Consider the following 288358-nt stretch of genomic DNA (forward strand, 5'->3'; position numbering starts at 1 on the left):
TCTTCATCTAATTGATCTCTCTCAAGTTCTATCTTCAAGTTCTAAGTGTTCTTCATAAATTCCAAAAGTTCTAGTTTCATAAAATCAAGAATACTTTCAAGTTTGCTAGCTCACTTCCAATCTTGTAAGGTGATCATCCAACCTCAAGAAATCTTTGTTTCTTACAGTAGGTTATCATTCTAATACAAGGTAATAATCATATTCAAACTTTGGTTCAATTTTTATAACTATAACAATCTTATTTCAAGTGATGATCTTACTTGAACTTGTTTTCGTGTCATGATTCTGCTTCAAGAACTTCGAGCCATCCAAGGATCCATTGAAGCTAGATCCACTTTTCCCTTTTCCAGTAGGTTTATCCAAGGAACTTAAGGTAGTAATGATGTTCATAACATCATTCGATTCATACATATAAAGCTATCTTATTCGAAGGTTTAAACTTGTAATCACTAGAACATAGTTTAGTTAATTCTAAACTTGTTCGCAAATAAAAGTTAATCCTTCTAACTTGACTTTTAAAATCAACTAAACACATGTTCTATATCTATATGATATGCTAACTTAATGATTTAAAACCTGGAAACACGAAAAACACCGTAAAACCGGATTTACGCCGTCGTAGTAACACCGCGGGCTGTTTTGGGTTAGTTAATTAAAAACTATGATAAACTTTGATTTAAAAGTTGTTATTCTGAGAAAATGATTTTTATTATGAACATGAAACTATATCCAAAAATTATGGTTAAACTCAAAGTGGAAGTATGTTTTCTAAAATGGTCATCTAGACGTCGTTCTTTCGACTGAAATGACTACCTTTACAAAAACGACTTGTAACTTATTTTTCCGACTATAAACCTATACTTTTTCTTTTTAGATTCATAAAATAGAGTTCAATATGAAACCATAGCAATTTGATTCACTCAAAACGGATTTAAAATGAAGAAGTTATGGGTAAAACAAGATTGGATAATTTTTCTCATTTTAGCTACGTGAAAATTGGTAACTAATATATTCCAACCATAACTTAATCAACTTGTATTGTATATTATGTAATCTTGAGATACCATAGACACGTATACAATGTTTCGACCTATCATGTCGACACATCTATATATATTTCGGAACAACCATAGACACTCTATATGTGAATGTTGGAGTTAGCTATACAGGGTTGAGGTTGATTCCAAAATATGTATAGTTTGAGTTGTGATCAATACTGAGATACGTATACACTGGGTCGTGGATTGATTCAAGATAATATTTATCGATTTATTTCTGTATATCTAACTGTGGACAACTAGTTATAGGTTACTAACGAGGACAGCTGACTTAATAAACTTAAAACATCAAAATATATTAAAAGTGTTGTAAATATATTTTGAACATACTTTGATATATATGTATATATTGTTATAGGTTCGTGAATCAACCAGTGGCCAAGTCTTACTTCCCGACGAAGTAAAAATCTGTGAAAGTGAGTTATAGTCCCACTTTTAAAATCTAATATTTTTGGGATGAGAATACATGCAGGTTTTATAAATGATTTACAAAATAGACACAAGTACGTGAAACTACATTCTATGGTTGAATTATCGAAATCGAATATGCCCCTTTTTATTAAGTCTGGTAATCTAAGAATTAGGGAACAGACACCCTAATTGACGCGAATCCTAAAGATAGATCTATTGGGCCTAACAAACCCCATCCAAAGTACCGGATGCTTTAGTACTTCGAAATTTATATCATATCCGAAGGGTGTCCCGGAATGATGGGGATATTCTTATATATGCATCTTGTTATTGTCGGTTACCAGGTGTTCACCATATGAATGATTTTTATCTCTATGTATGGGATGTGTATTGAAATATGAAATCTTGTGGTCTATTGTTACGATTTGATATATATAGGTTAAACCTATAACTCACCAACATTTTTGTTGACGTTTAAAGCATGTTTATTCTCAGGTGAATATTAAGAGTTTCCGCTGTTGCATACTAAAATAAGGACGAGATTTGGAGTCCATGCTTGTATGATATTGTGTAAAAACTGCATTCAAGAAACTTATTTTGTTGTAACATATTTGTATTGTAAACCATTATGTAATGGTCGTGTGTAAACAGGATATTTTAGATTATCATTATTTGATAATTTACGTAAAGATTTTTAAACCTTTATTGATGAAATAAAGGTTATGGTTTGTTTTAAAATGAATGCAGTCTTTGAAAAACGTCTCATATAGAGGTCAAAACCTCGCAACGAAATCAATTAATATGGAACGTTTTTAATCAATAAGAACGGGACATTTCAGTTGGTATCCGAGCGTTGGTCTTAGAGAACCAGAAAATTTGCATTAGTGTGTCTTATCGAGTTTGTTAGGATGCATTAGTGAGTCTGGACTTCGACCGTGTTTTCTTTAAAAATGATTACTTAACATTTTTGTTGGAAACTATATATTTTAACATATGAATATTATGTGATATATTAATCTCTTAACGTGTTTGATATTATGTGATAGATGTCTACCTCTAGAACAAGTCCCATTGACTCACCTAATAATAATGAAGAGTCAAATGTAAATTGGAATGATTTGTGGACTGATTCACAAGTTCCAGAAGAGGAACCGGAAGAAGAGTCGGAGCCGGAAGAAGAATCGGAACCGGAAGAAGAATCGGAACCGGATGAAGAAATAGAACCGGTGGGGGAAATAATAAAACGGTTAAGTAAAAGAAAATCCTCAACCAACCGACCAAAGTTAATTATGGTCAATGGTGTTTCCGCCAAGGAAGCAAAATATTGGGAGGATTACCAATTCTCCGATGAATCGGATTCCGACGAGAATTCCGATGATGTTATAGAAATTACCCCAACTGAATTTAAAAAGGCAAAAGAAAATAATAAAGGAAAGGGCATAAAAATAGAGAAATCTAATTCCAACCCCGATGAACTTTATATGTATCGTCAACCCCCGAAGTCCTTAAGTTGTAACAATAACCCGGGAACCTCTAAACCACCAGGTTTTTCTAAACCAATGTGGACAACGACGGCTCGTATTAGGGGAACATCATATATCCCTAGAAACTTGGCAAAACGAACCAAAACCGAAGAAGAAGAAACGAGCGAGTCGGAATAAGATAGTTGTATTCGTGTGGTGTAATATATGTAATATAGTGTTCTTATGCTTTATGATATATGTAAAAATTGCTTGTATTAATAAGTATTTTTTTTATGAATCTAACTCTTGTCTATTTTACAGTTTAAAAACACAAAATGGATAGACAACCCAATATTTTAAGAGACCTACCCGGAGACATGATTGATGAAATCTTGTCTAGAGTCGGCCAGAATTCTTCGGCACAACTATTTAAGGCGAGATCAGTTTGTAAGACATTCGAAGAACGTTCCAAGAATGTCTTGGTTTATAAGAGACTTTCGTTTGAAAGATGGGGGATATCACATTGGGAAACCCATAAGTTACGATGTGTTTACTTTGACGCATATATTGCGGGGAACCCAAATGCTATTTTACGCAACGGGTTAAGAAATTATTTTGACTCAATATATCCGAATATTGGACTTCGTGATTTAGAAAAAGCGGCTAACATGCAACATAAAGAAGCATGTTATGCTTACGGATTAGTAATGTTCGCTTCTCACCAAAGTGAGAACAAGAACATCGGGCTACAACTATTAAACAAAACGTTTCCACAAGTGACGGAGTCGGTAATTGGGGTAAGAAATGAGGTTTTTAGATTATTACGGGACTGTTGGATATTACGTAACCCTCGTCCCTTTGATGACGTTACAACACGCTGTCTTATCAACGGCCATAACGGTTATGTTGCACAAGACCAAGGATGGGAAGTAGTCCTAGTAAAACCAGAATGCATGACTTGTTTCTGGACGTATGAATTACGTGTCTTTATTGCCTTTGCTGAACGACTTGTGTACTAGCTAGAATTGTCTTCACAACTATCTTGTATCAAAGTTATTGTGTGCTATATTTCATGCTTTATGTAAAATAAGCGGTATTGTAAGTTTGTAAAATATTGTATAAAAGTTTGAACGCGAAATATTATTACAATCAGTTTTTCATATAGAATTGTAGTAGTTGAATTGTATATTAGCTACTAAGTATGAACTTAACGGGTAGGTACTACCCGAATTTAAACTTATAAAACGCTAATATGAAGAAAAAGCTTTTATAAATGAGTTCATATTATGCTACGAAATACTATTAACTACTCTTAATATTCTGTATGATTAACTTGTTCCATTTAACTATTTTGAAGGAAATGGCACCGACTACTCGACACACCGTGAATATGAATGAAGAGGAATTCCGTACTTTTCTAGCTTCAAACATAGCCGCAGTACAGGCTGCGCTACATACCAACAATAACCTTGGATCTAGCAGTACAGGAAATCGTGTAGGATGCACCTACAAAGAATTCACTGCCTGCAAACCTTTGGAATTTGATGGAACCGAAGGACCAATCGGATTGAAACGGTGGACCGAGAAGGTTGAATCGGTGTTTGCCATAAGTAAGTGTACTGAAGAGGACAAAGTGAAGTACGCTACGCATACCTTCACAGGTTCTGCGTTAACATGGTGGAATACCTATCTAGAGCAAGTGGGACAAGATGATGCGTACGCACTACCGTGGTCAGCATTCAAGCACTTGATGAACGAGAAGTATCGTCCCAGAACCGAGGTCAATAAGCTCAAGACAGAACTTAGAGGGTTACGAACCCAAGGATTTGATATTACCACGTACGAAAGACGATTCACAGAATTGTGCCTATTGTGTCCGGGAGCATTCGAAGATGAGGAAGAGAAGATCGACGCGTTTGTGAAAGGATTACCGGAAAGAATCCAAGAAGATATAAGTTCACACGAGCCCGCCTCCATACAACAGGCATGTAGAATGGCTCACAAACTAGTGAACCAGATTGAAGAAAGAATTAAAGAACAGACTGCTGAAGAGGCCAATGTGAAGCAAGTCAAAAGAAAGTGGGAGGAAAACGGTGATAAGAATCACCAATACAACAACAACAGCAATTACAACAATAATCGCAACAATTATCCCAACAATCGCAACATCAATCGCAACTACAACAAACGGCCCAACAACAACAACAACAACAACAACAACAACAACAACAACAGCAACTACAACAATCATCCCAACAACAATAATAACCGCAACAACAACAACAATCAGAAGCAGCTATGCCAAAGGTGTGAAAAGAATCACTCGGGGTTCTGCACCAAATTTTGCAACAAGTGTAAAAGAAATGGTCATAGCGCGGCGAAGTGTGAGGTCTACGGACCAGGGGTTAATAGAACGAAAGGAACAAATGGTGTCGGAACGAGTAATGGTGGAGCAAGTAGTGTCGGAGCAAGTTATGCCAATGTAGTTTGTTATAAATGTGGAAAACCAGGCCACATTATTAGAAATTGCCCGAACCAGGAGAATACGAATGGACAAGGCCGTGGAAGAGTTTTCAATATTAATGCGGTAGAGGCACAGGAAGACCCGGAGCTTGTTACGGGTACGTTTCTTATTGACAATAAATCTGCTTACGTTTTATTTGATTCGGGTGCGGATAGAAGCTATATGAGTAGAGATTTTTGTGCTAAATTAAGTTGTCCATTGACGCCTTTGGATAGTAAATTTTTACTCGAATTAGCAAATGGTAAATTAATTTCAGCAGATAATATATGTCGGAATCGAGAAATTAAACTGGTTAGCGAAACATTTAAGATTGATTTGATACCAGTAGAGTTAGGGAGTTTTGATGTGATAATCGGTATGGACTGGTTGAAAGAAGTGAAAGCGGAGATCGTTTGTTACAAAAATGCAATTCGCATTATACGAGAAAAAGGAAAACCCTTAATGGTGTACGGAGAAAAGGGCAACACGAAGCTACATCTTATTAGTAATTTGAAGGCACAAAAACTAATAAGAAAAGGTTGCTATGCTGTTCTAGCACACGTCGAGAAAGTACAAACTGAAGAAAAGAGCATCAATGATGTTCCCATTGCAAAAGAATTTCCCGATGTATTTCCGAAAGAATTACCGGGATTACCCCCACATCGATCCGTTGAATTTCAAATAGATCTTGTACCAGGAGCTGCACCAATAGCTCGTGCTCCTTACAGACTCGCATCCAGCGAGATGAAAGAACTGCAAAGCCAATTACAAGAACTTTTAGAGCGTGGTTTCATTCGACCAAGCACATCACCGTGGGGAGCTCCTGTTTTGTTTGTCAAGAAGAAAGATGGTACATTCAGGTTGTGTATCAACTACCGAGAGTTGAACAAACTTACCATCAAGAACCGCTACCCACTACCGAGAATCGACGACTTATTTGATCAACTACAAGGCTCGTCTGTTTATTCAAAGATTGACTTACGTTCCGGGTATCATCAAATGCGGGTGAAAGAAGATGATATTCCAAAGACTGCTTTCAGAACACGTTACGGTCATTACGAGTTTATGGTCATGCCGTTTGGTTTAACTAATGCACCAGCTGTGTTCATGGACCTTATGAACCGAGTGTGTGGACCATACCTTGACAAGTTTGTCATTGTTTTCATTGATGACATACTTATTTACTCAAAGAATGACCAAGAACACGGTGAACATTTGAGAAAGGTGTTAGAAGTATTGAGGAAGGAAGAATTGTACGCTAAGTTTTCAAAGTGTGCATTTTAGTTGGAAGAAGTTCAATTCCTCGGTCACATAGTGAACAAAGAAGGTATTAAGGTGGATCCGGCAAAGATAGAAACTGTTGAAAAGTGGGAAACCCCGAAAACTCCGAAACACATACGCCAGTTTTTAGGACTAGCTGGTTACTACAGAAGGTTCATCCAAGACTTTTCAAGAATAGCAAAACCCTTGACTGCATTAACGCATAAAGGGAAGAAATTTGAATGGAATGATGAACAAGAGAAAGCGTTTCAGTTATTGAAGAAAAAGCTAACTACGGCACCTATATTGTCATTGCCTGAAGGGAATGATGATTTTGTGATTTATTGTGATGCATCAAAGCAAGGTCTCGGTTGTGTATTAATGCAACGAACGAAGGTGATTGCTTATGCGTCTAGACAATTGAAGATTCACGAACAAAATTATACGACGCATGATTTGGAATTAGGCGCGGTTGTTTTTGCATTAAAGACTTGGAGGCACTACTTATATGGGGTCAAAAGTATTATATATACCGACCACAAAAGTCTTCAACACATATTTAATCAGAAACAACTGAATATGAGGCAGCGTAGGTGGATTGAATTATTGAATGATTACCACTTTGAGATTCGTTACCACCCGGGGAAGGCAAATGTGGTAGCCGATGCCTTGAGCAGGAAGGACAGAGAACCCATTCGAGTAAAATCTATGAATATAATGATTCATAATAACATTACTACTCAAATAAAGGAGGCGCAACAAGGAGTTTTAAAAGAGGGAAATTTAAAGGATGAAATACCCAAAGGATCGGAGAAGCATCTTAATATTCGGGAAGACGGAACCCGGTATAGGGCTGAAAGGATTTGGGTACCAAAATTTGGAGATATGAGAGAAATGGTACTTAGAGAAGCTCATAAAACCAGATACTCAATACATCCTGGAACGGGGAAGATGTACAAGGATCTCAAGAAACATTTTTGGTGGCCGGGTATGAAAGCTGATGTTGCTAAATACGTAGGAGAATGTTTGACGTGTTCTAAGGTCAAAGCTGAGCATCAGAAACCATCAGGTCTACTTCAACAACCCGAAATCCCGGAATGGAAATGGGAAAACATTACCATGGATTTCATCACTAAATTGCCAAGGACTGCAAGTGGTTTTGATACTATTTGGGTAATAGTTGATCGTCTCACCAAATCAGCACACTTCCTACCAATAAGAGAAGATGACAAGATGGAGAAGTTAGCACGACTGTATTTGAAGGAAGTCGTCTCCAGACATGGAATACCAATCTCTATTATCTCTGATAGGGATGGCAGATTTATTTCAAGATTCTGGCAGACATTACAGCAAGCATTAGGAACTCGTCTAGACATGAGTACTGCCTATCATCCACAAACTGATGGGCAGAGCGAAAGGACGATACAAACGCTTGAAGACATGCTACGAGCATGTGTTATTGATTTCGGAAACAGTTGGGATCGACATCTACCGTTAGCAGAATTTTCCTACAACAACAGCTACCATTCAAGCATTGAGATGGCGCCGTTTGAAGCACTTTATGGTAGAAAGTGCAGGTCTCCGATTTGTTGGAGTGAAGTGGGGGATAGACAGATTACGGGTCCGGAGATTATACAAGAAACTACCGAGAAGATCATCCAAATTCAACAACGGTTGAAAACCGCCCAAAGTCGACAAAAGAGCTACGCTGACATTAAAAGAAAAGATATAGAATTTGAAATTGGAGAGATGGTCATGCTTAAAGTTGCACCTTGGAAAGGCGTTGTTCGATTTGGTAAACGAGGGAAATTAAATCCAAGGTATATTGGACCATTCAAGATTATTGATCGTGTCGGACCAGTAGCTTACCGACTTGAGTTACCTCAACAACTCGCGGCTGTACATAACACTTTCCACGTCTCGAATTTGAAGAAATGTTTTGCTAAAGAAGATCTCACTATTCCGTTAGATGAAATCCAAATCAACGAAAAACTTCAATTCATCGAAGAACCCGTCGAAATAATGGATCGTGAGGTTAAAAGACTTAAGCAAAACAAGATACCAATTGTTAAGGTTCGATGGAATGCTCGTAGAGGACCCGAGTTCACCTGGGAGCGTGAAGATCAGATGAAGAAGAAATACCCGCATCTATTTCCAGAAGATTCATCAACACCTTCAACAGCTTAAAATTTCGGGACGAAATTTATTTAACGGGTAGGTACTGTAGTGACCCGAACTTTTCCATGTTTATATATATTAATTGAGATTGATATTTACATGATTAAATGTTTCCAACATGTTAAGCAATCAAACTTGTTAAGACTTGATTAATTGAAATATGTTTCATATAGACAATTGACCACCCAAGTTGACCGGTGATTCACGAACGTTAAAACTTGTAAAAACTATATGATGACATATATATGGATATATATATAGTTAACATGATACTATGATAAGTAAACATATCATTAAGTATATTAACAATGAACTACATATGTAAAAACAAGACTACTAACTTAATGATTTTTAAACGAGACATATATGTAACGATTATCGTTGTAAAGACATTTAATGTATATATATCATATTAAGAGATATTCATACATGATAATATCATGATAATATAATAATTTAAAATCTCATTTGATATTATAAACATTGGGTTAACAACATTTAACAAGATCGTTAACCTAAAAGTTTCAAAACAACACTTACATGTAACGACTAACGATGACTTAACGACTCAGTTAAAATGTATATACATGTAGTGTTTTAATATGTATTTATACACTTTTGAAAGACTTCAATACACTTATCAAAATACTTCTACTTAACAAAAATGCTTACAATTACATCCTCGTTCAGTTTCATCAACAATTCTACTCGTATGCACCCGTATTCGTACTCGTACAATACACAGCTTTTAGATGTATGTACTATTGGTATATACACTCCAATGATCAGCTCTTAGCAGCCCATGTGAGTCACCTAACACATGTGGGAACCATCATTTGGCAACTAGCATGAAATATCTCATAAAATTACAAAAATATGAGTAATCATTCATGACTTATTTAAATGAAAACAAAATTACATATCCTTTATATCTAATCCATACACCAACGACCAAAAACACCTACAAACACTTTCATTCTTCAATTTTCTTCATCTAATTGATCTCTCTCAAGTTCTATCTTCAAGTTCTAAGTGTTCTTCATAAATTCCAAAAGTTCTAGTTTCATAAAATCAAGAATACTTTCAAGTTTGCTAGCTCACTTCCAATCTTGTAAGGTGATCATCCAACCTCAAGAAATCTTTGTTTCTTACAGTAGGTTATCATTCTAATACAAGGTAATAATCATATTCAAACTTTGGTTCAATTTCTATAACTATAACAATCTTATTTCAAGTGATGATCTTACTTGAACTTGTTTTCGTGTCATGATTCTGCTTCAAGAACTTCGAGCCATCCAAGGATCCATTGAAGCTAGATCCACTTTTCCCTTTTCCAGTAGGTTTATCCAAGGAACTTAAGGTAGTAATGATGTTCATAATATCATTCGATTCATACATATAAAGCTATCTTATTCGAAGGTTTAAACTTGTAATCACTAGAACATAGTTTAGTTAATTCTAAACTTGTTCGCAAATAAAAGTTAATCCTTCTAACTTGACTTTTAAAATCAACTAAACACATGTTCTATATCTATATGATATGCTAACTTAATGATTTAAAACCTGGAAACACGAAAAACACCGTAAAACCGGATTTACGCCGTCGTAGTAACACCGCGGGCTGTTTTGCGTTAGTTAATTAAAAACTATGATAAACTTTGATTTAAAAGTTGTTATTTTGAGAAAATGATTTTTATTATGAACATGAAACTATATCCAAAAATTATGGTTAAACTCAAAGTGGAAGTATGTTTTCTAAAATGGTCATCTAGACGTCGTTCTTTCGACTGAAATGACTACCTTTAAAAAAACGACTTGTAACTTATTTTTCCGACTATAAACCTATACTTTTTCTGTTTAGATTCATAAAATAGAGTTCAATATGAAACCATAGCAATTTGATTCACTCAAAACGGATTTAAAATGAAGAAGTTATGGGTAAAACAAGATTGGATAATTTTTCTCATTTTAGCTACGTGAAAATTGGTAACAAATATATTCCAACCATAACTTAATCAACTTGTATTGTATATTATGTAATCTTGAGATACCATAGACACGTATACAATGTTTCGACCTATCATGTCGACACATCTATATATATTTCGGAACAACCATAGACACTCTATATGTGAATGTTGGAGTTAGCTATACAGGGTTGAGGTTGATTCCAAAATATGTATAGTTTGAGTTGTGATCAATACTGAGATACGTATACACTGGGTCGTGGATTGATTCAAGATAATATTTATCGATTTATTTCTGTATATCTAACTGTGGACAACTAGTTATAGGTTACTAACGAGGACAGCTGACTTAATAAACTTAAAACATCAAAATATATTAAAAGTGTTGTAAATATATTTTGAACATACTTTGATATATATGTATATATTGTTATAGGTTCGTGAATCAACCAGTGGCCAAGTCTTACTTCCCGACGAAGTAAAAATCTGTGAAAGTGAGTTATAGTCCCACTTTTAAAATCTAATATTTTTGGGATGAGAATACATGCAGGTTTTATAAATGATTTACAAAATAGACACAAGTACGTGAAACTACATTCTATGGTTGAATTATCGAAATCGAATATGCCCCTTTTTATTAAGTCTGGTAATCTAAGAATTAGGGAACAGACACCCTAATTGACGCGAATCCTAAAGATAGATCTATTGGGCCTAACAAACCCCATCCAAAGTACCGGATGCTTTAGTACTTCGAAATTTATATCATATCCGAAGGGTGTCCCGGAATGATGGGGATATTCTTATATATGCATCTTGTTATTGTCGGTTACCAGGTGTTCACCATATGAATGATTTTTATCTCTATGTATGGGATGTGTATTGAAATATGAAATCTTGTGGTCTATTGTTACGATTTGATATATATAGGTTAAACCTATAACTCACCAACATTTTTGTTGACGTTTAAAGCATGTTTATTCTCAGGTGAATATTAAGAGTTTCCGCTGTTGCATACTAAAATAAGGACGAGATTTGGAGTCCATGCTTGTATGATATTGTGTAAAAACTGCATTCAAGAAACTTATTTTGTTGTAACATATTTGTATTGTAAACCATTATGTAATGGTCGTGTGTAAACAGGATATTTTAGATTATCATTATTTGATAATTTACGTAAAGCTTTTTAAACCTTTATTGATGAAATAAAGGTTATGGTTTGTTTTAAAATGAATGCAGTCTTTGAAAAACGTCTCATATAGAGGTCAAAACCTCGCAACGAAATCAATTAATATGGAACGTTTTTAATCAATAAGAACGGGACATTTCACCGAGGGTCATAGAATGGGGACCCTTGGAAGCTGTAGAATTGGCCGGGCCAATTAGGGAATTACTTGTACAGAGGTATGGTAATTCTTCTTTTAATGACTGGATATGTTTATTCACCATACGCAGACCTGTATATAAAGTATGGTGTGAAGAGTTGTTATGTAGTATAGAGTTGAATGATCGGGTAGCTAGTTTAACCGATCGTTCTTTTATTAGATTTTTGTTAGGCGGTTCGATGCGCCACATGTCTTTACTGGACATGGCTCAGGCTTTACGTATATATACGCCTGAGGAATTAGCGTCTGCCGATTGTAGAGGATTGATACTAAACGGTAGAAAGATAGATGAGAATTTTGATACACACGGTGTGTGGAGTCAAATGACAAGCCATCACCGTTTCAAAGGGGGAAACTACTCTTATTTGGATATAGATAGAGCCGAATTAAGAGTGATACATAGGTTTTTAGCTAATTCGATTACACAAAGGGGTAAGAACAAAGAAAAAGTAAATGAACAGGATTTGTTTTACCATATGTGTATTCGAGACCCACACAGCGCTGTAAGTATACCATATTGTGTGGGTTATTATTTATCAGCTATGGTTCGGGGGATGCGTCCACATAGCATAATAGGAGGTGGTATTTTTATTACTTTGATTGGTGAATATCTCGGTGTGGATATAAGTCGGGGGGGATTATTAGTAGAAGAGCCGGAACCCCGCGACACTATAGGTTTAAATGTATACCATGGTGCGAAAGTTTTGAAGCGGCGAAATAACGCCGCAGTACGATACAATGGTAGACATCCACAGGTAGAGAGAAACCAGCAGCAAGGTAATGTAGGAGGGGGGAATGAGATGCAAGAAATGCATAGGTTTATAGCTTCTCAGGAATACGAAAATGCTAGACAGAGAGCATTTGAAGATTGGCAAGTTCATCAGAACCAGATCATAGCGCATTGCCAACATATAGGTAGAAACTATATTCCTACACCGAAACCCGTCTTCCCTCCTTGGTCGATAGAGATGCAGCCACCATATCCTACGTATGACCCTGCCGAAGCATTCTATAGCACTTATGGTTATGCGTGGAACCCCTATTGGTACCAATATCATCCTTAGTTTACTTATTTTTTTTTTATTTTGTAATTTGTAATTATTGATATGTTTAATACTTTTATTAATATTGTAGTCATTTTTATAATTGTCTAACTTTTATTCTTAGATTTTAATAATTTTTGAATGTGGGGTAATAAACCAAACTTCAAAAATATGTATATATGTTTGCAGTTTATCTTATGTACACAACAGGGTAAAACAACGCATTTTCAAAGACTGGCATTAAGTTCAGCAAAAGCAACTAATTTTGACGACAAGATGCAAAATATATGTGAAATAACAACAAGACGGAATGAACAAATGATGTGCACCATTTATCATTCAGCAAACAAACGCCAATATATTTGGAAACTTTGGTAAAAATTTAATCATTTTCACACAAATCACCCTCAATAATTTAAATTGTTACTGATTTCTTGCAAATGAGGGCACTGCAAGATCTTAAGTGTGGGAAGGGGTTAAATTCTTTCGGATTTTAAAATTTTTTTACTTTATACACTTGGTTACCATTAAAAATACTAGTAAAGCAGTAGTTGTATTAGAATCTAGTGCTCTCTGATAAAAAAGAACAGCCCTAGTCTTATATACTGACTACCCAATTCTAGTAAAAATTTTCAATTAAATGAATTCAAATCATGTTTATACATATTTATGAACGATAAAACTAGGTTTTAACACCGAAATTATTGTTACCTCGGAAAGGACATAAATTGAGAAACAAACTAAAATGTTAAAATTCATTTAAAATGGAATAGAGGACGATAAAAAGAAAAATAAAAAGCCAAGTGTGGGAAAATTTACCAAGTTATTTTAAACATATGCCACATATATCTGTAACCAATAACTAAAAATACTTTTGCTTTGAACTAAACTAAACTGTTTTACCCGATGAAAGAAAAGAAGAGATGGATCTACACGATGAATCAATTCCATCATTAAAAGGAAGTAAAGTCTTCCGAAAAAGACACGCGCTTCTTGATTTAGGTCATGAAGTTGTCGTCCAGACCAGCTGTAGGTTGACGAAAAATCTAGAAAAGTCATCACTAAAATCAGCTGGAAATCCACGGACCTCGGCATAAAACAGGGTCGCCAAGTGGTCAGATTTATCCTAACCATGAGAAGGATTTATCTCGTACAATGGGGAGGCACCGTGCAAATTAGCTTGATAAGACTAATGAATCAGATCCCCAGAAAGGATAATCTCCTTAAAGATTAAAAATCAGCTTTTAAGACTGATATTTACTCAATCCTAGAGATTGACCTTAAAGATTGAGAATTCAAACTCATGGAATTCAATGATATCTAAACTCGAGCTTAAACGAGAAAATATTTTGATCAAAATTACAAACCGATTTGTTTTCTGAAAACCCTATTTTCAATGCGTTCATTACGATTGAACGTAAAATCCTAGGAATTCACCTGGAATTCATTAGGTCACCTGAACTAAATCGGGTGTCAACCGTAAGAATGGTGGTTGCATAGCATGGTCAAAGACAGGACCTTGTGCCAGACCGACAAATTATAAGGGTGAGCTTTACTATTGCTCCTACCAAGGATAGTAATTGCGTCCGACACGTTATAGACCATAATCAAAAGCATGTCACGGGACATTGCCTTAACAGTTGCTTGTTCAACGCTTTCCTTTACAACCGGACGGTAGTTTGCCGAAAGGTAATATACGGAACAAGTAAACTGGACGTGTTGCTTTCCAAATACAAGGTTAGCAAGTGGGTGACACAAAACCGCAAGTTTTGAGCTAAAATTTTCAAATCTGAAACCCACCAAACCCACAAAAATATTTTGCAAACACCGGTAAAGGGTTATTCCGGAAAACTTATCTAGGGTAAAAACTAGATTTAATTTTCAAAAGATCAAATGTTTTCATAAAGATCCAATTTCCTTAATGGATCTAAATTTTTATAGTCATGTGGGACTGTAAACCATATCGTTACTACCATAGTTTATACCGCCGTATAGAAATCACTGATGTACAAAGTGTGAAGAATAAAGAAGTGATTCTAGTATTTCAAGACAATATTGCTTGAGGACAAGCAACGCTCAAGTGTGGGAATATTTGATAATGCTAAAAACGAACATATATTTCATAGCATTATTCCTCAAGAAAGACAAGCTTTTAGTTGCAATTGTTCTATTTACAAGTGATATTCGTTTAAATAATAAAAGGTGAAGACAAAAGACAGATTCGACGAATTGAAGACGCAAACGACCAAAAAGCTCAAAAGAACAAAAGACAATCAAAAAGGTTCCAATTATTGATAAGAAACGTCTCGAAATTACAGAAGTACAAGATTCAAAACGCAAAGTACAAGATATTAAATTGTACGCGAGGACGTTCGAAAATCCGGAACCGGGACTAGAGTCAACTCTTAACGCTCGACGCAACGGACTAAAAATTACAAGTTAACTATGTATATAAATATAATATAATATATAATTAATTATATTAATTATATATATATTATATATATATATTAAAAACCGTCGGCAGCAAGAAACTCCAAGGGTGTGAGCTGTAAATATATCTCCGCGACTCGCGGAGTTTTAAGGGCATTTTGCCGCGAGTCGCGGAGCCCCAATTTTCAACTCTGGCTATAAAGCCAACCGAATTCTGATCAAATTTCATATCTTTTTTTTCTTCCTCTTCATACGTAAATATATTTATATTTATAATTTATATTTTAATTTTAATTATAATTCTAATAATAAGGGTATGTTAGCGAATGTTGTAAGGGTGTAAGTCGAAATTCTGTCCGTGTAACGCTACGCTATTTTTAATCATTGTAAGTTATGTTCAAACTTTTTACATTAATGTCTCGTAGCTAAGTTATTATTATGCTTATTTAAAACGAAGTAATCATGATGTTGGGCTAATTACTAAAATTGGGTAATTGGGCTTTGTACCATAATTGGGGTTTGAATAAAAGAACGACACTTGTGGAAACTAGACTATGGGCTATTAATGGGCTTTATATTTGTTTAACTAAATGAAAGTTTGTTAATGTTAATATAAAGATTTACAATTGGGCGTCCCTATAAATTACCATATACACTCGATCGGACACGATGGGCGGGGTATTTATATGTACGAATAATCGTTCATTTAACCGGACACGGGAATGGATTAATAGCCACTAGAATAATTAAAACAGGGGTGAAATTACATTCAAGGGTAATTGGTGTAATTGTTAACAAAGTAGTAAAACCTTGGTTTACACGCAGTCGATAACCTGGTGTATTCATTAAACAAAGTATTAAAACCTTGTTACAATTCGAATCCCCAATTAGTTGGAATATTTAACTTCGGGTATAATAATAATTTGACAAGGACACTTGCAATTTATATTTATGACTGATGGACTGTTATGGACAAAAACCAGACGGACATATTGAATAATCCAGGACAAAGGACAATTAACCCATGGGCATAAAACTAAAATCAACACGTCAAACATCATGATTACAGAAGTTTAAATAAGCATAATTCTTTTATTTCATATTTAATTTCCTTTATTTTATATTTAATTGCACTTCTAATTATCGCACTTTTATTTATTGTTATTTAATCGCACTTTTAATTATCGTACTTTTTAATTATCGCAATTTTATTTTATCGCATTTTTATTATTCGCAATTTCATTATCGTTATTTACTTTACGCTTTAATTTAAAGTCTTGTATTTTTTATTTTTTTTTTACATTAGGTTTTAACTGCGACTAAAGTCTTAAAATCGACAAACCGGTCATTAAACGGTAAAAACCCCCCTTTATAATAATAATATTACTTATATATATTTGTATTTTTATAAAAGTAAACTAATATAGCGTTGAGCTTTGTTTAAAGATTTCCCTGTGGAACGAACCGGACTTACTAAAAACTACACTACTGTACGATTAGGTACACTGCCTATAAGTGTTGTAGCAAGGTTTAAGTATATCCATTCTATAAATAAATAAATATCTTGTGTAAAATTGTATCGTATTTAATAGTATTTTCCTAGTAAAATAATAACTATTTTATATACACCTCGCAAAACATCAACAGGGGTATGACATTAGCGGTCATATAGGGTTTCGGAAAGCGCGTGTGAACACACGAGTGGTGACTACTGTTGTAAGAGTGATCTACTAAAGGTGACAATACGAGTTTGTGACATGTCTTTCCAAGACGTAAATCGTTCGTTTGCTCGGTTCGTCGGTTTGTGGGTGGTACGCGGTACTCATGCCTAAACGGGTCTCCAAGGTTTCTTGTAAAACTAGAAGTGAAACGAGTATTTCGATACGGAATAGTTGACAAAGATACACCGTGTTGGAATAGAATCTCTTAAGATACGTTGAACAAGTTAGTTAGGGTTCGAAAAAAAAAAGTTCGTTAGGACTATTCACCCTCGTGGCGAATACTTAGGTAATATGAGGAATTTCTTTAAACGGAAATGCGAGCGATAAAGATAGGAGTGAAATGAGGACTTAGAATAGGATGAGCTTGCATCTCGAGGTTGCCATAACGTGCCTCTAGTTGTCAAAAGTTGAAGTCTGAAAGAGAAACGAGGTAGTACACGTAGTTGTATAGTTCGGGTTTGAATAATAATTGACCGATTATCAGAAACACAAGGGCGTTAAATCAAAGAAGAGTGAAGTATTGTTGGATTGTGTGTTATCTTAAATTCCAGTAATATCAGACGGTGACGGTGAAATAACAGAGGTATGTAGTGTGGTACGTGATGACGAGAAGTTTGATCGGATCCACAATTTAGTATTCGAATTCTTCGTGTAAAATAACGAATTTTTTTTTTTTTTTTTTTTTTTTTTTTGAGACGAGAGAGTATGCCTTTCGGCGTTCAAGTAGAAATATTTCCATGTTTGAGTTCCATCTAGTGCTATATGAATTTAGCTAGGAAGGTTGGTGTGAAGAATCACGTTCAAAGTTCAGACATGAAGAGGTTTAAAGTTTTCCTTAGTGAGTTAACGAGTTTAAAAGTCGTGTAACACGAGAAAAGTCAGAAATGAATCTTCGGTAAAAATAGACGAGATCTAAGATTTTACGAATACAAGTCTGAGTTGGGAGAGTTTCCTGATTACATGTGGCTTGATTTCGAGATTGATTGTAATGCCTTGACCTTTAACATCATGGTCTAGAAAATTGGACTTCGTTCAACAGAAATTCTCACTCGGAGAATTTGGTATAAAGTTGCTCTTTTCTCGAAAGTTCGAGCTTAAGATGGTGATGTTGTTCGTTTTCCTTCTTTACTTGAATAAGTTAAGATGTCATCCATAAATACAGATTAGTCTATATGAATTTGCATACGCGGTTCAAGAGGTTTATGGATACGGGCGAGCCCTAAATAAATCAAACGGTACTAAGAGAGATTTACTACTAACGTAGCGAGTTCGGAAAGTGGCTTAGGAGACATCGTCTCCCTTAACCCCCAATTGGTGATAACCGGAACGGAGGTCGATTTGGAATATACGGGATTCGTGCAAATAATCATGAGGTCATGGATGCGAGGGAGAGGGTATCGGTGTACAACCGAAAATTTCTTAGTTCACAATAATCTATACATAAATGTAGGGCAACAATTTCTCCTTAATGAATAGGTTTTGAGTTCCTTAGTTCTATTGGTGTCGAGTTAAATTTCTTAACGTATATCCTCCGATAATATTTATAGGCACACAATATTTTTCCGTTGGTCGCTTAAATTGCCTAAGTAGTGTCTAGGGAAAAAGTGGAGTGCAAAGAGCACGAGTCAAAGACTTGGTTATAAAACGTCTAACGGTAATGAAATCGAATAAGTATGAAGTATACGGTTTGTTGTGAAGAAACGTACCCGTTACTAGTCCATCGTCGTTCCGGGCATCCTAGGTGTCGATGTTGAAGGTTCAACGGCGTGCGTTGGGGTTGATTTTCTTATTTGGGCACACATTCCTAAAATGACCCAGTTGGCCACATTCGAAGCAAGCACCCGTTCTGTGTGCGTTGGGCATCTTTCGAGCGACGGGTCCTTGGCGTCGGTGGTGAAACCTGCCACATCCTTCAAAGTGATGCTTGTGGCATTCGTTACAAAAAGGTAGTTTTCCGGTATAGCCTTTCTTGTCGTTGGAGGCGAAAGGCTTCTTGGCGGGGTTGTTGTTATTGTTGTGGTTGCTTGATTGAGAGGCTTCCCATGTTCTTTTGTTGTTACTCGGGTGGTTCTCGACCATTGGTGCCGGTGCTTCCATTTCATTCACCGTTTCTAAGGCTTGGCGGGCCATTGTTAAAGCCTCTTGTAGGTTAGTGGGTTGAGATGTCATTACCTTGTGTTGAATGCTCTTAGGGAGGCCATCCATGTAAAGTTCGACTCTTAGGGATTCAGGAGTCATGAGATTTGGACACATCGAGACTAGTTCGGTAAACCGTTGATTATAAGCTTCGAGGTCATTTCCGACTGTTTTTAAATTCCTTAGACCCTGTTCGAGCCTTCGAGTCTCGTCGCGCGGAAAGTATTCGGTGATCATTCTTTCTCTTAATTCGGTCCAAGAGAGTGTGTGGGCTTCATCGCTCCCCACCAATTGTACATACGTGTTCCACCACGAGAGAGCAATGCCGGTGAAGGTGAGGGTGGAAAACTTGACCTTATCTTGGTCTCGACAACCGCTTGTGTTAAAAACGGTCTCCATTTGTTCAAACCATCGGGTGAGAGTAACCGGTCCTCCGGTTCCATCGAAAGTGGGAGGATTGTACTTCATGAAGTTCTTGTAGGAGCAACCCTCGATTGAATTACCGGCTCCATGATTGTTGTTGTTAGAAAAGTGATCGGCCACGGCCGTACCCACGGCGGTGGTTATCATTCGTTGAAGAGCTTGTTCTAGAGTTTCGAGAGGAGTATTGTGTTGACCTTGGTGAGCCATTGTTCCTTCATGAGACAAGAATATCGTTGGTTAGTATTTTCAACAATACTAACCGGAGTATGGAAATAGGATAGAGAGGAAATTTTTCCTTGACTCGCCTTAAATTCTTTACGTCATAATGTCGGAACGTCCATGTGAATCACCGTAATATAATCCCGGAAATTATATTACCCTGATTCTCATGTGCATTTGACATTACTTCATAAAGTCAAGGTGGCGCATCAACAAAATTTATCAACGTAAGATCAAGATCGAATACGAGTTAGATATGATAAAAGAGTTCGAGTATAAATGCACAATTAGTCAAATAATTCCTACTTCAGTCTATATGCCAGTTGTAGTCTAGATTCACCTATGTACCCTATGACTCGGGGTGGACACAAATGAACTCTAAATCCCTACAACCAAGGCTCTGATACCACTTGTAGCGACCCCGACAAATCGTCAAGTGACGGCGTCGGCTACGTGGGTCCCATTACCTGATTATAAGTCTTTAAGATAACGTTTGACCAAAATATGTCGCCTTCATTTCAAAATAAAGATTGTTTCAAAGTTTACAAGAATTGTTCAACCAAAAGTTAAGTTACAACGTTATAAGTACGATTGAAATCTAGGCGACACGGTTTAAAGTAAAGTCAAAAGACGCTCCATGAAATGCATGTATACTCGACATCGGATGTAAGTATCAAATAGTAAGCGGAAGCATGTTTCACATATCGTGCAAGACCTGAGAAAAACATAGAAATCTGTCAACGAAAACGTTGGTGAAATCATAGGTTTAAGTAAGTAAGTACAAGTGAACCACAAGATTTGCATCAATGAAATAATAGTAATACATTCCAAAAGTTTGTTTCACGAGCACCCAATTATCAAAGCTTAACATTCCTTCCATTGTATACCCCATCACTTAGTGCTAGAACAAACACTGATTCTCGAAAATATATTTCATCCGTAGACGGTAGCGAACCGTCAAGGATGAGGGTTGTCAACCCATATGGCCATATAACATAAGTTCTCGCTTACACCCGGCAAGTGTAACTAATGATAATCGAATTGAGGATTTTTGTTCTAAACTCGTATGTAAAATGTTTGTTTTCCCGTTCTTGTGTTCACTTAGTTCAAAAGAATCGTTTATGTTTTCTCATCCCAAATATAAGTTCAAAAAGAGTAAAAGTGGGACTATGATCTCACCTTGAGAGCGAGAGTTATAAAAGTACTTCAACAAGTAAATGCGTACAAAGACAACGCTAGTCTTGACCTAAACATATAGGTTATATCAATAACGGTAAACACAAACGGTCAAAGATGTTCAATTAGTCCTATGGCTCGTTACGACTCGATTATGAAGCATGTGAGTCAAATTGTCAAGTTTCATGCAAGATACAAGTATAGAATCATGTTAGAAAGATTGCATAATTAATTGGTTAAGTTTGACAAAAAGTCAAACTTGGTCAAAGTCAACGAAAAAGTCAACATGTTCGGATCGGGTCCCGGACTATTTTTCTATGCTAAATATTCATATACAAGTATATTAAAACAAGTTTCATGTGAACCGGAGGTCGATAGCTAGTCAATCATTTTACGTGAAAAGGGACAAAGTGGGCAGAATCTGGCCAGGCCAGATTGCGCGCCGCGCGGGTAAGGGGCGCGCCGCGCCACCCTCTGTGCAGGCATTTTCTGTTTTTCAAAAGTGTACACGAGCCAAAACCTATTCTAACACAACACTTGACCCGCAAACGCTTATAACGCCTATCATACATCGTTGGAAAGGTATTTTGACGAGGAATGCAACTAAACACATATCATCAATCAAACTTTCACTTTAAACAACCAAAAACCGCAATTAAATACTCATAATCAAAGTTCAAGTTCCAAAAACGCATTTTATGATTCGGGCAACCAACTTACATGTATGTTATGCCGTTTCGAAGGTAATCAAACACACATTGCAACAAAACACTAACAATTAACATTCCATGGCATTCAAGCATCCAAAAATTCATCTCAAGAACTAGCAAACCCTAATCAAGCATCACAAAATCAATAATCATGTTTTTGGAGTTTCCTTAATCAACCTATGCATCAAAACGAAACTAATGATACTAGTAACACTTTTAAAACATGCACTTTAACAATCTAACAACATTTGATCATCCAAAATCAAGGATTTAGCAAGTAATTTTCATATTGAACTAGTTACACCAAAAACAACGAATCGAGCATACAAATTACATACACGACATCACAATGAGCCATAGACACTAATTAACAACTTTATAACTCAAAAATCTCAAGAACACATAAAATTAGTGATTTTAGAAAGTTACCCAAAAGAGATGAAGTTGGTATCAAATTGAAGAGGATGAAGAGAGGATTCCAAATATGTATTTTGTTTTGATTGAAGCTTGCTAGTTCATGAATGGATGATGAATCTTGATGATGAAGATTGAAAGAAAAGTTGAAAGTGTTAAAGGAAAAATGGAAATGAAAATGGAAATGAATGAATGGATGAGAAAGGGTGTTGACTAGTTGACCTAGTCACACCTTTGATCACTTTGCAAAAATGGTCCCTCTAGTTCGGGTGCGGGTGCGTGAATTAGCCAAACGAATTATTTTAAATTACACGAGAGTACGGGAGACGTTATCTTCCAACCACGAGTATATTTAAAATGTTACATAACAAAGGATACGAATCTAGATACGAAGGGTATTATTTAAAAAGAAAAAGACGGGCGTTAAAATAATTTAACGAAAAAATGCGGGATGTTACACCTTGATCTTAGATGATTACTTGGAATAGATTAGAAAGCTTGGAAGTAGACTTGCAAACTTGGAAGTATTCTTGATTTTTATGAAACTATACTTATGGAATTTATGAAGAACACTTAGAACTTGAAGATGGAACTTGAGAGAGATCAATTAGATGAAGAAAATTGAAGAATGAAAGTGTTTGTAGGTGTTTTTGGTTGTTGGTATATGGATTAGATATAAAGGATATGTAATTTTGTTTTCATGTAAATAAGTCATGAATGATTTCTAATATTTTTGTAATTTTATGAGATATTTCATGCTAGTTGCCAAATGATGGTTCCCACATGTGTTAGGTGACTCACATGGGCTGCTAAGAGCTGATCATTGGAGTGTATATACCAATAGTACATACATCTAAAAGCTGTGTATTGTACGAGTACGAATACGGGTGCATACGAGTAGAATTGTTGATGAAACTGAACGAGGATGTAATTGTAAGCATTTTTATTAAGTAGAAGTACTTTGATATGTGTTTTGAAGTCTTTCAAAAGAGTAAGAATACATAACAAAACACAACATGTCTATACATTCTAATGGAGTCGTTAAGTCTTCGTTAGTCGTTACATGTAAGTGTTGTTTTGAAACCTTTAAGTTAACGATCTCAATTAATGTTGTTAACCCAATGTTTATTATATCAAACGAGGTGTTAAATTATTATGTTATCATGATATTATGATGTATGAATATCTCTTAATATGATATATACATTAAAATATCATTACAACGATAATCGTTACATATAAGTCTCGTTTCGTAATTCTTGAGTTAGTAGTCTTGTTTTTACATATGTAGTTCATTGTTACCACACTTAATGATATATTTAAATATCATTTTATCATGTTAAATATAGTGTATCTATATCTTAATATGATACATATGTATTTAGTAGACGTTATCATAACGATAATCGTTATATATATATCATTTCGAGTTTCTTAACTTAGTAATCTCATTTCTTATGTATATCACACATTGTTAATATACTTAGTGAGATACTTACTCATCATAATCTCATGTCAACCATATATATATATATATATGTCTATATATACCACAACATGTAGTTTTTACAATTTTGTAACGTTCGTGAATCGCCGGTCAACTTGGGTGATCAATTTTCTATATGAAACTTATTTCATTTAATCAAGTCTTAACAAGTTTGATTGCTTAACACGTTAGAAACATGTAGTCATGTAAATATCAATCTCAATTAATATATATAAACATGGAAAAGTTCGGGTCACTACATGTAATAATATTTTAACATATATAAATGATGTTAAGATATATTTTTACACCATGTTGTTATGTTAACATAACAATTTAACATCTCATTTAAGTATAATAACAATGGATTAGTTACATTTAACAAGATCGTTAACTTAAAGGTTTCAAAACAACACTTACATGTAACGACTAACGATGACTTAACGACTTCGTTAAAATGTATATACATGTAGTGTTTTAATATGTATTCATACACTTTTGAAAGACTTCAAGACACATATCAAAGTACTTCTACCTAACAAAAATGCATACAATTACTTCTTTGTTCAGTTTCATCAACAATTCTACTCGTATGCACCCGTATTCGTACTCGTACAATACACAGCTTCTAGATGTATTTACTATTGGTATATACACTCCAATTATCAGCTCTTAGCAGCCCATGTGAGTTACCTAACACATTTTAGGAACCATCATTTGGCAACTATCATGAAATATCTCATAAAATTACAAAAATATTAGTAATCATTCATGACTTATTTACAAGTAAACAAAATTACACATCCTTTATATCTAATCCATACACCAACGACCAAGAAAACCTAAAAACACTTTCATTCTTCAATTTTCTTCATCTAATTGATCTCTCTCAAGTTCTATCTTCAAGTTCTAAGTGTTCTTCATAAATTTTATAAGTTCTAGTTTCATAAAATCAAGAATACTTCCAAATTTGCTAGCTTACTTCCAATCCTGTAAAGTGATCATCCAACCTCAAGAAATCTTTATTATTTATAGTAAGATATCTTTCTAATACAAGGTAATACTCATACTCAAACTTTGATTCAATTTCTATAACTATAACAATCTTATTTCGAGTGAAAATCTTACTTGAACTTGTTTTCGTGTCATGATTCTGCTTCAAGAACTTTCAAGCCATCCAAGGATCCTTTGAAGCTAGATCCATTTTTCCCTTTTCCAGTAGGTTTATCCACAAAACTTGAGGTAGTAATTATGTTCATAACATCATTCGATTCATACGTATAAAGCTATCTTATTCGAAGGTTTAAACTTGTAATCACTAGAACATAGTTTAGTTAATTCTAAATTTGTTAGAAAATAAAAGTTAATCCTTCTAACTTGACTTTTAAAATCAACTAAACACATGTTATATATCTATATTATATGCTAACTTAATGATTTAAAACCTGAAAACACGAAGAACAACTTAAAACCGGATATACGCCGTATTAGTGAAACCGGGGGCTGTTTTGGGTTAGAAAAATAAAAAAACTATCTTAATCTTTGAATTGAAAGTTTGTTTTCTGGAAAAATGATATTTAATATGAACATGATAATATATCCAAAAATCATGGTTAAACTCAAAATATAAGTATGGTTTTCAAAATGGTCATCAAGATGTCGTTCTTTCGACGGAAATGACTATCTCTTTAAAAAATAACTTGTAACCTGCATTTACGACTATAAACTTAGATTTTTTTCTATTTAGATTCATAAACTCAAGATAAATATGAAACCATAGCAACTTGAATAACTCAAAACGGATTTAAAACGAAGAAATTATAGGTAAAACAAGATCGGATAATTTTGCTTGTGTAGCGACGTGAAAATTGGTAAAAAATCTATATTAATCATGTCCTAGCTAACTTAAATTTTATTATACATGTATTATAATATATAATCTTGGGATACCATTTACATGTATGCAATGTTTTGACATATCATATCGACCCATGTGTATATATTATTTGGAACAACCATAGACACTCTATATGCAGTAATGTTGGAGTTAGCTATACAGGGTTGAGGTTGATTTCAAAAATATATATACTTTGAGTTGTGATCTAGCCTGAGGCATGTATACACTGGATCGTGGATTGATTCAAGATAATATAAATCGATTTATTTCTGTACATCTAATGGTGGACAACTAGTTGTAGGTTACTAACGAGGACAGCTGACTTAATAAACTTAAATCGTTAAAATGTAATAAAAAATATTGTGAATATATTTCAATCATACTTTGATATATATGTATACATTTGTTATAGGTTCGTGAATCGACCATGGGCTAAGTCTTATTTCCGACGAAGGAAAAATCGGTGAATGTGAGTTATAGTCCCATTTTTAAAATCTAATATTTTTAGGATGAGAATACATGCAGTTTTATAAATGATTTACAAAATAGACACAAGTATGCGAAACTACATTCTATGGTTGAATTATTAAACCGAATATCGCCCTTCAAGTCTGGTAACCTAAGAATTAGGGAAATGGCCCCTAATTGACGAGAATCCTAAAGATAGATCTATTGGGCTTAACAACCCCCATTTAGGTTATGGATGGTTTAGTACTTCAAGATTATTAAACAGACGAGAGGTTCTATTTTGGGGATATTCTATGCATTAAGTTAACGTCAGTTGCCAGGTGTTCAACATATGAATGATTTTTTTATCTCTATGCAGTTTGCGAAATGCCTGATATGAGATGTGTTATAAAAATGAAATCTTGTGGTCTATTATTATGATTTGATAATATATAAGTTAAACCTATAACTTACCAACATTTTTGTTGACGTTTTAAGCATGTTTATTCTCAGGTGATTATTAAGAGCTTCCGCTGTTGCATACTAAAATAAGGACAAGATTTGGAGTCCATGCTTGTATGATATTGTGTAAAAACTACATTCAAGAAACTTATTTTGATGTAATATATTTCTATTGTAAATCATTATGTAATGGTCGTGTGTAAACGGTATATTTTAGATTAGCATTATTTGATAATCTACGTAATGCTTTTAAAACCTTTATCGATAAAATAAAGGTTATGGTTGTTTTTAAAAATGAATGCTGTCTTTGAAAAATGTCTCATATAGAGGTCAAAACCTCGCAATGAAATCAATTAATATGGAATGTTTATAATCAATATGAACGGGACATTTCACATACCTTCACCGGTACTGCGTTAACATGATGGAATACCTATCTGGAGCATGTGGGACAAGATGCTTCTTACGCACTATCGTGGTCAGCATTCAAACACATGATGACTGAGTAGTACCGCCCCAGAAATGAGGTCTATAAGTTTAAGGTAGAGCTTAAAGGGTTACGAACACAAGGATTCGATATTATCACGTACGAACGATGATTCACAGAGTTGTGCCTATTGTGTCCAAGAGCGTTCGAAGATGAGGAAAAAAAGATTGACGCGTTTGTGAAAGGGTTACCTGAAAGGATTCAAGAAGATATAAGTTCACACGAGCCCGCCTCCATACAAAAGGCAAGTCGAATGGCTCATAAACATATAAATCAAATTGAGGAAAGAATTAAAAAGAAGGCGGCCGAAGAGACCAACACGAAACAAATCAAGAGAAAGTGGGAAGAAAACAGTGATAAGAGTCACCAACACAACAACGGTAACTATCGCTTCAACAATCAACACCAAAATCACAGCTACAATCGCACCATTTTCCGCAATAACAAACGCAACAAAAGACATCCAAACAACAACAAATACAACAATCGTCCCAACAACAATACCAACTACAACAACAACAATCCTAACAACAATCTCAATAACAATACTGGCAGTCAAAATCAGAAAATTTTGTGTCTAAGGTGTGAAGGGTATCATCCAACTACTTTTTGTTCGGCATCATGTACCAAATGTAATAGAAAGGGTCATGATGAAACGAAGTGCGAAGTTTATGGACCAGCGGGTAAAGGAACAAGTAAAGCCAACATTATTTGTTATGGATGCGGGAAGAAGGGCCACTACAAAACTACGTGCCTAAACCGGGGAAATAATAATGGGCAAAGCCGTGGGAGAGTTTTTAACATTAATGCGGAAGAAGCACAGGAAGACCCGGAGCTTGTTACGAGTACTTTTTTTATCGATGAAAAACCTGCTTACGTTTTATTTGATTCGGGTGTGGATAGAAGTTATATGAGTAGAGATTTTTGTGCTAAATTAAGTGGTCCATTGACGCCTATGAGTAATAAATTTTTACTCGAATTAGCAAACGGTAAATTAATTTCGGCAGATAAAATATGTCGGAATCGAGAAATTAAACTGGTTAGCGAAACGTTTAAGATTGATTTGATACCAGTAGAGTTAGGGAGTTTTGATGTGATAATCGGCATGGACTGGCTGAAAAAGGAGAGAACAGAAATCGTATGTTACAAAAATGCAATTTGCATTGTACGAGAAGAAGGAAAACCCTTAATGGTGTACGGAGAAAAAAGCAATGCGAAGCTACATCTTATTAGTAATTTGAAGGCGCAAAAGCTAATAAGAAAAGGTTACTATGCTGTTCTAGTACACGTTGAGAAAGTGTAAACTGAATAAAAGAGCATCAATGATATTCTCATCGCAAAAGAATTTCCCGATGTATTTCCGAAAGAATTATCGGGACTACCTCTACACCAATCTGTTGAATTTTAAATAGACCTTGTACCAAGAGCTGCACCAATAGCTCGTGCTCCATAAATACTCGTACCCAGCGAAATGAAAGAATTACAAAGTCAATTACAGGAACTTTTAGAGCGTGGTTTCATTCGACCAAGCACATCACCATGGGGAGCCATTGTTTTGTTTGTCAAAAAGAAGGATGGTACATTCAGGTTGTGTATCAACTACCGAGAGCTGAACAAACTTACCATCAAGAACCGTTATCCACTACCGAGAATCGACGACTTATTTGATCAACTACAACGCTCATTAGTTTATTCTAAGATTGATTTACGTTCTGGGTATCATCAAATGCGGGTGAAGGAGGATGATATTCCGAAGACTGCTTTCAGAACGCGTTACGGTCATTACGAGTTTATGGTTATGCCTTTTGGGTTGACTAACGCACCAGCTGTGTTCATGGACCTCATGAACCGAGTGTGTGGACCACACCTTGACAAGTTTGTCATTGTTTTCATCGATGACATACTTATTTACTCAAAGAATGATCAAGAGCACGAAAAACATTTGATAAAAGTGCTAGAGTTGTTGAGGAAAGAAAAACTATACGCTAAGTTTTCAAAGTGTGCATTTTGGTTGGAAGAAGTTCAATTCCTCGGTTACATAGTGAACAAAGAAGGTATTCAGGTGGATCCGACAAAAATTGAAACCGTTGAAAAGTGGGAAACCCCGAAAACTCCGAAGCACATACGCCAATTTTTAGGATTGGCTGGTTACTACAGAAGATTCATCCAAGATTTTTCCAAAATAGCAAAACCCTTGACTGCATTAACGCATTAAGGGAAGAAATTTGAATGGAAGGATGAGCAGGAGAAAGCATTTCAATTGTTGAAGAAAAAGTTAACTACGGCACCTATATTGTCATTGCCAGAAGGGAATGATGATTTTGTGATATATGGTGATGCTTCAAAGCAAGGCCTCGGTTGTGTATTAATGCAACGAACAAAGGTACTTGCTTATGCGTCTAGACAATTGAAGATTCACGAGCAGAATTATACGACGCATGATTTGGAATTAGGCGCGGTTGTTTTTGCATTAAAGACTTGGAGACACTACTTATATGGGGTCAAACGTATTATATATACCGACCACAAAAGTCTTCAACATATATTTAATCAGAAACAACTGAACATGAGGCAGCGTAGGTGGATTGAATTGTTAAATGATTACGATTTTGAGATTCGTTACCACCCGGGGAAGACGAATGTGGTAGCCGACGCTTTGAGTAGAAAGGACAGAGAACCTATACGGGTAAAAGCTATGGATATAATTATTCGCACTAACCTTACTACTCAAATAAAGGAGGCGCAACAGGGTGTTGTAAAAGAAGGGAATTTGAAGAATGAAATACCCAAAGGATCGGAGAAACATCTTAATATTCAGGAAGACGGAACCCGGTATAGGGATGAAAGAATTTGGGTACCAAAGTTTGGAGATATGAGAGAAAAGGTACTTAAGGAAGCACATAAAACCAGATATTCAATACATACCGGAGCGGGGAATGTGACAACCCGGAAATTTCCAACCAAATTTAGACTTTATCTTTATATTATTCTGACACGATAAGCAAAGTTTGTTAAGTTAAATCTCAAGAATTTTAAACTGTGTTCATACATTCATTATAACCTCGACCAAATTCCGACGATTCACGAACCGTTATATATAAATAAATATGTATATATATGTATATATATATTATAACTTGAGAATATTAATAATGTATTAAACTTATAATGCTTTACACGAACGTATTTGTTTCAATATGTTTATCGAATTAGAAGATAATATCAAATGATTGATTTATCAGATACATTGTGGTATGATTACGGGTCTATGTTATGAGGTCCACTATGATTTAAGAAATCTATTCTTTTTGACAACATTCGGAAAATGGTAAAGTGATTTATAAGTAAGAACGTGGAGTGTAAATAACTTAGATGTTGGATATCGATAAGTTAAGTAACTCGAAATTTTTCATTAAGATGATTTCATACGTTTATTTAACCTTTAGACTTTATCCCATGCTTCACCAACAGACTGTAATTTAAAAACTTGAAACCTATTATGAAAATATATGATTCTACTTTTCTAAAACGTTTTATGATATAACGATTTCCATTATTTTAACCTTTAAACAAAATGATTCTTAAATATATTTAGTTTTGGAAAACAAAATTATCATATTTATTTGATTTAGATTCAAACGTACAAAAACGTTTTCAATTTAAAAAGAACTTTATTATTAAAACGTATATAACTTTTATAAATATCTAGAACCACTTTTGACAACTCATTACTTAACCAGTATGATAAAGATAACGATATTTATATTTTATTTTATTAAATATATATAACGATTTAAATTAATATTATATATATTCATACGCGTATTATACGTACATAGTTTTATACTTTTACTATACTTAAACTTTACCTTTACTTTATTTTTACTTTACTTTAACTTTAATAATTCATATTTTAATAATTCACTTTAATAATTCATACTTTAATAATTCATACTTTAATAATTCACTTTAATAATTCATACTTTAATAATTCACTTTAATAATTCATACTTTAATAATTCACTTTAATAATTCAAAAATCTATTATAAATAGAATTCAATAGGTTTCATTATTTCATAGAAACTTGAAAATATTTTCTCTAAACTCTCTCAATCAATTTACATATATATATTTACTCCGTATTATTTCAAGATATTATTAGTATACATAAAATATTACGACGAAGTGCTGTCCGAGTGATTTCGAAATTGTTTTTCGAGCGGGATAGAGCTAAGGAAATTATGGGTTATAGCTATGGAAGTTATGGGTATGGTTCGGGAGTATTGCTCATGAGTCAAACTAGTATTTATTATCTCCGTTGCGTCTACGTACTTTTCCTCCAATATTGAATCTCAATATTGATACGTGAGCACTCATAACTTAACTTTTATATGTTATTAGTGTATCCCTTACTAGTGCTCGAGTATATAGGATTATGCATGCTTGTATTTTTGATATTGTCATTAGATAGGTTATGTTAAATCTTGAATTAAATACATATGCTATTAATATAAGGTATATGATATGCATATCGTTGGAAAGCTAGCGAAAAATTAAGAAATTTTCATTTAGATATCGAATGGTTTCGATGAACGGTTTAGAATTTATAGTCAATTGAATTTTTGTATTATTATTAAAAATGATTATTATTATCGTCGTTATTATCGTCGTTATAATCTAATTATTATTATTATTATTATTATTATTATTATTATTATTATTATTATTATTATTATTATTATTATTATTATTATTATTATTATTATTATTATTATTATTATTATTATTATTATTATCATTGTCGTTATTAATAAAAGATATTATTGTTATTTTTATTATTATTACTATCGTTATTATTGTTAAGGTTATAATTATTATTATTATTATTATTATTATTATTATTATTATTATTATTATTATTATTATTATTATCATTCAAATAGTTATTAGTATTATCATTCATATTATTATTATTTGTATTATTATAATTAAAATTAATATTAGTAACATCTAATTATTATGATTACTATTATTATTAATAATATGAACGCGATATAAAAGACGACTAAAAGCTATTAAACGAAGCGATTAGAAAATAATGAGTATGAGTATCATGATGAAATTAAGATATTGTAAGATATTGATTTAAAGAAAAAATATCGTTTTCATTATTTTACTATTATTATTATTATTATTAAAAGTATTATTAATATTAAAACTATCATTTTTACTAAAATTATTATTTTTAATAAAAATATCATTGTTAATATGAAACATCATTATTATTATCATTTTAGTACTATAATTAATAAAAATTACTATTTTATCATTTTTAGAAAATATAATTATTGTTATTTTTATTAGTTGAATAATAATAATAATTACAAAATAATACAACTTTTACTTATTATTATTATTATCAATATTATTTTATCAAATAAATATGTGATACAAAGATATTTTACTACGTATAATATAATTACATTAATAATACCTATCATATTATTTTTGTGATATTAAATGAACTTTATAAATTTTATTACTTAAGATATATAAAAGTATATTTTTATTATATAAATTTTAATATAAAATTTTATTTATTAATAAAAGAACTATATTATTTACTTTAATAAAATCTGCTAAAAATATTTAAATATATAAAACAACTATATTTAAACTATATAATAATCATGTATAAATTTTGGAAGACATTTTGGTCAATATGACTTTTGTTGACTTTTGCATATTTAGTCTCGAGCATTAGGATTGTGATACACTACGACTTGACCTAAATTGTTAGACAGATATTGATCGAACATATAAATATATAATTAATATAGGTTCGTGAATCAAAGGCCAACCTTGCACTTGTTCAATGACGTCATATGTATTTTTACTACAAAATAAAGTATTGTGAGTTTCATTTGCTCCCTTTTTAAATGCTTTTGCAATATATATTTTTGGGACTGAGAATACATGTGCTTTTATAAATGTTTCACGAAATAGACACAAGTAATTGAAACTACGTTCTATGGTTGAATTGTTATACCGGATATCGCCCTTGTTGAACTTGGTAACCTAAGAATTGGTGTTTATTATAATTGCCACCAGTTGACACGAATCCTAAAGATAGATCTATGGGCTTTGACACGCCCCAGTCAGAGAATTTGAACTGCTTTAGTACTTCGATGTTTATATATGGGGATATTCTAGATGCATTTTATTAATGTCGGTTACCAGGTGTTCAATCCATATGAATGAATTTTAAACACTTGCGAGTGTAACATCCCGCCTTTTTCCGTTTACTTTTCCGTTTAACTATTTAAATCCCGTTATATGTTTATAACATCTCCGATTAATACGTGTTTTAAAAATATCTCGTCTAGGTATTTCACGCACCCGCAAACGAACTTGAGGGACTAGTTTCGCCAAAATGCCAAAGAGGTGACTAGCCTTTGACTAGTCAACCCCCACCCCCATCTTTTCTTTTTCATTTCCCCTTTCTTATTCTACTTCCATATTTTCTCTCAATTCTCCAATTTCAAGAATCATCATCTAAATCAAATCGAGCAAGCATCCATCTAAATAAATTGCATATTCGGAATCCTCTCATCTTCCTCTTCGATTCCATACCGATTTCATCAAATTTGGCTAACTTTCTAAAATCACTAGACTTTGTGTTCTTGATGTTTTTAACTTATAAAGTTGTTAATTAGTGTCTATGGCTCAAGTCTAACATGATTATATGATTTATTTGCTCGATTTCGTTATTTGAAGTAACTAGCTTGAATATGAACTTTGGTGTGTTTGATTTGGTAATTTGGTTGCATAAATGTTGTTGTTATGGTAAAGTGCAAGTATTAAATGTGTTACTAGTAGCACTAGTTTCAATTTGATGTGTAGGTTGTTTTAGAAAACTTCATAAACTTGATTATTGGTTTTGGTGGATTTGGGTTAGGGTTTGATGAACTTGAAATGAACTTTTGATGCTTTGAATGACATGAAATGTTATTTGTAAGTGTTAGGTTGTATTGTATGCTTGATCACCTTCGAAACGGCATATCATTCATGTAAATTGGTTGCCGAATCATCGAATTTCATTTATGAACTTGAGTGCATTTAATGAGGAGCTTTGAATGTGATTTTGGTTGTTGTAAAAGTAAATGTGATGGATGAAATGTGTTTAGTTGTTTTCCTTGTCAAAATACCTTTCCGATGATATAAGATACATGATTTGGTTGTTTGCGGGTCATAAATGGTGATTGGTTGAAGTTAGGTTCGTGCATAAAACATAAAAACTGCCAGAATTCTCTGCACAGGATATGGCGCGGCGCGCCATATACCCGCGCGGCGCGCCAAAGTGGTCTGTCCGACTTTGTCGATTTTCGAATAATGTTTGCTATGCTACGCACCTCCGATTCACATGTAACTTGTTCTAACATGCTCATATATGATTAAAAACCTCAGAAAAATAGCTCGGGACCCGACCCGAACGTGTTGACTTTTTCGTTGACTTTGACCGACCAAAGTTTGACTTTTTGTCAAACTTAACCAAATGATTATGCAACCTTCCTAACTTGTTTCTATACTTGTATCTTGCATGAAACTTGACAATTTGATTTCACATGCTACATATTCGAGTCGTAACGAGCCATAGGACTAATTGAACATCTTTGACCTATCGTGTTTACCGTTATTGATACGACCTATTTGTTTAGGTCAAGACTAGCACTATCCTTCGCACACGTTATTTTGTGAAGTACTATTCGTACGTTCACTCAAGGTGAGATCATAGTCCCATCTTTCAAACAACTTTTATGCTTTAAACTATGGGATGAGAAACATATACGCATCATATTTTTATACATTGAACACAAGTACGAAAACGAACATTCCACGTACGGGTTTGAACAAAAATCCTCAATTCAATTATCATTAGTTACACTTGCAGGGTGTAAACGTGAACTTATATTATGTGATCACATGGGCTTGACGAGCCTCATTTGGACGGTTCGCTACCGTTAGCGAATGAAATATAATTTCGGGTCTAGTGTATGTTCTAACACTACGCAAAGGGTGCAAAACAGTTAAGTTTGATAATTGGGTGCCCGCGAAACAAATAACAACTTTGGAATGCAAATGATTTTGATAATCATATTATATTAAATCTTGTGGTTCAAATGCAACGTTTACTAAAACACCTATGATTTCACCAACGTTTTCGTTGACAGTTTTCTATATGTTTTCTCAGGTCCTTGAAAGCTACTTGATACATGCTTCCGCACTCTTTTTGATACTTGCTTGGATGTCGAGTATGCATGCATAGTTGGAGTGTCTTTTGACTACTTTAAATTGTGTCGCATAGGTTTCATTCGTACGTTAAACTTTGTATTGTAACGAATCTTTTGAACGACATTTGTAAACTTGAAACATCCCTTTACGTACGAAATGAATGCGACATATTTTGGTCAAACGTCATAATAAAGACTTATGACCACGCAACGAGACCGAAGTAGTCGGCGCCGTCAAACATGATTTGGTCGGGTCGCTACAGATGGTATCAGAGCGTTGGTTGTAGGGATTTAGAGTTCATTGGTGTCAACCCCGAGTCATAGGGTACATTGGTGAGTCTAGACTACAACCGGCATATAGACTTGAAGTAGGAATTACTTGACTACTTGTGCATTATACTCGAACTCGTCTATCACATCAAATTCTTATTCAACCTTAATCTCACGTTACTTAATTTAATTGACGCGCCACCTTGACTATATGAATTAGTGTCGAATGCACATATGAATTAGGGTAATATAATTTCCGGGATTATATTACGGTGACTCATATGAACATTCCGACATTATGACATAAAGAATTTAAGGCGAGTCAAGGAAAATTTTTCTCTATCCTTATTCCATATCATGGTTAGTATTATTAAGAATACTAATCAACGGTATTCTTGTGTTTTGAAGGAACAATGCCTCCTCGTCGTGTGCCACGCCATGAGACTCCCGAACAAGCTCTACAACGAATGATAGCCACCGCCGTGGAAGCGGCCATGGCTGATCACTCCTCCAACAATAACAACAACCACAACAACAACAACAATGGAGCCGGTAACTCAAATGAAGGGTGCTCCTACAAATCCTTCATTGGGTGCAAACCTCACACTTTTGATGGAACCGGGGGACCGGTCGTGCTCACCCAATGGTTTGAGCAAACGGAAGCCGTCTTTAGCATAAGCGGTTGTCGGGACCAAGACAAGGTCAAATACTCCACTCACACCTTCGCCGGTGTCGCTCTTACATGGTGGAATACTTATGTACAATCGGTGGGTACCGATGAAGCTCATGCCCTCTCTTGGGCTGATTTAGGGAAAAGATGGTCATCGAATATTTCCCTCGCGAAGAAACCCGAAAGCTCGAACAAGAGCTAAGAACCTTAGAGGCGGTCGGAAACGATCTCAAGGCCTATAATCAACGATTCGCCGAACTATCCTTGATGTGTCCAAACCTCGTGAACCCCGAATCTCAAAGGGTCGAACTTTATATGTATGGTCTTCCAAAAAGCATCAAACAAGGGGTGATGTCATCCAAACCCGCTAACCTACAACAAGCATTGAACATGGCCCGCCAATTGATCGAAACGGTTGACGAAATCGTAGTTCCGGAACCTAAGGCCGAGGATAAATCGGGCGGCAACAAAAGAAAGTGGGAACCCTCCCAATCAAGCAACAACAACTTTGCTAAGAAGCCTTACACCTCCGACGCCAAGAAAAGTTATGGCGGAAATAAACCCTTTTGCAACAAATGCCACAAACACCACTATGGTGAATGTAGTAATCTATTTTGCCACCGGTGCCAAAGGGGTGGTCATGTGGCCAACGATTGTAGAAGTGCCGCCCCCGTCGCTCAAAAGGTGCCCAATGCACCAAAACCGGGTACTTGTTATGAATGTGGCCAAACGGGTCATTTTAGAAATGCATGTCCGAAGTAGTCGGCACCGTCAAACATGATTTGGTCGGGTCACTACAGATGGTATCAGAGCCAGGTTAAACATATTACCTGGGGGTGTACGTTAAACATTTTGGGTAATGAGTTTGAAATTGACTTGATACCCATGGAACTAGGGAGCTTCGATGTAATAATCGGTATGAATTGGCTAGCCAAAATGAAATCTCACATCCTTTGTGATCTTAACGCAATCCGAATCCCTATCGAGAATGGTGAACCTTTGATCGTCTATGGCGATAAGAGTTGCACCGGACTCAACCTCGTTTTGTGTATTAAAGTTAGAAAACTACTCCGTAAGGGTTGTTTTGCGATCCTTGCTCACGTTAAGAAAGTCGAGTCCGATGAGAAGCACATCGATGATGTGCCAATTGTTAGTGACTATTCCGATGTATTTCCCGACGAATTGCCGGGTCTTCCACCTCATCGACCGGTTGAATTCCAAATCGATCTTATTCTGGGAGCCGCACCCGTAGCACGTGCACCATATAGACTCGCTCCATCTGAAATGCAAGAATTGCAAAGTCAAATCCAAGAACTACTTGATCATGGTTTTATCCAACCTAGCCATTCACCTTGGGGCGCTCCGATTTTGTTTGTTAAAAAGAAAGACGGATCCCTACGAATATGCATTGACTATCGTGAACTAAACAAATTGACGGTTAAGAACCGATATCCTCTTCCTCGCATCGATGACCTCTTTAATCAATTACAAGGGTCTTGTGTATATTCAAAAATCGATCTCCGCTCGGGTTATCATCAATTGAGGGTTAAGGGGGAAGATGTCTCCAAAACCGCTTTCCGAACTCGTTATGGGAGTTATGAATTTCTTGTAATGCCATTTGGTCTCACTAACGCACCGGCGGTGTTCATGGATCTTATGAACCGCCTGTGCAAACCGTATCTTGACAAATTCGTTATCGTGTTAATCGATGATATTTTAATCTATTCAAAAAGCGAATAAGAACACGAGGAACACCTCCGACTTGTGCTTGAACTTTTAAGACAAGAACAACTCTATGCCAAATTCTCCAAGTGTGAATTTTGGTTAAAGGATGTTCAATTTCTTGGTCATGTTGTAAGTGACCAAGGTATTAAAGTCGATCCAACGAAAATCGAAGCCATTAGTAAATGGGAGACTCCTACTACTCCTACTCACATCCGTCAATTCTTGGGTCTCGCCGGATACTACCGTAGATTCATCAAGGATTTTTCTTTGGTTGCTCGTCCTCTAACCGCTTTAACTCACAAGGGAAAGAAATTCAATTGGGCGACCGAACAAGAATCCGCATTTCAAATCTTGAAAACAAAGCTAACCACCGCTCCTATCTTGTCACTTCCCGAAGGCAATGATGACTTTGTTGTATATTGCGATGCCTCGAAACATGGTTTTGGGTGTGTATTGATGCAACGAACGAAAGTCATTGCTTATGCTTCTCGACAACTCAAAATTCATGAACGAAACTACACGACACATGATCTCGAACTCGAAGCCGTTGTCTTTGCACTTAAAATGTGGAGACACTATCTTTATGGAACCAAGAGTACTATCTTTACCGATCACAAAAGTCTCCAACACATTTTCGATCAAAAGCAACTAAACATGAGACAATGAAGGTGGATTGAAACCTTAAACGATTACGATTGCGAGCTTCGTTACCATCCCGGAAAGGCAAATGTAGTAGCCGATGCCTTAAGTCGAAAAGAAAGAGTGGTGCCTCTTCGTGTCCGAGCCTTAAACATCACCATCCACACAAACCTTAATAGCTAAATTCGGGTAGCCCAAGATGAGGCTCTCAAGGATGAAAACCTTTCACACGAGCTTTTGAACATTCTCGTCTCTCGATTCGAAATTAGGGAGACTGGACTCCGATATTACGCCGGAAGGATTTGGGTGCCTAGTTATGGGGACCTACGAAGCCTTATTTTAGATGAAGCCCATAAGTCACGATACTCGATTCACCCCGGTGCCAATAAGATGTACCACGACCTTAAACAACTATATTGGTGGCCGAACATCAAAAGGGACGTAGATACTTATGTTTCCAAGTGTTTGACATGTTCCAAAGTCAAAGCCGAACACCAAAGACCGTCCGGATTACTTCAACAACCCGAAATCCTGCAATGAAAGTGGGAAATAATAACAATGGATTTTATCACCAAACTACCAAAAACGACGGGCGGTTATGATACCATTTGGGTTATTGTTGACCGTCTCACCAAATCTGCACACTTTCTCGCCATGAAGGAGACCGACAAAATGGAGAAACTTGCACGACTTTATATCAAGGAGATCGTAGCCCGACATGGTGTACCTTTATCGATTATCTCCGACCGAGATGGAAGTTTTGTTTCTAGATTTTGGCGTACCTTGCAAGAAGTTTTGGGAATGCGTTTAGACATGAGCACTGCATATCATCCTTAAACCGATGGACAAAGCGAACGTACAATTCAAACTTTAGAGGACATGTTACGAGCTTGCGTGGTTGATTTTGGAAAAGCTTGGGACAAGCACTTACCTCTCGCCGAGTTCTCTTACAACAATAGTTATCACGCGAGTATAAAAGCCGCCCCATTCGAAGCATTATATGGCCGAAAATGCCGTTCTCCTCTTTGTTGGGCCGAAGTAGGCGACGTACAAATCACCGGACCCGAACTCATTCACGAAACCACCGAGAAGATCGTTCAAATCCGAGATAGGCTTCGGACGGCCCGGAGTCGTCAAAAGTGCTATACCGACAAAAGACGCAACGACCTTGAATTTCAAGTCGGTGACCGCGTCATGTTAAAAGTCGCACCTTGGAAGGGTGTAATCCGTTTTGAGAAACGCGGGAAGCTAAATCCGCGGTATATTGGTCCTTTCGAAATCTTGGAGCGTATTGGAACCGTTGCTTATCGTTTAGATCTTTCGCCTCAATTAAACTCCGTTCATCCTACCTTCCATGTATCTAACTTGAAAAAGTGTCTTGCCGAACCTGATATCGTCATCCCTCTCGAGGAACTTACTATTGATGACAAACTTCATTTTGTGGAGGAACCGGTTGAAATTGTGGACACCTCCGTCAAGACATTGAAACAAAGCCGAATTCTGATTGTTAAAGTCCGTTGGAACGCTAAAAGGGGACCCGAATTTACTTGGGAAAGGCAAGATCAAATGCAAAATAAATACCCTCATTTGTTCCCGGCTCCGGAAACGCAAGATCCCGAGGAAGAAACAACGACTACTACGCCTACTTAAATTTCGGGACGAAATTTCTTTTAAGGAGTAGGTAATGTAACATCCCGCCTTTTTCCGTTTACTTTTCCATTTAACTATTTAAATCCCGTTATATGTTTATAACATCTCCGATTAATACGTGTTTTAAAAATATCTCGTCTAGGTATTTCACGCACCCGCAAACGAACTTGAGGGACTAGTTTCGCCAAAATGCCAAAGAGGTGACTAGCCTTTGACTAGTCAACCCCCACCCCCATCTTTTCTTTTTCATTTCCCTTTTCTTCTTCTACTTCCATATTTTCTCTCAATTCTCCAATTTCAAGAATCATCATCTAAATCAAATAGAGGAAGCATCCATCTAAACAAATTGGATATTCGGAATCCTCTCATCTTCCTCTTCGATTCCATACCGATTTCATCAAGTTTGGGTAACTTTCTAAAATCACTAGATTTTGTGTTCTTGATGTTTTAAACTTATAAAGTTGTTAATTAGTGTCTATGGCTCAAGTCTAACATGATTATATGATTTATATGCTTGATTTTGTTATTTGAAGTAACTAGCTTGAATATGAACTTTGGTGTGTTTGATTTGGTAATTTGGTTGCTTAAATGTTGTTGTTATGGTAAAGTGCAAGTATTAAATGTGTTACTAGTAGCACTAGCTTCAATTTGATGTGTAGGTTGTTTTAGAAAACTTCATAAACTTGATTATTGGTTTTGGTGGATTTGGGTTAGGGTTTGATGAACTTGAAATGAACTTTTGATGCTTTGAATGACATGAAATGTTATTTGTAAGTGTTAAGTTGTATTGTATGCTTGATCACCTTCGAAACGGCATATCATTCATGTAAATTGGTTGCCGAATCATCGAATTTCATTTATGAACTTGAGTGCATTTAATGAGGAGCTTTGAATGTGATATTGGTTGTTGTAAAAGTAAATGTGATGGATGAAATGTGTTTAGTTGTTTTCCTTGTCAAAATACCTTTCTGATGATATAAGATACATGCTTTGGATGTTTGCGGGTTGAAGTTAGGTTCGTGCATAAAACATAAAAACTGCCAGAATTCTCTGCACAGGTAATGGCGCGGCGCGACATATACCCGCGCGGCGCGCCAAAGTGGTCTGTCCAACTTTGTCAATTTTCGAATAATGTTTGCTATGCTACGTACCTCCGATTCACATGTAACTTGTTCTAACATGCTCATATATGATTAAAAACCTCAGAAAAATAGTTCGGGACCCGACCCGAACGTGTTGACTTTTTCGTTGACTTTGACCGACCAAAGTTTGACTTTTTGTCAAACTTAACCAAATGATTATGCAACCTTCCTAACTTGTTTCTATACTTGTATCTTGCATGAAACTTGACAATTTGATTTCACATGCTACATAATCGAGTCGTAACGAGCCATAGGACTAATTGAACATCTTTGACCTATCGTGTTTAGCGTTATTGATACGACCTATTTGTTTAGGTCAAGACTAGCACTATCCTTCGCACACTTTATTTTGTGAAGTACTTTTCGTACGTGTACTCAAGGTGAGATCATAGTCCCATCTTTCAAACAACTTTTATGCTTTAAACTATGGGATGAGAAACATATACGTATCATACTTTTATACATTGAATACAAGTACGAAAATGAACATTCCACGTACGGGTTTGAACGAAAATCCTCAATTCAATTATCATTAGTTACACTTGCAGGGTGTAAACGTGAACTTATATTATGTGATCACATGGGCTTGACGAGCCTCATTCGGACGGTTTGCTACCGTTAGCGGATGAAATATAATTTCGGGTCTAGTGTATGTTCTAACACTACGCAAAGGGTGCAAAACAGTTAAGTTTGATAATTGGGTGCCCGCGAAACAAATAACAACTTTGGAATGCAAATGATTTTGATAATCATATTATATTAAATCTTGTGGTTCAAATGCAACGTTTACTAAAACACCTATGATTTCACCAACGTTTTCGTTGACAGTTTTCTATATGTTTTCTCAGGTCCTTGAAAGCTACTTGATACATGCTTCCGCACTCTTTTTGATACTTGCTTGGATGTCGAGTATGCATGCATAGTTGGAGTGTCTTTTGACTACTTTAAATTGTGTCGCATAGGTTTCATTCGTACGTTAAACTTTGTATTGTAACTAATCTTTTGAACGACATTTGTAAACTTGAAACATCCCTTTACTTACGAAATGAATGCGACATATTTTGGTCAAACGTCATAATAAAGACTTATGACCACGCAACAGGACCGAAGTAGTCGGCGCCGTCAAACATGATTTGGTCGGGTCGCTACAGCGAGTGTATGATTATTGAATAAATGAAATCTTGTGGTCTATTAAAATTATGGAAATGATTGATTACGATAAACTAATGAACTCACCAACCTTTTGGTTGACACTTTAAAGCATGTTTATTCTCAGGTATTAAAGAAATCTTCTGCTGTGCATTAGCTCATTTAAAAGATATTACTTGGAGTCATTCATGGCATATTTCGAAAGACGTTGCATTCGAGTCGTTGAATTCATCAAGATTATTATTAAGTCAATTATAGTTGGATATATTATGAAATGGTATGCATGCCATCAACTTTCGTTGAAAAGAAAGTTTGTCTTTAAAAACGAATGCAATGTTGGTAAAATGTATCATATATAGGTCAAATACCTCGCGATGTAATCAATTATTGTGAATCGTTTATAATGTATATGAACGGGTCCTTTCAATTGGTATCAGAGCGGTGGTCTTACCGAACCAGGTCTGCATTAGTATGTCTAACTGATAAGTCGTTAGGATACATTACTGAGTCTGGACTTCGACCGTGTCTGCATGTCAAAAGTTTCGCTTATCATTCCCTGTCGGAAATTACCTGCTTATCATCTTAGTGTGACGACCCAGAAATTTCCGACTAAATTTAAACTTTATCTTTATATTATTCTGACACGATAAGCAATGTTTGTTAAGTTAAATCTCAAGGATTTTAAACTATGTTTATACATTCATTTAAACCTCGACCAAATTCCAATGATTCACGAACCATTAAATGAACATATATGAATATGTATGTATATGTGTATATATTATAAATTGAAAATGTCAAAAAAGTATTTAAACGTATAATGCTTTACATGAACGTATTTGTTTCAATATGATTATCGACGAAATTAAAAAAAATATATTAAATGCTTGAATTATCAGAAACATTGAATTATGATTACTAGTCTCTGTTGAGAGGTCCACTATGATTGAGAAAATCTATTCCTTTTAACGATATTCGGAATAATTTGTAAAGCTATTTATAAATAAAAACAAAAAGTGTCATTTACGAAAGTTAGACAAAAGTTAGTGGAGAATTGGTTTCCATAATATTCTATTAACCTATTTTCAAACGTACAAAAACGTTTTCAGTTTAAAAAGAACTTTATTATTAAAATATATATAACTTTTATAAATATCTAGAATCACTTTTGACAACTCATTACTTAACCAGTATAATAAATATAATGATATTTATATTTTATTTCATTAAATATATATAACGATTTAAATTAATATTATATATATTTATACGCGTATTATACATACATAGTTTTTATACTTTTACTATACTTTAACTTTACCTTTACTTTACTTTTACTTTACTTTAACTTTAATAATTCACTTTAATAATTCATACTTTAATAATTCACTTTAATAATTCATATTTTAATAATTCACTTTAATAATTCATACTTTAATAATTCACTTTAATAATTCATACTTTAATAATTCACTTTAATAATTCATACTTTAATAATTCACTTTAATAATTCATACTTTAATAATTCACTTTAATAATTCAAAAATATATTATAAATAGAATTCAATAGGTTTCATTATTTCATAGAAACTTGAAAATATATTTCTCTAAACTCTCTCAATCGATTTACATATATATATATATATATTTGCTCTGTATTATTTCAAGATATTATTAGTATACATAAAATATTACGACGGAGTGATGTCCGAGTGATTTCAAAATAGTTTTTTGAATGAGTCGAAGCTAAGGAAATTATGGGTTATAGCTATGGAGGTGATGGGTATGGTTCATGGGTATGCTCGTGAGGTCAATCTAGTATTTATTATCTCCATTGCGTCTACGTACTTTCCTGCAATATTAAATCTCAATATTGATACGTTCGTGAATCCGAGGCCAACCTTGCACTTGTTAAATGACGTTATATGTATTTTTACTACGAAATACAGTATGGTGAGTTTCATTTGCTCCCTTTTTAATTGCTTTTGCAATATATATTTTTGGGCTGAGAATACATGCACTGCTTTTATAAATGCTTTACGAAATAGAGACAAGTGATCAAAAATGATAATTCTGCGGATTGATGTGCTAGGTAATTTAGTTACATGTTATAAGAGCATGTGAGCGCGAATCCTAAAGATAGATCTATCGGGCTTAACACCCCCATCCTGTAGGCTGCACTAGACATAAGAGCTAGTGGGCGGATGTTTAGTACTTCGAGGATTATTTATACACTTGCGAGTGTACGTATCCATCTTTGCGAAGATGACTTATTATATTATTGTTAAGGTTGGTTACTGAGGCCTCAACATAAGCAGAACGGTTTTATACACTTGCGAGTGTACATATATTTATAAACGGAAATCTTGTGATCTATTAATATATTGAAATGATTGTTATGATAAACCTATGAACTCACCAACCTTTTGGTTGATACTTTAAAGCATGTTTATTCTCAGGTATTAAAGAAATCTTCCGCTGTGCATTAGCTCATTTTAAGGATATTACTTGGAATCATTCATGGCATATTTTGAAAGACGTTGCATTCGAGTCATTGAGTTCATCAAGATTATTTTTAAGTCAATTATAGTTGGATGTATTATGAAATGGTATGCATGCCGTCAACTTTCGTTGTAAAGAAAGTTTGTCTTTTAAAAACGAATGTAATGTTTGTAAAATGTATCATATAGAGGTCAAATACCTCGCGATGTAATCAACTATTATGAATCGTTTATAATGTATATGAACGGGTCATTTCAGTTGGTATCAGAGCGGTGGTCTTAGCGAATCAGGTCTGCATTAGTGTGTCTAACTGATAGTCATTAGGATGCATTAGTGAGTCTGGACTTCGACCGTGTCTGCATGTCAAAAGTTTTGCTCATCATTCTTGTCAGAAATTACTTGCTTATCATTCTTAGTCTAGACACATCTTATTACATTGATTGCATGAATAGTGTATAGACAAAATTCATATCTTAGCGTATCTTCTAATTCATATCTTAACGTATCTGTTACTGTAAACTTTGCCTGACATATTCCGTAAATTCCTCCGTAATCTACGAAATCTTTTGCGCTATATATATAGATATTCTATGTAATTAGAATACCACCCGATAGCCGAAAAATCATTTCATATTGAAAAATCCTTTATTCAATCGAACGAAATGGAATTCGTCATTAGTTCAAGTCCCTCGAATTCCGATATGGAATCCCACTCAAGCTCCGAAAGCAGTGTGACCGGAATGGATCAACCAATTAGCCATCATCTATTCTGGACGAATTGGGGATAGGTTCGTAGCCTCCTCAATAATTGGAGACAAGAAGAAGGTGATCCCTTCCATCCACCACATTTCCCTCTTGGCGATGAACCTGAAGCACTTACCGGCGAACCGGTCTGAAACATCATCTGCTCTCTCATTTTCAGGGTATCTCGTCATGATTATATACTACATCAAATTCTAGATTTTATTTATCCGCTCGTTCGAACCTACAATCACCCCGGTGTAACAGAAGAAGTCAACGCGCTTCGCGCTCGAGTAGTGGCTTTAGAGAATATGGTGCAAGGGTTACAAACACCAACAAATAACGAAGTATTGATTCATAATTTCAATGTCATTAAAGAAATACTGCGTAAAAGTTATGTACTTTTTAAAGCCTTTAGGGATTATTCAATTCTAGTTTCAACCGTAAATCAAATGAGTTTAATTTAACATTAACTCATTAAATCTATGTTACATCTGAAGAAAATATACATATATATATTTTCATAAAGACTGTAATAAAATTCTGTTGTACAAAATATTAATTGTGAAAAAAAAAAATTTAACGGGTAGGTAATACCCGAGAGATATATAAATTCACAATTAATATGTTACATTTTTCGAATCTGATTAAGCAAATCATCAACTATACTCCCAAAATCTCACAACAATATACATTCTTGTATAGTAATCAAAACAACCTTTCTCACCCAAATTTGATTACGCATTCTGATTTTGACAAATCAAAATCCAAGTCATGATTTAACAGAAGACATCACTCTTAGATTCCTACATCTTTCAAAGCTATACTTTGACTTCAAAACTGTGTTAGAACATCATATGTATATTAACGATTACAAACTGTGTTCAAACTCTCCGAAGTTTTCGAAGACACTTCAAACAATGAACAATCGAGATGATGATCCAACCACATATTACCCACATTTATGTACCTAAAAAGCTCTCGAAGCCAAAGTCATAGTTCAACGCGTATCCGTGTCAGACCCTTTGGCATTTATTAGCTAAAATGACTTTTCAATTCCTTTTCAAAGTAGACAGTTTTGTCACAGCTCCAGCAAGTCAACTTCGACTTTTCAGTCGGACTAGTCTTATTATAACCTCGATAGATACGTTGCCCTTTCGCCAACGTTACCGGGGAATCGTTTATATTCACCACATTAGCAATAAACTTACCAACAACTTCACTGATCTTTGACTTTCCAAAAAAAAAAAATCATTATAATTATCGAAACCCTATCATATATTTATTCGTACCTTATAACAAGAATTTCCATACCAATTACTGAGAATCAGCAATCAGTATTTTGAAACCTCGCAGCATGTCTACATCAACAATTACATATGCACACAACGTCTACCTCCGAGACTTACATTCTTTGAATGAGAAATTTCTGAAAAACACCCTAAACTGCGAACCAGTTCTCGAAATTTTGAAAAATGCTGATGAAGCAACAAAAACTGTAAACGACCTTAACAGTAAAAATTTGGATTATAAAGGATAGTATATTGGCAAAGCTCAGAAAAAGAGAAACTTTAGAACTGGAAAACGGATTGAGCAAAGTATGAAGGAGGCTGTGGACAAATCATAAAGGCTGAACCTGCCTTCAAAGGATCCAAATGATTCATTACTTGCTGAAGTCATTAACGAATACCTTGCTCCTAACTCTAAACCCCTGCGGACAATATCCTTCATCATCCTCTGATATTAGACATTCTAAGATATCATCGTATCTTTCATTATAAATATCATCCATACTTCTGAAGATATTTTTATAATTATTCTTATCTGAAATCATTTACCTCTTCGCGCTATCTGTAATATATCATAAAGGAAACTATTTTAGTTTCTAAATTCTGAAACATTCGAGTTTAAAATAGGAATATTCTTGAAGAAGTGTTGGGAGCTGAAGCATGAGTTAGTATAATATAATGACACTTGATCAATGTGATTATATTACAGTAATTCATGCTGTGTTTCTAAATGGAACATGATGATTCACAGATCATAACGTCATCATGTGCTATGTTACACGACTCTTGTATTCTATTTAATCTCTAAAAATATCAAGAATATATTTTCTTGATGATTCGGTCTTTTCAGGTTATTTTGGTAAATTAACAAATCAAGATCCTGTCATTACAATTTCCTTCCTAGAACATTAACAATGTTCATTCTGAAATTTATATCTGCGAATTCTGGACCATTACAAGCGGTGCTTAATCGCAAGAAGAAGAAACGAAAGGACAAAGCTCCGAACTAGAAATGGGAGTATAAATCATAGCAAATAGGAGAGAGCATTAACTGTGGATGACAATGATTATAGAAGAAGCAAGGACTTTGAAATATAAGGGAAGATATAAAACCCAACAACAACCCAGAAATCACAAACCGTATATATCAATGCATATAGCAATATAAAGACACGGGAGAACTAAAAACACTATAAAACCAAGAGTATAGTAGAAGTAAATAGATTCTTCCGGAGGCAGATGAAAAAGAAGAATGACAGATATGAAAGTGAGGAGTATATCGAGAATCAGTACTGGATGAAGCATATTGACAAATACTTTAAAATATGAGTTGAGGGAGAAAGAATAGAAGGTGTGAGTTGTAAGGAAACGAAGGAGGTGGATTTATAGTGAAATACCTGACAGAGAAATCAAGATGGATTATCGTATTAATTCGAAGAGAATCATAATCTCCTTAATCACCGAAGCATCAAATCCAACATAGATTACAAAGATTTTCTTTAAATTCGGAGATCAATTGTGATGACGTCAAAAGATATGACGAATCACTATAATCTTATTTCCTTCATTTACGATAACTTCCCTCATACGCTTCGAGTAATCGAATTATTTTATCCATACTTCTTAGACATGATAAAACTTTATAATCGTCATAATAACATTCTCATTGTTAGTCATGACGACCTCTATCAAATTTCGGGGACGAAATTTCTTTAACGGGTAGGTACTGTGACGACCCAGAAATTTTCGACTAAATTTAAACTTTATCTTTATATTATTCTGACATGATAAGCAATGTTTGTTAAGTTAAATCTCAAGGATTTTAAACTATGTTTATACATTCATTTAAACCTCGACCAAATTCCAATGATTCACGAACCATTAAATGAACATATATGAATATGTATGTATATGTGTATATATTATAAATTGAAAATGTCAAAAAAGTATTTAAACGTATAATGCTTTACATGAACGTATTTGTTTCAATATGATTATCGACGAAATTAAAAAAAATATATTAAATGCTTGAATTATCAGAAACATTGAATTATGATTACTAGTCTCTGTTGAGAGGTCCACTATGATTGAGAAAATCTATTCCTTTTAACGATATTCGGAATAATTTGTAAAGCTATTTATAAATAAAAACAAAAAGTGTCATTTACGAAAGTTAGACAAAAGTTAGTGGAGAATTGGTTTCCATAATATTCTATTAATCTATTTTCAAACGTACAAAAACGTTTTCAGTTTAAAAAGAACTTTATTATTAAAATATATATAACTTTTATAAATATCTAGAATCACTTTTGACAACTCATTACTTAACCAGTATAATAAATATAATGATATTTATATTTTATTTCATTAAATATATATAACGATTTAAATTAATATTATATATATTTATACGCGTATTATACATACATAGTTTTTATACTTTTACTATACTTTACCTTTACTTTACTTTTACTTTACTTTAACTTTAATAATTCACTTTAATAATTCATACTTTAATAATTCACTTTAATAATTCATACTTTAATAATTCACTTTAATAATTCATACTTTAATAATTCACTTTAATAATTTATACTTTAATAATTCACTTTAATAATTCATACTTTAATAATTCACTTTAATAATTCATACTTTAATAATTCACTTTAATAATTCAAAAATCTATTATAAATAGAATTCCATAGGTTTCATTATTTCATAGAAACTTGAAAATATATTTCTCTAAACTCTCTCAATCGATTTACATATATATATATATATTTGCTCTGTATTATTTCAAGATATTATTAGTATAAATAAAATATTACGACGGAGTGATGTCCGAGTGATTTCAAAATAGTTTTTTGAATGAGTCGAAGCTAAGGAAATTATGGGTTATAGCTATGGAGGTGATGGGTATGGTTCATGGGTATGCTCGTGAGGTCAATCTAGTGTTTATCATCTCCGTTGCGTCTACGTACTTTCCTGCAATATTAAATCTCAATATTGATACGTTCGTGAATCCGAGGCCAACCTTGCACTTGTTAAATGACGTTATATGTATTTTTACTACGAAATACAGTATGGTGAGTTTCATTTGCTCCCCTTTTAATTGCTTTTGCAATATATATTTTTGGGCTGAGAATACATGCACTGCTTTTATAAATGCTTTACGAAATAGAGACAAGTGATCAAAAATGATAATTCTGCGGATTGATGTGCTAGGTAATTTAGTTACATGTTATAAGAGCATGTGAGCGCGAATCCTAAAGATAGATCTATCGGGCTTAACACCCTCATCCTGTAGGCTGCACTAGACATAAGAGCTAGTGGGCGGATGTTTAGTACTTCGAGGATTATTTATACACTTGCGAGTGTACGTATCCATCTTTGCGAAGATGACTTATTATATTATTGTTAAGGTTGGTTACTGAGGCCTCAACATAAGCAGAACGGTTTTATACACTTGCGAGTGTACATATATTTATAAACGGAAATCTTGTGGTCTATTAATATATTGAAATGATTGTTATGATAAACCTATGAACTCACCAACCTTTTGGTTGACACTTTAAAGCATGTTTATTCTTAGGTATTAAAGAAATCTTCCGCTGTGCATTAGCTCATTTTAAGGATATTACTTGGAGTCATTCATGGCATATTTTGAAAGACGTTGCATTCGAGTCATTGAGTTCATTAAGATTATTTTTAAGTCAATTATAGTTGGATGTATTATGAAATGGTATGCATGCCGTCAACTTTCATTGTAAAGAAAGTTTGTCTTTTAAAAACGAATGTAATGTTTGTAAAATGTATCATATAGAGGTCAAATACCTCGCGATGTAATCAACTATTATGAATCGTTTATAATGTATATGAACGGGTCATTTCACTTAGTCTAGACACAATTTACTGCATTGATTGCATGATTAGTGTATAGACAAAATTCATATCTTAGCGTATCTGCTAATTCATATCTTAGCGTATCTGTTACTGTAAACTATGCCTGGCATATTCCATAAATTCCTCCGTAATCTACGTAATCTTTTGCTATATATATATATATATATATATATATATATATATATATATATATATATATATATATATATATATATATATATATATATTCTAGGTAATTAGAATATCATCCGAATCTCAAAAATCATTTCATATCGAGAATCCTTTAGCTAATAGTACAGAATGGATTCTGTACCAAACTCGAATTCATATATTTCCGAAGGCGATTCTGAAGACTCTGAAGGTAGTGTGACCGAAGTGCCTCAACTGGTTGACTACACTTCTTTCTGGAGGAGATGGAGATGGGTTCGAGACATACTCACTCACTGGAGAAATGAAGAGGGAGAACCCTACCGCGAACCAGATTTACCCCCCGACATCGGAGAACTTGATGCGCTCACCGGTCTACCAATTCGCAATACCGTTTTCACACTCTTTGCCCGAATATTCCGTCTCGTAGAACGCATTCATAGAATTATGTTGGTAATTCAGCCTCTACTCCCGACTACTAATCAAGTAGGATTAGTGGAAGAAGTTAGAGAGCTTCGTGCTACGTTTGAAGAAAGAGTGGAGTTTCTGGAGAGTACAGTACACAATTTAGAAGATAGACTTACATCTACAGCAACAACACAAGTACCAGTAGCATCACTGGTATCAACAGAACCACCATCATCAACATCAACAATACCATTATCACCTCAAACCACAACCGTGTCGTAAACCTCAATTTAAAAATCTGTCCCATGAGCATCAATGCCATACGCTCTGTAGATACCAGGGAATACCAACAACAACAAACGATGAGGTGTTGATTCATAACTTCATCAGAGAAACATTCTGGGACGATTATGTAGTCTATAAAGTCTTAGAGATTATCTACTCTAACCCTAACCAGAAATCAGATGAGTGAACCAAAATGATAGAAGGAAGAGTAGGAACCCTGACAAGAATGATGCGTGATTTAAAAGCTAGACTTGTTTTACCAACATCATCAACAATACCGTGAACATCACCAGAACAGTCAGTGCAGTCAGTATCATCAGAATCAGCAGCACCTATAACCTCACAAACTCCGTCAGTACAAGAATCACTGTGGACATCATTACGAATCAATAACGCGTATATTGTATCAACGAGTTATGAAGTATTAACTCATTCCCTCTGAAGGAATTATATGTATATTATATATATATATATATATATATATATATATATATATATATATATATATATATATATATATATATATATATATATATATATATATATATATATATATATATATATATATATATATATATATATAAATGTTGACATCAAAATAAATTTTTCCGTACTAAGCTATTATGTGTGAATCTTAACTACTCGATTAATTCATATTACTAATATGCAATAAGGTACGTCCTTCATCCACAACTTAACCATCATAAACTAAAATCTCTGTCCCAATTCAATAAATTCCATTTCATAGTAAATCAAGTGTATTATTCAAATATATGTTTGATTTTACACTTTCATCATCGATGTACTTGAAACTTTTTAGATAACATCATTCGTACCTTGAGAAGTTCACAAGAATTCCACGAACACCAATATCATGCAAAGTATTGATTCATAATTTCAATTACATTGAAGAAATACTAAATTGGTAAGAATTATTCAATTCTAGTTTCAACCTTAAATCAAATGAATTTAATATTAACTCATTACATCTATGTTACATCTGAAGAAAATATACATATATATATTTTCGGAAAACTGTAATAAAATTCTCTTGTACAAAATATTAATTGTGAAAAAAAATTTAACGGGTAGGTAATATCCGAGAGATATATAAATTCACAATTTATATGTTACATTCTTCGAATCTGATTCATCAATCATCAAATATACTCATCCAAATTTGATTTCATATTCTGATTTTAACAAATCAAAATCCACGTCAAGATTTAACAGAAAACATTAGTCTTAAATCCTTACATCTTTCAAAGCTATACTTTGACTTCAAAACTGTGTTAGAACAACATTTCTATTCATAGAACTCAGAAGAGTATTTGTATCATTCAAAATCCTAGAACATCAAATGTGTATAAACGATTACAATCTGTGTTCAAACCCTCCGAAATTCCTAAAGACACTTCAAATAATAAACAATAGAGATAATGATCCAACCTCATGTTATTCACAATCATGCATCTGGAAAACTCCCGGAAAATAAGTAAAAGTTTAACATGTACCCGCGACAGATCCTTTGGCATTTATTAGCAAAAATAACCTTGTGATTTCTTTTCAAAATAGCAAATTTTGTCACAGCTCCAACAAGTCAACTTCGGCTTTTCAGTCAGACTAATCTTATTATAACCTTGAGATATACGCCATCGTTACCGGGGAACCTTTTACATTTCACCACATTATCAGCATATATACCAGCAACTTCATTACCTTTTGACTTTAGCCTCTCCGAAAAATCATTATATTTATCGAAACCCCATCATTTACTCATCCACATCTTGTAACAAGAATCGTCATACCAATTACTGGGAATCAGCAATCAGTATTTTGAAATCTCGCAGCAACAGTTATATATATATATATATATATATATATAACGTCTATCTCCTAAACTTACATATTTTGAATGTGAAGTTTCTGAAAAACACCCTAAACTACGAACTAGTTCTTGAAATTTTGAAAAATGCTGATGAAGCAGCAAGAACTGTAAATGACCTTAACAGTAAAAAGTTTTATGATAAAGAATAGTGGGTTGGCAAAGCTTAGAAAAAGAGAAGGTTTGGAACTAGAAAACGGATTGAGCAAAGTATGAAGGAGGCTGTGGACAAATCACAAGGACGAAATCTACCTTCAAAGAATCCAAATGATTCAGTGTCTGCTAAAATCCTTAACAAATACCTTGCTCCTTGCTCTAAAACCCTTGCAGACAATATTCTTCATCATCCTCTTATCTTAAATATTCTAAGATATCATCATATCTTCCATTATAAATATCCTCCATATTTCTGAAGATATTTTCATGACCATTCTTATCTGAAATCATTTATCCCCTTGCATTATCTGTATCACATCATAAAGAAAACTATTTTAGTTTCTAAATTCTGAAACCTTCGAGTATAAAGAATGAATGTTTTGAAGTAGTGTTGGGAACTGAAGTATGAGTTAGTATAATATAATGACACTTGATCAACGTGATTATATTACAGTAAGTCATGCTGAGCTTCTAAATGGAACGTGATGATTCACAGATCATAACATCATCATGTGCCATGTTACACGACTCTTGTATTCTATTTAACCTCTAAAATATCAAGAAAATATTTCTTGATGATTCGGTCTTTTCCAGGGTATTCTGGTAATTTAACAAATCAAGACCGTGCTATTACCATTCCCTTCTTAGAACATTAACAATGTTCATTCCAAAATTTATATCTGCGAATTCTGGACCATTACAAGCGATGCTTAATCGCAAGAAAAAGAAACTAAAGGATAAAGCTCCAAAATAGAAATTGGAGTATAAATCGGAGCAAATAGGAGAGAATATTAACTGTGGATGACAATGATTATAGAAGACAGAAGCAGGGACTTTGAAGTATAAGGGAAAATATAAAACCCAACAACAACCCAGAAATTACAAATCATATATATCGATGCATATAGCAATATAAAGACACGGGAGAACTAAAAACATAATAAAACCAAGAGTAGAGTAGAAGTAAATAGATTCTTCTGGCGACAGATGAAAAAGAAGAATGACAGATATGAAAGTTAGGAGTATATCAAGAATTAGAACTGGATGGAGCATATTAGCGAATGCTCTAAAGTATGAATTGAGAGAGAAAGAATAAAAGGTGTGAGTTGTGGAAATAAGGAAACGAAGGGGGTGGATATATAGTAAAATATCCGACAGAGCAATCAAAACAGATTATCGCATTTAATCAAAGCGGATCCTAACTTCCTTAATTACCGAAGAACCAAATCTTATTACGAATATTTTCTATAAATTCCTTGAATTCCGGAAATCAACCGTGACTATGTCATTGGTTAAAAAGAACGTGCATTTACTCATTTCATTCTTTTGTGATAACTTCACTCGTACTCTTCACAAAAATCAAATTGCTTTATCTATATTACTTGATGATAATAAAACTCTAATTTCCAACTCGTATACGTCATGAAAACATACTTATTGTCAGTCATGACTGAAATGTCCCGTTCATATTGATTATAAACGTTCCATATTAATTAATTTCGTTGCGAGGTTTTGACCTCTATATGAGACGTTTTTCAAAGACTGTATTCATTTTTAAAACAACCATAACCATTATTTTATCAATAAAGGTTTCAAAAGTATTACGTAGATTATCAAATAATGATAATCTAAAATATACTGTTTACACACGACCATTACATAATGGTTTACAATAGAAATATATTACATCGACATATGTTTCTTGAATGCAGTTTTTACATAATATCATACAAACATGGACTCCAAATCTTGTCCTTATTTTAGTATGCAACAGTGGAAGCTCTTAATATTCACCTGAGAATAAGCATGCTTTAAACGTCAACAAAAATGTTGGTGAGTTATAGGTTTAACCTATATATATCAAATCGTAACAATAGACCACAAGATTTCATATTTCAATATACATCCCATACATAGAGATAAAAATCATTTATATGGTGAACACCTGGTAACCGACATTAAAAAGATGCATATATAAGAATATCCCCATCATTCCGGGACACCCTTCGGATATGATATAAATTTCGAAGTACTAAAGCATCCGGTACTTTGGATGGGGTTTGTTAGGCCCAATAGATCTATCTTTAGGATTTGCGTCAATTAGGGTGTCTGTTCCCTAATTCTTAGATTACCAGACTTAATAAAAAGGGGCATATTCGATTTCGATAATTCAACCATAGAATGTAGTTTCACGTACTTGTGTCTATTTTGTAAATTATTTATAAAACCTGCATGTATTCTCATCCCAAAAATATTAGATTTTAAAAGTGGGACTATAACTCACTTTCAAAATGTATATACGTGAATCTACCAGTGGCCAAGTCTTACTTCCCGATGAAGTAAAAAAATCTGTGAAAGTGAGTTATAGTCCCACTTTTAAAATCTAATATTTTTGGGATGAGAATACATGCAGGTTTTATAAATGATTTATAAAATAGACACAAGTACGTGAAACTACATTCTATGGTTGAATTATCGAAATCGAATATGCCCCTTTTTATTAAGTCTGGTAATCTAAGAATTAGGGAACAGACACCCTAATTGACGTGAATCCTAAAGATAGATCTATTGAGCCTAACAAACCCCATCCAAAGTACCGAATTCTTTAAGACTTTGAAATTTATATCATATCCGAAGGGTGTCCCGGAATGATGGGGATATTCTTAAATATGCATGTTGTTAATGTCGGTTACCAGGTGTTCACCATATGAATGATTTTTATCTCTATGTATGGGATGTGTAATGAAATATGAAATCTTGTGGTCTATTATTATGATTTGATAATATATAGGTTAAACCTATAACTCACCGACATTTTTGTTGACGTTTTAAGCTTGTTTATTCTCAGGTGATTATTAAGAGCTTCCGCTGTCGCATACTTAAATAAGGACGAGATTTGGAGTCCATGCTTGTATGATATTGTATAAAAACTGCATTCAAGAAACTTATTTCGTTGTAACATATTTGTATTGTAAACCATTATGTAATGGTCGCGTGTAAACAGGATATTTTAGATTATCATTATTTGATAATCTACGTAATGCTTTCTAAACCTTTATTGATGAAATAAAGGTTATGGTTTGTTTTAAAATGAATGCAGTCTTTGAAAAACGTCTCATATAGAGGTCAAAACCTCGCAACGAAATCAATTAATATGGAACGTTTTTAATCAATAAGAACTGGACATTTCAGTTGGTATCCGAGCGTTGGTCTTAGAGAACCAGAATTTTGCATTAGTGTGTCTTATCGAGTTTGTTAGGATGCATTAGTGAGTCTGGACTTCGACCGTGTTTACTTGAAAAATGATTGCTTAACAAATTTTGTTGGAAACTATATATTTTTAACATGTGAATATTATGTGATATATTAATCTCTTAACGTGTTTGATATTATGTGATAGATGTCTACCTGTAGAACAAGTCCCATTGACTCACCTAATAATAATGAAGAGTCAAATGTAAATTAGAATGATTCGTGGACTGATTCACAAGTTCCCGAAGAGGAACCGGAAGAAGAGTCAGAACCGGAAGAAGAATCGGAACCGGAAGAAGAAATAGAACCAGTGGGGGAAATAATAAAACGGTTAAGTAGAAGAAAATCCTCAACCAACCGACCAAAGTTAATTATGGTCAATGGTGTTTCCGCCAAGGAAGCAAAGTATTGGGAGGATTACCAATTCTCCGATGAATCGGATCCCGACAATGATTCTGATGATGTTATAGAAATTACCCCAACACAATTTAATAAGGCAAAAGAGAACAATAAGAGAAAGGGCATAAAAATACAGAAATTTGATTCCAAACCCGATGAACTTTATATGTATCGTCAACACCCGTATTTCTTAAGTTGTGACAATAACCCGGGAACCTCTAAACTACCAGATTTTTCTAAACCAATGTGAAAAACGATGGCTCGTATTAGGGGAACATCATATATCCCTAGAAACTTGGCAAAACGAACCAAAACCGAAGAAAAAGAAACGAGCGAGTCGGAATAAGATAGTTGTATTCGTGTGGTGTAATATATGTAATATAGTGTGCTTATGCTTTATGATATATGTAAAAATTGCTTGTATTAATAAGTATTTTTTTTATGAATCTAACTCTTGTCTATTTTACAGTATAAAAACACAAAATGGATAGACAACCCAATATTTTAAGAGACCTACCCGGAGACATGATTGATGAAATCTTGTCTAGAGTCGGTCAGAATTCCTCGGCACAACTATTTAAGGCGAGATCAGTTTGTAAGACATTCGAAGAACATTCCAAGAATGCCTTGGTTTATAAAAGGATTTCGTTCGAAAGATGGGGGATATCACATTGGGAAATCCATAAGTTACGATGTGTTTACTTTGACGCATATATTGTGGGGAACCCAAATGCTATTTTACGCAACGGGTTAAGAAATTATTTTGACTCAATATATCCGAATATAGGACTTCGTGATTTAGAAAAAGCAGCTAACATGCAACATAAAGAAGCATGTTATACTTACGGGTTAGTAATGTTCGCTTCTCACCAAAGTGAGAACAAGAACATCGGGCTACAACTATTAAACAAAACGTTCCCATAAGTGACGGAGTCGGTAATTGGGGTAAGAAATGAGGTTTTTAGATTGTTACAGGACTGTTGGACATTACGTAACCCTCGTCCGTTTGATGACGTTACAACACGCTGTCTTATCAACGGCCATAACGGTTATGTTCCACAAGACCAAGGATGGGAAGTAGTCCTAGTAAAACCAGAATGCATGACTTGTTTCTGGACGTATGAATTACGTGTCTTTATTGCCTTTGCTAAACGACTTGTGTACTAGCTAGAATTATCTTCACAACCATCTTCTATCAAATTTATTGTGTGATATATTTCATGCTATATGTAAAATAAGCGGTATTGTAAGTTTGTAAAATATTGTGTAAAAGTTTGAACGCGAAATATTATTATAATCAGTTTTTCATATAGAATTATAGTAGTTGAATTGTATATTAGCTACTAAGTATGAACTTAACGGGTAGGTACTACCCGAATTTAAACTTATAAAACGCTAATATGAAGAAAAAGCTTTTATAAATGAGTTCATATTATGCTACGAGATACTATTGACTACTCTTAATATTCTGTATGATTAACTTGTTTCATTTGACTATTTTGAAGGAAATGGCACCAACTACTCGACACACCTTGAATATGAGCGAAGAGGAATTTCGTGCCTTTCTTGCTTCAAACATAGCCGCAGTACAGGCTGTGCTACATACCAACAATAACCTTGGATCTAGCAGTACAGGAAATCGTGTAGGATGCACCTACAAAGAATTCACTGCCTGCAAACCTTTGGAATTTGATGGAACCGAAGGACCAATCGGATTGAAACGGTGGACCGAGAAGGTCGAATCAGTGTTTGCCATAAGTAAGTGTACTGAAGAGGACAAAGTGAAGTACGCTACGCATACCTTCACAGGTACTGCGTTAACATGGTGGAATACCTATCTAGAGCAAGTGGGACAAGATGATGCTTACGCACTACCGTGGTCAGCATTCAAGCACTTGATGAACGAGAAGTACCGTCCCAGAACCGAGGTCAATAAGCTCAAGACAGAACTTAGAGGGTTACGAACCCAAGGATTTGATATTACCACGTATGAAAGACGATTCACAGAATTGTGCCTATTGTGTCCGGGAGCATTCGAAGATGAGGAAGAGAAGATCGACGCGTTTGTGAAAGGATTACCGGAAAGAATCCAAGAAGATATAAGTTCACACGAGACCGCCTCTATACAACAGGCATGTAGAATGGCTCACAAACTAGTGAACCATATTGAGGAAAGAATTAAAGAACAGGCGGCTGAATAGGCCAATGTGAAGCAAGTCAAAAGAAAGTGAGAGGAAAATGGTGATAAGAATCACCAATACAACAACAACAGCAATTACAACAATAATCGCAACAACTATCCCAACAATCGCAACATCAATCGCAACTACAACAAACGGCCCAACAACAACAACAACAATAACAACAGCAACTACAACAATCATCCCAACAACAATAACAACCGCAACAACAACAATAATCAGAAGCAGCTATGCCAAAGGTGTGAAAAGTATCACTCGGGGTTCTGCACCAAATTTTGCAACAAGTGTAAAAGAAATGGTCATAGTGCGGCAAAGTGTGAGGTCTATGGACCAGGGGTTAACAGAACGAAAGGAACAAATGGTGTCGGAACGAGTAATGGTGGAGCAAGTAGTGTCGGAGCAAGTTATGCCAATGTAGCTTGTTATAAATGTGGAAACCGGGCCACATTATTAGAAATTGCCCGAACCAGGAGAACACGAATGGACAAGGCCGCGGAAGAGTTTTCAATATTAATGCGGCAGAGGCACAGGAAGACTCGGAGCTTGTTACTGGTACATTTTTTATTGACAATAAATCTGCTTACGTTTTATTTGATTCGGGTGCGGATAGAAGCTATATGAGTAGAGATTTTTATGCTAAATTAAGTTGTCCATTGACGCCGTTGGATAGTAAATTTTTACTCGAATTAGCAAACGGTAAATTAATTTCAGCAGATTATATATGCCGGAATCGAGAAATTAAACTGGGTAGCGAAATATTTAAGATTGATTTGATACCAGTAGAGTTAGGGAGTTTTGATGTAATAGTTGGCATGGACTGGCTAAAGAAGGTGAAAGCAGAGATCGTATGTTATAAAAATGCAATTCGCATTGTACGAGAAGAAGGAGAACCCTTAATGGTGTACGGAGAAAAGGGCAACACGAAGCTACATCTTATTATTAATTTGAAGGCACAAAAACTAATAAGAAAAGGTTGCTATGCTGTTCTAGCACATGTCGAGAAAGTACAAACTGAAGAAAATAGCATCAATGATGTTTTTGTCACAAAAGAATTTCCCGATGTATTTCCGAAAGAATTACCGGGACTACCTCCACATCGATCTGTTGAATTTCAACTAGATCTTGTACCAGGAGCTGCACCAATAGCTCGTGCTCCTTACAGACTCACACCCAGCGAGATGAAAGAACTGCAAAGCCAACTGCAAGAATTATTAGAACGTGGTTTCATTCGACCAAGCACATCACCATGGGGAGCTTCTGTTTTGTTTGTCAAGAAGAAAGATGGTACATTTAGGTTGTGTATTGACTACAGAGAGTTTAACAAACTTACCATCAAAAACCGTTATCCACTGCCGAGAATTGACGACTTATTTGATCAACTACAAGGCTCGTCGGTTTATTCAAAGATCGATTTACGTTCTGGATATCATCAAATGCGAGTATAGGAGGATGATATTCCAAAAACTGCTTTTAGGACGCGTTATGGTCATTACGAGTTTATGGTTATGCCGTTTGGATTGACTAACGCACCAGCTGTGTTCATGGACCTTATGAACCGAGTGTGTGGGCCATATCTTGACAAGTTTGTCATTGTTCTCATCGATGACATACTTATTTACTCAAAGAATGATCAAGAGCACGAAGAACATTTGAGAAAAGTGTTAGAAGTATTGAGGAAAGAAAAACTGTACGCTAAGTTTTCAAAGTGTCCATTTTGGTTGGAAGAAGTTCAATTCCTCGGTTACATAGTGAACAAAGAAGGTATCCAGGTGGACCCGGCAAAGATCGAAACCGTTGAAAAGTGGGAAACCCCAAAAACTCCGAAGCATATACGTCAATTTTTAGGATTGGCTGGTTACTACAGAAGATTCATCCAAGATTTCTCCAAACTAGCAAAACCCTTGACTGCATTAACGCATAAAGGGAAGAAATTTGAATGGAAGGATGAACAAGAAAAGGTGTTTTAGTTATTAAAGAAAAAGCTAACTACGGCACCTATATTGTCATTGCCTGAAGGGAATGATGATTTTGTGATATATTGTGACGCCTCAAAGCAAGGTCTCGGTTGTGTATTAATACAACGAACGAAGGTAATTGCTTATGCGTCTAGACAATTGAAGATTCACGAGCAAAATTATACGACGCATGATTTGGAATTAGGCGCGGTTGTTTTTGCATTAAAGACTTGGAGGCACTACTTATATCGGGTCAAAAGTATTATATATACCGACCACAAAAGTCTTCAACACATATTTAATCAGAAACAACTGAACATGAGGCAGCGTAGGTGGATTGAATTGTTGAATGATTACGACTTTGAGATTCGTTACCACCCGGGGAAGGCAAATGTGGTAGCCGACGCCTTGAGTAGAAAGGACAGAGAACCCATTCGAGTAAAATCTATAAATATAATGATTCACAATAACCTTACTACTCAAATAAAGGAGGCGCAACAAGGAGTTTTAAAAGAGGGAAATTTAAAGAATGAAATACCTAAAGGATCAGAGAAGCATCTTAATATTCGGGAAGATGGAACCTGGTATAGGGCTAAAAGGATTTGGGTACCAAAATTTGGAGATATGAGAGAAATGGTACTTAGAGAAGCTCATAAAACCAGATACTCAATACATCCTGGAACAGGGAAGATGTACAAGGATCTCAAGAAACATTTTTGGTGGCCAGGTATGAAAGCCGATGTTGCTAAATACGTAGGGGAATGTTTGACGTGTTCTAAAGTCAAAGCGGAGGATCAGAAACCATCAGGTCTACTTCAACAACCCGAAATCCCGGAATGGAAATAGGAAAACATTACCATGGATTTCATCACTAAATTGCCAAGGACTGTAAGTGGTTTTGATACTATTTGGGTAATAGTTGATTGTCTCACCAAATCAGCAAACTTCCTACCAATAAGAGAAGATGACAAGATGGAGAAGTTAGCACGACTGTATTTGAAGGAAGTCGTCTCCAGACATGGAATCCTAGTCTCTATTATCTCTGATAGGGATAGCAGATTTATTTCAAGATTCTGGTAGACATTACAACAAGCATTAGGAACTCGTCAAGATATGAGTACTGCCTATCATCCACAAACTGATGGGTAGAGTGAAAGGACGATACAAACGCTTGAAGACATGCTACGAGCATGTGTTATTGATTTCGAAAACAGTTGGGATCGACATCTACCATTAGCAGAATTTTCCTACAACAATAGCTACCATTCAAGCATTGAGATGGCTCCGTTTGAAGCACTTTATGGTAGAAAGTGCAGGTCTCCGATTTGTTGGAGTGAAGTGGGGGATAGACAGATTACGGGTCCGGAGATAATACAAGAAACTACTGAGAAGATCATCCAAATTCAACAACGGTTGAAAACTGCCCAAAGTTGACAAAAGAGCTACGCCGACATTAAATGAAAAGATATAGAATTTGAAATTGGAGAGATGGTCATGCTTAAGTTTGCACCTTGGAAAGGTGTTGTTCGATTTGGTAAACGAGGGAAATTAAATCCAAGGTATATTGGACCATTCAAGATTATTGATCGTGTCGGACTAGTAGCTTACCGACTTGAGTTACCTCAACAACTCGCGGTTGTACATAACACTTTCCACGTCTCGAATTTGAAGAAATATTTTGCTAAAGAAGATCTCACTATTCCATTGGACGAAATCCAAATCAATGAAAAACTTCAATTCATTGAAGAACCCGTTGAAATAATGGATCGTGAGGTTAAGAGACTTAAACAAAACAAGATACCGATTGTTAAGGTTCGATGGAATGCTCGTAGAGGACCCGAGTTCACCTGGGAATGAGAATATTAGATGAAGAAGAAGTACCCGCACTTATTTCCAGAAGATGAGCCAACACCTCCAATCGCTTAAAAGTTTGGGACGAAATTTATTTAACGGGTAGGTACTGTAGTGACCCGAACTTTTCCGAACCTTTCTATGATTATATGTTTAGTTAAAACTATATTTACATGATTAAATATTTCCAACATGTTAAGCAATCAAACTTGTTAAGACTTGGTTAATTGAAACGGAAATTTTGTAAACGTCTGATTACCCAGTTTGACCAATGATTCACGAATGCTATAAGTTGTATATAACATGATGATACATAAATGAATAAATATATATGTTTAACATGATATAATGATCATCAAGTATCTCATTAAAAATAGTAACAATAAGTTATATTCTTAAAAAGGAGACTATTGACGTATGAAACTCGAAACAATACATATAACGATTATCGTTATAACCACGTCTTACTAAATATATATGAAGCATATTAATACATTGTTATATTATATATAACATGATAATATGACAATTAAATATATCATTAAGTGTATTAACAATGAACTACATAAGTAAAAACAACACTACTAACTTAAGGATTTCAAAACGAGACATATATGTAACGATTATCATCGTAACGACATTTAAAATCTCAAGAAATATCATGATAATATAATAATTTAAAATCTCATTTGATATTATAAACTTTGGGTTAACAATATTTAACAAGATCGTTAACCTAAAGGTCTCAAAACAACACTTACATGTAACGACTAACGATGACTTAACGACTCAGTTAAAAGGTATATACATGTAGTGTTTTAATATGTATTTATACACTTTTGAAAGACTTCAAGACACTTATCAAAATACTTCTACTTAACAAAAATGCTTACAATTACATCCTCGTTCAGTTTCATCAACAATTCTACTCGTATGCACCCGTATTCGTACTCGTACAATACACAGCTTTTAGATGTATGTACTATTGGTATATACACTCCAATGATCAGCTCTTAGAAGCCCATGTGAGTCACCTAAGACATGTGGGAACTATCATTTGGAAACTAGCATGAAATATCTCATAAAATTACAAAAATATGAGTAATCATTCATGACTTATTTACATGAAAACAAAATTACATATCCTTTATATCTAATCCATACACCAACGACCAAAAACACCTATAAACACTTTCATTCTTCAATTTTATTCATTTAATTTATCTCTCTCAAGTTCTAACTTCAAGTTCTAAGTGTTCTTCATAAATTCTACAAGTTCTAGTTACATAAAATCAAGAATACTTTCAAGTTTGCTAGCTCACTTCCAATCTTGTAAGGTGATCATCCAACCTCAAGAAATCTTTGTTTCTTATAGTAGGTTATCATTCTAATACAAGTTAATAATCATATTCAAACTTTGGTTCAATTTCTATAACTATAACAATCTTATTTCAAGTGATGATCTTACTTGAACTTGTTTTCGTGTCATGATTCTGCTTCAAGAACTTCGAGCCATCCAAGGATCCGTTGAAGCAAGATCCATTTTGTACTTTTCCAATAAGTTTATCCAAGGAACTTAAGGTAGTAATGATGTTCATAACATCATTCGATTCATACATAAAAAGCTATCATATTCGAAGTGGTAAACTAGTAATCACTAGAACATAGTTTAGTTAATTCTAAACTTGTTCGCAAATAAAGTTAATCCTTCTAACTACACTTTTAAAATCAACTATACACATTATCTATATCTATATGATATGCTAACTTAATGATTTAAAACTCAGAAACACGATAAACACCATAAAACCGGATTTACGCCGTCGTAGTTTCAACCGGGGGCTGTTTTGGTTTGGATAATTAAAAACTATGAAAAACTTTGATTTAAAAGCTATACTTCTGGAAAAATGATTTTTCTTATGAACATAAAACCATATCCAAAAATCATGGTTAAACTCAAAGTGAAAGTATGTTTTTCAAAACAGTCATCAAGATGTCGTTCTTTCGACGGAAATGACTACCTCTTTCAAAAACGACTTGTAACTTGTATTTCTGACTATAAACCTATACCTTTTCTGTTTATCTTCATAAAGTCAAGTTCAATACAAAACTGTGGCCGCTTAAATCACTCAAAACGGATTAGAAACGAAGAAATGGCGAGCAAAACAAAATTGGTAAAAACTACTCATTTTAGCTACGTGAAAATTGGTAACAAATCTATTCCAACCATAACTTAATCAACTTGTATTGTATATTATGTAATCTTGAGATATCATAGACACGTATACAATATTTCGACCTATCATGTCGACACATCTATATATATTTCGGAACAACCATAGACACTCTATATGTGAATGTTGGAGTTAGCTATACAGGGTTGAGGTTGATTCCAAAATATATATAGTTTGAGTTGTGATCAATACTGAGATATGTATACACTGGGTCGTGAATTGATTCAAGATAATATATATCGATTTATTTCTCTACATCTAACTGTGGACAACTAGTTGTAGGTTACTAACGAGGACAGCTGACTTAATAAACTTAAAACATCAAAATGTATTAAAAGTGTTGTAAATATATTTTGAACATACTTTGATATATATGTACATATTTGTTATAGGTTTGTGCATCGACCAGTGGCAAAGTCTTACTTTCTGACGAAGTAAAAAAATCTGTGAAAGTGAGTTATAGTCCCACTTTTAAAATCTAATATTTTTGGGATGAGAATACATGCAGGTTTTATAAATGATTTACAAAATAGACACAAGTACGTGAAACTACATTCTATGGTTGAATTATCGAAATCGAATATGCCCCTTTTTATTAAGTCTGGTAATCTAAGAATTAGGGAACAGACACCCTAATTGACGTGAATCCTAAAGATAGATCTATTGGGCCTAACAAACCCCATCCAAAGTACCGGATGCTTTAGTACTTCGAAATTTATATCATATCTGAAGGGTGTCCCAGAATGATGGGGATATTCTTAAATATGCATCTTGTTAATGTCGGTTACCAGGTGTTCACCATATGAATGATTTTTATCTCTATGTATGGGATGTGTAATGAAATATGAAATCTTGTGGTCTATTATTATGATTTGATAATATATAGGTTAAACCTATAACTCACCAACATTTTTGTTGACGTTTTAAGCATGTTTATTCTCAGGTGATTATTAAGAGCTTCCGCTGTCGCATACTTAAATAAGGACCAGATTTGGAGTCCATGCTTGTATGATATTGTGTAAAAACTGCATTCAAGAAACTTATTTCGTTGTAACATATTTGTATTGTAAACCATTATGTAATGGTCGCGTGTAAACAGGATATTTTAGATTATCATTATTTGATAATCTACGTAAAGCTTTTTAAATTTTTATTGATGAAATAAAGGTGATGGTTTGTTTTAAAATGAATGCAGTCTTTGAAAAACGTCTCATATAGGGGTCAAAACCTCGCAACAAAATTAATTAATATAGAACGTTTTTAATCAATAAGACCGGGACATTTCATTTCGTAGCGTAATATGAACTTATTTATAAAAGCTCTTTCTTCATATTAGCGTTTTATACTCTTTAATTCGGGTAGTACCTACCCGTTAAGTTCATACTTAGTAGCTAACATACCATTTCAACTACTACAATTCTATATGAAAAACTAATCACAAAAAAAATATCATATTCAAACCTTTATACAATAACTTGCAAATTTACAATGCCGCTTTTTTTTTTACATATAGCATGAAATATAGCACATAAAACTTTGATACAAAGTAGTTACGAAGATAATTCTAGTTAATAAATAAGGCGTTCAGTAAAGGCAATAAAGACACGTAATTCATACGTCCAGAAACAAGTCATGCATTCTGGTTTTACTAATACCACTTCCCATCCTTGGTTTTATGGAACATAACCGTTGTGACCGATAGTAAGACAATGTGTTGTAACATCATCAAAAGGATGAAGGTTACGTAATGACCAACAGTCTCGTAATAACCTAAAAACCTCATTTCTTACCCCAATTACCGACTCCGTCACTTGTGGGAACGTTTTGTTTAATAGTTGTAGCCTGATGTTCTTGTTCTCACTTTGGTGAGAAGCGAACATTACTAAACCATAAGCATAACATGCTTCTTTATGTTGCATGTTAGCCGCTTTTTCTAAATCACGAAGTCCTATATTCGGATATATTGAGTCAAAATAATTTCTTAACCCGTTGCGTAAAATAGCATTTGGGTTCCCCGCAATATATGCATCAAAGTAAACACATCGTAACTTATGGATTCCCCAATGTGATATCCCCCATCTTTCGAATGAAAGCCTTTTATAAATCAAGACATTCTTGGAACGTTCTTCGAATGTCTTACAATCTGATCTCGCCTTAAATAGTTGTGCCGAGGAATTCTGACCGACTCTAGACAAGATTTCATCAATCATGTCTCCGGGTAGGTCTCTTAAAATATTGGGTTGTCTATCCATTTTGTGTTTTTATACTGTAAAATAGACAAGAGTTAGATTCATAAAAAAATACTTATTAATACAAGAAATTTTTACATATATCATAAGGCATAAGCACACTATATTACATATATTACACCACACGAATACAACTATCTTATTCCGACTCGCTCGTTTCTTCTTCTTCGGTTTTGGTTCGTTTTGCCAAGTTTCTAGGGATATATGATGTTCCCCTAATACGAGCCGTCATTTTCCACATTGGTTTAGAAAAACCTGGTGGTTTAGAGGTTCCCGGGTTATTGTCACAACTTAAGAAATACGGGTGTTGACGATACATATAAAGTTCATCGTGTTTGGAATCAAATTTCTCTATTTTTATGCCCTTTCCCTTATTGTTCTCTTTTGCCTTATTAAATTGTGTTGGGGTAATTTCTATAACATCATCGGAATCCTTGTCGGGATCCGATTCATCGGAGAATTGGTAATCCTCCCAATACTTTGTTTCCTTGGCGGAAACACCATTGACCATAATTAATTTTGGTCGGTTGGTTGAGGATTTTCTTCTACTTAACCATTTTATTATTTCCCCCACTGGTTCTATTTCTTCTTCCGGTTCCGATTCTTCTTCCGGTTCCGATTCTTCTTCCGGTTCCGACTCTTCTTCCGGTTCCTCTTCGGGAACTTGTGAATCAGTCCACGAATCATTCCAATTTACATTTGACTCTTCATTATTATTAGGTGAGTCAATGGGACTTGTTCTAGAGGTAGACATCTATCACATAATATCAAACACGTTAAGAGATTAATATATCACATAATATTCACATGTTAAAAATATATAGTTTTCAACAAATTTGTTAAGCAATCATTTTTCATGTAAACACGGTCGAAGTCCAGACTCACTAATGCATTCTAACAAACTCAATAAGACACACTGATGCAAAATTCTGGTTCTCTAAGACCAACGCTCGGATACCAACTGAAATGTCCCGTTCTTATTGATTAAAAACGTTCCATATTAATTGATTTCGTTGCGAGGTTTTGACCTCTATATGAGACGTTTTTCAAAGACTGCATTCATTTTAAAATGAACCATAGCCTTTATTTCATCAATAAAGGTTTAAAAAGCTTTACGTAGATTATCAAATAATGATAATCTAAAATATCCTGTTTACACACGACTATTACATAATGGTTTACAATACAAATATGTTACAACGAAATAAGTTTCTTGAATGCAGTTTTTACACAATATCATACAGGCATGGACTCCAAATCTTGTCCTTATTTAAGTATGCGATAGCAGAAGCTCTTAATAATCACCTGAGAATAAACATGCTTAAAATGTCAACAAAAAATGTTGGTGAGTTATAGGTTTAACCTATATATATCAAATCGTAACAATAGCCCACAAGATTTCATATTTCAATATACATCCCATACATAGAGATAAAAATCATTCATATGGTGAACACCTGGTAACCGATATTAACAAGATGCATATATAAGAATATCCCCATCATTCCGGGACACCCTTCGGATATGATATAAATTTCGAAGTACTAAAGCATCTAGTACTTTGGATGGGGTTTGTTAGTCCCAATAGATCTATCTTTAGAATTCGCGTCAATTAGGGTGTCTGTTCCCTAATTCTTATATTACCAGACTTAATAAAAGGGGCATATTCGATTTCGATAATTCAACCATAGAATGTAGTTTCACGTACATGTGTCTATTTTGTAAATCATTTATAAAACCTGCATGTATTCTCATCCCAAAAATATTAGATTTTTAAAAGTGGGACTATAACTCACTTTCACAGATTTTTACTTCGTCGGGAAGTAAGACTTGTCCACTGGTCGATTCACGAACCTATAATAAATATGTACATATATATCAAAGTATATTCAAAATATATTTACAACACTTTTAATATATTTTGATGTTTTAAGTTTATTAAGTCAGCTGTCCTCGTTAGTAACCTACAACTAGTTGTCCAACGTTAGATGTACAGAAAAAAGTTGATATATATTATCTTGAATCAATCCACGACCCAGTGTATACACGTCTCAGGCTAGATCACAACTCAAAGTATATATATTTTTGGAATCAACCTCAACCCTGTATAGCTAACTCCCACATTACTGCATATAGAGTGTCTATGGTTGTTCCAAATAATATATACACATGGGTCGATATGATATGTCAAAACATTTGCATACGTGTCTATGGTATCCCAAGATTACATAATATATTAGAATACATGTATAATACAATATAAGTTTGCTAGGATATGATTAATATAGATTTGTTACCAATTTTCACGTTGCTACAACAAGAAAAATTATCCAATCTTGTTTTACCCATAACTTCTTCATTTTAAATCCGTTTTGAGTGAATCAAGTTGCTATAGTTTCATATTGAACTCTATTTTATGAATCTAAACATAAAAAGTATAGGTTTATAGTCAGAAATATAAGTTACAAGTAATTTTTGTAAAGGTAGTCATTTCAGTCGAAAGAACGACGTCTAGATCACCATTTTAGAAAACATACTTCCACTTTGAGTTTAACAATGATTTTTGGATATAGTTTCATGTTCATAAGAAAAATCATTTTCCCAGAAGAACAACTTTTAAATCAAAATTTATCATAGTTTTTAATTAACTAACCCAAAACAGCCCGCGGTGTTACTACGACAGCGTATGTCCGGTTTTACAGTGTTCTTCGTGTTTCCAGGTTTTAAATCATTAAGTTAGCATATCATATAGATATAGAACATGTGTTTAGTTGATTTTAAAAGTCAAGATAGAAGGATTAACTTTTGTTTGCGAACAAGTTTAGAATTAACTTAACTATGTTCTAGTGATTACAAGTTTAAACCTTCGAATAAGATAGCTTTATATGTATGAATCGAATGATGTTATGAACATCATTACTGCCTCAAGTTTTCTGAATAAAGCTACTGGAAATGAGAAAAATGGATCTAGCTTCAAAGGATCCTTGGATGGCTTGAAAGTTCTTGAAGCAGAATCATGACACGAAAACAAGTTCAAGTAAGATTTCCACTCGAAATAAGATTGTTATAGTTATAGAAATTGAATCAAAGTTTAAATATGAGTATTACCTTGTATTAGAAATATATCTTACTATAAATAATAAAGATTTCTTGAGGTTGGATGATCACTCTACAAGATTGGAAGTAAGCTAGCAAACTTGGAAGTATTCTTGATTTTATGAAACTAGAACTTGTAGAATTTATGAAGAACACTTAGAACTTGAAGATAGAACTTGAGAGAGATTAATTAGATGAAGAAAATTGAAGAATGAAAGTGTTTGTAGGTGTTTTTCGTCGTTGGTATTTGGATTAGATATAAAGGATGTGTAATATTGTTTACATGTAAATAAGTCATGAATGATTACTCATATTTTTGTAATTTTATGAGATATTTCATGCTAGTTGCCAAATGATGGTTCCCACATGTGTTAGGTGACTCACATGGGCTGCTAAGAGCTGATAATTGGAGTGTATATACCAATAGTACATACATCTAAAAGCTAGCTGTGTATTGTACGAGTACAAATACGGGTGCATACGAGTAGAATTGTTGATGAAACTGAACGAGGATGTAATTGTAAGCATTTTTGTTAAGTAGAAGTATTTTGATAAGTGTCTTGAAGTCTTTAAAAAGTGTATGAATACATATTAAAACACTACATGTATATACATTTTAACTGAGTCGTTAAGTCATCGTTAGTCGTTACATGTAAGTGTTGTTTTGAAACCTTTAGGTTAAGGATCTTGTTAAATGTTGTTAACCCATTGTTTATTAAATCAAATGAGATGTTAAATTATTACATTATCATGATATCATGATGTATTAATATATCTTAATATGATATATATACATTAAATGTCGTTACAACGATAATCGTTACATATATGTCTCGTTTCAAAATCATTAAGTTAATAGTCTTGTTTTTACATATGTAGTTCATTGTTAATATACTTAATGATATGTTTACTTATCATAATATCATGTTAACTATATATATATATATATATATATATATATATATATATATATATATATATCCATATATATGTCATCATATAGTTTTTACAAGTTTTAACGTTCGTGAATCGCCGGTCAACTTGGGTGGTCAATTGTCTATATGAAACCTATTTGAATTAATCAAGTCTTAACAAGTTTGATTGCTTAACATGTTGGAAACATTTAATCATGTAAATATCAATTTCATTTAATATATAAAAACATGGAAAAGTTCGGGTCACTACAATGACCATCCCATTCAAATTTCGAGACGAAATTTCTTTAACGGGTAGGTACTGTGACAACCCGGAAATTTTTAACCAAATTTAGACTTTATCTTTATATTATTCCGACACGATAAGCAAAGTTTGTTAAGTTAAATCTCAAGAATTTTAAACTGTGTTCATACATTCATTATAACCTCGACCAAATTCCGACGATTCATGAACCGTTATATATAAATAAATATGTATATATATATATTATAACTTGAGAATATTAATAAAGTATTAAACGTATAATACTTTACACGAACGTATTTGTTTCAATATGTTTATCGAATTAGAAGATAATATCAAATGATTGATTTATCAGATACATTGTGATATGATTACGGGTCTATGTTATGAGGTCCACTATAATTTAAGAAATCTATTCTTTTTGACAACATTCAGAAAATGGTAAAGTGATTTATAAGTAAGAACGTGGAGTGTAAATAACTTAGATGTTGGATATCGACAAGTTAAGTAACTCGACATTTTTCATTAAGATAATTTCATACATTTATTTAACCTTTGGACTTTATCCCCTGCTTCACCAATAGACTGTAATTTAAAAACTTGAAACCTATTATGAATATATTGATGATGATGAATGGAGCTCCAAAAGTATGAAAACTCAAGTAGTAATACCCCAAACTTGTGCACCAACACCCTAGCTTTGGTTAGGATTTAATTACACTTGAATGTAGCTTGAAAAAAAGAAAAGAAAGAACCCTCTCTTGAGCACACAAAGGCCACGGCCAGCAGCTAGGAACAAGGAGAATGCAGAATTTTTTTTTCTTACTTGAAATGTACTTACATGTGTGTGTATTTAGTCAAGGAGCATGCATCTATATGGAAGTGGGAAAGCAAAGGAATCTCTAGCATGCCTACCACACTTCCAATGCCACTCCCATGTTTGTTTATAAAATTAATTTTATAAAAGTTAGATTTTATAAAATTTGTTTTATAAAACTTCCATATTTATTTTTCTGTACATTTTATAATATAAAACCAATTTATATAAAATGTAACATAAATTAATTAATTATTTAACCTATAAATAATTAAATCCATATTATATAAATTATTCCATAATTTATATATATACACATCAAGTAATATTTCAGAAAACCATTTTTCTTAAAGTTTAAGTGCCGCGTATTTAATCAACGATCTAATCGCTAAGATCAAATACGATTAAGGTGTCGGTAAGCTTGTTATTGGGTATGACCCGACTTGGATCAAAACATATTAGCCACGTTGATTTAATATGTCTCTCGGGCATACGAAATACCTTAAATCTCCCACTTGCACGAGAAACATAAAAAATTAATGCAAGTGATGGATACCACCTAACGACCGTCCATCACCACCAATATGTTATGACTTTGTGCCATTCAATAACATCATCCCTTTCGAGTTCCCATCTCGAATATGAATAGGTGAATCTTTCATTATTTCCTTTCGTCCTGGATGTCATGTTAAATCCAAGAGACACAGAGTGATCACTGAAATGTCCCGTTCTTATTGATTAAAAATGTTCCATATTAATTGATTTAGTTGCGAGGTTTTGACCTCTATATGAGACGTTTTTCAAAGACTGCATTCATTTTAAAACAAACCATAACCTTTATTTCATCAATAAAGGTTTAAAAAGCTTTACGTAGATTATCAAATAATGATAATCTAAAATATCCTGTTTACACACGACTATTACATAATGGTTTACAATACAAATATGTTACAACGAAATAAGTTTCTTGAATGCAGTTTTTACACAATATCATACAGGCATGTACTCCAAATCTTGTCCTTATTTAAGTATGCGATAGCGGAAGCTCTTAATAATCACCTGAGAATAAACATGCTTAAAACGTCAACAAAAAATGTTGGTGAGTTATAGATTTAACCTATATATATCAAATCGTAACAATAGCCCACAAGATTTCATATTTCAATATACATCCCATACATAGAGATAAAAATCATTCATATGGTGAACACCTGGCAACCGACATTAACAAGATGCATATATAAGAATATCCCCATCATTCCGGGACACCCTTCGGATATGATATAAATTTCGAAGTACTAAAGCATCCGGTACTTTGGATGGGGTTTGTTAGGCCCAATAGATCTATCTTTAGGATTCACGTCAATTAGGGTGTCTGTTCCCTAATTCTTAGATTACCAGACTTAATAAAAGGGGCATATTCGATTTCGATAATTCAACCATAGAATGTAGTTTCACGTACTTGTGTCTATTTTGTAAATCATTTATAAAACCTGCATGTATTCTCATCCCAAAAATATTAGATTTTTAAAAATGGGACTATAACTCACTTTCACAGATTTTTACTTCGTCGGGAAGTAAGACTTGGCCACTGGTCGATTCACGAACCTATAACAAATATGTACATATATATCAAAGTATATTCAAAATATATTTACAACACTTTTAATACATTTTAATGTTTTAAGTTTATTAAGTCAGCTGTCCTCGTTAGTAACCTACAACTAGTTGTCCAATGTTAGATGTACAGAAAAAAATTGATATATATTATCTTGAATCAATCCACGACCCAGTGTATACACGTCTCAGGCTAGATCACAACTCAAAGTATATATATATTTGGAATCAAAATCAACCCTGTATCGGTAACTCCCACATTACTGCATATAGAGTGTCTATGGTTGTTCCAAATAATATATACACATGGGTCGATATGATATGTTAAAACATTTGCATACGTGTCTATGGTATCCCAAGATTACATAATATATTAGAATACATGTATAATACAATATAAGTTAGCTAGGATATGATTAATATAGATTTGTTACCAATTTTCACGTTGCTACAACAAGAAAAATTATCCAATCTTGTTTTACCCATAACTTCTTCATTTTAAATCCGTTTTGAGTGAATCAAATTGCTATGGTTTCATATTGAACTCTATTTTATGAATCTAAACAGAAAAATTATAGGTTTATAGTCAGAAATATAAGTTACAAGTCGTTTTTATAAAGGTAGTCATTTCAGTCGAAAGAACGACGTCTAGATGACCATTTTAGAAAACATACTTCCACTTTGAGTTTAACCATGATTTTTGAATATAGTTTCATGTTCATAAGAAAAATAATTTTCTCAGAAGAACAACTTTTAAATCAAAGTTTATCATACTTTTTAATTAACTAACCCAAAACAGCCCGCGGTGTTACTACGACGGCGTAAATCCGGTTTTACGGTGTTTTTCGTGTTTCCAGGTTTTAAATCATTAAGTTAGCATATCATATAGATATAGAACATGTGTTTAGTTGATTTTAAAAGTCAAGTTAGAAGGATTAACTTTCGTTTGCGAACAAGTTCAGAATTAACTAAACTATGTTATAGTGATTACAAGTTTAAACCTTCGAATAAGATAGCTTTATATGTATGAATCGAATGATGTTATGAACATCATTACTACCTCAAGTTTTCTGGATAAAGCTACTGGAAATGATAAAAATGGATCTAGATTCAAAGGATCCTTGGATGGCTTGAAAGTTCTTGAAGCAGAATCATGACACGAAAACAGTTCAAGTAAGAGTTTCACTCAAAATAAGATTGTTATAGTTATAGAAATTGAATCAAAGTTTGAATATGAGTATTACCTTGTATTAGAAAGATATCTTACTATAAATAAGAAAGATTTCTTGAGGTTGGATGATCATTCTACAAGATTGGAAGTAAGCTAGCAAACTTGGAAGTATTCTTGATTTTATGAAACTAGAACTTGTAGAATTTATGAAGAACACTTAGAACTTGAAGATAGAACTTGAGAGAGATCAATTAGATGAAGAAAATTGAAGAATGAAAGTGTTTGTAGGTGTAGTGACCCGAACTTTTCCATGTTTATATATATTAATTGAGATTGATATTTACATGATTAAATGTTTCCAACATGTTAAGCAATCAAACTTGTTAAGACTTGATTAATTGAAATATGTTTCATATAGACAATTGACCACCCAAGTTGATCGGTGATTCACGAACGTTAAAACTTGTAAAAACTATATGATGACATATATATGGATATATATATATAGTTAACATGATACTATGATAAGAAAACATATCATAAAGTATATTAACAATGAACTACATATGTAAAAACAAGACTACTAACTTAATGATTTTTAAACGAGACATATATGTAACGATTATCGTTGTAAAGACATTTAATGTATATATATCATATTAAGAGATATTCATACATGATAATATCATGATAATATAATAATTTAAAATCTCATTTGATATTATAAACATTGGGTTAACAACATTTAACAAGATCGTTAACCTAAAGGTTTCAAAACAACACTTACATGTAACGACTAACGATGACTTAACGACTCAGTTAAAATGTATATACATGTAGTGTTTTAATATGTATTTATACACTTTTGAAAGACTTCAATACACTTATCAAAATACTTCTACTTAACAAAAATGCTTACAATTACATCCTCGTTCAGTTTCATCAACAATTCTACTCGTATGCACCCGTATTCGTACTCGTACAATACACAGCTTTTAGATGTATGTACTATTGGTATATACACTCCAATGATCAGCTCTTAGCAGCCCATGTGAGTCACCTAACACATGTGGGAACCATCATTTGGCAACTAGCATGAAATATCTCATAAGATTACAAAAATATGAGTAATCATTCATGACTTATTTACATGAAAACAAAATTACATATCCTTTATATCTAATCCATACACCAACGACCAAAAACACCTACAAACACTTTCATTCTTCAATTTTCTTCATCTAATTGAACTCTCTCAAGTTCTATCTTCAAGTTCTAAGTGTTCTTCATAAATTCCAAATGTTCTAGTTTCATAAAATCAAGAATACTTTCAAGTTTGCTAGCTCACTTCCAATCTTGTAAGGTGATCATCCAACCTCAAGAAATCTTTGTTTCTTACAGTAGGTTATCATTCTAATACAAGGTAATAATCATATTCAAACTTTGGTTCAATTTCTATAACTATAACAATCTTATTTCAAGTGATGATCTTACTTGAACTTGTTTTCGTGTCATGATTTTGCTTCAAGAACTTTGAGCCATCCAAGGATCCATTGAAGCTAGATCCATTTTTCTCTTTTCCAGTAGGTTCATCCAAGGAACTTAAGGTAGTAATGATGTTCATAACATCATTCGATTCATACATATAAAGCTATCTTATTCGAAGGTTTAAACTTGTAATCACTAGAACATAGTTTAGTTAATTCTAAACTTGTTCGCAAACAAAAGTTAATCCTTCTAACTTGACTTTTAAAATCAACTAAACACATGTTCTATATCTATATGATATGCTAACTTAATGATTTAAAACCTGGAAACACGAAAAACACCGTAAAACCGGATTTACGCCGTCGTAGTAACACCGCGGGCTATTTTGGGTTAGTTAATTAAAAACTATGATAAACTTTGATTTAAAAGTTGTTATTCTGAGAAAATGATTTTTATTATGAACATGAAACTATATCCAAAAATTATGGTTAAACTCAAAGTGGAAGTATGTTTTCTAAAATGGTCATCTAGACGTCGTTCTTTCGACTGAAATGACTACCTTTACAAAAACGACTTGTAACTTATTTTTTCGACTAGAAACCTATACTTTTTTTGTTTAGATTCATAAAATAGAGTTCAATATGAAACCATAGCAATTTTATTCACTCAAAACGGATTTAAAATGAAGAAGTTATGGGTAAAACAAGATTGGATAATTTTTCTCATTTTAGCTACGTGAAAATTGGTAACAAATCTATTCCAACCATAACTTAATCAACTTGTATTATATATTATGTAATCTTGAGATACCATAGACACGTATACAATGTTTCGACCTATCATGTCGACACATCTATATATATTTCGGAACAACCATAGACACTCTATATGTGAATGTTGGAGTTAGCTATACAGGGTTGAGGTTGATTCCAAAATATATATAGTTTGAGTTGTGATCAATACTGAGATACGTATACACTGGGTCGTGGATTGATTCAAGATAATATTTATCGATTTATTTCTGTACATCTAACTGTGGACAACTAGTTGTAGGTTACTAACGAGGACAGCTGACTTAATAAACTTAAAACATCAAAATATATTAAAAGTGTTGTAAATATATTTTGAACATACTTTGATATATATGTATATATTGTTATAGGTTCGTGAATCAACCAGTGGCCAAGTCTTACTTCCCGACGAAGTAAAAATCTGTGAAAGTGAGTTATAGTCCCACTTTTAAAATCTAATATTTTTGGGATGAGAATACATGCAGGTTTTATAAATGATTTACAAAATAGACACAAGTACGTGAAACTACATTCTATGGTTGAATTATCGAAATCGAATATGCCCCTTTTTATTAAGTCTGGTAATCTAAGAATTAGGGAACAGACACCCTAATTGACGCGAATCCTAAAGATAGATCTATTGGGCCTAACAAACCCCATCCAAAGTACCGGATGCTTTAGTACTTCGAAATTTATATCATATCCGAAGGGTGTCCCGGAATGATGGGGATATTCTTATATATGCATCTTGTTATTGTCGGTTACCAGGTGTTCACCATATGAATGATTTTTATCTCTATGTATGGGATGTGTATTGAAATATGAAATCTTGTGGTCTATTGTTACGATTTGATATATATAGGTTAAACCTATAACTCACCAACATTTTTGTTGACGTTTTAAGCATGTTTATTCTCAGGTGATTATTAAGAGCTTCCGCTGTCGCATACTTAAATAAGGACAAGAATTGGAGTCCATGCTTGTATGATATTGTGTAAAAACTGCATTCAAGAAACTGATTTCGATGTAACATATTTGTATTGTAAACCATTATGTAATGGTCGTGTGTAAACAGGATATTTTAGATTATCATTATTTGATAATCTACGTAAAGTTTTTTAAACCTTTATTTATGAAATAAAGGTTATGGTTTGTTTTAAAAATGAATGCAGTCTTTGAAAAACGTCTCATATAGAGGTCAAAACCTCGCAACGAAATCAATTAATATGGAACGTTTTTAATCAATAAGAACGGGACATTTCAGTTGGTATCCGAGCGTTGGTCTTAGAGAACCAGAAAATTTGCATTAGTGTGTCTTATCGAGTTTGTTAGGATGCATTAGTGAGTCTGGACTTCGACCGTATTTTCTTTAAAAATGATTGCTTAACATTTTTGTTGGAAACTATATATTTTTAACATATGAATATTATGTGATATATTAATCTCTTAACGTGTTTGATATTATGTGATAGATGTCTACCTCTAGAACAAGTCCCATTGACTCACCTAATAATAATGAAGAGTCAAATGTAAATTGGAATGATTTGTGGACTGATTCACAAGTTCCCGAAGAGGAACCGGAAGAAGAGTCGGAACCGGAAGAAGAATCGGAACCGGAAGAAGAATCGGAACCGGATGAAGAAATAGAACTGGTGGGGGAAATAATAAAACGGTTAAGTAAAAGAAAATCCTCAACCAACCGACCAAAGTTAATTATGGTCAATGGTGTTTCCGCCAAGGAAGCAAAATATTGGGAGGATTACCAATTCTCCGATGAATCGGATTTCGACGAGAATTCCGATGATGTTATAGAAATTACCCCAACTGAATTTAAAAAGGCAAAAGAAAATAATAAGGGAAAGGGCATAAAAATAGAGAAATCTAATTCCAACCCCGATGAACTTTATATGTATCGTCAACCCCCGAAGTCCTTAAGTTGTAACAATGACCCGGGAACCTCTAAACCACCAGGTTTTTCTAAACCAATGTGGACAACGACGGCTCGTATTAGGGGAACATCATATATCCCTAGAAACTTGGCAAAACGAACCAAAACCGAAGAAGAAGAAACGAGCGAGTCGGAATAAGATAGTTGTATTCGTGTGGTGTAATATATGGAATATAGTGTTCTTATGCTTTATGATATATGTAAAAATTGCTTGTATTAATAAGTATTTTTTTTATGAATCTAACTCTTGTCTATTTTACAGTTTAAAAACACAAAATGGATAGACAACCCAATATTTTAAGAGACCTACCCGGAGACATGATTGATGAAATCTTGTCTAGAGTCGGCCAGAATTCTTCGGCACAACTATTTAAGGCGAGATCAGTTTGTAAGACATTCGAAGAACGTTCCAAGAATGTCTTGGTTTATAAGAGACTTTCGTTTGAAAGATGGGGGATATCACATTGGGAAACCCATAAGTTACGATGTGTTTACTTTGACGCATATATTGCGGGGAACCCAAATACTATTTTACGCAACGGGTTAAGAAATTATTTTGACTCAATATATCCGAATATTGGACTTCGTGATTTAGAAAAAGCGGCTAACATGCAACATAAAGAAGCATGTTATGCTTACGGATTAGTAATGTTCGCTTCTCACCAAAGTGAGAACAAGAACATCGGGCTACAACTATTAAACAAAACGTTTCCACAAGTGACGGAGTCGGTAATTGGGGTAAGAAATGAGGTTTTTAGATTATTACGGGACTGTTGGACATTACGTAACCCTCGTCCCTTTGATGACGTTACAACACGCTGTCTTATCAACGGCCATAACGGTTATGTTGCACAAGACCAAGGATGGGAAGTAGTCCTAGTAAAACCAGAATGCATGACTTGTTTCTGGACGTATGAATTACGTGTCTTTATTGCCTTTGCCGAACGACTTGTGTACTAGCTAGAATTGTCTTCACAACTATCTTGTATCAAAGTTATTGTGTGCTATATTTCATGCTTTATGTAAAATAAGCGGTATTGTAAGTTTGTAAAATATTGTATAAAAGTTTGAACGCGAAATATTATTACAATCAGTTTTTCATATAGAATTGTAGTAGTTGAATTGTATATTAGCTACTAAGTATGAACTTAACGGGTAGGTACTACCCGAATTTAAACTTATAAAACGCTAATATGAAGAAAAAGCTTTTATAAATGAGTTCATATTATGCTACGAAATACTATTAACTACTCTTAATATTCTGTATGATTAACTTGTTCCATTTAACTATTTTGAAGGAAATGGCACCGACTACTCGACACACCGTGAATATGAATGAAGAGGAATTCCGTACTTTTCTAGCTTCAAACATAGCCGCAGTACAGGCTGCGCTACATACCAACAATAACCTTGGATCTAGCAGTACAGGAAATCGTGTAGGATGCACCTACAAAGAATTCACTGCCTGCAAACCTTTGGAATTTGATGGAACCGAAGGACCGATCGGATTGAAACGGTGGACCGAGAAGGTTGAATCGGTGTTTGCCATAAGTAAGTGTACTGAAGAGGACAAAGTGAAGTACGCTACGCATACCTTCACAGGTTCTGCGTTAACATGGTGGAATACCTATCTAGAGCAAGTGGGACAAGATGATGCGTACGCACTACCGTGGTCAGCATTCAAGCACTTGATGAACGAGAAGTACCGTCCCAGAACCGAGGTCAATAAGCTCAAGACAGAACTTAGAGGGTTACGAACCCAAGGATTTGATATTACCACGTACGAAAGACGATTCACAGAATTGTGCCTATTGTGTCCGGGAGCATTCGAAGATGAGGAAGAGAAGATCGACGCGTTTGTGAAAGGATTACCGGAAAGAATCCAAGAAGATATAAGTTCACACGAGCCCGCCTCCATACAACAGGCATGTAGAATGGCTCACAAACTAGTGAACCAGATTGAAGAAAGAATTAAAGAACAGACTGCTGAAGAGGCCAATGTGAAGCAAGTCAAAAGAAAGTGGGAGGAAAACGGTGATAAGAATCACCAATACAACAACAACAGCAATTACAACAATAATCGCAACAATTATCCCAACAATCGCAACATCAATCGCAACTACAACAAACGGCCCAACAACAACAACAACAACAACAACAGCAACTACAACAATCATCCCAACAACAATAATAACCGCAACAACAACAATCAGAAGCAACTATGCCAAAGGTGTGAAAAGAATCACTCGGGGTTCTGCACCAAATTTTGCAACAAGTGTAAAAGAAATGGTCATAGCGCGGCGAAGTGTGAGGTCTACGGACCAGGGGTTAATAGAACGAAATGAACAAATGGTGTCGGAACGAGTAATGGCGGAGCAAGTAGTGTCGGAGCAAGTTATGCCAATGTAGTTTGTTATAAATGTGGAAAACCAGGCCACATTATTAGAAATTGCCCGAACCAGGAGAACACGAATGGACAAGGCCGTGGAAGAGTTTTCAATATTAATGCGGTAGAGGCACAGGAAGACCCGGAGCTTGTTACGGGTACGTTTCTTATTGACAATAAATCTGCTTACGTTTTATTTGATTCGGGTGCGGATAGAAGCTATATGAGTAGAGATTTTTGTGCTAAATTAAGTTGTCCATTGACGCCTTTGGATAGTAAATTTTTACTCGAATTAGCAAATGGTAAATTAATTTCAGCAGATAATATATGTCGGAATCGAGAAATTAAACTGGTTAGCGAAACATTTAAGATTGATTTGATACCAGTAGAGTTAGGGAGTTTTGATGTGATAATCGGTATGGACTGGTTGAAAGAAGTGAAAGCGGAGATCGTTTGTTACAAAAATGCAATTCGCATTATACGAGAAAAAGGAAAACCCTTAATGGTGTACGGAGAAAAGGGCAACACGAAGCTACATATTATTAGTAATTTGAAGGCACAAAAACTAATAAGAAAAGGTTGCTATGCTGTTCTAGCACACGTCGAGAAAGTACAAACTGAAGAAAAGAGCATCAATGATGTTCCCATTGCAAAAGAATTTCCCGATGTATTTCCGAAAGAATTACCGGGATTACCCCCACATCGATCCGTTGAATTTCAAATAGATCTTGTACCAGGAGCTGCACCAATAGCTCGTGCTCCTTACAGACTCGCACCCAGCGAGATGAAAGAACTGCAAAGCCAATTACAAGAACTTTTAGAGCGTGGTTTCATTCGACCAAGCACATCACCGTGGGGAGCTCCTGTTTTGTTTGTCAAGAAGAAAGATGGTACATTCAGGTTGTGTATCGACTACCGAGAGTTGAACAAACTTACCATCAAGAACCGCTACCCACTACCGAGAATCGACGACTTATTTGATCAACTACAAGGCTCGTCTGTTTATTCAAAGATTGACTTACGTTCCGGGTATCATCAAATGCGGGTGAAAGAAGATGATATTCCAAAGACTGCTTTCAGAACACGTTACGGTCATTACGAGTTTATGGTCATGCCGTTTGGTTTAACTAATGCACCAGCTGTGTTCATGGACCTTATGAACCGAGTGTGTGGACCATACCTTGACAAGTTTGTCATTGTTTTCATTGATGACATACTTATTTACTCAAAGAATGACCAAGAACACGGTGAACATTTGAGAAAGGTGTTAGAAGTATTGAGGAAGGAAGAATTGTACGCTAAGTTTTCAAAGTGTGCATTTTGGTTGGAAGAAGTTCAATTCCTCGGTCACATAGTGAACAAAGAAGGTATTAAGGTGGATCCGGCAAAGATAGAAACTGTTGAAAAGTGGGAAACCCCGAAAACTCCGAAACACATACGCCAGTTTTTAGGACTAGCTGGTTACTACAGAAGGTTCATCCAAGACTTTTCCAGAATAGCAAAACCCTTGACTGCATTAACGCATAAAGGGAAGAAATTTGAATGGAATGATGAACAAGAGAAAGCGTTTCAGTTATTGAAGAAAAAGCTAACTACGGCACCTATATTGTCATTGCCTGAAGGGAATGATGATTTTGTGATTTATTGTGATGCATCAAAGCAAGGTCTCGGTTGTGTATTAATGCAACGAACGAAGGTGATTGCTTATGCGTCTAGACAATTGAAGATTCACGAACAAAATTATACGACGCATGATTTGGAATTAGGCGCGGTTGTTTTTGCATTAAAGACTTGGAGGCACTACTTATATGGGGTCAAAAGTATTATATTTACCGACCACAAAAGTCTTCAACACATATTTAATCAGAAACAACTGAATATGAGGCAGCGTAGGTGGATTGAATTATTGAATGATTACGACTTTGAGATTCGTTACCACCCGGGGAAGGCAAATGTGGTAGCCGATGCCTTGAGCAGGAAGGACAGAGAACCCATTCGAGTAAAATCTATGAATATAATGATTCATAATAACATTACTACTCAAATAAAGGAGGCGCAACAAGGAGTTTTAAAAGAGGGAAATTTAAAGGATGAAATACCCAAAGGATCGGAGAAGCATCTTAATATTCGGGAAGACGGAACCCGGTATAGGGCTGAAAGGATTTGGGTACCAAAATTTGGAGATATGAGAGAAATGGTACTTAGAGAAGCTCATAAAACCAGATACTCAATACATCCTGGAACGGGGAAGATGTACAAGGATCTCAAGAAACATTTTTGGTGGCTGGGTATGAAAGCCGATGTTGCTAAATACGTAGGAGAATGTTTGACGTGTTCTAAGGTCAAAGCTGAGCACCAGAAACCATCAGGTCTACTTCAACAACCCGAAATCCCGGAATGGAAATGGGAAAACATTACCATGGATTTCATCACTAAATTGCCAAGGACTGCAAGTGGTTTTGATACTATTTGGGTAATAGTTGATCGTCTCACCAAATCAGCACACTTCCTACCAATAAGAGAAGATGACAAGATGGAGAAGTTAGCACGACTGTATTTGAAGGAAGTCGTCTCCAGACATGGAATACCAATCTCTATTATCTCTGATAGGGATGGCAGATTTATTTCAAGATTCTGGCAGACATTACAGCAAGCATTAGGAACTCGTCTGGACATGAGTACTGCCTATCATCCACAAACTGATGGGCAGAGCGAAAGAATGATACAAACGCTTGAAGACATGCTACGAGCATGTGTTATTGATTTCGGAAACAGTTGGGATCGACATCTACCGTTAGCAGAATTTTCCTACAACAACAGCTACCATTCAAGCATTGAGATGGCGCCGTTTGAAGCACTTTATGGTAGAAAGTGCAGGTCTCCGATTTGTTGGAGTGAAGTGGGGGATAGACAGATTACGGGTCCGGAGATTATACAAGAAACTACCGAGAAGATCATCCAAATTCAACAACGGTTGAAAACCGCCCAAAGTCGACAAAAGAGCTACGCTGACATTAAAAGAAAAGATATAGAATTTGAAATTGGAGAGATGGTCATGCTTAAAGTTGCACCTTGGAAAGGCGTTGTTCGATTTGGTAAACGAGGGAAATTAAATCCAAGGTATATTGGACCATTCAGGATTATTGATCGTGTCGGACCAGTAGCTTACCGACTAGAGTTACCTCAACAACTCGCGGCTGTACATAACACTTTCCACGTCTCGAATTTAAAGAAATGTTTTGCTAAAGAAGATCTCACTATTCCGTTAGATGAAATCCAAATCAACGAAAAACTTCAATTCATCGAAGAACCCGTCGAAATAATGGATCGTGAGGTTAAAAGACTTAAGCAAAACAAGATACCAATTGTTAAGGTTCGATGGAATGCTCGTAGAGGACCCGAGTTCACCTGGGAGCGTGAAGATCAGATGAAGAAGAAATACCCGCATCTATTTCCAGAAGATTCGTCAACACCTTCAACAGCTTAAAATTTCGGGACGAAATTTATTTAACGGGTAGGTACTGTAGTGACCCGAACTTTTCCATGTTTATATATATTAATTGAGATTGATATTTACATGATTAAATGTTTCCAACATGTTAAGCAATCAAACTTGTTAAGACTTGATTAATTGAAATATGTTTCATATAGACAATTGACCACCCAAGTTGATCGGTGATTCACGAACGTTAAAACTTGTAAAAACTATATGATGACATATATATGGATATATATATATAGTTAACATGATACTATGATAAGAAAACATATCATAAAGTATATTAACAATGAACTACATATGTAAAAACAAGACTACTAACTTAATGATTTTTAAACGAGACATATATGTAACGATTATCGTTGTAAAGACATTTAATGTATATATATCATATTAAGAGATATTCATACATGATAATATCATGATAATATAATAATTTAAAATCTCATTTGATATTATAAACATTGGGTTAACAACATTTAACAAGATCGTTAACCTAAAGGTTTCAAAACAACACTTACATGTAACGACTAACGATGACTTAACGACTCAGTTAAAATGTATATACATGTAGTGTTTTAATATGTATTTATACACTTTTGAAAGACTTCAATACACTTATCAAAATACTTCTACTTAACAAAAATGCTTACAATTACATCCTCGTTCAGTTTCATCAACAATTCTACTCGTATGCACCCGTATTCGTACTCGTACAATACACAGCTTTTAGATGTATGTACTATTGGTATATACACTCCAATTATCAGCTCTTAGCAGCCCATGTGAGTCACCTAACACATGTGGGAACCATCATTTGGCAACTAGCATGAAATATCTCATAAGATTACAAAAATATGAGTAATCATTCATGACTTATTTACATGAAAACAAAATTACATATCCTTTATATCTAATCCATACACCAACGACCAAAAACACCTACAAACACTTTCATTCTTCAATTTTCTTCATCTAATTGAACTCTCTCAAGTTCTATCTTCAAGTTCTAAGTGTTCTTCATAAATTCCAAATGTTCTAGTTTCATAAAATCAAGAATACTTTCAAGTTTGCTAGCTCACTTCCAATCTTGTAAGGTGATCATCCAACCTCAAGAAATCTTTGTTTCTTACAGTAGGTTATCATTCTAATACAAGGTAATAATCATATTCAAACTTTGGTTCAATTTCTATAACTATAACAATCTTATTTCAAGTGATGATCTTACTTGAACTTGTTTTCGTGTCATGATTTTGCTTCAAGAACTTTGAGCCATCCAAGGATCCATTGAAGCTAGATCCATTTTTCTCTTTTCCAGTAGGTTCATCCAAGGAACTTAAGGTAGTAATGATGTTCATAACATCATTCGATTCATACATATAAAGCTATCTTATTCGAAGGTTTAAACTTGTAATCACTAGAACATAGTTTAGTTAATTCTAAACTTGTTCGCAAACAAAAGTTAATCCTTCTAACTTGACTTTTAAAATCAACTAAACACATGTTCTATATCTATATGATATGCTAACTTAATGATTTAAAACCTGGAAACACGAAAAACACCGTAAAACCGGATTTACGCCGTCGTAGTAACACCGCGGGCTATTTTGGGTTAGTTAATTAAAAACTATGATAAACTTTGATTTAAAAGTTGTTATTCTGAGAAAATGATTTTTATTATGAACATGAAACTATATCCAAAAATTATGGTTAAACTCAAAGTGGAAGTATGTTTTCTAAAATGGTCATCTAGACGTCGTTCTTTCGACTGAAATGACTACCTTTACAAAAACGACTTGTAACTTATTTTTCCGACTAGAAACCTATACTTTTTTTGTTTAGATTCATAAAATAGAGTTCAATATGAAACCATAGCAATTTTATTCACTCAAAACGGATTTAAAATGAAGAAGTTATGGGTAAAACAAGATTGGATAATTTTTCTCATTTTAGCTACGTGAAAATTGGTAACAAATCTATTCCAACCATAACTTAATCAACTTGTATTATATATTATGTAATCTTGAGATACCATAGACACGTATACAATGTTTCGACCTATCATGTCGACACATCTATATATATTTCGGAACAACCATAGACACTCTATATGTGAATGTTGGAGTTAGCTATACAGGGTTGAGGTTGATTCCAAAATATATATAGTTTGAGTTGTGATCAATACTGAGATACGTATACACTGGGTCGTGGATTGATTCAAGATAATATTTATCGATTTATTTCTGTACATCTAACTGTGGACAACTAGTTGTAGGTTACTAACGAGGACAGCTGACTTAATAAACTTAAAACATCAAAATATATTAAAAGTGTTGTAAATATATTTTGAACATACTTTGATATATATGTATATATTGTTATAGGTTCGTGAATCAACCAGTGGCCAAGTCTTACTTCCCGACGAAGTAAAAATCTGTGAAAGTGAGTTATAGTCCCACTTTTAAAATCTAATATTTTTGGGATGAGAATACATGCAGGTTTTATAAATGATTTACAAAATAGACACAAGTACGTGAAACTACATTCTATGGTTGAATTATCGAAATCGAATATGCCCCTTTTTATTAAGTCTGGTAATCTAAGAATTAGGGAACAGACACCCTAATTGACGCGAATCCTAAAGATAGATCTATTGGGCCTAACAAACCCCATCCAAAGTACCGGATGCTTTAGTACTTCGAAATTTATATCATATCCGAAGGGTGTCCCGGAATGATGGGGATATTCTTATATATGCATCTTGTTATTGTCGGTTACCAGGTGTTCACCATATGAATGATTTTTATCTCTATGTATGGGATGTGTATTGAAATATGAAATCTTGTGGTCTATTGTTACGATTTGATATATATAGGTTAAACCTATAACTCACCAACATTTTTGTTGACGTTTTAAGCATGTTTATTCTCAGGTGATTATTAAGAGCTTCCGCTGTCGCATACTTAAATAAGGACAAGAATTGGAGTCCATGCTTGTATGATATTGTGTAAAAACTGCATTCAAGAAACTGATTTCGATGTAACATATTTGTATTGTAAACCATTATGTAATGGTCGTGTGTAAACAGGATATTTTAGATTATCATTATTTGATAATCTACGTAAAGTTTTTTAAACCTTTATTTATGAAATAAAGGTTATGGTTTGTTTTAAAAATGAATGCAGTCTTTGAAAAACGTCTCATATAGAGGTCAAAACCTCGCAACGAAATCAATTAATATGGAACGTTTTTAATCAATAAGAACGGGACATTTCAGTAGGTGTTTTTGGTCATTGGTGTATGCATTAGATATAAAGGATATGTAATTTGGTTTTCATGTAAATAAGTCATGAATGATTACTCATATTTTTGTAATTTTATGAGATATTTCATGCTAGTTGCCAAATGATGGTTCCCACATGTGTTAGGTGACTCACATGGGCTGCTAAGAGCTGATCATTAGAGTGTATATACCAATAGTACATACATCTAAAAGCTGTGTATTGTACGAGTACGAATACGGGTGTGTACGAGTAGAATTGTTGATGAAACTGAACGAGGATGTAATTATAAGCATTTTTGTTAAATAGAAGTATTTTGTTAAATAGAAGTATTTTCAAAAGTGTATGAATACATATTAAAACACTACATGTATATACATTTTAACTGAGTCGTTAAGTCATCGTTAGTCGTTACATGTAAGTGTTGTTATGAAACCTTTAGGTTAACGATCTTGTTAAATGTTGTTAACCCAATGTTTATAATATCAAATGAGATTTTAAATTATTATATTATCATGATATTATGATGTACAAATATCTCTTAATATGATATATATACATTAAATGTCGTTATAACGATAATCGTTACATATATGTCTCGTTTCAAAATCATTAAGTTAGTAGTCTTGTTTTTACGTATGTAGTTCATTATTAATATACTTAATGATATATTTAATTATCATAATATTATTTTAACTATATATATAACAATATATATATGTCATAATATAGTTTTTACAAGTTTTAACGTTCGTGAATCACCGGTCAACTTGGGTGGTCAATTGTCTATATGAAACATATTTCAATTAATCAAGTCTTAACAAGTTTGAATGCTTAATATGTTGGAAACACTTAATCATGTAAATAACAATTTCATTTAATATATATATATATATATATATATATATATATATATATATATATATATATATATATATATATATATATATATATATATATATAAACATGGAAAAGTTCGAGTCACTACAGTACCTACCAGTTAAATAAATTTCGTCCCGAAATTTTAAGCAGTTGGAGGTGTTGACGTATCTTCTGGAAATAAATATGGGTATTTCTTCTTCATCTGATCTTCTCATTCCCAGGTGAACTCGGGTCCTCTACGAGCATTCCATCGAACCTTAACAATTGGTATCTTGTTTTGCTTAAGTCTTTTAACCTCACGATCCATTATTTCGACGGGTTCTTCGATGAATTGAAGTTTTTCGTTGATTTGGATTTCATCTAACGGAATAGTGAGATCTTTTTTAGCAAAACATTTCTTCAAATTCGAGACGTGGAAAGTGTTATGTACAGCCACGAGTTGTTGAGGTAACTCAAGTCGGTAAGCTACTGGTCCGACACGATCAATAATCTTGAATGGTCCGATATACCTTGGATTTAATTTCCCTCGTTTACCAAATCGAACAATACCTTTCCAAGGTGCAACTTTAAGCATGACCATCTCTCCAATTTTAAATTCTATATCTTTTCTTTTAATGTCAGCGTAGCTCTTTTGTCGACTTTGGGCGGTTTTCAACCGTTGTTGAATTTTGATGATCTTCTCGGTAGTTTCTTGTATTATCTCCGGACCCGTAATCTGTCTATCCCCCACTTCACTCCAACAAATTGGAGACCTGCACTTTCTACCATAAAGTGCTTCAAACGGCGCCATCTCAATGCTTGAATGGTAGCTGTTGTTGTAGGAAAATTCTGCTAAAGGTAGATGTCGATCCCAACTGTTTCCGAAATCAATAACACATGCTCGTAGCATGTCTTCAAGCTTTTGTATCATCCTTTCACTCTGCCCATCAGTTTGTGGATGATAGGCAGTACTCATGTCTAGACGAGTTCCTAATGCTTGCTGTAATGTCTGCCAGAATCTTGAAATAAATCTGCCATCCCTATCAGAGATAATAGAGATTGGTATTCCATGTCTGGAGACGACTTCCTTCAAATACAGTCGTGCTAACTTCTCCATCTTGTCATCTTCTCTTATTGGCAGGAAGTGTGCTGATTTGGTGAGACGATCAACTATTACCCAAATAGTATCAAAACCACTTGCAGTCCTTGGCAATTTAGTGATGAAATCCATGGTAATGTTTTCCCATTTCCATTCCGGGATTTTGGGTTGTTGAAGTAGACCTGATGGTTTCTGATGCTCAGCTTTGACAATATAGGTGCCGTAGTTAGCCTTTTCTTCAATAACTGAAACGCTTTCTCTTATTCATCCTTCCATTCAAATTTCTTCCCTTTATGCGTTAATGCAGTCAAGGGTTTTGTTATTCTGGAAAAGTCTTGGATGAACCTTCTGTAGTAACCAGCTAGTCCTAAAAACTGGCGTATGTGTTTCGGAGTTTTCGGGGTTTCCCACTTTTCAACAGTTTCTATCTTTACCGGATCCACCTTAATACCTTCTTTGTTCACTATGTGACCGAGGAATTGAACTTCTTCCAACTAAAATGCACACTTTGAAAACTTAGCGTACAATTCTTCCTTCCTCAATACTTCTAACACATTTCTCAAATGTTCACCGTGTTCTTGGTCATTCTTTGAGTAAATAAGTATGTCATCAATGAAAACAATGACAAACTTTTCAAGGTATGGTCCACACACTCGGTTCATAAGGTCCATGAACACAGCTGGTGCATTAGTTAAACCAAATGGCATGACCATAAACTCGTAATGATCGTAACGTGTTCTGAAAGCAGTCTTTGGAATATCATCTTCTTTCACCCGCATTTGATGATACCCGAAACGTAAGTCAATATTTGAATAAACAGACGAGCCTTATAGTTGATCAAATAAGTCGTCGATTCTCGGTAGTGGGTAGCGGTTCTTGATGGTAAGTTTGTTCAACTCTCGGTAGTCGATACACAACCTGAATGTACCATCTTTCTTCTTGACAAATAAAACAGGAGCTCCCCACGGTGATGTGCTTGGTCGAATGAAACCACGCTCTAAAAGTTCTTGTAATTGGCTTTGCAGTTCTTTCATCTCGCTGGGTGCGAGTCTGTAAGGAGCACGAGCTATTGGTGCAGCTCCTGGTACAAGATCTATTTGAAATTCAACGGATCGATGTGGGGGTAATCCCGGTAATTCTTTCGGAAATACATCGGGAAATTCTTTTGCGACGGGAACATCATTGATGCTCTTTTCTTCAGTTTGTACATTCTCAACGTGTTCTAGAACAGCATAGCAACCTTTTCTTATTAGTTTTTATGCCTTCAAATTACTAATAAGATGTAGCTTCGTGTTGCCCTTTTCTCCGTACACCATTAAGGGTTTTCCTTTTTCTCGTATAATGCGAATTGCATTTTTGTAACAAATGATCTCTGCTCTCACTTCTTTCAACCAGTCCATACCGATTATCACATCAAAACTCCCTAACTCTACTGGTATCAAGTCAATCTTAAATGTTTCGCTAACCAGTTTAATTTCTCGATTTCGACATTTATTATCTGCTGAAATTAATTTACCATTTGTTAATTCGAGTAAAAATTTACTATCCAAAGGCATCAATGGACAACTTAATTTAGCACAAAAATCTCTACTCATATAGCTTCTATCCGCACCCGAATCAAATAAAACGTAAGCAGATTTATTGTCAATAAGAAACGTACCCGTAACAAGCTCCGGGTCTTCCTGTGCCTCTGCCGCATTAATATTGAAAACTCTTCCGCGGCCTTGTCCATTCGTGTTCTCCTGGTTCGGGCAATTTCTAATAATGTGGCCCAGTTTTCCACATTTATAACAAACTACATTGGCATAACTTGCTCTGACACTACTTGCTCCTCCATTACTCATTCCGACACCATTTGTTCCTTTCGTTCTGTTAACCCCTGGTCCGTAGACCTCACACTTCGCCGCGCTATGACCATTTCTTTTACACTTGTTGCAAAATTTGGTGCAGAACCCCGAGTGATACTTTTCACACCTTTGGCATAGCTGCTTCTGATTGTTGTTGTTGTTGCGATTATTATTGTTGTTAGAATGATTGTTGTAGTTGCTGTTGTTGTTGTTGTTGTTGTTGTTGTTGTTGTTGTTGTTGTTGTTGTTGTTGTTGTTGTTGTTGTTGTTGTTGTTGTTGTTGTTGCTGCTGTTGTTGTTGTTGTTGTTGTTGTTGTTGTTGTTGTTGTTGTTGGGCCGTTTGTTGTAGTTGCGATTGATGTTGCGATTGTTGGGATAGTTTTTGCGATTATTGTTGTAATTGCTGTTGTTGTTGTATTGGTGATTCTTATCACCGTTTTCCTCCCACTTTCTTTTGACTTGCTTCACATTGGCCTCTTCAGCAGTCTGTTCTTTAATTTTTTCTTCAATCTGGTTCACTAGTTTGTGAGCCATTCTACATGCCTGTTGTATGGAGGCGGGCTCGTGTGAACTTATATCTTCTTGGATTCTTTCCGGTAATCCTTTCACAAACGCGTCGATCTTCTCTTCCTCATCTTCGAACGCTCCCGGACACAATAGGCATAATTCTGTGAATCATCTTTCGTACGTGGTAATATCAAATCCTTGGGTTCGTAACCCTCTAAGTTCTGTCTTGACCTTATTGACCTCGGTTCTAGGACGGTACTTCTCGTTCATCAAGTGCTTGAATGCTGACCACGGTAGTGCGTAAGCATCATCTTGTCCCACTTGCTCTAGATAGGTATTCCACCATGTTAACGCAGAACCTGTGAAGGTATGCGTAGCGTACTTCACTTTGTACTCTTCAGTACACTTACTTATGGCAAACACCGATTCGACCTTCTCGATCCACAGTTTCAATCCGATCGGTCCTTCGGTTCCATCAAATTCCAAAGGTTTGCAGGCAGTGAATTCTTTGTAGGTGCATCCTACACGATTTTCTGTACTGCTAGATCCAAGGTTATTGTTGGTATGTAGCGCAGCCTGTACTGCGGCTATGTTTGAAGCAAGAAAGGCATGAAATTCCTCTTCGCTCATATTCAAGGTGTGTCGAGTAGTCAGTGCCATTTCCTTCAAAATATTCAAATGAAACGAGTTAATCATATAGAATATCAAGAGTAGTCAATAGTATTTCGTAGCGTAATATGAACTTATTTATAAAAGCTCTTTCTTCATATTAGCGTTTTATACTCTTTAATTCGGGTAGTACCTCCCCGTTAAGTTCATACTTAGTAGCTAACATTCCATTTCAACTACTACAATTCTATATGAAAAACTAATCACAAAAAAAAAAAATATATCATATTCAAACCTTTATACAATAACTTGCAAACTTACAATACCGCTTTTTTTACATATAGCATGAAATATAGCACATAAAACTTTGATACAAAGTAGTTGCGAAGATAATTCTAGTTAATAAATATGGTGTTCAGCAAAGGCAATAAAGACACGTAATTCATACGTCCAGAAACAAGTCATGCATTCTGGTTTTACTAATACCACTTCCAATCCTTGGTTTTGTGGAACATAACCATTGTGACCGATAGTAAGACAATGTGTTGTAACGTCGTCAAAAGGATGAAGGTTACGTAATGACCAACAGTCTCGTAATAACCTAAAAACCTCATTTCTTACCCCTATTACCGACTCCGTCACTTGTGGGAACGTTTTGTTTAATAGTTGTAGCCCGATGTTCTTGTTCTCACTTTGGTGAGAAGCGAACATTACTAACCCGTAAGTATAACATGCTCCTTTATGTTGCATGTTAGCCGCTTTTTCTAAATCACGAAATCCTATATTCGGATATATTGAGTCAAAATAATTTCTTAACCCGTTGCGTAAAATAGCATTTGGGTTCCCCGCAATATATGCGTCAAAGTAAACACATCGTAACTTATGGATTTCCCAATGTGATATCCCCAATCTTTCGAACGAAAGCCTTTTATAAATTAAGGCATTCCTGGAACATTCTTCGAATGTCTTACAGACTGATCTCGCCTTAAATAGTTGTGCCGAGGAATTCTAACCGACTCTAGACAAGATTTCATCAATCATATCTCCGGGTAGGTCTCTTAAAATATTGGGTTGTCTATCCATTTTGTGTTTTTATACTGTAAAATAGACAAGAGTTAGATTCATAAAAAAAATACTTATTAATACAAGCAATTTTTACATATATTACATATATTACACCACACGAATACAACTATCTTATTCCGACTTGCTCGTTTCTTCTTCTTCGGTTTTGGTTCTTTTTTCCAAGTTTCTAGAGATATATGATGTTCCCCTAATACGAGCCGTCGTTTTCCACATTGGTTTAGAAAAACCTGGTGGTTTAGAGGTTCCCGGGTTATTGTCACAACTTAAGAAATACAGGTGTTGACGATACATATAAAGTTCATCGGGTTTGGAATCAAATTTCTCTATTTTTATGCCCTTTCCCTTATTGTTCTCTTTTGCTTTATTAAATTGTGTTGAAGTAATTTCTATAACATCATCAGAATCCTTATCGGGATCCGATTCATCGGAGAATTGGTAATCCTCCCAATACTTTGCTTCCTTGGCGGAAACACCATTGACCATAATTAACTTTGGTTGGTTGGTTGAAGATTTTCTTCTACTTAACCATTTTATTATTTCCCCCACCGGTTCTATTTCTTCTTCCGGTTCCGATTCTTCTTTCGGTTCCGATTCTTCTTCCAGTTCCGACTCTTCTTCCGGTTCCTCTTCGGGAACTTGTGAATCAGCCCACGAATCATTCCAATTTACATTTGACTCTTCATTATTATTAGGTGAGTCAATGAGACTTGTTCTAGAGGTAGACATCTATCACATAATATCAAACACGTTAAGAGATTAATATATCACATAATATTCACATGTTAAAAATATATAGTTTCCAACAAAATTTGTTAAGCAATCATTTTCCATGTAAACACGGTCGAAGTCCAGACTCACTAATGCATCCTAACAAACTCGATAAGACACACTGATGCAAAATTCTGGTTCTCTAAGACCAACGCTCGGATATCAACTGAAATGTCCCGTTCTTATTGATTAAAAACGTTCCATATTAATTGATTTCGTTGCGAGGTTTTGACCTCTATATGAGACGTTTTTCAAAGACTGCATTCATTTTAAAACGAACCATAACCTTTATTTCATCAATAAAGTTTAAAAAGCTTTACGTAGATTATCAAATAATGATAATCTAAAATATCCTGTTTACACACGACTATTACATAATGGTTTACAATACAAATATGTTACAACGAAATAAGTTTCTTGAATGCAGTTTTTACACAATATCATACAGGCATGGGCTCCAAATCTTGTCCTTATTTAAGTATGCGACAGCGGAAGCTCTTAATAATCAACTGAGAATAAACATGCTTAAAACGTCAACAAAAAATGTTGGTGAGTTATAGGTTTAACCTATATATATCAAATCGTAACAATAGCCCACAAGATTTCATATTTCAATATACATCCCATACATAGAGATAAAAATCATTCATATGGTGAACACCTGGTAACCGATATTAACAAGATGCATATATAAGAATATCACCATCATTCCGGGACACCCTTCGGATATGATATAAATTTCGAAGTACTAAAGCATCTGGTACTTTGGATGGGGTTTGTTAGGCCCAATAGATCTATCTTTAGAATTCGCGTCAATTAGGGTGTCTGTTCCCTAATTCTTATATTACCAGACTTAATAAAAGGGGCATATTCGATTTCGATAATTCAACCATAGAATGTAGTTTCACGTACATGTGTCTATTTTGTAAATCATTTATAAAACCTGCATGTATTCTCATCCCAAAAATATTAGATTTTTAAAAGTGGGACTATAACTCACTTTCACAGATTTTTACTTCGTCGGGAAGTAAGACTTGGCCACTGGTCGATTCACGAACCTATAACAAATATGTACATATATATCAAAGTATATTCAAAATATATTTACAACACTTTTAATACATTTTGATGTTTTAAGTTTATTAAGTCAGCTGTCCTCGTTAGTAACCTACAACTAGTTTTCCAATGTTAGATGTACAGAAAAAAATTGATATATATTATCTTAGATCAATCCATGACCCAGTGTATACACGTCTCAGGCTAGATCACAACTCAAAGTATATATATTTTTGGAATCAACCTCAACCCTGTATAGCTAACTCCCACATTACTGCATATAGAATGTCTATGGTTGTTCCAAATAATATATACACATGGGTCGATATGATATGTCAAAACATTTGCATACGTGTCTATGGTATCCCAAGATTACATAATATATTAGAATACATGTATAATACAATATAAGTTAGCTAGGATATGATTAATATAGATTTGTTACCAATTTTCAAGTTGCTACAACAAGAAAAATTATCCAATCTTGTTTTACCCATAACTTCTTCATTTTAAATCCGTTTTGAGTGAATCAAATTGCTATGGTTTCATATTGAACTCTATTTTATGAATCTAAACAGAAAAAGTATAGGTTTATAGTCAGAAATATAAATTACAAGTCGTTTTTGTAAAGGTAGTCATTTCAGTCGAAAGAACGACGTCTAGATGACCATTTTAGAAAACATACTTTCACTTTGAGTTTAACCATGATTTTTGGATATAATTTCATGTTCATAAGAAAAATCATATTCCTAGGAGATCAACTTTTAAATCAAAGTTTATCATAGCTTTTAATTAACTAACCCAAAACAGCCCGCGGTGTTACTACGACGGCGTAAATCCGGTTTTACGGTGTTTTTCGTGTTTCCAGGTTTTAAATCATTAAGTTAGCATATCATATAGATATAGAACATGTGTTTTTGATTTTAAAAGTCAAGTTAGAAGGATTAACTTTTGTTTGCGAACAAGTTCAGAATTAACTAAACTATGTTCTAGTGATTACAAGTTTAAACCTTCGAATAAGATAGCTTTATATGTATGAATCGAATGATGTTATGAACATCATTACTACCTCAAGTTTTCTGGATAAAGCTACTGGAAATGATAAAAATGGATCTAGCTTCAAAGGATCCTTGGATGGCATGAAAGTTCTTGAAGCAGAATCATGACACGAAAACAGTTCAAGTAAGATTTTCACTCGAAATAAGATTGTTATAGTTATAGAAATTGAATCAAAGTTTGAATATGAGTATTACCTTGTATTAGAAAGATATCTTACTGTAAATAAGAAAGATTTCTTGAGGTTGGATGATCACTCTACAAGATTGGAAGTAAGCTAGCAAACTTGGAAGTATTCTTGATTTTATGAAACTAGAACTTGTAGAATTTATGAAGAACACTTAAAACTTGAAGATAGAACTTGAGAGAGATCAATTAGATGAAGAAAATTTAATAATGAAAGTGTTTGTAGGTGTTTTTCGTCATTGGTGTATGCATTAGATATAAAGGATATGTAATTTGGTTTTCATGTAAATAAGTCATGAATGATTACTCATATTTTTGTAATTTTATGAGATATTTAATGCTAGTTGCCAAATGATTGTTCCCACATGTGTTAGGTGACTCACATGGACTGCTAAGAGCTGATCATTGGAGTGTATATACCAATAGTACATACATCTAAAAGCTGTGTATTGTACGAGTACGAATACGGGTGCATACGAGTAGAATTGTTGATGAAACTGAACGAGGATGTAATTGTAAGCATTTTTGTTAAGTAGAAGTATTTTTATAAGTTTATTGAAGTCTTTAAAAAGTTTATGAATACATATTAAAACACTACATGTATATACATTTTAACTGAGTCGTTAAGTCATCGTTAGTCGTTACATGTAAGTGTTGTTTTGAAACCTTTAGGTTAACGATCTTGTTAAATGTTGTTAACCCAATGTTTATAATATCAAATGAGATTTTAAATTATTATATTATCATGATATTATGATGTACGAATATCTCTTAATATGATATATATACATTAAATGTCGTTACAACGATAATCGTTACATATATGTCTCGTTTCAAAATCATTAAGTTAGTAGTCTTGTTTTTACATATGTAGTTCATTATTATTATACTTAATGATATATTTAATTATCATAATATCATGTTAACTATATATATAACCATATATATGTCATCATATAGTTTTTACAAGTTTTAACGTTCGTGAATCAGCGGTCAACTTGGGTGGTCAATTGTCTATATGAAACCTATTTCAATTAATCAAGTCTTAACAAGTTTGATTGCTTAATATGTTTGAAACACTTAATCATATAAATAAAAATTTCATTTAATATATATATATAAACATGGAAAAGTTTGGGTCACTACAATCACTCTCTTTTTAGATTTAACTTTACCAGGCCTTAGACATCTGACTCTCAACGAATAAGAGGGACAAATTTCATCTTGACTACATACGTCCTAAATATATACCTTGCATTATACCTGAGCTCTTCCTTATGAACTACCATATTTCAGAATAGAGAAGGAAAGAATCAAGGCACAATACATGAAAAATATCTGAACCTAATATGTATCTCAGGTCAGAGGATATAATGATATTCGCCTTTACTCAAGATTACATGTGATCAACCACAAAGGCTCCATTTAGTAAATCTTGAGGGCGGGTCTTCCAATATTTGTATCCCACAAATATCTATGAACCTTAGTCGTAACCTTGCCCCACATTCATCCCGTGAATGTATACCAATCCAATTTCATAATAGTCTAAACCTCACAGTTGTTCCCACAAATGTGATCGACTACGGAATTTAGAATAATTTCGTATTCATGGATAAAATATGCAAAATAGGAACTTGACTCAAAATAAATTAACACCATAATTATATTAATGAGTTTGAACAATTTTGTTCCATTACAATACTTAGAACAGCTCATGACCAATCACTAGAATATCGAAGCCCTAATGCACAAACATGTCCAGTATGTTTTGCTCCATGTAAGAGCTTCGTGAGAGGATCCGCTATATTAAGATCTGTGTGAACATTGCGAATACATATCTTTCCCTTTTCAACTTCATCCCTTATGTAGTTGAATCTCCGCTCAATGTGAAGGGTCTTTTGGTGAGCACGAGGTTCTTTGATTTGAGCAATCGCACCCTCGTTGTCACAAAAGATCTCAAGAGGGTCCTGAATGGAAGGGACTACTCCTAAGTCATCGATGAATTTCTTCATCCATGCAGCTTCCTGAGCTACCAATGAGGCGGCAATGTACTCCGACTCTGTAGTGGATAATGCAACAACATCCTCTTTTGAACTCTTCCAAGAGACCGCACCTCCATTTAACGTGAAGACATAACCGAACTGTGATTGAGAATCATCTCGATCAGTTTGGAAACTCGCGTCCACGTAAACTTTTACAGCGAGTTCCTCCTCACCAGACCCATATATTAGAAACATATCATTAGTCCTCCTAAGGTATTTTAATATACTTTTAACCGCAATCCAATGACTGTTTCCTGGGTTATTCTGGTATCTACTTGTCAAGCTAAGAGTGCATGACACATTCGTTCTAGTACATATCATTGCATACATGATTGACCTAATAACATATGCATACGGGACTTTCTTCATTCTCTCTTGTTCATCTTTCGTGGTAGGACACTGAGATGAACTGAGAAGCGTTCCTCTTTGAATAGGTACCAAACCATTCTTAGAGTTCTCCATCTTGAACCTTTTCAAGATCATTTCAATGTATGCACTTTGATTCAAACCTATCAGTTTCTTGGATCTATCCCTGTAGATCCCAATCTCCAAAACGTATTGTGCTTCTCCAAGATCCTTAATGGATAAGCATTTACTTAGCCAAGTTTTAACTCCTTGCATTTCCGGAATATCATTTCCAAATAACAATATATCATCCACATATAGTACAAGGAACATGATAGTGCTCCCACTAGATTTCTTGTATACACAAGCTTCATCACCATTTTTAATGAAGCCAAATTTCTTGGCCTCCTCATTAAAATGATGATTCCACATTCTAGATGCTTGTTTCAATCCGTAGATTGACTTCTTTAACTTGCATACCTTTTTAGGATATTTCGGATCAACAAAACCTTCAGGTTGAACCATATAGACATCTTCCTCAAGATTTCCATTTAGGAAGGCGGTCTTGACATCCATTTGCCATATTACATAATCATAATGAGCAGCAATGGCAAGTAATATCCTAATAGACTTTAGCATTGCCACGGGCGAAAAAGTTGCATCATAGTCAACCCCTTGAGTTTGAGTGAAACCTTTTGCTACAAGTCTAGCTTTATATGTATCCAAGTTTCCATGTATGTCGGTTTTCATTTTGAAAAGCCATTTACAATCAACTAGCCTAGAGCCAGCAGGTTGTGCAACAAGTTCCCAAACTTAGTTGTCATACATGGATTGCATCTCAGCGTTCATGGCTTCCTGCCATTTATCTTTATCAATACTTGATAAAGCATCTTGGTAGTTTGTTGGTTCATCCAAATCAACCACATAGCAACCGTCCATGAGAAACCCATATCTCTCAGGAGGATTACTAATCCTACCAGATCTACGAACGTCTTGTACACTTTGATAATCCATTTGATCATTCTCAACATTTTTATGTTGGGTGCTAGTGTCAACCAATTGTGTATCATCTACTTGATTTTGAACCTCTTCAAGATCTATCTTCCTTTCACTATTTCCTTCCATTAGGAACTTAGTTTCGAGGAATTCAGCCTTTCGAGCAACAAATACATTCTGCTCGGATGGATCATAGAAATAATATCCCATATCATCCTTGGGATATCCGATGAAGATACACTTCGTGGATCGAGCATTCAACTTATTAGGGACGTAACGCTTAAGATAATCTTCACATCCCCATACCTTTAAGTATGATAGAGATGGAGGTTTTCGAAACCAAATCTCATGAGGAGTTCGTTCCACTTTCTTGGTTGGGACCATATTTAGAATACGAGCCGCGGAGCATAGACAATAACCCTAAAATGATAGAGGTAACGAGCTTCTAGCCATCATAGATCAAACCATATCCATTAGGGTTCGGTTCCTCCTTTTGAAAACTCCATTAAGTTGGGGTGTTCCAGGAGGAGTGAGTTGCGAGATAATCCCACAACTTTTAAGATGATCTTGGAAAGCATCGCTTAGGTATTCACCTCCTCTATCGGTACGAAGCACCTTGATTGTCTTATTGAGTTGATTTTATACTTCGTTTTGATATTCCTTGAATGCTTCAAAAGTTTCGTCCTTGTGTCTTAATAAGTAGACATATCCGAAACGACTAAAGTCATCAATGAAAGTAACGAAGTATCTTTCACTATTCCTAGTTATGGGCTTAAAGGGTCCACATACATCCGAATGTATTAATCCCAATAAGTCCTTAGCCCTTTCATAGGTCCCTTTGAAAGGTGCTTTAGTCATTTTTCCTTGTAAACAAGATTCACATACATCAAACGAGTCTAGTTCATTTGATTTCAAAAGGCCATTCTTTTGAAGTGTATGCATTCGATTCTTGTTTATGTGACCAAGGCGACAATGCCATAAGTAGGAATCACTCAAATCCCTTTTGAGTTTCTTGGTGTTTGCATGGAACATTGAGCTATTGAATGATGTGTCATCATGAACCAATTCATAAATACCATTCAAAGGCGAAGCCTTAAAATAGAACACATTATCGAAAGAAACATGGATATCATCATTAATGAAATTAAGATTAAAACCACATTGTTTCAAACGGGATACAGAAATAATGTTTCGAGATAAATCTGGTGCATACAAAACATTTTTCAAAATAAGCTCCAAACCACTTGGAAGCTTTAAAATAAAGTCTCCTTGAGCTACTACGTGCACCTTAGCTCCTTTTCCCATGTAGAGACTTGATGTTCCCGCTTCTTATTTACTTCTTTTGAACCCCTGCATAGAATTGCAAATGTGAGTTCCACATCCTGTGTCTAATACCCATGTATTAGAAGAAGTAATACTAAGCTCAATGTATACCATATATACATTACCTGAGGTTTGCCCTGCATCCCTCTTCTCTTTCAACTCTTTCAGGTAGACAGGGTAGTTGCGTTTCCAGTGACCCATCTCACCGCAACCAAAGCACGGATCTTCCTTGGGGTTTGCTTTACCAGCAACCTTTTGCTTCTTATTGTTGTTGGTTGGGGAACCATCTTCCCCTTTCCCTTGCCCTTGCCTTGGTAGGCGGGTCCTTTCCTCTTAGCCGCCTTCGGCTTAGAAGTGTTATTGGTTTTGGACCTGCCTTCATTGATCATAAACATGGGTGAAGCCCTTTTACCCATGCTTGCTTCGGCCATCTTAAGCATGGCATGTAATTCACCAATGCTCTTATCCCATCCATTCATGTTGTAATTCATTACAAATGTGTCAAACCTCTTTGACAAAGAATTAAGGATAAGGTCCGTGGCTAATTCATTAGACACGTTGCAGTTTAGACAGTTCGCTCGATCAATTAGGCTTTTCATCTTAAGGACATAAGATGAAATGGATTGGGAGTCGTCCATCCGACATGCATGAAGTGCTTGAACCGTTTCGAAGCGCTCGATACGAGCTTGTTGAAGGAACATCTCCTTCAGTTGTGTGATCATGTCATAAGCACTATGATGCTTAAAATCCTTTTGGAGTTCGGGTATCATAGTACCAAGCATGATGCAAGAAACTTGCACCAAATCGGTGCAATATTTCTCCCAATAAGCCATGCCTTCCGTATCATCCTCGTCCGGTTGATCGGGAATGGGGTCTTCCAACACATACGCCATGTCCTCTAGTTTGAGGACAATTCTAAGATTGCAAAACCAATCCATGAAGTTCGTATGGTTGAGTTTTTCCTTTTCGAGGATTGACCTCAACGATAGGTTGTTAAAGTTGATTGGTGCGTTTGGAATGTTGTTATTGGCGGCCATCTACAAAATTTAACAAAGTTGTTTAAGTATCAATTTTAATTTAACAATCAATACCCTTTAAATCCAATTGATATTTATTAAATTATAGAATCCAACGGTAAACCAAATTTCGGTTAGGTGACCTTTATCCCATCATTTGATTTAGCTAGGTAGTCATTATATGACAATTACAATCCTTTTGCAACTTCTAAGTTATGGGATTATGCAATCCTTTTGCATGGCATATTTATCCCATCAACGCCTATTTGTTTCTCATGCTTCGGTGACCCTAAGTTCATGATTCCCAAATCAAGTCGTCCTACTTGTGCTAACGTGTAAATTTAACATACAAGTGGTTAGGTGACCTTTATCCCACAAGTGTGCGAAATTTACCTCGATCATATTAGTTTGGTCATAACGGTTAGGTGACCTTTATCTCATTATGAGTTCCCCAATATTTTTAAGTGTTGCACAAAAGGATGGCGTTTAACTTGTTTGCCTTGTTAATTTAGGGATTATAAGTTTTCATAATTTCTAGTTTAAGAAAACTATTATGCCATACACCAACATGCATTTAGTGTATGGTACATTTGAAAATCCATTTTCATATTATGTAATAAAGCCAATTTTATTACTTTGAAAATGAACCATTTTATTGTGTCTTAATAACCAATTATTAAATCCTTTTGCCACTTGTAATTTAACCAATTAAATTATCATTTTGCATGTCGTTATTAATGTCTAATTTAACCAATTAAATTAAAGTGTAGCTCTTTGCATGTGATTAAAATTTCCAATTTAACCGATTAAATTATAGTTTAGTTTTGTCGATGTTGTTGTAGCAACCAAACATACAATCTATAATCAAACAACAAAACAACCACACATGCAAAATAATATGTTCACAGTCTAGCCTTTAGGTGGACATTTGTTTAGCCGAAAACAAATGTCACCGGTTAATGGGTCATAACACAAAGTAGGAGATTTAACATCTCCCACTAAATCTTGTATCCAAATGCATGTGATCTTCTTTTGCTCCATCTTGTGTATCTTCATTCTCTTTACAAAAAATATATCCTAATACATTTTTCTCTAGAAAATGAAAATACAACCTAATATATTTTACATACCAAATATAAAATAAATTACATTACAAATGAATAATATTACAAACCAAATGGTTAAATATTATTACAAATCAAATGAATAATTAAACAACCAAACAAGCATGCAACCAAACACAAGGTCAAGGCTAAGATTGTGAACTACAACATGCAACCAAATATGACGAAAATGGAACAACCCAAAACCCATTTTGGGTGTCCAATAATTCGGCCAAAAACATAAACCCACCCAAACAATTAATTTTTGCATTTTACTTTCATGCATGTACATAAAATGCAAAATCTATAGTGAGTTTAATAACCATCTCGAAGCATATTTCAACAACTTCGGCTTTAGATACCATTGTTGGGATTTAACAAGTTACAAAATGTTCAAAACCATTTAAGAATCAAATTAAAGCGGAAGCATGTAATTACCATTTTATAACATTATATATCTTTAACCATTTAAAGTTAAATCCCAATTAGGATCAAGTTATGAAATATACTTACAAACTACAAGCAAAAAAAGAGATTATACCTACTCCAAGCTTGTTGATTAGTGATGAAGTTGATGATGATGAATGAAGCTCCAACCTCAAGTAGTACTACCCCAAACTTGTGCACCAACACCCTAGCTTTGGTTAGGATTTAATTACACTTGAATGTAGCTTGAAAAAAAAAAAAGAACCCTCTCTTGAGCAAACAAAGGCCACGGCCACCAGCTAGGAACAAGGAGAATGCAGAATTTTTTTTTACTTACTGTAAATGTACTTACATGTGTGTGTATTTAGTCAAGGAGCATGCATGTATATGGAAGTGGGAAAGCAAAGGAATCTCTAGCATGCCTACCACACTTCCAATGCCACTTCCATGTTAGTTTATAAAATTAATTTTATAAAAGTTAGATTTTATAAAATTTGTTTTATAAAACTTCAATATTTATTTTTATGTACATTTTATTATATAAAACCAATTTATATAAAATGTAACATAAATTAATTAATTATTTAACCTATAAATAATTAAATCCATATTATATAAATTATTCCATAATTTATATATATACACATCAAGTAATATTTCAGAAAACCATTTTTCTTAAAGTTCAAGTGTCGCGTATTTAATCAACAATCTAATCGCTAAGATCAAATACGATTAAGGTGTCGGTAAGCTTGTTATTGGGTATGACCCGACTTGGATCAAAACATATTAGCCACGTTAATTTAATATGATTCTACTTTTCTAAAACATTTTATGATATAACGATTTCCATTATTTTAACCTTTAAAGAAAATGATTCTTAAATATATTTAGTTTTGGAAAACAAAATTATCATATTTATTTGATTTAGATTCAAACGTACAAAAACGTTTTCAATTTAAAAAGAACTTTATTATTAAAACGTATATAACTTTTATAAATATCTAGAACCACTTTTGACAACTCATTACTTAACCAGTATGATAAAGATAACGATATTTATATTTTATTTTATTAAATATACATAACGATTTAAATTAATATTATATATATTCATACGCGTATTATACGTACATAGTTTTATACTTTTACTATACTTAAACTTTACCTTTACTTTATTTTTACTTTACTTTAACTTTAATAATTCATACTTTAATAATTCACTTTAATAATTCACTTTAATAATTCATACTTTAATAATTCACTTTAATAATTAATACTTTAATAATTCACTTTAATAATTCAAAAATCTATTATAAATAGAATTCAGTAGGTTTCATTATTTTAATATAAATTTGAAAATACTTTCTCTAAACTCTGTCAATCGATTTACATATATATATTTACTCCGTATTATTTCAAGATATTATTAGTATACATAAAATATTACGACGGAGTGCTGTCCGAGTGATTTCAAAATTATTTTTCGAGCGGGATAGAGCTAAGGAAATTATGGGTTATAGCTATGGAGGTTATGGGTATGGTTCGGGAGTATTGCTCATGAGTCAAACTAGTGTTTATTATCTCCGTTGCGTCTACGTACTTTTCCTGCAATATTGAATCTCAATATTGATACGTGAGCACTCATAACTTAACTTTTATATATTATTAGTGTATCCCTGACTAGTGCTCGAGTATATAGGATTATGCATGCTTGTATTTTTGATATTGTCATTAGATAGGTTATGTCGAATCTTGAATTAAATACATATGCTATTAAGATAAGGTATATGATATGCATGTCGTTGGAAAGCTAGCGAAAAATTAAGAACTTTTCATTTAGATATCGAATGGTTTCGATGAACGGTTTAGAAGTTATAGTCAATTGAATTTTTGTATTATTATTAAAAATGATTATTATTATCGTCGTTATTATCGTCGTTATAATCTAATTATTATTATTATTATTATTATTATTATTATTATTATTATTATTATTATTATTATTATTATTATTATTATTATTATTATTATTATTATTATTATTATTATCATTGTCGTTAAAAATAAAAGATATTATTGTTATTTTTATTATTATTACTATCGTTATTATCGTTAAGGTTATTATTATTATTATTATTATTATTATTATTATTATTATTATTATTATTATTATTATTATCATTCAAATAGTTATTAGTATTATCATTAATATTATTATTATTAGTATTATTATAATTAAAACTAATATTAGTAACATCTAATTATTATGATTACTATTATTATTAATAATAAGAACGCGATATAAAAGACGACTAAATGCTATTAAACGAAGCGATTAGGAAATAATGAGTATGAGTATCATGATGAAATTAAGATATTGTAAGATATTGATTTAAAGAAAAAATATCGTTTTCATTATTTTACTATTATTATTATTAAAAGTATTATTAATATTAAAACTATCACTTTTACTAAAATTATTATTTTTAATAAAAATATCATTGTTAATATGAAACATCATTATTATTATCATTTTAGTACTATTATTAATAAAAATTACCATTTTATCATTTTTAGAAAATATAATTATTGTTATTTTTATTAGTAGAATAATAATTATTATAACAAAATAATATAACTTTTACTTTTTATTATTATTATCAATATTATTTTATCAAATAAATATGTGATACAAAGATATTTTACTAAGTATAATATAATTACATTAATAATACATATCATATTATTTTTATGATATTAAATAAACTTTATAAATTCTATTACTTAAGATATATAAAAATATATTTTTATTATATAAATTTTAATATAAAATTTTATTTATTAATAAAAGAACTATATTATTTACTTTAATAAAATCTGTTAAAAATATTTAAATATATAAAACGTCTATATTTAAACTATATAATACTCATGTATAAATTTTGGAAGACATTTTGGTCAATATGACTTTTGTTGACTTTTGCATATTTAGTCTCGAGCATTAGGATTGTGATACACTACGACTTGACCTAAATTGTTAGACAGATATTGATCGAACATATAAATATATATAATTAATATAGGTTTATGAATCAAAGGCCAACCTTGCACTTGTTCAATGATGTCATATGTATTTTTACTACAAAATACAGTATTGTGAGTTTCATTTGATTCCTTTTTAAATGCTTTTGCAACATATATTTTTGGGACTGAGAATACATGCGCTTTTATAAATGTTTGACGAAATAGACACAAGTAATTGAAACTACGTTCTATGGTTGAATTGTTATACCGGATATCGCCCTTGTTGAACTTGGTAACCTAAGAATTGGTGTTTATTATAATTGCCACCAGTTGACGCGAATCCTAAAGATAGATCTATGGGCTTTGACACGTCCCAGTCAGAGAATTTGAACTGCTTTAGTACTTCGATGTTTATATATGGGGATATTCTAGATGCATTTTTTTAATGTCGGTTACCAGGTGTTCAATCCATATGAATGAATTTTAAACACTTGCGAGTGTATGATTATTGAATAAATGAAATCTTGTGGTCTATTAAAATTATGGAAATGATTGATTACGATAAACTAATGAACTCACCAACCTTTTGGTTGACACTTTAAAGCATGTTTATTCTCAGGTATTAAAGAAATCTTCCGCTGTGCATTAGCTTATTTTAAAGATATTACTTGGAGTCATTCATGGCATATTTCGAAAGACGTTGCATTCGAGTCGTTGAATTCATCAAGATTATTATTAAGTCAATTATAGTTGGATATATTATGAAATGGTATGCATGCCGTCAACTTTCGTTGAAAATAAACTTTGTCTTTTAAAAATGAATGCAATGTTGGTAAAATGTATCATATATAGGTCAAATACCTCGCGATATAATCAACTATTGTGAACAGTTTATAATGTATATGAACGGGTCCTTTCAGGGAAGATGTACAAAGATCTCAAGAAACACTTTTGGTGGCCGGGTATGAAAGCCGATATTGCTAAATACATAGGAGAATGTTTGACGCGTTCTAAAGTTAAAGCTGAACATCAGAAACCATCGGGTCTACTTCAACAACCTGAAATCCCGGAATGGAAATGGGAAAACATTACCATGGATTTCATTACTAAATTGCCAAGGACTGCAAGTGGTTATGATACTATTTGGGTAATAGTCGATCGTCTCACCAAATCAGCACATTTTCTGCCAATGAGAGAAGATGACAAAATGGAAAAATTGGCGCGATTATATTTGAAAGAAGTTGTCTCCAGACATGGAATACCAATCTCTATTATCTCTGATAGGGATGGCAGATTTGTTTCAAGGTTTTGGCAGACACTACAGCAAGCATTGGGGACTAGTCTAGATATGAGTACTGCCTATCATCCACAAACTGATGGTCAAAGTGAGAGGACTATACAAACCCTTGAAGACATGCTACGAGCATGTGTTATTGATTTTGCAAACAGCTGGGATCGACATCTACCGTTAGCAGAATTTTTCTACCACAACAGTTATCACTCAAGTATTGAGATGACACCGTTTGAGGCACTTTATGGTAGAAAGTGCAGATCTCTGATTTGTTGGAATGAAGTTGGGGATAGACAAATTACGGCCGGAGATAATTCAAGAAACTACCGAGAAGATCATCCAGATTCAACAACGGTTGAAAACCGCCCAAAGTCGACAAAAGAGTTACGCGGACATTAAAAGAAAAGATATAGAATTTAAAATTGGGGAGATGGTCATGCTTAAGGTTTCACCTTGGAAAGGTGTTGTTTGATTTGGTAAACGGGGGAAACTAAATCCAAGGTACATCGGGCCATTCAAGATTATAGATCGTGTCGGACCAGTAGCTTATCGACTCGACTTACCTCAACAACTCGCCGGGGTACATAATACTTTCCACGTCTCGAATTTGAAGAAATGTTTTACTAAAGAAGATCTCACTATTCCGTTAGACGAAATCCAAATCAACAAAAAACTTCAATTCATCGAAGAACCCGTCGAAATAATGGATCGTGAGGTTAAAAGACTAAAGCAAAACAAGATACCAATTTTTAAGGTTTGATGGAATGCTCGTAGAGGACCCGAGTTCACCTGGGAGCGTGAAGATTAGATGAAGAAGAAATACCCGCATCTATTTCCAGAAGATTCGTCAACACCTTCAACAGCTTAAAATTTCGGGATGAAATTTATTTAACGGGTAGGTAATGTAGTGACCCGAACTTTTCCATGTTTATATATTAAATGAAAATTATATTTGTATGATTAAATGTTTCCAACATGATAAGCAATCAAACATGTTAAGACTTGATTAATTGAAATACGTTTCGTGTAGACAATTGACCACCCATGTTGACCAACGATTCACGAACGTTAAAACTTGTAAAAACTATATGATATATATATATATATATATATATATATATATATATATATATATATATATATATATATATATATATATATATATATATATATATATATATAGTTAACATGATATTATGATAAGTAAGTATCTCATTATTTATATTAACAATGAGGGATATACATAAAAATGAGACTACTAAGTTAAGAAACTCGAAACGATATATATAACGATTATCGTTATAACAAAGTCTTACTAAATATGTATGTATCATATTAGGATATTCTTAAATTATATTTAACATGATAAAATGATAATTATATATATCATTAAGTATATTAAACAATGAACTACATATGTAAAACAAGACTACTAACTTAAGAATTTCGAAACGAGACATATATGTAACGATTAACGTTGTAACTACATTTTAATGTATATATATCATATTAGGATATATTCATACATCATAATATCATGATAATGTAATAATTTAACATCTTATTAGATATAATAAATAATGGGTTAACAACATTAAATGAGATCGTTAACTTAAAAGTTTCAAAACAACACTTGCATTTAACGACTAATGATGACTTAACAACTCCGTTAAAATGTATATACATGTAGTGTATTTAGATGTATTAGTACACTTTTGAAAGACTTTAAAACACATATCAAAGTAATTCTACTTAACAAAAATTATTACAATTACATTCTCATTCATTTTCATCAATAATTCTACTCATATACACCCGTATTCGTACTCGTACAATACCCATCTTCTAGACGTATGTACTATTGGTATATACACATAATAATTCAGCTCTTAGCAGCCCTCATTTAGTCAACAAACATGTGGAACTAACCATTTGGCAACTAGCATGAAATATCTCACAAAATTACAAACTAATGAGACCTTAAATGAGGACTTGGTTAACGTTTTGCATCATCATCATTATCACTTTCATTTTTCAACATTCATGCATCAAAGACATCTCTCTCTTGTTCTCTCTTGATTTTCTAAGTGTTATTCATCATTTCCTTCATAATCTACATCAATCTAGCTCATAAATCCTAACCTATATCAACATACAAAACAACTACTCAAGAAAACTTCAAGAAAACTTTCAAGTTTGCAAGTCTACTTTCAAGCTTTCTAACCCATTCCAAGCAATCATCTAAGATCAAGAAACCTTTGTTATTTATAGTAGGTTATCTCTATAATTCAAGGTAATACTCATATTCAAACTTTGATTCAATTATTATAACTATAACAATCTTATTTCGAGTGGAAATCTTACTTGAACTTGTTTTCGTGTCATGATTCTGCTTCAAGAACTTTCAAGCCATCCAAGGATCCTTTGAAGCTAGATCTATTTTTCTCATTTCTAATAGGTTTACCTACTAAAATTAAGATAGTAATGATGTTTATAACATCATTCAATTCATACACATAAAACCATCTTATTTGAAGATTTAAACTTGTAATCACTAGAACATAGTTTAGTTAATTCTAAACTTGTTCGAAAATAAAGTTAATCCCTCTAACTTGACTTTTAAAATCAACTAAACACATGTTCTATATCTATATGATATGCTAACTTAATAATTTAAAACCTGGAAACACGATGAACACCGTAAAACCGAACATAAGCCGACGTAGTGAAACCGGGGGCTGTTTTGGGTTGGAAAAATAAAAACTATCTTAACCTTTGAATTGTAAGTTTGTTTTCTGGAAAAATGATATTTCATATGAACATGATACTATATCCAAAAATCATGGTTAAACACAAAGTTGAAGTATGTTTTTCAAAATGGTCATCAAGATGTCGTTTTTTCGACGGAAATGACTACCACTTTAAAAAATGATTTGTAACCTGTATTTCTAACTATAAACTTATACTTTTTCTGTTCAGTTTCATAAATATCAGTTCATTATGAAACCATAGCAACTTGAATCACTCAAAACGGATTTGAAACGAAGAAATGACGGGTAAAATAAGATTGGATAATTTTACTTGTTGTAACTACGAAAATTTTATAACAAATCTATATTAATCATATCTTAGCTAACTTATATTGTATTATACATGTATTCTAACATATATTATGTAATCTTGGGATACCATAGGCACGTATACAATTTTTTGACATATCATATCGACCCATGTATATATATTTTTTGGAACAACCATAGACACTCTATATGCTGTAATGTTCGAGTTCGCTATACAGGGTTGAGGTTGATTCAAAAAATGTATATACTTTGAGTTGTGATCTAGCCTGAGACGTGTATACACTGGTTCGTGGATTGATTCAAGATAATATATATTAATTTATTTCTGTACATCTAACTGCGGACAACTAGTTGTAGGTTACTAACGAGGACAGCTGACTTAATAAACTTAAATCGTTAAAAATGTAATAAAATATATTGTGAATATATTTCAATCATACTTTGATATATATATGTACACATTTGTTATAGGTTTGTGAATCGACCAGTGGCCAAGTCTTATTTCCGACGAAAGGAAAATCTGTGAAAGTGAGTTATAGTCCCATTTTTAAAAATCTATTATTTTTGGGATGAGAATACATGCAGTTTATAAATTTTTACAAAATAGACACTAGTAATTGAAACTACTTTCTATGTTGGATTATCGAATCGAATATTCCCCTTTTTAGCTTGGTAGCCTAAGAATTAGGAAAATGGCCCCTAATGTACGCGAATCCTAAAGATAGATCTATGGACTTTGACACGTCCTATTCGGGTTACGAATGCTTTAGTACTTCGATTATCATGTCCGATGAGAGTCCCGGAATGATGGGGATATTCTATATGCATCCTGTTAGTTCGGTTACCAGGTGTTCAACATATGAATGAATTTTTATCTCTATGCAGTTTGCGAAAGGCCTGATATGAGATGTATATTTATGGAAAAATGAAATCTTGTGGTTTATTATTACAATTTGATAATATATAGGTTAAACCTATAACTCACCAACATTTTTTGTTGACGTTTTAAGCATTTTATTCTCAGGTGATTATTAAGAGCTTCCGCTGTTGCATACTAAAATAAGGACAAGATTTGGAGTCCATGTTTGTATGATATTTTGTAAAAACTGCATTCAAGAAATTTATTTCGATGTAATATATTTGTATTGTTAACCATTATGTAATGGTCATGTGTAAATGGTATATTTTAGATTATCATTATTTGATAATCTACGTAATGCTTTTTAAACCTTTATCGATAAAATAAAGGTTATGGTTGTGTTTTTTAAAAATGAATGCAGTCTTTGAAAAACGTCTCATATAGAGGTCAAAACCTCGCGACGAAATCAATTAATATGGAAAGTTTATAATCAATATGAATGGGACATTTCACCTGGGACTTCTGGAAAATTGATTTTCAGATAGATCGTTTCGAGTAGATGACTTTTCGTTTAAGACTCGCCTAAATCCGATATAAGATTTAGGATTTATAGCCTTCCGAAAATCACTACGCCTTTGTAACGACGTGCTGAAAATTCTTACCTACTCGCGCTTGAACCGTCGCCACGGTCAAACGACATCGAGTTAGGATATGAAAATTGGACAGTAGTACGAGGACTCACATACGGAGCCTTGGCCACTTACCACGCGTGTTTTTGGTTTGTATAGAGGTCGTAGCAGCTGTCCGAAGTCAGCCTTTTGTTTCGATCTCTATTTTGTTGAAAACTTACTTTATCTTTTACGAATGATGATGATGATGATACTTAGGACTTTACTTATTTACTTTTAAACCTTTTGGGACAATACACTGACTTAGTAACCTTTGACTTAGGTTGAGGACCTTTTGGATCGACCAACTTACTTGTTTGGACCGACTTACTACTTGCATACTTTTCATATCGACTTTTACCTCATTTATCACTGTGAGTTATAGCTCCCTTTTTACTTTAACTATTTTTGGGACTGAGAATACATGCGCTTTTTATGTTTTACATACTAGACACGAGTACTTAAACTTTATATATGTGTGGGTGATATAACGGCACAAAGATTCCCCTTAGCTCTGTAACGTTTAGTCATTGGTTTATGAACCGGTGAACGCGAATCTTAGATATGGATCCATAGAGTTTGACATCCCCACTTGAAATGTTCCGTTCATATCGATTATAAACGTTTCATATTAATTGATTTCTTTGCGAGGTTTTGACCACTATATGAGACCTTTTTCAAAGACTGCATTCGATTTTAAAACAAACCATAACCTTTAAAATATTACGAAGATTATCAAATAATGATAATCTAAAATATAGTGTTTTTCACACGACCATTACATAATGGTTTACAATAATATTACACATCAACATAAGTCTTCGAATGCAGTTTTTAAACAATATTATATACGCATGGACTCCAAATCTTGTCCTTAATTTAGTATGCAATAGTGGAAGCTCTTAACAATCACCTGAGAATAAACATGCTTAAAACGTCAACAAAAATGTTGGTGAGTTATAGGTTTAGCCTATATATTTATCAATTCATATTAATAGACCACAAGATTTCATATTTCCATTTCTTGTAAATAGCATGCATGCATAAAAAATCATTCATATGGCGAACACCTGGTAACCGACATTAACAAGATGCATATAAGAATATCCATATCATTTCGAGACATCCATCGAACATGATAAAACAACATCTAAGTACTAAAGCATCCGCAACCATGGATGGGGTTTGTTAGGCCCAATAGATCTATCTTTAGGATTCGCGTCAATTAGTAGATTGGTTTACTAATTCTTAGGTTACCAAGCAAAAAGGGGCATATTCGGCTTCGATCATTCACCCATATAATGTAGTTTCGATTACTTGTGTCTATTTCGTAAAACATTTATAAAACTGCATGTATTCTCATCCCAAAAATATTAGATTTTAAAAGTGGGACTATAACTCACTTTCACAGATTTTCCTTCGTTGGAAATAAGACTTGGCTACTGGTCGATTCACGAATCTATAACAATATGTACATATATATCAAAGTATGATTGAAATATATTCACAATATTTTTTTATTACGTTTTTAACGATTTAAGTTTATTAAGTCAGCTATCCTCGTTAGTAACCTACAACTAGTTGTCCACAGTTAGATGTACAGAAATAAATTAATACATATTATCTTGAATCAATCCACGACCCAGTGTATACATGTCTCAGCTTAGATCACAACTCAAAGTATATATATTTTTGGAATCAACCTCAACCCTGTATAGCGAACTCGAACATTACAGCATATAGAGTGTCTATGGTTGTTCCAAATAATATATATACATGGGTCGATATGATATGTCAAAACATTGTATACATGTCTATGGTATCCCAATATTACATAATATATATTTAAATACATGTATAATACAATATATGTTAGCTAGGATATGATTAATATAGATTTGTTACCAATTTTTACGTTGCTACAACAAGCAAAATTATCCGATCTTGTTTTACCCATAATTTCTTCGTTTTAAATCCGTTTTGAGTGATTAAAGTTGCTATGGTTTCATATTGAACTTAAACTTATGAATCTAAACATAAAAAGTATAAGTTTATAGTCGAAAATACAGGTTAAAAGTCAATATTATAAAAGGTAGTCATTTCCTTCGAAAGAACGACATCTTGATGACCATTTTGAAAAACATACTTCCACTTTGAGTTTAACCATGATTTTTGGATATAGTTTCATGTTCATAAGAAAAATCATTTTCCCAGAAGAATAACTTTTAAATCAAAGTTTATCATAGTTTTTAATTATCAAACCCAAAACAGCCCCCGGTTTCACTACGACGGCGTAGGTCCGGTTTTAAGGTGTTCTTCGTGTTTCCAGGTTTTAAATCATTAAGTTAGCATATCATATAGATATAGAACATGTGTTTAGTTGATTTTAAAAGTAAAGTTAGAAGGATTAACTTTGTTTGCGAACAAGTTTAGAATTAACTAAACTATGTTCTAGTGATTACAAGTTTAAATCTTCGAATAAGATAGTTATATATATGAATCGAATGAAGTTATGAACATCATTACTACCTAAAGTTTAGTAGGTAAACCTACTGGAAATGATGAAAAATAACTTGAGCTTTAAAGGATCTTTGATGGCTTAGAAGTTCTTGTAATAGAATCATGACACGAAAACTAGTTCAAGTAAGATTATTACTCGAATTAAGATAGTTATAGTTATAGTTATAGAAATTGAATCAAAGCTTGAATATGAATATTACCTTGATTTAAAAAGATAACCTACTGTAAATAATAAAGGTTTCTTGATCTTAGATGATTGCTTGGAATGGATTAGGAAACTTGGAAGTAAACTTGCAAACTTGGAAGTGTTCTTGACGTGTTCTTGAATAATTGTTTTTATGATGATTATAGATAATCACCAAAGCTTGTATTTGATGATTTTTTCTGGAAAAATAGTAACTTAGATGTTCATGGAAGAGTGTGTGTGTTTTGAGAGAGAATTGGGAAGAAAATTGGAAATGAAATGGAGTGGGTGGTGAGTCATGAAGGTGAGTGGGGTTAAAAGGAGTTCTTGTTTTTGTTTCCTTGCTCATAAGTCATGCTAGTTGTCTAATTGTTGGTTCCACATGTTTGTTGACTAAATGAGGGCTGCTAAGGAGCTGATCATTGAGTGTATATACCAATAGTATATACATTTAGAAGCTGTGTATTGTACGAGTACGAATACGGGTGCATACGAGTAAAATTATTGATGAAAATGAATGAGAATGTAATTGTAAGCATTTTTGTTAAGTAAGAGTGTTTTGATATATGTATTGAAGTCTTTCAAAAGTGTATTAATACATCTAAATACACTACATGTATATACATTTTAACTGAGTCGTTAAGTCATCGTTAGTCGTTACATGTAAGTGTTGTTTTAAAAACCTTTAAGTTAACGATCTCATTTAATGTTGTTAACCAATTGTTTATTATATCTAATGAGATGTTAAATTATTACATTATCATGATATTATGATGTATGAATATATCTTAATATGATATATATACATTAAAATGTCGCTACAACGATAATTGTTACATATATGTCTCGTTTCGAAATTCTTAAGTTAGTAGTCTTCTTTTACATATGTAGTTCATTGTTAACATACTTAATGATATATATAATTATCATTTTATCATGTTAAATATAGTGTAACAATATCTTAATATGATACATATGTATTTAGTAAGACATTGTAATAACGATAATCGTTATATATATCGTTTCGAATTTCTTAACTTAGTAGTCTCATTTTTATGTATATAACTCATTGTTAATATACTTATGGAGATACTTACTTATCATAATCTCATGTTAACTATATGTATATCCATATATATATCATCATGTCGTTTTTACAAGTTTTAACGTTCGTGAATCGCCGGTCAACTTGGGTGGTCAATTGTCTACATGAAACTCATTTTAATTAATCAAGTCTTAACAAGTTTGATTGCTTAACATGTTGGAAACACTTAATCATGCAAATATAGTTTTCATTTAATATATAATCATGGAAAAGTTCGGGTCACTACAGTACCTACCCGTTAAATAAATTCCGTCCTGAAATTTTAAGTTGTAGAAGGTGTTGACGAATCTTCTGGAAATAGGTGCGGGTATTTCTTCTTCATCTGATCTTCACACTCCCAGTTGAACTCGGGTCCTCTACGAGCATTCCATCAAACCTTAACAATTGGTATCTTGTTTTGCTTTTGTCTTTTAACCTCACGATCCATTATTTCGACGAGTTCTTCGATGAATTGAAGTTTTTTCGTTGATTTAAATTTCGTCTAATGGAATAGTGAGATCTTCTTTAGCAAAACATTTCTTCAAATTCGAGACGTGAAAAGTGTTACGTACAGCTGCGAGTTGTTGGGGTAACTCAAGTCGGTAAGCTACTGGTCCGACACGTTCAATAATCTTGAATGGTCAAATGTACCTTGGATTTAGTTTCCCTCGTTTACCAAATCGAACAACGCCTTTCCAAGGTGAAACCTTAAGCATGACCTTCTCCCCAAATTCAAATTCTATATCTTTTCTTTTAATGTCCGCGTAACTCTTTTGTCGACTTTGGGTGGTTTTCAACCGTTGTTGAATCTGGATGATCTTCTCGGTAGTTTCTTGAATTATCTCCGGACCCGTAATGTAGTGACCTGAACTTTTCCATGTTTATATATTAACTAAAATTGATATTTACATGATTAAGTGTTTCCAACATGTTAAGTAATCAACCTTGTTAAGACTTGATTATTTGATATGAGTTTCATGTAGACAATTGACCATCCAAGTTGACCGGCGATTCACGAACGTTAAAAACTTGTAAAAACTATATGAAGATATATAAATGGATATATATGGTTAACATGAGATTATGATAAGTAAGTATCTCCATAAATATGTTAACAATGAGTTATATACAAACAAATGAGTTTATTGATTTAAGAAACTCGAAAAAGATATATATATATATAACGATTATAGTTATGACAACGTCTTACTAAATACATATGAATCATATTAAGGTATTGATATACTATTTTAACATTATAAAATGATAGTTAAATATATCATTAAACGTGCTAACATCAAACTACATATGTAAAACAAGACTACTAACTTAAGAGTTTCGAAACAATATATATATGTAACGATTATCGTTGTAATAGTATTTTAACATATATAAATGATGTTAGGATATATTTTTACACCATGTTGTTATGTTAACATGACAATTTAACATCTCATTTAAGTATAATAAGAATGGATTAGTTACATTTAACAAGATCGTTAAGTTAAAGGTTTCAAAACAACACTTACATGTAACGACTAACGATGACTTAACGACTTCGTTAAAATGTATATACATGTAGTGTTTTAATATGTATTCATACACTTTTGAAAGACTTCAAGACACATATCAAAGTACTTCTACTTAACAAAAATGCTTACAATTACATCTTCGTTCAGTTTCATCAACAATTCTACTCGTATGCACCCGTATTCGTACTCGTACAATACACAGCTTCTAGATGTATTTAATATTGGTATATACACTGCAATGATCTGCTCTTAGCAGCCCATGTGAGTCACCTAACATATGTGGGAACCATCATTTGGCAACTAGCATGAAATATCTCATAAAATTACAAAAATATTAGTAATCATTCATGACTTATAAACAAGTAAACAAAATTACACATCCTTTATATCTAATCCATATACCAATGACCAAGAACACCTACAAACACTTTAATTCTTTAATTTTCTTCATCTAATTGATCTCTCTCAAGTTATATCTTCAAGTTCTAAGTGTTCTTCATAAATTTTATAAGTTCTAGTTTCATAAAATCAAGAATACTTCCAAGTTTGCTAGCTTACTTCTAATCTTGTAAAGTGATCATCCAACCTCAAGAAATCTTTCTTATTTACAGTAATATATCTTTCTAATACAAGGTAATACTCATATTCAAACTTTGGTTCAATTTCTATAACTATAACAATCTTATTTCAAGTGGAAATCTTACTTGAACTTGTTTTCGTGTCATGATTCTGCTTCAAGAACTTTCAAGCCATCCAAGGACCCTTTGAAGCTAGATCCATTTTTCTCTTTTCCAGTAGGTTTATCTACAAAACTTGAGGTAGTAATGATGTTCATTACATCATTCGATTCATACATATAAAGCTATCTTATTCGAAGGTTTAAACTTGCAATCACTAGAACATAGTTTAGTTAATTCTAAACTTGTCCGCAAATAAAAGTTAATCCTTCTAACTTGACTTTTAAAATCAACTAAAAACATGTTATATATCTATATGATATACTAACTTAATGATTTAAAACCTGGAAACACGAAGAACACCTTAAAACCGGACATACGCCGTCGTAGTGAAACCGAGGGCTGTTTTGGGTTAGAAAAATAAAAACTATCTTAATCTTTGAATTGGAAGTTTGTTTTCTGGAAAAATTATATTTAATATGAACATGATAATATATTCAAAAATCATGGTTAAACTCAAAGTAGAAGTATGGTTTTCAAAATGGTCATCAAGATGTCGTTCTTTCGATAGAAATGACTATCTCTTTAAAAATGACTTGTAACCTGTATTTCTGACTATAAACTTATATTTTTCTGTTTAGATTCATAAACTTAAGATCAATATGAAACCATAGCAACTTGAATCACTCAAAACGGATTTAAAACGAAGAAATTATGGGTAAAGCAAGATCGGATAATTTTGCTTGTTGTAGCGACGTGAAAGTTGGTAACAAATCTATATTAATCATGTCCTAGCTAACTTAAATTGTATTATACATGTATTATAACATATAATCTTGGGATACCATTGACACGTATGCAATGTTTTGACATATCATATTGACCCATGTATATATATATTATTTGGAACAACCATAGACACTCTATATGCAGTAATGTTGGAGTTAGCTATACAAGGCTGAGGTTGATTTCAAAAATATATATAATTTGAGTTGTGATCTAGCGTGAGACATGTATATACTGGGTTGTGGATTGATTCAAGATAATATATATCGATTTATTTCTGTACATCTAATTGTGGATAACTAGTTGTAGGTTACTAACGAGGACAACTGACTTAATAAACTTAAATCGTTAAAAACGTAATAAAAAATATTATGAATATATTTCAATCATACTTTGATATATATGTACACATTTGTTATAGGTTCGTGAATCGATCAGTGGCCAAGTCTTTTCTGATGAAGGAAAATCTGTGAAAGTGAGTTATAGTCCCACTTTTAAAATCTAATATTTTTGGGATGAGAATACATGCAGTTTTATAAATATTTTATGAAATAGATACAAGTAATCGAAACTACATTATATGGGTGAATGATCGAAGCCGAATATGCCTCTTTTGCTTGGTAACCTAAGAATTAGTAAACCGATCTACTAATTGACGCGAATCCTAAAGATAGATCTATGGGCCTAACGAACCCCATCCAAAGTACCGGATGTTTTAGTACTTCGATGTTGTTTTATATCATGTCCGATGGATGTCCCGGAATAATAGGGGATATTCTTATATGCATCTAGTTAATGTCGGTTACCAGGTGTTCACCATATTAATAATTTTTATCTCTATGTATGGGATGTTTATTGAAATACGAAATCTTGTGGTCTATTATTACAATTTGATAAATATATAGGTTAAACCTATAACTCACCAACATTTTTTGTTGACGTTTTAAGCATGTTTATTCTCAGGTGATTATTAAGAGCTTCCGCTATTGCATACTAAAATAAGGACAAGATTTGGAGTCCATGTTGTATGATATTTTGTGAAAACTGCATTCAAGAAATTTATTTCAATGTAATATATTTGTATTGTAAACCATTATGAAATGGTCGTGTGTAAACGGTATATTTAAGATTATCATTATTTGATAATCTACGTAATACTTCTAAAACCTTTATCGATAAAATAAAAGTTATGATTGTTTTTAAAAATGAATGCAGTCTTTGAAAAAACATCTCATATAGAGGTCAAAACCTCGCGACGAAATCAATTAATATGGAACGTTTATAATCAATATGAACGGGACATTTCAGTTGGTATCCGAGCGTTGGTCTTAGAGAACCAGAAAATTTGATTTAGTGTGTCTTATCGAGTTTCTTTAGGATGCATTAGTGAGTCTGGACTTCGACCGTGTTTACTTGAAAAACGATTGCTTAACATTTTTTTGTTGGAAACTATATATTATTAACATGTAAATATTATGTGATATATTAATCTCTTAACGTGTTTGATATTGTGTGATAGATATCTACCTCTAGTACAAATCCCATCGACTCACCTAATAATAATGAAGAGTCGAACATATATTGGGAAGATTCACAAATTCCCGAAGAAGAACCGAAAGAAGAGGAACCAAAAGAAGAAGAACCGGAAGAAGAGGAACTGGAAGAAGAGGTTCCGGAGGAGGAAATAGTAGGAAACATAGAAAAACAGATAAATAAAAGGAAAACATCAACAAAGGGACCCAAGTTAAAAATGGTTTGTGGTGTCTCCGCGGAGGAGAAAACATATTGGGAAAATTACCAATTTTCTGATGAATCAGATCCCGACGAGGATTCCGATTATATTATAGAAATTACCTCAACCCAATTTGAAAAGGTAAAAGAAAATAATAAGGGAAAGGGCATAAAGATAGAGAAACCTGATTCCAACCCCGATGAACTCTATATGTATCGGCAACATCCATATTTCCTATATCGTGACAATAACCCGAGAACCTCTAAACCACCAGGCTTTTCTAAACCATTGTGGAAAACGATGGCTCGTATTAGGGGAACATCATATATCCCTAGAAAATTAGCAAAACGAAACAGGTCCGAAGAAGAAGAACATAGTGAGTCTGTCATACCCCGTCCTAATCCATCTGGACGAAGTCACCAACATCTGGTTCCATTGCGATGATCGACTCCAAGTAATGTCTTTGAAATAAGCAAATGCACAGCGAAAGATTTCTTTAATACCTGAGAATAAACATGCTTTCAAGTGTCAACCAAAAGGTTGGTGAGTTCATTAGTTTATCGTAATCAATCATATTCCATAATTTTAATAGACCACAAGATTTCATTTTTCCATAAATATACATCTCATATCAGGCATTTCGAAAACTGCATAGAGATAAAAATCATTCATATGGTGAACGCTTGATAACCGAACTAACAAGATGCATATAGAATATCCCCATCATTTCGAGACTCTCATCGGACATGATAATCGAAGTACTAAAGCATTCGTAACCCGAATGGGAAGTGTCAAGGTCCATAGATCTATCTTTAGGATTCGCGTCAATTAGGAGCCATTTCCCTAATTCTTAGGCTACCAAGCTAAAAAGGGGCATATTCGATTCGATAATCCAACCATAGAATGTAGTTTCGATTACTTGTGTCTATTTCGTAAATTATTTATAAAAGCAGCGCATGTATTCTCAGTCCCAAAAATATATATTGCAAAAGCATTTAAAAAGGGAGCAAATGAAACTCACCATACTGTATTTTGTAGTAAAAATACATATAGCGACATTAAACAAGTGTAGGTTTGACCTTGGATTCACGAACCTATATCATGTATATATATATTAGCACATATAAATTAAGTCAAATAAATTTATGTATTATTATTAATGATGTATTTGTTATATTTGATAAGTTTCTTTATTTATTTATATATTTTCATTTAACATATAGAAATATTAATATAGTTAAATTTTGTAATTTAAATATATATTTTTATGTATATAATCTTTATTTATATAATTATGATCTTAACAATGTTATCAAAACTGTTATTTTCATAATTAATATTATTTTATAATAATGATATAGATATAGATAATACTAGTTAATAAAAAAATAGTTTTTAATTAAAAAGGTAATCTTGTTATAATATGAAATTTTCAGTACAAAGGTTAATCTTAATACTAATAATAATAATAATAATAATAATAATAATAATAATAATAATAATAATAATAATAATAATAATAATAATAATAATAATAATAATAATAATAATAATAATAAAATGATAATAATGATAATAATACTAATAATACTAATCATACTTATGATAATAATGATATCATTAGTATAAGATGTATATGTATGTTAATAATGATACTAACAACAATAATAATAATAATAATAATAATAATAATAATACTAATACTAATACTAATATTATTGAAATTAGTAATAAATTGTGTTATTTTCATAATAACACTAATAATAATAATCATTATGATAACCATAATAATAATAATAACAATAATAAAGATAATAATAATAATAACAATAGGCTACCTTTAAATGTTTTCCCAAAAAAAATTGCCCACGACCGGGCTCGAACTCCCAACCTCTCGAATAACCAATACACTCTGAACCATCGGGCTGTCACCCAGTTTCTGATTTAAAACAGTGCCCAATTACATATAACCCGTATTTTAAATAACTCCTTCTTCTTCTTCAATTTCAATCGGCCAAAGGATTTAATAAGACAATAAGCGAATTATAAAATTAAGTTAAGACTTGCTAGAGTTGATAACGACCAGTAATGGTTAAATGGATTCAACAGAAAAAAAAATAAAGTTTTAAACCTGCTGTGTACACTCGCGATGAACACTCCAACATAATCATTGATTTCGAGTTGTAGGATGTTTTAGAGAATAGTTACAATATGAATTGTGTTCCAAATGATTATTAGAAACTGTATGAATCCTCAATTTCAACAGAATCGATTTATAACACTCCAATTTGATCTTTGAAAAATCAGTTGACTTTTTAAGAAAATGTTTGACTTGTAAAATTCGAATTCGATCAGTAAAATTGGATTGTGAGACTTTTCAGATAGTTTGAGTAGGAGATTTAGAACACAATTTCATTTTTAGATTTTTAAAACTGATTCTAATTCAAGTATTTGATGAAAATGTAATGGTACAGGGGACCGTAGGTGTTCTTCATATTATACAGCTTAATTTCAATAATTAGAAGACTGTGAAGGGTGTTTGGGATTGGTAAGTGTCGTAGTAGATTGAATGTGTTAATATCCTTGATAATTTTGTTTGTTTTATAGCAAATTGGATCGACAGGAATACCTCCCATCGTACATAATTTTATATATAAAAAATAAAGAATGAATATAATTTACACTGATTTGTACTGGGTTTTGGATTGTACTGTGAATTGTATACGGGCAGGTAACTGATTAAAGACCAAACAAGAATCCCATACAATCTGATGGATGCTTGCAACCTAACTCGTATGATTTTCTTTCTTTACAGATTATATAATTAATATAAATATCATAATATTAATAATAATTACATAAATAATAATGCTAAAGTAGAAAGAAAAATAATAATAATGATAATAATACTGATTTTTTTAATAAATATCTTTTATATAACGTTATATATATACCTATATATATCTATTTATATTTATATATCACTATATATGTATATCTCTTTAAATTTTTATAGATTTTAATTAATATTATCAATAGATATAAATATAACAATAATATTAATTCTCTTATTAATATACATAATAAAAATAATACAATTTATAATATAATAATAATATTTCTAATGATCATGATAAGAATTACCATAAATATATAACAATTATATTGTTAATAACTATAATACTAATTATACTAATATTATTAATAATATCAACAATATTAATAATAATGATAACATATCAATTTATATATACCAACTTATTCATACTCAACTTCATATATATATATATATATATATATATATATATATATATATATATATATATATATATATATATATATATATATATATATATATATATATATATCTTGTATTAGAGATAATAATATTAATGATACAAATATTAATATCAATATAAATCTTAGTAATAATAATGAAAGTAATAATAATATAGTACTTTTATTTTCAACTTGTAATTACATTTAATATATTTTATTAATTATGTAATATTTAATAATTAGATTATATATTACATGATAACACTTATTGAATAGCTAAATATATATTTTTACATATATTATAATATAATAATTATTAATAATAATCATGTGGAATTATATATAAATCCATTTTAAATTAAACATAATTATTTTGTATCTTAATTTACATATTTAATTCTAATGTTTATTTTATAATTTCGAACTATTATAATTACTTATATATATATATATATATATATATATATATATATATATATATATATATATATATATATATATATATATACATATTTATTTACAAACAATTGTTCGTGAATCGTCGGTAATGGTCGAATGGTAATTGAATATATGAACATAGTTTCAAAGTTTTCGAGACTCAACATTAAAGACTTTGCTTATCGTGTCGAAACATATAAAGATTTAAGTTTAAATTTGGTCGGAAATTCCCGGGTCATCACAGTACCTACCCGTTAAAGAAATTTCGTCCCGAAATTTGAGTGAGGTGGTCATGGCTAACAATAAAAATGTTTTCATGACGAATATTAGTTGATAAATAGAGTTTTATCATTAATGAGTAATACGAAAAAGATAATTCAGTTACTCAAAGCGTACAAGTGAAGCTACCACAAAAGAGTGAAAAGCTTCGTCCTAACTTTTGACGTAGCCAAGATTGAATTCCGGAATTCAGGGGATTTAAAAGAAAATCTTAGAAATCTATAAGATCTGATTCTTCAAGATTTATGGAAAATTAGGATCCTCTTTAATTTAAAACGATTATCTGTCTCAATTGCTTTGTTTGGTATCTTCTCTATAAATGAACTTCTTCCATTCTATTATTTTCACCACTCCAATTCTTTCTTTCTCGATCCATACTCTCAAACGATTGTGAAAATGCTTAATCCAGTCCTGATCCTTGTCCTCATCCTTACTATCACAACATTTATTCTCCTTTTCCAACTTCCACCAGAGGAATCTGCTTTCTTCTACTTCGCCCTTGGGGTTATAGTGTTTTTAATTCTCCCGTGTCTTTATGTTGCTATAAACATTGATATACACAGTTTGTAATTTTATGTGTTGTTATCGACCTTTATATTCCCCCTTATATTTTAGAGTTTCATACTTTTGTTTTCTCTTCTCGACTTTAAATCAAGCGAATAATGGTCCAGAATTCGTAGATATAGAGTTTCAAATGATTATAATGTTCTCAGCAGGAAGGAACGTGATAACACTATTTGATTTTCAAATTTATCAACATCACGGAAGATAGAACCATCAAGAATACATTTTCTTAATATCTTCAGAAGTTAAGTAGAATGAAAGAGTTATGTAACATGACACATGATGATGGTATGATCTACTGTGAACCATCACGTCCCATTAAAAACTCAGCATGACTTACTGTAATATAATCACGTTGATCAAGTGTCATTATATTATAATAACTCATGCATCAGTTCCCAACATTACTTTAATAACATTCATATTTTAAGCTTGAAAGTTTACAGAATATAGAAACTAGCAGTTTCTATATGATGTAATACTGATAGCACGAAGAGATTAATGATATCAAATAAGAATAGTTATGAAAATATCTTCAGAAATATGGAGGATATTTATAATGAAAGATACGATGATATCTTGGAATTTCTAATATCGAAGGATGGTGAAGAAAATTTGTCCGCAAAATTTTGGAGTCAGAAGCAAGGTATTCGCTAAAGATTTCATCAGAAACAGAATCATCGGGATTCTTAATGTATAAGTTTATTCCTTGTGATTTGTTCAGAGACTCCTTCGTAGTTTTCTCAATCAGTTTTTCAGTTTCAAACTTTTTTTGAGCTTTGCCAACATACAATTCTGTATCATCAACTTTTGGTTGTTGAGGTCATTTACAGTTTTTGTTGCTTCATTCAACTTTTCAAAATTCAGAGCATTAATTCGCAGACTGGGTGCTGTAGTGACCCGAACTTTTCCATGTTTATATATATTAATTGAGATTGATATTTACATGATTAAATGTTTCCAACATGTTAAGCAATCAAACTTGTTAAGACTTGATTAATTGAAATATGTTTCATATAGACAATTGACCACCCAAGTTGACCGGTGATTCACGAACGTTAAAACTTGTAAAAACTATATGATGACATATATATGGATATATATATGGATATATATATAGTTAACATGATACTATGATAAGTAAACATATCATTAAGTATATTAACAATGAACTACATATGTAAAAACAAGACTACTAACTTAATGATTTTTAAACGAGACATATATGTAACGATTATCGTTGTAAAGACATTTAATGTATATATATCATATTAAGAGATATTCATACATGATAATATCATGATAATATAATAATTTAAAATCTCATTTGATATTATAAACATTGGGTTAACAACATTTAACAAGATCGTTAACCTAAAGGTTTCAAAACAACACTTACATGTAACGACTAACGATGACTTAACGACTCAGTTAAAATGTATATACATGTAGTGTTTTAATATGTATTTATACACTTTTTAAAGACTTCAATACACTTATCAAAATACTTCTACTTAACAAAAATGCTTACAATTACATCCTCGTTCAGTTTCATCAACAATTCTACTCGTATGCACCCGTATTCGTACTCGTACAATACACAGCTTTTAGATGTATGTACTATTGGTATATACACTCCAATGATCAGCTCTTAGCAGCCCATGTGAGTCACCTAACACATGTGGGAACCATCATTTGGCAACTAGCATGAAATATCTCATAAAATTACAAAAATATGAGTAATCATTCATGACTTATTTACATGAAAACAAAATTACATATCCTTTATATCTAATCCATACACCAACGACCAAAAACACCTACAAACACTTTCATTCTTCAATTTTCTTCATCTAATTGATCTCTCTCAAGTTCTATCTTCAAGTTCTAAGTGTTCTTCATATATTCTACAAGTTCTAATTACATAAAATCAAGAATACTTTCAAGTTTGCTAGCTCACTTCCAATCTTGTAAGGTGATCATCCAACCTCAAGAAATCTTTGTTTCTTACAGTAGGTTATCATTCTAATACAAGGTAATAATCATATTCAAACTTTGGTTCAATTTCTATAACTATAACAATCTTATTTCAAGTGATGATCTTACTTGAACTTGTTTTCGTGTCATGATTCTGCTTCAAGAACTTCGAGCCATCCAAGGATCTATTGAAGCTAGATCCATTTTTCTCTTTTCCAGTAGGTTTATCCAAGGAACTCAAGGTAGTAATGATGTTCATAACATCATTCGATTCATACATATAAAGCTATCTTATTCGAAGGTTTAAACTTGTAATCACTAGAACATAGTTTAGTTAATTCTAAACTTGTTCGCAAACAAAAGTTAATCCTTCTAACTTGACTTTTAAAATCAACTAAACACATGTTCTATAACTATATGATATGCTAACTTAATGATTTAAAACCTGGAAACACGAAAAACACCATAAAACTGGATTTACGCCGTCGTAGTAACACCGCGGGCTGTTTTGGGTTAGTTAATTAAAAACTATGATAAACTTTGATTTAAAAGTTGTTATTATGAGAAAATGATTTTTATTATGAACATGAAACTATATCCAAAAATTATGGTTAAACTCAAAGTGGAAGTATGTTTTCTAAAATGGTCATCTAGACGTCGTTCTTTCGACTGAAATGACTACCTTTACAAAAACGACTTGTAACTTATTTTTCCGACTATAAACCTATACTTTTTCTGTTTATATTTATAAAATAGAGTTCAATATGAAACCATAGCAATTTGAATCACTCAAAACGGATTTAAAATGAAGAAGTTATGGGTAAAACAAGATTGGATAATTTTTCTCATTTTAGCTACGTGAAAATTGGTAACAAATCTATTCCAACCATAACTTAATCAACTTGTATTGTATATTATGTAATCTTGAGATACCATAGACACGTATACAATGTTTCGACCTATCATGTCGACACATCTATATATATTTCGGAACAACCATAGACACTCTATATGTGAATGTTGGAGTTAGCTATACAGGGTTGAGGTTGATTCCAAAATATATATAGTTTGAGTTGTGATCAATACTGAGATACGTATACACTGGGTCATGGATTGATTCAAGATAATATTTATCGATTTATTTCTGTACATCTAACTGTGGACAACTAGTTGTAGGTTACTAACGAGGACAGCTGACTTAATAAACTTAAAACATCAAAATATATTAAAAGTGTTGTAAATATATTTTGAACATACTTTGATATATATGTATATATTGTTATAGGTTCGTGAATCAACCAGTGGCCAAGTCTTACTTCCCGACGAAGTAAAAATCTGTGAAAGTGAGTTATAGTCCCACTTTTAAAATCTAATATTTTTGGGATGAGAATACATGCAGGTTTTATAAATGATTTACAAAATAGACACAGGTACGTGAAACTACATTCTATGGTTGAATTATCGAAATCGAATATGCCCCTTTTGTATATAGTCTGGTAATCTAAGAATTAGGGAACAGAAACCCTAATTGACGCGAACTCTAAAGATAGATCTATTGGGCCTAACAAACCCCATCCAAAGTACCGGATGCTTTAGTACTTCGAAATTTATATCATATCCGAAGGGTGTCCCGGAATGATGGGGATATTCTTATATATGCATCTTGTTAATGTCGGTTACCAGTTGTTCACCATATGAATGATTTTTATCTCTATGTATGGGATGTGTATTGAAATATGAAATCTTGTGGTCTATTATTATTATGATTTGATATATATAGGTTAAACCTATAAATCACCAACATTTTTGTTGACGTTTTAAGCATGTTTATTCTCCGGTGATTATTAAGAGCTTCCGCTGTCGCATACTTAAATAAGGACGAGATTTGGAGTCCATGCTTGTATGATTTTGTGTAAAAACTGTATTCAAGAAACTTATTTTGTTGTAACATATTTGTATTGTAAACCATTATGTAATGGTCGTGTGTAAACAGGATATTTTAGATTATCATTATTTGATAATCTACGTAAAGCTTTTTAAACCTTTATTGATGAAATAAAGGTTATGGTTTGTTTTAAAATGAATGCAGTCTTTGAAAAACGTCTCATATAGAGGTCAAAACCTCGCAACGAAATCAATTAATATGGAACGTTTTTAATCAATAAGAACGGGACATTTCAGTTGGTATCCGAGCGTTGGTCTTAGAGAACCAGAATTTTGCATTAGTGTGTCTTATCGAGTTTGTTAGGATGCATTAGTGAGTCTGGACTTCGACCGTGTTTACTTAAAAAATGATTGGTTAACAAATTTTGTTGGAAACTATATATTTTTAACATGTGAATATTATGTGATATATTAATCTCTTAACGCGTTTGATATTATGTGATAGATGTCTATCTCTAGAACAAGTCCCATTGACTCACCTAATAATAATGAAGAGTCAAATGTAAATTGGAATGATTCGTGGACTGATTCACAAGTTCCCGAAGAGGAACCGGAAGAAGAGTCGGAACCGGAAGAAGAATCGGAACCGGAAGAAGAATCGGAACCGGAAGAAGAAATAGAACCGGTGGGGGAAATAATAAAACGGTTAAGTAAAAGAGAATCCTCAACCAACCGACCAAGGTTAATTATGGTCAATGGTGTTTCCGCCAAGGAAGCAAAATATTGGGAGGATTACCAATTCTCCGATGAATCGGATTCCGACGAGAATTCCGATGATGTTATAGAAATTACCCCAACTGAATTTAAAAAGGCAAAAGAAAATAATAAGGGAAAGGGCATAAAAATAGAGAAATCTAATTCCAACCCCGATGAACTTTATATGTATCGTCAACCCCCGAAGTCCTTAAGTTGTAACAATGACCCGGGAACCTCTAAACCACCAGGTTTTTCTAAACCAATGTGGATAACGACGGCTCGTATTAGGGGAACATCATATATCCCTAGAAACTTGGCAAAACGAACCAAAACCGAAGAAGAAGAAACAAGCGAGTCAGAATAAGATAGTTGTATTCGTGTGGTGTAATATATGTAATATAGTGTGCTTATGCTTTATGATATATGTAAAAATTGCTTGTATTAATAAGTATTTTTTTTATGAATCTAACTCTTGTCTATTTTACAGTATAAAAACACAAAATGGATAGACAACCCAATATTTTAAGAGACCTACCCGGAGACATGATTGATGAAATCTTGTCTAGAGTCGGTCAGAATTCTTCGGCACAACTATTTAAGGCGAGATCAGTTTGTAAGACATTCGAAGAACGTTCCAAGAATGCCTTGGTTTATAAAAGGCTTTCGTTCGGAAGATGGGGAATATCACATTGGGAAATCCATAAGTTACGATGTGTTTACTTTGACGCATATATTGCGGGGAACCCAAATGCTATTTTACGCAACGGGTTAAGAAATTATTTTGACTCAGTATATCCGAATATAGGACTTCGTGATTTAGAAAAAGCGGCTAACATGCAACATAAAGAAGCATGTTATGCTTACGGGTTAGTAATGTTCGCTTCTCACCAAAGTGAGAACAAGAACATCGGGCTACAACTATTAAACAAAACGTTCCCACAAGTGACGGATTCGGTAATTGGGGTAAGAAATGAGGTTTTTAGGTTATTACGAGACTGTTGGTCATTACGTAACCCTCGTCCCTTTGATGACGTTACAACACGCTGTCTTATCAATGGCCATAACGGTTATGTTCCACAAGACCAAGGATGGGAAGTAGTCCTAGTAAAACCAGAATGCATGACTTGTTTCTGGACGTATGAATTACGTGTCTTTATTGCCTTTGCTGAACGACTTGTGTACTAGCTAGAATTATCTTCACAACTATCTTGTATCAAATTTATTGTGTGCTATATTTCATGCTTTATGTAAAATAAGCGGTATTGTAAGTTTATAAAATATTGTATAAAAGTTTGAACGTGAAATATTATTACAATCAGTTTTTCATATAGAATTGTAGTAGTTGAATTGTATATTAGCTACTAAGTATGAACTTAACGGGTAGGTACTACCCGAATTTAAACTTATAAAACGCTAATATGAAGAAAAAGCTTTTATAAATGAGTTCATATTATGCTACGAAATACTATTAACTACTCTTAATATTCTGTATGATTAACTTGTTCCATTTGACTATTTTGAAGGAAATGGCACCGACTACTCGACACACCGTGAATATGAATGAAGAGGAAATCCGTACTTTTCTAGCTTCAAACATAGCCGCAGTACAGGCTGCGCTACATACCAACAATAACCTTGGATCTGGCAGTACAAGAAATCGTGTAGGATGCACCTACAAAGAATTCACTGCCTGCAAACCTTTGGAATTTGATGGAACCGAAGGACCGATCGGATTGAAACGATGGACCGAGAAGGTTGAATCGGTGTTTGCCATAAGTAAGTGTACTGAAGAGGACAAAGTGAAGTACGCTACGCATACCTTCACAGGTTCTGCGTTAACATGGTGGAATACCTATCTAGAGCAAGTGGGACAAGATGATGCGTACGCACTACCGTGGTCAGCATTCAAGCACTTGATGAACGAGAAGTACCGTCCCAGAACCGAGGTCAATAAGCTCAAGACAGAACTTAGAGGGTTACGAATCCAAGGATTTGATATTACCACGTATGAAAGACGATTCACAGAATTGTGCCTATTGTGTCCGGGAGCATTCGAAGATGAGGAAGAGAAGATCGACGCGTTTGTGAAAGGATTACCGGAAAGAATCCAAGAAGATATAAGTTCACACGAGCCCGCCTCCATACAACAGGCATGTAGAATGGCTCACAAACTAGTGAACCAGATTGAAGAAAGAATTAAAGAACAGACTGCTGAAGAGGCCAATGTGAAGCAAGTCAAAAGAAAGTGGGAGGAAAACGGTGATAAGAGTCACCAATACAACAACAACAGCAATTACAACAATAATCGCAACAATTATCCCAACAATCGCAGCATCAATCGCAACTACAACAAACGGCCCAACAACAACAACAACAACAACAACAGCAACTACAACAATCATCTCAACAACAATAATAACCGCAACAACAACAACAACAATCAGAAGCAGCTATGCCAAAGGTGTGAAAAGTATCACTCGGGGTTCTGCACCAAATTTTGCAATAAGTGTAAAAGAAATGGTCATAGCGCGGCGAAGTGTGAGGTCTACGGACCAGGGGTTAATAGAACGAAAGGAACAAATGGTGTCGGAACGAGTAATGGTGGAGCAAGTAGTGTCGGAGCAAGTTATGCCAATGTAGTTTGTTATAAATGTGGAAAACCGGGCCACATTATTAGAAATTGCCCGAACCAGGAGAACACGAATGGACAAGGCCGCGGAAGAGTTTTCAATATTAATGCGGCAGAGGCACAGGAAGACCCGAAGCTTGTTACGGGTACGTTTCTTATTGACAATAAATCTGCTTACGTTTTATTTGATTCGGGTGCGGATAGAAGCTATATGAGTAGAGATTTTTGTGCTAAATTAAGTTGTCCATTGACGCCTTTGGATAGTAAATTTTTACTCGAATTAGCAAATGGTAAATTAATTTCAGCAGATAATATATGTCGGAATCGAGAAATTAAACTGGTTAGCGAAACATTTAAGATTGATTTGATACCAGTAGAGTTAGGGAGTTTTGATGTGATAATCGGTATGGACTGGTTGAAAGAAGTGAAAGCAGAGATCGTTTGTTACAAAAATGCAATTCGCATTATACGAGAAAAAGGAAAACCCTTAATGGTGTACGGAGAAAAGGGCAACACGAAGCTACATATTATTAGTAATTTGAAGGCACAAAAACTAATAAGAAAAGGTTGCTATGCTGTTCTAGCACACGTCGAGAAAGTACAAACTGAAGAAAAGAGCATCAATGATGTTCCCATTGCAAAAGAATTTCCCGATGTATTTCCGAAAGAATTACCTAGATTACCCCCACATCGATCCGTTGAATTTCAAATAGATCTTGTACCAGGAGCTGCACCAATAGCTCGTGCTCCTTACAGACTCGCACCCAGCGAGATGAAAGAACTGCAAAGCCAATTACAAGAACTTTTAGAGCGTGGTTTCATTCGACCAAGCACATCATCGTGGGGAGCTCCTGTTTTGTTTGTCAAGAAGAAAGATGGTACATTCAGGTTGTGTATCGACTACCGAGAGTTAAACAAACTTACCATCAAGAACCGCTACCCACTACCGAGAATCAACGACTTATTTAATCAACTACAAGGCTCGTCTTTTTATTCAAAGATTGACTTACGTTCCGGGTATCATCAAATGCGGGTGAAAGAAGATGATATTCCAAAGACTGCTTTCAGAACACATTACGGTCATTACGAGTTTATGGTCATGCCGTTTGGTTTAACTAATGCACCAGCTGTGTTCATGGACCTTATGAACCGAGTGTGTGGACCATACCTTGACAAGTTTGTCATTGTTTTCATTGATGACATACTTATTTACTCAAAGAATGACCAAGAACACGGTGAACATTTGAGAAAGGTGTTAGAAGTATTGAGGAAGGAAGAATTGTACGCTAAGTTTTCAAAGTGTGCATTTTGGTTGGAAGAAGTTCAATTCCTCGGTCACATAGTGAACAAAGAAGGTATTAAGGTGGATCCGGTAAAGATAGAAACTGTTGAAAAGTGGGAAACCCCGAAAACTCCGAAACACATACGCCAGTTTTTAGGACTAGCTGGTTACTACAGAAGGTTCATCCAAGACTTTTCCAGAATAGCAAAACCCTTGACTGCATTAACGCATAAAGGGAAGAAATTTGAATGGAATGATGAACAAGAGAAAGCGTTTCAGTTATTGAAGAAAAAGCTAACTACGGCACCTATATTGTCATTGCCTGAAGGGAATGATGATTTTGTGATTTATTGTGACGCATCAAAGCAAGGTCTCGGTTGTGTATTAATGCAACGAACAAAGGTGATTGCTTATGCGTCTATACAATTGAAGATTCATGAACAAAATTATACGACGCATGATTTGGAATTAGGCGCGGTTGTTTTTGCATTAAAGACTTGGAGGCACTACTTATATGGGGTCAAAAGTATTATATATACCGACCACAAAAGTCTTCAACACATATTTAATCAGAAACAACTGAATATGAGGCAGCGCAGGTGGATTGAATTATTGAATGATTACGACTTTGAGATTCGTTACCACCCGGGGAAGGCAAATGTGGTAGCCGATGCCTTGAGCAGGAAGGACAGAGAACCCATTCGAGTAAAATCTATGAATATAATGATTCATAATAACCTTACTACTCAAATAAAGGAGGCGCAACAAGGAGTTTTAAAAGAGGGAAATTTAAAGGATGAAATACCCAAAGGATCGGAGAAGCATCTTAATATTCAGGAAGACGGAGCCCGGTATAGGGCTGAAAGGATTTGGGTACCAAAATTTAGAGATATGAGAGAAATGGTACTTAGAGAATCTCATAAAACCAGATACTCAATACATCCTGGAACGGGAAAGATGTACAAGGATCTCAAGAAACATTTTTGGTGGCCGGGTATGAAAGCCGATGTTGATAAATACGTAGGAGAATGTTTGACGTGTTCTAAGGTCAAAGCTGAGCATCAGAAACCATCAGGTCTACTTCAACAACCCGAAATCCCGGAATGGAAATGGGAAAACATTACCATGGATTTCATCACTAAATTGCCAAGTACTGCAAGTGGTTTTGATACTATTTGGATAATAGTTGATCGTCTCACCAAATCAGCACACTTCCTGCCAATAAGAGAAGATGACAAGATGGAGAAGTTAGCACGACTGTATTTGAAGGAAGTGGTCTCCAGACATGGAATACCAATCTCTATCATCTCTGATAGGGATGGCAGATTTATTTCAAGATTCTGGCAGACATTACAGCAAGCATTAGGAACTCGTCTAGACATGAGTACTACCTATCATCCACAAACTGATGGGCAGAGTGAAAGGACGATACAAACACTTGAAGACATGCTACGAGCATGTGTTATTGATTTCGGAAACAGTTGGGATCGACATCTACCGTTAGCAGAATTTTCCTACAACAACAGCTACCATTCAAGCATTGAGATGGCGCCGTTTGAAGCACTTTATGGTAGAAAGTGCAGGTCTCCGATTTGTTGGAGTGAAGTGGGGGATAGACAGATTACGGGTCCGGAGATTATACAAGAAACTACCGAGAAGATCATCCAAATTCAACAACGGTTGAAAACCGCCCAAAGTCGACAAAAGAGCTACGCTGATATTAAAAGAAAAGATATAGAATTTGAAATTGGAGAGATGGTCATGCTTAAAGTTGCACCTTGGAAAGGCGTTGTTCGATTTGGTAAACGAGGGAAATTAAATCCAAGGTATATTGGACCATTCAAGATTATTGATCGTGTCGGACCAGTAGCTTACCGACTTGAGTTACCTCAACAACTCGCGGCTGTACATAACACTTTCCACGTCTCGAATTTGAAGAAATGTTTTGCTAAAGAAGATCTCACTATTCCGTTAGATGAAATCCAAATCAACGAAAAACTTCAATTCATCGAAGAACCCGTCGAAATAATGGATCGTGAGGTTAAAAGACTTAAGCAAAACAAGATACCAATTGTTAAGGTTCGATGGAATGCTCGTAGAGGACCCGAGTTCACCTGGGAGCGTGAAGATCAGATGAAGAAGAAATACCCGCATCTATTTCCAGAAGATTCGTCAACACCTTCAACAGCTTAAAATTTCGGGACGAAATTTATTTAACGTGTAGGTACTGTAGTGACCCGAACTTTTCCATGTTTATATATATTAATTGAGATTGATATTTACATGATTAAATGTTTCCAACATGTTAAGCAATCAAACTTGTTAAGACTTGATTAATTGAAATATGTTTCATATAGACAATTGACCACCCAAGTTGACCGGTGATTCACGAACGTTAAAACTTGTAAAAACTATATGATGACATATATATGGATATATATATATGGATATATATATATATATAGTTAACATGATACTATGATAAGTAAACATATCATTAAGTATATTAACAATGAACTACATATGTAAAAACAAGACTACTAACTTAATGATTTTTAAACGAGACATATATGTAACGATTATCGTTGTAAAGACATTTAATGTATATATATCATATTAAGAGATATTCATACATGATAATATCATGATAATATAATAATTTAAAATCTCATTTGATATTATAAACATTGGGTTAACAACATTTAACAATATCGTTAACCTAAAGGTTTCAAAACAACACTTACATGTAACGACTAACGATGACTTAACGACTCAGTTAAAATGTATATACATGTAGTGTTTTAATATGTATTTATACACTTTTGAAAGACTTCAATACACTTATCAAAATACTTCTACTTAACAAAAATGCTTACAATTACATCCTCGTTCAGTTTCATCAACAATTCTACTCGTATGCACCCGTATTCGTACTCGTACAATACACAGCTTTTAGATGTATGTACTATTGGTATATACACTCCAATGATCAGCTCTTAGCAGCCCATGTGAGTCACCTAACACATGTGGGAACCATCATTTGGAAACTAGCATGAAATATCTCATAAAATTACAAAAATATGAGTAATCATTCATGACTTATTTACATGAAAACAAAATTACATATCCTTTATATCTAATCCATACACCAACGACCAAAAACACCTACAAACACTTTCATTCTTCAATTTTCTTCATCTAATTGATCTCTCTCAAGTTCTATCTTCAAGTTCTAAGTGTTCTTCATATATTCTACAAGTTCTAATTACATAAAATCAAGAATACTTTCAAGTTTGCTAGCTCACTTCCAATCTTGTAAGGTGATCATCCAACCTCAAGAAATCTTTGTTTCTTACAGTAGGTTATCATTCTAATACAAGGTAATAATCATATTCAAACTTTGGTTCAATTTCTATAACTATAACAATCTTATTTCAAGTGATGATCTTACTTGAACTTGTTTTCGTGTCATGATTCTGCTTCAAGAACTTCGAGCCATCCAAGGATCTATTGAAGCTAGATCCATTTTTCTATTTTCCAGTAGGTTTATCCAAGGAACTCAAGGTAGTAATGATGTTCATAACATCATTCGATTCATACATATAAAGCTATCTTATTCGAAGGTTTAAACTTGTAATCACTAGAACATAGTTTAGTTAATTCTAAACTTGTTCGCAAACAAAAGTTAATCCTTCTAACTTGACTTTTAAAATCAACTAAACACATGTTCTATATCTATATGATATGCTAACTTAATGATTTAAAACCTGGAAACACGAAAAACACCATAAAACTGGATTTACGCCGTCGTAGTAACACCGCGGGCTGTTTTGGGTTAGTTAATTAAAAACTATGATAAACTTTGATTTAAAAGTTGTTATTCTGAGAAAATGATTGTTATTATGAACATAAAACTATATCCAAAAATTATGGTTAAACTCAAAGTGGAAGAAGTTATTTTTTTCGACTGTATCAAAGTGGTTAAACTCAATATGGTAAAACTATATCTTTCTTTCGACTGAAATGACTACCTTTACAAAAACGACTTGTAACTTATTTTTCCGACTATAAACCTATACTTTTTCTGTTTAGATTTATAAAATAGAGTTCAATATGAAACCATAGCAATTTGATTCACTCAAAACGGATTTAAAATGAAGAAGTTATGGGTAAAACAAGATTGGATAATTTTTCTCATTTTAGCTACGTGAAAATTGGTAACAAATCTATTCCAACCATAACTTAATCAACTTGTATTGTATATTATGTAATCTTGAGATACCATAGACACGTATACAATGTTTCGACCTATCATGTCGACACATCTATATATATTTCGGAACAACCATAGACACTCTATATGTGAATGTTGGAGTTAGCTATACAGGGTTGAGGTTGATTCCAAAATATATATAGTTTGAGTTGTGATCAATACTGAGATACGTATACACTGGGTCGTGGATTGATTCAAGATAATATTTATCGATTTATTTCTGTACATCTAACTGTGGACAACTAGTTGTAGGTTACTAACGAGGACAGCTGACTTAATAAACTTAAAACATCAAAATATATTAAAAGTGTTGTAAATATATTTTGAACATACTTTGATATATATGTATATATTGTTATAGGTTCGTGAATCAACCAGTGGCCAAGTCTTACTTCCCGACGAAGTAAAAATCTGTGAAAGTGAGTTATAGTCCCACTTTTAAAATCTAATATTTTTGGGATGAGAATACATGCAGGTTTTATAAATGATTTACAAAATAGACACAAGTACGTGAAACTACATTCTATGGTTGAATTATCGAAATCGAATATGCCCCTTTTTATATAGTCTGGTAATCTAAGAATTCGGAAACAGAAACCCTAATTGACGCGAACTCTAAAGATAGATCTATTGGGCCTAACAAACCCCATCCAAAGTACCGGATGCTTTAGTACTTCGAAATTTATATCATATCCGAAGGGTGTCCCGGAATGATGGGGATATTCTTATATATGCATCTTGTTAATGTCGGTTACCAGGTGTTCACCATATGAATGATTTTTATCTCTATGTATGGGATGTGTATTGAAATATGAAATCTTGTGGTCTATTATTATTATGATTTGATATATATAGGTTAAACCTATAACTCACCAACATTTTTGTTGACGTTTTAAGCATGTTTATTCTCAGGTGATTATTAAGAGCTTCCGCTATCGCATACTTAAATAAGGACGAGATTTGGAGTCCATGCTTGTATGATATTGTGTAAAAACTGCATTCAAGAAACTTATTTTGTTGTAACATATTTGTATTGTAAACCATTATGTAATGGTCGTGTGTAAACAGGATATTTTAGATTATCATTATTTGATAATCTACGTAAAGCTTTTTAAACCTTTATTGATGAAATAAAGGTTATGGTTTGTTTTAAAATGAATGCAGTCTTTGAAAAACGTCTCATATAGAGGTCAAAACCTCGCAACGAAATCAATTAATATGGAACGTTTTTAATCAATAAGAACGGGACATTTCAGGTGCTTTTCGGAATTTCAGAATGGAAGACCATAGTTCTAAGAGATAAATGTTTTATAGATACATATAACTGTTGATGTGGAAACGTTGCGAGACTCACAATACATATTTGCTGATTCCCGGTAATTGGTATGGCAATTCTCGTTATCAGATGTAGATGAGTAGATGATAGGGTTTCAATGAATATAATAACTTTTCATAAAGTCAAAGATCAATGAATTTGTTGGTAAGTTTACTGCTATTGTGGTGGGATATAAATGGTTCCCCGGTAACGAAGGTGAAAAGACAACGTATATATCATGGTTATAATAAGGCTAATTCGACTGAAAAGTTGAAGCTGACTTGCTGAAGCTTTGATAAAATTGGCTAATTTGGAAAGAGATTGCAAAGTTATTTTCGGTAATAACAACGCCAAGGAATTATAAATTCATTTTAAGCTTCTACTTAGGTTCTAAAAGTTTTCCAGGTGAATGCCCATATGCATAAGTTCTTCTTTTTGTAGATGAAATGTAGTTGGTTCATCCTCTCGATTGAGGTGTTTTCAAGAATCATGAAAGGTTTGAATGCAGATTGTAATCGTCAAGATACAAATGAGGTTTAAGATGAAATCAAGTGGCAAACTTGAAGAAATGTTTAGTTTCATATGTTATAATCAATATTTTAATTCATTTTAATTGTCCAATGTTATTAGTCCACAGTCGATAGTCCACGGTAACAGTCCAATAATTCATATATAATTTAATATATAATATTCGAATTAATTAATACGTATCGTGACCCGTGTACATGTCTCATACTCGATCACAACTCAAACTATATATATTAATGTAGAATCAACCTCAACCCTTTATAGCTAACTCCAGCATTACTGCATATAGAGTGTCTATGGTTATTCCAAATAATATATATAGATGCGTCGATATGATATGTCAAAACCTTGTATACGTGTCTCGATATTTAAAGTGCGTAAAATAAATACAGAAATTAAATGACGATAAATAGAATTGCAAGAATTAAAATTGTGATAAAATGTAATATGGAATCAACAGTTAGCTAGGAACAGTTAGCTAGGATTTTGTTAGCGTGGATTCTTAACCAAAATTTCTGATAGTTAATTTGTTTGTTTCTAATAGATTTTATTTTGTCCACTGTTTTCTTTATTATGCCACTTGTTGGATTCTGATAGGTCGAAATCCAAATATGAAATTGAATGAAAATGGTTATTCTGCGGTGAACGGATACGTATATCTGTGGATGTAAGTAGGATAGTAAATGACTGTTGAATCAGATTGGAAGAATGTACAATGTAATTTATTAATGTGAAATTTAAATATTCCTCGGGTATTACCTACCCGTTAAAATATTTTCACCATTAACCGTTTGTACGAAAGAAATTTTTAATTACAATCTTTATGAAAACATATATACATATATATTTTCTTCAGATGTAATCATGGATTTAATGAGTCAATATAATGTTACGCTCATTTGATTTACCGTTTGAACTAGAATACATAATCTCTAAAACATTAGAGATTACATAATCGCCTTATAGAACAAAAATAGATAATGTAGACTGAAAATTATCAATGTAAAACGATATGTAGAACGAAGATTATGCTCGAGGTATAGATTGTGATTTCGAAGCGTATGGTGTTAATGGTACGGGTGCTGTTGCTGGTGGTTCTGTTGGTGTCGGTGATGTTACTGAAGTTGGTAAGTTTTGCACCATATTCTCTAAATTGATTTCTCAGATGCGAAGCTCGTTTACTTCTTCGATTACTCCGGGATGATTGGCGGCTGGAACAAGCGAGTGAATAAGGTATTAAATTTGACACGGTAAATAATCTTGGCGAGATATTCGGGTAATGAGGGTGAAAATGGTGTTTCAGATTGGTTTTCCAGTGATTGCTTCAGGTTCTTCACCAAGAGGTGAATTCGGTTGGTGGAAGGGATCTCCTTCTTCTCGTCTCCATTGATTAAGTCGACTACAAACCCATCAGTTAAATTGGGGATGGCTGATTGATTTATTCATTCTGGTGACACTACTTTCGGAGCTGGAGTAGGACTCCATATCGAAATCCGAGGGACTTGAACTAGTTGTGAGTTCCATTTCATACGATTGAATAAAGGATTTTTCGATATGAAATGATTTTCGGATATCGGATGATATTCTAATTACATAGAATACCTATACATAGTACAGAAGATCCCGTAGATTACGAAGGGAATTAAGGATACGTGTCAGATAAAGTCTACAGTAACAGTTATGCTAAGATATGAATTAGCAGATACGCTAAGATATGAATTTTGTCTATACAACATTCATGCAATCAATGCAGTAAGATGTGTCTAGACTAAGAATGATAAGCAGGTAATTTTCGACAAGAAATGATAAGCAAAACTATTGACATGCAGATACGGTCGAAGTCCAGACTCACTAATGCATCTAAACATCTATCAGTTAGACACACTAATGCAAGACCTGGTTCGCTAAGACCACCGCTCTGATACCACATGTCATACCCCGTCCTAATCCATCTGGACAAAGTCACCAACATCTGGTTCCATTGCGATGATCGACTCCAAGTAATGTCTTTGAAATAAGCAAATGCACCGCGGAAGATTTCTTTAATACCTGAAAATAAACATGCTTTCAAGTGTCAACCAAAAGGTTGGTGAGTTCATTAGTTTATCGTAATCAATCATATTCCATAATTTTAATAGACCACAAGATTTCATTTTTCCATAAATATACATCTCATATCAGGCATTTCGCAAACTGCATAGAGATAAAAATCATTCATATGGTGAACGCTTGATAACCGAACTAACAGGATGCATATAGAATATCCCCATCATTCTGGGACTCTCATCGAACATGATAATCGAAGTACTAAAGCATTCGTAACCCGAATGGGACGTGTCAAGGTCCATAGATCTATCTTTAGGATTCGCGTCAATTAGGGGCCATTTCCCTAATTCTTAGGCTACGAAGCTAAAAAGGGGCATATTCGATTCGATAATCCAACCATAGAATGTAGTTTCGATTACTTGTGTCTATTTCATAAATTATTTATAAAAGCAGCGCATGTATTCTCAGTCCCAAAAATATATATTGCAAAAGCATTTAAAAAGGGAGCAAATGAAACTCACCATACTGTATTTTGTAGTAAAAATACATATAGCGACATTGAACAAGTGTAGGTTTGACCTTGGATTCACGAACCTATATCATGTATATATATATTAACACATATAAATGAAGTCAAATAAATTTATGTATTATTATTAATGATGTATTTATTATATTTTATAAGTTTCTTTATTTATTTATATATTTTCATTAAACATATAGAAATATTAATATAGTTAAATTTTATAATTTAAATATATATTTTTATGTATATAATCTTTATTTATATAATTATGATCTTAACAATGTTATCAAAACTGTTATTTTCATAATTAATATTATTTTATAATAATGATATAGATAATACTAGTTAATAAAAAAATAGTTTTTAATTAAAAATGCAATCTTGTTATAATATGAAATTTTCAGTACAAAGGTTAATCTTAATACTAATAATAATAATAAAATGATAATAATGATAATAATACTAATAATACTAATCATACTTATGATAATAATGATATCATTAGTATAATATGTATATGTATGTTAATAATGATACTAACAATAATAATAATACTAATACTTATAAAATGATACTAATACTAATATTAATGAAATTAGTAATAAATTGTGTTATTTTCATAATAACACTAATAATAATAATCATTATGATAACCATAATAATAATAACAATAATAAAGATAATAATAATAATAACAATATGCTACCTTTAAATGTTTTCCCAAAAAAAATTGCCCACGACCGGGCTCGAACTCCCAACCTCTCGAATAACCATAACACTCTGAACCATCAGGCTGTCGCCCAGTTTCTGATTTAAAACAGTGCCCAATTACATATAACCCGTATTTTAAATAATTCCTTCTTCTTCATCAATTTCAATCGGCCAAAGGATTTAATCAGACAATAAGCGAATTATAAAATTAAGTTAAGACTTGCTAGAGTTGATAACGACCAGTAATGGTTAAATGGATTCAACAGAAAAAAAAAATAAAGTTTTAAACCTGCTGTGTACACTCGCGATGAACACTCCAACATAATCATTGATTTCGAGTTGTAGGATGTTTTAGAAAATAGTTACAATATGAATTGTGTTCCAAATGATTATTAGAAACTGCATGAATCCTCAATTTCAACAGAATTGATTTATAACACTCCAATTTGATCTTTGAAAAATCAGTTGACTTTTTAAGAAAATGTTTGACTTGCAAAATTCGAATTCGATCAGTAAAATTGGATTGTGAGACTTTTCAGATAGTTTAAGTAGAAGATTTAGAACACAATTTCATTTTAGATTTTTAAAACTTATTCAAATTCAAGTATTTGATGAAAATGTAATGGTACAGGGGACCGTAGGTGTTCTTCATATTATACAACTTAATTTCAATAATTAGAAGACTGTGAAGGGTGTTTGGGATTGGTAAGTGTCGTAGTAGATTGAATGTGTTAATATCCTTGATAATTTCATTTGTTTTATAGCAAATTAGATCGACATGAATGAAATGTCCCGTTCATATTGATTATAAACGTTCCATATTAATTGATTTCGTCGCGAGGTTTTGACCTCTATATGAGACGTTTTTCAAAGACTGCATTTATTTTTAAAACAACCATAACCTTTATTTTATCTATAAAGGTTTAAAAAGAATTACGTAGATTATCAAATAATGATAATCTAAAATATACCGTTTACACACGACCATTACATAATGGTCTACAATAAGAATATATTACATCAAAAATAAGTTTCTTGAATGCAGCATTACAGCATGGACTCCAAATCTTGTCCTTATTTTAGTATGCAACAGCGGAAGCTCTTAATAATCACCTGAGAATAAACATGCTTAAAACGTCAACAAAAATGTTGGTGAGTTATAGGTTTAACCTATATATATCAAATCGTAACAATAGACCACAAGATTTCATATTTCAATATACATCCCATACATAGAGATAAAAATCATTCATATGGTGAACACCTGGTAACCGACATTAACAAGATGCATATATAAGAATATCCCCATCATTCCGGGACACCCTTCGGATATGATATAAATTTCGAAGTACTAAAGCATCCGGTACTTTGGATGGGGTTTGTTAGGCCTAATAGATCTATCTTTAGGATTCGCGTCAATTAGGGTGTCTGTTCCCTAATTCTTAGATTACCAGACTTAATAAAAAGGGGCATATTCAATTTCGATAATTCAACCATAGAATGTAGTTTCATGTACATGTGTCTATTTTTTAAATCATTTATAAAACCTGCATGTATTCTCATGCCAAAAATATTAGATTTTAAAAGTGGGACTATAACTCACTTTCACAGATTTTTTACTTCGTCGGGAAGTAAGACTTGGCCACTGGTCGATTCACGAATCTATAACAAATATGTACATATATATCAAAGTATATTCAAAATATATTTACAACACTTTTAATACATTTTGATGTTTTAAGTTTATTAAGTCAGCTGTCCTCGTTAGTAACCTACAACTAGTTGTCCACAGTTAGATGTACAGAAATAAATCGATAAATATTATCTTGAATCAATCCACGACCCAGTGTATACGTATCTCAGTATTGATCACAACTCAAGCTATATATATTTTGGAATCAACCTCAACCCTGTATAGCTAACTCCAACATTCACATATAGAGTGTCTATGGTTGTTCCGAAATATATATAGATGTGTCGACATGATAGGTCAAAACATTGTATACGTGTCTATGGTATCTCAAGATTACATAATATACAATACAAGTTGATTAAGTTATGGTTGAAATAGATTTGTTACCAATTTTCACGTAGCTAAAATGAGTAGTTTTTACCAAATTTTGTTTTGCTCGCCATTTATTCGTTTCTAATCCGTTTTGAGTGATTTAAGCGGCCACGGTTTCGTATTGAACTTGAATTTATGAAACTAAACAGAAAAGGTATAGGTTTATAGTTGGAAATACAAGTTACAAGTCATTTTTGAAAGAGGTAGTCATTTCTGTCGAAAGAACGACATCTCGATGACTGTTTTGAAAAACATACTTTCACTTTGAGTTTAACCATGATTTTTGAATATTGTTTCATGTTCATAAGAAAAATAATTTTCCCAAAAGTATAGCTTTTAAATCAAAGTTTTTCATAGTTTTAATTATCCAAACCAAAACAGCCCCCGGTTGTAACTACGACAGCGTAAATCCGGTTTTATGGTGTTTATCGTGTTCCCGGGTTTTAAATCATTAAGTTAGCTTATAATATAGATATAGATCATGTGTATAGTTGATTTTAAAAGTGTAGTTAGAAGGATTAACTTTATTTGCGAACAAGTTTAGAACATCATTACTACCTTAAGTTCCTTGGATAAACCTACTTTAAAAGAGAAAAATGGATCTAGCTTCAATGGATCCTTGGATGGCTCGAAGTTCTTGAAGCAGAATCATGACACGAAAACAAGTTCAAGTAAGATCATCACTTGAAATAAGATTGTTATATTTATAGAAATTGAACCAAAGTTTGAATATGATTATTACCTTGTATTAGAATAATAACCTACTGTAAGAAATAAAGATTTCTTGAGGTTGGATGATCACCTTACAAGATTGGAAGTGAGCTAGTAAACTTGAAAGTATTCTTGATTTTATGAAACTAGAACTTTTGGAATTTATGAAGAACACTTAGAACTTGAAGATAGAACTTGAGAGAGATCAATTAGATGAAGAAAATTGAAGAATGAAAGTGTTTGTAGGTGTTTTTGGTCGTTGGTGTATGGATTAGATATAAAGGATATGTAATTTTGTTTTCATGTAAATAAGTCATGAATGATTACTCATATTTTTGTAATTTTATGAGATATTTCATGCTAGTTGCCAAATGATGGTTCCCACATGTGTTAGGTGACTCACATGGGCTGCTAAGAGCTGATCATTGGAGTGTATATACCAATAGTACATACATCTAAAAGCTGTGTATTGTACGAGTACGAATACGGGTGCATACGAGTAGAATTGTTGATGAAACTGAACGAGGATATAATTGTAAGCATTTTTGTTAAGTAGAAGTATTTTTATAAGTGTCTTGAAGTCTTTCAAAAGTGTATGAATACATATTAAAACACTACATGTATATACATTTTAACTGAGTCGTTAAGTCATCGTTAGTCGTTACATGTAAGTGTTGTTTTGAAACCTTTAGGTTAACGATCTTGTTAAATGTTGTTAACCCAATGTTTATAATATCAAATGAGATTTTAAATTATTATATTATCATGATATTATGATATATTAATATATCTTAATATGATATATACATTTAAATGCCGTTACAACGATAATCGTTACATATATGTCTCGTTTCGAAATCCTTAAGTTAGTAGTCTTGTTTTTATTTATGTAGTTCATTGTTAATACACTTAATGATATTTTTAATTATCATATTATAATGTTATATATAATATAACAATGTATTAATATGCTTCATATATATTTAGTAAGACGTGGTTATAACGATAATAGTTATATGTATCGTTTCGAGTTTCATACGTCAATATTCTCCTTTTTAAGTATATAACTTATTGTTACTATTTTTAATGAGATACTTGATGATCATTATATCATGTTAAACATATATATTTATTCATTTATGTATCATCATGTCATATACAACTTATAGCGTTCGTGAATCATTGTTCAAACTGGGTAATCAGACGTTTACAAAATTTCCATTTCAATTAACCAAGTCTTAACAAGTTTGATTGCTTAACATGTTGGAAACATTTAATCATGTAAATATAGTTTTCATTAAACATATAATCATAGAAAGGTTCGGAAAAGTTCGGGTCACTACAAGGAATCCCTGCCATCGTACATAATTTTATATATAAAAAATAAAGAATGAATATAATTTACACTGATTTGTACTGGGTTTTGGATTGTACTGTGAATTGTATATGGGCAGGTAACTGATTAAAGACCAAAACAAGAATCCCATACAATCTGATGGATGCTTGCAACCTAACTCGTATGATTTTCTTTCTTTACAGATTATATAATTAATATAAATATCATAATATTAATAATAATTACATAAATAATAATGCTAAAGAAGAAAGAAAAATAATAATAATGATAATAATGCTGATTTTTTTAATAAATATCTTTTATATAGTATTATATATATATACCTATATATATCTATTTATATTTATATATCACTATATATGTATATCTCTTTAAATTTTTATAGATTTTAATTAATATTATCAATAGATATAAATATAACAATAATATTAATTCTCTTATTAATATACATAATAATAATACAATTTATAATATAATAATAATATTTCTAATGATCATGATAACAATTACCATAAATATATAAAAATTATATTATTAATAACTATATAAATATAAATATAAATATAAATATAAATATATATATATATATATATATATATATATATATATATATATATATATATATATATATATATATATTTATATTTATATTTATATTTATATTTATATTTATATTTATATCTTGTATTAGAGATAATAATATTAATGATACAAATATTAATATCAATATAAATCTTAGTAATAATAATGAAAGTAATAATAATATAGTACTTTTATTTTCAACTTGTAATTACATTTAATATATTTTATTAATTATGTAATATTTAATAATTAGATTATATATTACATGATAACACTTATTAAATAGTTAAATATATATTTTTACATATATTATAATATAATAATTATTAATAATAATCATGTGGAATTATATATAAATCCATTTTAAATTACACATAATTATTTTGTATCTTAATTTACATATTTAATTCTAATGTTTATTTTATAATTTCGAACTATTATAAAATAATATATATATATATATATATATATATATATATATATATATACATATTTATTTACAAACAATTGTTCGTGAATCGTCGGTAATGGTCGAATGGTAATTGAATATATGAACATAGTTTCAAAGTTTTCGAGACTCAACATTACAGACTTTGCTTATCGTGTCGAAACATATAAAGATTTAAGTTTAAATTTGGTTGGAAATTCCCGGGTCGTCATAGAGTCGGAGTAAAGAGTTGTAATCACGAGGTGTAAAATATGTAAAATAAGTTTGCTTGTATTTTTCTTGTTGTATGTGAAAATTGCTTGTATTATTTGATAATTATCTTTTACAAATCTAACTCTCGTTTATTTTTACAGTATAAAAACAAAAATGGATGTTAAGGATAGACAACCAAAATTTTTAGAAGACCTACCCGAGGACATGATTGACAAAATTATGTCTAAAGTCGGTCAGAATTCGTCGGCACAATTATTTACGGCGAAATTAGTTTGTAGAACATTTGATGAAAGTTCCAAGCATGCCTTAGTTTATAAAAGGCTTTCCTTTGAAAGATGGGGTATATCACATTGGGGAGACTGTAAGTTACGCCTTGTTTTCTTTAAAGCGTTAAATGCGGGAAACCCAGATGCAATTTTACGCTACGGGTTAAGAACTTATTTTGATTCAACATATCCCTACATAGGACTTCGTGAGTTAGGAAGAGCTGCTAACATGCAACATAAAAAAGCATGTTATGCTTACGGGTTAGTGATGTTCGCTTCTCACCAAAGTGAGAAAAAGAACATCGAGTTACAACTGTTAAATAAAACATTCCCACAAGTGACGGATTCAGTAGTTGGGGTGAGAAACAAGGTTTTTAGGTTATTACGGGACTGTTGGGCAATACAAAACCCTCGTCCTTTTAACAACATTACAACATGCTGCCTAGCCAATGGTCATAACGGTTATTTTCCACAGGACCAAGGATGGGAAGTAGTCTTAGTAAAACCAGAATGCATGACTTGTTTCTGGACCTATTAATTACGTGTCTTTATTGCCTTTGCTGAACGACTTGCGTTAAACTACGATTGTTGTCACAACTATTTTGTATCAAAGTTATTGTGTGCTATATTTCATGCTATATGTATAATAGCAGTATTGTAAGTTTGTAAAATATTGTATAAAAGTTTGAACACGTTATTTTTTTTAATCAGTTTTTCATATAGAATTGTAGTAGTTGAATTGTATATTAGCTACTAAGTATGAACTTAACGGGTAGGTACTACCCGAATGGAAAATTATAAAATGCAAATATGAAGAAAAAAGCTTTTATAAATGAGTTCATATTATGCTGCAAAATACTATTGACTACTCTCAATATTCTGTATGATTAACTTGATTCATTTGACTATTTTGAAGGAAATGGCACTGACTACTCGACACACCATGAATATGAGCGTAGAAGAATTTCGTACCTTTCTTGCTGCAAACATAGCCGCAGTACAGGCTGTGCTACATACCAACAATAACTCTGAATCTAGCAATGCAGCTAACGGTGCAAGAAATCGTGTAGGATGCTCCTACAAAGAATTCACTGCCTACAAACCTTTGGAATTTGATGGAACCAAAGGACCGATCGGATTGAAACGGTGGACCGAGAAGGTCAAATCAGTGTTTGCCATAAGTAAGTGTACTGAAGAGGACAAAGTCAAGTACGCTACGCATACCTTCACAGGTACTGCATTAACGTGGTGGAACACTTATTTTGAACAAGTAGGACAAAATGATGCTTACGCACTACCGTGGTCAGCATTCAAACACTTGATGAACGAGCAGTACCGTCCTAGAAATGAGTTCAATAATCTCAAGGTAGAGCTTAGAGAGTTACGAACACAAGGGTTCGACATTACCACGTATGAACGATGATTCACAGAGTTGTGTCTATTTTGTCCGAGAGCATTTGAAGATGAAGAAGAGAAGATCGACGTGTTTGTAAAAGGGTTACCAGAAAGGATTCAGGAAGATGTGAGTTCACACGAGCCCGCTTCCATACAAAAGGCAAGTCGAATGGCTCATAAACTCATAAATCAGATTGAGGGAAGAATTAAAGAGCGGGCGGCCAAAGAAGCCAACACAAAACAACTCAAGAGGAAGTGGGAGGAAAACGGTGACAAGAGTCACCAGTATAACAACAACAACAATTACAACCACAATCGCAACCACTATCTCAACAACCGCAATAACAATCGAAACAATAACCGGAATCCTAACAATAACTACAACAAACGTCCCAACAACAACAACAACTACAAAAACCGTTTCAACAACAATAATAATCCCAACAACAACCTCAATAACAACAACAGCAACAAAAACCAAACACAGACATGCCAAAGGTGTGAAGAAAATCACATGGGGTTTTGCACGACATTTTGTAACAGATGCAAAAGAAATGGTCACAGCGCGACACAGTGCAAAATCTACGGACCAAAGTTTAATAGGACTAAAGGAACAAATAGTGTCAGAACAAGTAATGCTGGAACGAGTAGTGTCAGAGCAAGTAATGACAACGCTGTTTGTTATAAGTGTGGAAAATCAGGTCACATTATTAGAAATTGCCCGAATCAGGGGAATACTAATGGGCAGGGCCGCGGAAGAGTCTTCAATATTAATGCGGCAGAAGCACAAGAAGACCCGGAGCTTGTTACGGGTACGTTTCTTATTGACAATAAATCTGTTTATGTTTTATTTGATTCGGGTGCTGATAGAAGTAATATGAGTAGAAATTTTTGTACTAAGTTAAGTTATCCATTGACACCTTTGGATGATAAATTTTTACTCGAATTAGCAAACGGCAAATTAATTTCAGCAGATAATATATGTCGGAATCGAGTAATTAAACTAGTTAGCGAAACATTTAAGATTGATTTGATACCAGTAGAATTAGGGAGTTTTGATGTGATAATCGGCATGGATTGGTTGAAGAAGGTGAAGGCAGAGATAGTTTGTTACAAAAATGCGATACACATTATGCGCGAAAATAGAAAACCATTAATGGTGTACAGAGAAAACAGCAACGCGAAACTAAATCTTATTAATAATTTGAAGGCACAAAAACTAATAAGAAAAGGTTGCTATGCCGTTCTAGCACACGTTGAGAAAGTTAATACCGAAGAAAAGAACATCAGTGATGTTCCCATCGCAAAAGAGTTTCTCGATGCATTTCCGAAAGAATTACCGGGACTACCTCCACACCGGTCCGTCGAATTTCAGATAGATCTTGTACCAGGAGCTGCACCAATAGCTCGTGCTCCATACAGACTCGCACCCAGCGAAATGAAGGAATTACAAAGCCAATTACAAGAACTTTTGGAGCGTGGTTTCATTCGACCAAGCACATCACCGTGGGGAGCCCCTGTTTTGTTTATCAAAAAGAAAGATGGTACATTCAGGTTGTATATCGACTACAGAGAGTTGAACTAACTTACTATCAAGAACCGTTACCCATTTCCAAGAATCGATGACTTATTTGATCAATTAGAAGGCTCGTCAGTTTATTCGAAGATTGATTTACGTTCCGGATACCATCAAATGCGGGTGAAGGAGGATGATATTCTGAAGAATTCTTTCAGGACGCGATATGGTCATTACGAGTTTATGGTTATGCCGTTTGGTTTGACTAACACACCAGCTGTGTTCACGGACCTCATGAACCGAGTGTGTGGCCCATATCTTGACAAGTTTGTCATTGTCTTCATCGATGACATACTTATCTACTCAAAGAATGAACAAGAGCACGAAGAACATTTGCGAAAAGTGCTAGAGTTGTTGAGAAAAGAAAACTGTACGCTAAGTTTTCAAAGTGTGCATTTTGGTTGGAAGAAGTTTAATTCCTCGGTCACATAGTGAACAAATAAGGTATTCAGGTGGATCCAGCCAAGATTGAAACCGTTGAAAAGTGGGAAACCCCTAAAACTCCGAAACACATACGCCAATTTTTAGGATTGCCTGGTTACTACAGAAGATTCATCCAAGATTTTTCCAAAATAGCAAAACCCCCACTGCATTAACGCATAAAGGGAAGAAATTTGAGTGAAAGGATGAACAAGAGAAAGCGTTTCAGTTATTGAAGAAAAAGCTAACTACGGCACCTATATTGTCATTGCCTGAAGGGAATGATGATTTTGTGATATATTGTGACGCCTCAAAGCAAGGCCTCGGTTGTGTATTTATGCAACGAACGAAGGTAATTGCCTATGCATCCAAACAATTGAAGATTCACGAGTAAAATTATATGACGCATGATTTAGAATTAGGCGCGGTTGTTTTTGCATTAAAGACTTGGAGGCACTACTTATATGGGGTCAAAAGTATTATATATACCGACCACAAAAGTCTTCAACACATATTTAATCAAAAACAACTGAACATGAGGCAGTGTAGGTGGATTAAATTGTTGAATGATTATGACTTCGAGATTCGTTACCACCCGGGGAAGGCGAATGTGGTAGCCGACGCTTTGAGTAGAAAGGACAGAGAACCTATACGGGTAAAAGCTATGAATATAATTATTCGTACTAACCTTACTACTCAAATAAAGGAGGCGCAACAGGGAGTTGTAAAAGAAGGAGATTTAAAGATTGAAATACCCAAAGGATCAGAGAAACATCTTAATATTCGGGAAGACGGAACCCGGTACAAGAATGACAGAATTTGGGTACCAAAGTTTGAGGATGTGAGAGAAATGGTACTTGGGGAAGCACATAAAACGAGATATTCAATACATCCCGGAGCGGGAAAGATGTACAAGGACCTCATGAAACATTTTTGGTGGCCGGGTATGAAAGCCGATATTGCGAGATATGTAGGAGAATGTTTGACGTGTTCCAAGGTCAAAGTTGAACATCAGAAACCATCAGGTCTACTTCAACAACCTGAAATCCTGGAATGGAAATGGGAAAACATTACCATGGATTTCATCACTAAATTACCAAGGACTGCAAGTGGTTATGATACTATATGGGTAATAGTCGATCGTCTCACCAAATCAGCACACTTTCTGCCGATGAGAGAAGATGATAAATTGGAGAAGTTGACACGATTATATTTGAAGGAAGTTGTCTCCAGACATGGAATACCAATCTCTATTATCTCAGATAGGGATGGCAGATTTGTTTCAAGATTTTGGCAGACATTACAGCAAGCATTGGGAACTCGTGTAAACATGAGTACAGCCTATCATCCATAAACTGATGGGCAGAGCGAAAGGACGATACAAATGCTTGAGGAAATGCTACGCGCATGTGTTATTGATTTCAGAAACAACTGGGATTGACACCTACCATTAGCAGAATTTTCTTACAACAACAGCTACCATTCGAGCATTGAGATGGCGCCGTTTGAAGCACTTTATGTAGAAAGTGCAGGTCTCCTATTTTTTGGAGTGAAGTGGGGGATAGGTATATTACAAGTCCGGAGATAATACAAGAAAATACCGAGAAGATCATCCAAATTCAACAACGATTGAAAACCGCCCAAAGTCGACAAAACAGCTACGCTGACATTAAAAGAGAAGATATAGAATTTGAAATTGGTGAGATGGTCATGCTTAAAGTTTCACCTTGGAAAGGCGTTGTTCGATTTGGTAAACGAGGGAAACTAAATCCAAGGTACATTGGACCATTCAAGATTATTGAACGTGTCGGACCAGTAGCTTACCGGCTTGAGTTATCCCAACAACTCGTAGCTGTACATAACACTTTTCACGTCTCGAATTTGAAGAAATGTTTTGCTAAAGAAGATCTCACTATTCCATTAGACGAAATTCAAATCAACGAAAAACTTCAATTCATTGAAGAACCCGTCGAAATAATGGATCGTGAGGTTAAAAGACTTAAGCAAAACAAGATACCAATTGTTAAGGTTCGATGGAATGCTCGTAGAGGACCCGAGTTCACCTGGGAGCGTGAAGATCAGATGAAGAAGAAATACCCGCACCTATTTCCAGAAGATTCGTCAACACCTTCTACAACTTAAAATTTCGGGACGAAATTTATTTAACGGGTAGGTACTGTAGTGACCCGAATTTTTCCATGTTTATATATTAACTGAAATTGATATTTACATGATTAAGTGTTTCCAACATGTTAAGCAATCAAACTTGCTAAGACTTGATTATTTGATATGAGTTTCATGTAGACAATTGACCACCCAAGTTGACCGGCGATTCACGAACGTTAAAAACTTGTAAAAACTATATGATGATATATAAATGGATATATATGGTTAACATGAGATTATAATAAGTATGTATCTCCATAAATATGTTAACAATGAGTTATATACAAACAAATGAGTTTATTGATTTAAGAAACTCAAAAACGATATATATATATATAACGATTATCGTTATGACAACGTCTTACTAAATACATATGAATCATATTAAGGTATTGATATACTATGTTAACATTATAAAATGATATTTAAATATATCATTAAACATGTTAACAACAAACTACATATGTAAAACAAGACTACTAACTTGAGAGTTTCGAAACAATATAATATGTAACGATTATCGTTGTAATAGTATTTTAACATATATAAATGATGTTAAGATATATTTTTACACCATGTTGTTATGTTAACATAACAATTTAACATCTCATTTAAGTATAATAACAATGGATTAGTTACATTTAACAAGATCGTTAACTTAAAGGTTTCAAAACAACACTTACATGTAACGACTAACGATGACTTAACGACTTCGTTAAAATGTATATACATGTAGTGTTTTAATATGTATTCATACACTTTTGAAAGACTTCAAGACATATATCAAAGTACTTCTACTTAACAAAAATGCTTACAATTACATCTTCGTTCAGTTTCATCAACAATTCTACTCGTATGCACTCGTATTCGTACTCGTACAATACACAGCTTCTAGATGTATTTACTATTGGTATATACACTCTAATGATCAGCTCTTAGCAGCCCATGTGAGTCACCTAACACATGTGGGAACCATAATTTTGCAACTAGCATGAAATGTCTCATAAAATTACAAAAATATTAGTAATCATTCATGACTTATTTACAAGTAAACAAAATTACACATCCTTTATATCTAATCCATATACCAACGACCAAGAACACCTACAAACACTTTCATTCTTCAATTTTCTTCATCTAATTGACCTCTCTCAAGTTATATCTTCAAGTTCTAAGTGTTCTTCATAAATTTTATAAGTTCTAGTTTCATAAAATCAAGAATACTTCCAAGTTTACTAGCTTACTTCCAATCTTGTAAAGTGATCATCCAACCTCAAGAAATCTTTCTTATTTACAGTAAGATATCTTTCTAATATAAGGTAATACTCATATTCAAACTTTGGTTCAATTTCTATAACTATAACAATCTTATTTCGAGTGGAAATCTTACTTGAACTTGTTTTCGTGTCATGATTCTGCTTCAAGAACTTTCAAGCCATCCAAGGATCCTTTGAAGCTAGATCCATTTTTCTCTTTTCCAGTAGGTTTATCCACAAAACTTGAGGTAGTAATGATGTTCATAACATCATTCGATTCATACATATAAAGCTATCTTATTCGAAGGTTTAAACTTGTAATCACTAGAACATAGTTTAGTTAATTCTAAACTTCTTCGCAAATAAAAGTTAATCCTTCTAACTTGACTTTTAAAATCAACTAAATACATGTTCTATATCTATATGATATACTAACTTAATGATTTAAAACCTGGAAACACGAAGAACACCTTAAAACCGGACATACGCCGTCGTAGTGAAACCGGGGGCTGTTTCGGGTTAGAAAAGTAAAAACTATCTTAATATTTGAATTGGAAGTTTGTTTTCTGGAAAAATTATATTTAATATGACCATGATAATATATTCAAAAATCATGGTTAAACTCAAAGTAGAAGTATGGTTTTCAAAATGGTCATCAAGATGTCGTTCTTTCGACAGAAATGACTATCTCTTTAAAAATGACTTGTAACCTGTATTTTCGACTATAAACTTATATTTTTTCTGTTTATATTCATAAACTTAAGATCAATATGAAACCATAGCAACTTGAATCACTCAAAACGGATTTAAAACGAAGAAATTATGGGTAAAACAAGATCGGATAATTTTGCTTGTTGTAGCGACGTGAAAATTGGTAACTAATCTATATTAATCATGTTCTAGATAACTTAAATTGTATTATACATATATTATAATATATAATCTTGGGATTCCATTGATACGTATGCAATGTTTTGACATATAATATCGACCCATGTATATATATTATTTGAAACAACCATAGACACTCTATATGCAGTAATGTTGGAGTTAGCTATACAGGGTTGAGGTTGATTCCAAAAATATATATACTTTGATTTGTGATCTAGCCTGAGACGTGTATACACTGGGTCGTGGATTGATTCAAGATAATATATATCAATTTATTTCTGTACATCTAATTGTGGACAACTAGTTGTAGGTTACTAACGAGGACAGCTGACTTAATAAACTTAAATCGTTAAAAACGTAATAAAAAAAATATTATGAATATATTTCAATCATACTTTGATATATATGTACACATTTTTTATCGGTTCCTGAATCGATCAGTGGCCAAGTCTTGTTTCCGACGAAGGAAAATCTGTGAAAGTTAGTTATAGTCCCACTTTTAAAATCTAATATTTTTGGGATGAGAATACATGCAGTTTTATAAATGTTTTACGAAATAGACACAAGTAATCGAAACTACATTATATGGGTGAATTATCGAAGCCGAATATGCCCCATTTTCTTGGTAACCTAAGAATTAGTAAACCGATCTACTAATTGACGCGAATCCTAAAGATAGATCTATGGGCCTAACGAACCCCATCCAAAGTACCGGATGCTTTAGTACTTCGATGTTGTTTTATATCATGTCCGATGGATGTCCCGGAATGATAGGGGATATTCTTATATGCATCTAGTTAATGTCGGTTACCAGGTGTTCACCATATAAATGATTTTTATCTCTATGTATGGGATGTTTATTGAAATATGAAATCTTGAAGTCTATTATTACAATTTGATAAATATATAGGTTAAACCTATAACTCACCAACATTTTTTGTTGACGTTTTAAGCATGTTTATTCTCAGGTGATTATTAAGAGCTTCAGCTGTTGCATACTAAAATAAGGACAAGATTTGGAGTCCATGTTGTATGATATTTTGTGAAAACTGCATTCAAGAAATTTATTTCAATGTAATATATTTGTATTGTAAACCATTATGAAATGGTCGTGTGTAAACGATATATTTAAGATTATCATTATTTGATAATCTACATAATACTTCTAAAACGTTTATCGATAAAATAAAAGTTATGATTGTTTTTAGAAATGAATGCAGTCTTTGAAAAAACGTCTCATATAGAGGTCAAAACCTCGCGACGAAATCAATTAATATGGAACGTTTATAATCAATATGAATGGAACATTTCACGTAATTTCTCTATCCCCAACTTCACTCCAACAAATCGGAGACCTGCACTTTCTACCATAAAGTGCCTCAAATGGTGCCATCTCAATACTTGAGTGATAACTGTTGTTGTAGGAAAATTCTGCTAATGGTAGATGTCGATCCCAGCTGCTTCCAAAATCAATAACACATGCTCGTAGCATGTCTTCAAGGGTTTGTATAGTCCTCTCACTTTGCCCATCGGTTTGTGGATGATAGGCAGTGCTCATATCTAGACTAGTCCTCAATGCTTGCTGTAATGTCTGCCAAAACCTAGAAATAAATCTGCCATCCCTATCAGAGATAATAGAGATTGGTATTCCATGTCTGGAGACAACTTCTTTCAAGTATAATCGCGCCAACTTCTCCATTTTGTCATCTTCTCTCATTGGCAGAAAATGTGATGATTTGGTGAGACGATCGACTATTACCCAAATAGTATCATAACCACTTGCAGTTCTTGGCAATTTAGTAATGAAATCCATGGTAATATTTTCCCATTTCCATTCCGGGATTTCAGGTTATTGAAGTAGAACTGATGGTTTCTGATGTTCAGCTTTGACCTTATAACACGTCAAACATTCTCCTACATATCTCGCAATATCGGCTTTCATACCCGGCTACCAAAAGTGTTTCTTGAGGTCCTTGTACATCTTTCTCGCTCCGGGATGTATTTAGTATCTGGTTTTATGTGCTTCCTTAAGTACCATTTCTCTCACATCTCCAAACTTTGGTACCCAAATTCTTTCTGCCCTATACCGGGTTCCGTCTTCCCTAATATTAAGATGTTTCTCCGAACCTTTGGGTATTTCATTCTTCAAATTTCCCTCTTTTACAACTCCCTGTTGTGCCTCCTTTATTTGAGTAGTAAGGTTAGTACGAATAATTATATTCATAGCTTTTACCCGCATAGGTTCTCTGTCATTTCTACTCAAATCGTCAGCTACCACATTCGCCTTCCCCGCGTGGTAACAAATCTCAAAATCGTAATCGTTCAACAACTCAATCCACCTACGCTGCCTCATGTTCAGTTGTTTCTGATTAAATATGTGATGAAGACTTTTGTGGTCGGTATATATAATACTTTTGCCCCCATATAAGTAGTGCCTCCAAGTCTTTAATGCAAAAACAACTGCGCCTAATTCCAAATCATGCGTCGTATAATTCTGCTCGTGAATCTTCAATTGTCTAGACCCATAAGCAATTACCTTCGTTCGTTGCATTAATACACAACCGAGGCCTTGCTTTGAGGTGTCAAAATATATCACAAAATCATCATTCCCTTCAGGCAATGATAATATAGGTGCCGTAGTTAACTTTTTCTTCAACAATTGAAATATTTTTTCCTGCTCATCCTTCCATTCAAATTTCTTCCCTTTACGTTAATGCAGTTAAGGGTTTTGCTATTTTGGAAAAATCTTGGATGAATCTTCTGTAGTAACCAGCCAGTCCTAAAAATTGGCGTATATGCTTTGAAGTTTTTGGGGTTTTCCATTTTTCAACGGTTTCAATCTTTGCCGGATCCACCTGTATACCTTCTTTGTTCACTATGTGACCGAGGAATTGAACTTCTTCCAACCAAAATGCATACTTTGAAAACTTAGCGTACAATTTTTCCTTCCTCAATAATTCTAACACCTTTCTCAAATGTTCACCGTGCTCTTGATCATTCTTTGAGTAAATAAGTATGTCATCGATGAAAACAATGACAAACTTGTCAAGGTATGGTCCACACACTCGGTTCATGAGGTCCATGAACACAGCTGGTGCGTTAGTCAACCCAAACGGCATAACCATAAACTCGTAATGACCGTAACGCGTTCTGAAAGCAGTCTTCGGAATATCATCCTCCTTCACCCGCATTTGATGATACCCAGAACGTAAATCAATCTTTGAATAAACTGACGAGCCTTGTAGTTGATCAAACAAGTCTTCGATTCTCGGTAGTGGATAACGTTTCTTGATGGTAAGTTTGTTCAGCTCTCGGTAGTCGATACACAACCTGAATGTACCATCCTTCTTTTTGACAAACAAAACAGGGGCTCCCCATGGTGATGTGCTTGGTCGAATGAAACCACGCTCTAAAAGTTCCTGTAATTGACTTTGTAATTCTTTCATTTCGCTGGGTGCGAGTCTGTATGGAGCACGAGCTATTGGTGCAGTTCCTGGTATAAGGTCTATTTAAAATTCAACAGATCGGTGTGGAGGTAGTCCCGGTAATTCTTTCAAAAATACATCGGGAAATTCTTTTGCGACGGGAACATCATTGATGTTCTTTTCTTCGGGTTTGACTTCTTCGATGTGTGCAAGAATGGCATAGCAACCTTTTCTTATTAGCTTTTGCGCCTTCAAATTACTAACAAGGTGTAGTTTCGCGTTGTTCTTTTCTCCGTACACCATTAAAGGTTTTTCTTCTTCTAGTAAAATGTGAATTGCATTTTGGTAATATACGATCTCTGCTCTCTCCTTTTTCAACCAATCCATGCCAATTATGACATCAAAACTCCCTAACTCTACTGGTATCAAATCAATCTTAAACGTTTCACTAACCAGTTTAATTTCTCGATTCCGACATATATTATCTACTGTAATTAATTTACCGTTTACTAATTCGAGTAAAAATTTATTATCCAAGGGCGTCGGTGGATAACTTAGTTTAGCACAAAAATCTCTACTCATATAGCTTCTATCCGCACCCGAATTAAATAAAACATAAGCAGATTTATTGTCAATAAGAAACGTACCCGTAACAAGCTCCGGGTCTTCCTGCGCTTCTGCCGTATTAATATTGAAAACTCTTCCGCGGCCCTGCCCATTAGTATTCCCCTTATTCGGGCAATCTCTATTAATGTGGCCCGGTTTTCCACATCCAAAACAAACTATGGCGGCATTATTTGCTCCGACATTATTTGTTCTTTTAATCCTATTATACATTGGTCCGTAGACCTTACACTTTGTTGCACTATGACCACTTCTTTTACACCTAGTGCAAATTTTCGTGCAGAACCCCTGGTGATTCTCTTCACACCTTTGGCATGGCTGTTTTTGGTTTTTGTTGCCATTGCTGTTATTGAGATTGTTGTTGAGATTGTTATTATTGTTGAAACGGTTGTTGTAGTTTTTGTTGTTGTTGAGTCGTTTGTTGTAGTTATTTTTGGGATTGCGGTTATTGTTGCGATTGGTGTTGCGATTGTTATGATTGTTATTGTGATTGTAGTTGTGGTTGTTGTTGTTGTTGTTGTTGTATTGGTGACCCTTATCACTGGTTTCTTCCAATTTTCTCGTGACTTGTTTCATGTTGACCTCTTCGGCCACCTGCTCTTTAATTCTTCCCTCTATTTGATTTATGAGTTTATGAGCCATTCGACTTGCCTTTTGTATGGAGGCGGACTCGTATGAACTCACACCTTCTTGAATTCTTTCTGGTAATCCTTTCACAAACGCGTCCATCTTCTCTTCTTCATCTTCGAACGCTCTTGGACACAACAGGCACAATTCTGTGAATCTTCGTTCGTACATGGTAATGTCGAAACCTTGCATTCGTAATCCTCTAAGCTCTACCTTGAGCTTATTGACCTCGTTTCTGGGACGGTACTGCTCGTTCATCAAGTGCTTGAATGCTGACCACGGTAGTGCGTAAGCAGCATCTTGTCCCACTTGTTCTAGATAGGTATTCCACCATGTTAACGCAGTACCTGTGAAGGTATGCGTGGCGTACTTCACCCTATCTTCTTCAGTACATTTACTTATGGCAAACACCGATTCGACCTTCTCGGTCCGCCGTTTCAATCCGATTGGTCCTTCGGTTCCATCAAATTTCAAAGGTTTGCAGGCAGTAAATTCTTTGTAGGAGCATCCTACACGATTTCTCGTGGAATTAGTTCCACTGCTAGAACCAGAGTTATTGTTGTTATTTTGCATTGCGACCTGCACTTCAGCTATGTTCGCAGCAAGGAAAGCATGGAAGTCTTCCTCGCTCATGTTCAAGTCCTGACGAGTAGTCGGTGCCATTTCCTTCAAAAATAGCCAAAAGAATTAAGTTAATCATATAGAATATTAAGAGTAGTCAATAGTATTTCGTAGCATAATATGAACTCATTTATAAAAGCTTTTTCTTCATACTAGCGTTTTATAAGTTTTAATACGGGTAGTACCTACCCGTTAAGTTCATACTTAGTAGCTAATATACAATCCAACTACTACAATTCTATATGAAAAACTGATAATAATATTTCGCGTTCAAACTTTTATACAATATTTTACAAACTTACAATACCACTATTTTACATATAACATAAAATATAGCACATAATAACTTTGATACAAAGTAGTTGCGAAGACAATTTTAGTTTAACGCAAGTCGTTCAACAATGGCAATAAAGACACGTAATTCATAGGTCAAGAAACAAGCCATGCATTCTGGTTTTACTAAGACTACTTCCCATCCTTGGTCCTATGGAAAATAACCGTTATGACCGTTGGCTAGGCAGCATGTTGTAACGTTGTTAAAAGGATGAGGGTTTCGTAATGCCCAACAGTCCCGTAATAACCTAAAAACCTTGTTTCTCACCCTAACTACTGAATCTGTCACTTGTGGGAATGTTTTATTTAATAGTTGTAACCCGATGTTCTTTTTCTCACTTTGGTGAGAAGTGAACATCACTAACCCGTAAGCATAACATGCTTCTTTATGTTGCATGTTAGCAGCTCTTTCTAACTCACGAAGTACTATGTAGGGATATGTTGAATCAAAATAAGTTCTTAACCCGTAGCGTAAAATTGCATCTGGGTTTCCCGCATTTAACGCTTTAAAGAAAACACGGCGTAACTTACGGTCTCCCCAATGTGATATACCCCATCTTTCAAAGGAAAGCCTTTTATAAACTAAGGCATGCTTGGAACTTTCATCAAATGTTCTACAAACTAATTTCGCCGTAAATAATTGTGCCGACGAATTCTGACCGACTTTAGACATAATTTTGTCAATCATGTCCTCGGGTAGGTCTTCTAAAATTTTTTGTTGTCTATCCTTAATATCCATTTTTGTTTTTATACTATAAAAATAGACGAGGGTTAGATTCGTAAAAGATAATTATCAAATAATACAAGCAATTTTCACATACAACAAGAAAAGTACAAGCACACTTATTTTACATATTTTACACCTCATGATTACAACTCCTTATTCCGACTCACTAGTATCTTCCTCTTCAGACCTGTTTCGTTTTGCTAATTTTCTAGGGATATATGATGTTCCCCTAATACGAGCCGTCGTTTTCCACAATGGTTTAGAAAAACCTGGTGGTTTAGAGGTTCCCGGGTTATTGTTACGATATTGGAAATACGGATGTTGACGATACATATATAGTTTATCGGGGTTGGAATCAGGTTTCTCTATTTTGATGCCCTTTCCCTTATTATTTTCTTTTGCTTTTTCAAATTGGGTCGAGGTAATTTCTATAACATCATCAGAATCCTCATCGGGATCCGATTCATCGGAAAATTGGTAATCTTCCCAATATTTTGCTTCCTTAGCGAAAACACCATTGACCATTATTAACTTTGGTCCATTGGTTGAGGAATTTTTTTTATTTATCTGTTTTTATGTGGTTCCTAATATTTCCTCCTCCGGAACCTCTTCTTCCAGTTCCTCTTCTTCCAGTTCCTCCTCTTCCGGTTCCTCCTCTTCCGGTTCCTCTTCTTCCGGTTCCTCTTCTTCCGGTTCCTCTTCGGGAATTTGTTAATCTTCCCAAAATATATTCGACTCTTCATTATTATTAGGTGAGTCGATGGGATTTGTACTAGAGGTAGACATCTATCACATAATATCAAACACGTTAAGAGATTAATATATCACATAATATTTACATGTTTACAATATATGGTTTCCAACAAAAATGTTAAGCAAATTTTTTTTTTTATGTAAACACGGTCGAAGTCCAGACTCACTAAAGCATCCTAACGAACTCGATAAGACACACTAATGCAAATTTCTGGTTCTCTAAGACCAACGCTCGGATACCAACTGAAATGTCCCATTCATATCGATTATAAACGTTTCATATTAATTGATTTCTTTGCGAGGTTTTGACCTCTATATGAGACGTTTTTCAAAGACTGCATTCGATTTTAAAACAAACCATAACCTTTAAAATATTACGACGATTATCAAATAATGATAATCTAAAATATAGCGTTTTTCACACGACCATTACATAATGGTTTACAATAATATTACACATCAACATAAGTCTTCGAATGCTGTTTTTAAACAATATTATACACGCATGGACTCCAAATCTTGTCCTTAATTTAGTATGCAACAGCGGAAGCTCTTAACAATCACCTGAGAATAAATATGCTTAAAACGTCAACAAAAATGTTGGTGAGTTATAGGTTTAGCCTATATATTTATCAATTCATATTAATAGACCACAAGATTTCATATTTCCATTTCTTGTAAACAGCATGCATGCATAAAAAATCATTCATATGTGAACACCTGGTAACCAACATTAACAAGATGCATATAAGAATATCCCCATCATTCCGAGACATCCATCGGACATGATAAAACAACATCGAAGTACTAAAGCATCCGCAACCATGGATGAGGTTTGTTAGACCCAATAGATCTATCTTTAGGATTCGCATCAATTAGTAGATCGGTTTACTAATTCTTAGGTTTCCAAGCAAAAAGGGGCATATTCGGCTTCGATCATTCACCCATAAAATGTAGTTTCGATTACTTGTGTCTATTTCATAAAACATTTATAAAACTGCATGTATTCTCATCCCAAAAATATTAGATTTTAAAAGTGGGACTATAACTCACTTTCACATATTTTCCTTCGTTGGAAATAAGACTTGGCCACTGATCGATTCACGAACCTATAACAATATGTACTTATATATCAAAGTATGATTGAAATATATTCACAATATTTTTTTATTACGTTTTTAACGATTTAAGTTTATTAAGTCAGCTGTCCTAGTTAGTAACCTACAACTAGTTGTCCACAGTTAGATGTACAGAAATAAATTAATACATATTATATTGAATCAATCCACAACCCAGTGTATACACGTCTCAGGCTAGATCACAAATCAAAGTATATATATTTTTGGAATCAACCTCAACCCTGTATAGCGAACTCGAACATTACAGCATATAGAGTGTCTATGGTTGTTCCAAATAATATATATACATGGGTCGATATGATATGTCAAAACATTGTATATGTGTCTATGGTATCCCAAGATTACATAATATATATTTAAATACATGTATAATACAATATAAGTTAGCTAGGATATGATTAATATAGATTTGTTACTAATTTTTACGTCGCTACAACAAGCAAAATTATCCGATCTTGTTTTACCCATAATTTCTTCGTTTTAAATCCATTTTGAGTGATTCAAGTTGCAATGGTTTCATATTGAACTTAAGTTTATGAATCTAAAAAGAAAAAGTATAAGTTTATAGTCTGAAATACAGGTTACAAGTCAATATTATAAAAGGTAGTCATTTCCGTCGAAAGAACGACATCTTGAAGACCATTTTAAAAAACATACTTCCACTTTGAGTTTAACCATGATTTTTGGATATAGTTTCATGTTCATAAGAAAAATCATTTTCCCAGACAAACAACTTTTAAATCAAAGTTTATCATAGTTTTTAATTTTCAAACCCAAAACAGCCCCCGGTTTCACTACGACGGCGTATGTCCGGTTTTAAGGTGTTCTTCGTGTTTCCAAGTTTTAATTCATTAAGTTAGCATATCATATAGATATATAACATGTGTTTAGTTGATTTTAAAAGTCAAGATAGAAGGATTAACTTTGTTTGCAAACAAGTTTAGAAGTAACTAAACTATGTTCTAGTGATTACAGGTTTAAATCTTCGAATAAGATAGTTATATATATATATATATATATATATATATATATATATATATATATATATATATATATATATATATATATATATATATGAATCGAATGATGTTATGAACATCATTACTACCTCAAGTTTAGTAGGTAAACCTACTGGAAATGATGAAAAATAACTTGAGCTTCAAAGGATCTTTGATGGCTTGGAAGTTCTTGAAATAGAATCATGACACGAAAACAAGTTCAAGTAAGATTATTACTCGAATTAAGATAGTTATAGTTATTGAAATTGAATCAAAGCTTGAATATGAATATTACCTTGATTTAGAAAGATAACCTACTGTAAATAACAAAGGATTCTTGATCTTAGATGATTGCTTGGAATGGATTAGGAAACTTGGAAGTAAACTTGTAAACTTGGAAGTGTTCTTGATGTGTTCTTGAATAATTGTTTTTATGATGATTATAGATAATCACCAAAGCTTGTATTTGATGATTTTTGCTAGAAAAATAGTAACTTAGATGTTCATGGAAGAGTGTGTGTGTTTTGAGAGAGAATTAGGAAGAAAATTGGAAATGAAATGGAGTGGGTGGTGAGTGTGAAGGTGAGTGGGGTTAAAAGGAGTTCTTGTTTTTGTTTCCTTGCTCATAAGTCATGCTAGTTATCTAATTGTTGGTTCCACATGTTTGTTGACTAAATGAGGGCTGCTAAGGAGCTGATCATTGAGTGTATATACCAATAGTATATACATCTAGAAGCTGTGTATTGTACGAGTACGAATACGGGTGCATACGAGTAAAATTGTTGATGAAAATGAATGAGAATGTAATTGTAAGCATTTTTGTTAAGTAAGAGTGTTTTGATATATGTCTTGAAGTCTTTCAAAAATGTACTAATACATCTAAATACACTACATGTATATACATTTTAACTGAGTCGTTAAGTCATCGTTAGTCGTTACATGTAAGTGTTGTTTTAAAAACCTTTAAGTTAACGATCTCATTTAATGTTGTTAACCCATTGTTTATTATATCTAATGAGATGTTAAATTATTACATTATCATGATATTATGATGTATGAATATATCTTAATATGATATATATACATTAAAATGTCGCTACAACGATAATCGTTACATATATTTCTCGTTTCGAAATTCTTAAGTTAGTAGTCTTCTTTTACATATGTAGTTCATTGTTAACATACTTAATGATATATATAATTATCATTTTATCATGTTAAATATAGTGTAACAATATCTTAATATGATACATTTGTATTTAGTAAGACATTGTAATAACGATAATCGTTATATATATCGTTTCGAGTTTCTTAACTTAGTAGTCTCATTTTTATGTATATAACTCATTGTTAATATACTTATGGAGATAATTACTTATAATAATCTCATGTTAACTATATGTATATCAATATATATATCATCATGTTGTTTTTACAAGTTTTAACGTTCGTGAATCGCCGGTCAACTTGGGTGGTCAATTGTCGACATGAAACTCATTTTAATTAATCAAGTATTAACAAGTTTGATTACTTAACATGTTGAAAACACTTAATCATGCAAATATAGTTTTCATTTAATATATAACCATGGAAAAGTTCGGGTCACTACACCACTCGGGCTAGTCGCGCTAGCATTCAACGGGTGTTTAATACTTTGTAAACTTACGCACTCGCCAAGTGTACTTTTAGGGGGTAATATTACTTATTAAGTTAGTTACTGGGTGCCCGCGGATAAGCATATACTTTATCATACTGATTTGAAATACTGATTTGAAATGCTGGTTGAAGCACTGAAATCTCGTGGTCTACATTACATTACTGTTTACGAACAAACTATAGCTCACCAACATTCGTGTTGACTTTTTAAGCATGTATTTCTCAGGTGCTTAGACGTTGTTGCTTCCGCTATTAGACTTGCTGTATTAGTCTTGGTGCTATAGACTTGTTGTTACAGACTCGCTGTGTTAGACTTCCGCTGCATTGTTTAGAGATGTCTCAAAGCATGGAACTTTTATTTTGCATTCACAACTTATGTTATTTACGAGCTATGGTTTTGTAATGACCTTTGTGTCACGTACTTATGTTAATGCTCTCTATTCATAAAAGCACGTTATCTTATGTAAAACATTTGACATCGGTAAAGACATTACCTTTTTAAACAGCATGTAGTATTATACCGTGTAATGGACCTGTTGTTGATGATCTGTACACGATGGTTTTGTACGGGGCATCACATTTGGTGGCCATATAAAGTACCTACACAAGGCAAATATAGGTATTTTTTTTACTATAGTTGATGATTGTAGTAGAGCCACTTGGATTTACTTAGTTGTCAACAAAGGTGACTGTTTTGAAAGGTTTAAAGTGTTCTTAAAGTTTGTGAGTACACAGTTTAATAAAACTGTTAAGATTGTCAGATCTGACAATGCTTTAGAATTCATAAGAGGACAACTTGGAAGTTATTTGTCAAAAGAAGGGATTGTGCAGCAAACTTGTCCTAATAGGCCTCAACAAAATGGTAGGGTTGAAAGAAAGCATAGGCATATCTTAGATATTGCTAGGGCTATTAGATTTCAGTCAAGTCTTCCATTACAATTTTGGGGTGATTGTGTGATGACAGCTGTTTACTTGATCAATAGAATAGCTTCATCTATTTTGAAAAACAAAATTCCCTATGAAATACTTCTCAATAAAGTTCTAACTTATAATCATTTGAGAGTATTTGGTTGTCTAGCAATTGCAAGTAATCCTTCAAGAAACATTGACAAATTTAGTGAAAGAGGTGTTCCTTGTGTATTTCTTGGATATCCAGCACATCAAAAAGGATATAAATTGTACAACTTGTTAACTAAAAGTACATTTATATCCAGAGATGTACTTTTTTATGAACATATCTTTCCTTTCTCAAAGTCCACGCAAGGTCAAATACTACATCCTCTGTATATTGATGGGTTACCTGCTCCTGAAAGACATGTCAATAGTTATGATGATATTCACATCACTGCTCAAGATCAAACTACTACTTCTACTCACACTGTTGTTGATGAACCTTCCACAAGTCAAAGTCAACCAACTTTAAGAAGGTCAACAAGACAGTCAAATTCTCCAGTTTGGCACAAAGATTATATTGTGCAGCAAGGTAATGATGTTCTCAGTCATGTTCCTATGGCTAATCAAGTTACCTCTTCTTGTCTAGAAGCTACATTTGAAACATACATGACTGCCTTAATGGCAAATTCAACTCCTAGATCATTTAAAGAGGCTATCCTTGATAAAGAATGGTGTAGTGATATGAATAATGAGATTCAAGCATTAGAATCTAATGATACATGGGATATCACTTATTTGCCTAAAGACAAGAAAGCTATACCTTGTCACTAGATCTATAAAACCAAGTTGAAGGCAGATGGTTCCATTGATAGAAAGAATGCCAGGTTGGTTGTTGATGGTAACAGACAAAGAGAAGGAGTTGACTATAATGAAACTTTTGCTCCTGTTACTAAAATGGTTATAGTAAGATCTTTGTTAGCTGTTGCTGCAAAATTCAACTGGAACATTTCTCAAATGGATGTTTCAAATGCTTTTCTCCATGGTGATCTCTTAGAAGAAGTTTATATGAGAATGCCTTTGGGGTATGCAGGAAAAGGGGAGTTGGTTCAAAATATTTCTCCCATCAAGTCTAAAGTGTGCAAGTTAAAAAAATCATTGTATGGATTAAAACAATCACCAAGGCAATGGTTTGCAAAGCTCACTTCTGCTCTTTTATCTTTTGGGTATTCACAATCTAAGGCTGACTATTGCTTGTTCACTAAAAGAGATAAGTTTTAGTTTACTGCTATTCTTATCTATGTGGATGATTTGTTGATAACAGGAAATAGTAATATCCATATAGAACAGTTGAAAGAACAGCTAAAGACTCAGTTTCACATGAAAGATTTGAGAAATGTGAGCTATTTTTTAGGACTGGAGGTGTCAAGATCTAATGAAGGCATATTTGTTTCACAAAAGAAATACACTATGGATTTGTTAAAAGAGTATGGTGTACTCAATTGCAGACCATACAAACTGCCTTTAGAACCTAATTCAAAGCTACAAGCTGATGTTGGCTCTCCTTCACAAGATCCAGAAATTTATAGAAGACTTATTGGTAAGCTTATATATTTGACTATCACCAGGCCAGATATTTGTTATAGTGTTCAAGTTCTTAGTCAGTTTATGCAGAGTCCTACAAGTGTTCATTTCCAAGCTGCCAAACACTTGTTGAGTGATCAAACATATTTCCGCCTAGGATAGAAACACGCTTGAGTGCAATAGAGGAGGGTTTTATTAGTTCATCAGCGTTAACCTCTATTCCGGTTACCGTGATAACCCTAGCCGAGATGATGATCTTGGGAGGGTGGCTAAGGGCTGATCGCCGACCGATGGAAGGCGCTCCGATTGGCGGCGAAGGGAAAAACCCTACCAAGAGTGGTAGGTAAAAACCCTAGAGAAGAATGTGTATTGATAGAATACCCTAATTGATTGGTGACCCCTCTATTTATAAGAGGGAATTAGGGTTTAGGAGGGAGACTTGACCGCAACCCATGGACCAAGCCCAATTACTCGGCCCGATGGGCTCCGCACATCATCAAGTCCCCCAAGTTCGGTGTGACATATTAATGTCATATTGAAGTTACAAATATGCCACCGCAAATAACTCATCACATAACCCGCACCGACTATGAAGTCCAATGCATAACGAATCCACAGTAATGTGATGTCGGGATGTAATAATTTCGCATGCCATGCAGTCATGAGGTGAGCGGGGATCCGTAGGGTGGAACCCTACACAGTACGGCCTACACATCATAACTATGCGCGACACAGCCCCGCGCATTGCAATCATGCGTGATACGACCAAATGTGACGCATGCATGTTAACCACTCGCGATGCATCCTTGCGTTTAACGCAATGCAGTGATGCGAGCATGCTAACTTCCACTACCATCCACAATGCACAAAGTAGCGATGTAGCAAAAACAAAACTGAAGGGATACTGATAGTATACCATCACTCCCCCCAGTTCGGTATGAAATGTGAAAACATGTCATGGTGAACTATAAATAAGACCACGTTAAAGTGACATCATGTATCAAGTAGCTGATCAGAACTCGTAGTTGTATACAAGGCATCTCAAACTCGCCGAGTCCGATCTCCGAGTCATAATGAGGCATCCCTACCACATATTTGTGAGGGGTATCAAGTAACCATGCACTTACACAGCGTAATCATGGACTTTTATGCATGTGTATGCATGTGATTGTAATTGCATATCATCGCGAATTAAGACAATTCACACAATGTGCGCATAAGTTGACCAAAACTTATGCACAACTTCGGGTGCTGCGTAAAATAAACCAATATTTTGACAAAAAGCCCGTGTGCGAGTTGTGATGACCCGGGAATTTCCGACCAAATTTAAACTTAATCTTTATATGTTTCCGACACGATAAGCAAAGTCTGTAATGTTGAGTCTCAAACTTTTTAAACTGTTTTAAAATATTCATTTAACCCTTGAAAACTATTCACGAACAATTATGTGTAATAAATATGTAAATATAAATATGTATGTATATATATAATGATTTGACTTAATAAAATACAAATTTATCATTTGAATTAAATAGATAAATAATTTACAAAATAATCAAATTGTTATTAGAATGAGTCTATCCAAACATGATTCCTGTATACAATAAATATTGTAATGTATATAAATTATATAAATATTAAATAAGTTATAAGCATTACATAATTTATAATGTGTAATATATGTATTAAATTTAATTACAAGTTAATATATATATATATATATATATATATATATATATATATATATATATATATATATATATATATATATATATATATATATATATATATATATATATATATGAGGTTGATAAGCATAAGTTGTTATATCAATATTATTAAAATTGCTTTCATTATTATTAATATTAATGTTAAAAATAATACTAATATATGTATGTTATATAAAAAAAATAATAATAATAAATAAATAAATAATAAAAGTTGAAACATACAAACTTATCTACAAATTTAAAATATTACATTATTATTAAAAGTATAATTATTATGATAGTTATTATTAATATTAACTGTATTATATTTTTTTACTATTAATATATTATCAATATTACAATTATTATTAACTTTTTATTTATATTAATATTATTATTATTAATAATTATTAATTATTATTTATAATATTTTAGGCACTGCCAAATATATATAACGCATATCAGATACCTAAAGATTTGTCATTTTCACTTTTATCTTTTCTTTTATTCTCGTGAACAAGGGTGGACTTTTCTTCACAGCTAAACAACAAATCACTCAATTATTTATGTTATGTGATCCTTCAATCAGTGTTAAGTATTATCTGTTATAATTATTCAAGTTGGTAGATTAAAAGAATTCAATTGAATAAACAGAAAGATCTCGTCCCTTCTATTCTTCAACTCATAACTTCATAAATCGATTTCTAACCTTTTTCAAAAATGTAAAAGTGTAGTTCTATTAGGAATTACTCATTGAAACTATCTGGAAAGTTTCAATTGCTAACTCTTAAAATCAAGCACGAATTTTGGAGTCAAAGTTATCTTGAAAAAGTCAACAGTCGAGTTCTTCAGCAAAATTCGAGTTCAATTCGAAATATTAGATCAAATTGAGGGTACATTTAGTTTATACGTTTGATTTAAAACCACTTTCATGTAGAAACTTTAATCTGAAACGTTCTTAAAATAAAGATTGGAGATTGAATTTTTTTTTTCTCAGCGACACATACAGCAGGTCTTTTTTTGTATTTTTTTTATTTCGCTTCCTAATAATACAATCATTAAATTATTGATGATTCTAATTATTTTGAAGAACCTAAAAACCATTTTGTAAATTGTGGTTTTGATGGATAATTGTTCCTGGTCGATTTCAAAGTGGGAGATGAAGAAGAAAGGGGAGAAACAGAATGAAGGTGTTAAATATAATTAGGAACGGTTATAAATCAGAAAAACAAATTTGGTCGATTGGTTAAGGGTGTTAGTGATGGGCGAGAGGTCTCGGGTTCAAACCCGTCTTGGTGCAGTTTCTTTTTAGGAGGCTTAGAAGGTAGTTCTTATTATTTTTTATTTTTTTGTATCAACTATTTATCATTTTAAGTATTATTATCATCATTGAGATAATTGTTATCATTAATATTATTATTATTATTATTACTAATGTTATAAACATTAGTATTATTATTAGTAGGATTGCTATTATTGTTATTATTATTATTAACTAGTATTATTGTTAAATGTAATTGTGATTATCATTACTTCAATGTTATCAATAACTTAGTTATTATTAATAGAAGGTATTATCATTATTATGATTATTATTATTAGTGTTACTATGAAATATAACACAAAATATCATTATTTTCATTAATAGTAGTATTATATCATCTTATAAGTATTAGTATTATTATTATTAGGTGTTATAAATATATTGATTACTATAATTATTATTATTATTATTATTAAACAAAAGTATAGTTATTAACAATATCATTATTATAATTAATAATATCATTTTAATAAAGTTATTATTAATGTTATTAGTAAATTATTAATATCAAAACTATCAATTTTTTTTTAAACAAATAAATATTTTGTACTTAAAATACACTTACTACATATACTAAAATTATATTAAAATACCATATAATTACATATATCAACTTTATTAATATTAGTTACATAAATACATACAAATAACAAAACTATCGATTTTTTTTAAGTATAACATTTAAACATTCACGTATATAAATATGGATATATTAATATACTATATGAATATTAATCATTTTAAATATATACACAAATTAATTATATGAAATAAAGAGATAATAAATAAATTTGTTCGGTTATGATTATATGTATTAATAAATATACAAATGATATAGGTTCGTGAATCCGAGGCCAACCCCACAATGGCAATATAGTCATACGTATTTTTACTACAAAATACATTTGGTGAGTTTCATTTAATCCCTTTTTACTCTTTACATTTTTGGGCTGAGAATACATGCAAATGCTTTATTAACTGTTTTACAATATTTATATGCGTGAGTTTCATTAATTCCTTTTTAAATGCTTTTGCAATATATATTTTTGGGACTGAGAATACATGCGCTGCTTTTATAACTGTTTTTACGAAATAGACACAAGTAATCGAAACTACATTATATGGTTGGATTATCAAATCGAATATCACCCTATATAGTCTAGTAATCTAAGAGTTAGGGAACAGAAACCCTAATTGACGCGAACTCTAAAGATAGATCTATCGGGCCCAACAAGCCCCATCCAAAGTACCGGATGCTTTAGTACTTCGAAATTTATATCATGTCCGAAGGAGGATCCCGGAATGATGGGGATATTCTTATATACATATTGTGAATGTCGGTTACCAGGTGTTCAATCCATATGAATGAATTTTTTGTCTCTATGCACGGGACGTATATTTATGAGAAATGGAAATATGAAATCTTGTGGTCTATTAAAATTATGAAATGATTATTTATGTTAAACTAATGAACTCACCAACCTTTTGGTTGACACTTTAAAGCATGTTTATTCTCAGGTACGAAAGAAATCTTTCGCTGTGCAATTACTCATTTTAAAGATATTACTTGGAGTCATTCATGACATATTTCAAAAAACGTTGCATTCGTGTCGTTGAGTTCATCAAGATTATTATTAAGTCAATTATATTTGGATACATTATGAAATGCTATACATGCCTGTCAACTGTCGATGTAATGAAAGATTATCTTTTCAAAAACGAATGCAATGTTTGTAAAATGTATCATATAGAGGTCAAGTACCTCGCGATGTAATCAACTGTTGTGAATCGTTTATAATCGATATGGACTTCGTCCGGATGGATTAGGACGGGGCGTTTCAGTTGGTATCAGAGCGGTGGTCTTAGCGAACCAGGTTTTGCATTAGTGTGTCTAACTGATAGTCGTTAGGATGCATTAGAGAATCTGGACTTCGACCGTGTCTGCATGTCAAAAGTTTTGCTTGTCATTTTTGTCGAAAATCATCTGTTTATCATCCTTAAGAATTTACCTGCTTATCATTCTTAGTCTAGACACATCTTGCTGCAATGATTGCATGAATAGTGTATAGACAAAATTCGTATCTTAGCATATCTGCTAATTCATATCTTAGCATATATGTTATTGTTATCTTTGCCTGACAACTTCCGTAGATTCCTTCGTAACTTATGGGATTTTAGTATTATATATGCATATGTAAATTATGTATTGCAGGGTACTAATCTACATCCTATAATCTATTTCTTATCGAAAATCCTTCATCTGATAGTACGAGATGAATCCTGTAACCAGTTCGAGTCCCTCAGATTCCGATAGCTATTCCGATAGTTATTCCGACAGCTATTCCGACATAGACGTTCACCTAAGCTCCGAAAATAGCGTCATCGGCATGAATCAACCAATTAGCCATTATCAATTCATCTGATGGGTTCATAGTCGACTTAATTAATAGAAACGCGCAGAAGGCAATCCCTTCCACCAACCGAATTCACCTCTTGACAATGAACCTGAAGCGTTTACCGGCGAACCTGTTTGAGACACCATTTTCAGTCTTATTTCCAGAGTAACTCGACAAGATTATATTCTATCCACAATTCTGAACCCTATTCATCTGCTTGTTTCGACCGACAATCATCTTGGAATAATAGGAGAAGTCAACGAACTTCGCGCTCGAATAATCAATCTGGAGAATATGGTAAAAAATGTACCAGCTTCAGCAACATCATCGGCACCAACAGTACCATCAGTAATAGCACCAGTACCATCAACAATCCATGCCTCAACATCTCATTATGTACCTCGAGTATAATCATCGTTCTACGTATCGTTCTACATCGATTATCTTCTTTCTTCATGACGATTAAGTAATCTCTAAATGTTTTAGAGATTATGTATTCTAGTTCTAATGGTAAACCAGACGAGTTTAATATCACATTGACTCATTAAATCCATAATTACGTCTGAAAAAAATATATATGTATATATGTTTTCATAAAGATTGTAATTAAAATTTTTATTGTACAAACTGTTAATGGTGAAAATATTTTAACGGGTAGGTAATAGCCGAGGAATATTTAGATTTCACATTAATAAGTTACACTGTACATTCTTCGAATCTGATTCAACAGTCATTTACTATCCTATTTACATCTACCGATATACGAATCCGTTCACCACAGAATAACCATTTTCATTCAAATTCAATTTCATATTTAGATTTTAACTTACCAGAATCCAACAAGTGGCATAATGAAGAAATAATAAACACAATAAAAATTGATTAGAAATAGACTAATTAACAACATGAAATTCTATTAAGAATCCACGCTAACAAAATCCTAGCTAACTGTTCCTAGCTAACTGTTAATTCCTTATTACCATTTAATTTATTTATCGCAGTTTAATTATCGCAATTTATATTCTCGCAATTTTATTTATCGTCATTTAATTTCTATTATTTACTTTACGCACTTTAGTTATTGTCATTTAATTTCTGTATTTATTTTTCGCACCTTAAATATCGGGACACGTATACAAGGTTTTGACATATCATATCGACGCATCTATATATATTATTTGGAATCACCATAGACACTCTATATGCAGTAATGATCGAGTTCTCTATACAGGGTTGAGGTTGATTCTGCAATAATATATATAGTTTGAGTTGTGATCGAGTCTGAGACGTATACGGGTCACGACACGTATTAATTAATTCGAATATTATATATTAAACTATATATATGAATTATTGGACTGTCAACTGTGGACTATCGACTGTGGACTAATAACATTAAATAATTAAAATGAATTAAAATATTGATTATAATATATGAAACTAAACAATTCTTTAAGTTTGCCACTTGATTTCGTCTTAAACCTCATTTGTATCTTCACGATTACATTCTACGTTCAAACCTTTCATGATTCTTGAAAACACCTCAATCGAGAGGATGAACCAACCGCACTTCACCTACGAAAGGAAAGATTTATGCATATAGTTATGCACCTAAGAAACTCTCGACAACTGAGTAAAATTTTAACACGTAGCCGCGTTAGATCCTTTGGCATTTATTAGCAAAAATAATTTTGCGACCCCTTTTCAACGTAGCCAATTTTGTCACAGCTCCAGCAAGTCAACTTCGACTTTTAATTCAGAGAAACCTTACTATAATCCTGAAATAAATACGATTAACCTTTTGATACCGGAGAATTCTTTTATATTCCACCATATTACCAGCAGACGTACCAACAACCTCGTTGCTTCTTGGCTTAGATCTCTCTGACAAATCATTATATTTATTCATTGAAACTCTATCATATACTCATCCGCATCTAGTAACGAGAACTGCCATACCAATTATTGGGAATCAGCAATCAATACTTTGAAAACTCACATCATATCTACATCAACAGTTATATGTATGACATTTATCTCTTAGAATTATGATCTCTCATTCTGAAATTCTGAAAAGAACTCTGTCACAAATCAATACTATGAATGTTGAAAAAGTTGAATGAAGCAGCAGAAACCATAGACAACCGTAAACGACCTTAATCATTGGAAGTTTAATGATAAAGAATAATATGTTGGAAAAGCTCAGAAACGTTGGAACTGGAAAACGGATAGAGATAACCATGAAGGAGACTAAGGACAAATACAAGGACCATACCCTATATTCAAAGAATCCAGATAATTCTGGATCCGTTGAAATCTTTAGAGAATATCTTGCTCCGAAGTCATCTTAAAATCTTGCGGAAAATTTTCCTCCATCAACCATCGAACTTAGAAATTCCAAAATATCATCATCAATATCTTCGATATTTCTGAGGATATTTTCATAAATATTCTCGTTCAAAATTATATACCTCTTCGTGCTTCCTGTGTATCATTATATTGGAAACATTCAATAGAAAATTTAGTACTGAAAAGTAGATTATGTGAAACTATGAAGAAAGTCGTGGACAAATCACAAAGAATAAGTCTGACTTCAAAGAATTCAAATGATTCAATGTCTGCTAAGGTCTTTAGTGAATATCTTGCTCATTACTCTAAACCCTTGCAGACAATAGTTTCTATCATCCTCTGATCTTAGATATTCCGAGATATTATCGTATCTTTCATTATAAATATCCTTCATATTCTGAAGATATTTTTATAACTATTCTTATCTGAAATCATTAATCTCTTCGTACTATCAGTGTTACATCATATAGAAACTGTTAGTTTCTATATTCTGTAAACTTTCGAGCTTAACATATGAAAGCTATTGAAGTAATGTTGGGAACTGATGCATGAGTTAGTATAATATAATGACATTTGATCAACGTGATTATATTACAGTAAGTCATGCTGAGTTCTAATGGGACATGATGGTTCACAGTAGATCATACTACCATCATGTGTCATGTTACATAACTCTTTCATTCTAATTAACTTCTGAACATATCAAGAAAGTATATTCTTGATAGCTCTATTCTCAATGATTCTGGTAATTTGACGAATCAAATCGTGCTATTACGTTCTTTCTTGATTATAACATTAAATTCATTCGAAACTTCATACTTACAAATTCTAGGCCATTACTCGTTTTACTAGAGATCGAGAGGAGATTAAAAAGACGAAGAGCTCCGAAACATAAAGGAAAATATAAAACTCGGCAACAACACTGAAATTACAATAATCAAAAATTAAAACATCACGACAATCAAACTACTCGTCGTCGTCAATTGTCATCTACAAAGTAGCATTCACCAGTCATTTCACCATCCGTAAGGTACTCTGGAGACATCGGTATCTCTCTTGATGCCTCAACTGCTGCTTTAGCTAATTCATCGAGGTAACGATAACCCAACGTCTCTTCATCTTCAAGAACCGCATACAAAGAAATGCGTTTACCGCGATCTTCAATGGTATCTTTTATAAAGTACCATTGATCATCGGTACACAGAAAACTTGCCCTACAATCCGCATCATAATCGTCTTTATAAAAGAACACAGACGTGAATTCATACGGAACTTTTTCCTTCAGAAAGGATAGAAAGTCTTGTAAACCAACATCACGAATGTCAATATCTTCAAACGAAATACTGTCGCCCCACTTATATTCCTTCATTTGATTATGGAAATCATCTCTGTAATGAACATCGAATGAAACAATCATTGGGGGAAGTGTTAACATTTTGCAGTTTGAGAGTGTTTGATTTTGATTTTGAGAAAGGTGGAAATATAAAAGAAATATATGTTTGAGTGTATAAAATGAAGTATATGGTTGGTGTTTTTATAGTGTAAAAGTGACCGTTGGGATAGCCGTTGGAAATTATATTTTTTTAATCTTATTTTACTAACGGCTAAAAAAAAAAAAATTTGGGCAAGTTTTTGGGCGACGGTAGACGATGCCCGTTGGGACCTCTCTCATGGTAGTTTCATTCGTGCTCTTCGAATAATCGAATTATTTTATCTGTATTATTCTGTAATGATGAAAACTCCATATATCAACAAATATTCGTCATGAAAACATTTTTATTGTTAGTCATGACCACCTCACTCAAATTTCGGGACGAAATTTATTTAACGGGTAGGTACTGTGATGACCCGGGAATTTCCGACCAAATTTAAACTTAATCTTTATATGTTTCTGACACGATAAGCAAAGTCTGTAATGTTGAGTCTCAAAATTTTTAAACTGTTTTAAAATATTCATTTAACCCTTGAAAACTCCCGACGATTCACGAACAATTATGTGTAATAAATATGTAAATATAAATATGTATGTATATATATATAATGATTTGACTTAATAAAATTCAAATTTATCATTTGAATTAAATAGATAAATGAAATGTCCCGTTCTTATTGATTAAAAACGTTCCATATTAATTGATTTCGTTGCGAGGTTTTGACCTCTATATGAGACGTTTTTCAAAGACTGCATTCATTTTTAAAACAAACCATAACCTTTATTTCATAAATAAAGGTTTAAAAAGCTTTACATAGATTATCAAATAATGATAATCTAAAATATCTTGTTTACACACGACCATTACATAATGGTTTACAATACAAATATGTTACATCGAAATCAGTTTCTTGAATACAGTTTTTACACAATATCATACAAACATGGACTCCAAATCTTGTCCTTATTTTAGTATACAACAGCGGAAGCTCTTAGTATTCACCTGAGAATAAACATGCTTTAAACGTCAACAAAAATGTTGGTGAGTTATAGGTTTAACCTATATATATCAAATCGTAACAATAGACCACAAGATTTCATATTTCAATACACATCCCATACATAGAGATAAAAATCATTCATATGGTGAACACCTGGTAACCGACATTAATAAGATGCATATATAAGAATATACCCATCATTCCGGGACACCCTTCGGATATGATATAAATTTTGAAGTACTAAAGCATCCTGTACTTTGGATTGGGTTTGTTAGGCCCAATAGATCTATCTTTAGGATTCGCGTCAATTAGGGTGTATGTTCCCTAATTCTTAGATTACCAGACTTAATAAAAAGGGGCATATTCGATTTCGATAATTCAACCATAGAATGTAGTTTCACGTACTTGTGTCTATTTTGTAAATCATTTATAAAACCTGCATGTATTCTCATCCCAAAAATATTAGATTTTAAAAGTGGGACTATAACTCACTTTCACAGATTTTTACTTCGTCGGGAAGTAAGACTTGGCCACTGGATGATTCACGAACCTATAACAATATATACATATATATCAAAGTATGTTCAAAATATATTTACAACACTTTTAATATATTTTGATGTTTTAAGTTTATTAAGTCAGCTGTCCTCGTTAGTATCCTACAACTAATTGTCCACAGTTAGATGTACAGAAATAAATCGATAAATATTATCTTGAATCAATCCACGACCCAGTGTATACGTATCTCAGTATTGATCACAACTCAAACTATATATATTTTGGAATCAACCTCAATCCTGTATAGCTAACTCCAACATTCACATATAGAGTGTCTATGGTTATTCCGAAATATATATAGATGTGTCGACATGATAGGTCGAAACATTGTATACGTGTCTATGGTATCTCAAGATTACATAATATACAATACAAGTTGATTAAGTTATGGTTGGAATAGATTTGTTACCAATTTTCACGTAGCTAATATGAGAACAATTATCCAATCTTGTTTTACCCATAACTTCTTCATTTTAAATCCGTTTTGAGTGAATCAAATTGCTATGGTTTCATATTGAACTCTATTTTATGAATCTAAACAGAAAAAGTATAGGTTTATAGTCAGAAAAATAAGTTACAAGTCGTTTTTGTAAAGGTAGTCATTTCAGTCGAAAGAACGACGTCTAGATGACCATTTTAGAAAACATACTTCCACTTTGAGTTTAACTATAATTTTTGGATATAGTTTCATGTTCATAATAAAAAACATTTTCCCAAAATAACAACTTTTAAATCAAAGTTTATCATAGTTTTTAATTAACTAACCCAAAACAGCCCGCGGTGTTACTACGACGGCGTAAATCCGGTTTTACGGTGTTTTTCGTGTTTCCAGGTTTTAAATCATTAAGTTAGCATATCATATAGATATAGAACATGTGTTTAGTTTATTTTAAAAGTCAAGTTAGAAGGATTAACTTTTATTTTGCGAACAAGTTTAGAATTAACTAAACTATGTTCTAGTGATTACAAGTTTAAACCTTCGAATAAGATAGCTTTATATGTATGAATCGAATGATGTTATGAACATCATTACTACCTCAAGTTCTTTGGATAAACCTACTGGAAATGAGAAAAATAGATCTAGCTTCAAAGGATCCTTGGATGGCTTGAAAGTTCTTGAAGCAGAATCATGACACGAAAACAATTTCAAGTAAGATTTCAACTCGAAATAAGATTGTTATAGTTATAGAAATTGAATTAAAGTTTGAATATGATTATTACCTTGTATTAGAAAGATAACCTACTGTAAGTAAAAAAGATTTTTTGATCTTGGATGATTACTTGGAATGGATTTAGAAAACTTGGAAGTAAACTTGCAATCTTGGAAGTATTCTTGATTTTATAAAACTAGAACTTTTGAAATTTATGAAGAACACTTAGAACTTGAAGATAGAACTTTAGAGAGATCAATTAGATGAAGAAAATTGAAGAATGAAAGTGTTTGTAGGTGTTTTTGGTCGTTGGTGTATGGATTAGATATAAAGGATATGTAATTTTGTTTTCTTGTAAATAAGTCATGAATGATTACTCATATTTTTGTAATTTTATGAGATATTTCATGCTAGTTGCCAAATGATGGTTCCCACATGTATTAGGTGACTCACATGGGCTGCTAAGAGCTGATCATTGGAGTGTATATACCAATAGTACATATATCTAAAAGCTGTGTATTGTACGAGTACGAATACGGGTGCATACGAGTAGAATTGTTGATGAAACTGAACGAGGATGTAATTGTAAGCATTTTTGTTAGGTAGAAGTATTTTGATAAGTGTCTTGAAGTCTTTCAAAAGTGTATGAATGCATATTAAAACACTACATGTATATACATTTTAACTGAGTCGTTAAGTCATCGTTAGTCGTTACATGTAAATGTTGTTTTGAAACCTTTAGGTTAACGATCTTGTTGAATGTTGTTAACCCATTGTTTATTATAACAAATGAGATGTTAAATTGTTATATTATCATGATATTATGATATATAATATATCTTAGTATGATATATATACAGTTAAATGTGGTTACAACGATAATCGTTACATATATGTCTCGTTTCGAAATCATTAAGTTAGTAGTCTTATTTTTACATATGTATTTCATTGTTAATACACTTAATAATATATTTACTTATCATTTAACATAATTAACCAAGTGTATCAATATCTTAATATGATTCATATGTACCTAGTAATACGTTGTTATAACGATAATCGTTATATATATCTTTTTCGAGTTTCTTAAATTAATAGTCTCATTTTTATGTATATAACTCATTGTTAAAATACCTAATGAGATACATACTTATAATAAAATCATGTTAACTATATATATAACCATATATATGTCATCGTATAGTTTTTACAAGTTTTAACGTTCGTGAATCACCGGTCAACTTGGGTGGTCAATTGTCTATATGAAACCTATTTCAATTAATCAAGCCTTAACAAGTTTGATTACTTAACATGTTGGAAACATTTAATCATGTAAATATCAATCTCAATTACTATATATAAACATGGAAAAGTTCGGCTCACTACAGTACCTACCCGTTAAATAAATTTCGTCCCGAAATTTTAAGCTGTTGAAGGTGTTGACGAATCTTCTGGAAATAGATGCGGGTATTTCTTCTTCATCTGATCTTCACGCTCCCAGGTGAACTCGGGTTCTCTACCTGCATTCCATCGAACCTTAACAATTGGTATCTTGTTTTGCTTAAGTCTTTTAACCTCACGATCCATTATTTCGACGGGTTCTTCGATGAATTGAAGTTTTTCGTTGATTTGGATTTCATCTAACGGAATAGTGAGATCTTCTTTAGCAAAACATTTCTTCAAATTCGAGACATGGAAAGTGTTATGTACAGCCGCGAGTTGTTGAGGTAACTCAAGTCGGTAAGCTACTGGTCCGACACGATCAATAATCTTGAATGGTCCAATATACCTTGGATTTAATTTCCCTCGTTTACCAAATCGAACAACGCCTTTCCAAGGTGCAACTTTAAGCATGACCATCTCTCCAATTTCAAATTCTATATCTTTTCTTTTAATGTCAGCGTAGCTCTTTTGTCGACTTTGGGCGGTTTTCAACCGTTGTTGAATTTGGATGATCTTCTCGGTAGTTTCTTGTATAATCTTCGGACCCGTAATCTGTCTATCCCCCACTTCACTCCAACAAATCGGAGACCTGCACTTTCTACCATAAAGTGCTTCAAACGGCGCCATCTCAATGCTTGAATGGTAGCTGTTGTTGTAGGAAAATTCTGCTAACGGTAGATGTCGATCTCAACTGTTTCCGAAATCAATAACACAAGCTCGTAGCATGTCTTCAAGCGTTTGTATCGTCCTTTCGCTCTGCCCATCAGTTTGTGGATGATAGGCAGTACTCATGTCTAGACGAGTTCCCAATGCTCGCTGTAATGTCTGCCAGAATCTTGAAATAAATCTGCCATCCCAATCAGAGATAATAGAGATTGGTATTCCATGTCTGGAGACGACTTCCTTCAAATACAGTCATGCTAACTTCTCCATCTTGTCATCTTCTCTTATTGGCAGGAAGTGTGCTGACTTGGTGAGACGATCAACTATTACCCAAATAGTATCATAACCACTTGCAGTCCTTGGTAATTTAGTAATGAAATCCTTGGTAATGTTTTCCCATTTCCATTCCGGGATTTCAGGTTGTTGTAGTAGACCTGATGGTCAGCTTTGACCTTAGAACACGTCAAACATTCTCCTACATATTTAGAAATATCGGCTTTCATACCTGGCCACTAAAAATGTTTCTTGAGATCCTTGTACATCTTCCCCGTTCCAGGATGTATTGAGTATCTGGTTTTATGAGCTTCTCTAAGTACCATTTCTCTCATATCTCCAAATTTTGGTACCCACATTCTTTCAGCCCTATACCGGGTTCCGTCTTCCCGAATATTAAGATGCTTCTCCGATCCTTTGGGTATTTCATCCTTTAAATTTCCCTCTTTTAAAACTCCTTGTTGCGCCTCCTTTATTTGAGTAGTAAGGTTATTATGAATCATTATATTCATAGATTTTACTCGAATGGGTTCTCTGTCCTTTCTGCTCAAGGCGTCGGCTACCACATTTGCCTTCCCCGGGTGGTACTGAATCTCAAAGTCGTAATCATTCAACAATTCAATCCACCTACGCTGCCTCATATTCAGTTGTTTCTGATTAAATATGTGTTGAAGGCTTTTGTGGTCGGTATATATAATACTTTTGACCCCATATAAGTAGTGCCACCAAGTCTTTAATGCAAAAACAACCGTGCCTAATTCCAAATCATGCGTCGTATAATTTTGCTCGTAAATCTTCAATTGTCTAGACGCATAAGCAATCACCTTCGTCCGTTGCATTAATACACAACCGAGACCTTGCTTTGATGCGTCACAATAAATCACAAAATCATCATTCCCTTCAGGCAATGACAATATAGGTATCGTAGTTAGCTTTTTCTTCAATAACTGAAACGCTTTCTCTTGTTCATCATTCCATTCAAATTTCTTCCCTTTATGCGTTAATGCAGTCAAGGGTTTTGCTATTCTGGAAAAGTCTTGGATGAACCTTCTGTAGTAACCAGCTAGTCATAAAAACTGGCGTATGTGTTTTGGAGTTTTTGGGGTTTCCCACTTTTCAACAGTTTCTATCTTTGCCGGATCCACCTTAATACCTTCTTTGTTCACTATGTGACCGAGGAATTGAACTTCTTCCAACCAAAATGCACACTTTGAAAACTTAGCGTACAATTCTTCCTTCCTCAATACTTCTAACACCTTTCTCAAATGTTCACCGTGTTCTTGGTCATTCTTTGAGTAAATAAGTATGTCATCAATGAAAACAATGACAAAGTTGTCAAGGTATGGTCCACACACTCGGTTCATAAGGTCCATGAACACAGCTGGTGCATTAGTTAAACCAAACGGCATGACCATAAACTCGTAATGACCGTAACGTGTTCTGAAAGCAGTCATTGGAATATCATCTTCTTTCACCCGCATTTGATGATACCCGGAATGTAAGTCAGTCTTTGAATAAACAGACGAGCCTTGTAGTTGATCAAATAAGTCGTCGATTTTCGGTAGTGGGTAGCGGTTCTTGATGGTAAGTTTGTTCAACTCTCGGTAGTCGATATACAATCTGAATGTACCATCTTTCTTCTTGACAAACAAAACAGGAGCTCCCCACGGTGATGTGCTTGGTCGAATGAAACCACGCTCTAAAAGTTCTTGTAATTGGCTTTGCAGTTCTTTCATCTCGCTGGGTGCGAGTATGTAAGGAGCACGAGCTATTGGTGCAGCTCCTGGTATAAGATCTATTTGAAATTCAACGGATCGATGTGGGGGTAATCCCAGTAATTCTTTCAGAAATACATCGGGAAATTCTTTTGCGACGGGAACATCATTGATGCTCTTTTTTTCAGTTTGTACTTTCTCGACGTGTGCTAGAACAGCATAGCAACCTTTTCTTATTAGTTTTTGTGCCTTCAAATTACTAATAAGATGTAGCTTCGTGTTGCCCTTTTCTCCGTACACCATTAAGGGTTCTCCTTCTTCTCGTACAATGCGAATTGCATTTTTGTAACAAACAATCTCTGCTTTCACTTCTTTCAACCAGTCCATACCGATTATCACATCAAAGCTCCCTAACTCTACTGGTATCAAGTCAATCTTAAATGTTTCGCTAACCAGTTTAATTTCTCGATTCCGACATATATTATCTGCTGAAATTAATTTACCATTTGCTAATTCGAGTAAAAATTTACTATCCAACGGCGTCAATGGACAACTTAATTTAGCACAAAAATCTCTACTCATAAAGCTTCTATCCGCACCCGAATCAAATAAAACGTAAGCAGATTTATTGTCAATAAGAAACGTACCCGTAACAAGCTCCGGGTCTTCCTGTGCCTCTGCCGCATTAATATTGAAAACTCTTCCGCGACCTTGTCCATTCGTGTTCTCCTGGTTCGGGCAATTTCTAATAATGTGGCCCGGTTTTCCACATTTATAACAAACTACATTGGCATAACTTGCTCCGACACTACTTGCTCCGCCATTACTCGTTCCGACACCATTTGTTCCTTTCGTTCTATTAACCCCTGGTCCGTAGACCTCACACTTCGCCGCGCTATGACCATTTCTTTTACATTTGTTGCAAAATTTGGTGCAGAACCCCGAGTGATACTTTTCACACCTTTGGCATAGCTGCTTCTGATTGTTGTTGTTGTTGCGGTTATTATTGTTGTTGGGATGATTGTTGTAGTTGTTGTTGTTGTTGTTGTTGTTGGGCCGTTTGTTGTAGTTGCGATTGATGTTGCGATTGTTGGGATAATTGTTGCGATTATTGTTGTAATTGTTGTTGTTGTTGTATTGGTGATTCTTATCACTGTTTTCCTCCCACTTTCTTTTGACTTGCTTCACATTGGCCTCTTCAGCAGTCTGTTCTTTAATTCTTTCTTCAATCTGGTTCACTAGTTTGTGAGCCATTCTACATGCCTGTTGTATGGAGGCGGGCTCGTGTGAACTTATATCTTCTTGGATTCTTTCCGGTAATCCTTTCACAAACGCGTCGATCTTCTCTTCCTCATCTTCGAATGCTCCCGGACACAATAGGCACAATTTTGTGAATCGTCTTTCGTACGTGATAATATCAAATCCTTGGGTTCGTAACCCTCTAAGTTCTGTCTTGAGCTTATTGACCTCGGTTCTGGGATGGTACTTCTCGTTCATCAAGTGCTTGAATGCTGACCACGGTAGTGCGTACGCATCATCTTGTCCCACTTGCTCTAGATAGGTATTCCACCATGTTAACGCAGAACCTGTGAAGGTATGCGTAGCGTACTTCACTTTGTCCTCTTTAGTACACTTACTTATGGCAAACACCGATTCGACCTTCTCGGTCCATCGTTTCAATCCGATCAGTCCTTCGGTTCCATCAAATTCCAAAGGTTTGCAGGCAGTGAATTCTTTATAGGTGCATCCTACACGATTTCCTGTACTGCTAGATCCAAGGTTATTGTTGGTATGTAGCGCAGCCTGTACTGCGGCTATGTTTGAAGCTAGAAAAGTACGGAATTCCTCTTCATTCATATTCACGGTGTGTCGAGTAGTCGGTGCCATTTCCTTCAAAATAGTCAAATGGAACAAGTTAATCATACAGAATATTAAGAGTAGTTAATAGTATTTCGTAGCATAATATGAACTCATTTATAAAAGCTTTTTCTTCATATTAGCATTTTATAAGTTTAAATTCGGGTAGTACCTACCCGTTAAGTTCATACTTAGTAGCTAATATACAATTCAACTACTACAATTCTATATGAAAAACTGATTATAATAATATTTCGCGTTCAAACTTTTATACAATATTTTACAAATTACAATACCGCTTATTTTACATAAAGCATGAAATATAGCACACAATAACTTTGATACAAGATAGTTGTGAAGATAATTCTAGCTAGTACACAAGTCGTTCAGCAAAGGCAATAAAGACACGTAATTCATACGTCCAGAAACAAGTCATGCATTCTGGTTTTACTAGGACTACTTCCCATCCTTGGTCTTGTGGAACATAACCGTTATGGCCGTTGATAAGACAGCGTGTTGTAACGTCGTCAAAGGGACGAGGGTTACGTAATGACCAACAGTCTCGTAATAACCTAAAAACCTCATTTCTTACCCCAATTACCGACTCCGTCACTTGTGGGAATGTTTTGTTTAATAGCTGTAGCCCGATGTTCTTTTTCTCACTTTGGTGAGAAGCGAACATTACTAACCCGTAAGCATAGCATGCTTCTTTATGTTGCATGTTAGCCGCTTTTTCTAAATCATGAAGTCCTATATTCGGATACATTGAGTCAAAATAATTTCTTAACACGTTGCGTAAAATAGCATTTGGGTTCCCCGCAATATATGCGTCAAAGTAAACACATCTTAACTTATGGGTTTCCCAATGTGATATCCCCCATCTTTCAAACGAAAGTCTCTTATAAACCAAGACATTCTTGGAACATTCTTCGAATGTCTTACAAACTGATCTCGCCTTAAATAGTTGTGCCGAGGAATTCTGACCGACTCTAGACAAGATTTCATCAATCATGTCTCCGGGTAGGTCTCTTAAAATATTGGGTTGTCTATCCATTTTGTGTTTTTAAACTGTAAAATAGACAAGAGTTAGATTCATAAAAAAATACTTATTAATACAAGCAATTTTTACATATATCATAAAGCATAAGCACACTATATTACATATATTACACCACACGAATACAACTATCTTATTCCGACTCGCTCGTTTCTTCTTCTTCGGTTTTGGTTCGTTTTGCCAAGTTTCTAGGGATATATGATGTTCCCCTAATACTAGCTGTCGTTTTCCACAACGGTTTAGAAAAACCTGGTGGTTTAGAGGTTCCCGGGTCATTGTTACAATTTAAGGACTTCGGGGGTTGACGATACATATAAAGTTCATCGGGGTTGGAATTTTATTTCTCTATTTTTATGCCCTTTCCCTTATTATTTTCTTTTGCTTTTTTTAAATTCAGTTGGGGTAATTTCTATAACATCATCGGAATTCTCGTCGGAATTCGATTCATCGGAGAATTGGTAATCCTCCCAATATTTTGCTTCCTTGGCGGAAACACCATTGACCATAATTAACCTTGGTCGGTTGGTTGAGGATTTTCTTTTACTTAACCGTTTTATTATTTCCCCCACCGGTTCTATTTCCTCCTCCGGTTCCTCCTCTTTCGGTTCTGATTCTTCTTCCGGTTCCTCTTCCGGAACTTGTGAATCAGTCCAATATATATTCGACTCTTCATTATTATTAGGTGAGTCAATGGGATTTGTGTTCGAGGTAGACATCTATCACACAATATCAAACATATTAAGAGATTAATATATCAGATAATATATACATGTTAATAATATATAGTTTCAACAAAAATGTTAAGCAATCATTTTTAAAGAAAATACGGTCGAAGTCCAGACTCACTAATGCATCCTAACAAACTCGATAAGACACACTAATGCAAATTTCTGGTTCTCTAAGACCAACGCTCGGATACCAACTGAAATGTCCCGTTCTTATTGATTAAAAACGTTCCATATTAATTAATTTCGTTGCGAGGTTTTGACCTCTATATGAGACGTTTTTCAAAGACTGCATTCATTTTTAAAACAAACCATAACCTTTATTTCATAAATAAAGGTTTAAAAAGCTTTACGTAGATTATCAAATAATGATAATCTAAAATATCTTGTTTACACACGACCATTACATAATGGTTTACAATACAAATATGTTACATCAAAATCAGTTTCTTGAATGCAGTTTTTACACAATATCATACAAACATGGACTCCAAATCTTGTACTTATTTTAGTATGCAACAGCGGAAGCTCTTAGTATTCACCTGAGAATAAACATGCTTTAAACGTCAACAAAAATGTTGGTGAGTTATAGGTTTAACCTATATATATCAAATCGTAACAATAGACCACAAGATTTCATATTTCAATACACATCCCATACAGAGATAAAAATCATTCATATGGTGAACACCTGGTAACCGACATTAACAAGATGCATATATAAGAATATCCCCATCATTCCGGGACACCCTTCGGATATGATATAAATTTTGAAGTACTAAAGCATCTGGTACTTTGGATTGGGTTTGTTAGGCCCAATAGATCTATCTTTAGGATTCGCGTCAATTAGGGTGTCTGTTCCCTAATTCTTAGATTACCAGACTTAATAAAAAGGGGCATATTCGATTTCGATAATTCAACCATAGAATGTAGTTTCACGTACTTGTGTCTATTTTGTAAATCATTTATAAAACCTGCATGTATTCTCATTCCAAAAATATTAGATTTTAAAAGTGGGACTATAACTCACTTTCACAGATTTTTACTTCGTCGGGAAGTAAGACTTGGCCACTGGATGATTCACGAACCTATAACAATATATACATATATATCAAAGTATGTTCAAAATATATTTACAACACTTTTAATATATTTTGATGTTTTAAGTTTATTAAGTCAGCTGTCCTCGTTAGTATCCTACAACTAGTTGTCCACAGTTAGATGTACAGAAATAAATCGATAAATATTATCTTGAATCAATCCACGACCCAGTGTATGTGTATCTCAGTATTGATCACAACTCAAACTATATATATTTTGGAATCAACCTCAACCCTGTATAGCTAACTCCAACATTCACATATAGAGTGTCTATGGTTGTTCCGAAATATATATAGATGTGTCGACATGATAGGTCGAAACATTGTATACGTGTCTATGGTATCTCAAGATTACATAATATACAATACAAGTTGATTAAGTTATGGTTGGAATAGATTTGTTACCAATTTTCACGTAGCTAAAATGAGAAAAATTATCCAATCTTGTTTTACCCATAACTTCTTCATTTTAATTCCGTTTTGAGTGAATCAAATTGCTATGGTTTCATATTGAACTCTATTTTATGAATCTAAACAGAAAAAGTATAGATTTATTGTCGGAAAAATAAGTTACAAGTCGTTTTTGTAAAGGTAGTCATTTCAGTCGAAAGAACGACGTCTAGATGACCATTTTAGAAAACATACTTCCACTTTGAGTTTAACCATAAATTTTGGATATAGTTTCATGTTCATAATAAAAATCATTTTCTCAGAATAACAACTTTTAAATAAAAGTTTATCATAGTTTTTAATTAACTAACCCGAAACAGCCCGCGGTGTTACTACGACGGCGTAAATCCGGTTTTACGGTGTTTTTCGTGTTTCCAGGTTTTAAATCATTAAGTTAGCATATCATATAGATATAGAACATGTGTTTAGTTGATTTTAAAAGTCAAGTTAGAAGGATTAACTTTTATTTGCGAACAAGTTTAGAATTAACTAAACTATGTTCTAGTGATTACAAGTTTAAACCTTCGAATAAGATAGCTTTATATGTATGAATCGAATGATGTTATGAACATCATTACTACCTCAAGTTCCTTGGATAAACCTACTGGAAATGAGAAAAATAGATCTAGCTCAAAGGATCCTTGGATGGCTTGAAAGTTCTTGAAACAGAATCATGACACGAAAACAATTTCAAGTAAGATTTCAACTCGAAATAAGATTGTTATAGTTATAGAAATTGAATTAAAGTTTGAATATGATTATTACCTTGTATTAGAAAGATAAACTACTGTAAGTAACAAAGATTTTTTGATCTTGGATGATTACTTGGAATGGATTTAGAAAACTTGGAAGTAAACTTGCAATCTTGGAAGTATTCTTGATTTTATGAAACTAGAACTTTTGGAATTTATGAAGAATACTTAGAACTTGAAGATAGAACTTGAGAGAGATCAATTAGATGAAGATAATTGAAGAATGAAAGTGTTTGTAGGTGTTTTTGGTCGTTGGTGTATGGATTAGATATAAAGGATATGTAATTTTGTTTTCATGTAAATAAGTCATGAATGATTACTCATATTTTTGTAATTTTATGAGATATTTCATGCTAGTTGCCAAATGATGGTTCCCACATGTGTTAGGTGACTCAGATGGGCAGCTAAGAGCTAATCATTGGAGTGTATATACCAATAGTACATACATCTAAAAGCTGTGTATTGTACGAGTACGAATACGGGTGCATACGAGTAGAATTGTTGATGAAACTGAACGAGGATGTAATTGTAAGAATTTTTGTTAAGTAGAAGTATTTTGATAAGTGTCTTGAAGTCTTTCAAAAGTGTATGAATACATATTAAAATACTACATGTATATACATTTTAACTGAGTCGTTAAGTCATCGTTGGTCGTTACATGTAAATGTTGTTTTGAAACCTTTAGGTTAACGATCTTGTTGAATGTTGTTAACCCATTGTTTATTATAACAAATGAGATGTTAAATTGTTATATTATCATAATATTATGATATATAATATATCTTAGTATGATATATATACAGTTAAATGTCGTTACAACGATAATCGTTACATATATGTCTCGTTTCGAAATCATTAAGTTAGTAGTCTTATTTTTACATATGTATTTCATTGTTAATACACTTAATAATATATTTACTTATTATTTAACATAATTAACCAAGTGTATCAATATCTTAATATGATTCATATGTACCTAGTAAGACGTTGTTATAACGATAATCGTTATATATATCGTTTTCGAGTTTCTTAAATTAATAGTCTCATTTTTATGTATATAACTCATTGTTAAAATACCTAATGAGATACATACTTATAATAAAATCATGTTAACTATATATATAACCATATATATGTCATCGTATAGTTTTTACAAGTTTTAACGTTCGTGAATCACCGGTCAACTTGGGTGGTCAATTGTCTATATGAAACCTATTTCAATTAATCAAGTCTTAACAAGTTTGATTGCTTAACATGTTGGAAACATTTAATCATGTAAATATCAATCTCAATTAATATATATAAACATGGAAAAGTTCGGGTCACTACAATAAATAATTTATAAAATAATCAAATTGTTATTAGAATGAGTCTATCCAAACATGATTCCTGTATACAATAAATATTGTAATGTATATAAATTATATAAATATTAAATAAGTTATAAGCATAAGTTGTTATATCAATATTATTAGAATTGCTTTCATTATTATTAATATTAATGTTAAAAATAATACTAATATATGTATGTTATATAAATAAATAAATAATAAATAAATAAATAATAAAAGTTGAAACATACAAACTTATCTACAAATTTAAAATATTACATTATTATTAAAAGTATAATTATTATAATAGTTATTATTAATATTAACTGTATTATATTTTTTTACTATTAATATATTATCCATATTACAATTATTATTAACTTTTTATTTATATTAATATTATTATTATTAATAATTATTAATTATTATTTATAATATTTTAGACACTGCCAAATATATATAACGCATATCAGATACCTAAAGATTTGTCATTTTCACTTTTATCTTTTCTTTTATTCTCGCGAACAAGGGTGGACTTTTCTTCACAGCTAAACAACAAATCACTCAATTATTTATGTTATGTGATCCTTCAATCAGTGTTAAGTATTATCTGTTATAATTATTCAAGTTGGTAGATTAAAAGAATTCAATTGAATAAACAGAAAGATCTCGTCCCTTCTATTCTTCAACTCATAACTTCATAAATCGATTTCTAACCTTTTTCAAAAATGTAAAAGTGTAGTTCTGTTAGGAATTACTCATTGAAACTATCTGGAAAGTTTCAATTGCTAATTCTTAAAATCAAGCACGAATTTTGGAGTCAAAGTTATCTTGAAAAAGTCAACAGTCGAGTTCTTCAGCAAAATTCGAGTTCAATTCGAAATATTGGATCAAATTGAGGGTACATTTAGTTTATACGTTTGATTTAAAACCACTTTCATGTAGAAACTTTAATCTAAAACGTTCTTAAAATCAAGATTGGAGATTGAATTTTTTTTTTCTCAGCGACACATACAGCATGTCTTTTTTTGTATTTTTTTTTATTTCGCTTCCTAATAATACAATCATTAAATTATTGATGATTCTGATTATTTTGAAGAACCTAAAAACCGTTTTGTAAATTGTGGTTTTGATGGATAATTGTTCCTGGTCGATTTCAAAGTGGGAGATGAAGAAGAAAGGGGAGAAAAAGAATGAAGGTGTTAAATATAATTAGGAACGGTTATAAATCAGAAAAACAAATTTGTTCGATTGGTTAAGGGTGTTAGTGATGGGAGAGAGGTCTCGGGTTCAAACCCGTCTTGGTGCAGTTTCTTTTTAGGAGGCTTAGAAGGTAGTTCTTATTATTATTAATTTTTTTTTGTATCATCTGTTTATCATTTGAAGTATTATTATCATCATTGAGATAATTGTTATCATTAATATTATTATTATTATTATTACTAATGTTATAAACATTAGTATTATTATTAGTAGGATTGATATTATTGTTATTATTATTATTAACTAGTATTATTGTTAAATGTAATTGTGATTATCATTACTTCAATGTTATCAATAACTTAGTTATTATTAATAGAAGGTATTATCATTATTATGATTATTATTATTAGTGTTACTAAGAAATATAACACAAAATATCATTATTTTCATTAATAGTAGTATTATATCATCTTATAAGTATTAGTATTATTATTATTAGGTGTTATAAATATATTGATTACTATAATTATTATTATTATTATTAAACAAAAGGATAGTTATTAACAATATCATTATTATAATTAATAATATCATTTTAATAAAGTTATTATTAATGTTATTAGTAAATTATTAATATCAAAACTATCAATTTTTTTTTAAACAAATAAATATTTTGTACTTAAAATACACTTACTACATATACTAAAATTATATTAAAATACCATATAATAACATATATCAACTTTATTAATATTAGTTACATAAATACATACAAATAACAAAACTATCGATTTTTTTTAAGTATAACATTTAAACAATCACGTATATAAATATGGATATATTAATATACTATATGAATATTAATCATTTTAAATATATACACAAATTAATTATATGAAATAAAGAGATAATAAATAAATTTGTTCGGTTATAATTATATGTATTAACAAATATACAAATGATATAGGTTCGTGAATCCGAGGCCAACCCCACAATGGCAATATAGTCATATGTATTTTTACTATAAAATACATTTGGTGAGTTTCATTTAATCCCTTTTTACTCTTTACATTTTTTGGGCTGAGAATAAATGCAAATGCTTTATTAACTATTTTACAATATTTATATGCGTGATTTTCATCAATCCCTTGTTAAATGCTTTTGCAATATATATTTTTGGGACTGAGAATACATGCGCTGCTTTTATAACTGTTTTTACGAAATAGACACAAGTAATCGAAACTACATTATATGGTTGGATTATCAAATCGAATATCACCCTATATAGTCTGGTAATCTAAGAATTAGGGAACAGAAACCCTAATTGAAGCGAACTCTAAAGATAGATCTATCGGGCCCAAAAAGCCCCATCCAAAGTACCGGATGCTTTAGTACTTCGAAATTTATATCATGTCCGAAGGAGGATCCCGGAATGATGGGGATATTCTTATATACATATTGTGAATGTCGGTTACCAGGTGTTCAATCCATATGAATGAATTTTTTGTCTCTATGCACGGGACGTATATTTATGAGAAATGGAAATTTGAAATCTTGTGGTCTATTAAAATTATGAAATGATTATTTATGTTAAACTAATGAACTCACCAACCTTTTGGTTGACACTTTAAAGCCTGTTTATTCTCAGGTACGAAAGAAATCTTCCGATGTGCAATTACTCATTTTAAAGATATTACTTGGAGTCATTCATGACATATTTCAAAAAATGTTGCATTCGTGTTGTTGAGTTCATCAAGATTATTATTAAGTCAATTATATTTGGATACATTATGAAATGCTATACATGCCTGTCAACTGTCGATGTAATGAAAGATTGTCTTTTCAAAAACGAATGCAATGTTTGTAAAATGTATCATATAGAGGTCAAGTACCTCGCGATGTAATCAACTGTTGTGAATCGTTTATAATCGATATGGACTTCGTCCAGATGGATTAGGACGGGGCGTTTCACGAGTCCGCATGAAAAAAGTTTATACTCATAAGTTACAACATCACTTGCACTGTCACATACTAGGGGTGCACTTAGTTGTGTGGTAAGGCAAGGCTAACTAAAAACAGAACAATGTTTTTATACTTAAGAGTTTCCCCAAGTAAACCAATACTTAGGATAATTTAATATGCACAAGCAAACCAATGCTCGTATTTTAAGTCGACTTGGTAGCCTTCTAGTCTGCTTGGCGGCTGGCTAGGGGAAACCCAATTCCCTTCACCTGCCGTTATATTCTAGCCTTTTAACCAAAAAGGCTTCTGCCACACGGGGGCTAGAGGATACTCCTTAAGTAGGCAGGAACTGCATAATAAACTATTGATAAAATATGTGCGAGAGATTTATTGGCATTTGAAAGTTATTATATCCGCGACGCGTTTAATCTTGCCATGAACAATAGAATTTTGAGGACAACAGAATTTCACTCTTCGGTTCGTAAACCGTAGACAATCCTAGCAGGATTGTGAGTAATGTGGGGTTTAAGAATCTTAGAATTTAACTCTCCGGTCCGGCGGCCGTGGATAACCCAGATCAATATGATGATATCGATGAGGTGGTTAAATGTTAAGTCCACCATCGATAACGTTCGTTGATCGATGGCCCCCGTGAAGGTTGTAGGTTATCGTCGTGAGAGACTAACCTGTTAACCTTAACCACGAATGATGATAGTGATGGTTTACGTAACCCGGCTATCAATTTGATAGAGTATAATCTACATAATGTTGTGCCTTCCGTCGAATGATTTTAATCATGTGACGAACCAGGGAAACCCGTACAATTAATCATACAGTTAAAACCCGAAAACCAATCATGAAAATGATTGTAGGCAAGGAAGTAGGCGAGAAGCCATAAGAAGAAGAGGTGTATCGTGGTCGTGAAGAACATAAGATGATAATGTGGCTGATCAAGTCCAACTAGCTATATATTACCTCTTTAATGTTGCCGCATGCTAAATGAGGTGCGGCCATGGGTTTTCGCAGAGCCACCATGGTCTTAAGCGTGTGAAATGCACAGTGCTGCACAACGCACATAAAAGTGCGCGCAACACATTCAAAGTGTTGTGCAATGCATAAAAAATGTTGCGACCATGGACTTATGCGGAGCCGCCATGGTGAAATGTCCCATTCTTATTGATTAAAAACGTTCCATATTAATTGATTTCGTTGCGAGGTTTTGACCTCTATATGAGACGTTTTTCAAAGACTGCATTCATTTTTAAAACAAACCATAACCTTTATTTCATAAATAAAGGTTTAAAAAGCTTTACGTAGATTATCAAATAATCATAATCTAAAATATCCTGTTTACACACGACCATTACATAATGGTTTACAATACAAATATGTTACATCGAAATCAGTTTCTTGAATGCAGTTTTTACACAATATCATACAAACATGGACTCCAAATCTTGTCCTTATTTTAGTATGCAACAGCGGAAGCTCTTAATATTCACCTGAGAATAAACATGCTTAAAACGTCAACAAAAATGTTGGTGAGTTATAGGTTTAACCTATATATATCAATTCATAATAATAGACCACAAGATTTCATATTTGAATACACATCCCATACATAGAGATAAAAATCATTCATATGGTGAACACCTGGTAACCGACATTAACAAGATGCATATATAAGAATATCCCCATCATTCCGGGACACCCTTCGGATATGATATAAATTTCGAAGTACTAAAGCATCCGGTACTTTGGATGGGGTTTGTTAAGCCCAATAGATCTATCTTTAGGATTCGTGTCAATTAGGGTGTCTGTTCCCTAATTCTTAGATTACCAGACTTAATAAAAAAGGGGCATATTCGATTTCGATAATTCAACCATAGAATGTAGTTTCACGTACTTGTGTCTATTTTGTAAATCATTTATAAAACCTGCATGTATTCTCATCCCAAAAATATTAGATTTTTAAAGTGGGACTATAACTCACTTTAACAGATTTTTACTTCGTCGGGAAGTAAGACTTGGCCACTGGTTGATTCACGAACCTATAACAATATATACATATATATCAAAGTATGTTCAAAATATATTTACAACACTTTTAATATATTTTGATGTTTTAAGTTTATTAAGCCAGCTGTCCTCGTTAGTAACCTACAACTAGTTGTCCACAGTTAGATGTACAGAAATAAATCGATAAATATTATCTTGAATCAATCCACGACCCAGTGTATATGTATCTCAGTATTGATCACAACTCAAACTATATATATTTTGGAATCAACCTCAACCCTGTATAGCTAACTCCAACATTCACATATAGAGTGTCTATGGTTGTTCCGAAATATATATAGATGTGTCGACATGATAGGTCGAAACATTGTATACGTGTCTATGGTATCTCAAGATTACATAATATACAATACAAGTTGATTAAGTTATGGTAGGAATATATTTGTTACCAATTTTCACGTAGCTAAAATGAGAAATATTATCCAATCTTGTTTTACCCATAACTTCTTCATTTTAAATCCGTTTTGAGTGAATTAAATTGCTATGGTTTCATATTGAACTCTATTTTATGAATCTAAATAGAAAAAGTATAGGTTTATAGGCGAAAAAATAAGTTACAAGTCATTTTTGTAAAGGTAGTCATTTCAGTCGAAAGAACGACGTCTAGATGACCATTTTAGAAAACATACTTCCACTTTGAGTTTAACCATAATTTTTGGATATAGTTTCATGTTCATAATAAAAATAATTTTCTCAGAATAACAACTTTTAAATCAAAGTTTATCATAGTTTTTAATTAACTAACCCAAAACAGCCCGCGGTGTTACTACGACGGCGTAAATCCGGTTTTACGGTGTTTTTCGTGTTTCCAGGTTTTAAATCATTAAGTTAGCCTATCATATAGATATAGAACATGTGTTTATTTGATTTTAAAAGTCAAGTTAGAAGGATTAACTTTTGTTTGCGAACAAGTTTAGAATTAACTAAACTATGTTCTAGTGATTACAAGTTTAAACCTTCGAATAAGATAGCTTTATATGTATGAATCGAATGATGTTATGAACATCATTACTACCTTAAGTTCCTTGGATAAACCTACTGGAAAAGAGAAAAATGGATCTAGCTTCAACGGATCCTTGGATGGCTCGAAGTTCTTGAAGCAGAATCATGACACGAAAACAAGTTCAAGTAAGATCATCACTTGAAATAAGATTGTTATAGTTATAGAAATTGAACCAAAGTTTGAATATGATTATTACCTTGTATTAGAATGATAACCTACTGTAAGAAACAAAGATTTCTTGAGGTTGGATGATCACCTCACAAGATTGGAAGTGAGCTAGCAAACTTGAAAGTATTCTTGATTTTATGTAACTAGAACTTGTAGAATATATGAAGAACACTTAGAACTTGAAGATAGAACTTGAGAGAGATCAATTAGATGAAGAAAATTGAAGAATGAAAGTGTTCGTAGGTGTTTTTGGTCGTTGGTGTATGGATTAGATATAAAGGATATGTAATTTTGTTTTCATGTAAATAAGTCATGAATGATTACTCATATTTTTGTAATTTTATGAGATATTTCATGCTAGTTGCCAAATGATGGTTCCCACATGTGTTAGGTGACTCACATGGGCTGCTAAGAGCTGATCATTGGAGTGTATATACCAATAGTACATACATCTAAAAGCTGTGTATTGTACGAGTATGAATACGGGTGTATACGAGTAGAATTGTTGATGAAACTGAACGAGGATGTAATTGTAAGCATTTTTGTTAAGTAGAAGTATTTTGATAAGTGTATTGAAGTCTTTCAAAAGTGTATAAATACATATTAAAATACTACATGTATATACATTTTAACTGAGTCGTTAAGTCATCGTTAGTCGTTACATGTAAGTGTTGTTTTTAAACCTTTAGGTTAACGATCTTGTTAAATGTTGTTAACCCCATGTTTATAATATCAAATGAGATTTTAAATTATTATATTATCATGATATTATCATGTATGAATATCTCTTAATATGATATATATATATATACATTAAATATCTTTACAACGATAATCGTTACATATATGTCTCGTTTAAAAATCCTTAAGTTAGTAGTCTTGTTTTTACATATGTAGTTCATTGTTAATATACTTAATGATATGTTTACTTATCATAGTATCATGTTAACTATATATATATCCATATATATGTCATCATATAGTTTTTACAAGTTTTAACGTTCGTGAATCACCGGTCAACTTGGGTGGTCAATTGTCTATATGAAACATATTTCAATTAATAAAGTCTTAACAAGTTTGATTGCTTAACATGTTGGAAAAATTTAATCATGTAAATATCAATCACAATTAATATATATAAACATGGAAAAGTTCGGGTCACTACAGTACCTACCCGTTAAATAAATTTCGTCCCGAAATTTTAAGCTGTTGAAGGTGTTGACGAATCTTCTGGAAATAGATGCGGGTATTTCTTCTTCATCTGATCTTCATGCTCCCAGGTGAACTCGGGTCCTCTACGAGCATTCCATCGAACCTTAACAATTGGTATCTTGTTTTGCTTAAGTCTTTTAACCTCACGATCCATTATTTCGACGGGTTCTTCGGTGAATTGGAGTTTTTCGTTGATTTGGATTTCATATAACGGAATAGTGAGATCTTCTTTAGCAAAATATTTCTTCAAATTCGAGACGTGGAAAGTGTTATGTACAGCCGTGAGTTGTTGAGGTAACTCAAGTCGGTAAGCTACTGGTCCGACACGATCAATAATCTTGAATGGTCCAATATACCTTGGATTTAATTTCCCTCGTTTACCAAATCGAACAACGCCTTTCCAAGGTGCAACTTTAAGCATGACCATCTCTCCAATTTCAAATTCTATATCTTTTCTTTTAATGTCAGCGTAGCTCTTTTGTCGACTTTGGGCGGTTTTCAACCGTTGTTGAATTTGGATGATCTTCTCGGTAGTTTCTTGTATAATCTCCGGACCCGTAATCTGTCTATCCCCCACTTCACTCCAACAAATCGGAGACCTGCACTTTCTACCATAAAGTGCTTCAAATTGCGCCATCTCAATGCTTGAATGGTAGCTGTTGTTGTAGGAAAATTCTGCTAACGGTAGATGTCGATCCCAACTGTTTCCGAAATCAATAACACATGCTCGTAGCATGTCTTCAAGTGTTTGTATCGTCCTTTCGCTCTGCCCATCAGTTTGTGGATGATAGGCAGTACTTATGTCTAGACGAGTTCCCAATGCTTGCTGTAATGTCTGCCAGAATCTTGAAATAAATCTGCCATCCCTATCAGAGATAATAGAGATTGGTATTCCATGTCTGGAGACGACTTCCTTCAAATACAGTCGTGCTAACTTCTCCATCTTGTCATCTTCTCTTATTGGCAGGAAGTGTGCTGATTTGGTGAGACGATCAACTATTACCCAAATAGTATCAAAACCACTTGCAGTCCTTGGCAATTTAGTGATGAAATCCATGGTAATGTTTTCCCATTTCCATTCTGGGTTTTCGGGTTGTTGAAGTAGACCTGATGGTTTCTGATGCTCAGCTTTGACCTTAGAACACGTCAAACATTCTCCTACGTATTTAGCAACATCGGCTTTCATACCCGGCCACCAAAAATGTTTCTTGAGATCCTTGTACATCTTCCCCGTTCCAGGATGTATTGAGTATCTGGTTTTATGAGCTTCTCTAAGTACCATTTCTCTCATATCTCCAAATTTTGGTACCCAAATCCTTTCAGCCCTATACCGGGTTCCGTCTTCCCGAATATTAAGATGCTTCTCCGATCCTTTGGGTATTTCATCCTTTAAATTTCCCTCTTTTAAAACTCCTTGTTGCGCCTCCTTTATTTGAGTAGTAAGGTTATTATGAATCATTATATTCATAGATTTTACTCGAATGGGTTCTCTGTCCTTCCTGCTCAAGGCATCGGCTACCACATTTGCCTTCCCCGGGTGGTAACGAATCTCAAAGTCGTAATCATTCAATAATTCAATCCACCTACGCTGCCTCATATTCAGTTGTTTCTGATTAAATATGTGTTGAAGACTTTTGTGGTCGGTATATATAATACTTTTGACCCCATATAAGTAGTGCCTCCAAGTCTTTAATGCAAAAACAACCGCGCCTAATTCCAAATCATGCGTCGTATAATTTTGTTCGTGAATCTTCAATTGTCTAGACGCATAAGCAATCACCTTCGTTCGTTGCATTAATACACAACCGAGACCTTGCTTTGATGCGTCACAATAAATCACAAAATCATCATTCCCTTCAGGCAATGACAATATAGGTGCCGTAGTTAGCTTTTTCTTCAATAACTGAAACGCTTTCTCTTGTTCATCATTCCATTCAAATTTCTTCCCTTTATGCGTTAATGCAGTCAAGGGTTTTGCTATTCTGGAAAAGTCTTGGATGAACCTTCTGTAGTAACCAGCTAGTCCCAAAAACTGGCGTATGTGTTTCGGAGTTTTCGGGGTTTCCCACTTTTCAACAGTTTCTATCTTTGCCGGATCCACCTTAATACCTTCTTTGTTCACTATGTGACCGAGGAATTGAACTTCTTGCAACTAAAATGCACACTTTGAAAACTTAGCGTACAATTCTTCCTTCCTCAATACTTCTAACACCTTTCTCAAATGTTCACCGTGTTCTTGGTCATTCTTTGAGTAAATAAGTATGTCATCAATGAAAACAATGACAAACTTGTCAAGGTATGGTCTACACACTCGGTTCATAAGGTCCATGAACATAGCTGGTGCATTAGTTAAACCAAACGGCATGACCATAAACTCGTAATGACCGTAACGTGTTCTGAAAGCAGTCTTTGGAATATCATCTTCTTTCACCCGCATTTGATGATACCCGGAACGTAAGTCAATCTTTGAATAAATAGACGAGCCTTGTAGTTGATCAAATAAGTCGTCGATTCTCGGTAGTGGGTAGCGGTTCTTGATAGTAAGTTTGTTCAACTCTCGGTAGTCGATACACAACCTGAATGTACCATCTTTCTTCTTGACAAACAAAACAGGAGCTCCCCACGGTGATGTGCTTGGTCGAATGAAACCACGCTCTAAAAGTTCTTGTAATTGGCTTTGCAGTTCTTTCATCTCGCTGGGTGCGAGTCTGTAAGGAGCATGAGCTATTGGTGCAGCTCCTGGTACAAGATCTATTTGAAATTCAACGGAATGATGTGGGGGTAATCCCGGTAATTCTTTTGGAAATACATCGGGAAATTCTTTTGCGACGGGAACATCATTGATGCTCTTTTCTTCAGTTTGTACTTTCATCGACGTGTGCTAGAACAGCATAGCAACCTTTTCTTATTAGTTTTTGTGCCTTCAAATTACTAATAAGATGTAGCTTCGTGTTGCCCTTTTCTCCGTACACCATTAAGGGTTTTCCTTTTTCTCGTATAATGCGGATTGCATTTTTGTAACAAACGATCTCTGCTTTCACTTCTTTCAACCAGTCCATACCGATTATCACATCAAAACTCCCTAACTCTACTGGTATCAAGTCAATCTTAAATGTTTCGCTAACCAGTTTAATTTCTCGATTCCGACATATATTATCTGCTGAAATTAATTTACCATTTGCTAATTCGAGTAAAAATTTACTATCCAAAGGCGTCAATGGACAACTTAATTTAGCACAAAAATCTCTACTCATATAGCTTCTATCCGCACCCGAATCAAATAAAACGTAAGCAGATTTATTGTCAATAAGAAACGTACCCGTAACAAGCTCCGGGTCTTCCTGTGCTTCTGCCGCATTAATATTGAAAACTCTTCTGCGGCCTTGTCCATTCGTGTTCTCTTGGTTCGGGCAATTTCTAATAATGTGGCCCGGTTTTCCACATTTATAACAAACTACATTGGCATAACTTGCTCCGACACTACTTGCTCCGCCATTACTCGTTCCGACACCATTTGTTCCTTTCGTTCTATTAACCCCTGGTCCGTAGACCTCACACTTCGCCGCGCTATGACCATTTCTTTTACACTTGTTGCAAAATTTGGTGCAGATACCCGAGTGATACTTTTCACACCTTTGGCATAGCTGCTTCTGATTGTTGTTGTTGTTGCGGTTATTATTGTTGTTGGGATGATTGTTGTAGTTGCTGCTGTTGTTGTTGTTGTTGTTGTTGTTGTTGGGCCGTTTGTTGTAGTTGCGATTGATGTTGCGATTGCTGGGATAATTGTTGCGATTATTGTTGTAATTGCTGTTGTTGTTGTATTGGTGATTCTTATCACCGTTTTCCTCCCACTTTCTTTTGACTTGCTTCACATTGGTCTCTTCAGCAGTCTGTTCTTTAATTCTTTCTTCAATCTGGTTCACTAGTTTGTGAGCCATTCTACATGCCTGTTGTATGGAGGCGGGCTCGTGTGAACTTATATCTTCTTGGATTCTTTCCGGTAATCCTTTCACAAACGCGTCGATCTTCTCTTCCTCATCTTCGAATGCTCCCGGACACAATAGGCACAATTCTGTGAATCGTCTTTCGTACGTGGTAATATCAAATCCTTGGGTTCGTAACCCTCTAAGTTCTGTCTTGAGCTTATTGACCTCGGTTCTGGGACGGTACTTCTCGTTCATCAAGTGCTTGAATGCTGACCACGGTAGTGCGTACGCATCGTCTTGTCCCACTTGCTCTAGATAGGTATTCCACCATGTTAACGCAGAACCTGTGAAGGTATGCGTAGCGTACTTCACTTTGTCCTCTTCAGTACACTTACTTATGGCAAACACCGATTCGACCTTCTCGGTCCACCGTTTCAATCCGATCGGTCCTTCGGTTCCATCAAATTCTAAAGGTTTGCAGGCAGTGAATTCTTTGTAGGTGCATCCTACACGATTTCCTGTACTGCTAGATCCAAGGTTATTGTTGGTATGTAGCGCAGCCTGTACTGCGGCTATGTTTGAAGCTAGAAAAGTACGGAATTCCTCTTCATTCATATTCACGGTGTGTCGAGTAGTCGGTGCCATTTCCTTCAAAATAGTCAAATGGAACAAGTTAATCATACAGAATATTAAGAGTAGTTAATAGTATTTCGTAGCATAATATGAACTCATTTATAAAAGCTTTTTCTTCATATTAGCGTTTTATAAGTTTAAATTCGGGTAGTACCTACCCGTTAAGTTTATACTTAGTAGCTAATATACAATTCAACTACTACAATTCTATATGAAAAACTGATTATAATAATATTTCGCGTTCAAACTTTTACACAATATTTTACAAACTTACAATACCGCTTATTTTACATATAGCATGAAATATAGCACACAATAAATTTGATACAAGATGGTTGTGAAGATAATTCTAGCCAGTACACAAGTCGTTCAGCAAAGACAATAAAGACACGTAATTCATACGTCCAGAAACAAGTCATGCATTCTGGTTTTACTAGGATTACTTCCCATCCTTGGTCTTGTGGAACATAACCGTTATGGCCATTGATAAGACAGCGTGTTGTAACGTTGTCAAAGGGATGAGGGTTACGTAATGTCCAACAGTCCCGTAACAATCTAAAAACCTCATTTCTTACCCCAATTACCGACTCCGTCACTTGTGGGAACGTTTTGTTTAATAGTTGTAGCCCGATGTTCTTGTTCTCACTTTGGTGAGAAGCGAACATTACTAATCCGTAAGCATAACATGCTTCTTTATGTTGCATGTTAGCCGCTTTTTCTAAATTACGAAGTCCAATATTCGGATATATTGAGTCAAAATAATTTCTTAACCCATTGCGTAAAATAGCATTTGGGTTCCCCGCAATATATGCGTCAAAGTAAACACATCGTAACTTATGGATTTCCCAATGTGATATCCCCCATCTTTCGAACGAAAGCCTTTTATAAACCAAGGCATTCTTGGAACGTTCTTCGAATGTCTTACAAACTGATCTCGCCTTAAATAGTTGTGCCGAAGAATTCTGACCGACTCTAGACAAGATTTCATCAATCATGTCTCCGGGTAGGTCTCTTAAAATATTGGGTTGTCTATCCATTTTGTGTTTTTATACTGTAAAATAGACAAGAGTTAGATTCATGAAAAAAAAAATACTTATTAATACAAGCAATTTTTACATATATCATAAAGCATAAGTACACTATATTACATATATTACACCACACGAATACAACTATCTTATTCCGACTCGCTTGTTTCTTCTTCTTCGGTTTTGGTTCGTTTTGTTAAGTTTCTAGGGATATATGATGTTCCCCTAATACGAGCCGAAATTTTCCACATTGGTTTAGAAAAACCTGGTGGTTTAGAGGTTCCCGGGTCATTGTTACAACTTAAGGACTTCGGGGGTTGACGATACATATAAAGTTCATCGGGGTTGGAATTAGATTTCCCTATTTTTATGCCCTTTCCCTTATTATTTTCTTTTGCCTTTTTAAATTCAGTTGGGGTAATTTCTATAACATCATCGGAATTCTCGTCAGAATCCGATTCATCGGAGAATTGGTAATCCTCCCAATATTTTGCTTCCTTAGCGGAAACACCATTGACCATAATTAACCTTGGTCGGTTGGTTGAGGATTTTCTTTTACTTAACCGTTTTATTATTTCCCCCACCGGTTCTATTTCTTCATCCGGTTCCGATTCTTCTTCCGGTTCCGATTCTTCTTCTGGTTCCGACTCTTCTTCCGGTTTCTCTTCGGGAACTTGTGAATCAGTCCACGAATCATTCCAATTTACATTTGACTCTTCATTATTATTAGGTGAGTCAATGGGACTTGTTCTAGAGGTAGACATCTATCACATAATATCAAACGCGTTAAGAGATTAATATATCACATAATATTCACATGTTAAAAATATATAGTTTCCAACAAAATTTGTTAAGCAATCATTTTTCAAGTAAACACGGTCGAAGTCCAGACTTACTAATGCATCCTAACAAACTCGATAAGACACACTAATGTAAAATTCTGGTTCTCTAAGACCAACGCTCTGATACCAACTGAAATGTCCCGTTCTTATTGATTAAAAACGTTCCATATTAATTGATTTCGTTGCGAGGTTTTGACCTCTATATGAGACGTTTTTCAAAGACTGCATTCATTTTCAAAACAAACCATAACCTTTATTTCATAAATAAAGGTTTAAAAAGCTTTACGTAGATTATCAAATAATGATAATCTAAAATATCCTGTTTACACACGACCATTACATAATGGTTTACAATACAAATATGTTACATCGAAATCAGTTTCTTGAATGCAGTTTTTACACAATATCATACAAACATTGTAACGACCCGTCAAAATCGCTATTGACGCGGCACGTTAATCATTGATTCCACAGTGAGGTTTTGACCTCTATATGATACGTTTTGATAAAATATTGCATTCATTAAAATAAGTGACTTTCTAAACATAGAAAGTTATAAACATGTGGGCGAGTGCTTAGGTATAAGCAAAACCCCGAAATACATAAGTCTTTAATTTACAGGTTGACATCACAGTCCAGTTATTTATTACACAACGCAGTTTTATTTTGAATGCAATAAACTTTGTACAAAGCATGAGAGACTCCATGCAGGCAACAAGCACATCACAGCGGAAGCATTCTAAGGACCTGAGAATAAAACATGCTAAAAAGTCAACACGAATGTTGGTGAGTTATGGGTTTAATTGCTCGAGTCATAAACATATATAAAGATAGACCACAAGATTTCATCAAAAGTTTATCAATAGATTCTACGTAACAGAGCACCCTGGTAACTAAACTTAACGCTATAGTGATAATTACCCCATTCGTTTTAATACACGCAAACCAACGTGTCTTAAACTCAAATAACATACGTCCGTTAAAAGGCTAGCGCTCTAGCTCGGACGGGGATGTCAAGCCCTATGGATCCATATACAATTATTCGCGCCCACCAGTCCATATCCTATGTACTGGCAGCTACTAGTTACCAAAGCTAAGGGATTTTCGGTTTAACTCAGTGTAGAATTTTGTATGTACTTGTGTCTTATTGCGTTTAAAATAAATTGCATGTATTCTCAGCCCAAAAATATTTAAAGTATTTAAAAAGGGAGACTATAACTCACAGTTCAATATTGCGATTCAATATTGTAGGCAAATTGCGTAGACGTAATGATGGTAGACGACTGTATGGTTGGTCTTGGATTCAAGAACAATACCCCGAACAATACCCAATATTTCCTTATTTTAAAATGGTTTGAAACCCGAATTAAAAATACCCTCGAATATACTTTATTATTATTAAACTTAAAATTAAAATTATAATTATAAATATAAAATTTACGTACTTAAATTATTATGAAAATTCGTCGAGCAAAACTGACCTTTTATAGTACTTTTCGATTTACTGTAGCTCATGCGATCGCATGAGTTTTTAGTGTTTTTGCCATGCGATCGCATGACCGCCTTTTCTGTTTTTGTTTGCTAGTTCGTCGACATCAAATAGTATTTTACTGTAGCAAAATAGTGTTTTACTGTAGCAAATAGTGTTTACTGTAGCAAATAGTGTTTTACTGTAGCAAATCACTGTAGCAAAGTCGTTTTCACTGTAGCAAAATACGGTTTCACTGTAGCAAATAGTTTTCACTGTAGCACTGTAGCAAAATACGGTTTCACTGTAGCAAATAGTATTTTACTGTAGCAAAGTCATTTTTACTGTAGCAATTAATGTTTTACTGTAGGAAAGTCGTTTTTACTTGTACATCTTATAATATATATATATATACATACATATATGTATATTTACATAATATTAAATCATAAAGAGAATTGGTTTAAATTAGTCGAAATTTTTCGGTTCATCACAAACATGGACTCCAAATCTTGTCCTTATTTTAGTATGCAACAGCGGAAGCTCTTAATATTCACCTGAGAATAAACATGCTTAAAACGTCAACAAAAATGTTGGTGAGTTATAGATTTAACCTATATATATCAAATCATAATAATAGACCACAAGATTTCATATTTGAATACACATCCCATTCATAGAGATAAAAATCATTCATATGGTGAACACCTGGTAACCGACATTAACAAGATGCATATATAAGAATATCCCCATCATTCCGGGACACCCTTCGGATATGATATAAATTTCGAAGTACTAAAGCATCCGGTACTTTGGATGGGGTTTGTTAAGCCCAATAGATCTATCTTTAGGATTCGCGTCAATTAGGGTGTCTGTTCCCTAATTCTTAGATTACCAGACTTAATAAAAAAGGGGCATATTCGATTTCGATAATTCAACCATAGAATGTAGTTTCACGTACTTGTGTCTATTTTGTAAATCATTTATAAAACCTGCATGTATTCTCATCCTAAAAATATTAGATTTTAAAAGTGGGACTATAACTCACTTTCACAGATTTTTACTTCGTCGGGAAGTAAGACTTGGCCACTGGTTGATTCACGAACCTATAACAATATATACATATATATCAAAGTATGTTCAAAATATATTTACAACACTTTTAATATATTTTGATGTTTTAAGTTTATTAAGCCAGCTGTCCTCGTTAGTAACCTACAACTAGTTGTCCACAGTTAGATGTACAGAAATAAATCGATAAATATTATCTTGAATCAATCCACGACCCAGTGTATACGTATCTCAGTATTGATCACAACTCAAACTATATATATTTTGGAATCAACCTCAACCCTGTATAGCTAACTCCAACATTCACATATAGAGTGTCTATGGTTGTTCCGAAATATATATAGATGTGTCGACATGATAGGTCGAAACATTGTATACGTGTCTATGGTATCTCAAGATTACATAATATACAATACAAGTTGATTAAGTTATGGTAGGAATATATTTGTTACCAATTTTCACGTAGCTAAAATGAGAAAAATTATCCAATCTTGTTTTACCCATAACTTCTTCATTTTAAATCCGTTTTGAGTGAATTAAATTGCTATGGTTTCATATTGAACTCTATTTTATGAATCTAAATAGAAAAAGTATAGGTTTATAGTCGAAAAAATAAGTTACAAGTCGTTTTTGTAAAGGTAGTCATTTCAGTCGAAAGAACGACGTCTAGATGACCATTTTAGAAAACATACTTCCACTTTGAGTTTAACCATAATTTTTGGATATAGTTTCATGTTCATAATAAAAATCATTTTATCAGAATAACAACTTTTAAATCAAAGTTTATCATAGTTTTTAATTAACTAACCCAAAACAGCCCGCGGTGTTACTACGACGGCGTAAATCCGGTTTTACGGTGTTTTTCGTGTTTCCAGGTTTTAAATCATTAAGTTAGCCTATCATATAGATATAGAACATGTGTTTATTTGATTTTAAAAGTAAAGTTAGAAGGATTAACTTTTGTTTGCGAACAAGTTTAGAATTAACTAAACTATGTTCTAGTGATTACAAGTTTAAACCTTCGAATAAGATAGCTTTATATGTATGAATCGAATGATGTTATGAACATCATTACTACCTTAAGTTCCTTGGATAAACCTACTGGAAAAGAGAAAAATGGATCTAGCTTCAACGGATCCTTGGATGGCTCGAAGTTCTTGAAGCAGAATCATGACACGAAAACAAGTTCAAGTAAGATCATCACTTGAAATAAGATTGTTATAGTTATAGAAATTGAACCAAAGTTTGAATATGATTATTACCTTGTATTAGAATGATAACCTACTGTAAGAAACAAAGATTTCTTGAGGTTGGATGATCACCTCACAAGATTGGAAGTGAGCTAGCAAACTTGAAAGTATTCTTGATTTTATGTAACTAGAACTTGTAGAATATATGAAGAACACTTAGAACTTGAAGATAGAACTTGAGAGAGATCAATTAGATGAAGAAAATTGAAGAATGAAAGTGTTTGTAGGTGTTTTTGGTCGTTGGTGTATGGATTAGATATAAAGGATATGTAATTTTGTTTTCATGTAAATAAGTCATGAATGATTACTCATATTTTTGTAATTTTATGAGATATTTCATGCTAGTTGCCAAATGATGGTTCCCACATGTGTTAGGTGACTCACATGGGCTGCTAAGAGCTGATCATTGGAGTGTATATACCAATAGTACATACATCTAAAAGCTGTGTATTGTACGAGTACGAATACGGGTGTATACGAGTAGAATTGTTGATGAAACTGAACGAGGATGTAATTGTAAGCATTTTTGTTAAGTAGAAGTATTTTGATAAGTGTATTGAAGTCTTTCAAAAGTGTATAAATACATATTAAAATACTACATGTATATACATTTTAACTGAGTCGTTAAGTCATCGTTAGTCGTTACATGTAAGTGTTGTTTTTAAACCTTTAGGTTAACGATCTTGTTAAATGTTGTTAACCCAATGTTTATAATATCAAATGAGATTTTAAATTATTATATTATCATGATATTATCATGTATGAATATCTCTTAATATGATATATATATACATTAAATATCTTTACAACGATAATCGTTACATATATGTCTCGTTTAAAAATCATTAAGTTAGTAGTCTTGTTTTTACATATGTAGTTCATTGTTAATATACTTAATGATATGTTTACTTATCATAGTATCATGTTAACTATATATATATCCATATATATGTCATCATATAGTTTTTACAAGTTTTAACGTTCGTGAATCACCGGTCAACTTGGGTGGTCAATTGTCTATATGAAACATATTTTAATTAATAAAGTCTTAACAAGTTTGATTGCTTAACATGTTGGAAACATTTAATCATGTAAATATCAATCTCAATTAATATATATAAACATGGAAAAGTTCGGGTCACTACACATGGTGCAAAGGAAAAGTGCGCACAGTACACATAAAGTGTTGGGCAACGCACGAATAATCTTGCGACCATGGTCTTACGTGGAGCCGCATGGCACAATACAAAATGCGTAAAAGTGTTTTAGGCTTAGGATCGTCGCCAAAGGAAATAAATCTTCCCTATCAGTTAAAGCCATATATCCATATATCCTGGTGGCCCCCATTTCAATACTACTAAGTATTTTGTGGTGTTGAAATCCAACATTAAGTTGACACCACCTTCAAGGTGATACATAAACGCGCATAGAAATTCTAATAGAAAATAATTGCACAAAGCATTACATAAAGAACTGTGCTCGAATGGGCGCGCAAAAGGGGCATAGAAAAGACCGCGCATTGCGTTGTGCAAAAGACCCTACACAAATAACCGCTCGAAGAACTATGCAAGGTGCGCGAAGTAAAACTGCGGCCATGGGCTTATGCGAGGCCACCATGGCGGAATGTGCGCGGATCACAGAAACTGCGGTTATGGACTTACGAGGAGCCACCATGACGCTAAGAAAAGTGTGTAATGTGTTGCGTGTTGCAACTCGCACGAACAAATTGCAGCCATGGGCTTATGCGGAGCCGCTGAGGCGCAATGTAAGGTTGATCTAAGCATGTACAACGTACAATAGAGTCGCGAGAAGCGTGAATGGTGCTATGTGGGATTAATGCCATAAGTGACACTCAACGCGTAAAAGTAGTATGGAAAGATATCGTGTATTGTTGAAGCGTGTTACGGAATATTTGCGTCATAACTCTATGCCTTTACCATAAAGAAGGTAATGAAGTGTGTTAGTTCCGAAAAATTAGTATAGTTAACGACGACACAACAAAATATGGAATGGGAGCGACCCGGTGTTATATAGAGGCATAATGATGCTCCTCCCAAAGGGGAGATATTCCTAAGAACACATTGTGCAACTGGCCACCAAAAATAAGTTGTACGGCCGCACATGACAATGGAACACATCTTTCCCACTACTAACCTAGCACAATGCTAGCCCCTATTTCAATACTACTAAACTATTTAGTGGTGTTGAAATCCAACATTAAGTTGACACCACCTTTGGGAGCGATGAACTTGTATGGAACAAGAATTAAAATTCTACGATTTACCATTGTAAAGTAATGGAAATGTACAAGGTATAGTACCCAAAAGAGACTAAGAAAAACACATAAACTGCAACCGTGGCCTTACGCGGAGCCACCATGGTGCAAATGCAAAGTGCGCACAACACATTCAAAGTGTTGCGCAATGCACAAAAAATCATGCAACCATGGCCTTACGCTGAGCTGCCATGGTGCAAAGGAAAAGTGCGTGCAACACATGCAGAGTGTTGCGCAACGCACATAAAATCATGCGACCATGGACTTATGCGAAGCCGCCATGGTGCAAAGGAAAAGTGCGCGTAACACATACAAAGTGTTGCACAACGCACATAAAATCTTGCGACCATGGACTTATGTGAAGCTGCCATGTTGCAAAGGAAAAGTGCGCGCAACACATGTAAAGTGTTGCGCAACGCACAAAAAATCTTGCAACCATGGACTTATGCAGAGCCGCCATGGTGCAAATGCAACGTGCGAAAAACACAGATAAGTAGCGAAAACAATAAACCAGGATTCGATAAACCGAATATAATTGAACTCGGATCTTAGAGATCCTCTTAAATAATTAAATCTAATTCATCATAACACACTATATATGTAATTGATCCACATGGATATTCTTTCCTGTGATAAATGTAAGCAAAACAAAAGAGATATTGTTTCCATGCGTAATAGCCGATAAGATTACAGATTTAATTATTGATTTCCATATTTGCGAAGCATTAAGCTTTCTAAGTCTCACAGAATATACATATAATCGCCAATATATATATATATAACAACCCTCACTTTTCGACTTCCGATTTTACTAAAATACCTAGAGTTGTTATATACGAATAAATTTAACGTTGACCGAATAAACATACGCTTAAAATAAATAATATAATTATAAATATTATAAATAAGGTTATGTTATATAATATAACATAATTACATCAATGAATATATATATAATATTTATATTACTTTTGTTATTTAGTTAATAGAATATATAATTAACTAAATAATAAATAATATTATAACATTTATAAAACTAATAAAAACCATAAAGTAATAATCATAAATTTTAATTTTAATTATAAAAACTAAATATAATAATAATTTTTATATAAAATTCGTATTTAATAATTAAACAAATATAGAAATAAAATGTTAAATGTTCTTAGAAATGTATTAAACGATTTTTTTTAGAATTTTATAAAAAAAAAAACCAAAACTATATCTACTTTTAATAAATAAATACAAAAATACAAACTACTTTTTATTTTAACTTTTAAGATTTACTTTTAATAAAAATACAAACTACTTTTTCTTATTTTAACTTTTAAGATTTACTTTTAATAAAATTACAAACTACTTTTTCTTATTTTAACTTTTAAGATTTACTTTTAATAAAATTACAAACTACTTTTAATTACATGCCGTTCAGTACCTTTCTCAAATGTTCACCGTGTTCTTGGTCATTCTTTGAGTAAATAAGTATGTCATCAATGAAAACAAAGACAAACTTGTCAAGGTATGGTCCACACACTCGGTTCATAAGGTCCATGAACACAGCTGGTGCATTAGTTAAACCAAACGGCATGACCATAAACTCGTAATGACCGTAACGTGTTCTGAAAGCAGTCTTTGGAATATCATCTTCTTTCACCCGCATTTGATGATACCCGGAACGTAAGTCAATCTTTGAATAAACAGACGAGCCTTGTAGTTGATCAAATAAGTCGTCAATTCTCGGTAGTGGGTAGCGGTTCTTGATGGTAAGTTTGTTCAACTCTCGGTAGTCGATACACAACCTGAATGTACCATCTTTCTTCTTGACAAACAAAACAGGAGCTCCCCACGGTGATGTGCTTGGTCGAATGAAACCACGCTCTAAAAGTTCTTGTAATTGGCTTTGCAGTTCTTTCATCTCGCTGGGTGCGAGTCTGTAAGGAGCACGAGCTATTGGTGCAGCTCCTGGTACAAGATCTATTTGAAATTCAACGGATCGATGTGGGGGTAATCCCGGTAATTCTTTCGGAAATACATCGGGAAATTCTTTTGCAATGGGAACATCATTGATGCTCTTTTCTTCAGTTTGTACTTTCTCGACGTGTGCTAGAACAGCATAGCAACCTTTTCTTATTAGTTTTTGTGCCTTCAAATTACTAATAAGATGTAGCTTCGTGTTGCCCTTTTCTCCGTACACCATTAAGGGTTTTCCTTTTTCTCGTATAATGTGAATTGCATTTTTGTAACAAACGATCTCTGCTTTCACTTCTTTCAACCAGTCCGTACCAATTATCACATCAAAACTCCCTAACTCTACTGGTATCAAATCAATCTTAAATGTTTCGCTAACCAGTTTAATTTCTCGATTCCGACATATATTATCCGCTAAAATTAATTTACCATTTGCTAATTCGAGTAAAAATTTACTATCCAAAGGCGTCAATGGACAACTTAATTTAGCACAAAAATCTCTACTCATATAGCTTCTATCCGCACCCAAATCAAATAAAACGTAAGCAGATTTATTGTCAATAAGAAACGTACCCGTAACAAGCTCCGGGTCTTCCTGTGCCTCTGCCGCATTAATATTGAAAACTCTTCCGTGGCCTTGTCCATTCGTGTTCTCCTGGTTCGGGCAATTTCTAATAATGTGGCCCGGTTTTCCACATTTATAACAAACTACATTGGCATAACTTGCTCCGACACTACTTGCTCCGCCATTACTCGTTCCGACACCATTTGTTCCTTTCGTTCTATTAACCCCTGGTCCGTAGATATCACACTTCGCCGCGCTATGACCATTTCTTTTACACTTGTTGCAAAATTTGGTGCAGAACCCCGAGTGATACTTTTCACACCTTTGGCATAGCTGCTTCTGATTGTTGTTGTTGTTGCGGTTATTATTGTTGTTGGGATGATTGTTGTAGTTGCTGTTGTTGTTGTTGTTGTTGTTGTTGTTGTTGTTGTTGTTGTTGTTGTTGTTTTTGGGCCGTTTGTTGTAGTTGCGATTGATGTTGCGATTGTTGGGATAATTGTTGCGATTATTGTTGTAATTGCTGTTGTTGTTGTATTGGTGATTCTTATCACCGTTTTCTTCCCACTTTCTTTTGACTTGCTTTACATTGGCCTCTTCAGTAGTCTGTTCTTTAATTCTTTCTTCAATCTGGTTCACTAGTTTGTGAGCCACTCTACATGCCTGTTGTATGGACGCGGGCTCGTGTGAACTTATATCTTCTTGGATTCTTTCCGGTAATCCTTTCACAAACGCGTCGATCTTCTCTTCCTCATCTTCGAATGCTCCCGGACACAATAGGCACAATTCTGTGAATCGTCTTTCGTACGTGGTAATATCAAATCCTTGGGTTCGTAACCCTCTAAGTTCTGTCTTGAGCTTATTGACCTCGGTTCTGGGACGGTACTTCTCGTTCATCAAGTGCTTGAATGCTGACCACGGTAGTGCGTACGCATCGTCTTGTCCCACTTGCTCTAGATAGGTATTCCACCATGTTAACGCAGAACCTGTGAAGGTATGCGTAGCGTACTTCACTTTGTCCTCTTCAGTACACTTACTTATGGCAAACACCGATTCGACCTTCTCGGTCCACCGTTTCAATCCGATCGGTCCTTCGGTTCCATCAAATTCCAAAGGTTTGCAGGCAGTGAATTCTTTGTAGGTGCATCCTACACGATTTCCTGTACTGCTAGATCCAAGTTAATTGTTGGTATGTAGCGCAGCCTATACTGCGGCTATGTTTGAAGCTAGAAAAGTATGGAATTCCTCTTCATTCATATTTACGGTGTGTCGAGTAGTCGGTGCCATTTCCTTCAAAATAGTCAAATGGAACAAGTTAATCATACAGAATATTAAGAGTAGTTAATAGTATTTCGTAGCATAATATGAACTCATTTATAAAAGCTTTTTCTTCATATTAGCGTTTTATAAGTTTAAATTCGGGTAGTACCTACCCGTTAAGTTCATACTTAGTAGCTAATATACAATTCAACTACTACAATTCTATATGAAAAACTGATTATAATAATATTTCGCGTTCAAAATTTTACACAATATTTTACAAACTTACAATACCCTTATTTTACATATAGCATGAAATATAGCACACAATAAATTTGATACAAGATGGTTGTGAAGATAATTCTAGCTAGTACACAAGTCGTTCAGCAAAGGCAATAAAGACACGTAATTCATACGTCCAGAAACAAGTCATGCATTCTGGTTTTACTAGGATTACTTCCCATCCTTGGTCTTGTGGAACATAACCGTTATGGCCGTTGATAAGACAGCGTGTTGTAACGTCGTCAAAGGGACGAGGGTTACGTAATGTCCAACAGTCCCGTAACAATCTAAAAACCTCATTTCTTACCCCAATTACCGACTCCGTCACTTGTGGGAACGTTTTGTTTAATAGTTGTAGCCCGATGTTCTTGTTCTCACTTTGGTGAGAAGCGAACATTACTAATCCGTAAGCATAACATGCTTCTTTTTGTTCCATGTTAGCCGCTTTTTCTAAATCACGAAGTCCAATATTCGGATATATTGAGTCAAAATAATTTCTTAACCCATTGCGTAAAATAGCATTTGGGTTCCCCGCAATATATGCGTCAAAGTAAACACATCGTAACTTATGGATTTCCCAATGTGATATCCCCCATCTTTCGAACGAAAGCCTTTTATAAACCAAGGCATTCTTGGAACGTTCTTCGAATGTCTTACAAACTGTTCTCGCCTTAAATAGTTGTGCCGAAGAATTCTGACCGACTCTAGACAAGATTTGATCAATCATGTCTCCGGGTAGGTCTCTTAAAATATTGGGTTGTCTATCCATTTTGTGGTTTTATACTGTAAAATAGACAAGAGTTAGATTCATAAAAAAAAATACTTATCAATACAAGCAATTTTTACATATATCATAAAGCATAAGCACACTATATTACATATATTACACCACACGAATACAACTATCTTATTCAGACTCGCTTGTTTCTTCTTCTTCGGTTTTGGTTCGTTTTGCCAAGTTTCTAGGGATATATGATGTTCCCCTAATACGAGCCGTCGTTTTCCACATTGGTTTAGAAAAACCTGGTGGTTTAGAGGTTCCCGGGTCATTGTTACAACTTAAGGACTTCGGGGGTTGACGATACATACAAAGTTCATCGGGGTTGAAATTAGATTTCTCTATTTTTATGCCCTTTCCCTTATTATTTTCTTTTGCCTTTTCAAATTCAGTTGGGGTAATTTCTATAACATCATCGGAATTCTCGTCGGAATCCGATTCATCGGAGAATTGGTAATCCTCCCAATATTTTGCTTCCTTGGCGGAAACACCATTGACCATAATTAACCTTGGTCGGTTGGTTGAGGATTTTCTTTTACTTAACCGGTTTATTATTTCCCCCATCAGGTCCGATTCTTCTTCTGGTTCCGATTCTTCTTCCGGTTCCGATTCTTCTTCCGGTTCCGACTCTTCTTCCGGTTCCTCTTCGGGAACTTGTGAATCAGTCCACGAATCATTCCAATTTACATTTGACTCTTCATTATTATTAGGTGAGTCAATGGGACTTGTTCTAGAGGTAGACATCTATCACATAATATCAAACGCGTTAAGAGATTAATATATCACATAATATTCACATGTTAAAAATATATAGTTTCCAACAAAATTTGTTAAGCAATCATTTTTCAAGTAAACACGGTCGAAGTCCAGACTCACTAATGCATCCTAACAAACTCGATAAGACACACTAATGAAAAATTCTGGTTCTCTAAGACCAACGCTCGGATACCAACTGAAATGTCCCGTTCTTATTGATTAAAAACGTTCCATATTAATTGATTTCGTTGCGAGGTTTTGACCTCTATATGAGACGTTTTTCAAAGACTGCATTCATTTTTAAAACAAACCATAACCTTTATTTCATCAATAAAGGTTTAAAAAGCTTTACGTAGATTATCAAATAATGATAATCTAAAATATCTTGTTTACACACGACCATTACATAATGGTTTACAATACAAATATGTTACAACAAAATAAGTTTCTTGAATGCAGTTTTTACACAATATCATACAAGCATGGACTCCAAATCTCGTCCTTATTTAAGTATGCGACAGCGGAAGCTCTTAATAATCACCTGAGAATAAACATGCTTAAAACGTCAACAAAAATGTTGGTGAGTTATAGGTTTAACCTATATATATCAAATCATAATAATAGACCACAAGATTTCATATTTCAATACACATCCCATACATAGAGATAAAAATCATTCATATGGTGAACACCTGGTAACCGACATTAACAAGATGCATATATAAGAATATCCCCATCATTCCGGGACACCCTTCGGATATGATATAAATTTCGAAGTACTAAAGCATCCGGTACTTTGGATGGGATTTGTTAGGCCCAATAGATCTATCTTTAGGATTCGCGTCAATTAGGGTGTCTGTTCCCTAATTCTTAGATTACCAGACATAATAAAAAGGGGCATATTCGATTTCGATAATTCAACCATAGAATGTAGTTTCACGTACTTGTGTCTATTTTGTAAATCATTTATAAAACCTGCATGTATTCTCATCCCAAAAATATTAGATTTTAAAAGTGGGACTATAACACACTTTCACAAATTTTTACTTCGTCGGGAAGTAAGACTTGGCCACTGGTTGATTCACGAACCTATAACAATATATACATATATATCAAAGTATGTTCAAAATATATTTACAACACTTTTAATATATTTTGATGTTTTAAGTTTATTAAGTCAGCTGTCCTCATTAGTAACCTACAACTAGTTGTCCATAGTTAGATGAACAGAAATAAATCGATAAATATTATCTTGAATCAATCCACGACCCAGTGTATACGTATCTCAGTATTGATCACAACTCAAACTATATATATTTTGGAATCAACCTCAACCCTGTATAGCTAACTCCAACATTCACATATAGAGTGTCTATGGTTGTTCCGAAATATATATAGATGTGTCGACATGATAGGTCGAAATATTGTATACGTGTCTATGGTATCTCAAGATTACATAATATACAATACAAGTTAATTAAGTTATGGTTGGAATAGATTTATTACCAATTTTCACGTAGCTAAAATGAGAAAAATTATCCAATCTTGTTTTACCCATAACTTCTTCATTTTAAATCAGTTTTGAGTGAATCAAATTGCTATGGTTTCATATTGAACTCTATTTTATGAATCTAAACAGAAAAAGTATAGGTTTATAGTCGGAAAAATAAGTTACAAGTCATTTTTGTAAAGGTAGTCATTTCAGTCGAAAGAACGACGTCTAGATGACCATTTTAGAAAACATACTTCCACTTTGAGTTTAACCATAATTTTTGGATGTAGTTTCATGTTCATAATAAAAATCATTTTCTCAGAATAACAACTTTTAAATCAAAGTTAATCATAGTTTTTAATTAACTAACCCAAAACAGCCCGCGGTGTTACTACGACGGCGTAAATCCGGTTTTACGGTGTTTTTCGTGTTTCCAGGTTTTAAATCATTAAGTTAGCATTTCATATAGATATAGAACATGTGTTTAGTTGATTTTAAAAGTCAAGTTAGTAGGATTAACTTTTGTTTGCGAACAAGTTTAGAATTAACTAAACTATGTTCTAGTGATTACAAGTTTAAACCTTCGAATAAGATAGCTTTATATATATGAATCGAATGATGTTATGAACATCATTACTACCTTAAGTTCCTTGGATAAACCTACTGGAAAAGATAAAAATGGATCTAGCTTCAACGGATCCTTGGATGGCTCGAAGTTCTTGAAGCAGAATCATGACACGAAAACAAGTTCAAGTAAGATCATCACTTGAAATAAGATTGTTATAGTTATAGAAATTGAACCAAAGTTTGAATATGATTATTACCTTGTATTAGAATGATAACCTACTGTAAGAAACAAAGATTTCTTGAGGTTGGATGATCACCTTACAAGATTGGAAGTGAGCTAGCAAACTTGAAAGTATTCTTGATTTTATGTAACTAGAACTTGTAGAATATATGAAGAACACTTAGAACTTGAAGATAGAACTTGAGAGAGATCAATTAGATGAAGAAAATTGAAGAATGAAAGTGTTTGTAGGTGTTTTTGGTCGTTGGTGTATGGATTAGATATAAAGGATATGTAATTTTGTTTTCATGTAAATAAGTCATGAATGATTACTCATATTTTTGTAATTTTATGATATATTTCATGCTAGTTGCCAAATGATGGTTCCCACATGTGTTAGGTGACTCACATGGGCTGCTAAGAGCTGATCATTGGAGTGTATATACCAATAGTACATACATCTAAAAGCTGTGTATTGTACGAGTACGAATACGGGTGCATACGAGTAGAATTGTTGATGAAACTGAACGAGGATGTAATTGTAAGCATTTTTGTTAAGTAAAAGTATTTTGATAAGTGTATTGAAGTCTTTCAAAAGTGTATAAATACATATTAACACACTACATGTATATACATTTTAACTGAGTCGTTAAGTCATCGTTAGTCGTTACATGTAAGTGTTGTTTTGAAACCTTTAGGTTAATGATCTTGTTAAATGTTGTTAACCCAATGTTTATAATATCAAATGAGATTTTAAATTATTATATTATCATGATATTATCATGTATGAATATCTCTTAATATGATATATATACATTAAATGTCTTTACAACGATAATCGTTACATATATGTCTCGTTTAAAAATCATTAAGTTAGTAGTCTTGTTTTTACATATGTAGTTCATTGTTAATATACTTAATGATATGTTTACTTATCATAGTATCATGTTAACTATATATATATCCGTATATATGTCATCATATAGTTTTTACAAGTTTTAACGTTCGTGAATCACCGGTCAACTTGGGTGGTCAATTGTCTATATGAAACATATTTCAATTAATCAAGTCCTAACAAGTTTGATTGCTTAACATGTTGGAAACATTTAATCATGTAAATATCAATCTCCATTAATATATATAAACATGGAAAAGTTCGGGTCACTACATAGGTAATACCCGAGAGATATATAAATTCACAATTAATATGATTATATTCTTCGACTCTGATTCAACAATCATCAACTATACTCACTACCTTCACAATAATATACATTCTTTCATAGAAATCAAAACAACCATTCTCATCCAAATTTGATTACGACAAAACGAAATCCAAGTCAAGACTTAATAGAAGACATCACTCTTAGGACTCTTACATCTTTCAAAACTATACTTTGACTTCAAAACTATGCTAGAACATCATTCGATTCTTGGAACCCAGAACAAATATTTGTATCATTCAAAGTCCTAAAACATCATATGTATATTAACTATTACAATCTATGATCAAACCCTTCGAAATTCCTGAAGACACTTCAAATAATGGACAATCGAGATGATGATCCAACCACACATTACCCGCAGTCTTGCATCTGAAAAGCTCTCGAAACTAAGGACATAATTTAACACGTATCCGCGTTAAATCTTTTAGCATTTATTAGGAAAAATAACTTTGCGATTCCTTTCCCAAAATAGCAAATTTTGTCACAGTTTCAGCAAGTTAACCTCGACTTTCCATTCGAAGTAGCCTTATTATAACCTGTAATACATACGATTACCCTTTTGTTACCAGGGAACCTTTTATATTCCACGACATTATCAGCAGATGTACCAGCAACTCGTTACCCCTTTGGCGGAATCAACAATTGGTATTTTGAAATCTCGCAGCATTTCTATTTCGGCAGTTATATATATATATACAACGTCTATCCCCAAGAATTACATATTTCAAATGTGAAGTTTCTGAAAAATGCTCTAGTCTACGAATTAGTGATATTAAGTTTTGGAAAAGACTGATAAAGTGGTAAAGACAGTAGACAACAATTACGGTCAGAAGTTTGACAATAAAGAATAATAGATTGGAAAAGCTTGAACGAAAAATTTGGTACTGGAAAACGGATTGACCAAAGTATAAAGGAGGTCGTGGACAAATCACAATGATGAAATCTACCTTCAAAGGATTCAAATGATTCAGTGTCTGCTGAAACCGTTAGTAAGAACCTTACTCCTTATTCTAAACCTTCACAGACAGATTTTCCGCGTCATTCCCTGATCTTAGATATTCTAAGATATCATCGTATTTTTCATTATAAATATCTCCGATATTCCTGAAGATATATTCCTAACTATCCTCATCAAAAATCATTTATCTCTTCACAATATTTGCGTTACAACATAAAAGAAACTGTGTTAGTTTCTAAATTCTAAAAAATTTGAGTTTAAAATATGAATGTTTTGAAGTAGTGTTGGAAACTGAAGCATGAATTAGTATAATATAATGACACTTGATCAACGTGATTATATTACAGTAATTCATGCTGAGTTTCTAAATGGAACATAATGATTCACAGATCATAACGTCATCATGTGCCATGTTACACAACTCTTACATTCTACCCAATCTCCAAACATATTAAGAATATATCTCCTTGATAATTCTATCTTTTCGGACATTCTGGTAACTTACCAAATCAAGATCGTGCAATTACTATTTCCTTCTTAGAACATTAACTATGTTTATTTCAAAATCCATACCTACGAATTCCGGACCATTATTCGCTTGACTCAAAGTCGGGAAGAGGAAACAAAAGTATGGAACTGTTGAATATAAAAGAAAACATAAAGCTCGACAACAACAAATAAATTACAAACCGTGTATATCAATACGTATTGCAACGTAAAGGCACGGGAGAATTAACAATACTATAACCCTAAGGTAATAGTAGAAATAAATAAAATCCTCCGGAGGTAGATGAAAAAGAAGAATGACAGAGATGAAAGTTAAGAGTATATCCAGGATCAGTACTGGATGAAGCATACTGATAAATGTTTTAAAGTATGAATTGAGGGAGGAAGAATAGAAGGTATGAGTTGTAAGGAAATGAAGGGAGGTGGATTTATAGTAAAAGATCCTACAAAGCAATCAAAATAGATGATCGCATTTAAAGCGGATTCTAATTTCCTTGATTATCGAAGAATCAAATCTCATTATGAAGATTTTACTCCAAATCTCTTGAACTTGGAAATCAATCCTATTTACGTCAAAAGATATGACGAATCTATACCTACTCATTTCACCCTTTGGTGATAGCCTCACTCGTACTATTCACAAAAATCAAATTGCTTTATCAATATTACTTGATGATAATAAAAATCTAATTTCCAACTCGTATACATCATGAAAACATACTTATTGTCAGCCATGACCATCCCATTCAAATTTCGGGACGAAATTTATTTAACGGGTAGGTACTGTAACGACCCGGATTTTTCCAATCGTTTTATACTTATGAGATTAATATTTACATAAATTAAACCTTACCAACATAATAAGCAATCCAAATTGTTGAGACTTGTGTTTTTAAAAAGAGTTTTACACAACGTTTGACCGTCCAATTTGACCGATGATATCACGAACTATATAACATACGATAATTATACGTTTGTGTATATATATGTATTTATATATATTTAACATGATCTAAGGATGGTTTAACATCTCATTGTGTACTAATGACAATGAGTTATAAGTATATTTTGAAACTACTAACTTAAGTTTTCAAAAAGATAACTATACGTAACATTCTTTGATATATATACTTATAACATATAATGCTTATACATGTATCGTATATATAATGTATTTAATCACTTTTTAAGGACTTAAAGACATAAAATAATATAAGTATATTCATAAAAGATAGCTATATTTAAATTCTCATTCCGTTTCCTCAAGATTTCTATACGTATATCTAGGGTATATGTACCCGTATCATACCCAGCTTCTATATGTATTTACTATTGGTATATACACATCAAATCAACATCCTAATCAACATTATTAATGCCCTAGATATGAGGTAACTAGGATTTGTCAAGTAGCATGAATTATTAGTAAGAAAACAAAATTAGGAATCCTTTTCTTTCTTTATAAACTAAAAACGTTTTTATGAATGAACACCATTTCTTCATTCCATTTTCTCATACCTACACCCTCATTTCTCTCTCAAAATACTCCTAACTTCATACTTGATCATCTCCAAGCATTTTCCCCATCATTTAGCTTCAATTACAAGCCTTAAACACCATAAGAAAACTCTTTCAAGAACATATCAAAATAACCACCCATTTGAAGAAGTATACTTCCAACCTTTTGATCTAACTCCACCACTCTTTGATTCCAAGATTTTTTCTTATCTCTTACAGTAATTTTGTCCAAGTAACTTGAGGTAGTAACCTTGTTCATAATCTTGTTCGATTCATAATTATATAGCTATCTTATTTTATGTTGTAAAATTTTAACAACAAGAACATAGTTTGAATGATTTCAAACTTGTTTTCAAACTAAATAGATCCTTCTAACTTAACTTTTAAAACACTTCAAGACCTTTAATATATCATAATGATATGCTAACTTAACAAGATATAACTTGGTTTTACAAAGAACACCTTAAAAACTGAATCTACATCGTCGGAGTGCAACCGGGGGCTGTTTTGGGTTGGATAATTAAAAACCATCTTGAACTTTGAATTGGAAGTTCATGTTCTGGAAAAATGATATTTCTTATGAATATGTTAACACATAAAAATTTCATGGTTTAACTCGAAGTGTAAGTTTTTTTAGAAAAATGATCATTAAATGTTGTTTTTATGATGGAAAATGATCACTTTCATAAGTTTTACCAAAGTTTGACCTATAACCTGTGATTTTGAATACAAACTAAGGTATTTTCAGTTCATATTCTGAAAATTTGACTCGATCCAAGGAAGTGGCAAGTTGAACCAACAAAATCGGAGTTGTAATGAAGAAACTACGACTAAAACAAGATTGGGTATCCGAAGCTAGTTTAGCTACGAAAATATTTGGAGATAAAGTAAATTAATCATATATTTTCTAATTAATATGATATTTTATATATAATTACTTATGATTTGATTTTATATATTTCAGGACCACCCGTAAACAACACGAGAAGATTAATCATAAGACCTCATGATTGTACGCAACACGTCATTTGACAACACGGTACTTTATGTACGCAACACGTCATTTGACAACATGGTACCATGGGTCGAGATTAATTTTGATCAATACGAATACGATGGGGTCTTTATTTATTTTATTGAGAAACTAATTGTGGACCACTAACATCGGACTGCTAACTACGGACTAAGAAAATATTAAAGGTATTATAAGTATATATATATATATATATATATATATATATATATATATATATATATATATATATATATATATATATATATATGTAACGATTACTTGAAAAGAAAATATGTTGATATATTATATATATATGGTTAGGTTCGTGATATCTATCGGAGACCAAGTCGAGTTAAATACCTTCAAGGCAAAAGTGAGTATATAGTCCCACTTTTAAACTCTAAATATTTCGGGATGAGAATACATGCATTTTATGATTTACGTTATGGACACAAGTGATAAAAAAATATATTCTACGTTGAGTTGTACCACTGGCATACTTCCCTGTAGCTTGGTAACTACTATTTACATGTGGTATTGTAAAGGCGAATCCTGTTGATAGATCTATCGGGCCTGACAACCCCAACCGGACTGGACGACCAGTATTCAACGGTTGCACAGTACTTCGTTTCGGTGACTACACATGGTACAATGTAGTGAGATTTCATAATAAAGGGAATATGTGATGTTGATTAAATGTTAAGTATGGTTATCAAGTGCTCAACCACTTAGAATATTTTTATTAAAACGTTTATGTATATGAAATCTTGTGGTCTATATTTATAACGTTGCTAGCATTAAACCTATATCTCACCAACTTTATGTTGACGTTTAAAGCATGTTTATTCTCAGGTTCCTAGAAGTCTTCCGCTGTTTGAATATATGTTAGAGAAACCATGTGCATGGAGTCATACATGTTTTATTCGAGGAAGCATTGCATTCACAAAATCATCACCGTGTATTTATTTTGACTGCATTGTCAACGGAAGTATCCTTGTAAACTGTTATTTACGGTGATTGTCTATATGTAGAAATCATCAGATGTCGAAAACATTGAATTTTAAATATTCATTTATGGTATATCTTTTCAAAAGAATGCAATGTTTATAAAACATATCATATAGAGGTCAAATGCCTCGCGATGTAATCATATGTTATTGTATTCGTCCCTATGGATTGGGTCGAGTCGTTTCATACAAACACTTTCATTCTTCAATTTTCTTTATCTAATTGATCTCTCTCAAGTTCCATCTTCAAGTTCTAAGTGTTCTTCATAAATTCCATAAGTATAGTTTCATAAAAATCAAGAGTACTTCCAAGTTTGCAAGTCTACTTCCAAGCTTTCTAATCCATTCCAAGTAATCATCTAAGATCAAGGAACCTTTGTTATTTACAGTAGGTTATCTTTCTAATTCAAGGTAATATTCATATTCAAACTTTGATTCAATTTCTACAACTATAACAATCTTATTTCGAGTGAAAATCTTACTTGAACTGTTTTCGTGTCATGATTCTGCTTCAAGAACTTTCAAGCCATCCAAGGATCCTTTGAAGCTAGATCCATTTTTCTCATTTCCAATAGTTTTATCCAGAAAACTTGAGGTAGTAATGATGTTCATAACATCATTCGATTCATACATATAAAGCTATCTTATTCGAACGTTTAAACTTGTAATCACTAGAACATAGTTTAGTTAATTCTAAACTTGTTCGCAAATAAAAGTTAATCCTTCTAACGTGACTTTTAAAATCAACTAAACACATGTTCTATATCTATATGACATGCTAACTTAATGATTTAAAACCTGGAAACACGATGAACACCATGAAACTGGGGGCTGTTTTGGTTTGGATAATTAAAAACTATGATAAACTTTGATTTAAAAATTTTTCTTCTGGGAAAATGATTTTTCATATGAACATGAAACTTGATAGTGCTCCAAATGAACATATATTTAGTAGCAATATCGTTCCAATATGTAAAGTTTTTAAATGTAATTTCCTTATTTTTAGTTGTAATAGTTAAATAAATAAGTGCGAAGACGAAAGACGCAAATCGCTCGAAAATGAAGATTTAAAGACAAAAACGAAGATTTGAAAGACCAAAACGTCCAAAAAGCTCAAAAGTACAAGATACAGTCAAAAAGGTTCAAATTATTGATGAAGAACGTCTAAAAATGACAAGAGTACAAGTTACAAAACGCAAAGTACAAGATATTAAATTATACGAAAGGACGTTCGAAAATCCAGAACCGAGGCATGAACCAACTCTCAACGCTCGACGCAACGGTGTAAAAATTACAAGTCAACTATGCACAAGAATAAAATATAATATTTAAATAATTCATAATAAGAATAATATTAAATAATAAAAAGTTGTTAATTGAGCATAGTTCAGGGGTCGTAAATGAAAATTCAATTTATAATTTCACCTATAAAATGAATGATATGTAACGATGAGAGAAAGAGATTTTTTTCGATTTTTTTTTTTTTCTTCTATCTTTTTCTTATTTTTCTATCTATCAATATCAATATCTATATTCTATATCTCTATCATAATGTTAACTTAATAAGATATAATAATAATCTTAATTTTAATTTTAAATTATGATAATAATAAGATTTATGATAGAGATCTTTTGAGTATGTAAGTCGAAATTCTGTCCGTGTAACGCTACGCTATTTTTAATCATTGTAAGTTATGTTCAACCTTTTTACATTAATGTCTCGTAGCTAAGTCGTTATTATGCTTATTTAAAATGAAGTACTCATGATGTTGGGCTAATTACTAAAATTGGGTTATTGAACTTTGGACCATAATTAAGATTTGGGCAAAAGACCGACACTTGTGGAAATTGGATTATTGACTATTAATAGATGGGGGGTATTGTCTAATTGAGTGACAACTCATTGGAGTCTGTCGAACCTATCTTCAAATTAATTATCCTAATAATTAATAATGATTATGGTTGTCCTATTTAGTGACGTTCATATGGAATCTGTTATAATCATTTAATTAATCAATTGGGTTGGGTAATTGATTATTCATTCTGATCAAGTGGATGAATTAATATTCATAAACTAATTAAAACAGGGGTGGATTACATACAGTGATAACTGGTGTAATTATTGACAGAAGTGATAACTGCGTCACAGTTTAAATCCTTAATTAGTTGGAATATTTGACTTCGGGTATAAGGGTAATTTGACGAGGATACTCGCACTTTATATTTATGACCGATGGACTATTATGGACAAAAACCAGATAGACGTATCAAATAAACCAGGACAAAGGACAATTAACCCATGGTAATAAATTAAAATCAACACGTCAAACATCATGATTACGGAAGTTTAAATAAGCATAATTCTTTTATTATATTTCTCATCGTATCTTTATTTACTGTCATTTTATTACTCGCAATTTTATTTACTGTCATTTTATTTATTGTCATTATTTTACGCACTTTAATTATCGTCATTTATCTTTGCGCTTAAAATATAGAATCGACAAACCGGTCATTAAACGGTAAAACCCCCCTTTTATAATAATATTACTACTTATATAATTATATATATTTTGTATAAATATAGTTAAAAATATAGTAAGTATCACCAGCTCCCTGTGGAACGAACCGGACTTACTAAAAACTACACTACTCTACGATTAGGTACACTGCCTATAGTGTTGTAGCAAGGTTTAGGTATATCCCACTCCGTAAATTAATAAAACTTGTGTCATATTTTGTAGTATTTTGTATTAAAAATAATACTATTTCTTACCCTCACGCTACATCATCAAGTTTTTGGCGCCGCTGCCGGGGAGCGCTAAAACGCTATATTTTTAATTATAATAATATTGAAATAAAATATAATAATATTGAAATAGAATATAATAATATTTAAGAATCAAACATATACTTCTAAACAATGACATAAAAATTGACAGCACTCCCTCACTTTTTACTTTCATAGTTTCCGTATAATACTAAACTGAACACCAACCCTAATCTGTCACCACTTCTTGTGCTTCGTATTCAAAATGTCAAATGGAATTCACGAATATTAGCTTAACTACAACTATTTAATGATTGTAAACCATCTTAATCTTACTGTACTTAAAGTCGCAATTTGATAAATATTAAATTAATTTGAAATAAACACGTTTAGCCATTTTCCAAGTCCTTTCCCACCTTCTACGGAATCCTTTACCAATAAAAATTATTTTCGTCTTCCATATTTCAATTTCACCCTTCAACTTTAACATAATATTAATTTCAATTTTAAAAAAAGTCGTATTTATTAAATACTTCAGGGGTATATTATGTAACTTATAATTAATAATTGCTATCATGTCGCTTTCATGTGAATAGTAAATTAATTAATTTATTTTCATTTACTATTCATGAATAGTAAATGAATTAAAAAAAAAAAAAAAAAGTTTGAAAAAAAAAATTTATAATTATAAAAAAATTATTAATTTGTAAAAAAAAAATCGTTTTTTTTAAAAAAAAAAATCGTTTTTTTTAAAAAAAAAAAATCGTTTTTTTTAAAAAAAAAAAAAAAAAAAAATTTCGTTTTAAAAAAAAAAAAAAAAAAAAAAAAAAATTGTGTAAAAAAAAAAAATCGTTTTTTTTTAAAAGAAAAAAAAATTTTTCGTTTTAAAAAAAATTTTGTAAAAAAAAAAAAATCGTTTTTTTTTTAAAATTTAAAAAAAAACGTTTTTTTTAAAAAAAAAAAAAAAAAAAAAAAAAAAAAAATTTTAAAAAAAATATATTTTTAAGATTGTGTCTATAAAAAATGTTTTTTTTTAGTTTTATTACCTTTAGATTTTTAGACTATAGTTGCAACTTTTAGTATTAAGTTTAGTTTTGCCATAGTTATTTTTACTTCTAGAATTTTTAGGCTTTGCCGTAAAATCCCTTAAGTGCTTATTCCTTAGACTAAGTTTTAGATGCTTTAGAATTTTGCGACGCCATTTTTCGTGCTACTTTCTTATTTTTATTTTTCGACGCCTATTTTTCGACCTTTTATTTTTCGACATTTTTCGACGCGCAATCTATTTCTTTCTTATTTCTCGCCATTCTAGTTTTTAGGACTTAGAATTTTTTTTCTACTTCTTCTCTAAATTTCTTAAAATTACGAAAATTTATTTTAAGTGGTTAAATTGATAGACATCAAAATTTTCTGGTTCGTAGTAATAGTTGGATTTGTACGTGGACCGGGTTATTGGAGCCAAACAGTACTCAATTATATTGAGACCAAACGAATCCTGCCCCTCTGCTGCATCTTTTGGCTATTCGAAACGTGGGCAAAATCAGAAAAGTCTATTAATTGGATAACTTATTATAATTTTTCTTTCCTTTTTAAAAACTAATAGGATATTCAGTGAATGCACCGAGCAAGACGTTCGCCGCCGGTCATACGTTCACCACCTGTAACTAGATCAAGACATTTAGCAAATATAACCGCCGTTGATTTTTCTTTAGAATCGTCATCCAGTCGCCCAAGTACTTCAGTTCAAATTTCCGATAATCCATTTTTTGAACCCGACCTCACAATTGAGAATTCGGAAAATATTCAGGAACGGTTTGTAGATCCCGAACCATTAAACTTTCCTCCGGAACCACCAATCATTCAAACAGAGATTGTTGAGGAAGAAACCATTAAATCAGAAACCTCTAGTGATTCAGATACAACACTTCCAATCATGGAAAATCTAGAACCTCTAAGTATGGAAGACCGAATGAGAGTTACACGCACGGGCCAAGGTCACGCCATTATTAAACCAGAAGTTAATGCTCCAGATTATGAAATTAAAGGACAAATCCTACACATGGTAACTAACCAATGCCAATTCAGTGGTGCACCGAATGAAGACCCAAACGAACATCTTCGTACGTTTAATAGAATTTGTACACTATTCAAAATCCGAGAAGTGGAAGATGAGCAGATCTATCTCATGTTGTTTCCCTGGACTTTAAAGGGAGAAGCCAAAGATTGGTTAGAATCGTTACCTGAAGGGGCGATTGACACATGGGATGTTTTAGTTGAAAAATTTCTTAAACGATTCTTTCCGGCATCCAAAGCCGTGAGACTTCAAGGAGAAATTGTTACGTTCACGCAAAAGCCAAATGAAACATTATATGAGGCGTGGACAAGATTCGGAAGGATGTTGAGAGGATGTCCTCAACACGGATTAGATACTTTTCAAATAGTACAAATCTTCTATAAAGGCGTAGACATCGCCACACGAAAAGACATCGACATAACCGCTGGTGGTTCCATTATGAAGAAAACCGCAACTGAAGCTTACAAAATTATTGATAACACAGCCTCCCACTCGCATGAGTGGCACCAAGAAAAAGATATTGTTCGTTCATCTAAAGCGGCTAGAGCCGATTCTAGCCATGACTTTGATTCCGTTTCAGCAAAAATAGATGCTTTCGAAAGACGAATGGAAAAGATGAATAAAGATATTCACGCAATACGAATCAGTTGTGAGCAATGCGGTGGACCACACTTATTGAAAGATTGTCACATTGAACCAACGATGGAACAACGAGAGAATGTTTCCTATATGAACCAAAGGCCGGGAAATAATTATCAAAATAATTATCAACCGCCAAGGCCAAACTTCAATCGAAATCAAAACATTCTTTACAATCCAAAAGGACCCGACAATAACTCGTATAACCAACAAGGTCCGAATAACCAACCAACTCAAAACAACACTTTCAATCAACAAAGACCTGGCTTGTATAAACCACCACAACAAACCGAAGAGAAAAAGTCAAATCTGGAAGAAGTGGTATTTAAGCTAGTTGAATCTCAAACACAATTTATTGAAACTCAAACCCAAACGAACGAGAGGTTTAATCAGTCATTAAGAACTCAACAAGCTTCCATTTTGAATCTAGAAAAACACGTAGGTACTCTTGCTAGCATGATGAGTGAGAGGGAACAAGGAAAGCTACCGAGTAATACTGAAGTAAATCCTCGGAATGAGAATGTTAATATGGTTTCAACGAATTCTGAAAAACCAGCATCAGAAGATGGGAAGGTTTTAGATGAGAGTAACAATGAAGAAGTTACACCACCACCACCCGAGTATGTAAAGCCAGTGGTGGCACCATACAAACCACCCATCCCGTTTCCAAGAAAAGGAGTTGAGTATGAGCAAGTAACAAGTAATAAAGATTGTGATACCTCTGGAAAGAAGAAGAAGAAAAAGAATAAGAAAGTACAAGAAACAAAAACCGTAAAGATAAACCCGGTGAATACAGTTCCACCAAAACCTCCACCTAGGGTAGGTGATCCGGGTGAATTTATTGTTCCTTGTCTACTTAGTGATTGTGTCATGTATGATGCACTAGCAGATTTAGGTGCGAGTGTAAGTGTTATGCCTCTTTCCTTATATAAGAGATTAGGTGTAGGTGAGTTAACTCCAACGGATATGAGTGTTCGACTCTTTGATCAAACCATTAAGCACCCAGTTGGAATTGCTGACAACCTACCCATTCAAGTAGGCAATTTAACCTTTCTAGTCGAATTCATTGTCATTGACATAGAAGAGGACCCAAACGTTCCTCTAATTTTAGGTCGACCATTCTTTGCGTCCACCGGGGCGTTATTTGATGTAGGAAATGGAAGAATGACACTTAAAAGTGGTGACAAATCGATCACCTTTATGATTCGAAAATCTAAACCTCCACCAACCAAAACCGTTGAACCAATAAAAACGATTGGTAATAACCATGTTGTTTTACCAACTCCAACGGTAGTGCTTAATAATAATAAAACGCCTAAGTGTGGGGAAAATGAAGTAACACCTAATGATGACCTGATAACAAAGAACCCCGTTGTTGATACGAAATTAAATGACCCCGTTATTAACAGTTCAATGAAGAAACTTTTTAAACGGGCTATCGATGCTAGAAGTAAGGGGAACTTTAAGTTATGTAACCGGTTAGTATCCAATCTGTCGCCTAAAGAAAAGGCGAAACTAGTTGAATTTTGGGATATTACGGAAGAAGCCGGGCACTGGCTTAAAGAAAAAGTCACAGATAGGCAAGTTGATTATGGACCAAAAGAAATTGACGATGAAGTTAATCACAATTTCGACACCACAGCTACCTAAGTGTGGGGAGATTCAAATGTTCTAAGAAAATGTTATCTAGAGTTAGTTGTTCTGTTCTCGTGTAGTTCCGAGAATGGAATCCGATTGGTCTTTTCCGCTAGCAGACACTAAAGAACTAGTTTTCTCCCCCCATTCTGAATTTTTGTTTTTTTTTTTTTAGGTTTTATATGAAATTAATATGCTTTTAAGTTTTGTGTGATATTTAAAAACAAAATTTACTTTATTTCATTAAGTTGAAAAAAAAAAAAAAAAATGATTTATAAAATTCGTCGTAAGTTGAAGACTAGGTAATAGAGCCGAAATTACTTTACCCGAGGGCGGGGCGACAAATTTTGTTATCATTATTTTTAATTTTATTGATTTAAAGTATGCCAAAAATATTATACTTTATAAATTTTTGAAAAGTGGGGTTATAAACCAAACTTCAAAAATATATATACATATATATATATATGTTTGTATTTTATCTTATGTACAAAACAGAGTAAAACAATGCACTTTCAAAGACTGTCATTAAAGTTAAGCAAAAGGTACTAATTTTGACGACAAGACGCAAAACAACAAATATGATATAACAAATGAAGGAATGAACGATGAGGCGCCATCTATCATTCGACGAGCTTTGTAATTACAAACTCGGTATTTTTAATCACTTTTCTACGCTAATCACCCTCATGAATTTAAATTATAGTCTGATTTCATGCAAATGAGGGCATTGCATGATCTTAAGTGTGGGGAAGGGTTATAAATTCTCTCAGGTTTATACTTGGTTTATTTGCCAAATTTTGTGAAAATTTGAAAAATTTTCAATTAAATGAAGTCAAAATCATGTTTATACATATTTATGAACGGTGAAAACTAGGTGATAATACCGAAATTATCGTTACCTCGGAAAGGACATAAATTGAGAAACACCCTAAAACGCTTGAATTCATTTAAAATGAAATAAAAGAAAATAAAAAGGCAAAGAAAGAAACTAAGTGTGGGAAGAATGTACCAAGTTATTCAATTTAAAACAAATATCACATATTTTTGTACAAGATTATTGCAGGTACTTTTGCTTTGGACGATACTAATCAGTTTTACCCGGTTTACTGTAATACATTTGAAAGAAAGATGGATCTACACGATGAATCAATTCCATCATTAAAAGGAAGTAAAGTCTTCCGAAAAAGACACGCGCTTCTTGATTTAGGTCATGAAGTTGTCGTCCAGACCAGCTGTAGGTTGACGAAAAACCTAGAAAAGTCATCACTAAAATCAGCAGGAAATCCACGGACCTCAGCATCAAACAGGGTCGCCAAGTGGTCAGACTTATCCTAACCATGAGAGGGTCTGTCTTGTAAAATGGGGAGGGCACCGTGCAAATTAGCTTGATAAGACTAATGAATCAGATCCCCAGAAAGGATAATCTCCTTAAAGATTAAAAATCAGCTTTTAAGACTGATATTACTCAATCCTAGAGATTGACCTTAAAGATTGAGAATTCAAACTCATGGAATTCAATGATATCTAAACTCGAGCTTGAACGAGAAAATATTTTGATCAAAAATACAAATCGATTTGTTTTCTGAAAACCCATTTTCAATGCGTTCATTACCATTGAACGTAAAATCCTGAGAATTCATCAGAATTCATTAGGTCACCTGAACCAAATCGGGTGTCAACCGTAAGAACGGTGGTTGCATAGCATGGTCGGAGACAGGACCTTGTGCCAGACCGAAAAATTATAGGATGATCTTTACTATCGCTCCTACCAAGGATAGTTCTAGCATCCGACACGTTAATAAGACCATAATCATCTGCATGTCACGGGACATTGCCTTAACAGTTTCTTGTTCATCGCTTTCCTTTACAACCGGACGGTAGTTTGCCGAAAGGTAATATACGGGACAAGTAAACTGGACGTGTTGCTTTCCTAATACAAGGTTAGCAAGTGGGTAACACAAAACCACAAGTGTTGAGCTAAAAGTTTCAAATCTGAAACCCACACAACCCACAAAAATATTTTGCAAACACCGGTGAAGGGTTATTCCGGAAAACTTATCTAGGGTAAAAGCTAGATTAAATTTTCAAAAAGATCAAATGTTTTCATAAAGATCCAATTTCCTTAAGGATCTACATTTTAATAGTCATGTGGGACTGTAAACCACCTTTCAAATGTGCACTTTGCTTTGGAAACCGAAAGTAAATCGGCTATTTGATTGCAAGTGTCGTTGACCTAAACCCGAGGCAACTGTGGATGACACACCCACCTTTAACCATCATTACTGTCATTGTTTATACCGCTATATCAAAATCACTGATGTACAAAATGTGATGAATAAAAAAGTGATTCATGTATGTTTTTATTTCAAGTTCTGTATTGCTTGAGGACAAGCAACGCTCAAGTGTGGGGATATTTGATAGTGCTCCAAATGAACATATATTTAGTAGCAATATCGTTCCAATATGTAAAGTTTTTAAATGTAATTTCCTTATTTTTAGTTGTAATAGTTAAATAAATAAGTGCGAAGACGAAAGACGCAAATCGCTCGAAAATGAAGATTTAAAGACAAAAACGAAGATTTGAAAGACCAAAACGTCCAAAAAGCTCAAAAGTACAAGATACAGTCAAAAAGGTTCAAATTATTGATGAAGAACGTCTAAAAATGACAAGAGTACAAGTTACAAAACGCAAAGTACAAGATATTAAATTATACGAAAGGACGTTCGAAAATCCAGAACCGAGGCATGAACCAACTCTCAACGCTCGACGCAACGGTGTAAAAATTACAAGTCAACTATGCACAAGAATAAAATATAATATTTAAATAATTCATAATAAGAATAATATTAAATAATAAAAAGTTGTTAATTGAGCATAGTTCAGGGGTCGTAAATGAAAATTCAATTTATAATTTCACCTATAAAATGAATGATATGTAACGATGAGAGAAAGAGATTTTTTTCGATTTTTTTTTTTTCTTCTATCTTTTTCTTATTTTTCTATCTATCAATATCAATATCTATATTCTATATCTCTATCATAATGTTAACTTAATAAGATATAATAATAATCTTAATTTTAATTTTAAATTATGATAATAATAAGATTTATGATAGAGATCTTTTGAGTATGTAAGTCGAAATTCTGTCCGTGTAACGCTACGCTATTTTTAATCATTGTAAGTTATGTTCAACCTTTTTACATTAATGTCTCGTAGCTAAGTCGTTATTATGCTTATTTAAAATGAAGTACTCATGATGTTGGGCTAATTACTAAAATTGGGTTATTGAACTTTGGACCATAATTAAGATTTGGGCAAAAGACCGACACTTGTGGAAATTGGATTATTGACTATTAATAGATGGGGGGTATTGTCTAATTGAGTGACAACTCATTGGAGTCTGTCGAACCTATCTTCAAATTAATTATCCTAATAATTAATAATGATTATGGTTGTCCTATTTAGTGACGTTCATATGGAATCTGTTATAATCATTTAATTAATCAATTGGGTTGGGTAATTGATTATTCATTCTGATCAAGTGGATGAATTAATATTCATAAACTAATTAAAACAGGGGTGGATTACATACAGTGATAACTGGTGTAATTATTGACAGAAGTGATAACTGCGTCACAGTTTAAATCCTTAATTAGTTGGAATATTTGACTTCGGGTATAAGGGTAATTTGACGAGGATACTCGCACTTTATATTTATGACCGATGGACTATTATGGACAAAAACCAGATAGACGTATCAAATAAACCAGGACAAAGGACAATTAACCCATGGTAATAAATTAAAATCAACACGTCAAACATCATGATTACGGAAGTTTAAATAAGCATAATTCTTTTATTATATTTCTCATCGTATCTTTATTTACTGTCATTTTATTACTCGCAATTTTATTTACTGTCATTTTATTTATTGTCATTATTTTACGCACTTTAATTATCGTCATTTATCTTTGCGCTTAAAATATAGAATCGACAAACCGGTCATTAAACGGTAAAACCCCCCTTTTATAATAATATTACTACTTATATAATTATATATATTTTGTATAAATATAGTTAAAAATATAGTAAGTATCACCAGCTCCCTGTGGAACGAACCGGACTTACTAAAAACTACACTACTCTACGATTAGGTACACTGCCTATAGTGTTGTAGCAAGGTTTAGGTATATCCCACTCCGTAAATTAATAAAACTTGTGTCATATTTTGTAGTATTTTGTATTAAAAATAATACTATTTCTTACCCTCACGCTACATCATCAAAACTATATCCAAAAAACTTGGTTAAACTCAAAGTGAAAGTATGTTTTTCAAAATGGTCATCAAGATGTCGTTCTTTCGACGAAAATGACTACCTCTTTAGTAATTGACATGTAACTTAAATTTCCGACTATAAACCTATACTTTTTCTATTTGGATTCTTAAATTAGAGTTCAATATGAAACCATAGCAATTTGATTCACTTAAAACGAATTTAAAATGAAGAAGTTATGGGTAAAACAAGATTGGATATTTTTGATCTTTTTAGCTACGGGAAATGTTTAACAAATCTATACAAATCATATCCTAGCTAACTTATATTGTATTATACATGTATTATAATATATTATGTAATCTTGGGATACCATAGACACGTATGCAAATGTTTTGACATATCATATCGACCCATGTATATATATTATTTGGAACAACCATAGACACTCTATATGCAGTAATGTTGGAGTTAGCTATACAGGGTTGAGGTTGATTCTAAAAATATATATACTTTGAGTTGTAATCTAGCCTGAGATGTGTATACACTGGGTCATGGATTGATTCAAGATAATATATATCGATTTATTTCTGTACATCTAACTGTGGACAACTAGTTGTAAGTTATTAACGAGGACAGCTGACTTAATACACTCAAATCTTTAAAACAAAATAAAAATGGTTGTAATTATATTTTGATCATACTTTGATATATATGTACATATTTGTATAGGTTCGTGAATCGATCCGTGGCCAACTCTTATTTCCGAGGAAGAAAATATCTGTGAAAGTGAGTTATAGTCCCACTTTTAAAATCTAATATTTTTGAGATAAGAATACATGCAGGTTTTATAAATGATTTACAAAATAGACACAAGTACGTGAAACTACATTCTATGGTTGAATTATCAAAATCGAATATGCCCCTTTTTATTAAGTCCGGTAATCTAAGAATTAGGGAACAGACACCCTAATTGACGCGAATCCTAAAGATAGATCTATTGAGCCTAACAAACCCCATCCAAAGTACCGGATGCTTTAGTACTTCAAAATTTATATCATATCCGAAGGGTATCCCGGAATGATGGGGATATTCTTATATATGTATCTTGTTAATGTCAGTTACCAGGTGTTCACCATATGAATGATTTTTATCTCTATGTATGGGATGTGTATTGAAATATGAAATCTTGTGGTCTATTGTTACGATTTGATATATATAGGTTAAACCTATAACTCACCAATATTTTTGTTGACGTTTAAAGCATTTTTATTCTCAGGGGAATACTAAGAGCTTCCACTGTTGCAAACTAAAATAAGGACAAGATTTGGAGTCCAAGTTTGTATGATATTGTGTAAAAACTGCATTCAAGAAACATATGTCGATATAATATATTTCTATTGTAAACCATTATGTAATGGTCATGTGTAAACAGTATATTTTAGATTATCATTATTTGATAATCTACGTAATGCTTTTAAAACCTTTATTGATAAAATAAAGGTTATGGTTGTTTTAAAAATGAATGCAGTCTTTGAAAGATGTCTCATATAGAGGTCAAAACTGTAGTGACCCGAACTTTTCCATGTTTATATATATTAATTGAGATTGATATTTACATGATTAAATGTTTCCAACATGTTAAGCAATCAAACTTGTTAAGACTTGATTAATTGAAATAGGTTTCATATAGACAATTGACCACCCAAGTTGACCGGTGATTCACGAACGATAAAACTTGTAAAAACTATAAGATGACATATATATGGTTATATATATAGTTAACATGATATTATGATATGTAAACATATCATTAAGTATATTAACAATGAACTACATATGTAAAAACAAGACTACTAACTTAATGATTTTGAAACGAGACATATATGTAACGATTATCGTTGTAACGACATTTAATGTATATATATCATATTAAGAGATATTCGTACATCATAATATCATGATAATACAGTAATTTAAAATCTCATTTGATATTATAAACATTGGGTTAACAACATTTAACAAGATCGTTAACCTAAAGGTTTCAAAACAACACTTACATGTAACGACTAACGATGACTTAACGACTCAGTTAAAATGTATATACATGTAGTGTTTTAATATGTATTTATACACTTTTTAAAGACTTCAATACACTTATCAAAATACTTCTACTTAACAAAAATGCTTACAATTACATCCTCGTTCAGTTTCATCAACAATTCTACTCGTATGCACCCGTATTCGTACTCGTACAATACACAGCTTTTAGATGTATGTACTATTGGTATATACACTCCAATGATCAGCTCTTAGTAGCCCATTTGAGTCACCTAACACATGTGGGAACCATCATTTGGCAACTAGCATGAAATATCTCATAAAATTACAAAAATATGAGTAATCATTCATGACTTATTTACATGAAAACAAAATTACATATCCTTTATATCTAATCCATACACCAACGACCAAAAACACCTACAAACACTTTCATTCTTCAATTTTCTTCATCTAATTGATCTCTCTCAAGTTCTATCTTCAAGTTCTAAGTGTTCTTCATAAATTCCAAAAGTTCTAGTTTCATAAAATCAAGAATACTTTCAAGTTTGCTAGCTCGCTTCCAATCTTGTAAGGTGATCATCCAACCTCAAGAAATCTTTGTTTCTTACAGTAGGTTATCATTCTAATACAAGGTAATAATCATATTCAAACTTTGGTTCAATTTCTATAACTATAACAATCTTATTTCAAGTGATGATCTTACTTGAACTTGTTTTCGTGTCATGATTCTGCTTCAAGAACTTCGAGCCATCCAAGGATCCGTTGAAGCTAGATCCATTTTTCTCTTTTCCAGTAGGTTTATCCAAGGAACTTAAGGTAGTAATGATGTTCATAACATCATTCGATTCATACATATAAAGCTATCTTATTCGAAGGTTTAAACTTGTAATCACTAGAATAAAGTTTAGTTAATTCTAAACTTGTTCGCAAACAAAAGTTAATCCTTCTAACTTGACTTTTAAAATCAACTAAACACATGTTCTATATCTATATGATATGCTAACTTAATGATTTAAAACCTGGAAACACGAAAAACACCGTAAAACCGGATTTACGCCGTCGTAGTAACACCGCGGGCTGTTTTGGGTTAGTTAATTAAAAACTATGATAAACTTTGATTTAAAAGTTGTTATTCTGAGAAAATTATTTTTATTATGAACATGAAACTATATCCAAAAATTATGGTTAAACTCAAAGTGGAAGTATGTTTTCTAAAATGGTCATCTAGACGTCGTTCTTTCGACTGAAATGACTACCTTTACAAAAACGACTTGTAACTTATTTTTCCCACTATAAACCTATACTTTTCTGTTTAGATTCATAAAATAGAGTTCATTATGAAACCATAGCAATTTGATTCACTCAAAACGGATTTAAAATGAAGAAGTTATGGGTAAAACAAGATTGGATAATTTTTCTCATTTTAGCTACGTGAAAATTGGTAACAAATCTATTCCAACCATAACTTAATCAACTTGTATTGTATATTATGTAATCTTGAGATACCATAGACACGTATACAATATTTCGACCTATCATGTCGACACATCTATATATATTTCGGAACAACCATAGACACTCTATATGTGAATGTTGGAGTTAGCTATACAGGGTTGAGGTTGATTCCAAAATATATATAGTTTGAGTTGTGATCAATACTGAGATACATATACACTGGGTCGTGGATTGATTCAAGATAATATTTATCGATTTATTTCTGTACATCTAACTGTGGACAACTAGTTATAGGTTACTAACGAGGACAGCTGACTTAATAAACTTAAAACATCAAAATATATTAAAAGTGTTGTAAATATATTTTGAACATACTTTAATATATATGTATATATTGTTATAGGTTCGTGAATCAACAGTGGCCAAGTCTTACTTCCCGACGAAGTAAAAATCTGTGAAAGTGAGTTATAGTCCCACTTTTAAAATCTAATATTTTTGGGATGAGAATACATGCAGGTTTTATAAATGATTTACAAAATAGACACAAGTACGTGAAACTACATTCTATGGTTGAATTATCGAAATCGAATATGCCCCTTTTTATTAAGTCTGGTAATCTAAGAATTAGGGAACAGACACCCTAATTGACGCGAATCCTAAAGATAGATCTATTGGGCCTAACAAACCCCATCCAAAGTACCGGATGCTTTAGTACTTCGAAATTTATATCATATCCGAAGGGTGTCCCGGAATGATGGGGATATTCTTATATATGCATCTTGTTATTGTCGGTTACCAGGTGTTCACCATATGAATGATTTTTATCTCTATGTATGGGATGTGTATTGAAATATGAAATCTTGTGGTCTATTGTTACGATTTGATATATATAGGTTAAACCTATAACTCACCAACATTTTTGTTGACGTTTAAAGCATGTTTATTCTCAGGTGAATATTAAGAGCTTCCGCTGTTGCATACTAAAATAAGGACAAGATTTGGAGTCCATGTTTGTATGATATTGTGTTAAAACTGCATTCAAGAAACTTATTTTGTTGTAACATATTTGTATTGTAAACCATTATGTAATGGTCGTGTGTAAACAGGATATTTTAGATTATCATTATTTGATAATCTACGTTAAGCTTTTTAAAACCTTTATCTTTGAAATAAAGGTTATGGTTTGTTTTAAAAATGAATGCAGTCTTTGAAAAACGTCTCATATAGAGGTCAAAACCTCGCAACGAAATCAATTAATATGGAACGTTTTTAATCAATAAGAACGGGACATTTCAGTTGATATCCGAGCGTTGGTCTTAGAGAACCAGAATTTTGCATTAGTGTGTCTTATCGAGTTTGTTAGGATGCATTAGTGAGTCTGGACTTCGACCTTGTTTACTTGAAAAATGATTGCTTAACAAATTTTGTTGGAAACTATATATTTTTAACATGTGAATATTATGTGATATATTAATCTCTTAACGCGTTTGATATTATGTGATAGATGTCTACCTCTAGAACAAGTCCCATTGACTCACCTAATAATAATGAAGAGTCAAATGTAAATTGGAATGATTTGTGGACTGATTCACAAGTTCCCGAAGAGGAACCGGAAGAAGAGTCGGAACCGGAAGAAGAATCGGAACCGGAAGAAGAATCGGAACCGGATGAAGAAATAGAACCGGTGGGGGAAATAATAAAACGGTTAAGTAAAAGAAAATCCTCAACCAACCGACCAAAGTTAATTATGGTCAATGGTGTTTCCGCCAAGGAAGCAAAATATTGGGAGGATTACCAATTCTCCGATGAATCGGATTCCGACGAGAATTCCGATGATGTTATAGAAATTACCCCAACTGAATTTAAAAAGGCAAAAGAAAATAATAAGGGAAAGGGCATAAAAATAGAGAAATCTAATTCCAACCCCGATGAACTTTATATGTATCGTCAACCCCCGAAGTCCTTAAGTTGTAACAATGACCCGGGAACCTCTAAACCACCAGGTTTTTCTAAACCAATGTGGACAACGACGGCTCGTATTAGGGGAACATCATATATCCCTAGAAACTTGGCAAAACGAACCAAAACCGAAGAAGAAGAAACGAGCGAGTCGGAATAAGATAGTTGTATTCGTGTGGTGTAATATATGTAATATAGTGTTCTTATGCTTTATGATATATGTAAAAATTGCTTGTATTAATAAGTATTTTTTTTATGAATCTAACTCTTGTCTATTTTACAGTTTAAAAACACAAAATGGATAGACAACCCAATATTTTAAGAGACCTACCCGGAGACATGATTGATGAAATCTTGTCTAGAGTCGGCCAGAATTCTTCGGCACAACTATTTAAGGCGAGATCAGTTTGTAAGACATTCGAAGAACGTTCCAAGAATGTCTTGGTTTATAAGAGACTTTCGTTTGAAAGATGGGGGATATCACATTGGGAAACCCATAAGTTACGATGTGTTTACTTTGACGCATATATTGCGAGGAACCCAAATGCTATTTTACGCAACGGGTTAAGAAATTATTTTGACTCAATATATCCGAATATTGGACTTCGTGATTTAGAAAAAGCGGCTAACATGCAACATAAAGAAGCATGTTATGCTTACGGATTAGTAATGTTCGCTTCTCACCAAAGTGAGAACAAGAACATCGGGCTACAACTATTAAACAAAACGTTTCCACAAGTGACGGAGTCGGTAATTGGGGTAAGAAATGAGGTTTTTAGATTATTACGGGACTGTTGGACATTACGTAACCCTCGTCCCTTTGATGACGTTACAACACGCTGTCTTATCAACGGCCATAACGGTTATGTTGCACAAGACCAACGATGGGAAGTAGTTGTAACATCCCGCCTTTTTCCATTTACTTTTCCGTTTAACTATTTAAGTTCCGTTATATGTTTATAACAAATCTCGTTAATACGCGTTTGAATTATCTCGTTTAGGTAATTCCCGTACCCGTTTCCTAAGTTGAGGGACTAAAGTTGCCAAATGGAGAAAGAGATGACTAGGTCAACTAGTCAACTCTTTCCCCTCCATTCATTTTATCACCTCCCAAATAATACTTCACCTTTTTCTCTCAAAACCCTCAAACCTTCAATCATCATCCAAATTCGTTCAAGAAGGATTCGATCAAAACAAATTGCATATTTGAACTCCTCGTGATCTCCTCTTCGTTTCCATACCGATTTCATCAATTTTGGGTAACTTTCTAAAATCACTAATTCTTGTGTTCTTGAGATTTTTAAGTTATAAGGTTGTTAATTAGTGTCTATGGCTCGAGTCTAGTTTGTTTATGTGATTTGTATGCTCGTTTTTGATATTTTGATGTAACTAGTTCATATTGAAAGAATGCTTGCTTAATCTTGAGTTTTAGGTGTTCATATGTTGTTGAATGATGAAAGTTCATGTTTTAATTGTGTTCCTAACATCACTAGCTTCAAATTGGTATGTAGGTTGACATGGATTAGTTTCATATGCAAGATTGTTGAATTTGTGATTTTGGATTAGGGTTTGATGAGCTTTACATGAACTTTTGATGCGTCAAATGCTATGAGATATTGTTGTTAAGTGTTTTGTTGCAATGTGTGTTTGATTACCTTCGAAACGGCATAACATACATGTAAATTGGTTGCCCGAATCATAAAATGCGTTTTTGGAACTTAAACTTTGATTATGAATGTTTAATTACGGTTTTTGGATGTTGTAAGTGGAAGTTTGATTGATGAAATGTACTTAGTTGTATTCCTCGTCAAAATACCTTTCCAACGATATATAATAGGCATTATAAGTGTTTGCGGGTCAAGAGTTGGGTTGGAAAAGGTTTTGGCTCGTGCATACTTGGGAAAACAGAAACAGACCTGCACAGAGGGTGGCGCGGCGCGCCCCTACCCCGCGCGGCGCGCCAAATGGCCTGGCCAGAATTCTGTCCAACTTGGTCAATTTTTGAATAATGTTTGGCATGCTACGCACCTCCGATTAACATGTAACTTGGCCAACATGCTCATATATGATTTCTAAGATTAGAAAAATAGTTCGGAACCCGACCCGAACGTGTTGACTTTCGTTGACTTTGATCGACCAAAGTTTGACTTTTTGTCAAACTTAACCAAATGATTATGCAACCTTCCTAACTTATTTATATACTTGTATCTTGCATGAAACTTGGCAATTTGATTTCGCATGCTAAATAATCGGGTCGTAACGAGCCATAGGACTAATTGAACATCTTTGACCTATCGTGTTTACCGTTATTGATACAACCTATTGTTTAGGTCAAGACTAGCATTGTTCTTTGCACACGTTTACTTGTTGAAGTACTTTACTACTCGTGCACTCAAGGTGAGATCATAGTCCCACTTTTACTCTTTTTTTGAACTTATATTTGGGATGAGAAAACATAAACGATTCTTTTGAACTAAGTGAACACAAGTACAGGAAAACAAACATTCTACATACGAGTTTAGAACAAAATCCTCAATTCGATTATCATTAGTTACACTTGCCGGGTGTAAGCGAGAACTTATGTTGTATGGATCCATATGGGTTTGACAAACCCTCATTCAAACGGTTCGCTACCGTTTACGAATGAAATATATTTTCGAGAAACAGTGTATGTTCTAGCACTAAGTGATGGGGTTCAATGGAAGGAAACGTTAAGCATTGATAATTGGGTTCTCGTGAAACAAACTTTTGGAATGTATTACTATTATCTCATTGATGCAAATCTTGTGGTTCACTTGTACTTATTTACTTAAACCTATGATTTCACCAACGTTTTCGTTGACAGATTTCTATGTTTTTCTCAGGTCCTTGAACGATACATGATACATGCTTCCGCTCATTATTTTGATACTTGCATTGGATGTCGAGTATACATGCATACATGGAGCGTCTTTTGGATACTTTTAAATTGTGTCGCATAAGTTTCATTTGTACTTAAACTTGGTATCGTAACTTGTGGTGGAACTATTCTTGTAAAACTTGAACAACCTTTACATTTGAAATGAATGCGACATATCTTTTGGTCAACGTTGTTTTAAAGACTTATGACCACGTAACGGGACCTAAGTAGACGGCGCCGTCAATGACGATTTGGTCGGGTCGCTACAGATGGTATCAGAGCGTTGGTTGTAGGGATTTAGAGTTCATTAGTGTCAACCCCGAGTCATAGGGTACATTGGTGAGTCTAGACTACAACCGGCATATAGACTTGAAGTAGGAATTACTTGACTACTTGTGCATTTATACTCGAACGCTTCTACTCATATCTACTCTTAGTTCATCTTAATCTCACGTTGTTTAATTTGATTGACGCGCCACCTTGACTATATGAAATGATGTCGAATGCACATATGAATCAGGGTAATATAATTTCCGGGATTATATTACGGTGACTCATATGAACGTTCCGACATTATGACATAAAGAATTTAAGGCGAGTCGAGGAAAAACTTCTCTTTATCTTTATTCTATATCACGGTTAGTATTATTGAGAATACTAATCAATGATATTCTTGTGTCTTGAAGGAACAATGGCTCCTCGTCGTATACGCCGCAATGAAACTCCCGAACAAGCTCTCGAACGGATGATAGCTACCGCCGTAGATGCGGCCATGGCCGGTCACTCATCCAACAACAATAATAATAACAACCACAACAACAACAACAACAACAACAACAATGGAGCCGGAAACTCAAACGAGGGATGCTCCTATAAAGCTTTCATGGGGTGCAAACCTCACACTTTTGATGGAACCGGGGGACCGGTCGTGCTCACCCGATGGTTTGAGCAAACGGAAGCCGTCTTTAGCATAAGCGGTTGTCGGGACCAAGACAAGGTCAAATACTCCACTCACACTTTCTCCGGAATTGCTCTAACATGGTGGAACACCTATGTTCAATCGGTGGGTACCGATGAAGCTCATGCCCTCTCTTGGGCCGATCTAAAGGAAAAGATGATTGTTGAATATTTTCCGCGCGAAGAAACCCGAAAGCTTGAGGAAGAACTAAGAGCTTTGAAAGCGGTCGGAAACGATCTTAAAGCTTATAATCAACGCTTCGCCGAACTATCCTTGATGTGTCCTAATCTTGTTAACCCCGAATCTCAAAGGATTGAGCTCTACATGCTCGGTCTTCCAAAAAGCATCAAACAAGGGGTGATGTCATCCAAACCCACTACTCATCAAGCCGCTATGAACATGGCTCGCCAACTAATCGAAACGGTTGACGAAATCGTAGTTCTGGCACCTAAAGCCGAGGATAAATCGAGCGGCAACAAAAGAAAGTGGGAACCCTCCCAATCAAGCAACAACAACTTTGCTAAGAAGCCTTACACCTCCGACGGCAAGAAAGGTTATGCCGGGAACCTACCTCTTTGCAACAAATGCAACAAACATCACTTTGGCGAATGTAGTAAGATAATTTGCCACCGGTGCCAAGGAGTTGGTCATAAGGCCAACGATTGTAAAAGTGCCACTCCCGTCGCTCGAAAGTGGCCCAATGCACCAAAGACGGACACTTGTTACGAATGTGGCCAAACGGGTCATTATAGAAATGCATGCCCGAAAAGGAAAGATAACACCAATACGCGCGGCCGAGCTTTCAACATCAACACCGAGGAAGCCCGGGATGACACTGAACTAGTCACGGGTACGTTCCTTCTCAACAATTCTTATGTCTCTTGCTTATTCGATTCGGGTGCCGATAAATGCTTTGTATCCAAGACTTTGACTCATTCTTTTAGCACTCCACCTCTTCCGTTAGATACCACTTATACCATTGAAGTAGCTAACGGAAAACTATTAAGTGCCGACACATATTACCGGGGGTGTACGTTAAACATTTTGGGTAAGGAATTTGAAATTGACTTGATACCCATGGAACTAGGAAGCTTTGATGTAATAATCGGTATGAATTGGTTAGTCAAAACGAAATCTCACATTCTTTGTGATCTTAACGCAATCCGAATTCCTATCGAGAATGGTGAACCTTTGATTGTTTATGGCGATAAGAGTTGCACCAGACTCAACCTCATTTCGTGCCTTAAAGTTAGAAAACTACTCCGTAAGGGTTGTTTTGCGATCCTTGCCCACGTTAAGAAAGTCGAGTCCGATGAGAAGCACATCGATGATGTGCCAATTGTTAGTGACTATTCCGATGTATTTCCCGATGAATTGCCGGGTCTTCCGCCTCATCGACCGGTTGAATTCCAAATCGATCTTATTCCGGGAGCCGCACCCGTAGCGCGTGCACCATATAGACTCGCTCCATCCGAAATGCAAGAATTGCAAAGTCAAATCCAAGAACTACTTGATCGTGGTTTTATCCAACCTAGCCATTCACCTTGGGGCGCTCCGATTTTGTTTGTTAAAAAGAAAGACGGATCCCTACGAATGTGCATTGATTATCGCGAACTAAATAAATTGACGGTTAAGAACCGATATCCTCTTCCTCGCATCGATGACCTCTTTGATCAACTACAAGGGTCTTGTGTATATTCGAAAATCGATCTCCGCTCGGGTTATCATCAATTGAGGGTTAAGGGGGAAGATGTCTCCAAAACCGCTTTCCGAACTCGTTATGGTAGTTATGAATTCCTTGTCATGCCATTTGGTCTCACTAACGCACCGGCGGTGTTCATGGATCTTATGAACCGCGTGTGCAAACCGTATCTCGATAAATTCGTTATTGTGTTCATCGATGACATATTGATCTATTCTAAAAATGAAGAAGAGCACGAACAACATCTCCGACTTGTGCTTGAACTTTTAAGACAAGAACAACTCTATGCCAAATTCTCCAAGTGTGAATTTTGGTTAAAGGAAGTTCAATTTCTTGGTCATGTTGTAAGTGACCAAGGTATTAAAGTCGATCCATCGAAAATCGAAGCCATTAGCAAATGGGAGACTCCTACTACTCCTACTCACATTCGTCAATTTTTGGGTCTCGCCGGGTACTATCGTAGATTCATCGAAAATTTCTCTTTGGTTGCACGTCCTCTAACCGCCTTGACTCACAAGGGAAAGAAATTCATTTGGGCGACCGAACATGAATCCGCATTCCAAATCTTGAAAACGAAGCTAACCACCGCTCCTATCTTGTCACTTCCCGAAGGCAATGATGACTTTGTTGTATATTGCGATGCCTCAAAACATGGTTTTGGGTGTGTATTGATGCAACGAACGAAAGTCATTGCTTATGCTTCTCGACAACTTAAAATTCATGAACGAAACTATACGACACATGATCTCGAACTCGGAGCCGTTGTCTTTGCACTTAAAATGTGGAGACACTATCTTTATGGAACCAAGAGTACTATCTTTACCGACCACAAAAGTCTCCAACACATTTTCGATCAAAAGCAACTAAACATGAGACAACGACGGTGGATTGAAACTTTGAACGATTACGATTGCGAGCTTCGTTACCATCCCGGGAAGGCAAATGTAGTAGCCGATGCCTTAAGTCGAAAAGAAAGAGTGGTGCCTCTCCGTGTCCGAGCTTTAAACATCACCATTCACACCAACCTTAATAGCCAAATTCGGGTAGCCCAAGATGAGGCTCTTAAGGATGAAAACATCTCGCTCGAACACTTGAACGTCCTCACCTCTCGATTCGAAGTTAAAGAAACTGGACTCCGATATTTCGCCGGAAGAATTTGGGTGCCTAGTTATGGGGACCTACGAAGCCTTATTTTAGATGAAGCCCATAAGTCACGATACTCGATTCACCCCGGTGCCAATAAGATGTACCACGACCTTAAACAGCTATATTGGTGGCCGAATATCAAAAGGGAAGTAGCTACTTATGTTTCCAAGTGTTTGACATGTTCCAAAGTCAAAGCCGAACACCAAAGACCGTCCGGACTACTTCGACAACCCGAGATCCCGCAATGGAAGTGGGAAGGGATAACGATGGATTTTATCACCAAACTACCAAAAACGACGGGCGGTTATGATACCATTTGGGTTATTGTTGACCGTCTCACCAAATCCGCACACTTCCTTGCCATGAAAGAAACGGACAAAATGGAGAAACTTGCACAACTTTACATTAAGGAGATCGTAGCCCGACACGGTGTACCTTTATCGATTATCTCCGACCGAGATGGCCGTTTCGTTTCTAGATTTTGGCGTACATTGCAAGAAGCGTTGGGAACGCGTTTAGACATGAGCACCGCATATCATCCTCAAACCGATGGACAAAGCGAACGTACAATTCAAACCTTAGAGGACATGTTACGAGCTTGCGTGGTTGACTTCGGAAAAGCTTGGGACAAGCACTTACCTCTCGCCGAGTTCTCTTACAACAATAGTTATCACGCGAGTATTAAAGCCGCACCTTTTGAAGCGCTATATGGCCGCAAATGTCGTTCACCTCTTTGTTGGGCCGAGGTAGGCGACGTGCAAATCACCGGACCCGAACTCATTCACGAAACCACCGAGAAAATCGTTCAAATCCGAGATAGGCTTAGGACGGCCCGAAGTCGTCAAAAGAGCTATACCGATAAACGACGCAACGATCTTGAATTTCAAGTCGGTGACCGAGTAATGTTAAAAGTCGCACCTTGGAAGGGTGTAATCCGTTTTGGGAAACGCGGGAAGCTAAATCCGCGGTATATTGGTCCTTTCGAAATCTTGGAGCGTATTGGAACCGTTGCTTATCGTTTGGATCTTCCGCCTCAATTGAGCTCCGTTCATCCTACTTTCCATGTATCCAACTTGAAAAAGTGTCTTGCCGAACCCGATATCGTCATTCCTCTCGAGGAGCTTACCATTGATGACAAACTTCATTTTGTGGAGGAACCGGTTGAAATTGTGGACACCTCCGTCAAGACATTGAAACAAAGTCGAATCCCGATTGTTAAAGTCCGTTGGAACGCCAAAAGGGGACCCGAGTTTACTTGGGAAAGACAAGATCAAATGCAAAGGAAGTATCCTCATCTATTCGTGAATTCGGAAACGCAAGATCTCGAGGAAGAAACAACGACTACTACGCCTACTTAAATTTCGGGACGAAATTTCTTTTAAGGTGTAGGTAATGTAACATCCCGCCTTTTTCCATTTACTTTTCCGTTTAACTATTTAAGTTCCGTTATATGTTTATAACACATCTCGTTAATACGCGTTTGAATTATCTCGTTTAGGTAATTCCCGTACCCGTTTCCTAAGTTGAGGGACTAAAGTTGCCAAATGGAGAAAGAGATGACTAGGTCAACTAGTCAACTCTTTCCCCTCCATTCATTTTATCACCTCCCAAATAATACTTCACCTTTTTCTCTCAAAACCCTCAAACCTTCAATCATCATCCAAATTCGTTCAAGAAGGATTCGATCAAAACAAATTGCATATTTGAACTCCTCGTGATCTCCTCTTCGTTTCCATACCGATTTCATCAATTTTGGGTAACTTTCTAAAATCACTAATTCTTGTGTTCTTGAGATTTTTAAGTTATAAGGTTGTTAATTAGTGTCTATGGCTCGAGTCTAGTTTGTTTATGTGATTTGTATGCTCGTTTTTGATATTTTGATGTAACTAGTTCATATTGAAAGAATGCTTGCTTAATCTTGAGTTTTAGGTGTTCATATGTTGTTGAATGATGAAAGTTCATGTTTTAATTGTGTTCCTAACATCACTAGCTTCAAATTGGTATGTAGGTTGACATGGATTAGTTTCATATGCAAGATTGTTGAATTTGTGATTTTGGATTAGGGTTTGATGAGCTTTACATGAACTTTTGATGCGTCAAATGCTATGAGATATTGTTGTTAAGTGTTTTGTTGCAATGTGTGTTTGATTACCTTCGAAACGGCATAACATACATGTAAATTGGTTGCCCGAATCATAAAATGCGTTTTTGGAACTTAAACTTTGATTATGAATGTTTAATTACGGTTTTTGGATGTTGTAAGTGGAAGTTTGATTGATGAAATGTACTTAGTTGTATTCCTCGTCAAAATACCTTTCCAACGATATATAATAGGCATTATAAGTGTTTGCGGGTCAAGAGTTGGGTTGGAAAAGGTTTTGGCTCGTGCATACTTGGGAAAACAGAAACAGACCTGCACAGAGGGTGGCGCGGCGCGCCCCTACCCCGCGCGGCGCGCCAAATGGCCTGGCCAGAATTCTGTCCAACTTGGTCAATTTTTGAATAATGTTTGGCATGCTACGCACCTCCGATTAACATGTAACTTGGCCAACATGCTCATATATGATTTCTAAGATTAGAAAAATAGTTCGGAACCCGACCCGAACGTGTTGACTTTCGTTGACTTTGACCGACCAAAGTTTGACTTTTTGTCAAACTTAACCAAATGATTATGCAACCTTCCTAACTTATTTATATACTTGTATCTTGCATGAAACTTGGCAATTTGATTTCGCATGCTAAATAATCGGGTCGTAACGAGCCATAGGACTAATTGAACATCTTTGACCTATCGTGTTTACCGTTATTGATACAACCTATTGTTTAGGTCAAGACTAGCATTGTTCTTTGCACACGTTTACTTGTTGAAGTACTTTACTACTCGTGCACTCAAGGTGAGATCATAGTCCCACTTTTACTCTTTTTTTGAACTTATATTTGGGATGAGAAAACATAAACGATTCTTTTGAACTAAGTGAACACAAGTACAGGAAAACAAACATTCTACATACGAGTTTAGAACAAAATCCTCAATTCGATTATCATTAGTTACACTTGCCGGGTGTAAGCGAGAACTTATGTTGTATGGATCCATATGGGTTTGACAAACCCTCATTCAAACGGTTCGCTACCGTTTACGAATGAAATATATTTTCGAGAAACAGTGTATGTTCTAGCACTAAGTGATGGGGTTCAATGGAAGGAAACGTTAAGCATTGATAATTGGGTGCTCGTGAAACAAACTTTTGGAATGTATTACTATTATCTCATTGATGCAAATCTTGTGGTTCACTTGTACTTATTTACTTAAACCTATGATTTCACCAACGTTTTCGTTGACAGATTTCTATGTTTTTCTCAGGTCCTTGAACGATACATGATACATGCTTCCGCTCATTATTTTGATACTTGCATTGGATGTCGAGTATACATGCATACATGGAGCGTCTTTTGGATACTTTTAAATTGTGTCGCATAAGTTTCATTTGTACTTAAACTTGGTATCGTAACTTGTGGTGGAACTATTCTTGTAAAACTTGAACAACCTTTACATTTGAAATGAATGCGACATATCTTTTGGTCAACGTTGTTTTAAAGACTTATGACCACGTAACGGGACCTAAGTAGACGGCGCCGTCAATGACGATTTGGTCTGGTCGCTACAGTAGTCCTAGTAAAACCAGAATGCATGACTTGTTTCTGGACGTATGAATTACGTGTCTTTATTGCCTTTGCTGAACGACTTGTGTACTAGCTAGAATTGTCTTCACAACTATCTTGTATCAAAGTTATTGTGTGCTATATTTCATGCTTTATGTAAAATAAGCGGTATTGTAAGTTTGTAAAATATTGTATAAAAGTTTGAACGCGAAATATTATTATAATCAGTTTTTCATATAGAATTGTAGTAGTTGAATTGTATATTAGCTACTAAGTATGAACTTAACGGGTAGGTACTACCCGAATTTAAACTTATAAAACGCTAATATGAAGAAAAAGCTTTTATAAATGAGTTCATATTATGCTACGAAATACTATTAACTACTCTTAATATTCTGTATGATTAACTTGTTCCATTTAACTATTTTGAAGGAAATGGCACCGACTACTCGACACACCGTGAATATGAATGAAGAGGAATTCCGTACTTTTCTAGCTTCAAACATAGCCGCAGTACAGGCTGCGCTACATACCAACAATAACCTTGGATCTAGCAGTACAGGAAATCGTGTAGGATGCACCTACAAAGAATTCACTGCCTGCAAACCTTTGGAATTTGATGGAACCGAAGGACCGATCGGATTGAAACGGTGGACCGAGAAGGTTGAATCGGTGTTTGCCATAAGTAAGTGTACTGAAGAGGACAAAGTGAAGTACGCTACGCATACCTTCACAGGTTCTGCGTTAACATGGTGGAATACCTATCTAGAGCAAGTGGGACAAGATGATGCTTACGCACTACCGTGGTCAGCATTCAAGCACTTAATGAACGAGAAGTACCGTCCCAGAACTGAGGTCAATAAGCTCAAGACAGAACTTAGAGGGTTACGAACCCAAGGATTTGATATTACCACGTACGAAAGACGATTCACAGAATTATGCCTATTGTGTCCGGGAGCGTTCGAAGATGAGGAAGAGAAGATCGACGCGTTTGTGAAAGGATTACCGGAAAGAATCCAAGAAGATATAAGTTCACACGAGCCCGCCTCCATACAACAGGCATGTAGAATGGCTTACAAACTAGTGAACCAGATTGAAGAAAGAATTAAAGAACAGACTGCTGAAGAGGCCAATGTGAAGCAAGTCAAAAGAAAGTGGGAGGAAAACGGTGATAAGAATCACCAATACAACAACAACAGCAATTACAACAATAATCGCAACAATTATCCCAACAATCGCAACATCAATCGCAACTACAACAAACGGCCCAACAACAACAACAACAACAACAGCAACTACAACAATCATCCCAACAACAATAATAACCGCAACAACAACAATCAGAAGCAGCTATGCCAAAGGTGTGAAAAGAATCACTCGGGGTTCTCCACCAAATTTTGCAACAAGTGTAAAAGAAATGGTCATAGCGCGGTGAAGTGTGAGGTCTACGGACCAGGGGTTAATAGAACGAAAGGAACAAATGGTGTCGGAACGAGTAATGGCGGAGCAAGTAGTGTCGGAGCAAGTTATGCCAATGTAGTTTGTAAGAAATGTGGAAAACCAGGCCACATTATTAGAAATTGCCCGAACCAGGAGAACACGAATGGACAAGGCCGTGGAAGAGTTTTCAATATTAATGCGGTAGAGGCACAGGAAGACCCGGAGCTTGTTACGGGTACGTTTCTTATTGACAATAAATCTGCTTACGTTTTATTTGATTCGGGTGCGGATAGAAGCTATATGAGTAGAGATTTTTGTGCTAAATTAAGTTGTCCATTGACGCCTTTGGATAGTAAATTTTTACTCGAATTAGCAAATGGTAAATTAATTTCAGCTGATAATATATGTCGGAATCGAGAAATTAAACTGGTTAGCGAAATATTTAAGATTGATTTGATACCAGTAGAGTTAGGGAGTTTTGATGTGATAATCGGTATGGACTGGTTGAAAGAAGTGAAAGCGGAGATCGTTTGTTACAAAAATGCAATTCACATTATACGAGAAAAAGGAAAACCCTTAATGGTGTACGGAGAAAAGGGCAACACGAAGCTACATCTTATTAGTAATTTGAAGGCACAAAAACTAATAAGAAAAGGTTGCTATGCTGTTCTAGCACACGTCGAGAAAGTACAAACTGAAGAAAAGAGCATCAATGATGTTCCCATTGCAAAAGAATTTCCCGATGTATTTCCGAAAGAATTACCGGGATTACCCCCACATCGATCCGTTGAATTTCAAATAGATCTTGTACCAGGAGCTGCACCAATAGCTCGTGCTCCTTACAGACTCGCACCCAGCGAGATGAAAGAACTGCAAAGCCAATTACAAGAACTTTTAGAGCGTGGTTTCATTCGACCAAGCACATCACCGTGGGGAGCTCCTGTTTTGTTTGTCAAGAAGAAAGATGGTACATTCAGGTTGTGTATCGACTACCGAGAGTTGAACAAACTTACCATCAAGAACCGCTACCCACTACCGAGAATCGACGACTTATTTGATCAACTACAAGGCTCGTCTGTTTATTCAAAGATTGACTTACGTTCCGGGTATCATCAAATGCGGGTGAAAGAAGATGATATTCCAAAGACTGCTTTCAGAACACGTTACGGTCATTACGAGTTTATGGTCATGCCGTTTGGTTTAACTAATGCACCAGCTGTGTTCATGGACCTTATGAACCGAGTGTGTGGACCATACCTTGACAAGTTTGTCATTGTTTTCATTGATGACATACTTATTTACTCAAAGAATGACCAAGAACACGGTGAACATTTGAGAAAGGTGTTAGAAGTATTGAGGAAGGAAGAATTGTACGCTAAGTTTTCAAAGTGTGCATTTTGGTTGGAAGAAGTTCAATTCCTCGGTCACATAGTGAACAAAGAAGGTATTAAGGTGGATCCGGTAAAGATAGAAACTGTTGAAAAGTGGGAAACCCCGAAAACTCCGAAACACATACGCCAGTTTTTAGGACTAGCTGGTTACTACAGAAGGTTCATCCAAGACTTTTCCAGAATAGCAAAACCCTTGACTGCATTAACGCATAAAGGGAAGAAATTTGAATGGAATGATGAACAAGAGAAAGCGTTTCAGTTATTGAAGAAAAAGCTAACTACGGCACCTATATTGTCATTGCCTGAAGGGAATGATGATTTTGTGATTTATTGTGATGCATCAAAGCAAGGTCTCGGTTGTGTATTAATGCAACGAACGAAGGTGATTGCTTATGCGTCTAGACAATTGAAGATTCACGAACAAAATTATACGACGCATGATTTGGAATTAGGCGCGGTTGTTTTTGCATTAAAGACTTGGAGGCACTACTTATATGGGGTCAAAAGTATTATATATACCGACCACAAAAGTCTTCAACACATATTTAATCAGAAACAACTGAATATGAGGCAGCGTAGGTGGATTGAATTATTGAATGATTACGACTTTGAGATTCGTTACCACCCGGGGAAGGCAAATGTGGTAGCCGATGCCTTGAGCAGGAAGGACAGAGAACCCATTCGAGTAAAATCTATGAATATAATGATTCATAATAACATTACTACTCAAATAAAGGAGGCGCAACAAGGAGTTTTAAAAGAGGGAAATTTAAAGGATGAAATACCCAAAGGATCGGAGAAGCATCTTAATATTCGGGAAGACGGAACCCGGTATAGGGCTGAAAGGATTTGGGTACCAAAATTTGGAGATATGAGAGAAATGGTACTTAGAGAAGCTCATAAAACCAGATACTCAATACATTCTGGAACGGGGAAGATGTACAAGGATCTCAAGAAACATTTTTGGTGGCCGGGTATGAAAGCCGATATTGCTAAATACGTAGGAGAATGTTTGACGTGTTCTAAGGTCAAAGCTGAGCATCAGAAACCATCAGGTCTACTTCAACAACCCGAAATCCCGGAATGGAAATGGGAAAACATTACCATGGATTTCATCACTAAATTGCCAAGGACTGCAAGTGGTTTTGATACTATTTGGGTAATAGTTGATCGTCTCACCAAATCAGCACACTTCCTGCCAATAAGAGAAGATGATAAGATGGAGAAGTTAGCACGACTGTATTTGAAGGAAGTCATCTCCAGACATGGAATACCAATCTCTATTATCTCTGATAGGGATGGCAGATTTATTTCAAGATTCTGGCAGACATTGCAGCAAGCATTAGGAACTCGTCTAGACATGAGTACTGCCTATCATCCACAAACTGATGGGCAGAGCGAAAGGACGATACAAACGCTTGAAGACATGCTACGTGCATGTGTTATTGATTTCGGAAACAGTTGGGATCGACATCTACCGTTAGCAGAATTTTCCTACAACAACAGCTACCATTCAAGCATTGAGATGGCGCCGTTTGAAGCACTTTATGGTAGAAAGTGCAGGTCTCCGATTTGTTGGAGTGAAGTGGGGGATAGACAGATTACGGGTTCGGAGATTATACAAGAAACTACCGAGAAGATCATCTAAATTCAACAACGGTTGAAAACCGCCCAAAGTCGACAAAAGAGCTACGCTGACATTAAAAGAAAAGATATAGAATTTAAAATTGGAGAGATGGTCATGCTTAAAGTTGCACCTTGGAAAGGCGTTGTTCGAGTTGGTAAACGAGGGAAATTAAATCCAAGGTATATTGGACCATTCAAGATTATTGATCGTGTCGGACCAGTAGCTTACCGACTTGAGTTACCTCAACAACTCGCGGCTGTACATAACACTTTCCACGTCTCGAATTTGAAGAAATGTTTTGCTAAAGAAGATCTCACTATTCCGTTAGATGAAATCCAAATCAACGAAAAACTTCAATTCATCGAAGAACCCGTCGAAATAATGGATCGTGAGGTTAAAAGACTTAAGCAAAACAAGATACCAATTGTTAAGGTTCAATGGAATGCTCGTAGAGGACCCGAGTTCACCTGGGAGCGTGAAGATCAGATGAAGAAGAAATACCCGCATCTATTTCCAGAAGATTCGTCAACACCTTCAACAGCTTAAAATTTCGGGACGAAATTTATTTAACGGGTAGGTACTGTAGTGACCCGAACTTTTCCATGTTTATATATATTAATTGAGATTGATATTTACATGATTAAATGTTTCCAACATGTTAAGCAATCAAACTTGTTAAGACTTGATTAATTGAAATAGGTTTCATATAGACAATTGACCACCCAAGTTGACCGGTGATTCACGAACGATAAAACTTGTAAAAACTATATGATGACATATATATGGTTATATATATAGTTAACATGATATTATGATATGTAAACATATCATTAAGTATATTAACAATGAACTACATATGTAAAAACAAGACTACTAACTTAATGATTTTGAAACGAGACATATATGTAACGATTATCGTTGTAACGACATTTAATGTATATATATCATATTAAGAGATATTCGTACATCATAATATCATGATAATACAATAATTTAAAATCTATTTTGATATTATAAACATTGGGTTAACAACATTTAACAAGATCGTTAACCTAAAGGTTTCAAAACAACATTTACATGTAACGACTAACGATGACTTAACGACTCAGTTAAAATGTATATACATGTAGTGTTTTAATATGTATTCATAAACTTTTGAAAGACTTCAAGACACTTATCAAAATACTTCTACTTAACAAAAATGCTTACAATTACATCCTCGTTCAGTTTCATCAACAATTCTACTCGTATGCACCCGTATTCGTACTCGTACAATACACAGCTTTTAGATGTATGTACTATTGGTATATACACTCCAATGATCAGCTCTTAGCAGCCCATGTGAGTCACCTAACACATGTGGGAACCATCATTTGGCAACTAGCATGAAATATCTCATAAAATTACAAAAATATGAGTAATCATTCATGACTTATTTACATGAAAACAAAATTACATATCCTTTATATCTAATCCATACACCAACGACCAAAAACACCTACAAACACTTTCATTCTTCAATTTTCTTCATCTAATTGATCTCTCTCAAGTTCTATCTTCAAGTTCTAAGTGTTCTTCATAAATTCCAAAAGTTCTAGTTTCATAAAATCAAGAATACTTTCAAGTTTGCTAGCTCGCTTCCAATCTTGTAAGGTGATCATCCAACCTCAAGAAATCTTTGTTTCTTACAGTAGGTTATCATTCTAATACAAGGTAATAATCATATTCAAACTTTGGTTCAATTTCTATAACTATAACAATCTTATTTCAAGTGATGATCTTACTTGAACTTGTTTTCGTGTCATGATTCTGCTTCAAGAACTTCGAGCCATCCAAGGATCCGTTGAAGCTAGATCCATTTTTCTCTTTTCCAGTAGGTTTATCCAAGGAACTTAAGGTAGTAATGATGTTCATAACATCATTCGATTCATACATATAAAGCTATCTTATTCGAAGGTTTAAACTTGTAATCACTAGAACAAAGTTTAGTTAATTCTAAACTTGTTCGCAAACAAAAGTTAATCCTTCTAACTTGACTTTTAAAATCAACTAAACACATGTTCTATATCTATATGATATGCTAACTTAATGATTTAAAACCTGGAAACACGAAAAACACCGTAAAACCGGATTTACGCCGTCGTAGTAACACCGCGGGCTGTTTTGGGTTAGTTAATTAAAAACTATGATAAACTTTGATTTAAAAGTTGTTATTCTGAGAAAATTATTTTTATTATGAACATGAAACTATATCCAAAAATTAGGGTTAAACTCAAAGTGGAAGTATGTTTTCTAAAATGGTCATCTAGACGTCGTTCTTTCGACTGAAATGACTACCTTTACAAAAATGACTTGTAACTTATTTTTCCGACTATAAACCTATACTTTTCTGTTTAGATTCATAAAATAGAGTTCATTATGAAACCATAGCAATTTGATTCACTCAAAACGGATTTAAAATGAAGAAGTTATGGGTAAAACAAGATTGGATAATTTTTCTCATTTTAGCTACGTGAAAATTGGTAACAAATCTATTCCAACCATAACTTAATCAACTTGTATTGTATATTATGTAATCTTGAGATACCATAGACACGTATACAATATTTCGACCTATCATGTCGACACATCTATATATATTTCGGAACAACCATAGACACTCTATATGTGAATGTTGGAGTTAGCTATACAGGGTTGAGGTTGATTCCAAAATATATATAGTTTGAGTTGTGATCAATACTGAGATACGTATACACTGGGTCGTGGATTGATTCAAGATAATATTTATCGATTTATTTCTGTACATCTAACTGTGGACAACTAGTTATAGGTTACTAACGAGGACAGCTGACTTAATAAACTTAAAACATCAAAATATATTAAAAGTGTTGTAAATATATTTTGAACATACTTTAATATATATGTATATATTGTTATAGGTTCGTGAATCAACAGTGGCCAAGTCTTACTTCCCGACGAAGTAAAAATCTGTGAAAGTGAGTTATAGTCCCACTTTTAAAATCTAATATTTTTGGGATGAGAATACATGCAGGTTTTATAAATGATTTACAAAATAGACACAAGTACGTGAAACTACATTCTATGGTTGAATTATCGAAATCGAATATGCCCCTTTTTATTAAGTCTGGTAATCTAAGAATTAGGGAACAGACACCCTAATTGACGCGAATCCTAAAGATAGATCTATTGGGCCTAACAAACCCCATCCAAAGGGTGTCCCGGAATGATGGGGATATTCTTATATATGCATCTTGTTATTGTCGGTTACCAGGTGTTCACCATATGAATGATTTTTATCTCTATGTATGGGATGTGTATTGAAATATGAAATCTTGTGGTCTATTGTTACGATTTGATATATATAGGTTAAACCTATAACTCACCAACATTTTTGTTGATGTTTAAAGCATGTTTATTCTCAGGTGAATATTAAGAGCTTCCGCTGTTGCATACTAAAATAAGGACAAGATTTGGAGTCCATGTTTGTATGATATTGTGTAAAAACTGCATTCAAGAAACTTATTTTGTTGTAACATATTTGTATTGTAAACCATTATGTAATGGTCGTGTGTAAACAGGATATTTTAGATTATCATTATTTGATAATCTACGTTAAGCTTTTTAAAACCTTTATCTATGAAATAAAGGTTATGGTTTGTTTTAAAAATGAATGCAGTCTTTGAAAAACGTCTCATATAGAGGTCAAAACCTCGCAACGAAATCAATTAATATGGAACGTTTTTAATCAATAAGAACGGGACATTTCAAAAACCTCGCAACGAAATCAATTAATATGGAACGTTTATAATCAATATGAACGGGACATTTCAGTTGGTATCCGAGCGTTGGTCTTAGAGAACCAGAAAATTTGCATTAGTGTGTCTTATCGAGTTTGTTAGGATGCATTAGTGAGTCTGGACTTCGACCGTGTTTTCTTTAAAATTGATTGCTTAACATTTTTGTTGGAAACTATATATTATTAACATGTAAATATTATGTGATATATTAATCTCTTAATATGTTTGATATTGTGTGATAGATGTCTACCTCTAGCACAAATCCCATTGACTCACCTAATAATAACAAAGAGTCGAATATATATTGGCAGGATTCATAAGTTTCCGAAGAACCGGAAGAAGAGGAAACGGAACCGGAAGAAGAGGAACCAGAAGAAAAGGAACCGGAAGAAGAAGAGGTTCCGGAGGGGGGAATAGTAGGAACTACAGAAAACCTATCAAATAAAAGAAAATCCTCAACCAATGGACCAAAGTTAATAATGGTCAATGGTGTTTCCGCTAAGGAAGTAAAATATTGGGAAAATTACCAATTTTCCGATGAATTGGATCCTGATGAGGATTCCGATGATGTTATAGAAATTACCCCGACCCAATTTAATGAGGCAAAAGAAAATAATAAGGGAAAAGGCATCAAAATAGAGAAATCTGATTCCGACCCCGATGAACTTTATATGTACCGTCAACACCTGTATTTTCAATATCATGACAATAACCCGGGAACCTCTAAACCACCAGGTTTTTCTAAACCAATGTGGAAAATGACGGCTCGTATTAGAGGAACATCATATATCCCTAGAAAATTAGGAAAAAGAACCAAGTCCGAAGAAGAAGAAACCAGTGATTCAGATTAGAGGGGTGTGAGCATGTTGTGTAATAAATGTATTGTAGTGTGCTTGTACTTTTATGTTCTATGTAAAAATTGCTTGTATTGTTTGTTATTACGAATCTAATCCTTGTATATTTACAGTATAAAAACAAAATGGACGTTAAGGGTAGACAACTAAATATTTTAGAAGACCTACCAGAGGATATGATTGAGGAAATCTTGTCTAGAGTCGGTCAGAATTCATCAGCACATTTAGTTATGGCGAAATTAGCTTGTCAAATATTTGAAAGACTTTCCAGAAATGCCTTAGCTTATAAAACGCTTTCCTTTGATAGGTGGGGTATATCACATTGGGGAGACTTTAAGTTACGCCGTGTTTTCTTTAAAGCATTAAATGCGGGGAACCCAAATGCAATTTTACGCTACGGGTTAAGAACCTATTTTGACTCAACATATCCCAACATAGGATTTCATGAATTAGAAAGAGCTTCTAACATGCAACATAAAGAAGCATGTTATGCTTATGGGTTAGTGATGTTCGCTTCTTACCAAAGTGAGAAAAAGAACATAAGATTGCAGCTTTTAAATAAAACTTTCCCACAAGTGACGGATTCAGTAGTTGGGGTGAGAAACAAGGTTTTTAGATTATTACGGGGCTGTTGGACATTACGAAACCCTCGTCCTTTTGACGACATTACAACATGCTACCTAGCCAAGGGTCATAACGGTTATTTTCCACAAGACCAAGGATGGGAAGTCATCTTAGTAAAACCAGAATGCGTGACTTGTTTCTGGACTTATGAATTACGTGTCTTTATTTCCTTTGCTCAACAACTTGCGTATTAACTAGATTTATCTTCAAAACTGTCCTGTATCATAGTGTACTATATTTCATGTTATATGTAATATAGCGAAGTTGTAAGTTTGAAGAATATTTGTATGTGATATATTATTATAATCAGTTTTTCATATGGAATTGTAGTAGTTGAATTGTATATTAGCTACTAAGTATGAACTTAACGGGTAGGTAGTACCCGAATTTAAACTTATAAAACGCTAATATGAAGAAAAAGCTTTTATAAATGAGTTCATATTATGATACGAGATACTATTGACTACTCTTAATATTCTGTATGATTAACTTGTTTCATTTGACTATTTTGAAGGAAATGGCACCGACTACTAGACACACCTTGAATATGAGCGAAGAGGAATTTCGTACCTTTCTTGCTTCAAACATAGCCGTAGTACAGGCCGCGCTACATACCAACAATAACTCTGAATCTAGCAATACAGCTAACGGTGCAAGAAATTGTGTAGGATGCTCCTACAAGGAATTCACTGCCTGCAAACCTTCAGAATTTGATGGGACTGAAGGACCAATCGGATTGAAATGGTGGACTGAGAAAGTTGAATCGGTGTTTGCCATAAGTTAGTGTGCTGAAGGAGACAAAGTGAAGTACGCTGCGCATACCTTCACAGGTATTGCGTTAACATGGTGGAATACCTATCTAGAGCAAGTGGGACAAGATGCTGCTTACACGCTACCGAGGTCAGCATTCAATCACTTGATGAACGAGAAGTACCGTCCCAGAACCGAGGTTAATAAGCTCAAGTCAGAACTTAGAGGGTTACGAACACAGGGATTCGATATTACTTCGTACAAAAGACGATTCACAGAATTGTGCCTATTGTGTTCGAGAGCATTCGAAGATGAGGAATAGAAAATCGACGCGTTTGTGAAAGGGTTACCGGAGAGAATCCAAGAAGATATAAGTTCACACGAGCCTACCTCCATACAAAAGGCATGTAGAATGGCTCACAAACTAGTGAACCAGATTGAGGGAAGAATTAAAGAACAGGCGGCCGAAGAGGCCAACGTGAAGCTAGTCAAAAGAAAGTGGGAGGAAAACGGTGATAAGAGTCACCAATACAACAACAACTATCCCAACAATCGCAACATCAATCGCAACTACAACAAACGGCATAACAACAACAACAACAACAACTACAACAATCATCCCAACAACAATAACAACCACAACAACTACAACAATCAGAAGCAGCTATGCCAAAGGTGTGAAAAGTATCACTCGGGGTTCTGCACCAAATTTTGCAACAAGTGTACGGCGAAGTGTGAGGTCTACGGACCAGGGGTTAACAGAACGAAAGGAACAAATGGTGTCGGAACGAGTAATGGCGGAGCAAGTAGTGTCGGAGCAAGTTATGCCAATGTAGTTTGTTATAAATGTAGAAAACAGGGCCACATTATTAGAAATTTCCCAAACCAGGAGAACACGAATGGACAAGGCCGCAGAAAAGTTTTCAATATTAATGCGGCAGAGGCACAGGAAGACCCGAAACTTGTTACGGGTACGTTTCTTATTGACAATAAATCTGCTTACGTTTTATTTGATTCGGGTGTGGATAGAAGCTATATGAGTAGAGATTTTTGTGCTAAATTAAGTTGTCCATTGACGCCGTTGGATAGTAAATTTTTACTCGAATTAGCAAACGGTAAATTAATTTCAGCAGATTATATATGCCGGAATCGAGAAATTAAACTGGGTAGCGAAATATTTAAGATTGATTTGATACAAGTAGAGCTAGGGAGTTTTGATGTAATAGTTAGCATGGAATGGCTGAAGGAGATGAAAGCAGAGATCGTATGTTACAAAAATGTAATTCGCATTGTACGAGAAGAAGGAGAACCCTTAATGGTGTACGGAGAAAAGGGCAACACGAAGCTACATCTTATTAGTAATTTGAAGGCACAAAAACTAATAAGAAAAGGTTGCTATGCTGTTCTAGCACACGTCGAGAAAGTACAAACTGAAGAAAAGAGCATCAATGATGTTCCCGTCGCAAAAGAATTTCCAGATGTATTTCCGAAAGAATTACCGGGACTACCTCCACATCGATCTGTTGAATTTCAAATAGATCTTGTACCAGGAGCTGCACCAATAGCTCGTGCTCCTTACAGACTCGCACCCAGCGAGATGAAAGAACTGCAAAGCCAACTGCAAGAACTATTAGAACGTGGTTTCATTCGACCAAGCACATCACCATGGGGAGCTCCTGTTTTGTTTGTGAAGAAGAAGGATGGTACATTTAGGTTGTGTATTGACTACAGAGAGTTGAATAAACTTACCATAAAAAACCGTTATCCACTGCCGAGAATTGACGATTTATTTGATCAACTACAAGGCTCGTCAGTTTATTCGAAAATCGATTTACGTTCTGGATATCATCAAATGCGAGTAAAGGAGGATGATATTCCAAAAACTGCTTTTAGGACGCGTTATGGTCATTACGAGTTTATGGTTATGCCGTTTGGATTGAATAACGCACCAGCTGTGTTGATGGACCTTATGAACCGAGTGTGTGGGCCATATCTTGACAAGTTTGTCATTGTCTTCATCGATGACATACTTATTTACTCAAAGAATGATCAAGAGCATGAAGAACATTTGAGAAAAGTGCTAGAAGTATTGAGGAAAGAAAAACTGTACGCTAAGTTTTCAAAGTGTGCATTTTAGTTGGAAGAAGTTCAATTCCTCGGTCACATAGTGAACAAAGAAGGTATCCAGGTGGACCCGGCAAAGATCAAAACCGTTGAAAATTGGGAAACCCCAAAAACTCTGAAGCATATACGTCAATTTTTAGGATTGGCTGGTTACTACAGAAGATTCATCCAAGATTTCTCCAAAATAGCAAAACCCTTGACTGCATTAATGCATAAAGGGAAGAAATTTGAATGGAAGGATGAACAAGAGAAGGCATTTTAGTTATTGAAGAAAAAGCTAACTACGGCACCTATATTGTCATTGCCTGAAGGGAATGATGATTTCGTGATTTATTGTGACGCATCAAAGCAAGGTCTCGGTTGTGTATTAATTCAACGAACGAAGGTGATTGCTTATGCGTCTAGACAATTGAAGATTCACGAGCAAAATTATACGACTCACGATTTGGAATTGGGTGCTGTTGTTTTGCATTAAAGACTTGGAGCCATTATTTATATGGGGTCAAAATTATTATATATACCGACCTCAAAGGTCTCCAACATATATTTAATCAGAAGCAACTGAATATGAGACAACGCAGGTGGATTGAACTGTTGAATGATTATGATTTTGAGATTTGATACCACCCGAGGAAGGCGAATGTGGTAGCTGACGCTTTGAGTAGAAAGGACAGAGAACCTATACGGGTAAAAGCTATTAATATAATTATTCGTACTAACCTTACTACTCAAATAAAGGAGGCGCAACAGGGGGTTGTAAAAGAAGGAAAGTTGAAGAATGAGATACCCAAAGGATCAGAGAAACATCTTAATATTCGGGAAGACGGAACCCGATATAGGGCTGATAGAATTTGGGTACCAAGGTTTGGAGATGTGAGAGAAATGGTACTTAAGGAAGCACATAAAACCAGATATTCAATACATCCCGGAGCGGGGAAGATGTATAGAGATCTCAAGAAACACTTTTGGTGGCCGGGTATGAAAGGTGATATTGCTAAATATGTAGGAGAATGTTTGACGTGTTCTGTAACGACCCGCACTTTTTCGATCGTTCTATACTTATAAGATTAATATTTACATAAATTAAACCTTACCAACATGATAAGCAATCCAAATTGTCGAGATTTATATTTCCGAAAAGAGTTTACACAACGTTTGACCGTCTAGTTTGACCGATGATATCACGAACTATATAACATATGATAATTATACGTTTGTGTATATATATGTACATATACATATTTAACATGATCTAAGAATGTTTTAATATCTCATTTTGTATTAATAACAATAAGTTATAAGTATATTTTAAAACTACTAACTTAAGTTTTCAAAACGATAACTATACGTAATGTTTTTCGACGTAAATACTTATAACCTATATTGCTTATACATGCATCGTATAGATATGTATTTTATCACTTTTAAAGGGCTTACATACATAAAACAATATAAGTATATTTACAAAAGATAGCTATATTTGAATCCTCGTTCCGTTTCCTCAATAATCCTATACGTATATCTAGGGTACTATACACAGCTTCTAGAAGTATTTACTATTGGTATATACCAATAGAAATCTTCAATTATTGGAATAATATGTCATTCATGACATAATAAATTTTAACTTATCTTAGATATTTTCACTAAAAACCAAATTTTCAAGCCTATAAATAAGCACCATTTCTAACTCATTTTTACACATTCATTTTCCAAATTTTACTTCCAATTTTCACACACTTGCAAGAACTCTCTCAACTTTTATTTTACTACTTCTTTCCAGCAACTTTACATTTTAAACTTGAGGTAAAAACTCTACTTCAACTCTTTTTCAATTCATATATTTAAAGCTATATATATAAGAGTTTATAAACTAGAACATAGTTTGAATGATTTCAAACTTATTCGCAAACTAAATAGATCCTTCTAACTTAACTTTTAAAATACTTCAAGACCTGTAACATATCTTAATTATATGCTAACTTAACAAGGTATAACTTGGTTTTTCAAAGAACACCTTAAAAACTGAATTTACGACGTCGGAGTGCAACCGGGGGCTGTTTTGGGTTGGATAATTAAAAACCATCTTAAACTTTGAATTGGAGGTTTATTTTCTGGAAAAATGATTTTTACTATGAATATGATAACACATAAAAATTTCATGATTTAACTCAAAGTATAAGTATTTTTAGAAAAATAATCATTTGAGGTTGTTTACATGATGGAAAATGATTAACTTCATAAGTTTCACTAAAGTTTGACCTATGCCGTGTGATTTTGAATACAAACTAAGGTATTTACAGTTCATAGTCTTAAAGAGGGACTCGATCCAAGGAGATGGCAAGTTGAATCAACGAAAACGGAGTTGTAACGAAGAAACTATGACCGAAACAAAATCGGATATCCAAGACTAGTTTAGCCACGAAAATAATTGGGAAAAAATTAAATAAATCACATCTTTTTAAGTTAACATGATATTTTATATATATGTACTTATAATTCAATTTTATATGGTTCAGGATCACCCGTAAACAACACGAGAAGATTAATCATAAGATCCCATGATTGTACGCAACACGTCATTTGACAACACCGGTACTTTATGTACGCAACACGTCATTTGACAACACCGGTACCATGGGTCAAGATTAATCTCGACCAATACATATACGATGGGGGTTTTTATTTATTTCATTGGGGGTTTATTAAACACCTAAAAATGAACCATTAAAATTGAATTACTAACATCGGACTGCTAACTACGGACTAAGAAATTATTAAAACTATTAAAAGTATAAAAAGTATATATATGTGACGATTGTTTAAAATAGAAATATATTGATAAACTATATATGGATAGGTTCGTGATATCAATCGGAGACCAAGTCGAAATTACATATCTTCAAGACGAAAGTGAGTATATAGTCCCACTTTTAAACTCTAAATATTTCGGGATGAGAATACATGTATTTTATGTTTTACGTTATGGACACAAGTAACTGAAAAATATATTCTACGTTGAGTTGTACCACTGGCATACTTCCCTGTAGCTTGGTAACTAATATTTACAGCGGTATTGTAAACGCGAATCCTGTTGATAGATCTATCGGGCCTGACAACCCCAACCGGACTGGACGACCAGTATTCAACGGTTGCACAGTACTTCGTTTCGTGACTACACTTGGTACGGTGTAGTAAGGTTTCATAATAAAGGGAATATGCGACGTGATTAAATGTTAAGTATGGTTACCAAGTGCTCAACCACTTAGAATATTTTTATTAAACTGTTTATATACGAAATCTTGTGGTCTATATATATATTGCTGCCGGCACTAAACCTATATCTCACCAACTTTATGTTGACGTTTTAAACATGTTTATTCTCAGGTGATAATTAGAAGTTTCCGCTGCATTATGTTGAATTTGAGCAGGATCTTGCGTACGCATATTTGTGTCAAAAATAAAACTGCATACCCAAGGATTTGTGTTGTAAAATATGTTCGAAATCGTGTTGTTATCATTATATGTAAAGTTTGTAAGTCGAAGATTATCGCTAAACGATAATCATCTTTTTATTGTCTAAAGCTTGTAACAAAAATAATGGTTATGGTTTGAAATGTATAATATATGCAGTTTCTCTTTTAAAAATGTCGCATATAGAGGTCAATACCTCGCAATGAAATCATACGTTATCTAACACGTTCTTATGGTTAAGGACGGGTTATGACATGTGGTATCAGAGCGGTGGTCTTAGCGAACCAGGTTTGCATTAGTGTGTCTAACTGATAAGTCGTTAGGATACATTAGTAAGTCTGGACTTTGACCGGGTCTGATTTAAAAACCATTGCTTATCATTGTTGGTTAAAATTTATATGTAAATATTATGTAGTACTAATGGGTTAGTTGTTGTGTGATAGATGTCGGGCTCAAAACTTGTCATCACATTCAGCGACTCCGAACCAGAATCTTCAGATGGTGTTCCAGTCATTAACCTATCCGATGACGAAAATAATATCTTTGGGGAAGACTCACAAATTCCGGATGAACCGACTATAGAGAACCCGGAAAGTGAACCCGAGGAGGAAAGTGAACCCGAGGAGGAAAGTGAACCCGAGGAGGAAAGTGAACCCGAGGAGGAAAGTGAACCCGAGGAAGAAATACAGGAAATTACAAAAGACGAGTTCGAACTAGGAAAGAAACGAAAGGCTAATGAATTAGAAAATTCAAATCTCGAGTTTAGTAAGGATGATGTGGCACCAACTCCACTAGACACTACCACCCCTATTCCCGCTATTCCTATTCGTTCTATCCCGGCATCCAGTTCTTCAGCCCCACAGCCAACATATAGGCAGACAGCCAGGATAAGCGTTAAGCGATTCTTTGAACCTAAACGTCCTAGAAAATAGACCAAACGATGCGCTGCCGTATTAAACCATGGGATCATATAATGTTTTGTATAATATTATTAGTGTGGTTTGTTTAATGTTCGATGTAAGATAAGCATATGTAAAATAGTGAAGTGTGAAATGCAATAATTTTCCATGGTTAAGTATTATTTAGATGGTAGTAATTGATTCTGTACTAAGCTATTAAGTATGGACATTAACGGGTAGGTACTACCCTAGATATAATTATAAAACGCTAATAAGAAGAAAAGGCTTTTATAATAATACCTGGTTCATATTATTAACAAGCTATAATGTACTATAAATACACACTACATCTATAATAATCCATGTGAATAATTATTTTCTTTCATTAGGAAATGGCGCGATTGAATCGAATGACGGAACAAGAAATCCAGGAACTCATCAATCAGCGAGTGAACGACAGAATGTTATGGGTCGAGGCTGCAAGAGGTGCTGCAGTTAACCCAAATCCTCGTGTGAGGTGCACTTACAAAACTTTTCAAGCTTGCAAGCCCTCATCATTCAGTGGAACAGAAGGACCAATCGGTTTAACCCGGTGGATAGAAAAGATGGAGACTGTGTTTAAAATCAGTGGTTGTGTTGAAAAGGACATGACCAAGTATGCATCGTGCACTTTACAAGATAGTGCACTCACGTGGTGGAAAAATTATGTGAAGGCTGTAGGAGGAGATGTAGCTTATGATACTCCGTGGGAAGAATTCAAAACAATGTTAATCAACGAATATTGTCCAAGGAACGAGGTTAGGAAGTTGGAAGATGAGTTACGAAGTCTAAAGGTTATTGGTACTGAAATCACCAACAACAATCAGCGATTCATGGAATTAGTTTTGCTATGTCCTGAATTGGTTCCAACCGAAGAACGGAAGATTGAAATGTACAAAGATGGTTTGCCCAAAAAGGTCAAGGCAAACGTTACAGCATCGAAACCTAAGACAATTCATGAAGCTATAACCATGACAAACGAGCTAATGGATCAGGTCATCATGGATAAGAAAGCATCCAATACTGATGTGAAGGTATCAGGTAACAAAAGAAAGTGGAATGGAAATTATGATCGAGGTAACCAACAACAATCTTTTAAGAAACAAGAAACCATACAAGGTGCAGGTGGTGGTTCAAGCTTTGGTTACAAAGGACAAAATCCTTTATGCAACCGATGCCACAAACATCACTCTGGCTACTGTAATGTGGTATGCAACAAATGTAATCGAAAGGGTCATCTTGCTGAAGATTGTAGGGCTCTCGTTACAAATACAAATGGTGCCAAGACTCCTGCCACCAACGCAAATAGAACTGCTTTGGCTACCATTACTTGTTTTGGGTGTAGAAAACAAGGCCACTATAAGAGCCAGTGCCCGAATCCAGAGAAGAATATCGGACCTGCACGTGGAAGAGCATTTGTTATTAATGCTAAAGAGGCATGTGAAGACCCGGAGCTTGTTACGGGTACGTTTACCATTAATAACTTATCCGCATCTATTATATTTGATACTGGTGCTGATAGAAGTTACGTGTGTAGAGACTTTCACGCTAAATTGAATTGTTCGTCATTACCTCTCGATGCTAAGTACATGATTGAGTTAGCTAATGGTAAACTAATTAAAGCCGATAAAATTTGCCGTGATTGTAAAATAAATTTAGCCGGAGAAACGTTTAAAATTGACTTGATACCCGTAGAATTAGGAAGTTTTGATGTAATAGTCGGCATGGACTGGATGTCCAAAATAGGAGCTGAAGTTGTGTGCGCCAAGAAGGCAATTCGCATTCCTCGTAAGGATAAAACGCCAGTAATGATTTATGGAGAGAAGGGTAACTCAAAGCTAAAACTCATTAGTTATTTGAAAGCTCAAAAGTGCTTGAAGAAAGGGTGCTATGCTATCTTAGCACATGTTAATAAAGTCGAAACAAAGGAAAAAGTGAAGAGCATCAATGACGTGCTTGTGGCAAGAGATTTTCCTGAAGTCTTTCCGGAAAAGTTGCCGGGATTACCTCCATTTAGATCTGTAGAATTTCAAATAGATTTAGTACCAGGAGCTGCACCAGTGGCTCGTGCTCCATATAGACTTGCACCGTCCGAGTTAAAAGAACTTCAGAGTCAGTTAAAAGAATTACTGGATCATGGATTCATACGACCAAGTACTTCACCGTGGGGAGCTCCGATTCTATTTGTTAAAAAGAAAGATGGATCTTTTAGGATGTGTATAGATTATCGTGAATTAAATAAGTTAACTATCAAGAATCGGTATCCACTACCGAGAATTGATGACTTATTTGATCAACTCCAAGGATCATGTGTGTACTCAAAAATTGACTTAAGGTCGGGCTATCATCAATTACGTGTCAAAGAAGAAGATATACCGAAAACTGCTTTTTGGACACGTTATGGTCATTACGAATTTTTGGTTATGCCGTTTGGATTGACGAATGCGCCAGCTGTATTCATGGACCTCATGAATCGAGTTTGTAGTCCGTATTTAGATAAGTTTGTTATCGTTTTCATTGATGATATTCTTATCTATTCCAAGAGTGAGCAAGAGCATGAAGAGCATTTAAGGTTGATATTAGAGTTGTTGAGAAAAGAACAACTATATGCTAAATTTTCTAAGTGTGCTTTTTGGTTGAAAGAAGTTCAATTTCTTGGCCACGTTGTTAGTAGCAAAGGAATTCAGGTTGATCCAGCAAAAACTGAAGCCATTGAAAAATGGGAGACTCCTAAGACACCAAAGCAGATACGTCAATTTTTGGGTTTAGCCGGTTATTATAGAAGGTTTATTCAAGATTTTTCCCGAATAGCTAAGCCGTTGACAGCGTTAACGCAAAAAGGGAAGAAATATGAATGGACTTCTGAGCAGGAGAGTGCATTTCAATTACTAAAGAAGAAGTTAACTACGGCGCCTATTTTATCGTTACCAGAAGGGAACGATGATTTTGAAATATATTGTGATGCTTCGCGACAAGGTTTTGGTTGCGTTCTTATGCAACGAAAGAAAGTTATTGCATACGCATCCCGACAATTGAAGATTCACGAGCGGAATTATACGACGCATGATCTAGAACTGGGAGCAGTCGTGTTTGCATTGAAGATATGGAGACACTACTTGTATGGGGTTAAATGCACTGTGTTTACTGATCATAAAAGCCTTCAACATATTTTTGATCAGAAACAGCTGAACATGAGACAACGTAGGTGGGTCGAGTTAATAAACGACTATGATTGTGAAATTCGTTATCATCCCGGGAAGGCGAACGTGGTGGCCGATGCTTTAAGCAGAAAGGAACGAGAACCAATTCGAGTACGAGCGATGAACATAAAAATTCGCATGAATCTCAACTCACAAATCAAAGAAGTTCAACGAGAAGCACTTACTAAAGAAAATATAGGAAATGAAATAATGAAGAAGTATGAGAAGCAACTCGTTATACGGGAAGACGGAATTCGATATTTTGCAAACCGTATTTGGGTACCGAAGTTGGGTGGATTAAGGAAGTTGATATTGAATGAGGCACATAAGACAAGATACTCGATACATCCTGGAGTTGGAAAGATGTATCAAGATCTTAAGACGCATTATTGGTGGCCTAATTTAAAGACAGACGTTGCAACATATGTTGGGGAGTGTTTAACTTGTTCCAAAGTCAAAGCAGAACACCAAAAGCCGTCAGGATTACTTCAACAACCAGAAATCCCAGAATGGAAATGGGACGGTATTACCATGGATTTCATCACGAAGTTACCAAAGACTGCCTGGGGATACGACACTATTTGGGTAATTGTTGATCGTCTTACCAAATCTGCACATTTCTTGCCTATAAAGGAAACGGATAGAATGGAGAAATTATTACGATTATATATAAAGGAAATAGTTTCAAGGCATGGAATACCTATTTCCATTATATCTGATCGTGATAGTAGATTTACCTCAAAGTTCTGGCAATCACTACAGGAGGCACTAGGAACTCGTTTGGATCTGAGTACCGCATATCATCCGCAAACCGACGGGCAGAGTGAAAGAACAATTCAGACTCTTGAAGACATGCTCAGGGCATGTGTGATCGATTTTGGAAACGGATGGGATAAATATCTACCGTTAGCAGAATTCTCGTATAATAATAGTTATCATGCGAGCATTGGAGCTGCGCCATTCGAAGCATTGTATGGAAGGAAGTGTAGATCTCCTATCTGTTGGAATGAAGTAGGAGATCGACAATTAACGGGTCCCGAGATCATACACGAAACGACTGAGAAGATTGTACAAATCAAGGAGAGATTGAAAACAGCCCGTAGTCGCCAAAAGAGCTACGCCGATGTTCGAAGGAAACCATTAGAGTTTCAGATCGGTGACATGGTTATGTTAAAAGTGTCACCATGGAAAGGTGTAATACGTTTCGGCAAAAGGGGTAAACTGAACCCAAGGTACGTAGGCCCGTTCAAGATCATCGAACGCATTGGACCGGTAGCTTATCGACTCGAGTTACTGCAACAACTCGCCGGAGTACATAATACCTTTCACGTCTCAAATCTTAAGAAGTGTCTTGCAAAGGAAGACCTCACCATTCCTCTTGAAGAAATCCATGTCGACGAGAAACTACAATTCATCGAAGAACCAATCGAAATCATGGATCGTGAAGTTAAACGGCTCAAGCAGAGCAACATACCGATCGTTAAGGTTCGTTGGAATGCTCGAAGGGGTCCCGAGTTTACTTGGGAACGAGAGGATCAAATGAAACAAAAATATCCACACTTGTTTTCCGATGACGCAAAATAGGTACAATTTTAAAATTTCGGGACGAAATTTATTTAACGGGGAGGTAATGTAACGACCCGCACTTTTTCGATCGTTCTATACTTATAAGATTAATATTTACATAAATTAAACCTTACCAACATGATAAGCAATCCAAATTGTCGAGATTTATATTTCCGAAAAGAGTTTACACAACGTTTGACCGTCTAGTTTGACCGATGATATCACGAACTATATAACATATGATAATTATACGTTTGTGTATATATATGTACATATACATATTTAACATGATCTAAGAATGTTTTAATATCTCATTTTGTATTAATAACAATAAGTTATAAGTATATTTTAAAACTACTAACTTAAGTTTTCAAAACGATAACTATACGTAATGTTTTTCGACGTAAATACTTATAACCTATATTACTTATACATGCATCGTATAGATATGTATTTTATCACTTTTAAAGGGCTTACATACATAAAACAATATAAGTATATTTACAAAAGATAGCTATATTTGAATCCTCGTTCCGTTTCCTCAATAATCCTATACGTATATCTAGGGTACTATACACAGCTTCTAGAAGTATTTACTATTGGTATATACCAATAGAAATCTTCAATTATTGGAATAATATGTCATTCATGACATAATAAATTTTAACTTATCTTAGATATTTTCACTAAAAACCAAATTTTCAAGCCTATAAATAAGCACCATTTCTAACTCATTTTTACACATTCATTTTCCAAATTTTACTTCCAATTTTCACACACACTTGCAAGAACTCTCTTAACTTTTATTTTACTACTTCTTTCCAGCAACTTAACATTTTAAACTTGAGGTAAAAACTCTACTTCAACTCTTTTTCAATTCATATATTTAAAGCTATATATATAAGAGTTTATAAACTAGAACATAGTTTGAATGATTTCAAACTTATTCGCAAACTAAATAGATCCTTCTAACTTAACTTTTAAAATACTTCAAGACCTGTAACATATCTTAATTATATGCTAACTTAACAAGGTATAACTTGGTTTTTCAAAGAACACCTTAAAAACTGAATTTACGACGTCGGAGTGCAACCGGGGGCTGTTTTGGGTTGGATAATTAAAAACCATCTTAAACTTTGAATTGGAGGTTTATTTTCTGGAAAAATGATTTTTACTATGAATATGATAACACATAAAAATTTCATGATTTAACTCAAAGTATAAGTATTTTTAGAAAAATAATCATTTGAGGTTGTTTACATGATGGAAAATGATTAACTTCATAAGTTTCACTAAGGTTTGACCTATGCCGTGTGATTTTGAATACAAACTAAGGTATTTACAGTTCATAGTCTTAAAGAGGGACTCGATCCAAGGAGATGGCAAGTTGAATCAACGAAAACGGAGTTGTAACGAAGAAACTATGACCGAAACAAAATCGGATATCCAAGACTAGTTTAGCCACGAAAATAATTGGGAAAAAATTAAATAAATCACATCTTTTTAAGTTAACATGATATTTTATATATATGTACTTATAATTCAATTTTATATGGTTCAGGATCACCCGTAAACAACACGAGAAGATTAATCATAAGATCCCATGATTGTACGCAACACGTCATTTGACAACACCGGTACTTTATGTACGCAACACGTCATTTGACAACACCGGTACCATGGGTCAAGATTAATCTCGACCAATACATATACGATGGGGGTTTTTATTTATTTCATTGGGGGTTTATTAAACACCTAAAAATGAACCATTAAAATTGAATTACTAACATCGGACTGCTAACTACGGACTAAGAAATTATTAAAACTATTAAAAGTATAAAAAGTATATATATGTGACGATTGTTTAAAATAGAAATATATTGATAAACTATATATGGATAGGTTCGTGATATCAATCGGAGACCAAGTCGAAATTACATATCTTCAAGACGAAAGTGAGTATATAGTCCCACTTTTAAACTCTAAATATTTCGGGATGAGAATACATGTATTTTATGTTTTACGTTATGGACACAAGTAACTGAAAAATATATTCTACGTTGAGTTGTACCACTGGCATACTTCCCTGTAGCTTGGTAACTAATATTTACAGCGGTATTGTAAACGCGAATCCTGTTGATAGATCTATCGGGCCTGACAACCCCAACCGGACTGGACGACCAGTATTCAACGGTTGCACAGTACTTCGTTTCGTGACTACACTTGGTACGGTGTAGTAAGGTTTCATAATAAAGGGAATATGCGACGTGATTAAATGTTAAGTATGGTTACCAAGTGCTCAACCACTTAGAATATTTTTATTAAACTGTTTATATACGAAATCTTGTGGTCTATATATATATTGCTGCCGGCACTAAACCTATATCTCACCAACTTTATGTTGACGTTTTAAACATGTTTATTCTCAGGTGATAATTAGAAGTTTCCGCTGCATTATGTTGAATTTGAGCAGGATCTTGCGTACGCATATTTGTGTCAAAAATAAAACTGCATACCCAAGGATTTGTGTTGTAAAATATGTTCGAAATCGTGTTGTTATCATTATATGTAAAGTTTGTAAGTCGAAGATTATCACTAAACGATAATCATCTTTTTATTGTCTAAAGCTTGTAACAAAAATAATGGTTATGGTTTGAAATGTATAATATATGCAGTTTCTCTTTTAAAAATGTCGCATATAGAGGTCAATACCTCGCAATGAAATCATACGTTATCTAACACGTTCTTATGGTTAAGGACGGGTTATGACATGTTCTAAGGTCAAAGCTAAACATCAGAAACCATCAGGTCTACTACAACAACCTGAAATCCCGGAATGGAAATGGGAAAACATTACCATGGATTTCATTACTAAATTGCCAAGAACTGCAAGTGGTTATGATACTATTTAGATAATAGTTGATCGTCTCACCAAGACAGTACACTTCCTGCCAATGAGAAAAGATGACAAAATGGAGAAGTTGGCGTGATTGTATTTGAAGGAGGTAGTCTCCAGACATGGAATACCCGTCTCTATTATCTCTGATAGGGATGGTAGATTTGTTTCAAGGTTCTGGCAGACGTTGCAACAAGCATTGGGGACTCGTCTAGACATGAGTACTGCCTATCATCCACAAACTGATGGGCAGAGCGAAAGGACGATACAAACGCTTGAAGACATGCTACGAGTATGTGTTATTGATTTCGGAAACAGTTGGGATCGACACCTACTGTTAGCAGAATTTTCCTACAACAATAGTTATCATTCTAGTATTGAGATGGCGCCATTTGAGGCACTTTATGGTAGAAAGTGCAGGTCTCTAATTTGTTGGAAGGAAGTGGGGGATAGACAGATTACGGGTCCGGAGATAATACAAGAAACTACCGAGAAAATCATCCAAATTCAACAACGATTGAAAACCGCTCAGAGTCGACAAAAGAGCTACGCGGATAGTAAAAGAAAAGATATAGAGTTTGAAATTGGAGAAATGGTCATGCTTAAGGTTTCACCTTGGAAAGGCGTTGTTCGAATTGGTAAACAGGGGAAACTAAATCCAAGGTACATTGGACCATTCAAGATTATAGATCGTGTCGGACCAGTAGCTTACCAACTGGAGCTACCTCAACAACTCGTGGCTGTACATAACACTTTCCACGTCTTGAATTTGAAGAAATGTTTTGCTATAGAAGATCTCACTATTCCGTTGGACGAAATCCAAATCAATGAAAAACTTCAATTCATTGAAGAACCCGTCGAAATAATGGATTGTGAGGTTAAGAGACTTAAGCAAAACAAGATACCGATTGTTAAGGTTCGATGGAATGCTCGTAGAGGACTCGAGTTTGCCTGGGAGCATGAAGATCAGATGAAGAAGAAATACCCGCATCTATTTCCAGAAGATTCGTCAACACCTTCAACAGCTTAAAATTTCGGGACGAAATTTATTTAACGGGTAGGTACTGTAGTGACCCGAACTTTTCCATGTTTTTATATATTAATTGAGATTGATATTTACATGACTAAATGTTTCCAACATGTTAAGTAATCAAACTTGTTAAGACTTGATTAAATGAAATAAGTTTCATATAGACAATTGATCACCCAAGTTGACCGGCGATTCACGAACGTTACAAATTTGTAAAAACTACATGTTGTGGTATATATAGACATATATATATGGTTGACATGAGATTATGATGAGTAAGTATCTCACTAAGTATATTAACAATGTTTGATATACATAAGAAATGAGATTACTAAGTTAAGAAACTCGAAATGATACATATAACGATTATCGTTATGATAATGTCTACTAAATGCATATGTATCATATTAAGATATTGATACACTATATTTAACATGATAAAATGATATTTAAATATATCATTAAGTGTGTTAACAATGAACTACATATGTAAAAACAAGACTACTAACTCAAGAATTACGAAACGAGACTTATATGTAACGATTATCGTTGTAATGATATTTTAATGTATATATCATATTAAGAGATATTCATACATCATAATATCATGATAACCTAATAATTTAACATCTCATTTGATATAATAAATATTGGGTTAACAACATTAATTGAGATCGTTAACTTAAAGGTTTCAAAACAACACTTACATGTAACGACTAACGAAGACTTAACGACTCCATTAGAATGTATATACATGTTGTGTTTTGATATGTATTCTTACACTTTTGAAAGACTTCAAGACACATATCAAAGTACTTCTACTTAACAAAAATTTTTACAATTACATCCTCGTTCAGTTTCATCAACAATTCTACTCGTATGCACCCGCATTCGTACGCGTACAATACACAGCTTTTAAATGTATGTACTATTGGTATATACACTCCAATGATCAGCTTTTAGCAGCCCATGTGAGTCACCTAACACATGTGGGAACCATCATTTGGCAACTAGCATGAAATATCTCATAAAATTACAAAAATATTAGTAATCATTCATGACTTATTTACATGAAAACAAAATTACATATCCTTTATATCTAATCCTTATACCAATGACCAAAAACACCTACAAACACTTTCATTCTTCAATTTTATTCATCTAATTGATCTCTCTCAAGTTCCATCTTCAAGTTCTAAGTGTTCTTCATAAATTCCATAAGTATAGTTTCATAAAAATCAAGAATACTTCCAAGTTTGCAAGTCTACTTCCAAGCTTTCTAATCCATTCCAAGTAATCATCTAAGATCAAGGAACCTTTTTTATATACAGTAGGTTATCTTTCTAATTCAATGTAATATTCATATTCAAACTTTGATTCAATTTCTACAACTATAACAATCTTATTTCGAGTGAAAATCTTACTTGAACTGTTTTCGTGTCATGATTCTGCTTCAAGAACTTTCAAGCCATCCAAGGATCCTTTGAAGCTAGATCCATTTTTTTCATTTCCAATAGTTTTATCCAGAAAACTTGAGGTAGTAATGATGTTTATAACATCATTCGATTCATACATATAAAGCTATCTTATTCGAAGGTTTAAACTTGTAATCACTAGAACATAGTTTAGTTAATTCTAAATTTGTTCGCAAATAAAAGTTAATCCTTCTAACATGACTTTTAAAATCAACTAAACACATGTTATATATCTATATGATATGCTAACTTAATGATTTAAAACCTGGAAACACGATGAACACCATAAAATCGGATATACGCCGTCGTAGTGAAACCGGGGGCTGTTTTGGTTTGGATAATTAAAAACTATGATAAACTTTGATTTAAACGTTGTTCTTCTGGGAAAATGATTTTTCATATGAACATGAAACTATATCCAAAAATCTTGGTTAAACTCAAAGTGAAAGTATGTTTTTCAAAATGGTCATCAAGATGTCGTTCTTTCAACGAAAATGACTACCTCTTTAGTAATTGACATGTAACTTAAATTTCCGACTATAAACCTATACTTTTTCTTTTTGGATTCTTAAATTATAGTTCAATATGAAACCATAGCAATTTGATTCACTTAAAATGGATTTAAAATGCAGAAGTTATGGGTAATACAAGATTGGATATTTTTGATCTTTTTAGCTACGGGAAATGTTTAACAAATCTATACAAATCATATCCTTGCTAACTTATATTGTATTATATATTATTCTAATATATTATGTAATCTTGAGATACCATAGACACGTATGCAAATGTTTTGACATATCATATCGACCCATGTATATATATTATTTGGAACAACCATAGATACTCTATATGCAGTAATGTTGGAGTTAGCTATACAGGGTTGAGGTTGATTCCAAAAATATATATACTTTGAGTTGTGATCTAGCCTGAGACGTGTATACACTGGGTCGTGGATTGAATCAAGATAATTTATATCGATTTATTTCTGTACATCTAACTGTGGACAACTAGTTGTAGGTTATTAACGAGGACAGCTGACTTAATACACTCAAATCTTTAAAACATAATAAAAATGGTTGTAATTATATTTTGATCATACTTTGATATATATTTACATATTTGTATAGGTTCGTGAATCAATCCGTGGCCAAGTCTTATTTCCAAGGAAGGAAATATCTGTGAAAGTGAGTTATAGCTCCACTTTTAAAATCTAATATTTTTGGGATGAGAATACATGCAGGTTTTATAAATGATTTACAAAATAGACACAAGTACATGAAACCACATTCTATGGTTGAATTATCAAAATCGAATATGCCCCTTTTTATTAAGTCTGGTAATCTAAGAATTAGGGAACAGACACCCTAATTGACGCGAATCCTAAAGATAGATCTATTGGGCATAACAAACCCCATCCAAAGTACCGGATGCTTTAGTACTTCGAAATTTATATCATATCCGAAGGGTGTCCCGGAATGATGGGGATATTCTTATATATGCATCTTGTTAATGTCGGTTACCAGGTGTTCACCATATGAATTATTTTTATCTCTATGTATGGGATGTGTATTGAAATATGAAATCTTGTGGTCTATTGTTACGATTTGATATATATATATATATATATATATATATATATATATATATATATATATATATATATATATAGGTTAAACTTATAACTCACCAACATTTTTGTTGACGTTTAAAGCATGTTTATTCTCAGGTGAATACTAAGAGCTTCCGCTGTTGCATACTAAAATAAGGACAAGATTTGGAGTCCATGTTTGTATGATATTGTGTAAAAACTGCATTCAAGAAACATATGTCGATGTAATATATTTCTATTGTAAACCATTATGTAATGGTCATGTGTAAACAGTATATTTTAGATTATCATTATTTGATAATCTACGTAATGCTTTTAAAACCTTTATTGATAAAATAAAGGTTATGGTTGTTTTAAAAATGAATGCAGTCTTTAAAAAACGTCTCATATAGAGGTCAAAACCTCGCAACGAAATCAATTAATATGGAACGTTTATAATCAATATGAACGGGACATTTCAATTTGCTCCCTTTTTAAATGCTTTTGCAATATATATTTTTGGGACTGAGAATACATGCGCTGCTTTTATAACTGTTTTACGAAATAGACACAAGTAATTGAAAACTACATTATATGGTTGAATGGTTCGAAGCCGAATATGCCCCTTTTAAACTTGGTAGCCTAAGAATTAGGGAACAGACACCCTAATTGACGCGAATCCTAAAGATAGATCTATTGGGCTCAACAAGCCCCATCCAAAGTACCGGATGCTTTAGTGCTTCGAATTTATCATGTCTGAAGGGAGTCCAGGAATGATATGGGATATTCTATATGCATCTTGTTAAGGTCGGTTACCAGGTGTTCACCATATGAATGATTTTTATCTCTATGCAGTTTGCGAAATGCTTGATATGAGATGTGTTATAAAAATGAAAATCGTGTGGTCTATTAAAATGATGAAAATGATCATTTATGATAAACTAATGAACTCACCAACCTTTTTGGTTGACACTTGAAAGCATGTTTATTCTCAGGTATGAAAGAAATCTTCTGCTGTGCATTTGCTCATTTTAGAGATATTACTTGGAGTCATTCATGACATATTTCAAAAGACGTTGCATTCGAGTCATTGAGTTCATCAAGATTATTATTAAGTCAATTATAGTTGGATATATTATGAAATGGTATGCATGCCGTCAACTTTTGATGTCATGAAAGATTATCTTTTCAAAAATGAATGCAATGTTTGTAAAATATATCATATAGAGGTCAAGTACCTCGCGATGTAGTCGACTATTGTGAATCGTTTATAATCGATGTGAACTTTGTTCGGATGGTTTAGGACGGGTCACTGCAGTTGGTATCAGAGCAGAGGTCGTAGCGAACCAGGTCTTGCATTAGTGTGTCTAACTAGTAGTTGTTAGGATGCATTAATAAGTCTAGACTTTGGCCTAGTAGTTGTTAAGTTATATTAATAAGTCTGGACTTGAACCTGGTCTGCATGTCAAAAGCTTTGATTACCATTATGTGTCAAAAAAAATATCTACCAATCATTTTCAGTCTCGACACGTCTAATTGCAATTATTGCATAGATAGTGTACAGACAAACTCATATCTCATCACATTAAACCTTGTCTGACACATTTTCCTTAATTCCCTCCGTAATCTACGGGATCTTCTGTACTGAACATAAGTATTCTATGTAATTAGAATATCATCCGATATCTAAAAATCATTTCATATCGAAAACCCTTTTATCTAACTGTACAAGATGGAACTCGCAACTAGTTCAAGTCCCTCGATCTCCAACAGCTATTCCGATATAGTTTCACCTAAGCTCCGGAAGCAACGTCACCAAAATGAATCAACTAATCAGCCATCCCCAATTCATCTGATGGGTTTGTAGTCTACTTAATAATTGGAGGCACAAAGAAGGCGATCTTTTCCATCAACCGAATTCACCTCTCGGTAAAGAACCTGAAGCACTTACCAGCAAACCTGTCCGAAACACCATTTTCTATCTCATTTCCCGAATATCTCACCATGATTATATACTATCTCAAATTCAAAACATTATTCATCCGCTCTTTCGAACCGACAATTACCCCGGTGTAATATAAGAAGTCAACGAGCTTCGCGCTCGGATAGTGGCTTTGGAAAATATGGTGCAAAACGTACCAACTTCAGCAACAACACCGACATCAACAGTACCACAATCATCAACATCAACAACACAAATATCATCAACAATCCAAGTCTTAATTTCACAACCTGTCCCACGAACATCAACATCATACGCATCATAGATACCAAGGAGTAC

General features: G+C 33.8%; 2 protein-coding genes across 2 annotated transcripts; both read left to right on the forward strand.

The window, feature by feature from the left end:
- The first annotated feature begins 51842 nt into the window (after positions 1–51842).
- LOC139867905 (uncharacterized) lies at positions 51843–171767 on the forward strand. The gene is made up of 2 exons (XM_071856250.1): positions 51843–52081; positions 170693–171767. The coding sequence occupies exons 1-2, from the start codon at positions 51843–51845 to the stop codon at positions 171765–171767; spliced, it is 1314 nt and encodes a 437-aa protein (XP_071712351.1).
- A 123-nt stretch (positions 171768–171890) lies between these two features.
- LOC139867906 (uncharacterized mitochondrial protein AtMg00810-like) lies at positions 171891–172679 on the forward strand. The gene is made up of 2 exons (XM_071856251.1): positions 171891–171978; positions 172258–172679. The coding sequence occupies exons 1-2, from the start codon at positions 171891–171893 to the stop codon at positions 172677–172679; spliced, it is 510 nt and encodes a 169-aa protein (XP_071712352.1).
- Positions 172680–288358: the final 115679 nt, after the last annotated feature.

The sequence above is a fragment of the Rutidosis leptorrhynchoides genome, chromosome 9 (assembly GCF_046630445.1).
Source record: "Rutidosis leptorrhynchoides isolate AG116_Rl617_1_P2 chromosome 9, CSIRO_AGI_Rlap_v1, whole genome shotgun sequence".
Taxonomy (NCBI): domain Eukaryota; kingdom Viridiplantae; phylum Streptophyta; class Magnoliopsida; order Asterales; family Asteraceae; genus Rutidosis; species Rutidosis leptorrhynchoides.

Excerpts from the sequence above, each read along its gene's own strand:
- LOC139867906 (XM_071856251.1), top strand. The coding sequence starts at position 171,891 with ATGGTTATAGTAAGATCTTTGTTAGCTGTTGCTGCAAAATTCAACTGG. Across the intron at positions 171,979-172,257 it reads TTCAAATGCTTTTCTCCATG|GAAATAGTAATATCCATATA; the intron begins GTGATCTCTTAG and ends TGTTGATAACAG.
- LOC139867905 (XM_071856250.1), top strand. The coding sequence starts at position 51,843 with ATGTTGGTAATTCAGCCTCTACTCCCGACTACTAATCAAGTAGGATTA. Across the intron at positions 52,082-170,692 it reads CCTCAAACCACAACCGTGTC|TAGAGCCACTTGGATTTACT; the intron begins GTAAACCTCAAT and ends TGATGATTGTAG.